Source organism: Triturus cristatus, chromosome 7 (genome assembly GCF_964204655.1).
Source record: "Triturus cristatus chromosome 7, aTriCri1.1, whole genome shotgun sequence".
Lineage (NCBI taxonomy): Eukaryota > Metazoa > Chordata > Amphibia > Caudata > Salamandridae > Triturus > Triturus cristatus.
In genome coordinates, this window is record NC_140590.1 from 1,288,693,475 (window position 1) to 1,288,981,832 (window position 288,358).

Consider the following 288,358-nt stretch of genomic DNA (forward strand, 5'->3'; position numbering starts at 1 on the left):
AAACTGTGATCCCATGGGATTTCAGTACGATCAGAAAAAAATGGTAGCAAGGGCCGCTTTCCTTTATTAAGTGGAGGGGGTGCATGGCGAGCCATCACAGGCTTCGCGGAGCCCACCCCCTGGCCGTCATTTGTTAAAAAGGGAATGTGGCCGCACGGCCCCTCTCCCCTTTTTGACAAGTTTTGCCTCTGGGTTGGCTCCCAAGGGCCTGTGATGGCTTGAAGAAGGGGTTGCATGCCCCCCTCCCCAAATGCATCAGCTATTATGCTATGTACGTGTGCTTCTTTTGCTTCAGAAGATGGGCTATCTGTAAAGTTTTCACCACAGTATGAAGGCTGCAGGTAGTATAATCTTTAGCACCTTCAGATGATGTTTATTTTAAGCAAATAGTGTCTTTTTTTACTAGTATTGCATTGAGTCTACACTGTTCTTATTAGATACTTCTTAATACTCTGTAGTGTACTTCTCATGAGAGTTTCACTGTCTGCAAACAGTGTGTTACATCATAAACTCTCCCCATAGAGTGTATGTTATTTACAGTACCCACTTCTTTACTTGTATCAACTTCCTTTCTCAATGTAGGTTTCGGTCACTGTCAGGGGTTTGCTACAAATAAAAGCTGTCCGTAGTAGGGCATTCGTTTTGAAACAAATGCTCTGTATTTTTTAGGAATTTGACTTTCTCTGAACAGTTGTATACAGATTGAACACAGTTTGCAAATAGGGTTTCCTATATATCTGTGGTTGATGGTTGATGTGAACTACGCTAAACGTGAAGTATATGGTATAGGGTCAATTTTGCCCATAACCATGCTTCTAACACTGTATGTTGTATTTATGATTGCATTAATGGTGCCTCATATTCTTCAGAGCTATTTTGTACATACTTTCAGGTCTCGAATAACATACTAATTTATAGATCAATATGTGCAAAAACGAAGCTTGGATGATGTCATCAGCGATGTAATCAATGATGTCATGTGAGATGTCATCAGTGATGTCATAGAACATGTCTTGAGTGATATAACATGTGAGGGCATAAGCAGTGCATGGTGGGGCAAAAGGTATTGTTAGCTCTGTGCTAACTATTACTGGTGAATTTCTGTGTTTTTTCTGTGCAAAATGTTAATGTAGTTACTCACATATTCACCTAACTATAGCGTTACTTTAACCTCTGTTTTTTTCAGTGAACATTTATATGTATATATATATATATATATCAGTTCAGTTCAAAAGCTTTATTTCGACAGTTAGTCATAAAAGCACAACAATACAACACATATCGCACAATAAATAAGACATAATACAATACAGTTACAAGATAAAATGATTATTAAATTCCATATACTGTCGAATATCTAAAAGTTTAAAAAAAGGATATTACTGTAACAGCTGTTTCCTTGCAGATCTTATCCTCCAGGCCCAACCCAAAAATTTAGCTAAACAGCAGGCAAAGAAGGGACGAGCGTCAGAGTGCAATATGCGTAAAGCTTCCAAGTATGATCTTGTACCTAGGCTCCTACATAAAGGCTTCAGCCATCTCGACCTAGGCACAGAATAAGCATGACACTCGAACAACAGATGAGCTATGGACTCGACCCTTAAATTACAAAAGGGACAGTAAGGGACAGTTTGGTATGGAGGTTTCCAGGTAGACGTAAAAAGACCTAGAGGAAGAACACCCACCCTGAATTTAAAGTATAATGCTCTATCACCTGGGTTGGAGATTGCATCCAAATAAGGTTCTCTGAAAGGGATCTCCTTGACTAACAAAAACTGGGCGACAGATTTACAATGATTGGGGTTACACAACCTCTCATTATCCACCCAGAGCCAATAGATCTTTTTGAGCAATTGTTTTGAGGGTGCTGTTCTATTGACCCAAGCATCTCCTAAACCCAGGTCATAGAGAAGTCGCTTAACCTCCCTGAGCCAGATTACCATATGCCAACCGGATGAGGATAAGATTTCGCTCAGGGCATCTGCGTAACTACTCAATTCAGGGACATTCCATATCCTGGCCCATAATAAAAGGGGACGTAGCCTGGCTTGCTCGCTGATTGAGCGTGTGCCTGCGTCAAACAGGAGGGGAATTGTGGGGGTACTGTGGGGTAATTTCATAAGGTCTTTATGAAAGTTGTTTTCAAGGTGTGTCAAAATGTCAACTCTTTGTATACCCCACAATTCCGCACCATACAGAGCTGCACTCACCACCCTTGCCCTGTAAATATCAAGAAGTGCCCCAATAGGTTTTAAAGCTGAGGCACGTTGTTCCTTGAGCAGGGCCCCTGTGACCCTCTTGTGGGTCAAGAACACCTTTTGGTGATGCGCCTTCCAGCTCATATTGGCACATAGACGGATACGTAGATAGTCAAATTCGTTGACTCTATCAAGGGGAACAGAGTCCAGGGAAGGAGGAACAGCCGCTTTCCTGGGAGGGTTGAGAACAAGGAATTTGGTCTTGCTTATATTTATGGACAGGCCCTTGGTATCACAAAAGGCCTTAAAGCTAGAAAGCAACTTTTGGATACCTGCTGGTGACTTTGAAATTAGGAGGGTATCATCCGCAAAAAGGAGCGTAGGTACTTTTCTGCCAGCCAAGGATGGTGCGTCTGACGGCTGTTGGAGCAGATGTTCCACCACTCCGTTAACATAAAGAGAAAACAGAGTGGGGGCAAGCACACATCCCTGGCGGACGCCCCTATCTACGGAGATACGAGATGTTTTCTCCCCCTGGGTACCCCACCTAATCTGGGCAAAGTTGCTTTCGTGAAACTTTATAAGCAAGGCCAACAAATAGGGAGGTAAACCCAACCTACCTAAGACATTCCACAGTTGGACTCGTGGGACCAGGTCGAAGGCAGTTCGCAAGTCTATAAAGACTAAATACAAGCTGCCCCCACCCAGCACAACCACTTTCCAATATATCATTAGAAGGCGAAACGTCTGCTCGATGGTACCCATCCCTGCTCTAAAACCAGCCTGGAAGTCTGACAGAACCTGATTTTCTTCAATCCACTGCAGAATCCTACCTAGCACCACTTTGCCCGCAACCTTTTGTGTAGAATCAAGCAAGCTAATAGGACGATAATTAGCTGGGTCGTCCCGACAACCTTTTTTGAAAATAGGGACGACCTCAGCACCCCTCCATGAGTCAGGGAGAGAACCTCCCGACACAACCTCATTCAATAGTGATGCAATTAACCTACTCCAGGGTAATGGGTATTTCTTCAGCAAGTCACCCGGGATTCCGTCCGGTCCGGGAGCCTTGTTAGAAACAATACAACTAATTGCCCTTGCAACTTCCTCAGTGCTGAAGGGGCAGGGATTAATGGAGGTCTCAGCTGATAAGCTGGCGAGAAGGCCCATGTTAGGATGGAGTACCCCACTTTGGGCAGAGTAGAGTTTAGAGAAGTGGGCAAACCAAAGATCGCCAGGAATATTGCAGGTAAGCAGGGAATCAAAAGGTTTGTCCCTAGCTCTCAGCAGCTCCCAGAACCCCTTGGTGTCTTTCCTGGAGCTTGCCTCCACTAAATCCCACCAAAAACTATAATCATGGGCCTCCTTTGCCTCAGCCATAACTTTTTTATAGCGTTTCCTCGCCCATCTAATGCTGCGTGCATCCTTACTTTTCACTGCAGAAATAAGTTCCCCCTTTGCGGCCCGACATTTAGAGGAATACCACTTGTTTCTTGCCCTAGGAGCACTTTTCGCAGAAACATTCGCGCTGGGTTGGGGTATAATAAACAAATCACTTAACAGCGCAATGGTTTCTGTGAATAATGATGAAACAGATTGGCTGGTGGTACCCAGGGCTTCAAGGCGCGTGCCCGATGCTGCCATAGTGGTCCCTGCCTGTGCCATCCTTTCCTCATCCGCTGCTACTTTAGCCCACTTTAGGCGCCTGCCACAGCGCGAAGGAGCAAGCTCATGGGAGGTTTTCCACTTGTAGGGGAACTCAGCTATGTTCCCAGCCTGCCAGGGGGAAATCAATGTTAAGGAGAGAGGATTGTGGTCGCTATCGCAAGACGCAATAACCTCCATATCGTAATGGAGTGGCCACAAGTTATAATTCAACAGAACATAATCTATTCTAGAAGTGTGTCCCATCCTGTTATAGGTGTGCGCACCCAAAAGATCCGATTTGGATCGACCATTAGTTGATCTTAGGTCAAATTCCATACAGAGAGCATTGATGTCTACCGCGCTCTGGGACCATTTAGGGATCGGGTCTAGGGTCAGGATGGGAATGCCTCTCCTTATATCCTCATCCCAGGTATCCAAAATATCCTCCCTGGCCAATGGCTCGAAACAGCAATTAAAGTCGCCTGCGAGAAGAATATAAGAATCAATACAGCAGGCGGAAAGATCGTTACTTAATCCTGTGGAGGATAGAGTAGAAGACCCGCCCCTAGCCCCCCTTAAGTAGAGGTTAAAGACCTCCAACTTCCTGCCCCCTGGGCAAAGGATGGATATCATCTGGAGATCAGGAGAATGCGTCGGCTTTTGGGTTACACTTAAACCTAAAGCAATATTAACCCATATAAGAAGGCCACCCGACGGGCGGCCTTTACGACCATATTGAAGGGAGGCTGGAACAAAGTAGGTCGTAAAGCCCACTCTGTGCTTAGGTTCAAGGCACCACGTTTCCTGCAAAAGACAGATGTTATAAGGGTCCAAAAAGGCATTCCATTCAGGGATTTCAAAGTTACGGGCGAGCCCTGCTACATTCCAACTTATAATCTTTAGCAAAGGGACGTCAGGGGTAATCTCCCTTGGAGGATTATCTAGTGTGGCCAGAATGGACGCAGGTCCTACCCCCTCCGCAGTAGATCTGTTTAGCCTAGGTAGTGGCTCAAACTGGTGGTGATAGGGTGCTATTGCTACATCAGACAACCTCCTGATTGATGAAACATTTTGAATTGGCAAAACATCCTGAATTGGAGGCAAGGGGATCGTACAAGATGGATTCAGTTGATCCCCTACTACTTGGCAGTCGGAAATACATGGCGTATACAAACTCTCCTCTATAGGTAAAACAGAAAACGTTCCCTCTAGACTAAGGGAGCTAACAACCGAAGGAACAGACACTACAAGAGAAGAGTCGTTGTGCCCCAAGGCCTGTAATAAGGGGACCTGGGGAACCGGTTGGCATACGAGTCAATCTACCTCCTCAAGCCCAGCAAACCGATTCGAGGTGGAGAAACCATACCAATTTATACATGAATCTTGAACTTTTTTGGGATGGCTCCTCCAGTTATGGTGGTGTACAACAGACCAATTCTCTTCCTGTGTGTAACTAGGACACGGAGGGTAAAAAAAGGGCAATGGCCTTGGTGTAACATGAGAACCTTCACCAGTAGGCCAGGAGCAGATGTAATGTGCCGTGTGAGGGTCCTCAAAGGTCACCACTATACAGTCCCCGGAACTAGATTTCTTTGAGGGGCCCACCCAGGGGGTTCTGCGTACCATCAAGATTCTACTTCTCTGTCCAATAGGGATTGGTCTATTCACGTTAAGCCAATGAACTGTCTTGTTCTTCAGAGACTCATAGTTCTCATGATGGCCACTTCCTAACTCAGGGACACCCGTCAGCACAACCACATGATCATTGGCCTCTGGAGGGAGATCAATGTAACCCCCTCTAAAGTTGTTCGTAGCAGGAGGGCTCTTAGATGAATGTAACGCCACTTCGCTAGTAGGGGGCCTACGCGGTGCACCAACTTTGGATTTAGCTAATAGTTGGGGGGTAGGACGCTTTAGAGCCTTAGGTATGGAGGCGGTGTTAGTAGGATCCACACCCACAGTCCCTGATGTAGGAATCAAACGTGCAGTGGCGGGGACAGGAAGGGAGGTTTGCGGGACTTGAGGGGTTAAACCATGGGGGGGTGGCTCAACAGCAGGAAAACCCTGGTTTTCTAGACTTCTCAGGCCGAGAGTGGCCAGAGCAATGATGCTCTTTTCCATCTCGAGCAGATTATTCTCAATACGTGAGAGTCTAAGATCGAGAGGAGTAAGAAGTTTTTTGAGGGTTTCCCAAACTAAACCTATGAATTCTCCTTCATTACTTTCCCCATTCTCTACATGTAGGCCCTCAACCTCAACCTCTGACTCCGTGACCGTAGAAGCAGTCAAGGGAGCAGAGACTGGACCCTCTTTAGCTCCCACATAATGTGGTTGATCCCTGGGCACACGCCCTTCTATGGAATTTAATGCCGGAGCACTAGTCAAATTCGGGTATTGTGCAACCACAATTTTAGCCTTCTTGCGACCGTAAGCAGACCGGGAGGTGCATCTTTTTTTGGGTTGATATTTTTTGTTAATAGAGCGCCTGAGTGGAAACATAGCAGGGGTAGAATTATTAGAACTAACATCCTGCTTAAAAGGCGTATTAAGAGAATTCATTGCACTATCCTGGGTCAGTGGCTCTAAAGTGGGGGGTAATGTGGGGAGAACCGGGGTGTGATGAACATCAACCTGTGCAACTACACAGTGGGGGATAGGTGGGCGCACCGGGGTAACCACAGTAGCTATATGGCCTAGGGAAGATTTTTTTGACTGATCAATTACCTGGGACAATCTCCTAGCGGATGCCAGTTCCAGGGAAACTCGAGTCTGGAGTTTAGAAATCTCATAGTCTATGGCTGTGTTAGTACGAGTAATAAAATCGTCCATAGGACCAATGATTGAGGGGCCGCCATTTGCGGCCTTGCTCCGTGTTTGCCTTGTAGACATAGCTTGGTAAACAACAACGGCAACCCCCTGGCTAGACTGTGGGTAAGAAATAGTAACTAATCAACAAATAAGGAGCAACAGAACTGTTAAAATGATATACAAAAGAGGGTAGCCCCGACCTGACCTCGCTGACCTCGAACGGCCTCAAACGGCCCGCTCTTTGCCCGGTCTTCGCCCCGGGCTGCGTCCCGCGCGCGTCCCGCTAGCGCGAGTAGGCAGGGAGACGTTCATATAATGGAGGGCAACAGTATTGGGGGAGGAGTCAGGAAGAGGACCAGGTGCGGCTGATCTACTTCGTGCACAGCACCCTGGTCCTCGCAGTCCTGAATACGCCGGTTCTTGCAGGGTCAGTGTCAGCACACCAGCAACAATTCCCCAAGTGACTGCAGCAGAGTCCCGGTCCCTCGAGCTGCTCCCGCGAAGCGGGGGCCGCGAGGCGCGGTGTTGATTTCAAAAGAGCTGGGATGAAAGTCCAAGAAGTCCCTCCGATGGGCAGCAGCACCAGCCGAGATCACAGATGAAGCCCACGATCAGGGGGCTGCACCGCCTGTTTAAGGTGTTGGGGGAGGAGTCAGGAAGAGGACCAGGTGCGGCTGATCTACTTCGTGCACAGCACCCTGGTCCTCGCAGACCTGAATACGCCGGTTCTTGCAGGGTCAGTGTCAGCACACCAGCAACAATTCCCCAAGTGACTGCAGCAGAGTCCCGGTCCCTCGAGCGGCTCCCGCGAAGCGGGGGCCGCGAGGCGCGGTGTTGATTTCAAAAGAGCTGGGATGAAAGTCCAAGAAGTCCCTCTGATGGGCAGCAGCACCAGCCGAGATCACAGATGGAGCCCACGATCAGGGGGCTGCACCGCCTGTTTAGGGTGTTGGGGGAGGAGTCAGGAAGAGGACCAGGTGCGGCTGATCTACTTCGTGCACAGCACCCTGGTCCTCGCAGTCCTGAATACGCCGGTTCTTGCAGGGTCAGTGTCAGCATACCAGCAACAATTCCCCAAGTGACTGCAGCAGAGTCCCGGTCCCTCGAGCGGCTCCCGCGAAGCGGGGGCCGCGAGGCGCGGTGTTGATTTCAAAAGAGCTGGGATGAAAGTCCAAGAAGTCCCTCCGATGGGCAGCAGCACCAGCCGAGATCACAGATATATATATATAATCTACTGGCGGTCGCCAGTAGATAGTTATAGTTATAGTTAGGACCGTGTTTCCATAGGAAATCCGCAACATTCTATTTGGAATAACTTTGGCGCCGGTTGACGAATCCTCGCGAAATTTTCAAAATGGGTGGGGCGCTCCGCTCCGCTCCTACCCTGAAAGTCTCGGGGGGATTCGTCAAGCGGGGGCTGAGAAAAAAGGGGGGTCCCAAAATGCGTTTTCCCCATGCAATTTTCCCTAGGGACCTTTAGTCCAAGGTACAGCCCGAACGGCTGAACAGAATTACTTGAAATTTGTCAGAGAGGTAGTCCTCAGGTCAGGGATGTGCCTTTTGCAGGTGTGGTGTCAATCTGTTCAGTAGGTCCTGAGAAAATCAAAAGTAAAATCATATATATATGTGGGCGGAGCCTAACCACACATCTCATCCTGAGATCTGATTGGCTGTCAGCACTTCATCCAAGAAGTGTTGGCAGCCATCTTGGGACCAATATACATGATAGCACCTCATTAAAAAGCATTGCAGTTAATAGAAGGTTTTAAGACTTTAGTTACATTATAAATCATTTGTTGATGGTACCATACTCATTTTAGGAATTGTGGTATGTTCTAAGGTGATTTCACCATGTGAAAAAGCCTTCTGCTGGGATATCATGATTGAGAGAAAAATATTTTCTCATGCTTTTCCCACAGAGGTTTGGAAGGTGATCTATAAGCTAAACTGAGAGCTTATTTTCTGTAAATTCACATTATCCTTCTCAGTCATGTGAGAATGAAGTCTGACATTCTCAGTAAAACATGTACATCCAACAAGGGCAGAGACTGTCAGTTGATTCCTTTGTGTTCTACTGCAGCTTCCCAGAGTGTTCCAAAGAACAACTAGAGCGCTAACAGTCCTACTTATGATAAACAAATGGCACACCTGAAGCCATCTTGCTTGGATTAAAGTGGTAACTCTTAAAATATTTAATTTAAAAAGGAACAAAATGAGGGGGTTAATTTTTCCATAAAAAGTATGATTAGTGCTGCAGAAAGAAAAATTAGGGCACATTTTGAGTGACTTCTCAAATCCTCTTCTATTTCATTAAAAAATTCTGACATGCAGACTGAAACATGCACTTTCAATACCAGCAGCAGTTTTCCCTGGTGAGCAGTAACTTTACTACAGTGATCTAATGAGCAAAAAGAGTGCTAACATTCTGAATTTATGGCAAATGTGTGACACATCTGAATGCCTTCTTGATGGAATCAAAGTAAAAAACTGAAAGTATTTCCTACTGAGGAGACTGCAGTAAATGAGGAAATTAGGAAACTTCATAACAAATAAGTCTGCCAAGATGGCCACCAGAGACAAAAGAGCCCAAATGTAGCCCAAATATCACCCAGATGTAGCCCAAGTATAGCCCAATGACAGAATGTCCCAGAGTGTTCTTAAAAGCAACTAGAGCGCTTACTGTCTTCATTATGACAAAAGTATGGCACACCTGAAGCCATCTTGATTGAAATAAACTGGTAACACTTAAAACATTTAATTTAAAAAGGAACACAATGAGGGGGTTCATTTTGCCATAGAAATTATGATTAATGCTGAAAAAAGAAAATGAGGGCACATTTTGAGTGACTTCTTGTTAGAAAAGGTAGACGGACCGGGAGGGCCGGCCGGGGTCAGGGGGAGAGGTCTCCGGGGAGAGCCGTCTCCAGCGATCGTACAGACAAGTAACTTCCCCCCCCCACAGACAGAGATCACACACGGATAAGGTTCAGTGTTCTTTATAGGTACTTAGTTATGATACGGTAGAATGGTACAAGGAGGTCTGGACGCAGGGGTCCCCTCGATTAGAGTCTCGGAAGGTAGGGAAGGGGGTAGCGGGTCAGTCTATTTACCAATCAGATAGTTCGGATGAGATGATGACGAGCTCACAATCCTCGAGCTTGGTGTTTAGGCAGTACGGTCCGCGGCAGCGCCAGCAGGTCCCGGTAAGGATGGTTGATACAACGGGCCGCGGCAGCGCCAGCAGGTCCCCGGAAGATGTACGGTCCGCGGCAGCGCCAGCAGGTCCCGGTGAGGATGGTCGTTACAACGGGCCGCGGCAGCGCCAGCAGGTCCCAGGAAGATGGTCGTTACAACGGGCCGCGGCAGCGCCAGCAGGTCCCAGGAAGATGACGGTCCGCGGCAGCGCCAGCAGGTCCCGGTGAGGATGGTCGTTACAACGGGCCGCGGCAGCGCCAGCAGGTCCCAGGAAGATGAAGGTTGCAGAAGGCCGCGGCAGCGCCAGCAGGCAGGACGATGGTTCGCAAGAGCGGGCTACGGCAGCGCCAGTAGACCGTCAGGGTTGAGTTCACTCGGTGTCTCTCGACTCCAGGATACAACTGCCTTCCTGCTCCGGAGCTGCCTTAGTTATAGGGCTGGTGCCCTTTGATGTCCGGACCCTCGCACTTGGAGGTCGGAGGGTCCGGGATGAAGGTGTCCAGACACCCAGCAGGGGGTGGAGCCAGCGCCTGGGGGCTGCTGGAGGCGATCGGCACCTGGCGGGGGAAGAGCTCTTGACGCTTCGTTCTCCCATTGACCTGCCAAGTGGTCCGCTCACCTCCTGGGTGGATGGTGGTGCCGGGATGTCGGGCCGGCCAGGCCCGGGGTTAGGGTCGAGGTGAGGCCACGCGGCCGCGTGGTGCAGGGCCCAAGATGGCGGCTTGACCCGGCCGGGGAAGCCGGTGGGGCTGGGCCCCGTGATGAGTAGGGGTCCGAGGGCAGAGGGTCCGTCGGGAGACGGAGTACAGGGGCTTGTCACGGGGGTATGCCTGGTGGGCCGGGGCTCGGGCCCTGTCGTGCGGGGGGGGAGCAAGCCCTCTGTGTGGCCTGTCCAACATGCGTCCCCCCCAGCTGAAGGCGGGGAGAGTCACCCATCTCCTTGGGGACTCTCTTCGTCGAGGCGGAAAAAGCGGGACAGGCCATCCGCGTTGGCGTGGTCTTGGCCTGGCCGGTGCTCCACAGTGAAGTCTATTCCCTGCAGGGAAATGGACCAGCGCAAGAGTTTTGGGTTCTCCCCCCGCATCTGCATCAGCCATTGCAGGGGTCGATGGTCGGTTTGTACCCGGAAGTGGGTACCGAAGAGATAGGGTCGGAGCTTTTTGAGGGCCCACACTACTGCAAATGCCTCCCTCTCGATTGTGCTCCAACGCTGTTCTCGGGCCAGGAGACGTCGACTGATGAAGGCCACCGGCTGGTCATGACCTTCGGAGTTCAGCTGAGAGAGGACGGCCCCGATGCCGTGGTCGGAGGCGTCGGTCTGCACCACAAATTCCCGACTGTAATCGGGGGCCTGGAGCACCGGGGCGGTGCACAGGGCGGCCTTCAGCTCCTCGAAGGCCGCTTGACAATCAGGAGTCCAGTGGACCCGCTTCGGTTGATTCTTGGATGTGAGTCCCGTGAGGGGCCCCACGATGCTGCCGTAGTCCTTTACGAACCGCCGGTAGTATCCGGTGAGCCCCAAGAAGGCTCGGACCTCGGTCTGGGTGACGGGGGGCTGCCAGGACTGGATGGCAGCAATCTTAAGTTGTAGTGGGGCCACCAGCCCGCTTCCCACTTGGTGCCCAAGGTAGGTCACAGACCCTTGGCCAATTTGGCACTTGCCGGCTTTAATGGTGAGGCCGGCCCGCTGGAGGGCTTGGAGGACCTCTTGGAGGTGACGGAGGTGGTCGGACCAGTGGCGGCTGTATACAGCGATATCGTCCAGGTAGGCAGCGCTGAATTCTTCGAGCCCTGCCAAGACCTGGTTCACAAGACGTTGGAATGTGGCGGGGGCATTCTTCATGCCAAAGGGCATGACCTTAAATTGATAGTGGCCATCGGGGGTGGAGAAGGCTGACCGTTCCTGAGCCCTGGGTGTGAGGCCGATCTGCCAGTAGCCCGCCGTTAGGTCGAAGATACTAAGGTAGCGGGCGGCCCCCAGCCGGTCGATCAGCTCGTCTGCTCGGGGGATGGGATGAGCGTCGGTCCGGGTGACAGCGTTCAAGCCCCGGTAGTCGACGCAGAATCTCAGTTCAGGGGCGGTGCCGGGGGCAGCGGCCTTGGGAACTAATACAACCGGACTGGCCCAGGGACTGTCCGAGGGCTCGATGACCCCGATCGTGAGCATCTTGGCCACTTCCTCCTGTATGCAGGCCCGTACCCGATCTGGTACGCGGTAGGCCCGGTGCCGGACCGGGGGACTGTCCCCGGTGTCTACGTCGTGCAAACACCAAGGGGTGACCCCGGGGGTGAGGGAGAACAGGGCAGCGAACTGCAGCAGGAGGTCCCGGCAGTCCTGGCGTTGCTCCGAAGTGAGGGCGTCGGAGAGCCGGACCCCATCCACGGAGCCGTCCTTCTCCTGAGTCTTCAAGAGATCCGGGAGGGGCTCGGAGTCTTCTTCTGTACCACTGTCGGTCGCCATCAGGAGGCTTAGTTCGGAGCGCACAAAGTGTGGTTTGAGCCGGTTGGTGTGGAGGACCCGCAGGGGGTTCCGGGTGGACCCCATGTCGATGAGGTAAGTGACGGGGCTTTTACGCTCGACCACTTTGAAGGGCCCCGTCCACTTGTCTTGCAGGGCACACGGTTCGGTGGGGGACATCACCCATACTTGCTGCCCAGGCTCGAATTCAACGGAGGAGGCATTGTGATCATACCACCTCTTCATGTCCTCCTGACTGGCCTCGAGGTTCGCCTTGGCCATCTCCCTGAAGCGCCGGGTCTGGTTTCGTAGGGCCAGGATGTATTTGAAGACGTCGGGAGGGGTCGTTAAGGGGGCCATCTCCCAACCTTCCTTGACTAGGCTGAGGGGCCCTCGCACAGGGTGCCCGCACAGGAGTTCGAAAGGGCTAAAGCCGAGGGACTTCTGGGGGACTTCTCGGTAGGCGAAGAGGAGGCACGGGAGCAGCACATCCCACTGGCGACGGAGAGGCTCTTCCAATCCCCCAATCATCCCCTTGAGAGTGCGGTTAAAACGCTCCACTAGTCCGTTCCCTTGGGGGTGATAGGGGGTCGTGAATCTGTAGGTGACCCCGCATTGTTGCCAGAGGGACTTCATGTATTTAGATATGAAATTCGTACCTCGGTCGCTGACGATTTCTCGGGGGAAGCCTACCCTGGAGAAGATCCCCATCAGGGCCCGGCCAACCACCGGAGCTGTCACTGTCCGTAGGGGCACTGCCTCGGGGTAGCGGGTGGCATGGTCCACTAGTACCAAGATGAACCTGTGTCCTTGTGCCGTGCGGGGGTCCAGAGGCCCCACAATGTCTATCCCCACCCTCTCGAACGGGGTGGTGACCACAGGGAAGGGTTGCAGAGGGGCCTTCAGCTTCCGACCACTCTTCCCGCTGGCTTGGCACGTGGGGCAAGATCGGCAGTGGTTCAGGACGTCATTCCTCATTTTTGGCCAGAAAAAGTGGGTCACCAGGCGACTGTATGTTTTGTCCTGGCCCAGGTGTCCAGCCAGGGGGACATCGTGGGCCAGGTTGAGCAGAAAGTCTCGGAAGCGGAGCGGTACCACCAGAACTCGACCGGCCCCCAGCTCGGCGATTCTTTGCTCGCTGTAGAGCAGGTCGTTGTCCCAGTAGACCCAGTGGGTTCCGGGGGTGTCCCCTGCGCTTTGGGTATCGGCTTGTTGGCGGAGTCCCTCGAGGGAGGGACAGGTCTTTTGTTCCTGGCGGAACTGTTCTTGGGTGGGCCCCCCCTCTTGACGCCACTGAGCCAGATCCGGAAGGTCCTGGTGTTGTGCGTCTGCTTCGATAGTCGGGTCCGGGAGATCGGACTCGCCGTTGCCCTCGACGGGGGCAACCGGGGGCGGAGGTGCTGGCCATTCGGCTTCTTCTGATCGGGGGGTGGCCCGGGCGGCCATGGATCGGGTGGTTATGCAGGCCCAGTCCGGGAGGCCCAGCATCCCCAAGTGCTCTCTTCTCTCGACGGTGGCCCACGGGGAACTCTCGAGGTCATTCCCCAGGAGGCAGTCCACGGGGGCATCGTCCCGGACCGTCACCTTCAGTAGGCCGGAGACCCCTCCCCATTCAAACGGGACGCAGGCCATCTTACACATACTCTCAGAGTTATCTGCCGAGCGGACGGGGCAGAGAATGTTCGGCAGGATCTGCTCGGGCTTCACCAGATGACAGCGGACGGCCGTCACGCTGGCGCCGGTGTCACGCAAGGCCTCGGCTCTCTGTCCATTAATGGTCACCCACTGACCGTATTTTCTGGTGTTGGCGGGTAGGGGAGCCCGCGGAACCATGTCTCTTCCCCCTAGGCATGCCAGGACCATGGCGGCCGGTTCCCACCCTTGCTGGGCCGGCTCGTACTCTTCGGGTCCCTCCGATGATTGCTCTTCCCCTAGGGCAGCGGCCGCTACCTGGCGGGGCTTGGGTGTTTGATTTAGCGGGCAGTTCGGGTCATTGGCGTAGTGGCCTAGTCGCTGGCACCGGTGGCACGTGACGTTGGCTCGGTACCCAGGCCGCAACGGGGGGTTGCCCCGGCCGGCCGGAGGCGGGGTGCTGGCCACGGGTGTTGTTGGTAAGGCGTCTCTCCCTCGCCCCTGGCCCCCTCCTCCTCCCCGAGGACGGTGCTGGCCTTGGTTGCCTCTGTTCTGGTCGTGGGGCCCTCTCCGGCCCACTCGGGTGCTTTCCCACCGGTCAGCTTCGGCGGCGAGCTGCCGGGGGTCGGTCAGCTTACTGTCGAGTAGGTGCTGCCGGAGCTCGACGAAACAGTTGTTTGACAGGTGCTCCCACACCATAAGGTTGAAGAGTTGTTCGTAAGTGGCGACCTGACTTCCCTTGATCCACCCTTCGAATGCCCGGCTGAAATAGTTCACGTATTCTACCCAAGTTGTACCTGGGATCCTGGTGCAATCTCTGAACCTCTGGCGGTACATCTCGGGCGTGAGGCCGTAGCGGGTGAGGAGGGCAGCCTTCATGTGGTCGTAGGACGACATCTGGTGATCGGGGAGCTGCAGCAGGGCATCGCGACCCTCGTTGATAAACCTCCCCCAAAGTCCGGCTCCCCAATCACTCCGGTCGATTCGGTGGGAGGTCATTGCGATCTCATAGGCTTTAAACCACTGTTGTATGTCGTCTTCTCGGACATATTCGCGGACAACATCCTTGGGGATGTGAACTTTTTTCTCACTTGGCCCCGGGGTGTGTGGTCGCTCAGGCACCCCCAGTTCTTTATTCTGTTTGCGCAGTTCTATTTCCGCTAGTCGGCGCTCGTGCTCGAGCGTTATTTTTTTCTCTTCCAGCTCTCTCTGTCTCTGCTTTTCTTCTCGTTCCTCTCGAAGCCGCATATGCTCGAGGTTAAGTTTCTGTTCAGCCAACTTGAGTTCCCCATCCATCTTGAGTCGTGCCATCTCCAACTCGTGTAATCTGACTCTGTCTCTTTCTCGGATCTCCTCTTGCGGGAGGCCCGTTCCCCGCTCCTCGGGAGCCGTGGCGTTCCCCTCTGGTGTGATGCTGGTTTGGTCTGGTGTGACGCTGCTTTGGTCGGAGGGTCCTGTGACCCCCGTTTCTGTCCATGACTCCAGAGCGCGCTTTAGATCATCCTTGGTACTCAGGCAGGTGGTAGTAATGCCAAGTTCTATGCAAAATTGTCTCAGTTCGCGGTGGTTGTATTCTTCTAATTTCTCCATTTGGAATTTCTCGGTGGAGCTGCTCTCTTTGGTCGACATCGTGTTTTTGTCGTGGGGTGAGCTACTCTCTGTACGATTACGCGTTGATTCGGATCGCGCCGCTGGCCACCAATGTTAGAAAAGGTAGACGGACCGGGAGGGCCGGCCGGGGTCAGGGGGAGAGGTCTCCGGGGAGAGCCGTCTCCAGCGATCGTACAGACAAGTAACTTCCCCCCCCACAGACAGAGATCACACACGGATAAGGTTCAGTGTTCTTTATAGGTACTTAGTTATGATACGGTAGAATGGTACAAGGAGGTCTGGACGCAGGGGTCCCCTCGATTAGAGTCTCGGAAGGTAGGGAAGGGGGTAGCGGGTCAGTCTATTTACCAATCAGATAGTTCGGATGAGATGATGACGAGCTCACAATCCTCGAGCTTGGTGTTTAGGCAGTACGGTCCGCGGCAGCGCCAGCAGGTCCCGGTAAGGATGGTTGATACAACGGGCCGCGGCAGCGCCAGCAGGTCCCCGGAAGATGTACGGTCCGCGGCAGCGCCAGCAGGTCCTGGTGAGGATGGTCGTTACAACGGGCCGCGGCAGCGCCAGCAGGTCCCAGGAAGATGGTCGTTACAACGGGCCGCGGCAGCGCCAGCAGGTCCCAGGAAGATGACGGTCCGCGGCAGCGCCAGCAGGTCCCGGTGAGGATGGTCGTTACAACGGGCCGCGGCAGCGCCAGCAGGTCCCAGGAAGATGAAGGTTGCAGAAGGCCGCGGCAGCGCCAGCAGGCAGGACGATGGTTCGCAAGAGCGGGCTACGGCAGCGCCAGTAGACCGTCAGGGTTGAGTTCACTCGGTGTCTCTCGACTCCAGGATACAACTGCCTTCCTGCTCCGGAGCTGCCTTAGTTATAGGGCTGGTGCCCTTTGATGTCCGGACCCTCGCACTTGGAGGTCGGAGGGTCCGGGATGAAGGTGTCCAGACACCCAGCAGGGGGTGGAGCCAGCGCCTGGGGGCTGCTGGAGGCGATCGGCACCTGGCGGGGGAAGAGCTCTTGACGCTTCGTTCTCCCATTGACCTGCCAAGTGGTCCGCTCACCTCCTGGGTGGATGGTGGTGCCGGGATGTCGGGCCGGCCAGGCCCGGGGTTAGGGTCGAGGTGAGGCCACGCGGCCGCGTGGTGCAGGGCCCAAGATGGCGGCTTGACCCGGCCGGGGAAGCCGGTGGGGCTGGGCCCCGTGATGAGTAGGGGTCCGAGGGCAGAGGGTCCGTCGGGAGACGGAGTACAGGGGCTTGTCACGGGGGTATGCCTGGTGGGCCGGGGCTCGGGCCCTGTCGTGCGGGGGGGGAGCAAGCCCTCTGTGTGGCCTGTCCAACACTTCTCAAATCCTCTTCTATTTCATTAAAAAATTCTGACATGCAGACTGAAACATGCACTTTTAATACCAGGAGCAGACTTCCATGGTGAACAGTAGTTTTACTACAGTGATCTAATGAGCAACTAAAGTGCTAACATTCAGAATTTATGGCAAATGTGTGACATATCTGAATACCTTCATGATGGAATCAAAGTAAAAAACTGAAAGCATTTCCTACTGAGGAGACTGCAGTACATGAGGAAATTAGGAAACTTCATAACAAATAAATCTCCCAAGATGGCCACCGGAGACAAAAGAGCCCAAATGTAGCCCAAAATCACCCAGATGTAGCCCAAATGTAGCCCGATGACAGAAGTGTGCAAAACACTTATTATTTTGTGTTTTTGCAGTGTTATATAGTGCAGACTTGTCAGGTATTGGAGTGCTTTACATGAGCATTGGTTACATCACACAAGAACAAATTCATTTTGGTTGTAGACATGGGGAGACTAAGTGATTTGACCAGAATCACAGAATGTCGAGCTGAAGCAGAAACTCCAACCTGGTTCCCAAGTTGCAAAGTCTGCAGTTCTGGAAGTAACACCACATCCTCTCCCCTAAGTGCAACATTTAATCAAGTGGTCAACTGGATAAAAAAACATAAAGGTAACAAATAATTTTAAAGTGCTTTCTCGCTATTTGAAAACTCGGAAAATATGTCCTTATTTTAGTCTTTTAGAGCACTAACCATAATTTTGATGCCAATAAGACCCTCTCACATATGTAATTTCTAAAGGAAATGCTCTAGGTATTACAGTTTTGATTACATCAAGATGACGTCAGGCGTTCCACACTTTTGTAATAAATATAGAATGTTAGCAATCTAGTTGTTCATTAGGATACTGTTGAGAGGCAGAGGCCAGGGGCACGGACTCTGAAAATTGAAGGCAGGTAGGAGGGTGCAAAGGCAACAATTTAACCACACTGAGCAGGCAGGAAGGGCCGTGGCAGCACGACAGACTATGGAGGGCAGTGGAAAGGGGGGCAGGGGCAACAAACCAACAATACAGGACTTGCAAGAGAGGCTGTGGCACTGTAATAGACCATTGTGGGCAGAAGGAAGAGGCAATGGTAGTACAACCATACATGCCAACAGACGCGATTCAGCCAGGAAACGTCCAATGTTTTTAAGCTCAAATGGGCTTTATTTTATCTGTCTCCTGTCTACAATCACCTCTTTTTCAATGTAACTCAAAGGGGAAAATCAATACCCCAGTTTTTTTTCAAAATCTCCCTCTTACCAAGTTCAAAATGTTCGCAAGTATGGTACATTGGAGGACAGGAGGGACATGGAGAGGTGCACCAAACTGACCCTGCAGGGTAGGCATCAGGGTTTGCAGCAGCACAATACACCACACAGGGTATGCGGTTCGGGAGTGCAGCATAACAATCCATAGAAAGCAAGAGGGAGGGGACAGGACCATGCACATGGACAACAGAGAACAGAGGGGCAAGAGGCAGGACCATAATGGACAGACAGGAGAGAAAGCTGCAGCATAACAGACCATAAAGGGCAGGAGGGATGGATCAGGGGCATTACAATGGAACAGACAAGCCAGGAGGGAGGGAGTAGGGGTCTGCACATGTAAACAGAGGGCTGGGGGCAAGGGGGCAGGACAGGAGCAGCAAGATAGCCATGGAGGTCAGGCAGGATGGGCACTAGAAGCAAGACACACCATGAAGAGCAACAGTGAGACTGTGATGGCATACACACAGACCATGGAGGGAAGGTGGGAGGGGTTCAGGGGCAGCTAACTGACCACACAGGGAAGGTGGGAGGGGCCATGACAGCACAGAAGACCATGCATGGCAAGTGGGAGGGTTAGTGGTAGCACAATGGCTATGATGGGCAAGAAGGAGGGTGCAGGGGCATGCACAAAGGACGATGGAGGATAGAAGGGAGGGTCAGGACCTGTGCACAGACAAGAAAGTTCAGGGGAAGGGGCCTCACAACAGACCGCACGGGGCAGGCAGGAGGAGCAGTTGCAGCACAACAGACCAGGGAGGGCAGAAGGGTGTGGCAGTACAATGGACCATGTAGGACAGGAGGAAGAGGATAGGGGCATGGCATGTGGACAGGCAGGGTGGAGGTGGCAGGGACAGGTTACAGTCATCTGACAATGCTAGGCAGGTGGGAGGGGAGTGGCAGCTCAACAGAACACTCAGAGTAGATAGGAGTGGCAGGTCCATGGAACATGGTGGGCAAAAAGGATGGAGCAGGGGCATGCACAAAGACATCAGAGGGCAGGGGAAGGAGAATAGGGGCAGCAAGCTAAGCACAGAGTTTAAGCAGTAGGTCAATGATGGGGCATAGAATTGGGCAATGGAGGGCAGGAGGAGTGGACTGGTACATCATACTAAATTGAGGGCAGTGGCAGCACATCAGACCATGCATGGCAGGAGGGAGGAGGCTAGTCCATGGATTCACACAACAGAGGATAGGGAGGAGGGGGATGGGGCAGCAAGCTAAATGTTCAGAGAAGGCGGGTATTAGGAACTTTATTGTTTTTAGACCGTGTGTCCGTGCGAACTACTTAAAATATGAACAAGTATGCAGCATAATCTCACTTTTATTCAGGAAGAAGAGGACGTTTGTGACTGTGACTCCGGGCTCACTTGGCAGAAACACCCCCTGACCCTCCACCCCCTATCGCAAAATGTAATGCCCGTGAAAAGGGTAGGTGAACACAGTGTTATATAGAACATAGTCCTGAGAGCACGATTGAAAATGAAAACTAGATATAGTGTATGGTATAAACTATGCACCAAAAAGTGTGATATAAGATGAACCGGGCGTGAAATATAATATGCAATACATTGTGCGCAGTGACAGATTCATTGGAGAGCGCGAGATAGCACAGGCACTAGCGCGTGCTATGCGATATGCGCCTTGGAGTGTAATATGCACAAGGCAGTGTTGTGTAACCTAACTAGTCTCTAAAGTTGTAATATAAAATATGTGCTGGGGAGTGTAACGTTGCATATGCACTGTGACAAAGATATGGATCCCAGATTGTAATATGTATGGCATAGCACTGTGCGTTATAACATAGGCATCGAGGAAGGCACGTTAGATGGGGCAATATAACCCATGCGAAGACAAGTGTGGCATGACATATTCACGGGGTGGTGTTACAGTGCACATGGGCTAGAGAGTGTCATAGCATATGCACTAGCTAGTGGAATACAACACAGAGGTGAGTGACACTCAGCAGGCAATGGTGGGTGTAACACAGCATTGGGCTCTGCCAGGAGCGCGCTGTGACTCTCAAGTGATGTTCGTCCCCTTTCCAGAGAGTAAAATAAAAAGTATTACACATCCGGCAGTGGATGTGTGTTTTATCAAGCGTGAGGGGGGTTTCTTGCATAGTTTTGGTCGAATTTTTGTCGAATCCCCTTTGAATGGCTTGGTGTGCATGTGTATTAAATGTGCCCATCAATAGCTACCCATGTTTGTATAAATAAACGACAAGGGTGTCTACCGGGATTAGCCACGGTAGGGCATCAGACATGTCAGAGCTTCACTAGTGGTGTAAATACATTCCACGTGGATTCATTGTATGCATAGTCGCCTTTTAATGAATATCACGCAAATCGTCATGGTGATAGGTACGTACGGTTTGTCCAGCATGTCCTAGGTGTGTCTATAAATATATATTTAAAAAAAAAAAAAAAAAACTGTGGCCGGCCCTGGGGATTGGGGTCAAAAAAATATAATTAGGAGACAGGCCCTGGGGGATGGGGTCATCAGGGCCAATAAATTAGAATAACAAGGGGAACCACACAGCCCCCCTTCTTAAAAAATGAAAATAAATAAAAGACTGGCATCGTGCCGGAGGCCACGCCCCCTCCTTGCAGCACTCGCAAACGCGCCCCCTGGCGAGTTGTAAGTTGGGGAATTAATTCCTCTTCAATACTGAGGGTCCCTGAGGCCCAACTAGCCCAACAGGCATCTCCAGTATGCACCAGAGAGCTGCGCTGCAGACAGGTGTTCTGAGGCCAAGCCCCTTTTTACACCTCTTTGCAACGCAGCTCTGTGGCGCTTACTGGAGGTACCTAGTGGTCTAGTTTGACCCTAGGGACCCTTAGGATTCAAGGGGACTTAATCTCTCAACTTAGAACAGCCACAGGGCGCGTTTACACAGTGGTGAAGGGAGGGGACGGGGCCTGAGGTGACGTTTGCAAACACGCACTATGGCACGTTTTAAATTGGGGGCTAACTAGCCCACCAAGTGCTTCCAGTAAGCGCCACTGAGCTGCATTGCAGAGAGGTGGTCCAGGCTGTGCCACTTTTTACACCTCTCTGCAATGCAGCTCTGTGGCACTTACTGGAGGTACCTAGTGGGCTAGTTGGACCCTAGGGACCCTCAGGATTCAAATGAACTTAATCTCCCAACTAAAAACGGACACAGGGCGTGTTTACACAGTGGTGAAGGGAGGGGACGGGGCCTGAGTTAACGTGTGCAAAAACGCCCTGTAGCCTGTTTTAAGAGGTAGTTTTAATCCCCCTGCCCTATTATATACTAGGGGCTTACAGAGGAGGTCATGCTAATCACAGGGGGACCCCAACGCATAATGTTCCCTAGTGTATGTAGGTGTTTTCACTGTATTCTAAGTGTCTTTTAACATAGCACTGGCTCTAGGACTGGTTAGTCAGACTCAGTTACCACCAGTATCCGTCTGAAAAAGTTGAGGGTACAGGATGATTTTGCAACAAGGCTTCTTTCTGCTCTTCTTTTTGTTCTTTCTGCACGTTATCCTTCTTCCTGCACTTTTCTTCGTCTTTGAGGACTTCTGTTGCTTCTTTCTGCACTTCTTTTTTTTCTTTCTGTGCATTTTTTCTTCTTTCTTCACCTATCTCTGTAGGCATAGTTAGAAATTAGCATTTAAAAAACCTTTGAAATTCACAGAAAAAACCATAGGTTTCAGGCACGTTATAGTTAGGAATTAGCATTTAAAAAACCTCAGAAATTCACTGAAAAAACCATAGGTTTCAGGGGTGTTATAGTTAGCTGGACTTTTCACTTGTACAAAACCATTGAAATTCCCCCGTTATAGTTAGTTCAGCTAACTATAACTCGCGCGCCCGCAATGCACTGCTGATGACGTCACATATTACATCACTCATGACATGATCAGTGACATCGCTCATGACATCACTGATGACATCTCAAATGACATCACTCATGACATCATCCAGTGAATGTGTGTTTTTCTGAAAATTAAATATGTTTTATATATGTATATCTCAAGGTCGATGGAAGAATAAATGGGTATATAAGTGTCTAAATGGATGATTTGTTTTTGAAAAATTGATTGTGTAACTGACTGATTAAGTGTATCATCGTGAATACATGGCTTAGTGAGTACTGTTTAAATATGTAAATATCTGTATCAGTCTCTCACTTTGTGTATAAGTGGCTGCATGGGTTGGTGAGTAGCTACATGGGTGTCTATATAGGTTAGTAGTTGGTTTTTTGAGTATCAGTCTGAGTGTCTGCATGGCTCGGTGGGGGGTATTACGTAGTGCATAGGTGCATGAATGAGTGACTCACTCTTTGTATGTGTTGAGGACAGCATGTGTGCAGGACTGTATGGGTGGATGAGTGTGTATGGGTGTGTTAGTGAGTGAATGACTGTCTCAATAGTGTCTTTATGAGTAACTACATATGTTTTAAACTAGTATATGTGACTATTGGTGTATATAAGTGAGTACATGTGAGAGTGAGAGATTAAAAGAGTTCCTGTATGAATAAGTATGTGTTTCTATAAGTGATTGTTTAAAAGACTAAGTATGTGTAAGTTTCCGTAGAAGTAAGTGTGGTGGTGTGTGTATAACTGTATATGCAAGTAAATGTATGTTTGATTCTTTATTAGCATGAGTGACTATGTGTGTGAGTAACTCTATGGATGAGTGGCATTGTGTAACAGGATGTATAGGTGTATGAGTACATATGATGAGTGAGTACATGTATGAGTGACTGTATAGGACTGTTGGTGAATGAGTGGATGTGTATGTGGATCTTAGAATTACTGAAGAGGTTGTTGTAACTGGTATTGGTATGTCCATTGTTTTGAAAATTTTAGTCTCTATTTTTGAATGTGTGTATCAAAGGTTATATTAGGGTGAGAGGAGGTCTGCCACTCTATCACAAGGATGATGTCATCAGTGATGTCATGAGTGATGTCATTTGAGATGTCATCAGTGATGTCATGAGTGATGTCACTGACCATGTCATGAGTGATGTAATATGTGACGTCATCAGCAGTGCATTGCGGGCGCGCGAGTGATAGTTAGCTGAACTAACTATAACGGGGGAATTTCAATGGTTTTGTACAAGTGAAAAGTCCAGCTAACTATAACAGCCCTGAAACCTATGGTTTTTTCAGTGAATATATATATATCCACAACTTTTTCCGCGAAGACACCCGAGCCTCTTTCGGCGGTGGGCTGTGGCGGGGTCACAAACCCCTATTCTCCAAAACGTTAATATCGAAGTCCAAAAACAATGCCACAAGCCTCCAATCCTTCAAACAGCGTGTTTATTTTCTTTAAATTATGACCAAATCACTCGAAGCTTTTCGGAGAAGACCTCCATTCTCACGAGTACGAGTGTAACTTAAAATACAGGTGTTTCTACAAAATGAGTGACACACCTCCTCTTAGTGAGTGCCACTGGTTACTATCATACTAGTGCTACCTGTACATTATCAAGAGTCAGAGATATAGACTTCCTTTATTTTGTCACAAGGGGGCTGGACAGCCTAGACTTTTTTGCCCACATGTATATCTCAGTTCACTGATTACGTTATTAATTGCAAACTACAGATGAATTCTTTTGGGTGCAATGAATATCTCTACTAAATATTGGAGTGCTGACAAGTGTGAAAGAAACAAACACAGGGTCACAATGATCATAGTATTTGACATCTAGCGTGCACTTGAAGTTTACCACAATGCCCACTGGGGCTATACTTTAAATGAACAAATGAATTATTTTTTCAAGCATACTTACGAACGTGAACAATAAAGTTTGTTCAACGTTAAAATATACACTAAAAAATAAAGTGTTGAGTTTATTTTTATTGATTTATAAATACAACAGATGTTTTATGATCAAATATTGTGAATATGTATGATTGTAAATAACACATTCAGTTCACGAACTTCCTTGAAATGAAATGAATATTTGAAAGTCTGTTTTTCTAGCTCCTTGTACTCGTGCATGCCAGTGCATCTGTCTTCACTGTTACTAAGAGGAGGTGTGTCACTGATTTGGTATAAACACCTGTGTTTTACGTTACACTCGTACTTGTGAGAAAGGAGGTCTTCACCGAAACGCGTCGAGTGATTTGGTCATAATTTAAAGAAAATAAACACGCTGTTTGAAGGATTGGAGGCTTGTGGCATCGTTTTGTTGATTTGGGTTGATTTACTCTGTAAGAAACGCCGAAGTGGGCGAGTGAGCGACGTTTTGCCAATTTCCCTCATCACAAAAAGTTTTGTTTTCATATCGGAGGCAAGCGGGTACCAGAGTTAGAAACACACTCTATTCAAACCTCTCTGGGGATAATCCGGCAGCGTGTTTACGTGCAATTTGCACGTACATGGTGAAAAACACAAAATGGCCATGTCAAGAAATGAGAAAAGGAGCAAGGCAGCGAGCAGGATGTTTGATAAACAGACACTTGGAAATGAGGAAGAGAGAGGTGGCACCTCGGGCCAAGGTGACAGTCCAATCAACAACAAAAACAATGTGGAATCAATTGTGGAAATTACTAAAAACCGAACAGAATAAATGGTGGGAAGCAACCACCTTGCAAAAATATGTTGAGGCGGGTCGAGTTCCCAGAGGCCTCAGGATATTTATTACACCAACGTTTTTCGAACCAGATCCTGAATTGGTAGAGGAGTGGGCTGAGAACAGTCATCAGTGCTCCATTGTAATGCTACAATTATTAGTTAAATACGCAAAGAAGGAATGCAACAGACTTGCCATTGAAATTGAAGACCTGACTGCCAAACTAAAATTAGCTTGTAACAAAGAGGAGTTTGAGAGCGATATGACTAAAATGGAACAAAAACTTGAAAAAATAGAAAAGGAAATTTGTGAGAAAAAGCAAAGAAAATATCTACGCGATCAAGTAGATTATGAAAGAGGCCAAGTACTCACGTTTGCCAAAAGGTACGACCATCTGCGCACAGATCAAGCAACCAAAGAGGGTACAAAAAGAGCAGATGTAAATGTAGAATCTACCTCAGGAAAAAGGGATGAGTCTACAAGAAGTGCCCCTGTAGGAAATACTACTACAGAAGGGAGCAATAGCTTTTAAGGCAGAAGCCCAGCCACAATGGGACCAAAAGAACTTATTTTAAAGGAATTCTCCATAATGGCCCAAGACAGAATGGCGACCCAAAACAAACCGGGCAATGGGGGACAAAGAGAATGTGGAAAAGGAGGCAGAGGAGACGGATGGTCAAACGTCTCAATGAGAGAAGAAATCACAAGCCCTGTGGGAACAAGGACAAGGGGACAGAAAAAACAAATAAAATGATAGACAAGAAGACGGTGGCGAACCTCTCCAAGCGCAAGCTCTGCAATCATAGAAATATAGGTACTTTCTTTTGGTTTCTTTCTGTCCCACGGCGAACTTTGATTACACAAAGGGGCGTATTGACTTATTCCAATTCTCAAGGAAACTAAGGTTAAAGAAATGGTTTGCCACTAAAGTCAAAGAACAGAGGCCCACCAATCCTGATTTGCCGAGTAATTTGGCAATTCAGGACATTGATTTTCTTCATATGCTCCATGACCTAGATGGCAACCCATCCATTAACCAAAAACCCATTTTAAACCTGGTGAATGACAATATCAGATTGGACCTGAATCATGACAGTGGATTCCGGCCCAAGTCAATATTTTTACCTCAAATCGCCAACGAAACGATTGATGTCTTCGAGAAAGGGGTCATCAATGAACTTAACAAACTGTCTAAACACAGAAGTTATTCCAAAAACTATTTCTCTAAAGCCCAAATGACAGCTATACAAACCCTCCAAAAGGATAAAAACGTTGTAATAAAAAAATCGGATAAAGGAGGGAATATTGTTGTGCTTGCTAAAGAAATGTACATCAGGGAGGGGCTATCACAAGTTAACGACAGTAGTAGGTATGAGAAAAGTACGAGGAAAGACTATGACACTGCGAATAATAAATTCCAGGACCAGTTAGATGACTGGAAAGATAGGGGTTTACTAGAACTGAAAGAATTTAACTTTCTTAGATATAAATACCCTAAACTGCCAGCCCTGTACCCACCCCCAAAACTGCACAAGGACATGACAAATCCCCCTGGAAGACCTATAGTTTCATATATAGGTAGTTGTCTGGAGAATACCTCTAGATACGTAGATTTCTACTTACAGCCTCTAGTTCAGAATCTTCCCTCGTATCTAAAAGATTCAGGAGACTTTTTAAGATTAATTGATAAGATTGAATGGCATCCAGATTGTTTACTGATGAGTTTTGACATAAAAAGCCTGTACACAAGTATCCCTCATGACATGGGAGTCAAGGCATGCCAACACTTCCTGGGAACTAGGTCCCTGTCTTTTCTTTTCCACACTGACATGATTTTAGATATGATTTACACCTGTCTCACACAAAATGATTTTCTGTTTCATGGAATTATCTATTGTCAGATACTTGGTACGGCTATGGGCACTTGCTTTGCCCTCAGCTTTGCAGGACTCTACCTCGGCTGCTGGGAGGAGCAAGTGGTCAGAAACCTTGAAGAGTACACAACACACATCAAAGCCTGGGCCCATTACATAGATGACATTTTCTGTGTGTGGGAAGGGAGTGTGGATGAATCAACGTTGATGTCAACACACTCAATAATAATACCCTGAACTTAACGTTCACCAGTCATTTAGACAAAGAGAAAATTGATTTTCTTGATCTCCGAGTCAGAGTTAGAGACAACAAATTAACAACATCTTTGTTTAGAAAGGAGACAGTGGGGAACAGTCTGCTTCACGCACACAGCTGTCACCCAGGTAATCTCATTAAAAGCATCCCTATGGGTGAGCTCTTACGAGCTAAAAGCAATTGCAGCACCGAGGAAGACGACAAAACTGAGAGTAAGTTGATGTGTGAAAGATTTAAAGACAGAGGTTATACCTCTAAAGATATTGAAAAAGCTCTTCACATAGTTAATCTGAGAGATAGGGCAGATCTGATCACAGAGAAAGAGACAGTAGAGAAAACAAGAAAGAGAGAAACTGTCCGGTTCATAACAAATTACAACCGACAGTCATGGGAGGTCAGAGAGGCGCTAAGGAAATTCTGGGGGGTCCTTAAAACTGATAACGCCCTCACGGACTGTTTAGAGGAATACCCACAAGTCACATACCGCAAAGCCAAGTCCCTTGAAGATTCATTATGTAGAGCAGTCATTCCATCTACAACTAAAAAAAGCAATATACAAGGGTTTTTCACCTGTGGGAACTGCAAGGCCTGTAAACACAGTGTGAATGTGAAAGAAGTTGAATTGTCTCCCAATTGCCAATCTTTCAGAATCCTCAACCACTATTCATGTAACACCGAATTTGGAGTATATGCCCTTAGGTGTCCGTGCAATAAATACTACATTAGCAGCACCATACATAAGGCCAAAAACAGGTTTTGGAACACCTAAGGGCAATAAAGAACCACGACAAACAATATCCGATTGCCAGACATTTTGCTTCTCACCATAATGGCAACAATGCCCTCCTCACATTTTGTGTCCTCGACAACATCCCAACCAGAGTAAGAGGGGGTGATAGAGTGCAAGAACTCAGGAGACTCGAATCCAGAATGATTATAAAATTCCACACTATGCAACCTGAGGGACACAATTGTGATGAGGGGTTGTCAGTTCATCTAGGCTAAGAGCACGCCATCAAATGCCAGAGTATAAATTACTTCAAGTGTCAGAAAAATATTGATATGTATTATTGCTTTTACCTTGCCCCATTTGTAAATATTTGTAGTAGTGTATGTAAAGAGTGATTGATTCGTTGAGTTTGGTGTATCACCTTGAATTATTTTATTATTTTACAGATCCACTGCGAGGTATAAAAGGAGAGTTGAATGCAAGGCTGACCTGATTATAATTTTTTTCACGGACTTAAATCAAGGAATGAACAGATTTAATAGCACCGCATACTAGAGTCTGAAAGTAGAACCAATACCCACTGGGGTTGAAGTGAGTGCCACTGGTTACTAACTAGTGCTACCTGTACTTTATTAAGAGTCACAGATATAGACTTCCTTTATTTTGTCACAAGGGGGCTGACAGCCTAGACTTTTTTGCCCACTGGGGCAATACATTGGAAATGTATATCTCGGTTCACTGATTACGTTATTAATTGCAAACAGCAGGTGAATTCTTTTGGGTGACATGAATATCTCTAATAAATATTGGAGTGCTGGCAAGTGTGAAAGAAACAAACACAGGGTCACAATGATCACAGTATTTGACATATAGAATGCGCTTGAAGTTTACCGCAATGCCCACTGGGGCTATACTTTAAATCAACAAATAAATTATTTTTTCAAGCATGCTTACGAGCGTGAACAATAAAGTTTGTTCAACGTTAAAATGTACACAAAAAAATAAAGTGTTGAGTTTATTTTTAATTTAATTGATTTATAAATACAACAGATGTTTTATGATCACATATTGTAAATATGTATGTTTGTAAATAACACATCCAGTTCACGAGCTTCCTTGAAATGAAATGAATGTTTGAAAGTCTGTTTTTCTAGCTCCTTGTACTTGTACATGCCAGTTCATCTGTCTTCACTGTTTACTAAGAAGAGGTGTGTCACTGATTTTGTATAAACACCTGTATTTTACGTTACACTCGTACTCGTGAGAAAGAAGGTCTTCTCTGAAACGTGTCGAGTGATTTGGCCATAAGTTAAAGAAAATAAACACGCTGTTTGAAGGATTGGAGGCTTGTGGCATCATTTTTGGACTTACATATTAACGATCGTTTTGGAGAATAGGGGTTCGCGACCCCGCCACAGCCCACCGCCAAAAGAGACTCGGGTGTCTTTGCGAAAAAAGTTGTGGATGGATTCCTGAGATAACCCTTGCCCGCCCAGGAGTAACAGACACGGAAAAATACGTAAATGGCTCGGAAACACGGAAGGCGCTCTCCGTACAGAGAGACAGTCCCCAGATAGTCGTGGGTTGATTTACTCTGTAAGAAACGCCGAAGTGGGTGAGTGAGCGACGTTTTACCAATTTCCCTCGTCACAAAAACTTTTGTTTTCATATCGGAGGCAAGCGGGTACCAGAGGTAGAATCACACTGTATTCAAACCTCTTTGGGGATAATCCAGCAGCGTGTTTATGTGCAATTTGCACATACATGGTGAAAAACACAAAATGGCCATGTCAAGAAATGAGAAAAGGAGCGAGGCAGCGAGCAGCATGTTTGATAAAGAGACACTTGGAACTTAGGAAGAAAGAGGTGACACCTCGGGCCAAGGTGACAGTCCAATCAAGAAAAAAACAATGTGGAATCAATTACTAAAAACCGAACAGAATAAATGGTGGGAAGCAACCACCTTACAAAAATATGTTGAGGCGGGTCGAGTACCCAGAGGCCTCAGGATATTTACCACACCAACGTTTTTCGAACCTTTGAGGAAAGAAAAAGACCTATCAAAAAATCCCTTACATGTAAATCCAATTTTGTGGTTTATGGGCTGGAGTGCCCTTGTGGCCTACGTTATATAGGGAGTACCATACTGCAGGGACACAAGAGGGTACTCCAGCACGTAAGGGCAATTAAGAACAGGGACCCATCGTACCCGGTGGCCAGACACTTTGGTGAGTTCCATAATGCAGACCCTAAAGACCTAACATATTATCTAATTGACTCTGTCCCCACCCCACAAAAGAGGAGGTGATAGGGAGACAGCCCTTAGACAATCGGAAACGTGGGACATTCTCAACCTCGATTCCAAGCACCCGAAAGGTTTGAACGCCACAGAGGAATTACATACGTGCTTGTAAGTCTAACATAAGGAGTGGTTCTCAATTTGAAAATAATTCAGAAAATATAACAACTATATAACCTTTTAGATCAGTCAAATGCCATTAATATGAAATCACAATGATTTTTTTTCAAAATAACCGTCAAGCTATAATCCCTCATTTTTTAACTCACATGGTATAGATAGATTTTTACACTTATTTTACACTATGAAGTAAGCTATAGTTAGGACCTTCTTTCTATTCAAAAAGTGTTTGTTCTTTTGCCAATATCTTTGGCGCCGTTTGACTAATCTTCGCAAATTTTTCAAAACTAATGGGGCGCTCCGTTCAGGTCCTGTCTTAAGAGTGCTTCGTCAAGCGAGGTCTGAAAAAAAGGGGGGGTCCCAAATTGCGTTTTCTTTACGTTCATTTCCATAGGACATTTTGGAGAAGGGTACAGCCCGAACTTCTGAACGGCATTACATCAAATTTGACAAAAAAGTAGCCTTTGGTTCAGAAAGCGTTCTTTTTTTTTAGATGGTGTAAATCGGTTCAGTCGTTCCTGAGAAATACATACATAAAAAAATATCAATATCAGGTGACCGTGGTGGAACCGCGACCCTCCCGAGCACGAGCTTTATTCTGATTTGCTGCCAACATGTCGAACCAAGAAGTGTTGGTAGCCATCTTGTGACTCGGTAGAACCGATTCACAAGAAAAACCATAAAAAACAAGATAATGGGGCAGGGTAGAAACACCCTGACCCACTTGGCCTGCTCAGGAGGTCCCACAGGGACCCCCAAGGCCCAAAAAAAGCATTTAAAAAAAATATATTTAGGCAGGATTCGCATAGGGTCAGCGAATCCAGCAGAATTCTTTTTTAAATGTAGCACGGGCTACAGTGCTTCATTTGTTTTCTGCCCCCAGGTATTATGTAGTACTACAGCTCAGAGGACTGCCACCTCCCCAGGGCCTTGCTAATAATTCATGGGGGCTCCATGGACCCCAGCTGCCCCGATAACCACCACCTCCCAGGGGCTTAGTGAAAAAAGTGCGTGGGGGGCCTCCTCACCACTCTCCCCGGCTTCAAGATATTATGGGTTGGAGGGCCTTGCGGGCCCCCAAGCCCTGGGGACCGCCACCTCCCCAGGGCTACTTGTAAAAATGAAGTGTGGGGGGCTTCAGCACCCCCACACTGCCCCAGGGAACACCACCTCCCCGGGGCACATTTCATTTCAAAATAGGGGCCTGTTGTGGATTCCCGGCCCCAGGAAATACCATCTCTCTGGGGCTTCACATCAGTTGGGAGGGAAGCCACGCGGCCCCCCTCCAGGAGCCCTCCTTGGCCCTGGGGACTGCCACCCCCCCAAGGGCCGGCTCCAGCAATGTCCCAGGGTGCCCACCCCCGGGACATTGGGGTTTGCTTTGGCAGGGTGGGAGCACTGCTCCTGCCCTGCGATTGCAAACTTCTGCTTCGCTTCATGGAAGCGAGAGCAGGAAAACTGCTCTCGCTTCCATGAAGCGAAGCAGTATTGGTTTTGGCAATGTGTACAGCTTCCTCTGCTCAAAAGCAATACCAGCTCCCGCAGGAGGTGGGGAGCCACTAGGGACCGCGGGGGCATTAGGGCTCCCTACGGTCCCCAACGTGAGGCCAGGCCCCAGGGAATGGGGTCCCCAGGGCCAAATGTAGTCAAGGGAAGGGACCCCCTCCTAAAAAAAAAGAATATAAGAAAAAAAGAGGCAAATCCCCAGGGGGTGGGGTCCATGAGGCTGAAAAAGGCCCCAGAGGGGGGCCACGAGGCCGCCTCTTTTAATTGGAGTTTTCCTTTTTTTTAAACAAGGGGCCATGCCCTGGTGGATGGGGTCTCCTGGCCGAAATAGGCCTCGGGAGGGGGGTGGCGCGGCCCCCTTCCCATTTTTATTATTTAAAAAATGGCTCAGGCCCTGGGGGATGGGATCCCCAGTGCCCCATAAATATTAAGAGAAGGGGAGCCACACAACCCCCTTCTAGATAAAACCAAGGAAGGAGAAACCGGCATCTCGCCAGAGACCCTTCCCCCTCTCTGCACCACTCTGCAAATGCGCCTCCTGGTGCATTTTGGGTTGGGGGATTAAGTCCCCTGGAATCTTAAGGGTGCTTAGGGGCTAACTAGCCCACCAGGTACCTCCAGTGAGCCACACACTGGGAATGCTGAGCGGTGGTCCGAGGCCATTGCCTTTTTTACACCACTCTGCAAACGAGCCTCTTTGCGCATTGCTGGTGGGGCGAAGAGGTCCTCTTGTGTCCTGAGGACCTCAGAACTAAAGTGGACTTCATCCCCTGAGAAGCAGTGCACCAGGAGGCACGTTTTCAGAGTGTTGTGAAAAGGGGGTGTGGCCTCAGACCACTCTCAGTAATCCAGCTGTGTGGGACTTACTAGAGGTAACGAGAGGGCTAGTTGGCCCCCAGGGACCCTCAGGCGACAAGGGGGCTACATCCCCCAACCAAGAGCACGCCAGGAGGTGCCTTTGCAGAGTGGTGGAGAAAGGGGGCATGGCATGTGTCCACCACTCAGCAATCCTACTATCTGAGGCTTACTCCCCTTGACTCTTTCTGCACCCCTCTTCCATCTTTCTGCACCTCTGTTGCTTCTTTCTGCACCTCTTTTGCTTCTTCTGCTGCACCCCTCGTGCCTCTTTCTGCACCCCTCTTCCCTGTTTCTGTACCACTGTTGCCTCTTTTTGCACCTCTGTTCCTTCTTTCTGCACCTCTCTTGCTTCTTTCTGCATCTCTGTTGCTTCTTTCTGTACTTCTCTTGTCTCTTTCTGCACCCTTCTTCCCTCGTTTTGCACCTCTTTTACTTTTTTCTGAACTTCTTTTGTTTCTTTCTGCACCTCTCTTGCTTCTTTCTGCACCCCTCTTGCCTCTTTCTCCACCCCTCTATCCCCTTTCTGCATCTCTGCTGCTTCTTTCTGCACTCCCGTTGCCTCTTTCTGCACCCCTCTTCCCTCTCTCTGCACCTCTGTTGCTTCTTTCTCTACCTCTTTTACTTCTTCTGCTGCACCCCTCATGCATCTTTCTACACCCCTCTTCCCTGCTTCTGTACCACTGTTGTCTCTTTTTTCACCTCTGTTCCTTCTTCCTGCACTTCTGTTGTTTCTTTCTGCACCTTTCTTGCTTCTTTCTGCACCCCTCTTATCTCTTTCTCCAACCCTCTTACCCCTTTCTGCACTTCTCTTGACTCTTTCTCTACCATTCTTCCCCTTCTTGTATCTCTGTTGCTCCTTTCTTCACTCCCCTTGCCTCTTTCTGCAACCCTCTTCCCTCTTTCCGCACCACTGTTGATTCTTTGTGCACTCCTTTTCCCTCTTTCTGCACCCATCTCGCCTCTCTCTGCACCTCTGTTCCTTCTTTCTGTACTTCTTTTGTTTCTTTCTGCACCTCTCTTGCTTCTTTCTGCACCCCTCTCGCCTCTTTCTCCACCCCTCTTACCCCTTTCTGCATCTCTGTAGCTTCTTTCTGCACTTCTCTTGCCTCTTTCTCAATCCCTGTTCCCTCTTTCTGCACCTCTGTTGCTTCTTTCTGTACCTCTCTTGCTTCTTTCTGCACTCCTCAGGCATCTTTCATGCAACTCTTCCCTCTTTCTGCAACCCTCTTGCCTCTTTCTGTACCTCTATTCCTTCTTTTTGCACTTTTTTTGTTTCTTACTGCAGCTCTTGCTACTTTCTGCAACCCCTTGCTTTTTTCTCCACCACTCTTCCCTCTTTCTGCACTCATCTTGCCTCTTTCTGCACATCTGTTCCTTTTTTCTGTACTTTTTTTGGTTTCTTTCTGCAGCTCTCTTGCTTCTTTCTATACCCTCTTGCCTCTTTTTCCACCCCTCTTACATCTTTCTGCACCCTTCTTGCCTCTCTCATTACTTCTGTTCCTTCTTTCTGCACCTCTTTTGCTTCTTTCTGCCCCCCTCTTCCTTCTTTCTGCACCTCTGTTGCTTCTTTCTGCCCCCTCTTCTTCTTTCTGCACCGCTCTTGCCTCTCTCTACACGTCTGTTCCTTCTTTCTGAACTTCTTTTGTTTCTATATGCACCTCTCTTGCTTCTCTCTGCACCCCTCTTGTGTTCTTCTCCACCCCTCTTATCCCTTTCTGCATCTCTGTGCTGCTTTCTGCATTCTCTTGTCTCTTCCTCTACCCCTCTTCCCTCTTTCTGTACATCTGTTGCTTCTTTCTGCACCTCTCTTGCTTCTTTCAGCACCCCTTGTGCCTCTTTAACACCCCATGTCCCTCTTTCTGTACCACTGTTGCCTCTTTTTGCACCTCTGTTCCTTCTTTCTGCACTTCTTTTGTTTCTTTCTGCACCAGTCTTGCTTCTTTCTGCATCTTTGTTGCTTCTTTCTGCACTTCTCGTGTCTCTTTCTGCACCCTTGTTCCCTATTTTGCACCTCACTTGCCTCTTTCTGCACCACCCTACCCTCTTTCTGCACCCCTCCTGCTCTTTCTGTACCTCTTTTACTTTTTTCTACACTTCTTTTGTTTCTTTCTGCACCTCTCTTGCTTCTTTCTGCACCCCTCTTGCCTCTTTCTGCACCCCTCTTCCCTCTTTCTGCACCTCTGTTGCTTCTTTCTGTACCTCATTTGCTTCTTCTGCTGCACCCCGTGCCTCTTTCTGCACCCCTCTTCCCCGTTTCTGTACCACTGTTGTCTATTATTGTACCTCTGTTCCTTCTTTCTGCACTTATTTTGTTTCTTTCTGCACCTCTCTTGCTTCTTTCTACACCCCTCTTATCTCAATCTCCAACCCTCTTACCCCTTTCTGCATCTCTTGTGCTTCTTTCTGCGTTTCTCTTGTCTCTTTCTCCAATCCTATTTCCTTTTTCTGCACCTCTCTTGCTTCTGTCTGCACCCCTCTTGCCTCTTTTTCCACCCATCTTCCCCCTTTCTGTATCTCTGTTGCTCCTTTCTTCACTCCCCTTGCCTCTTTCTGCACCCCTCTTCCCTCTTTCTGCACCACTGTTGCTTCCTTCTGCACTTCTCTTGCTTCTTTCTGCACAACTCGGGCATCTTTCTGTACCCCTTTTCCCTCTTTCTGCACCCATCTCGCCTCTCTTTGCACCTCTGTTCCCTCTTTCTGTACTTCTTTTGTTTCTTTCTGCACCTCTCTTGCTTCTTTCTGCATCCCTCTTGCCTCTTTCTCTACCCCTCTTACACCTTTCTGCATCTCTGTAGCTTCTTTCTGCACTTCTCTTGTTTCTTTCCCCATCCCTGTTCCCTCTTTCTGCACCTCTCTTGCTTCTTTCTGTACCTCTCTTGCTTTTTCTGCACTCCTCAGGCATCTTTCACACTCCTCTTCCCTCTTTCTACAACCCTCTTTCTGCAGCACTCTTGCTATTTTCTGCACCCCCTTGCTTTTTTCTCCACCACTCTTCCCTCTTTCTGCACTCCTCTTACCTCTTTCTGCACATCTGTTCCTTCTTTCTGCACTTCTTTTGCTTCTTTCTACACCCCTCTTCCGTCTTTCTGCACCTCTGTTGCTTCTTTCTGCACTTCTCTTGCTTCTTTCTTCACCCCTCTTCCTTTTTCTGCACCCCTCTTGCCTCTCTCTGCATCTCTGGTCCTTCTTTCTGCACTTCTTTTGTTTCTATATGCACCACTCTTGCTTCTTTCTGCACCCCTCTTGTCATCTTCTCCATCCCTCTTTTCCCTTTCTGCATCTCTGTTGCTTCTTTCTGTACTCTCTTGCTTCTTTCTGCACCCCTCTTATCTCAATCTCCAACCCTCTGACCCCTTTCTGCATCTCTTGTGCTTCTTTCTGCGTTTCTCTTGTCTCTTTCTCCAACCCTGTGTCCTTTTTCTGAACCTCTCTTGCTTCTGTCTGCACCCCTCTTGCCTCTTTTTCCACCCATCTTCCCCCTTTCTGTATCTCTGTTGCTCCTTTCTTCACTCCCCTTGCCTCTTTCTGCACCCCTCTTCCCTCTTTCTGCACCACTGTTGCTTCTTTCTGCACTTCTCTTGCTTCTTTCTGCACACCTCGGGCATCTTTCTGTACCCCTTTTCCCTCTTTCTGCACCCATCTCGCCTCTCTTTGCACCTCTGTTCCCTCTTTCTGTACTTCTTTTGTTTCTTTCTGCACCTCTCTTGCTTCTTTCTGCATCCCTCTTGCCTCTTTCTCTACCCCTCTTACCCCTTTCTGCATCTCTGTAGCTTCTTTCTGCACTTCTCTTGTTTCTTTCCCCATCCCTGTTCCCTCTTTCTGCACCTCTCTTGCTTCTTTCTGTACCTCTCTTGCTTTTTTCTGCACTCCTCAGGCATCTTTCACACACCTCTTCCCTCTTTCTACAACCCTCTTTCTGCAGCACTCTTGCTATTTTCTGCAACCCCTTGCTTTTTTCTCCACCACTCTTCCCTCTTTCTGCACTCTTCTTACCTCTTTCTGCACATCTGTTCCTTCTTTCTGCACTTCTTTTGTTTCTTTCTGCCCCTCTTTTGCTTCTTTCTACACCCCTCTTCCCTCTTTCTGCACCTCTGTTGCTTTTTTCTGCACTTCTCTTGCTTCTTTCTTCACCCCTCTTCCTTTTTCTGCACCCCTCTTGCCTCTCTCTGCATATCTGTTCCTTCTTTCTGCACTTCTTTTGTTTCTATATGCACCACTCTTGCTTCTTTCTGCACCCCTCTTGTCTTCTTCTCCATCCCTCTTTTCCCTTTCTGCATCTCTGTTGCTTCTTTCTGTACTCTCTTGCTTCTTTCTGCACCCCTCGTGCCTCTTTAATATCCCACTTCCCTCTTTCTGCACCCCTCTTACCTCTTTCTGCAACATGGTTCCTTCTATCTGCACCTCTGTTCCTTCTTTCGCCACTTCTTTAATTTCTTTCTGCAGCTCTCTTACTTTTTTCTGAACCCCCTTGCCTCTTTCTACACACCTCTTCCCTCTTTCTGCACCTCTGTTGCCTTTTTCTGCACCTCTGTTCCTCCTTTCTGCACTTCTTTTGTTTCTTTCTGTGGCTCTCTTGCTTCTTTCTGCACACCCTTGCCTCTTTCTCCACCCCTCATCCCTATTTCTGCACCTCTGTTGCCTCTTTCTGCACCTCTGTTCCTTATTTCTGCACTTCTTGTGTTTCTTTCTGAAGCTCTCTTGCTTCTTTCTCCACCCCTCTTCCCCCTCTCTGTATCTCTGTTGCTTCTTTCTGCACTCCACTTGCCTCATTCTGCACCCTTCTTCCCTGCTTCTGCACCTCTGTTATTTCTATCTGCACTTTTTTTGTTTCTTTCTTTACCCTTGTGCCTCATTCAGCACCCCTTTTCCATCTTTCTGTACACTTCTTGCCTCTCTCTGCACCTATTTTCCTTCTTTCTTTACTTCTTTTGTTTCTTTCTGTAGCTCTCCTGCTTCTTTCTGCACATCTCTTGCCTCATTCTACACCCCTCTTGCCTCTTTCTGCGCCTATGCTCCTTCTTTCTGTACTTCTTATGTTTCTTTCTGTAGCTCTCTTGCTTCTTTCTGCAGCCCCTTGCCTCTTTCTCCACCCTCTTCCCCCTTTCTGTATCTCTGTTGCTTCTTTCTGCACTCGCCTTGCCTCATTCTGGACCCCTCTTCACTCTTTCTGCAACTCTGGTGGTTCTTTCTGCACTTCTCTTGCTTCTCTCTGTACCCCTTGTGCCTCTTTCTGCACCCCTTGTCCCTCTTTTTCCACCTCTCTTGCCTCTCTCTGCACCTCTGTTCCGTCTTTCTGTACTTCCCTTGCTTCTTTCTGCACCCGTCTTGCCACTTTCTTCGTCACTCTTACCCCTTTCTGCATTTCTGTATCTACTTTCTGCACTTCACTTGTCTCTTTCTCCACCCCTGTTCCCTCTTTCTGCACCTCTGGTGCTTCTTTCTGTAGTGTGCAGTGTGTGAACATAGCCGCGAGCTCCCGTTAGCTTCTATGGGGAAAGTCGCGGTTAGATTTTTAAAGATTAGGGACACTTAGAACTGAGTCAGGACCAAACCCTTTTGGATTTAGGAAGTTCTAGGGCCAACACCCACGGGAGCACTGGAGTACTTGTATTACCTCACCCAGGGAAGCCGGGTGCATAGGTGTCAAATGGTGTCGGGTCGCGTCGTCCATTTCAATGGGAGCTGGCAAAGAAGTGCTGCTGCCGGGAAGATGCGAAGTGTCCGAAGAGATCCAAGTCTGGATTGAAGATGAGAAGAACCTGAAAGCAGAGAGCACAGAGTCTGGGTCATTAGCCAGTGACCAGGAAGGCGATAGGCAGATGCCCACTGATGTCGGGTAAATGCAGGTGAAGAAGGTGAAGCTTGACTCTTCAGCCACGCGGACCAGGAGGCGTCGAGGATGACTAGGAGCTGGATTCTGTCCCTTCCCCACTTCCCCAATCTGTAGGAGCCATTTTAACGGCAAACCAGCAACTAACTGCTCGTTTTTCACACGCAACCTGGCTTGGAACTGTGAGCAACCCGGTTTTTACGAACTGAGACCCGGAAGCGAGGCAGAATCACGCACACGGATATTTTGAAGATTACCTGCGAGTGGCTAGTGGAGCTTTGGAACCGCTGTGTGCCGCTGTTGTGCTGCTGTGGAGAGCAAGAACCTGCACAGAGACCCACCGCCGTCACCACCGCGAGCTGTGTGCCGTGAGCCTGGAGCCTGGAGCGGCCCCCGCTGCTGCCATTGCCATTGAAGCTTTCCCGGGAGGAGATTTGCTGTTGCCGTTGGGTGTCGTCCTCTGCGGCTGCCTCTGTGGTTGCTGCGGTCACGGGGCCAGAACAGCCTGCAGGAGACGCCGACTTTTGGACTCGTGAAAGCGGGGAGAGCACGGTAAGTGGTGAGCCGCCCCCATCCGCCGGCGCTGACAGTGGGTAGCTGCTGGGGACCTCCGCTGTCGCTGGTGTTGCCGTCTGCACTGCGGCCGCCGCAGGAGAAAGGCTCAGGACACAGTGGTGGGAGCGGAGAGACTCGTGTGTAAAGCAAAGGATAGTAAGGCATACCCTAGCCTCCATCTCCTCTATCGTCCCAGCCGCGTGTTGAAGGTGGGGCAAGGAGAGGCAAAAGTGAAGGCAGAGGATTCTGCGGGATCCCCTTACAGCGATCCAGGGCCCCTTCAGGGCCCCTACAGCCTGGTTCGAACACTCTGCACCGCCCGCCCGCCCATCTCCCTGGTGAAAGGTTGCGCGTCCCGGTAATTCGGTACTGGGTTCGTTACCAGCACCAGAGCACGACACAAGGCGGGGGGGGAGACGCGAGCGCGGCTGTCGAAAGAGGCGACCGCGAAGTAAGAACCTGGGGGTTGACCGTCTGGCAGTTCAACTAGGTCTTCCACCACAGGCCGGGAAAAGGCATAGTTGTGGGCAAAGGAAAGGGCAAAAGGGTGTTGTAAGGGGGGTTTAAGGTAAGAAGACAAAGGAAGCCCGCTCAACCTGGTGGCTAGTAGCATCAGGGAGATGAGATCGGGGGGAGTCAGACAGACCCCCACTCAAATCAAGAGCGGCAGGCAGAATAAGAAAAAGAAACATCAAGGCTCTAAAATCAAAGCAGAAAGCTGTGGCACCAAACAAAAAAGACCTCTAATATCACCGATTGCAACTATGTTTAGTAACACAAAGGATGGCGCCAGACTGCTATTGCTGAAAGATCCGGGTGCAGCCATATACTCAACTTCAGCGGAGGTCCCAGGCCTTATGACGCCTCTAGCTCCTCAGACACTTTCCTTGCCTTGGAATGGAAAAAATAAGCCACAAAAGGAAGGGGGACAAAACTCAGCCCGTACCATCAAACAGTGTCTTCTACGAAAACCAAGCCTGGAAGAGGAAAAGATTGTTTTGTCATCGTCAGAAAGGGAGGAGTTGATGAACGACACCAGCATAGGAATGGCAATTAAAGAAGACTTTAGCCTGAGCTCTGACATAGCACAGGCATACAGGACAAATAACAAGGTCAATAACAAGGGCACCATACCCAATATCACTGAATATAACACAGAACTAACTAACCCCACGGTCGGCCTGAATCAGACAGTAGGCTTAACAACCGTCGACCAAAGGGCGTTAAGTTTCAGTGAAAAATCCTACTCGCCAACACCTACACTCAAATCACTCCGAGGGGACATGTCATCGTCCACCCCGAAGCCAGTAATAAACAACGCTAGACCAACAACACTTTACATAGCCGCCCAGGTACATCAGTCGGACCAAGATGATCAAGAATGTACTGATAACGTCCGTCTAATTGCAAGAACGTTACCATCAAACAAAGACATCATGCAAATAACCATGTCCGAAATGCCTGCTTAAGTGGGCGGAAAGTATCATGCTACTTCCCAAAATAATACAATGCTGTGAGAATCCAGCCTGGGAAACAAAAGCAATCAAATGTATACCAACAATAGCTTTAGTAGGGTGATTGACGACCACACCCATCAGCTTAACCAGGAACAAGTCCCAAAGGAGACCAAAAATTCTAAATTACAATTTCAACAAGGAGAATCAGCCAGTAACTACAGTTTTTTTTCGGAGACATCTAAATCTTTATTGGACACACTACAGACAACAATAACAGCGTTTAATATGCAAAACGATAAGATGGACATTCAAATAGACCTGATAAACATTATAGCAACACAAATAGCAGGGATCAATACCAAACTGGAGAGTATGAACAATCTTATCTCCAGAGCCCAGGCAAAATACTCCGTCCAGTGCGCATGCAGCCCAATGATAGATAAACTAAGCTTGTTGCCAACACTCCTAGATCAGATAATTCAATTTAATCAATCCTCCTTGGGCCTGAACGGCATAACAAAAGAAAAGGAATTTACAATGATTAAAACAGAAAACGATCAAGCTCTTTCAAGCCCAGAGCATCATAATGAAATAAAAGTAGACAAACAGACAGACAATCAGGATGGATCATGCAACAAAGATCGAAAATTATGACGTAAACAAAAAAAACGCGACAGGAAAGCACGGAATAAATTGTCTCTGCCTTTAGAGCAGCATACAACAAAGATCTATCCAATGTTTCGCCTACCAGTGATTGATCATACAACAACAGCCTCGGTTAGCTCTATAGATGATCTCACCGATAGTGTGATTTGCTTAGACCCGGCAGCAATTGAAAATCAATCAGAAGGAAAGGGTGATAATATACAAGGCATAAATAAAGAGGTGACCCGAGCTCGCTTAGATCCGGCAGCAACGGAAAAATTAGCAGAAGGAAAGGGAGATAATAAACAAGGCCCAAATAAAGAGGTGACCCGAGTTGGAGACTTTATTGGAACCCAACAAATAACAAAAAACAAGTGCTCTAAAAACAAAAAAAAAGGGAAAGGAATGGAAACCATCATCGTAGACGCAAGTAGTCACGGCGAACAACGAATTATGATTAGTAACCTGACAGCTGAAAATTGCCCTGAAGATAAATGCCGTGGAAACAAAGTTGCAAACAAGGACAACACAAATTCGAAATGGTCCATGCCACTAATAGAGATCGTGTAGACGGACAAAGAGAAACATGGAAACTCCCTGACAGTCAAGAAACTCCAAACATGGGGCACCAAAAGTATAGTGATAGCATGAAAGTTGCCCAGAAAATGGACATCCCAAAGTTCCAAATGCCTAAAGAGACCTCAACCAAAACAAGAAGCCGACTCAATCTTAACAAGTACGGCATTGGAAGCAGAAACAATCTTCAGTGCTGGACGCCGGGTGGACGACCTATTGGTCGATCAGTCTGCGATGGATCTCAAGTCCCACCGGGTTAACATAAAAGTCGAAATTATAGGCGACTTAAAGCAAATTACACTCGGTAATAAGGAAGAACACTAAACGCCCCAGGCAGGCCATTGCAATGCACCAACAGAACGGCAATTATTGCTAATCCCAGAATACGATTCAAAAGGGCCCCATGATATATTGAATAGAGGGAATATCTTGCAATTAACATCAAACATTCCGGCATTAAAATACTTAACATCAGGTAATCTACTGGCAGTAGAATTCATAGGAATGGAACACCAAAATAGTAAGGAGCAAACACTGACCACCTGGCTGACTGAAGAAGACGCACAGCATATCATGGATTCTAAGGTGCAATTTGAAGCTTGGGGAATTAAATTGATAAAACCAGCGAACCCCCGTTACCCCGGCCCCTTGAACAATATTCTCAATCGTAGTAAAGGAAAAGCTCAAAGGCGAAATGACAACACATCTAACATTCAAACATTACTCAAAGGGGCAATTGGCAGCAACCTCTCAACAACATGGAAAGAGGGGGCACCTAATGTCCGGGTAAATGGAATGGACAGGTCTAAGGACAATTGGGGATGGTTGCCAGGAGTACTAACTTCAAAAACAAGCCTCTGACCAACAGAAAACAATTTAGCAACTCAAGACACAAGCAACATACAGATGCTCTCGTGGAACATCGCAGGGGCAAACAAAGGGTTTGAAAACGGAGAACTCCCAAAAAAATGGGCAAATTACGACATAATAACCTTGCAGGAAACTTGGGCTCTAGATGCTCTCCCATTGGCAAATTACATTCACTACATAGTTCCAGCAACCAAATCCAAAACCTTTGGTCGCCCAAAAGGGGGCTTGGCAGTTTATATCTCTTCAGAGTTAAAGATTGAAAGTGAACAAATGGACTCAGAAGGACCAAACATTCAATTGATCAAATTGACATTAGGGCCTGCTAATAGATCAAAAATCGTCCTCTTGATAAACACATATACACATCCTTCGGCCAGGAAAAAACTGGCCCATAATAAACAACTAGTCGGAATTATTACTAACATCCGGAGCACTTTTCCCTTGTGGGACTTGATACTCACAGGGGACTTTAATTCAAACTTGATTTATACTCCGGACGAGGACGATTCTACAACAGCAGACAACATATATTGGTCCGTTCCACACCAATTCCAGCCACTGAGGTGGACCGCATAGGTCAAGAGTTGGTTAATGCCTTAGAGTTTCTTGGGCTAAGAGTATTGAACGGTAGAACTCCAGATGACTTCCCCCCTAAGTTTACATTCCATGGGGGGAAGACAAGGTCAAGACTGGATTACACAGCAATCTCAGTATCGTTGATACCATCCCTATCGCACTTTTCAATAGAGTTTACAGGGGAACAACCTTTACAACGCAACTTTTACAACGCACTACCTTTACAACGCATTTTTTACAACGCATAATCCATTACAACGCATGACATTACAACGCATACCATTACAACGCATTTTTAAAAACTACCTTTACAACGCATTCCATTACAACGCATACTACCATTACAACGCATACCATTACAACGCATAATATTACACTACACTATCCAACACTTACCCTACTGTTGCACCCCCTGGAGTTAGAATAGTAATTTTTACCCCTATACTATCCAACACTTACCCTACTGATGCACCCCCTGGAGTTAGAATAGTAATTTTTACCCCTATACTATCCAACACTTACCCTACTGATGCACCCCCTGGAGTTAGAATAGTAATTTTTACCCCTATACTATCCAACACTTACCCTACTGATGCACCCCCTGGAGTTAGAATAGTAATTTTTACCCCTATACTATCCAACACTTACCCTACTGATGCACCCCCTGGAGTTAGAATAGTAATTTTTACCCCTATACTATCCAACACTTACCCTACTGATGCACCCCCTGGAGTTAGAATAGTAATTTTTACCCCTATACTATCCAACACTTACCCTACTGATGCACCCCCTGGAGTTAGAATAGTAATTTTTACCCCTATACTATCCAACACTTACCCTACTGATGCACCCCCTGGAGTTAGAATAGTAATTTTTACCCCTATACTATCCAACACTTACCCTACTGTTGCACCCCCTGGAGTTAGAATAGTAATTTTTACCCCTACACTATCCAACACTTACCCTAATGTTGCACCCCCTGGAGTTAGAATAGTAATTTTTACCCCTATACTATCTAATACTTACCTTAAATGTAATTTAATATAATGCGTTGTAATGGTATGCGTTGTAAAGGTAGTATGCGTTGTAATGGCAATGCGTTGTAAAGGTATTTTTTAAAAATGCGTTGTAGTGTCATGCGTTGTAATGTCATGCGTTGTAATGGATTATGCGTTGTAAAAAATGCGTTGTAAGTGCATGCGTTGTAAAAGTGTGCGTTGTAACGTCATACATCCGAGTTTACAACCAGGAGTGACCATTCATATCAGCTGATACATTTTAGGTCAAAAATTACCAAACATCAGGTAAATCCAACTATTGATGGTAACATATACACAGTGGACCTAAAACGTCTAAAATGGTCAAACGACACAATTGAAACATTGCAGTTAAAAAGAAAAAACTTGTTAATTATTAGCAAAACTGGAGCCCAGGACAAAATACAAGCATGGGAAAGCTTCACAGCTGAGCTAAAAACACTAATGCCGTCAGGACAAAAGCAGCCCAACGCCTGGAAAAAAACAACAACGTTGGGTCTGCGAACCCTGAAACGTAAACTCAAAAAATGCATAAGGATGCTAAAAAGAACAACTCCTGACTCAGCTGCATGGGACAGAGTAAGACAACTCAGGAAATGTTATAAAAAAGATCTCTGGGAAGAAAAAAGAAAGAGGAACTATAAATTCTGGGCCGAACTCCTCTGTAGTTCAAAGAAATACAACTCAAAACAGTTTTGGACCATTATAAACAACCTAAATCGACCGGTTACAGTGTTATCCTCAAATATACAAGAACCTGAGTGGGTGGAATTTCTATCTAGGAGGTTTCGGGAAGCTCCCTTGCCAGAATTAATCGTGGGAAACACCTATGATCAAGGGGCAGTTCATGTAAAGCCCACTGGGTTTTTGGAATGCACCAGCCCAGAAGGCGCCGCAACTTCAAAACAGAAGGAGCAATTGAACGTGGTTATATATCCAATGAGGAAAATGTCTCCCCGAGTTCAGCCACAAGTTACTCGTCCTCGTTGATTGAAGGAGTTAAACGCAAAATTAAGAAAGGCAGAAACGACGGCGCTCCAGGCCCCAACGGAATCCCTCAAGCAATTTTCAAATATGACATTCCGTTTTGGGGCAAACACCTTTCTAATTTATATCAAGAAATAGAGAAATTAAACATCATATCAGAATACTGGCAAGGTCCGATTTTGACACCTTTGTTTAAAGGCAGAGATAGAGCTAAGCCGGCCAACTACAGATTGATAGCCCTGCTGGACGTAGAGGCCAAATATTATGCCTCTTTGGTACTTGAAGAGCTTAAGGCATGGTCTGACGACCGTAACCTAATTCCGGAAAGCCAGACGGGCTTTAGACAAGGCCTTGGTACGACAACGAACATTTTAGGTCTCTCGCTAATTACAAACAAGTGTAAGCAGAGGAAATTGCAACTTTACCTCTGCTTTATAGACCTAAAAGCTGCCTTTGACAGTGTTGATCGCCATCTCTTGTGGAAAAAGCTGCGAGTCCGGGGTATCCCTGAAAGGCTTTTAAAAGGCATCCTGTTATTCTACTCAAACACCTGGCTAAGGATTAAGATAGGTGACGGGTCCACACTCTCAAGGAAGCTGACAACCACCAGAGGCTTGAAACAAGGGTGTGTTCTGGCCCCCCACCTTTTTAATTTGTTCCTATCTGACCTCTCTCCAAGGCTGGACTGTACCAATTCCCATCCACCAAAGCTTGGCGAATTGAGACTTTCGCATCTCTCATACGCGGATGACGTGGTACTAATGAGCCACACAAAGATCAGCCTGCAAAGATGCCTGAATGAAATGTCAGTTTACATTTCTGAAAACAAACTTGAAATAAATACATCTAAAACAAAAACTATGGTGATCGGGAAAAAACAGTTAAGAAAACAGACAATCTGGCTTAACGGAATCCAACTTGAGGAGGTAAAAAAATACAAATACTTAGGCCTATATATCGACAACTCAAGAAATCTCACGGAGCACAAAAAATATATGTCTCAGAGATCAAGTGCACTAACATTTGCTCTTAGCCTATTAGCTAAAAAGCTGAAGGGCCCCTCTTATAAACCTTTGCTCGCCGTAATGAAGGCAAAAATCCTGCCAACTCTAACATATGCCAGCGTGGCCTTCCATGGAGAGGATGGAGAGCTCCTAAACCAACTAATAGCTTCAATCTATAAAAAAGTATTTCAGATTCCAAGGTCAGCTTCTCCAGCCCAGGTTCGGCTGGAATTCGGCCTTACAAATGAAGAAGTTGGCAGAATGTACGCGACGGTGAAAACCTGGTACCGCTTTAAGCTAAATGCTGCTACCTCAAAAATCACCGAGGCCATCTGGACTGAACTAAACCAAGACAAATCTTCTCCTTTTAATCAATACCTTTGTAAATCCCTTTCGGCCACATGTACGACGGAAATATGGAACAAAAACTTGCCATACCAATCGTTTAAACAAGTTGTAAATAAAGCATCAAAACCTCATTCACTACTACTGGATAAAAATATTCTAAGATCAAGGTCGCACGCATGGATGGCGATAAACCACTATAAGACCCTCGTACCGGCGGCCTATTTATGTGAAACTTATTCAATCAACATAAAAAAACAACTTATGGCACTGCGTTTTGGATCACTACCATCTCTGGCTGAGCAGCCAGTTTAGCTGCATACAGGCCCTAAAACGTGCCGGCTGTGCAATCATCAGAAAGAAGACTTCATTCATATAATTAGCACATGCAAAAAACTGCGGGTTGAACGCGCAATCTTCTTAAAGACAAGTTTCAACGAAAGAGGTATTAGATCCTGCAGAGCCGCTATAATGGCGTGCTTAAGCCCCTCAGACCCCCATTGCATAGCAGTCTGATTAAATTTCTTAAAGCCTTTAAAAAGCATTGCTAAAAGGGTCGGAAGCTGGGCAAATGATGTCTAACCTGCTGCATTGATCTTTTAAGAAACAAAATGATTTTATATTTAAATTTTTACTTTTAACTGCTCGTTGTAATTTTGTGCTTTTGCTACTTGTTTTAAATTATTATGGTTTTAATTAACTAAATATTAAACATTACTTACTTACTTACTTACTGTCCCACAAAGGATGTCGAGTGCTGCAGTGTCGGTGTCCAGATTGGACACAACAAGCCTTGGCAACAGCAACCCAAGCAGAAACAAGAAAGATGTTTCGGTTAAGACCAGCAAGGTCTGTGGGACTCACCACTTTTCAGGTAGTCGGGGCACATCTTGAGCAACCAGGGTAGCCCAAGGAAATTCAAAGTTACCCTCTCAGGGACCCACCAGTTGATGGACCAGGGATCGCGAAGGGACCTCAAGATGAAACACAAAATGGCGGGCCACGGGTCACTCGGGGTGACTAGGCTGACGATCTTTGGTGGATTCTGTGATTGAGGTGCGGGCTACAAGTCAGCCCAAGAACGACTTCAGGAGACATCGAGAAGTCAATGCACTTGCAAAAGTGCACAGTGACCAAGATTACGGTTCTACGCTACTCACAAGGGCTGCGGGTCTCAGCTTTGCTGGGGACTCAGGTCGGCCTCTGAGATGTCTGGAAATCCTCTTCCTGGGCTGCAAATACTTTGGAAATGCAGACTGGCAAATAGCTTCATTGGTGCCTGCCAAGCAGGGGAGTCACTCCTTGACCCCAAGGGAGATTTCTTCAGTCCTCTAGTCTTGAGTAGAGTGTTGAAGTTCCAGGATTCAGCTTCAGAGTTTCATCCAGGGATATCTAAAGTTCTGGCTCAGAGGTTCCTTACTTATACCTAAGGAAGGGGTTGGACTAGCTCTGGGGACCCACCTATGGGAGGGTTTGGAAAGAGGGGTGTCTACATCCCTTTCCTTTGTCCAGTTTCATGCCAGAGCAGGGGCTGGAAGCCCCTGAACTGGTTTGAGCTGGACTATGCACAGGGACACCAAAGGTGCCCTCAGTGCAGGACTTGAAAGCACTCAGAGAGTGCTCCCACCCGGCCCCAATACACATAAGCCTGTTTGGGAGGTGGTTACAACTCCCTGTGATAGGAGACCTATTGTCCTGGCCTCCCCTGCCGGAGTTTCGGTCAGAAGCAGGAGGTCAGACCCGTGTCTGTGGCTGCAGCATCCATGTCTCTCCCTTTAGAAGGGTGGGATCATACGCCCACATCAGTTACTGGTGTGGGGGTATGCTTCTAAGGTGTTTGACACCAAACACAACATGTTTACATGCAGCCAGTCAAAAGTTAGCATTTACCATTTGGTTATAATGCACTTAAGAGTATATGGTCAGGCTGCACCACTGACAACCCTGGAGTGAAGGCTGCAGAGGGGCTCAGCTCATGCCTGGGCACCCTCTCACATATAACCAAGCACTCTGCCTTCAGGATTGTTAAGGCCTGCCATAGGAGTGACTGATGGGTTTGTATGTGCAGTGATAGGTGAGGTATAGCGAACCTATACTTCAGTAAGGGGTGCATGCACCACCTTACCCAGGCTGCAGTAGCAGACCTGTGGTGTCATTTTGGTTGGCTTTCCTGGGGTGGCATAATACATGCTTCAGCCCCTGGTAGGCCTCTGTGGTACCTATGCCCTGGGTACATTGTATACCATAAACTAGGGACTCACAAGGGTACCTCAGGATCCAATCTGTGATGTACCTAAAGTACATGTAATCAATTTAGAGAGGAAGCAACTAGGCTGGGACCATGAATGGCATGGTCCCAGCCAGACTAAAGTCGAGAAACAGTGAAACACCAGCAAAAAGTGGGGGTAAACATGTGAAGCAGATCCTACTCTCCTACACAACCCCCCCCCCCCCCAGATGCAGGGACATTAAACTAACCTTGACGTTGAGTCTTCATGTTCTAAGTGGAAATATCTGAAGAGTCCATCTGCATTGGCATGGTTACTCCCAGGTCTATGTTCCACTGTATAGTCCATCCCCTATAGGGAAATGGACCACCTGAGAAGTTTGGGGTTTTCACCCTTCATCTGTTTTAGCCATAAGAGGGGCTTATGGTCTGTCTGAACAATGAAGTGAGTACCAAACAAGTATGGTCTCAACTTCTTCAGAGCCCAAACCACAGCAAAGGCCTCCCTCTCAATGGCTGACCAGCGTTTCTCTCTGGGGGTCAACCTTCTGCTTATGAAAGCTACTGGTTGATCCTGACCTTCATCATTCAACTGTGACAGTACAGCCCCTACCCCAACTCAGATGCATCTGCTTGGACAATGAACTTTTGGAGTAGTCAGGACTTTGCAGAATGGGAGCAGAGCACATGACCTGCTTCAGGTCATCAAATGCCTTTTGACAGCTAATTGTCCATGGAACCGTTTTGGGCATTTTCTTAGAGGTTAAGTCATGCAGGGGTGTCACTATTGATCCATACCCCTTGACAAATCTTATGTAGTACCCAGTCAAGCCTAAGAAGGCTCTCACCTGAGTCTGGGTGGTTGGAGCAACCCAGTCCATTATGGTCTGGATTTTGCTCTGCAATGGTTGAACCTCGCCTCCAGCTGCAAGCTGGCCCAGGTACACAACCTAACTCTGCCCTATCTGGCACTCAGTAGTGAAGTACTGGGTATTTTAAGCCCAGCGGTGCAGGGGAACACAGCCTATGACTTCGGGGTTCTTCCTGTTTCAGACCTACAGAAACACAGAGTCTTCTGGGTGAAGTCAAAGATCAGTTTATTAGCTGCAGACCAATTACAGGTATCCTAGAAGTACAACAGCGTGTATGTTCTCAGGAGACTGCTGAAAATCACAGAAACGGGCTTCTCCTTAAATACAAACTATCCTGCCTCAGGCATACATTCTTTAGTTTATGATATGGCCATTACATGTATACATTTCAAACGAAAAGGCAGAGTCATGATGACCATCCCACATTCCAGTTAAGCCAGCCCGTAATTATTTACACAGCAAAGCTCAGATCCCACATCAGATATCGATAGGCCCCAATAAACATGAGCATCTCCTGTTTTGGGAAACAAGCCATAAAGCAGGAACAGTCAGGTGTGAAAGAGATTAGCTGGAGGCTTGTGTAGGATGAAAAGACTTTATGGTGTGTCAAGTCCTGATGCTAATCACAGGTGGCCAGAGGACGGGGAACTCGTGAGACCAGTTTGACCTGGGGCAGCGGAGCCAAGGTGCCCAGGTCACAGAAAAGTCAAAGAAAGGCACATGTGCTCAAAAAGGTCCGTATTCGCTTCATGCTATATAGCCTATGTGAGGGCAACCATAAGATGGCCACCGCTACTAAATGGAACCCACGTAGTGATGTGAAATAGTGTATACACAGTGCATTCATAGCTAAAACGTTACAAAAAGCACTTGTACATACCGCATTAACCATTCGCGGTTCACTAATACCAGGATAGACAGGGGTAGGGCCCTGCCTCCTACGCGGTCCCAAATTCTAAAGTACGACAGACCCTCCTTTTGCCCTTACATAGGCAATAACTATACTCATTTCAATCCGAGTCTAGGTCAATATTCACGAAGTCATGGAGATGTTGCTGTAGCATCATCCTAGTACTTAGCTCGTCCCTCGATACAGGTTTCCTTACACATAATGTAGCACAGAGGCCACACATCGCAGGAGCACACTGTATGCACAGACAGAACAGGAAAAGGATGGCTAAGATCATTCCAATGACCATCAGAACTTTCCAACCCCAGGCAGATATCAGTTCCCAGAACCACCCCACCAGTGACCAATCTCCTTTATCCACGTGTATGGACTCAGATATTTTATGTAGTTTGGAGATGGCTTGATAAACTGTTGGAGCATTGTCTGGTATGAAAATGCAACAACTGGATTGGATAACCTTACACACCCCACCACGATCTGCAAGTATGACGTCTAGAACCATGCGGTTCTGCAAAGTCATGAGGCGATCCGCTTGGAGCTCAGCTGTCAAATTACCAAGGGCACCAGCCGTAACATTAACAGTGGATTCAACCACATGAGTCAGCTGTCTCAGGTTCCTACTATTGACCATAGGTCCCCAAAACGGCAGGAAACCCAAAAAGAAATCTCCCACTTCCTGACCGGCAGTATCCTCCTTACTAATCACGCCTCTCACAACTCTGGTCTTGTGATAGTCAGAGGCGGCAGTAAATGTTGGCGGTAGCAGATTTGCAATATAACATGTGCCCGAGAAGTCAGGGGGCAACCATGTATATGCTCGGTCATTGCAGATAAAATATGTACCCTTGGCAGCCAAAAACGCTGGGGAAAACTGTGACGGAAAAGTGTACGTTTCAGTACAGTCACTTCTTCCCAGTTGAGCCCTAGGATTCTGACCATTACCTTGCAAACAGAACCAACCTATGTGGGGTACGACCCAGATTGGGGATGAGATTTTCCGCTGTCTTTCACCCAGACTAATACTATACCCCGTTGCGTTCCACCCTACATAAGCTCTCAATTCTTCTTTGGGAATGGATGAGTATGCGTCGATATCTCTACTCATATCGGCAACTCCTTTCATTAAAGCTTTATTATTGGTGCTAGGTCTGATGGAACGCGGTTGTCGTGGGGAGTACGCATCTAGTGCATAGAGAAACATGGTCTGGAATGCCCATGACGATCCATTGTAACTATACGGCAGCACCAAATAGGGAATACCCTTATTAATGGTGTGTGGCATTAAACCACACACCTAACAATTGGTTGTATTCATGACTAGTTGGTGCTGGTGCAGGAGCTGAATAAACGAGTTGTTTACAAATTCAGACCGTCTAGCTTGTTCATGTTCAGGCAGAGGGTGAAAAGAGTGTGAGGAGACAGTAGGAGGAGGTGTAGGCTGTGCAGTGGGTGCAATGGGCTCTTGAGAGGAGAAGAATACAAATCCTACAGTAAACACTATCATACTACATAATACAAATAGGCATAAAAATACGAAATGTTTGCGCTTCATTATTTTACATATTCTTGCTTTAAAGTTCATTTCCTCAGTGAGTCTCTCCATCTTACAAAACTCCATCCTCTAATCGTGCCGCTCACGGCGGGTGAGTATCTTCTGCTAAGGAGTACGCCTGGCAGTCCAGGGAACGCCCTAGACCAACCAGAACCGTCGACCTAACGTCTTCGGCCTGTACCCCAAAGTCTTGGCACCGCGACCCTGCGGCTGAACCCGGATGGTGGTTCGAAAAACAAAAATCAAGAAAGTCCTTCAGATGGGAGAGCTCTGGTTATCAAAAAATAAAAAGGTAAAAGAAAAAGAATATTTATTTATCCATAGGCCTTGGTCTTAAATTGTAATGGAGACGGCCAGGTACTGTTTGATTTTGGAACAAGAGTTCAGGCTCTGTGGTGTCCAATCGAATTGACGGTGGCGCAGCTTCTTGCAAAATATCGTCACTTTCCTGCGCTGAAGTTGTGCCTTTTATGCGTGCATCACTGAACGGCACAAAACGAGGTACAGCGTCTGTTTCAGAGTCTGCGATACCCTCCTGGACCCACTGGTCATACGGCAGAGGCAAAGGGATCCTTTTGATGTGGGCGCCGTGGATCCAGTTTTTCTTCCCCTTCACTCGAACAGCTGATCTTGTAGACAGTAGTACGAGGTGAGGGCTAATCCAGCGGGGCTCATCGTTGGTTTTCCGCAGAAAATTTTTCACCAAGACCCACGTGCCGGGGTCAATGGGGTGTCCTGGAGCCTCAGAGGCCGGAGGGAGAGTATTGTGCACCTGTTGGTGTAAAACACGCAGTTTAACCGTCAAATCATACAAGTAATCAAGCAGTACTGGGTGTTCGATTTCACTGAATTTCGTCGGTCTTGGCACACCCCATACATTGGCCGGGCGGCCAAAAACGACCTCGTAGGGACTAAGTCCCACTCGTGAATGCACAGTCATTCTGGTGGACAGGAGTGCTAGAGGCAGAGCGTCAGGCCATTTAAGACCTGAGCTCGCTTGGATTTTGGCCAGTTTAAATTTTAGAGCGCCATTATAGCGCTCTACTAATCCAGCTGATTGGGGGTGATTTGCAGCGTGGAACTTTTGCTTTATACCTAGTCCCTCACACACATTCTTCATCACTTTACCCACAAACTCACTTCCATTATCACTCCACACCATTCTTGGCATTCCAAACCTAGGGAAAAATTCCTTCACAAGGGCTTTGGCTGTGGACAGAGCAGTGTTATCTTTTAGAGGATAGGCCTCTATCCATTTTGAGAAAGCGCAGACAACCACCAATACATATTTCAGGTTGTTGCATCTTTCCATGTGGATAAAATCTAGCTGCAAAACTTCAAATGGATATGATGGAGGCGCAAAATGACCAGCTGGAGTTGGGGTCCCCCTACCAGGGTTGTACTTCAAGCATACCATACAATTCTTGACCACGTTCTCTGCACACTTAGGAATTCCAGCATTCTGCCATACTGGAGCCAACAACTTACAGATTCCTTTCGTACTGATATGTGCCATTCCATGTGCCATAGTAACCACTGGAAGCACATATGCATCAGGTAACAACCATCGCCTATGTTCTGACAAATCAATCCAACAACCATTCTCATCCAACTTACCCATACTTTCTCTCCACTTGCTTAACTCTTTCTCTGTGGCTTCAGCTTGAAGGGACTTTACACTCTCTATTGTGTTTTCACACATTCCAACATCACCAACCCATCTGGCAGGGCCTGCAACATACATTCGAGTCTTTACATCTTTTGCTGTTTCTTTCGCGACTTCATCAGCAAACGCGTTACCACGACCAACATCATCAGTGATTTTCTTGTGCGCACTGCATTTCATAATCGCAACTTGCAATGGTAGGGTCAGCGACTCAAGGAGATCATTCACCAACTTGCCATTCTGAATCTTAGCTCCATGCGAAGTCAGGAACCCACGTTCCTTTCACAATCGCCCAAAACTATGAGTCACGCCAAAGGCGTACTGGCTATCAGTGTATATGTTCACTTTCATTCCTTCAGACAACACGCATGCTCTCGTAAGGGCAATCAATTCTGCTGCTTGAGCCGAATTTTGTGGCACACGCGCAGTTTCCACAATCGTGTGCAAAGTCGTGATAGCATATGCAGCAGTCGTATCACCATTCGGAAGCTTGAAACACGAACCATCCACCCATAAAGTACCATCACACTCAGTCAGGGGAGTATCTTTGAGATCTACTCTTCCTTTCGTCTCTTCTTCTGTTCTGAACAGACAATCATGTGGCTCAATCTCATCTAGGTCTGCTGGGATTCGTAATAGTGTAGCTGGATTCAACGTGTTGCATCTCTTTATGTGTATATGGTTTGCTAACAGTGTCAGCTCATAACCAGATAATCGCGCACTAGTTAAGTGTTGTGTCTTGGTCCTGTTTAACAATGTGTCCACAGCATGTGGAACCATAACAATCAATGTATTATCCATTACTAGTCCAGCAGACTGTCGAATAGACATAGCTGCAGCGGCTGTGGCTCTCAGACAACTTGGCAATGCCCTCGCTACCGGGTCCAAGGTTGACGAAAAATACGCGCATGGACGCGGTCTGTCGCCAAAAGGCTGTGTTAACACTGACAATGCGCAACCATCTTTCTCATGAACATACAATGTAAAAGGCTTGCTGTAGTCAAGGGTACCCAACACAGGAGCTGAACACAATGCATTACGCAATTCCAAAAAACTTTTCTGACACTCTTCAGACCATGGGATAGGATTCGGTGTGTCTTTGCATGTTAATGCTAACAAAGGTTTTGCCAGCAAGGAGAAATTTGGTATCCAGTACCTACAGTATGAAGTAATGCCCAAGAAAGCACACACTTCTTTCTGTGTTCTTGGCACACTCAACTGTGCAATGGCTTGAATTCTTTCTGGGGTCAGTTTCCTTCCCTCCTTAGATAAGAGATGACCTAGGTAGGTCACCTCTTGTCGACAATATTGCAGCTTTGAGAGAGACACTTTGTGATGGGAGGCAGACAAATGACGCAACAATGACAATGTAGCTTCTTTGCAAATCTTTTCAGTATCAGCGGCGATTAGTAAATCGTCGACGTACTGAATGAGGATAGCGCCACTGGGCAAAACCAGTGCATCAAGCTGCGCTTTTAAAGCCTGACTGTATATTGACGGACTTTCACAGACTCTTAATCTCAGGGTCGTGGGTTCGAGCCCCACATTGGGCGCCAACTGAAGTACTGGGTATTTTAAGCCCAGCGGTGCAGGGGAACACACCCTATGACTTCGGGGTTCTTCCTGTTTCAGACCTACAGAAACACAGAGTCTTCTGGGTGAAGTCAAAGATCAGTTTATTGGCTGCAGACCAATTACAGGTATCCTGTATGTTCTCAGGAGACTGCTGAAAATCACAGAAACGGGCTTCTCCTTAAATACAAACTATCCTGCTTCAGGCATACATTCTTTAGTTTATGATATGGCCATTACATGTATACATTTCAAACGAAAAGGCAGAGTCATGATGACCATCCCACATTCCAGTTAAGCCAGCCCGTAATTATTTACACAGCAAAGCTCAGATCCCACATCAGATATCGATAGGCCCCAATAAACATGAGCATCTCCTGTTTTGGGAAACAAGCCATAAAGCAGGAACAGTCAGGTGTGAAAGAGATTAGCTGGAGGCTTGTGTAGGATGAAAAGACCTTATAGTGTGTCAAGCCCTGATGCTAATCACAGGTGGCCAGAGGACGGGGAACTCGTGAGACCAGTTTGACCTGGGGCAGCGGAGCCAAGCTGCCCAGGTCACAGAAAAGTCAAAGAAAGGCACATGTCCTCAAAAAGGCCCGTATTCGCTTCATGCTATATAGCCTATGTGAGGGCAACCATAAGATGGCCACCGCTACAAAATGGAACCCACGTAGTGATGTGAAATAGTGTATACACAGTGCATTCATAGCTAAAACGTTACAAAAAGCACTTGTACATACCGCATTAACCATTCGCGGTTCACTAATACCGGGATAGACAGGGGTAGGGCCCTGCCTCCTACGCGGTCCCAAATTCTAAAGTACGACAGTAGCCTTGATTGTTAGGCCTACTTTTTGCAGGGCCTCCAAAACATTCCTCAGGTGGACCAGGTGATCTTCCCAGGTGGAGCTAAAGACAGTAAAATCATCTAGATATGCTGCACTATAGTCTTTCAAGCCTGTAAGGATTTGATTCACCAACCTGGTGCATTCTTCAAACCAAAGGGCATTACCACAAATTGATAGTGCCCACTAGGGGTAGAAAATGCTGTCTTTGGCTTTGCATCGTCAGCTAGTCTGATCTGCCAGTAGCCAGCTGTCAGGTCAAATGTGCTTAGAAACTTGGCTGAGGCCAAAATATCTGTTAGCTCATCTGCCCTGGGGATGGCCATCAGTCCTAGTGACTGCATTGAGACCCCTGTAATCCACACAAAACCTCATCTCTCTCTTGCTATCTTTGGTGTGAGGTTTAGGTACCAGGACTACTGGACTAGCCCAAGGGCTATCTGAGGGTTCAATGACTACCAAATCCAACATCTTTTGGACTTCTGTCCTTATACAGTCCCTGACATGGTCAGGTTGCCTGTATATCCTATCCTTCACAGGCAGACTGTCCCCAGTGTCCACTTCATGAGTGCACCAGGTAGTCTGACTTGGAGTCAGAGAAAACATATGTCTGAACTGGCTGAGAAGTTTTCTGCAGTCAATTTTTTGCTGGACAGTGAGGCTGCCTGCCAAGGCTACACCATCAACTGACCCATCATCAGGGTTCTTAGAAAGCAGGTCAGGAAGTGGGTCATTCTCTTCCTCCTGTCCTTCATCAGTAGCCATGAGCAAGCCCATGTCTGCCCTGTCAACATATGGTTTAAGTCTGTTGACATGACGTAACCTGTGGAGACTCCTAGGGGTTCCAAGGTCTTCTAAGTAGGTGACCTCCCCTTTCTGTTCAAAAATCGTATGGGGGCCACTCCATTTGTCCTGGAGGGCTGCTGGGGCCACAGGCTCCAACAACCAGACTTTATGTCCTGGCTGGTAAACAGTCAGTACAGCCTTTGGTCATGCCAGGCCTTTTGCAATTCCTGGCTAGCCTCAAGGTTTTTGGTTGTCTCTTTCATATACTCAGCCATCCTGGAGCGGAGACCAAGCACATAGTCCACTATGTCCTGTTTAGGGGGTTTGAGAGATAACTCCCATCCCTCCTTCACCAGACACAAGGACCCCTAACAGGATGGCCAAACAAAAAATCAAAAGGCCTGTAACCAACCCCCTTTTGTGGCACCTCCCTGTAGGCAAACAAAAGGCAGGGCAAAAGGATGTCCCATCTGCGCCTAAGCTTCTCTGGGAGACCTTTGATCATGCCCTTTAAGGTTTTGTTGAATCTTTCAACTAAACCATTGTATTGTGGGTGATAGTGTGTGGTGAACTTGTAGTTCACTCCACACTCCTTCCACATAGCAATCAAGTAACTAGACATGATGTTTGCTTCCCTGTCAGATACTACCTCCTTAGGAAAGCCTACTCTTGAGAATACACCGAAGAGAGCTCTTGCCACCACAGGTGCTGTAGTGGTCCTTAGGGGCATGGCTTCTGGGTACCTGGTGGCATGGTCCACCACCACCAGTATAAACCTGTGCCCAGATGCTGTCTGAGGATCCATGGGACCAACAATGTCAATCCCAACCCTCTCAAAGGGAACCCCCACCACAGGTAGTGGTATCATAGGGGCCTTTGTGGTTCCACCTGCCTTGCCACTGGCTTGGCAGGTCACACAGGAGCGACAAAACTCCTTAGTGTTTTCAGACATGTGGGGCCAGTGAAAGTGAGGGAAATTCTGTCCCAAGTCTTGTTCTCGCCCAGATGTCCTGCTAGGGGGATATCATGGGCTAGTGTCAATACGAAGCCCCTAAACTTCAGAGGTATAACCAACCTACTGGATGCACCAGGCTTGGGGTCTCTACTCTCTAAGTAAAGGAGTCCATCATCCCAATATATCTTATGGGTGCCACTAGCATTCCCAGCAGCCTCATCAGCAGCTTGCTTTCTGAGGGGTTCAAGAGAGGGGCAGGTTTTCTGCTCCTGGCTCCGATCCGACCTGGAAGGGCCCCCTGTCCCCAAGAACTCAACCTGGTCAGGTGCAAGCTCCTCTGGGACAGTTCCTTATTCAGGCTCAGGATCATCTCCCAGAGAAGACTGATCTGCATTCTGAGTCAGGTGGGAAGGCACTGCCAGAATCCAGGGCCTGTCCAGCTTTAGACATTTTGGCCTGTGACCTAGTCACAGCAAAGACATCGGCAGGGATCCCTACCATTTCTGCATGTGTCCTGAGTTCCACTTCAGCCCAGGCTTAAGTTTCTAGATCATTGCCAAGCAAGTACTGTACTGGTAGGTCTGTACTCACCACAACCTTCTTAAGGCCAGTTACCCCTCCCCAGGAGAATTTAACAACTGACAGAGAATGGTCTGTTCTGACATTGCTAGCATTGGTCACTTGGTACATTTCACCAAGTATAATCTGCCCAGGATCCACAAAATCTTTTGTCACCATTGTGACACTTGCTCCTGTGTCCCTGAATGCTTTTTCTTTTTTAATTTATTTTTATTTGGAGGAGTAAGCACAATAATCATAAAAACAACAGAATCGTATCAACATGCAATACATATACAGCAAGAAAAAAAATATACAAAAGAAAGAAAGGCAAGGGAGAAAATGTGCGCCATTATACATTAAGTAAATACATGAGCAGATGAAATATAAGAGTACACAAATATATAAAACAATATTTTTTTGCTTAATTTAGCAAGGGTCCCCAAATTCGATAGAACTTCTTTCCGGATCAAATGCCTCTGCTCTTGGCGATAGCTATCTCTCTCTCTAGAATCTCCCTTAGTGTTGCCCACCATTCGAAAGCTCTAGGCGGAGTTTTCGATATCCAGGCATGGGCAATGCAAAGTCGTGCTTTTATTAACATAATTGATATTAAAGATCTAAATCCTAACGATACATCTGTCTTATAGCCAAGCATAATCTCTTTCTCTGTTAGATATAGATCAAGCTTTAGACGGTCAGCTATAATGCCCTGTACCTCTTTCCAAAAGACGACCAGATCTGGACAGGTGACAAACATATGTAGACAGTTTACAGCTATCATTCCACATTTAACACATTTACATTTATCATTCGTGTTTATGTTACTAGGATCTAGCCATTTAACTATGCGTTCTGGTGTATAGTAAAGCATAAACACTGTTTTAAACTGTTGCAGTTTAAGACTGATAGAATGGACCGAGCTGTCTAAATTCTCCAATGATTCTTCTAAATCTGCTGAGCTGACGTCTTGACCAAGTAGCTCAGCCCATTTTAGTGCTATCTTTGAATTATCATTCTCCCAAGTTTGGGAGAATAATTGATACGCCTTACTAATAGTCAGTTTTGATTCTGAATGTATATAGTGCAGTATATCTAATCCCATTGGTTGTTTTATACCTCTATGTCCCAGCAAATGATCTCTTATCTGCATGTATTTATAAAACATGTGTTTAGGGAGGCCGAATGAAGTTTGCAAATCTAGAAATGTTCGAAACCCAGCGGCATTATATAGATGGCTAAGCTGTCTGATACCAAATCTATCCCAGGATTTGGCTATCGCATCGTGAAAGATATCAAGGAGCATTGGATTTCACCATATTGGCATATTGAGATGTATCAGAGGCAAAGAGTAGTTAGCTATAATTTCTTGCCATATATAGGTTATATCTTTAAGAGTCTTAAATCGAACTCTCTTAAAATAATTTGGGTCATTTATTCTGTACATGAACATAGTACTATCGTTACCAATAGCAAGGTTGTAACAGCTTTGTTGTCTCCTATCATCGAGGAGATCCCGCAGACGTCCTATAAAAGAAGCCCAAAAATATCATTTAAAGTCCGGTAATCAAAACCCACCCTGGCAATAAGGAAGTTTTAAATACTTTATAGCACGTCTCGGCTGTTTGTAGCTCCAAAGAAAACTACTAATGGCCCCCTCGAGTTTTTTGAAAAAATAATTTGGGACTCTCAAAGGAATTGCCCTAAATAAATAAAGAAATTTAGGCAAAACTATCATTTTTATAATATTGCTACGTCCTATAATACTAATTGGCAGCTTATGCCAGTCCCTCATTTTAGAGACCGTTGATTTAAGTAACGCATCATAATTAAATTTTAAGACCTGCCATATATCTGAAGTAATCCAAAAACCTAAATAAATGGCTGACGTACAGGCCCCGGTTATGGTCCTTCCTGATTGAAAGTTAAGGATAGTCTGAGTTTTACTAACATTCAACTTATACCCTGAAAAGTGTCTGAATATACTTGTTTCAGATTGAATTACTTCTATTGCCCTTGCTGGGTCTGTAGAGAATACAGCAATATCATCGGCATAAGCCATGATTTTCAGTTCTTCAGAGCCTAGAGTGACTGACGGAATGGATAGGTTGAAAAGCAGAGATTTGATATATGGTTCTATATATAGGGCAAAAGGTAAGGGTGATAGAGGGCACCCTTGCCGAGTGCCCTTCAAAACCTTGAATGGTGTGGATTGGTAAGTTAAATAGACTAATTTGGCCCTCGGACACCTATATAAGGCTCTCACCCAGTCATATAAGCGACCATGGATATTATATGCCGTGAGTGTAGCCCATAGACAGTCCCATGTTATACTGTCAAATGCCTTTTCTGCATCGAGCATAATCATTCCTATGTCCAAGTTAGTTTTAGAGGCAGCATCAAAGGAAACAATAGCAGTGTTCACATGCATAGTCGTGTCTCTACCAGGTATAAATCTGTGTTGCTGGGCTGAAGCGAGTTGTGTCATAAAGGGGTGCGAGGCACGTTGCCATTATTTTAGCAAATATTTTCGCATCAACGTTTATTAATGATATCGGGCGGTATGATCCACATTCTTCACTCGGCTTATTTTTCTTTAAAAAAAAGACAATATTTGTCATATCCCATGTCTGAGGTATAGATTTTTTTACAGCAGTATGGTTCATAACTTTGAGCATTAAAGGCATTAAGCCTGCCTTAAAAGTCTTATAAAATTCAACCGATAAAGTATCTTCACTGGCTGCTTTCCCAGATGGAAGAGTATCAATGGCCGCTGATATTTCTTCCGATGTAATTTCTAAGTTCAGTAAATTTGCCTGCTCTGTTTCCAGTCTAAAAGTCGTTTAATTAAATCTACAATTTTCCAAATAACTGAGGAATTTTTCTTTGTCAAACACATTAGAATTACTATATAGAGTCTGGTAGAAGCCAGAAAATTGTTCAACAATCGCTTCGGGTTGAGTGTGGAGTAGCCCACCATCACCTCTTATGCCCTTTATTACCCGTTCTGCATGTTTATCGGAGAGTTGATGTGCAAGCACTTTTCCAGCTTGCTCACCATATTCATACTGTAAAGCCTTATGTTTATTATAGTTTGCAGCCATTCTTTCCTTTAAGGACCGACTTAATGCAGCACGTTTTTCAATTAAAAGAAAATATATTTGGGAGTATATAGGAACTGCCATTTGTTGAGTAGTACCATGTATGATTTCATCTGCATGTGCTACTTCTAATTGTTGGATAGCTTCTCTAGTATCCTTATTTGCCTGGTTTTTAATTCGGTTTTGTCTTAAAACATATTGCTGAGTGACTCCCCTTATGTAAGCCTTGAGTGAATTCCATACAGAAAAGAGAGAGGCAGAGCCTTCATTGTCCTGTATAAAATTATTGATGTTCTCCGACATGAGTATTTTATATTCTCTGTCTTTCAGCAGATAACAGGGCAGCGAAAATTGACGTGCTTGTTTAACAGCTGAGCTAAGTGTTAAAGTTAAAAGTAAAGGGTTGTGATCTGAGACTATTTTAGGGTAAACTTCACACCTGGCTACTTTAAGGATAGAATTACAGGTAAAAAACATATCAAGTCTTGAGTATGATTGTTGTGGTGCACTATAATATGTAAAACCAGGTGATGAAGGATGCAGTGTCCGCCAGATATCTTTCAAGCCGTGAAGTCTAATAATTTCCACAATAGTGGCCCTGACTTTCCTCATTCTAACCGAGGCACCTTGATTTGTCGAATCAATGCTAAGATTCATAGTACAATTAAAATCGCCCATCATTATTAAGTCTCCCTGCCAGTCAAGAAGCTCCATGCTTAGAGTCTCAAAGATAGATGGGTCATCTATATTAGGTGCATAGAAAGTACGTAAAACAAATTTATGACCATTAATAAGTAGCTGCACTATTATCCACCTGCCTCGATTATCATAAGATGTTTTAAGCACAGTATAATCTAGCCATTTATCAACTAGGATAGCAACCCCTCTAATAGAAACTGTCTGAGATGTACAAGCAACTATCTTATAATCCAGTTGTTTAAGTAAATGTCTGTCTTTGTACGCCAGATGTGTTTCGACCAAAGCAGCAAAATGAGGTTTATAATTTTGAATTTCTGGCCACACCAGCTGCCGTTTATTTGCTGAATTTAGCCTGGCTACATTCCAACATAGACACTTTTTGACCCCCATTGTTTCAGTATTAAAATCATACAGAAAACCAAAAACCTTGACTATAGTCCCTTTGTCATCCTTTTTGAATAGGGTAAGATACATTAAACACTCATAGCATTCCATGCCGTATATGTTATTGCAAATATAAAATATTAAATCAGATACATACTTTCTACTTGCTCCTTCCAGAATTTTTTTTTCAGTCCCCTCCACCCCAGCATTCCCAAGCCCCGGCCAGCCCCAAACTGGCCAGCCCTCCCACCCCACCCTGTTCCTGGGAGAAGAAATAACCCCCATCTAGGCTGCCAAAGTACCTGGCAGCTAGTGTGAACTTGCACCATGTCGAGTGCTACCCGCTCCTCCCTAAGCCCATCGTAGAATAATTCAGAGTGGATTACATATATAGAGAAGATGTGAGATTTTTTTTTTTTATGTTTTCCCCCTTAGAGACAAAAGAGGAGGACCCACTGATACCTATTGATAGCACTGTGACATATAGACTATCATAAACATTATCAAAATGTACATTCAGCACTTAAAAAGTCTTAGGAGGCCAGCTAATTTGAAGACTTCCATTGGTCAAGAATTTGCTGAGCCTCTTTAACTGAGTGAAAAAGCCAGGTATGACCGCCACAAATAGCCATGAGTCTGGCGGGTTCCTGAAGGAAAACTTGTGCGCCCGTGGCTTTCATAGGATCGATCAGTTGACATAAAATCCACCCGCGCTCCATAGTTTCCTTACAAAGATCTGACCTCACAGAAAATTAGTATGAATTGGATGGATTAGGCTGGGCGCGAATAAAAAAAGCTTGTCTAAGCAGAAAGTTACCAAAATAAATAATCAAATGTCTAGGGTGCTGTCGACTAGCTCGTGCTTCTTGATTAAGGAACAGTGGAAGTCTATGGGCATGCTGGATCTGGGAATCCCAATCACAGAGATCTGGAAAAGATTTCTGGAATAATTGGACCACATAGGCCCTAGGATCAGTACCCTCCTTTTCCTCAGGGATTCCAAAAAGCTGTAGGTTATTCCTCCGTTGTCTGTTCTCAAGGTCCTCAAATTTATTTTTAAAAGATATAATTTGAGTTTCATGTGACTCTATTGTGGATACTGACACTGCAACAGTATCTTCTGTGTTGGACAAACGCTGTTGTAATTCTGTTATTTCTTGTATAAATCCAGTTACTCTAGTTGCTACCTCAGATAATCCGTGTTGTATCATACTGCTATCCGCTCTGGCTTGACTAAAGCTATTTAACATCTCCGTTCTCTGATCGTGGAGTAGTTGAAAAATAGCAGATAGAGTTGGTTCGTTATTAGTGTCTTGCCGTTGATCACGTTGGTTTGTAGAGATAGCAGGGTGGGGATAGGGGCAGTTGAAGAAGGTAAGTCCAGACCAGTATTGTTCTTGTTGCCATCAAGGCGCACGCCGCCAGGAGTTTCTCCAGCATAAGTGCCAGGATCAGAGCCGGGGCCTGAACTTAGGCCCAATGTTTCTTGCATTCCATTGTTGGGAGAAGATCCAGATAGTCTTGAAATCAAAGCTTTTACATCCCCTTTAGCAGTAACCCACTTTCTAAGAGGGCTGATTCTGTTAGTACATCCATCTGTGGCTATTGCTTTTAGCGCAATGGAGTGTAGCATGGTGTGTTCTTTAGCCTTCTACTTCTTCTTTGGTTTTGCCCCTTTATTGTAGACGCTATCAGCTTATGCTTGTCTTAATTTTACATCAGCAACCCCCTTCATATCAGATGGAAAATTGCTGCCTTTGGAAGTCAAATCATATGTAGCACCAAAGACAGAGGAATAGTTAGGGGAGTGTGCGAGGGTCGGGACTACCTTCGTCGAGTTGATTATATCCGAGTCAGTAACCTGCTCTGAGGTCGGTGTAAGTATATGACAAGGCTCCCCTTCACTCACTATTACGTCTCATTAATATGTGACCCCCCACGGTCGCTGTGTGCCTCTTGACAATTACTAATTTCATCACCTCTGTTTGTTTTTTCAACTGGCGATACAGTAATTGCTGTGTTATCAAGCTCGGCCTGCTCTGCCTGCTCTGTGGCAGAATGTGTGTTAGCCAGCGCCTTAAAATTCAGATTTGACCTATTACAGGTATCATTACCAGTATTTATTAGACTTGGTTGGGTTGCAGTTGTAGCCAGTTCTGCTAAAGTATCATGTAATATAGGTTTCTGAAAGTTCTCATTAGACAAGCGTTCAGAAGCAGATATATTGTATCCAACATTAGTTTTTGTTATTAAGTCGTTGCCTTGTATTATTGCTGAGGTCGTCGAGCTAGTACTCAGTTTTACTGGAAGGGGAGCAGGCTACAGAGGTGTCTCGGTCTCTCTCCTGTTCTCTCTCCTGTTCTCTCTCCTGTTCTGTTTCCACTGCCTCCAGCAGAGCAGCTGCCACAGACTGTTCCACGGACTGTTCCATAGAGGGGGTTGCACAACACTGTATAATAGCAGCTGCCTTGCCAGATTGGAGCAGCTTAAAGACAGGTTATCCCATGTGAGAATTTTCCCCTCGCACATCATTGGTAGCACGCAAACCGGCAGGCTCATTGGTTTTCGTGCCCTTACTCTCCTGCGCCGGTGAAACAGTAGCATACGCTGCGGCAAGAACACGCTGATTCCGGCCGCGCTGCGGAGCCATAATCTTCCCCAGGTGAGACAGGCGCTGCAATCTAGGTGAGCCGAGGGTGTAGGCATTATGGGGGCAGTGGCCGCAATTCAAAATCCACCACGATATACCCTCTAGCCAGAAGATAGCACGGCAAATTCGTAGCATTCGGCAAGCAGAGATTATTGTCATCTGTGCTTTTATGTTTTCTGCCCTGAAGTCCTGAAGTCTTCTAAGTCGCTGGTAGTGGAGAAGTTGGAGTCAGCGATAGCAGAGCGGGAGCAGTTGGGGTTTGGAAGCTCACAGCGCCGGCATCTTTCTACCCCACGTGACAGGGTCCCTGAATGCCAAAGCCTCTTTTCCATTTATTAAAGGCTGTTGTCTGTATTTGCCCAAGTTACTGGGACTCACAAAGGAGGACATATCCATGCCTCCATCACAGACTAGAACAGCCTGAGTTTGAACTCTGGCTAGGCCAGAGACCATCTCAGAACCCAGGGTCAACCCTACTACACCCTTATTCTGAACATTACCACCACCAATTGTAGCTGTACTAGGGGGAACAGTTGCCTTAGGGGTAATGGTGGCGGGAGTAGATTCTTTGGACTTGGTGCAGTCACTTGTCCAGTGAGTTTTCTGCTTGCAGATTTTTCACCATGGTTTCTTTTGGCCTTTACCTTTATTAGATTAGGATTCACCCCCTGAAGAAGATTTTTGGGGCCTTGTGAAGACTTCTAGTCTTTACTCTTTTCCCCACCCTTGTCAGAGATTTTAGGATCTTGCTTCTTGGGTTCACCACCTTGGTTCTGTACCTTCTGCCTCACCCTGGTTCTGACCCACTTGTCTGCTTTCTTTCCCAATTCTTAGGGAGAGGTCAGATCTGAGTCCACCAGGTAGTGGTGCAACAGCTGATTCTGACAATTATTAAGGATCTGCTCCCTCATAATCAAATTGTACAATCCTTCAAAGTCATGCACGTTGCTGCCAAGTAACCAACCTTCCAGAGCCTTAGTAGCACAATCTACAAAGTCTACCCAGTCTTGATTCTGTGCCTTTTGGGTATCCCTGAACTTTAACCTGTATTGCTCAGTGGTTAGGCCAAACCCATCAATCAAGGCACTCTTCAGACTGTTGTAATCATCTGCCTCCTCCTCTCTAACAGTGAGGAGCTTATCTCTACCTTTGTATGCAAAGGAGAGCCATAAGATTACTGGCCACTGCTCCTGGGGGACCCTTTGAACTTTACAGGCCCTTTCCAGTGCAGTTATCCATTTGTGGATGTCATCCCCACTCTGGTAGGGAGGGACAATCTTATTCAGATTTCTATGGTCATAAGACCTCTCCCGATCTCTAGGGATGTTGCTGCCACCATGGGACTCTACTCCCAACTTTTTTCTAGCTCTGTAGAGCCCTAGGGCCTCCTTATCTAGGGCTACCTGCCTCTTTCTGATTTCCAGCTGAGATTTCTCATACTTAAGCAGTCTCTCCCTCCTCTCCTGAGAGGTTTCCCTCCTATGAGAGGAAATAGAGGTCCCTATGGATGAGTCAGAATGGTTAGACTCCACTGAGGGAGATCTTGACCTTCTAGGCCCACTACCAACTCTTCCAGGAGGGACACAGAGGGGTGCATTGTGGTCCTCTCCATCACCTTCTAGGGGAATTGGATTTTCCAGGTCCAGATCATTGTCATCTGCCTGGTCAGCATTAGAGGTCAGGTCATGGGAGTTCCACCCATAGGCCCTTCCTCTGGTGCTGTCCCACCCACTCTGCCAACTCCTTCAGATCCTATAGATCTGCTGAGATCATCCAGCCTGAGTACCTCTATGAGATGCTGGGTGGTTGGCTTTTGCCTGTCCTCAGTTTCCTAGCTGTGCATAATGCTCTCAGTTCCATGAATGGGAGGTTATCATACTTGGAAACTAGAAGCCCATTGGCTTCTGGCAGGGACCCACTGGTTCCTGGCCTTGAAGACATTACTAGTGAGGTGTGGTGTATTGCACTACCTACTCTAGTGTGGCCTACTAAACTCTCTTGAGGTGTAGAAAGGGTGTGCTAAGCCCTTAACACACAACTCTAAGTTCAGTAGAACTTACTGTATTCTAAAGCTTGTACTATATGTACCTAGGGTACCTTTAGTGGTTTTCAGTTAGTAACTCAATTGAGATTATCTGGTAAAACAATAGCATGCTGGAATCCCACACGCTGCACACCAATGTGAGAAGTTGGCCTGGTATATGCTGTCCACTAGTTATAGTGGGCACCCTGTACCAGTCCAAACAACCCCTTATTGGTTATAGGTTAAAGACAACCTTTATTGAAGGCTATCCTAGTGGTAGCTATGGAGAGCAGCCTTCAGACTAAGTCTTGAAGGAATGTAAAGCAGCTTGTTTTGCCTTTCTATAATCACTTGGGTGCCTAAATGAAAGACAAACACACCAGGTATATATATAAAATGTATGTATTTATTACTAAACACACCCTCCTAGTCTCTTTATGAGACAAGAGGTCAAGACACATAAGTTACACTTCAAATATCACAGTAAAATAGCACAAATATACGTCAGGCCCTTGGGGCAAGCCAAACCATATACTAAAATAGTGGTATAAGAAACACAACTTAACTATACACAAGGCCTAAAGCCTGTAGAATCGCTGGGACCCCAAGGAACCACCCAAGATAGTGACACAGGGGACCCACGGGGGCCGTGTGCAGTGTGTGAACACAGCTGCGAGCTCCCGTTAGCTTCTATGGGGAAAGTCGTGGTTAGATTTTTAAAGATTAGGGACACTTAGAAGTGAGTTAGAACCAAACCCTTTGGGATTTAAGAAGTTCTAGGGCCAACACCCATGGGAGCACCGGAGTACTCATGTTACCTCACCTAGGGAAGCCGGGTGCATAGGTGTCAAATGGTGTCGGGGCGCGTCGTCAATTTCATTGGGAGCTGGCAAAGAAGTGCTGCTGCCGGGAAGATGTGAAGTGTCCAAAGAGATCCAAGCCTGAATCGAAGATGAGAAGAAATTGAAAGCAGAGGGGACAGAGTCTGGGTCACTAGCCAGTGACCAGGAAGGTGATAGGCAGATGCCTACCGATGTCGGGTGATTTCAGGTAAAGAAGGTGAAGCTTGACTCTTCAGCCACAAGGACCAGGAGGCATCAAGGACAACCAGGAGTTGTATTCGAGCTGGCCCACAAAGAATGTCGAGAGCTGCAGTGTCGGTGCCCGGATTAGATACAGCAAGCCTTGGCAACAGCAACCCACGCAGAAATGAGAAAGATGCTTCGGTGCAGACCAGCAAGGTCTGTGGGACTCACCACTTGGTAGGGAGTTGGGGCACATCTGGAGCAACCAGGGAAGCCCAAGGAAATTCAAAGTTACCCCCTCAGGGACCCACCAGTTGATGGACCAGGGATCACGAAGGGACCTCAAGATGAAACACAAAATGGTGGTCCATCTTTGGTGGATTCTGTGCTCAAGGTGGACACTACAAGTCAGCCCAAGTACGACTTCAGGACACATTGAGAAGTTAATGCACTTGCAAAAGTGCACGGTGACCAGAAGTTCTGCTTCCATGCTACTCACGAGGGCTGCGGGTCTCAGCTTTGCTGGGGACTCGGGTTGGCCTCTGAGATGTCTGGAAATTCTCTTCCTGGGCTGCAAATACTTTGGAGTCCGGCAGGAGCTTCAGAAATGCAGACTGGCAAAATGCTTTGTTGGTGCCTTCCAAGCAGGGGAGTCACTCCTTGACCCCAAGGGAGATTTCTTCATTCCTCTAGTCTTGAGTAGAGTGTCGAAGTTCCAGGATTCAGCTTCAGAGTTTCGTCCAAGGATATCTAAAGTTCTGGCTACAGAGGTTCCTTACTTATACCTAAGGAAGGGGTTGGACTAGCTGTGGGACCCACCTATGGGAGGGTTTGGAAAGAGGGGTGGCTACACTCATTTCCTTTGTCCAGTTTCACACCAGAGGAACACCCTGAACCGGTTTGAGCTGGACTATGCACAGGGACACCAAAGGTGCCCCCAGTGCAGGACTTCAAAGCACTCAGAGAGTGCTCCCACCCAGCCCCAATACACATAATCCTGTCTGGGAGGTGGTTACACCTCCCTGTGACAGGAAACCTATTGTCGAGGCCTCCCCTGCCGGTGTTTTGGTCAGCAGCAGGAGGTCAGACCCATGTCTGTGGCTGCAGCATCCATTTTGTGATGCCAGGGCTCTATTAGATTTCTACCGGGTATACCAGTACTGCCATGTCTCTCCCTCTAGAAGGGTGGGATCATACTCCCACGCCAGTTACTGGTGTGGGGGTATGATTCCAAGGTGTTTGACACCAAACATGACATGTTTCCGTGCAGCCGGTCCAAAGTTAGCATTTACCGTTTGGTTAAGAGTATATGGTCAGGCTGCACCACTGACAACCCCGGAGAAGAGATTCCGAAGGCTGCAGAGGGGCTCAGCTCATGCCTGGGCACCCTCTCACATATTACCAAGCACTCTGCCTTTAGAATTATTAAGGCCTGTCATAGGAGTGACTGATAGGTTTGTATGAGCAGTTTTAGCTGAGGTATAGTGAACCTATACTTCAGTAAGGGGGTGCATGCACCACCTTAGCCACGCTGCAGTAGCAGACCTGTGGTGTCATTTTGGGTGGCTTTCCAGGGGTGGCATGATACATGCTTTAGCCCCTGGTAGGCCTCTGGGGTAGCTATGCCCTGGGTACATAGTATACCACATACAATCCAATATATACGATCAATCTGTGGTGTACCTAAAGTACATGTAATCAATTTAGAGAGGAAGCAGCTAGGTTGGGGCCCTGAATGGCAGGGTCCCAGTGAGACTAAAGTCGAGAAACAGTGAAACACCAGCAAAAAGTAGGGGGTAAACATGTGAAGCAGATCCTACTCTCAAACAATGTGCCTCTCTTGCTTCTTTCTGCAACTCTCTTCCCTCTTCCCTCTTTGTGCACCCCTCTTCCCTCTTTCTGCACCTCTCTTCCCTCTTTCTGCAATTCATTTGTTTCTTTCTGCACCTTTTAATTCTTTCTGTACCCCCTTGCCTCTTTCTCTACCCCTCTTCACCCTTTCTGTATCTCTGTTGCTTCTTTCTGCACTCACCTTGCCTCATTCTGCACCCCTCTTCCCTCTCTGCAACTCTATTGCGTCTTTCTCCTCTTCTTACTTTCTGTACCTCTCATGCCTCTTTCTGCACCCCTTTTCCCTCTTTCTGCACCCCTCTTGCCTCTCTCTGCACCCCTGTTCCTTCTTTCTGTACTGCTCTTGCTTTTTTCTGCACCCTTCTTGCCACTTTCTCCATCCCTCTTTCCCCTTTCTGCATCTCTGTATCTTTTTTCTGCACTTCTCCTGTCTCTTTCTCTACCCCTGCTCCCTCTTTCTGCACCTCTGGTGCTTCTTTCTGTACCTCTCTTGGTTCTTTCTGCACCCTCATGGCTCTTTCACACCCCTCTTCCCTCTGTCTACAACCCTCTTGCCTCTTTCTGCACTTCTTTTCCTTCTTTCTTCACTTCTTTTGTTTCTTTCTGAACCTCACTTGATCCTTTCTGCACCCCTTGCCTCTTTCTGCACCCCTCTTCCCCCTTTCTGTATCTATGTTGCTTCTTTCTGCATTCCCCTTGCCTCATTCTGCACCTCTCTTCCCTCTTTCTACACCTCTGTTACTTCTTTCTGCACTTCTCTTGCTTCTTTCTGTACCCCGTGTGCCTCTTTCTGCACCCCTTTTCCCTCTTTCTGCACACTCCTTGCCTCTCTCTGCACCTCTGTTCCTTCTTTCTGTGCTTCTTTTGTTACTTTCTGCACCTCTCTTGCTTCTTGCTGCACCCCTCTTTCTCAATCCCTCTTACCCCTTTCTTCATCTTTGTATCTTCTTTCTGCACTTCTCCTGTCTCTTTCTCCACCCCTGTTCCCTCTTTCTGCACCTCTGGTGCTTCTTTCCGTACCTCTCTTGGTTCCTCATGCCTCTTTCACACCCCTCTTCTCTCTTTCTGCAACCCTCTCGCCTCTTTCTGCATCACTATTCCTTCTTTATTCACTTATTTTGTTTCTTTGTGAACCTCTCTCGCTACTTTTTACACCCCCTTGCCTCTTTCTCCACCACTCTACCCTCTTTCTGCACTCCTCTTGCCTCTTTCTGCACATCTGTTCCTTCTTTCTGCACTTCTTTTGTTTCTTTCTGCATCTCTATTGCTTCTTTCTGCACCCCTTTGCTTCGTTCCCCACCCCTCTTCCCTCTTTCCCCACCCTCTTCCCCCTTTCTGTGTCTCTGGTGCTTCTTTCTGTACTCCCCTTGCCTCATTCTGCACCCCTCTTCCCTCTTTATGCACCTCTGTTACTTCTTTCTGTACTTTACTTGCTTCTTTCTGTACCCCTTGTGCCTCTTTCTGCACCCCTTTCCCCATTTATGCACACTTCTTGCCTCTCTCTGCACCTCTGTTCCTTCTTTCTGTACTTCTTTTGTTTCTTTCTGTACGTCTCTTGCTTCTTTCTGTACCCATCTTGCCTCTTTCTCCACCCCTCTTACCCCTTTCTGCATCTCTGTAGCTTCTTTCTGCACTTCTCTTGTCTCTTGGTCTACCCCTGTTCCCTCTTACTGCACCTCCGTTGCTTCTTTTTGTACCTCTCTTAGTTCTTTCTGCATCCCTCATGCCTCTTTCACACTCCTCTTCCTGCAACACTCTTGCCTCTTTCTGTACCTCTATTCCTTCTTTCTGCACTTCCTTTGTTTCTTTCTCCACCTCTCTTGCTTCTTTCTGCATACCTTGCCTCTTTTTGTACCTCTCCTCCCTCTTTCTGCACTCATCTTGCCTCTTTCTGCACCTATTCTCCTTCTTTCTGTACTTCTTTTGTTTTTTTCTGCAGCTCTCTTGCTACTTTCTGCACCCCCTTGTGCCTCTTTCTGCACCCCTCTTCCCTCTTTCTGTACCCCTCTTGCCTCTTTCTGCACCTCAGTTCCTTCTTCCTGCACTTCTTTTGTTTCTTTCTGTGACTCTCTTGCTTCTTTCTGCACCTCTCTTCCCTCTTTCTGCAATTCATTTGTTTCTTTCTGCACCTTTTAATTCTTTCTGTACCCCTTGCCTCTTTCTCTACCCCTCTTCACCCTTTCTGTATCTCTGCTGCTTCTTTCTGCACTCACCTTGCCTCATTCTGCACCCCTCTTCCCTCTCTGCAACTCTATTGCGTCTTTCTCCTCTTCTTACTTTCTGTACCTCTCATGCCTCTTTCTGCACCCCTTTTCCCTCTTTCTGCACCCCTCTTGCCTCTCTCTGCACCCCTGTTCCTTCTTTCTGTACTGCTCTTGCTTTTTTCTGCACCCTTCTTGCCACTTTCTCCATCCCTCTTTCCCCTTTCTGCATCTCTGTATCTTTTTTCTGCACTTCTCCTGTCTCTTTCTCTACCCCTGCTCCCTCTTTCTGCACCTCTGGTGCTTCTTTCTGTACCTCTCTTGGTTCTTTCTGCACCCTCATGGCTCTTTCACACCCCTCTTCCCTCTGTCTACAACCCTCTTGCCTCTTTCTGCACTTCTTTTCCTTCTTTCTTCACTTCTTTTGTTTCTTTCTGAACCTCACTTGATCCTTTCTGCACCCCTTGCCTCTTTCTGCACCCCTCTTCCCCCTTTCTGTATCTATGTTGCTTCTTTCTGCATTCCCCTTGCCTCATTCTGCACCTCTCTTCCCTCTTTCTACACCTCTGTTACTTCTTTCTGCACTTCTCTTGCTTCTTTCTGTACCCCTTGTGCCTCTTTCTGCACCCCTTTTCCCTCTTTCTGCACACTCCTTGCCTCTCTCTGCACCTCTGTTCCTTCTTTCTGTGCTTCTTTTGTTACTTTCTGCACCTCTCTTGCTTCTTGCTGCACCCCTCTTTCTCAATCCCTCTTACCCCTTTCTTCATCTTTGTATCTTCTTTCTGCACTTCTCCTGTCTCTTTCTCCACCCCTGTTCCCTCTTTCTGCACCTCTGGTGCTTCTTTCCGTACCTCGCTTGGTTCCTCATGCCTCTTTCACACCCCTCTTCTCTCTTTCTGCAACCCTCTCGCCTCTTTCTGCATCACTATTCCTTCTTTATTCACTTATTTTGTTTCTTTGTGAACCTCTCTCGCTACTTTTTACACCCCCTTGCCTCTTTCTCCACCACTCTACCCTCTTTCTGCACTCCTCTTGCCTCTTTCTGCACATCTGTTCCTTCTTTCTGCACTTCTTTTGTTTCTTTCTGCATCTCTATTGCTTCTTTCTGCACCCCTTTGCTTCGTTCCCCACCCCTCTTCCCTCTTTCCCCACCCTCTTCCCCCTTTCTGTGTCTCTGGTGCTTCTTTCTGTACTCCCCTTGCCTCATTCTGCACCCCTCTTCCCTCTTTATGCACCTCTGTTACTTCTTTCTGTACTTTACTTGCTTCTTTCTGTACCCCTTGTGCCTCTTTCTGCACCCCTTTCCCCATTTATGCACACTTCTTGCCTCTCTCTGCACCTCTGTTCCTTCTTTCTGTACTTCTTTTGTTTCTTTCTGTACGTCTCTTGCTTCTTTCTGTACCCATCTTGCCTCTTTCTCCACCCCTCTTACCCCTTTCTGCATCTCTGTAGCTTCTTTCTGCACTTCTCTTGTCTCTTGGTCTACCCCTGTTCCCTCTTACTGCACCTCCGTTGCTTCTTTTTGTACCTCTCTTAGTTCTTTCTGCATCCCTCATGCCTCTTTCACACTCCTCTTCCTGCAACACTCTTGCCTCTTTCTGTACCTCTATTCCTTCTTTCTGCACTTCCTTTGTTTCTTTCTCCACCTCTCTTGCTTCTTTCTGCATACCTTGCCTCTTTTTGTACCTCTCCTCCCTCTTTCTGCACTCATCTTGCCTCTTTCTGCACCTATTCTCCTTCTTTCTGTACTTCTTTTGTTTTTTTCTGCAGCTCTCTTGCTACTTTCTGCACCCCCTTGCCTCTTTCTCCACCCCTCTTTCCACTTTCTGCACTCCTCTTGCCTCTTTCTGCATATCTGTTCCTTGTTTCTCCCCTTCTTTTGCTTCTTTCTGCACCTCTGTTGCTTCTTTCTGCACCTGTCTTGCTTCTTTATGCACCTCTCTTGCTTCTTTCTGCAACCTTCGAGCCTCTTTCTGCACCCCCCTTCCTACTTTCTGCACCCCTCTTGCCTCTTTCAGCACCTCTGTTCCTTCTTTCTGCACGTCTTCTGTTTCTTTCTGCAGCTCTCTTGCTTCTTTCTGCACCCCCTTGCCTCTTTCTCCGCCCCTCTTTCCACTTTCTGCACTCCTCTTGCCTCTTTCTGCATATCTGTTCCTTGTTTCTCCCCTTCTTTTGCTACTTTCTGCACCTCTGTTGCTTCTTTCTGCACTTCTCTTGCTTCTTTATGCACCTCTCTTGCTTCTTTCTGCAACCCTCGAGCCTCTTTCTGCACCCCTCTTCCTACTTTCTGCACCCCTCTTGCCTCTTTCAGCACCTCTGTTCCTTCTTTCTGCACTTCTTCCGTTTCTTTCTGCAGCTCTCTTGCTTCTTTCTGCACCCTCTTGCCTCTTTCTCCACCCCTTCCCTCTTTCTGGCCCTCTGTTGCCTCTTTCTGCACCTCTGTTCCTTCTTTCTGCACTTTTTTTGTTTGTTTCTGTAGCTCTCTTGCTTCTAACTGCACCCCTTGCCTCTTTCTCCATCCCTCCTCTTCCTTTCTGTATTTCTGTTGCTTCTTTCTGCACTCTCCTTGCTTCTTTCTGCACCACTTTTCCCTCTTTCTGTGCCTCTTTTGCTTCTTCCGCACTTCTCTTGCTTTATCCTGTACCCCTCATGCCTCTTTCTGCACCATTTTCCATCTTTCTGCACACCTCTTGCCTCTCTCTGCACCTCTATTCCTTCTTTCTGTACTTCTCTTGTTTCTTTCTGCACCCTTCTTGCCACTTTCTCTATTCCTCTTACCCCTTTCTGCATCTCTGTATCTTCTTTCTGCACTTCTCTTGTCTCTTTCTCCACCTCTGTTCCCTCTTTTCACACCTCTGTTGCTTCTTTCTGTATCTCTCTTGGTTCTTTCTGCACCCCTCATGCCTCTTTCACACCCCTCTTCCCTCTTTCTGCAACCCTCTTGCCTCTTTGTGCACCTCTATTGAAAATGAAATGAAAAAATTAAATGAAAAAAAGCATTTGTTAAGCGCATGCCAACCCGGCGGCATCCCAGCACTAATAACGGCAAGTAGTGGAGAGCCAACCAGACTAGGGGAAATGCCAGGTTTTTGACAGTTTACGAAAGGCAAGATGGGTGGGTTCCTTGCTTAAATTAAGAGGGAGAGTATTCTAGAGTTTAGGGCATTGTATAAGAACAGACGACCCCCACTTCTAGCTTTCATGATCCTAGGAATTGCGACAAGATGTAGGTCATCCAAGCGAAGTCATCTGTTGGCACGGTAGGGCAGAACAATGGAATCATTGTTGGAAGGGCCCTTTCCGGGTAACGTCTTATGAACAATACACATTGCCTTGAAATTAATTCTCTCCCTGATAGGGAGCCAGTGGACAGATTTCAGGGCTGGTTTTGCAGATTGGCATTTCAAGATATCCAGAAGAATTCTGGCTGCCCATTTTTGTACCGTCTGGAGTTTTGAGAAGGTCGCGCATGGGGCACCTAGGTAAAGGGCATTCCCATAGTCCAAATGCAATAGAATGAGTGCCTGGACCATAACCTTCCATGCCTCGAAGAGGAGGAGTGGGAGGACATTATGAAGCATCTTTAAGATGCCATAGCAGGAGGCCACCACATTACATGTCTGGACCTTGAAAGTCAGATCTTGATCCAACCAAATAACCAAATACGCAGGCTTTTTATCTGGGTCTTGTGGGCCGGAAAGGGGCCCAGATCGGGCGGCAACATTATATTAGGATCAAAAAGGGTCGAGTTCCCCAAAATCATCATCTCAGTTTTTCTCCATTTAATTTAAGAGAGGAGTTTTTCATCCATTTAGCTACCTCTTCCAAGCATGGACAGAGGCTGGGAGAGGAGTTATCAGCTTGGTGGAGTCCCACTACCAGTTGCGTGTCGTCTGCATAGGTCACTATGTGTACCCCAAAAGGCTGCACGACCTCTGCTAACGGGCTCATATCAATGTTAAATAGGGTGGGACTCAAGAATGATCCATGGGGGACTCTGCTTTGAGGCCACATCAGCGTCGAAGACCTGGAAGGATCTGTCATCCAGGAAGGATTGCATCCATGCCAAAGCGACCCCAGTCACCCCCAGTCTTCTAAGTCTATGGACCAAGATTTGGTGGTTGACGTTGTCAAAGGCTGCACGGAGGTGCAGGAGGATGATCACAGTGGTACCTCCTGCGTCCATGATTTTTTTGGACTCTTCGACTACTGATAACAGGGCTGTTTCTGTTCCTTAGAGTTGTCGGAAGCCCGGCTGTGACGGGTGGAGGAGATTATGAGTCTCTAGAAAAGCAGACAGCACTGAATTAACATATGTTTCTGCTATTTTACTGATCCCTGGTAAAAGTGAGATGGGGTGATAGTTTCCCAGGGAGTCAGGGTCAAGGCTGGGCTTTTTTAGGAGTGCCTTCACCATCGCTTTCTTCCATGGAGGAGGAACCACTCCGGAGGCAAGTGAGGCGTCGATCAACTCCAGTATAATGGGAGAGATGGTTTCAGCAACTTGTTTCAGAATATTGAGAGGTGCTGGATCACTGGGCGACCTGATTTTCACCTGTGCTGAGATGCTTTCAAGCGCCTCAGGGTTCATCAGGGGAATTGCCTCCAGACTGGGTTCCATTCAGTGGGGACTGGAATCCAATATTTGGCCATCTGCTAGGGGGAATGATTTGTAAATGGCTTGAATTTTATTGAGGAAAAGTCTGCTAGTTTATTACAGCGTGAACATGAAGTATCGGGGGTCACTGGGGGTGGAGGGACTCTGAGCAGAGTTTTCACTATGCGAAAACTCTCCTGCGCAGAATTTGCTGCAGAGGAAATGTTTTCTTCATAGTGGGAAGCCTGGGCTAATTTAATTTCAGCTTTGTACAGTTTAATAGCCTCCCTATATTTCAGTTTCTTATTAGGGGAAAAGTCCTTCCTCCAAGTTGTTTTGAGTTTCTTGCAGGTTTGCTTTAATGCCCGAAGTTTTGGAGAGTACCATGCCATTCTGTTAATTCCAATTTTCATCTGGGTCGTTTTTATGGGGGAAACCTGGTCTAAGGAGCATTCTATCCACTTGATCAAATTCTCATTAGCAATTACAGCATCAGGGTTAGGGACTGGCTTTTTTTTTTCTACTTCTAAAATCCATTGTTCTGTCGAGAGTTTGGGCCAGGGACGGGAACTTGTTCTAATCGGCTTGGTAGGGGGCGTGGCACAATTGGGAGTCCAGTAAAATGGGATAAGAAAATGATCAGACCATGGCACTAGGATGGGTTTTCCTCCTATTAAGTCTTCCAAATTGGAGAAAATAGGATCTAGTAGGTAACCTTTCATGTGGGTTGGATTGGCAACTTTTTGGGAAAACTGGTAGGCTTCAAGATCATTTGTTATCTCAGCTGCGGCCAGCTGTGAGAGGTCATCAAAATGGAGATTAAAATCTCCCAATAAAGTGAAGTTGGCAGGGGTACTGGCCTAGGTTGGCAGCCATGTCGGGCAGAGATTTACAAAATTGTCCTAATGACCCAGGGGGCCGATAGATTAGAATACCAAACAGGTTGAGCGTGGATGTAAAACCTATTTAGAACACAAGGTTCTCACAGTCTGGTATTGGACTTCCAGATGGGCGACAGGTCAGTTGATTTTTATAAATAATGGCAATCCTGCCACCTTTACCTGAGGCCCGATATAGCCTCTGAATATTATAGCCTGGGGGGAGAGCTTGGACAAGATCGGGATCAGATCATGGATTGAGCCAGGTTACTGTCAGAAACAGAACCTCTGGCCCTTCTTCTTCCAAGAGAATTAAAATTTCCGTAGCATGCTTAGGCAGCGACCTGCAGTTAAGTAAAAACATTTTGTAAGAATGAAGCTTAATTGAGTTGATATGTGAGGGCGTTGACAGTTTAAAGGGGCAATGTATGCACTTGGTGAGGCTACAGTGTTGATCAATTGAGTGTAGGCAGTTTTCCACAATAGGTACCTTTAAGTGAAGCAGCTCTTCTGTCTTGTAATAATACTATTCTGTGGAGAAAGATGCAGGGTTTCTGGCCCCTGGCCCCAGCTGGGCGCGGACGGACGCAGACAGGCTTGCCTTTGGCATACCGGCGGAGCGCCCGCTGTACACATCCGCTGAGCGTCCGGTCACACATGCCTCTTAAGTAGAGATTCAGCCCCCAGAAATGAGAGAGCTGAGGAGAGGAGCCATGTCCCTCAGCAACAATCGGCAAGAAAAGCCACGGCGGACCAGGAACCGGCATTTACAAAGAGCAAGTGCTTTAGGTGAGATTAAAAAGAATCTGATAATCTGAAGGATCGTAGTGCTCTTCACTTCTTTTGTTTCTTTCTGTCCCTCTCTTGCTTCTTTCTGCACCACCTTGCCTCTTTCTGCACACCTCTTCCCTCTTTCTGCACCCCTCTTGCCACTTTATGCACCTATATTCCTTCTTTCTGCACTTCCTTTGTTTCTTTCTGCAGCTCTCTTGCTACTTTCTGCCCCTTGCCTTTTTCTACACCCCTCTTCCCTCTTTCTGCACTCCTCTTGTTACTTTCTGCACATCTGTTCCTTCTTTCTGTACTTCTTTTGTTTCTTTCTGCAGCTCTCTTGCTACTTTCTGCCCCTTGCCTTTTTCTACACCACTCTTCCCTCTTTCTGCACTCCTCTTGTCTCTTTCTGCACATCTGTTCCTTCTTTCTGCACTTCTTTTGTTTCTTTCTGCAGCTCTCTTGCTTCTTTCTGCACCCCTTGCCTCTTTCTGCACCTCTGTTCCTTCTGTCTGTACTTCTTTTGTTTATTTCTGCACATTTCTTGCTTCTTTATGCACCCCTCGTGCCTCTTTCTGCACCTCTCTTCCTCCCTTTTTACACCCCTCTTAACTCTTTCTGGACCTCTGTTTCTTCTTTCTGCACTCTCCTCTTGCTTCTTTCTGCACCACTCGTTCTTTTTTCTGTACCTCTCTTCCCTCTTTCTGCATCCCTCTTGCCTCTTTCTGCAACTCTGTTCTTTCTTTCTGCACATCAGTTGCTTCTTTCTGCACCACTTTCTATACCACTTTCCTCTTTCTCCATCCATCTTTCATCTTTCTGCACCCCTCTTGCCTCTCTCTTCACCTCTGTTCCTTCTTTCTGCCCTTCTTTTGTTTCTTTCTGGACCTCTATTGCTTCTTTCTGTACATCTATTCCCTCTTTCTGTACCCCTCTTCCCTCTTTCTCCACCTCTGTTGCTTCTTTCTGTACTACTCTTGCTTCCTTATGCAGCTCTCTTGCTTCATTCTGCAGCCTTCAAGCCTCTTTCTGCACCCCTCTTGCCTCTCTCTGCACCTCTCTTTCTTCATTCAACACTTTTCTTGTTTCTTTCTGCACCCCTCTTGTCTTTTTCCTCACCCCTCTTAACCCTTTCTGCATCTCTGTTGCTTCTTTCAGCACCTCTCTTGTCTCTTTCTCTACCAGTCTTCCCTCTTTCTGCACATCAGTTGCTTCTTTCTGCACCTCTCTTGCTTTTTTCTGCACCCTCTTGTGCCTCTTTCACACCCCTCTTTCCTCTTTCTGCACCCCTCTTGCCTCTGTTCCTTCTTTCTGCACCTCTCACTTCTTTCTGCACCCCTTTTTCCTCTTTCTGCACCCCTCTTGCGTCTTTCTGCACCTCTGTTACTTCTTTCCGCACTTCTTTTGTTTCTTTCTGCAGCTCTCTTGCTTCTTTCTGCACCCCTTGCCTCTTTCCCCACCCCTCTTCCCTCTTTCTCCACCTCTGTTGCTTCTTTCTGCACTTTTCTTGCTTCCTTATGCACCTCTCTTGCTCCTTCCTGTATCCTTCGAGCCTCTTTCTGCACCCCTCTTCCCTCTTTCTGCACCTCTCTTTCTTCATTCAGCACTTCTTTTGTTTCTACTGCACCTCTCTTGCTTCTTTCTGTACCCCTCTTGTCTTTTTCCCCACCCCTCTTACCCCTTTCGGCATCCCTGTTGCTTCTTTCAGCACCTCTCTTGTCTCTTTCTCTACCAGTCTTCCCTCTTTCTGCACATCAGTTACTTCTTTCTGCACCTCTCTTGCTTTTTTCTGCACCCCCTTTTCCCCTTTCTGTACCCCTCTTACGTCTTTCTGCACCTCTGTTCCTTCTTTCTGCACTTCTTTTGTTTCTTTCTGCAGCTCTCTTGCTTCTTTCTGCACCCCTTGCCTCTTTCTGCACCTCTGTTCCTTCTGTCTGTACTTTTTTTGTTTATTTCTGCACATTTCTTGCTTCTTTATGCACCCCTCGTGCCTCTTTCTGCACCTCTCTTCCTCCCTTTTTACACCCCTCTTAACTCTTTCTGGACCTCTGTTTCTTCTTTCTGCACTCTCCTCTTGCTTCTTTCTGCACCACTCATTCTTTTTTCTGCACCTCTCTTCCCTCTTTCTGCATCCCTCTTGCCTCTTTCTGCAACTCTGTTCTTTCTTTCTGCACATCAGTTGCTTCTTTCTGCACCACTCTTGCTTTTTTCTGCACCCTCTTGTGCCTCTTTCACACCCCTCTTGACTCTTTCTGCACCTCTGTTCCTTCTTTCTGCACTTCTTTTGTTTCTTTCTGCACCTCTCACTTCTTTCTGCACCCCTTTTTCCTCTTTCTGCACCCCTCTTGCGTCTTTCTGCACCTCTGTTCCTTCTTTCCGCACTTCTTTTGATTCTTTCTGCAGCTCTCTTGCTTCTTTCTGCACCCCTTGCCTTGTTCTCCACCCCTCTTCCATCTTTCTCCACCTCTGTTGCTTCTTTCTCCACTTCTCTTGCTTCCTTATGCACCTCTCTTGCTCCTTCCTGTACCCTTCGAGCCTCTTTCTGCACCCCTCTTCCCTCTTTCTGCACCCCTCTTGCCTCTCTCTGCACCTCTCTTTCTTCATTCAGCACTTCTTTTGTTTCTACTGCACCTCTCTTGCTTCTTTCAGTACCCCTCTTGTCTTTTTCCCCACCCCTCTTACCCCGTTCTGCATCTCTGTTGCTTCTTTCAGCACCTCTCTTGTCTCTTTCTCTACAAGTCTTCCCTCTGTTTGCACATCATTTGCTTCTTTCTGCACCTCTCTTGCTTTTTTCTGCACCCCTTTTTCCTCTTTCTGCTCCCTCTTGCGTCTTTCTGCACCTCAGTTTCTATACTTCTTTTGTTTATTTCTGCACATTTCTTGCTTCTTTATGCACCCCTCGTGCCTCTTTCTTAACCCCTCTTCTTCCTTTTTAAACCCCTCTCACCTCTTTCTGGACCTCTGTCTCTTCTTTCTGCACTCCTCTTGCTTCTTTCTGCACCCCTAGTTCTTTTTTCTGCACCTCTCTTCTCTCTTTCTGCATCCCTCTTGCCTTTTTCTGCACCTCTGTTCTTTCTTTCTGCACTTCTATTGTTTCTTTCTGCACCTCTCTTGCTTCTTTCTGTACCGCCTTGCTGCTTTCCCTACACCTGTTTTCCCTTTTTGCATCTCTGTTGCTTTTTCTGCACTTCTCTTGCTTCTTTCTGCACCCTTTGTGCCTCTTTCTGCACCCATTTTCCCTGTTTCTGTACCACTCTTGCCTCGTTTTCACCTCTGTTCCTTCTTTTTGAACTTCTGTTGTTTCTTTCTGCACTTCTCTTGCTTCTTTCTGAACCCCTCTTGTCTCTTTCTTTACCCCTCTTACCCCTTTCTGCATCTCTGTTGCTTTTTTCTGCACACCTTTTGCCTCTTTCTGCACCCCTCTTGCATCTTTATGCACTTCTGTTCCTTCTTTATGCACTGCTTTTGTTCCTTTCTGCAGCTCTCTTTCTTTTTTCTGTACCCTCTTGCCTCTTTCTCCTGCTCTCTTCCCTCTTTCTTCACCTCTTTTGCCTTTTTCTGTACCTCTGTTCCTTCTTTTGGCACTTCTTTTGTTTCTTTCTGCAGCTCTTTTGCTTCGTTCTCCAACCCCTTGTCTCTTTCTCAAACCCTCTTCCCATTTTTTGCACCACTCTTCATGCACCTCTGTTGCTTCTATCTGCACTCCTTATGCTTACTTCTGCACCTCTGTTGCTTATTTCTGCACCACTTGTGCTTCTTTCTTCATCCCTCTTGCCATATTCTCCACCCCTGTTCCCCCTTTTTGCACCTCTGTTGCTTCTTTCGGCACTTCTCTTGCTTCCTTATGCACCTCTCTTGCTTCTTTCTGCATCGCTCGAGCCTCTTTCTGTACCCCTATTCCCTCTTTCTGGACCCCTCTTGCCTCTCGCTGCACCTTTGTGCCTTCTTTCGGCACTTCTTTTGTTTCTTTCTGCACCTCTCTTGCTTCTTTCTGTACACCTCTTGTCTGTTTCTCCACCCCTCTTAACTCTTTCTTCATCTCTGTTGCTTCTTTCTGCACTTCTCTTTTCTCGTTCTTGACCCCTCTTCCCTCTTTCTGCGAATCTGTTGCTTCTTCCTGCACCTCTCTTGCTTCTTTCTGCACCCCCTTGTGCCTCTTTCACACCCCTTTTTCCTCCTCTTGCCTCTTTCTGCACCTCTGTTCCTTCTTTCTGCACTCACCTTGCCTCTTTCTGCACCTCTGTTCCTTCTTTCTGCACTTCTTTTGTTTCTTTCTGCAGCTCTCTTGCTTCTTTCTGCACCCTCTTGCCTCTTTCTCCACCCCTCTACCCTCTTTCTGCACCTCTGTTGTCTCATTCTGCACCTCTATTCCTTCTTTCTGTACATCTCCTGTTTATTTCTGCACATTTCTTGCTTCGTTCCGTACCCCTTGTGCCTCTTTCTGCACCCCTCTTCTTCCTTTTTGTACCCCTCTTACCTCTTTCTGGACCTCGGTTGCTCCTTTCTGCACTCCTCTTGCTTTTTTCTGCACTTCTCTTGCTTCTTTCTGCACCACTCATTCTTCTTTATGCACCTCTCTTCCCTCTTTCTGCAGCCCTCTTGCTTCTTTCTGGACTTCTGTTCTTTCTTTCTGCACTTCTTTTGTTTCTTTCTGAACCTCTCTTGCTTCCTTCTGTACCCCTCTTGCTGCTTTCGCCACACTGTTTCCCCTTTTTGCATCTCTGGTGCTTTTCTTGCACCCTTGTGCCTCTTTCTGTGCCCCTTTTCCCAGTTTCTGCATCACTCTTGACTCTTTTTCAGCTCTGTTCCTTTTTCTGCACTTCTTTTGTTTCTTTCTGCACTTCTCTTACTTCTTTCTGTACCCCTCTTTTCTCTTTCTGCACCCCTCTTACCCCTTTCTGCATCTGTTTCTTCTTTCTGCACTTCTCTTGTCTCTTTCTCCACTCCTCTTCCTTCTTTCTGCACCTCTGTTCCTTCTTTCTGCACTTCTTTTTTTCTGTATGCACCTCTTGATTCTTTCTGCACCCCTTTTGCCTCTTCCTGCACCCCTCTTGCGTCTTTCTGCACCTCTGTTCCTTCTTTCTGCACTGCTTTTGTTTCTTTCTTCAGCTCTCTTACTTCTTTCTGCACCCTCTTGCCTCTTTCTCCAGCTCTCCTCCCTCTTTCTTCACCTCTGTTGCCTTTTTCTGTCCCTCCGTTCCTTCTTTCTGCACTTCTTTTGTTTCTTTCTGCACCTCTCTTGCTTCCTTCTGCACCCCTCTTGCTGCTTTCTCCACACTGATTCTCCTTTTTTCATCTCTGTTGCTTTTTCTGCACTTCACTTGCTTCTTTCTGCACCCCTTGTGCCTCTTTCTGCGCCCTTTTCCCTGATCCTGCAACACTCTTGCCTCTTTTTCACCTCTGTTCCTTCTTTCTGCATTTCTTTTGTTTCTTTCTGTACTTCTCTTGCTTCTTTCTGCACCCCTCTTGTCTCTTTCTGCACCCCCTTCTTTCTTTCTGCACTTCTGTTCTTTCTTCCTGCACTCCTCTTGCGTCTTTCTGCACCTCTGTTCCTTCTTTCTGCACTGCTTTTGTTTATTTCTTCAGCTCTCTTACTTCTGTCTGCACCCTCTTACCTCTTTGTCCAGCTCTCTTCCCTCTGTTTTCACCTCTGTTGCCTTTTTCTGTACCTCTGTTCCTTCTTTCTGCACTTCTTTTGTTTCTTTCTGCACCTCTCTTGCTTCGTTCTCCAATCCCTTGCCTCTTTCTCTAACCCTCTTCCCTCTTTTTGCACCCCTCTTGCCTCTTTCTGCACCTCTGTTGGTTCTATCTACACTCCTCTTGCTTCCTTTTGCACCGCTGTTGCTTCTTTCTGCACCACTCGTGCTTCTTTCTTCACCCCTCTTGCCACATTCTCCACCCCTGTTCCTCCTTTTTGCATCTCGGTTGCTTCTTTTTGCACTTCTCTTGCCTCTTTCTTCACCCCCTCATCCCTCTTTCTGCACCTCTGTTGCTTTGTTTTTCACTTCTCTTGCTTCTTCCTGCACCTCTCTAGCTTCTTTCTGTACCCCTCTTGCCTCTTTCTCCATCCCTCTTTTAAACATTATTTTTATTAACTTTGTTTATCCATTTTCACATGTATACAATATGAATATGATCGATCGCTGTCAAAGTTCACAATTTCAAGTAGTAATGAAGCAAGGGTGTACAAACAAGTCATGCATTGTAATATCAAAGAATCCCGTTCTATAAGGAGGAAAAAACAAAGTTCCATATTCATGGTTAACTCCACTATGAAGGAAATTCGTCCATCCGTCCAGGTGTCATCCATCACACCCATTGTATTATGGTCATAAAAGCTGAATCGTTCTAAATAAACCAGTTTAATAAAGACATTCACTCTACCATGTACCGAATATGGTGTAAATCAACGAGCCGCTTAACCCACCCAAGCCGGGACTATGCCTTGTTCTAGTTGGGTAACAGAGGCTTGCAGATGTGACTCTACATATGCCCTGGATGGACCCCAGATATCTTGAGGGTGAGATGAGGAGGGTAGAGTGGTAGCTTATATCTCGCTATTGATGTTGCAAGATGCCAGGCTACTCATCCAGCTCTTCAATGTGGGGACTGATCTGCAACCCCAATGAATAGCCACCTCTCTCTTGGCCAGTAATAGACTTTGGGCCGCAAATTTCTTCACCTTTTTGGGAAAGTTGACCACATAACTCAGTAGCGCCCCTTCCGGGATGGGAACTAGGAGCAGAGTGATCATGTCACCTGGCGTCTTATGTACAGCTTCCCAATACGGCTGCAGAATGGGGCAGGTCCATGTAAGATGTGCAAAATCAGCATGAGGGGCCATGTATTTTCAACAGGAATGGGGCCGGGATTGTTCCAGTTTGTGGGATTTGGCCGGGGTAATGTACATTCTTCGCAAGAATTTGAAATGTAGTAGTTTGTGGGGTATATTCACAAGAACGTGTGATAACTACCGCAAGAGTAGCTGAACGCAACTCTCAACATCGCAGCCCATTGCGGGCAAATAACCCTGTGTCAACGTGGAATTCACAACAAGGCGGTACCATGCGATAGTCTGCCGTAACCGCGGACATTGTCCGCGATACAACCACCTCGATGGAGATAAAAACACAAACCACAACACCAAAAAACCTGTGATGGGCCACAGCGCGATGAGGAAATCAGCGATAAGCAGCGCCAGGCCTGCAACACACACCTGGCAGGTGGGAAAAATCACCATAAAAGTAGAAAAAATCACCCAAACACAAACTGACCAACACCCAAGCACCATGGAGGCAGCCGGAGCAGGCGCAGAGAACGAGCGCAACCCCACAAGCACCCCAGACGACCAGCCCGGGACCTCGGGGACAGGGAAGGGCAAGGACAAGAAGAAAAGGAAGACGAAATTCAGTCCGCAGGCGAACAGGATCATAGTCACGGAGGTGATGGAACACCATCAACAACTGTTCGTCACCTCCAACGTGTCATTGGGCACCAAAACTGGAATATGGCGGGACATCGTGGACAAGGTGAATGCTGTCCGAGAGCAAAAGAGGACAATGGATGAGTCAAGAGGCGATGGAATGACATCAAGCGGAATACCAAGGAGAAATTCGCAGCCAACCAGAAGGCAGCAATGCAGACTGAAGGTGGGGGCCCAACGCCACAGCTCGTGCTGGATGACATGGAGGAGCTGGTGTCGACAGTCATCAGTGTGGATACTGTGGCTGGAGTCAGGGGAACGGGCACTGCTCGACAAGACACAACACAACCGTAACAGTGTGAGTGACCACCAGGTACTGGGGGGATGGGTGGAGATGGCCACGATGGCACACATGCACAAACAAGCAGAGCACAGTGCACACCCTCAATGACTCTGGGTCATCGCCCAGATCCATAGACTGTCACAATGTACAATGCCATGCTGTCTGAATGTCAACATGTACCTTGAGGCTACATACATGTGGACACATTGCAATACACCATCTCCCCTTCACATTGCAGGGCTACTGTCAACACCCCCTGCAGAGCAGTCTCAGCCACACCTCACTGATGACGAGGAGGACAACCCAGCATCGACACCCTAGCCCTCCTAGACATCATTGACATCATCTGCATCTCACCTCCAGGATCAGGGCTGGCCAGCTGCACCGAGGAGACCCCACCCACCACCCAAACCACCCAGCAGGAGGCACCCATGGCCCTGGAAGTCTCCCAAGACCCCCAGGAACAACACACTGCCTTCTAATGCAGTGTGCTGGAGGCCCAGAGGGAGACAGCTGAGCAGGTGCGGGTGGGGTTCGACCTTATGGCCACCAAACTGGACACCATCCATGGCTGTCTAGGCCCGCTCCATGGTCTCCAACGAGCCCTGACTGACATCTCTGGAGTCCTGATGTGGAGAGAAGAACACCTGTCTGCTCAGAGGGGCACCAGCGATAGCAGCCGTGAGCTGGCACACATGCGGAGGCTCATGGAGGACACGGTGCAGATGGAGGCGAAAAGGTTGGCAGCCACCGCTGCACATCAGCGAAATGTAGCTGGGATCTACCATGCCCTGCATACCATCATCATGGCATTGCTGCCACAAGGCGTGGCACTGATGAATGCTGCTGCCCCCACACCATCCACATCTCCGCCCCCTGGTATGTCACTGTCACACAGTGCGGCCAACAATCCTGCTCCGACCACTAATGTGTCAGGGCACACAGTGCCGCAGCCAGTACTGCAACACCCACAGGTGGGGCAGAGCACACATCCGGGGACGAGGATGGGTTTGTGATCAGGAGGCACTAGCATTCATTTCCACCACCTGGACTGTTCTGCTTGGTGCCGCACATGGCCTTTGGCCTTCCACTGACCCCCGATAGACTCCGATGCACTCACCTTGGACAGCGACATGGACTGCCATGTCCTGTTTGATGACCAATGACACAGAGACCAGACTGCGGACTGTACCCTTCCTTTTCCGCAGTACTTGTCATTCCTGGATGGACTCTGGCTGGCCCTCCACGGGCCCATATTGTGTAGTGTGCTCGGCATTGCCCTGTACTGCTCCAGCTGCAGAACTGCACTGGATGTCTAATAAACATTCAGTGACGCACTGCTGTGTCATGTCTTTCATCATTCATGTATGAATGTGTGGATGAATGTAAGGACAGTGATTTCCCTTGCGTCAATGATGCTCATCCTGTGTGATGCCAGTCAGAGGGTGCCACATTGAATATTGTGTACCGGGTCCCGTGAACACCACAACATGGACACAAGCATCAGTCACTTCCATGTCCGGACTTGGACTGAACCACGCCCAGAGCCCACAAGTCATTGTTGCAAGCCCTGCTCTGGTCCGGCATACGACAGGCACGACCACTCCACTAACGCCCCGAGGGGGGCCCTCATTGCTACCCGTCGCAGGCGTACTCGCTGGTGATGTGCAGGTCACTGGTCTAGTTGTCAGCATGTCACAGCCACTCCCTGAGGGGAGGTTTGCACGCACACCACACCCATCCGGCAGAGGCGTCACAGGCCATGTGACCCCGCAAATATAAGGGGCCGACTACGTCACATTCCCCTCTGCCGGTGGTGACTGGATGACGGACGCTCCACGGTTCCCAATCATAAAGGGCCCATGAGTTGTTGCCCACAGGGTTAGTGGCACCCGAGGCCTTGCGACCATTATGGGCCTACCACCATGGGACGGTGACTTTGGGTGCACTGAGTCAGTGGCACCTTAAACTGCTGAGCGGGTGTGCAGCCTGCAATGATGTCCCGTCCTGGCGGTCCGGACAGCTCAGGTTTTGTGTGCCCTGCTGGACCGCTGTGTAGACCAGAGCCAGTGGACAGCGCGAGCTTACCGCTAAGTGGCGTCGCTTCCGAGATCCCAGAGTTAGTGGCACCCATTGGGCTGAGCGGGTGTGCAGGCTGTGATGATGCCGGGTTCACTGGTATGTCCTATGCCATGGAGTAATCAAGACCCAGCTCCAAACGTTAGACCTGGTGGCCTGCGGAGCGTGGCTGCATGGTGTGGAGGGTGCCATGTCCGCAGGCACCGGGCTTGTGGCTTGCAGCAGCAGGTGGTGGAACCTCCTGTCTACATGACGGTGGTGGAAGGTGAGCAGTGAGGCCTGTGTGTGCATTGGCGAGCATGCTCCGATGGGCGGAGGGAGGGGCTGGGGTGCCTCTGCCTGGATGTGCATGGGCGGGCAGGCGATGTTGTCTTGTGCAAGTGTGTGTACTGGACTCTGTTTCATATGACGGCTCTGTCTCAGATGTTTGACATGGTGTACTGCTATACGTACCGGCAAGTGGTTGGAGACACACCGGTGGCAGCAGGTGAGCAGTGTGGTGTGAGGTCAAAACACATAAGTTACACTTCAAATATCACAGTAATAAGCACAAATACACATCAGGCGCTAGGGGCGAGCCAAACCATATACTAAAATAGTGGTATAAGAACCATGACTTAACTAAACAAAAGGACTAGAGCCTGTTGAATCACTGGGACCCCAAGGAATCACCCAAGGTAGTGACACAGGGGACCCATGGGACCTTGTGCAATGTGAGAACACAGCCGCGAGCTCCCGTTAGCTTCTATGGGGAAAGTCACAGTTAGATTTTTAAAGATTAGGGACACTTAGAAATGAGTCAGGACCAAACCCTTTGGGACTTAGGAAGTTCTAGGGTCAACACCCATGGGAGCACCGGAGTACTTGAGTTACCTCACTCAGGAAGCCGAGTGCATAGGTGTCAAATGGTGTCGGGTCGCGTCGTCGTTTTCAATGGGAGCTGGCAAAGAAGTGCTGCTGCCGGGACAATGAGAAGTGTCTGAAGAGATCCAAGCCTGGATCGAAGTCGAGAAGAACCTGAAAGCAGAGGGGACAGAGTCTGGGTCACTTGCCAGTGACCAGAGGCACGATAGACAAATGCCCACCGATGTCGGGTGTTTCAGGTGAAGAAGTTGAAGCTTGACTCTTCAGCCACGAGGCCCAGGAGGTATCAAAGACAACCAGGAGCTGGATTCAAGCTGTCCCATGAAGGATGTCGAGTGCTGCAGTATTGGTGCCTGGATTGGACACGACAAGCCTTGGCAAGAGCAACCCACACAGAAAGGAGAAATATGCTTCCGTGCAGACCAGCAAGGTCTGAGGGACTCACCACTTGGAAGGGAGTCAGGGCATGTCTGGAGCAACCAGGGAAGCCCAAGGAAAATCAAAGTTGCCTTCACGGGGACCCCCCAGTTGATGGACCAGGGATCGCAAAGGAGCCTCAAGAGGAAACACAAAATGGCAGCCCACTGGTCACTCGTGGTGACTAAACTGACAATCTTCGGTGGATTCTCTGCTTGAGGTGGGGGCTACAAATAACCCCAAACATGACTTCAAGAGACGTTGAGAAGTCAATGCACTTGCAAAAGTGCCTGGTGACCAGGATTTCTGGTTCCACGCTACTCACGAGGGCTGCGGGTCTCATCTTTGCTGGGGACTTGGGTCGGCCTCTGAGATGTCTGGACATCTTCTTCCTGAGCAGCAAATGCTTCAGAGTCCGGCAGGAGCTTCAGAAATGCAGACTGGCAAAATGCTTTGTTGGTGCCTGCCAAGTAGGGGAGTCACTCCTTGACCCCAAGGGAGATTTCTTCAGTCCCCTAGTCTTTAGTAGAGCATCAAAGTTCCAGGATTCAGCTTCAGAGTTTCATCAAGGGATATCTAAAGTTCTGGTTACAGAGGTTCCTTACTTATACCTAAGGAACAGGTTGGACTAGTTCTGGTGACCTACCTATGGGAGGGTTTGGAAAGAGAGGTGGCTACACCCATTTCCTTTGTCCAGTTTCACACCAGAACAGGGGCTGGAAGCCCCTGAACCGGTTTGAGCTGGACTATGCACAGGGACACCAAATGTGCCCCCAGTGCAGGACTTCAAAGCACTCTGGGAGTGCTCCCACCCAGCCCCAATACACAAAAGCCTGTCTGGGAGGCGGTTACACCTCGCTGTGACAGGAAACCTATTGTCCAGGCCTCCCCTGCCGGAGTTTTGGTCAACAGCAGGAGGCCAGACCCGTATCTGTGGCTGCAGCATCCATTTTGTGATGCCAGGGCTCTGTTATACCAGTACTGCCATATCTCTCCCTCTAGAAGGGTGGGATCATATCCTCACATCAGGAATTGATGTGGGGATATGATTCCAAGGTGTTTGATACCAAACACAACATGTTTCCGTGCAGCCAGTCCAAAGTTAGCATTAACCGTTTAAGATATAATGCACTTAAGAGTATATGGTCAGGCTGAAACTACACTGACAACCTCAGAGAAGAGATTCTGAAGGCTGCAGAGGGGCTCAGATTATGCCTGGGCACCCTCTCACATATAACCAAGCACCCTGCCTTCAGGATTGATAAGGCCTGCCATAGGGGTGACTGATAGGTTACTATGTGCAGTGATAGGGGCGGTATAGTGAACCTATACCTCAGTAAGGAGTGCATGCACCACCTTACCCAGGCTGCAGAAGCAGACCTGTGGTGTCATTTTGAAGGCTTTCCAGGGGTGGCACAATACATGCTTCAGCCCCTGGTAGGCCTCTGGGGTACCTATGCCCTGGGTACATAGTATACCATATACTAGGGACTCATAAGGGTACCCCAGAATCCAATCTGGAGTGTACCTAAAGTACATGCAATCAATTTAGAAAGGAAGCAGCTAGGCTGGGGCCCTGAATAGCAGGGTCCCGGCCAGACTAAAGTCGGAAAACAGTTAAACACCAGCAAAAAGTGGGGGTAACCGTAAGAGGCAGATCCTACTCTCCTACATGTGGCCTGGGTGTGCAGAGGCTGCACTCTCACTGTCTCTCTCTCCCTCTCTTCTTCTCTCAATCTCTCCCCTATCTTCTTCGTCTCTCTCTCTCTCTCTTCTCTATCTCTCTCTCTCTCTCTCTCTCTCCCTCTCTTCTCTCTCTCTCTCCTCCTCTCTTCTTCTCTCTCTCTCTCTCCCCTTCTCTTCTTCTCTCTCTCTCCCTCACCCCTCTTCTTCTCTCTCTCCCCCTCTCTTCTTATCTCTCTCTCTCCCTCTCTTCCTCTCTCTCTCCTTCGCTCTCTCTCTGTCCTTTGATGTGTGCAGGACACACCTTCTCATCATGATTTTTGTCTTGCAGGCTGTGACCTACGGATTGTTCCGAGGGGCGCCGCCATGTGTCTTCATTTAATTTCAGTGTTCCTTTTAATAAAGTTTCATTTGTTGCTTCGAAAGTGAATGTGTGGTGCTCATTTCTGTGATGACACATGCATGTCACCAGTTGTGATTGTGCGAGATCAAGCGTATTATTTTGTACATGTTTAGGTGTAGCTGATGTGGCATGTCTTTGGTCGGGGGAGTGCCGGGGAGGGGGGTCCTGGGGGTGGTGGCGGAGGGTGTTGTTGCCCTTTCTGCCCTCCGGACTGCATGTTCTGTCGCCCGGGTGCATCTGTTGTTCTTCAGGTGTGGCTGTGGGCTGTGCTCCCTTTTGCAGTGCAGGCTGCGGTCCGACTTTGCACCAGGTCGGAGCAGGTGTTATTTTCCTGCTGCTAACGCACATTATCGCCTGTTTTGTGTTCTTATCGCAGTTCTGTCTGGTCGCTGTGAATGTTGTGGAATGGTGTTGTTGCGGGTTTTGGCACGGGAGCGCATACTCTGCATCTTATTAGCGATAGTTTCAGGGGTCATCTGTGGCGATATTTTTTGTGGCTGCTATCGCAGGGAAACTGATGGTATCGGCTGTTAGCACCAGCTTGTGAATAGGGTGATCATTTTATCGCCACTTTGGCTGTGATAAAGTGTTGCTAACTCGGCGATAAGTCCTTGAGAATATCCCCCTGTGTCTACTATTTAAGGAGACATCCTTTGTGACTGCGCAGCATGCAGCCCATTGATCGTCCGTGATTGGGTGGCCAAGGTCGCCTTCTCAGTATCCACGGAGCTTGTCGGCATTCACCGGGATGAGTTCTGAACAGGCTTTATATGGTTTAGAGATGAGATGAATTCCTTTTTCGCTGTCTATAATCAGAGACAGAGGAGCAAAGGATTCGGGTTCGATCGTGAAACCAGGCAGCTCGGCACGTAGAGCCGAGCGCACCCGAATCAGTACGAAGCTGTCCATAAACGTGGCATCGGGGAAACGGTCAACATCCTGCATCAATAAGGCTTAGCCATCAGAGTATAGATCTCCGAGTTTTATGATCTCAAACTTAGTTAATGTACGCTGTACCACTTTCTCCCCCGTTAGTGGGAGCCACCGGGCATTGGGGAGCAGAAGGAAAGTGGAATACAATATGGTAGCACCGGTAACTCGCCTTAGCTTCTCCCAAGCCCAACTGGTGGTGGACACAGTCTGAATGTGGTTTGGGTCTCTAGGAGCGCCCTTGGGGAGCATTGTGGCTAGCTTCTCGGGCAAGACAAAGTGAGATTCCGGATGAAGAAATGGAATTCTGGCATTAGGGTGATACCAAGCATGAGAGTAACTCCATTGGGCCACAAGATAGTATAAGTGGAGATCTGTAACCTCCTCTCTCGTAGAGGAGTGTAAGCACATGCCACCGAACTCAAGCATGTTTACCCCCCATATTAATCTAATAAGGAGAGATCTTGGTGTTAGTAAAAATTGTTGGGGAGGGGTATCACGATGTTGTAAAAAAGGTATAAAAATTTGGGCAGGACCACCATCTTAAGAATCTCAACTCTACCCGCGATGGACAACGGTAACCTCAGCCAGCGCTCTATTTGCGATTCGAGGGAGCTGACTGCTCGCCCATAGTTGAGGCATAAGATTAAAGCTCTGTCTAAGTGGATATGAATGCCTGAGTATTTTACAGTGTCTGTGCACCACTCCAGGGGGAATTCACACTCCCAGGGCTTGGAGCTGGATGTCAAGGGGAAAATCACCGACTTATGCCAGTTAATGCCAAGCCCTGAGTATCTATCGAATCGGATTATCTCTTGTATGAGAGGTTCTAAATTGACCTGAGGTTCCCTTACATAAAGATCGGTGTCGTCCGCATAAAGTGAAACGAGGAGATGGCCGTGTTAAATTGTAGACCACGCTGTAAATGCTTTTCTTGAAAATGGCGAATTAAAGGGTCCATAGCTAGGGTGAATAACAGAGGCGAAAGGGGACAGCCCTGTCGTGTAACCCGAGAGAGGGGGAAGGAGAGAGAGAGAGCGTACCATTCAGTCGGATTCTTACAGTAGGGCAGAGGTAGAGCAAGGAAATGGTGGCAATAAAACCCAACGGCACGCCCATACGGTGCATGACCAACACAAAAAAGGAACACTCCAGGGAGTCAAATGCCTTCTCTTTGTCGAGCAAGATGCCGGCAGCTGGGACATCTCAGTTTATTCTGTGGAGCACTGAGAAGAGAGTCCGGAGATTGAGCGACATAGACCTGCGGGGGACAAAAGCAGATTGAGCAGGGGAAATGATCAATTCCATCAATTGAGACAGGTGCATCGCGATAACCTTCGCCAAGGATTTTATAATCCAAGTTTAACAATGACAGAGGCCTATAGGAACCGCAAAGTTGCGGATCGTTGCTTGGCTTGGGGAGGAGAATAATGACGGCTTCTCGTAGGGTGGGAGGAAGGATCTGGGACTCTAGGGCCTCCGCAGACACCTCGATGAGTTGAGGTGCCAGAAGATCTTTATATGTCTTGTAGAAGTCTCAAGTGAAGCTGTGTAACCCAGGGGCAGAAGAGGATCGGAGGGCTTCAATAGCGCCCAGCACGTCAGCTTCGGACATCAGTTCTGCTAGGTAATCTTGCATATCCTTCTCGAGATACACTAATGCAATTTCCGACAAATATTCTTCCAGTGCAGTGGTATCGTGACCTATTTTGGAAGTATAAAGGGCATTCTCCATCCCTCTTCCCTCTTTCTGCACCTCTGTTGTTTCTTTCTGCACTTCTCTTGTTTCTTTCTGCACCTCTCTTGCTTCTTTCTGCACCCCTTGTTACTTTCTCCACTCATGTTCCCCCGTTGTGCATCTCTGTTGCTTTTTCTGCACTTCTCTTGCTTCTTTCTGCACCCCTTGTGCCTCTTTCTGCACCCCTTTCCCTGTTTCTGCACCACTCTTGCCTCTTTATGCACCTCTGTTCCTTCTTTCTGCACTTCTTTTGTTTCTTTCTGCACTTTTCTTGCTTCTTTATGCACCCCTCTTGTCTCTTTCTTTACCCCTCTTATCCCTTTCTGCATCTCTGTTGCTTTTTTCTGCACCCCTTTTGCCTCTTTCTGCACCCCTCTTGCATCTTTCTGCACTTCTGTTCCTTCTTTATGCACTGCTTTTGTTCCTTTCTGCAGCTCTCTTTCTTTTTTCTGTACCCTCTTGCCTCTTTCTCCTGCTCTCTTCCCTCTTTCTTCATCTCTGTTGCTTCTTTCTGCAATTCTCTTTTCTCTTTCTCACCCCTCTTCCTTCTTTCTACACCTCTGTTCCTTCTTTCTGCTCTTCTTTTGTTTCTGTATGCACCTCTTGCTTCTTTCTGTGCCACTTTTGCCTCTTTCTGCACCCCTATTGCATCTTTCTACACCTCTGTTCCTTCTTTCTGCACAGATTTTGTTTCTTTCTGCAGCTCTCTTGCTTTTTAATGCATCTTCTTGCCCCTTTCTCCAGCTCTCTTCCCTCTTTCTTCACCTCTGTTGCCTTTTTCTGTACCTCTGTTCCTTTTTTCTGCACTTCTTTTGTTTCTTTCTGCAGCTCTCTTGCTTCGTTCTCTACCCCTTGCCTCTTTCTCTAACCCTCTTCCCTCTTTTTGCACTCCTCTTGTTTCTTTCTGCACCTCTATTGCTTCTTTCTATACCATTTGTGCTTCTTTCTTCACCGCTCTTGCCACATTCTCCACCCCTTTTCCCCCTTTTTGCATCTGTAGGAGAGTGGAATCTGACTAATGGTTGCCCCCAACTTTTTGCCTGGTATTTGAGTGGTTTTTGACTAGTCTGGCTGGGATCCTGCTATCCAGGACCCCAGCCTATCTACTTTCTCCCTAAAACTGATGTGAGTACTCTAGGTACAAACCTAATTGGATGCTGGGCATGCCCTACCAGTCCCTTGTAGATGGTACCCTAGGTACCCAGGGCATGGGTCCCCCAGTAGGCCTACCAGAGCTGCAGCACTTATTGTGCCACCCTGGGACAGCCATATAAACTGACACCACCAGACCACTACTGTAGTCTGGGTAAGGTGGTGCTAGCACCCCTTACAGGGATATAGGTACCCTATATCCCACCCCATTACAACACATGTACTCTCATAGGTCACCCCTATAACAGGCCTTGCTAATCCTACAGGGCAGGGTGCTGAGGTATGTGTGAAGGGGGACCCCTACATGAGTAGGGCCTCACTGCAACCTTCGTAAAATTGTTACTGGGTTGTTTGTAGTGTAACCATACCATATACTCTTAACCGCATTATAAGTCTATCGCGATACCGCGATAACTTGAGAATGGCTACACAGAACCATATCGTGTTTGGTGTCAAACAAGTAGGAATCATACCCCCAGACCAGCCATGGGCATGGGGGTACGATTCCCCCCTGCTAGACAGGCGATATGGGAAAAGCGGTAAAATTTAGACACCAATTTAAAAGTGCACAAGTTTCACAAAATGGCTACTGCCCACCACCTACACGACCCTGGCTGCCTGTTGCTGGGGAAAACCCCTGCCTCGCCAGCTGGACAATAGGGCTCCTGTGGCAGGGAGGTGCTAGCATCTCCCAGACAGGATAATGTAGATTGGAACAGGGTGGGTGCACCAAATGTCCTTTCAGAGTTGCACGTAGGCAGCTGCAGAGACCTAATTCTGCATACACCGCTTGGAACCCATTCAGGGGCATCCTGCCCCTCGCCCAGGTGGGAAACACACAAAGGGGAGAGGTTGTAGCCACCCTTTCCCGCTTCACCACTCATTGGTGGACACTACTCTGGACACTCCCCTAATCTTGGGGATAAAGGTGAATAACGTGGCCCCAGAGCCTCAGAGTAATCTTGAACTTTACAGTCTTGACCTTCAACTTGCTGCTGCCCAGCTGATGGAAGAAATCTCCCTTGGGATAAAGGAGTTATCCCCCTGCTTGGCAGGCACCTGAAACATTGCAAGTGACCCGGTTGAAACTTCGCTGCTCCGACGGACTTTGACGACTTCCAGCACCCTTGAGGTGGGTTTCCAACACATCCCAGAGGCCAGTGAGTGTGCTCAACGAGTTTGGGCACCGTGGACCGCAAGGGTGCTGAGATCCCCAATACCCCAGGACACCAGCCACCTCTTGCGTAGCACATGACCCTGACCAGTGGGGAAGTTGTGCTTTGGCCCGTTTATGAGCCAACCATGCTACAGCAATTGTACCAAAGACCAGTGCCCTAGCCCCCTCTGGTGGCCCATGGGTGCCCTTTTACGCACGCCAAATTCACACCTCCCGCAGTCCCTTGTCTCTCGACTTGTGGGCCCTAGCAGAGGTCTATTTCTACAATTAAGAGTTCCCCTGGTTGCTTCAGGCGTGCTCTACAGTCTCTCCAAAGGAGACCTCTCCTAGACCTCGTGGGTCTGCACTGTAGCTGATTTGTTTATTCTTTGTGGGTTGCGGTTGCCAAGGCTTAGTGGATCCAATCCGGACACTAACACCGCAGCGACCCTCATCTGATGTGGGACAGTTGCCCTTCGGAAGCTGGCCTTCCTTGAAGCCTCCCGGAGCCCGTGGCTGCAGTTCCAAGCGACAGCACCTCTCACCTGAAGCACCCGACATCGAAGGGCTCCTTGCTTTGAGCGTCCTGGTCACTGTGCCGTGACCCAGACTCTGTCCCCTCTGCTTTCAGGTTCTTCTCGACAATCTTCACATCTTTGATCTTCACGTCATCATCGACGCTTTTGGCTAGCAGCACTTATGAACATTTTCCTATAGAAAATCAGCCCGCGACCCGACACCAGAATCGACCTATGCACCCGGCTTTCCTGGGGCAGGTAACAGTGGTACCTCGGTACTCTCGTGGTAGTGGGCTCCTCAAAAGCTTAAGTATAAAGTTTTAACTTTGTACTCCTGCTAGAAGTGACTTTAATCTGTGTAATTTAAACCGCAACATTCTCCATAGGCTAACATTGAGATCCCAATAGCAGCTCTTTGCACTGCACGCGTCTCCCGTGGGTCCCCTTCCTCATAACTGTGGGTGGATTCTAAAGGGGCAAGCGATCCTAAATGCCCTAGGCATTGTCTGTAGAATTGTCGTGGTTCTTATACCACTTTTTTGATATATGGTTTGGTCCCCCCTGGGGCCCATTGATTTCTGTGCTATTTATTGTGTTTATAAATGCTTGTTTGAAGTGTAACTTTGCCACTAGTCACATAAAGCGACTGTGGGATTCTGTCTAGAATAAATACATATATTTTATATATATACCTGTGTGGGCTACTCTTTCATTTGGTTATTCAAGAGGTTATTATGGTAAAACAATAAGCTTAACACTCCTTCAAGACTTAGCCTGAAGGCTGCTCTCCACAGCTACCACTAGGATAGCTTTCTTTAAAGGTTGTCTTAACCCTATCATCAATAAGAGTCTAATTGGACTGGTGCAAGGTGTCCCTATAACTAGGAACAGCATATGCCAGGCCAACTTCTCACAGCATCTCTGTTGCTTCTTTCTGTACTCCTCTTGCCTCTTTCTGCATCCCTCTCCCCTCTTTCTGCACCTCTGTTGCTTTGTTCTGCACTTCTCTTGCTTCTTTGTACACCTCTCTTGCTTCTTTCTGTACCCCTCTTGCCTCCTTCTCCAACCCTCTTCCCTCTTTCTGTACCTCTGTTGCTTCATTCTGCACTTCTATTGACTCTTTCTGCAACCAGCTTGCCTCTTTCTGCACCTCTGTTGCTTCTTTCTGCAATTCTTTTGTTTCTTTCTGCACCTCTCATGTTTCTTTTTGTATCCCTCTTGCCTCTTTCTCCACCCCACTCTCCCCTTTATGGATCTCTGTTGCTCCTTTATGCACTTCTTTTGCTTCTTTTGGCACTTCTCTTGCTTCTTTCTGCACCTCTCTTGCTTCTTTCTGTACCCCTCTTCCCTCTTTCTGCACCCCTCTTGCCTCTTTCTGCATCTCTGTTCCTTCTTTCTGCACTTCTTTTGTTTCTTTCTGCAGCTCTCTTGATTCTTTCTGTACCCCCTTGCCTCTTTCTCCACCCCTCTTCCCTCTTTCTGCACCTCTGTTGCCTCTTTCCAGGCCAATACCAATAGCAGCAAATTTAGGCACAGAAAACATAACCGCTGCCATTAAGGAAAGGATTAGATTTGTGACAACAGATTTCAGCGCTCTACGGTCACATACGCACCAACAGCTGCCAGCATAGCAGGGAAAACATTGGAGAACTTATCAGTAACCACAAAAAAGTATCTACCACCATGACAGGGAAAAAACAGAAATAACAACTGGATCACTGCAAAGACAGCTGTTGCCACTACAGCATCAACAGCAGCAGCAACTGGTGCTCCTACTACAGAACAAGCAACAGGTGCCACAACTACTCTGATTACAGACACCACCAAACGAGTAACAAAAGCAAGCTGGAGCAATAGTTTCAAGCACAGCAGGGACCACATCAGTGATGGCAGGTTCCACCACAGGTGCAATACCAGTGACTACAACTTTACCCCCAACCAAGACCATTGCTGTCACTACAGCAGGTACAAAAGCAGTCACAGTAGCAACTTTGACTGCCACCTCAACAGGCGCAATTATAACCGCTGCTGTCACCAAGGGCAGATGCTTCAGTAACAACAGGGACAACAGCAGCAATCACAGCTGTAACCACATCAGGAACCACAAGAGCAACAATATCTGCCACCATCGTTGGGACCACAGTAGCAACAATAACTGTCAAGACACCTGCTGCTTCAATACCAGTGATCACTGCAGGCTCTAAGTTGTAATCACTAACAAAAACAATAAAGTAGTCAGTGGAATGCTTGAATCAATCTCAGTCACTGGTAATTATTCTGAACTGAATTCCAAATCACTTAATCACAAAAAGAGTATGGTAGCTCTAAGACACGGTCAGTAGACCATCTCCAGAATTTGAAGTACAGGTCGAAATTCACAAAGTAGACGTTACAGAACTCCTGTGAAGTCCCAAGGGAAGATTAGTCTTATGGAAGAGAAAGCCTCATGCACATATTTGTGCCATGCCTTATCATTGGTAACCTCTCACCACCCTGGTAGGACAATACCACCAGGGCGAAGTCGACCTCCTGATGGAATTTGACAGGAGGGAGCTCTTATATAAAAACTACTGGATAAAGGCAGGATCCAGATTAATTAAAAATACCTTGAGGTTCCCCGGTATGTCACCTTTAATAGTGGGGACCTGAGGCACACCTAAAAACCGAGTAGAGACAATACATCTGAGGAGCAATGGCTCACCTTATCTCGCTAAGTGAACATGTTTCTACCCCAGTGTTTAGCTTAGCTTTTACAGGTCTGGGGCATTCTTCAGGGCTGTGGATCCTTAGCTTTCTCATGCAGACTAAACGACAAGATACATCTACAGATATAATAAAGAAGAAAAACCCGGGTGAGTCCTACCTAACCATCGAAAGAGGCTACATTGACCTAAAGAAATAAGATTAAGAAAAGGACATACATTAGAACTTCCCTACAGGAGCACATATTCATTGTAATCATGCTGTGGGCAAACAGGTGGCATTGCACTGCATGCTAATATAAAACAACACACGTGATTAATTACATAGGCACATACATAAACGATGCACATGCACTTCTAAACAAGCATTGGCATAGCCAATAGGTCTGCCTTTGGGACCTTATAAGTATTTAATTATGCAGCACAATATCATTGGTGCAACATCAACTGTTGCATGGCTAAACACTTATAAACTCCCAAAGGAGAGACCTATTGGCTGTGCCAATGCTTGTTCTATCTCCTTATCACTATTATCCACATTACCCCCCCCCCCAGTCCTTTGCTCTTTGAGGAGGCTTATAACATAACATACTATCACAGTATAACATCACAAGGGGTGAGTTATGATCTCTGATAACATTTTCTCTGTTAAGTTTGTGCCCAAAGTATATCAGATTTTTTTCCCTCCGAGGCTCTCTTAGGGGAATAAAAAGTTTATACTACTCATGTCAAATATCACAAATAGGCTAGAAATATTTGTGTGGTTTTGAATGCAATGGTAACAAGTTCCACTTTACAAACAAACTCTGACTTCGCCACGCCGACCCGCGGTCCCACAAAAGTGAAACACACAGTATCTGTGTGAAAATATTGTAAAAAGTACTTCAATAGGAAGTGGGAAACGTGGCGCTTCTAAATAAACTGGCTAATGATTTGCTAATGGCACAAAGTTTTTAATCAAGTGACTGAACGGTAGCATGACAGTTCAAAGCAATATAAAACCGGTTTCAACCCCGAATTGAAATTGTGACTCAGTTGTGGCAACAAGTGTCCACGTTTAACTTGCGTTGTAGTCACTTAATCGTAGCAATATTTCCAGCAGCTGCTAGATAACATGAACAGTACCGTGTATGACCGTTTGGGTGTATACATTTCATTCATCTGTAAAGATGTGATACAAACGTTGCTGTGGGCTAGTGGTGAGGTTCTGTAATTCTCGAGACTGACTCCATTTTATTGTGCCACCATTTTGTGTTGCCCTCACGTAGGCCTGTGAAGGTAGCCTGGCGAACAAAGTGGCCTGGCCTTCTTAGTCCATGTATACATTAACTAGGTTTCTTTCTGACTCTGGAATGAACTGTAAGAAACTGACCTCTTCACCTGAAACTGACCTCGCAAAGCCAATTTCCCTGATCGATCTTTGTCTGAGATTGCCAATCAAGATACTGTACATGTAATCATGCCATGCCCTGCAGTGCCATCTAAATCAGATTAACCTTTGTGAACAATGTAATTATAATGTTTTGCCCATATCCTGCTAAAACCCCAAAGGCTACTCACCTGCTGACCCTCCAGATTTTCCATGTGTTTAGGAATGTAATTGGTACAACTCCCTTACATGCCTGGGGCAGGATAAAGAGTATATAAGACAAGAAGTAAGACCATTCTATGGACTACCTCATTCAGTTGCTACGGCTTCATTTGAGTTTAATAAAAATGTTCTTTTATATTTCAGCTTCTGTGCCAAATTCTTTATTATTGGTTTGAATGGACTAAGCATCAGTGAGACCCCTGAGAAGGAGTTTTTATTTCTTCAATGGTATGGAGAGTTGTTAAGTAAGGACAAGTTGGTTACTGGTAAACGTGACTTAAGGGGCTTTTTTTTTAACAAACAGAGGGTAAAAGTTCCCTTCAGGTCAAGTATATTTTGGAGCGGGGCAAAATGTAAAACCAGACTTTTCAGCATGCAGTTTGAACTGCTAGTTTGGAGTAGTTTCAACTCAGACTTGGTCAGAATGAGATCAGAAGTTGTCAAGCACAGTAAAAACAGGGATGGTTTATTCAAGTGAGGATTTCAGCACAAGAGAAAGTGTTGCGATCCCGTGGTAATCAAAGACAGAAAGAGAAATAAGAAAACCATTAGAGTAATGTAACCCATGCAAGTTGCGTGTAGAGAGCAACTTTGTCCCCTCAGACTGACGGGCCGATACCAATTTGTACAGTTGGTAGGCATTGAGGAGCAGAGTAAATACGTGGTCATGCACGAAAGAGACTGTACAGTTTGAGACCAATAAGTTATTACAAAGTGCCAGTGCTTGACCAAAAAAAGTCACCAGTGGAGCAGTAAAATTAGGTAGGGTTAACAGCTGACTCAATAATGATTAAACAGCAAATTTAAAGAACAGAGTCCAGCATTGGCCGCGCGGCCGTGAAAGCGACACAGCCGCGCGGCCGTGAATGTGATCGCGCTAAGAATCAGAAGCTGTTGTCAAGCACACTCGTGCTTGTGGCACCATCCGCCTTGTGGGAGCAAGCAACAGTCAATTAGCATGCGTGCCGCTGCTCGCTCCCGCAAGGTGGATGCCACCACAAGCACGAGTATGTGCTTCCAAAAACAGCAGAGCGATGGCTAAAGGTCCTCCTACACAGCGTGCGAGACCTAAAAACTAAATTCTGTAGAATATTTTCAACAGTATATGTAGTTCCTATGAACATGAGACTATCCCGTACCCTAAATTATAGGGGATACCAGCATCCTAGTCTGCGGGGGCGGTGTCATTTATGGTCAGACACTAATGAAAAACAATTGAAGGTTTAGAAAGTATCCTCAATTATAGCAGACACATCGCTGTCACTTTTATTACAGTTGAACTCTTAGTTATTGACCCTGTACTCCATATCAGTACCATAATGAGTAAGCATAAAATAGATTCAGAAGAGATTCAGAAGAAGTCACGTTGTTTATTGGCACAAAGCAGAACAAGTGTAAACTCTCTTTGACTGAACCATCTATCCTTGGCCGTAAGCCTAACGATGAGGCCATATATACACATAAGTTGATATGAATATAGCATGCTACAACGCATGCAAATACATCGCGTTCCATACCAACCCGGTCATTACAACGACCGCGTTGTTACAACACGATGCCATTACTATGCAAGTCATTACATTTGACTTGCAGTAGATGGCGGTGTAACATTAGGAATATATTATTTACTAGTCCAACTCCAGACTACACAACAGTAGGGAAGGTGTTGGAATAGTAAATTATACTATTCCTTATGTTAGAACACCATCTACTGCAAGTCGATGTAATGACTTGCGTAGTAATGGCATTGTGTTGTAACAACGCGGTCGTTGTAACGACATCGTTGTGAAGGCATCGTGGTCTAATGACCGCAATGTAATGGTTGTTTCCTGTTGATACCGTTCAGTGGCCCGCTTATTCTTAACATGACTCTTGTCGTAAATCTGTGAGATCCTCATGACATTCAGGGCAGTACATATGGTCAGTGCTCCTCACACTTCATGCGCGGCACGATTACAGGCTGATGTAGGGGGAAGACTCCTTCTTTATGCATACATATGGGAGCCCTTGCTGTTGCACAATAAAAATGTAAGTATCTATGCTCCCAAATATACAGTTATAGTGCAAGAGGTACGCAGACCACTTGCTCCACAGTAGGCAAGATCTGAGATGGCTAAGGTGAGGTAGTCTTTGATTAATAAGACAAATCAAGTATTGAGAAGAGTGGTAAGAGATTTCCAAAAATCACACCTCACTGAGTGCATCCCTACGCTTTCTATAGCCTAGTTAGGTATTTAAGTACATCTGCTTTTAGATGTGCAAAATAAGGGGTGGGGACACACACGTACACGTGTCATGTTATAAATACCTCAGGTGACTCACAACCTCACATAACACATAACTTACTTCGTCAAAAGGGCTAACGTGAGATTCCACCTTAGCGAGCCCGCTCCCAGCTGCTGGTATGCCTTAGGGCTACGCCCGCTCTGTTTCTAAGCCAGTTATGTTCATTGTCTCCTCAGAGCATCACCCCACGTGACGTGCGGTATGGTCGCATCACGTGGAAACGTGACACGCTATCGATGGGAAATGAAGACCCATCCCTTGTTCATGTTGCCTACTGGACGCCCACACGAAGCATAGATGATCTACATCACGTGCGATGCGATACATGAGCAATTTAGTCCCATAATTAGCAAAACAAACACCAGTGGGATTTATTAATCTCCCCCACAGTGGAGCAGGTTCATTTGGTAAACGGCCAGTCAATAGCCATGTAATAAGTGGTCAAAAGACCTGAGGTGATCTCCTGATCAGAGAGAACAATGGAGATTTGAAAACTGAGGTTTGCCAAAAACCAACATCAGCCTGTAAATGCGCCACTCATGAAGTGTGAGGAGCGCTGACCATATGCACTGCCCTAAATGCCACGACGGTCTCATAGATTTACAACAAGGTTTGTGTTAAGGATAAGCAAGCCACTGAATGGTCTCAACTTATGTGTTTATTTTGCCTCATGATTAGGCTGACAGCCAAGGAGACATGGTGTGGCGTAAGGAAGTGACACTTGTTCTGCTTTGTGTCCATTAACAACATGGCCTCTTTTGAATCTCTCCTGAACAGCGATTCAAAAGAATTTTGGGGTGCCCCCAACCCAATTTGGGGCCATCATGGGGGAATCGCCAGCATCCCCGCTATAAATTCGGCTGTCGTAGGCGGCAAACGCAGGGGCTGCCACAGGCGGTAAAAGGCCTAGCTCCGCCACTGTGAACATATCTTATGCTTACTCATTATGGTACAGGTATAGAGTAGTGTTTCAATACCAAAGAGTTAGACTATAATTAAAGTGACAGCGATGAATCTGCTATATTCGAGGATACTTTCTAAACTTTCAATTGTTTTTCGTTAGTGTGTAAAATTAAAGGACACCGTCCACCCCAAACCAAAATGCCGGCATCCCCTATAATTTAGGGAAAGGGGTAGTCTCATGTTCATAGGAACTACCTATATTGTGGAAAATAATATACAGAATTTTGTGTTTAGAAGTGCATGTGCATCATTTATGCATGTGCCTATTTCACTAATCACTTGTGTTGTTTTATATTAGCATGCAGTGCAGTGCCACCTGTTTGCCCACAGCATTACAATGAATGTGTGTTCCTGTACAGAAGTTCTAATGTATGTCCTTTTCTTGTAACTTATTTCTTTAGGGTAATGTACTCTCTTTCAATACTCAGGTAGAACTCACCGGGTTTTTTTCTCTTTATTCTATCAGTAGATGTATCTCGGCGATTAGTCCGCATGAAAACATTAGGGATCCATGGCCCCAAAGAATGCCCCAGACCTGTTAAGGCTAAACACTAGGGCAGAAACATGTTGGCTTAGAGAGACAGGTTAAGCCATTGTTCCTCACATATACCGTCCAGACTCGTTATACCTGAGGTCCCCACTATTCAAGGTGACATAGCAGGAACCTCAAGGTATTATTAATGAACTGGATCCCACCTTTGTCCAGTAGTTTTTATCTACGAACTCCCTCCTGTCAGAGTCCTTCAGGGAGTCGAGTCCGCCATGGTAGTATTGTCCTACTGAGGCAGCGGAGTTTACCAGTTCTACACATTCATACACACAACACTCATTTGGGCCCTTATATGTTCATACATTCAATGAACTGGTACATATCCACTGGTCATCAATTTTATTTTACCCTAGGAAACCCTTACACCAGTATTCTTACCATTCCTGTCTCCTGAGTAAATGCACATTAGAAAGATCTAGTAGTAGATTAGAATAGGGAAGAAAATACAATAATGCATTTAACTTTTTATTTTAAAAGAACCACAGACTCAGAAGGAGTTTTAAAAGTTTATCTGAATTAATAATTTTGTGAGTCAATTCAGAATACACATGAATACACCAGAAGTCTCCATCAGGAAAATAGTACAGTTAGCTTATAATCCGTTTGCATTAATACATTCTTGCAATGACAGCACCTGAGGAGAGAAGAGACAGAGAGCAAGTACGGAGCATTTACCCTACAGATTTATTTACCTAGAACGGTGTGAGGACCCCAACATCAGAGAGTCAAGGATTCAGGACAGGTTCAGGACAGAGAAAGGTGGCTTCTTCTAGTGTAACGCCAGCGTTACACCCCTCTCTGGTGCTACTCTCTCCGGCTTGGCTCGTCCGGACCCCTTCCTAGATGTGCCTCCTCGGTTGTTCCGCGAATTTTCCCTAGTGTTGGATTCTTCAGTCAGATTGCAGCAAAATCGGGCAACATCTCAGCATAGCATCAGCATCTCAGCATCAAGTGTGTCTAACTATCTAGAACTTACCTCTGTTATACCAATTCAAATGTATGATCCACCCCCAAATGTTTCAATTCCATGTTCACCCACAATTTTGATTGGGCCAAGCAGTGGGGTGAGGACATCACACCATACTAAGTGCAATAATTTTCTTTAGTCTATTGTCTAGTTCCCCACCCCTTAATTTTAATACCCACAAGTTTTATTCCCACAAACATTTCATATGTGGATCGATAAGTCTATTTTACAATGTTGCTTCTTCTTCCTCTCGTAGGGTCAAGAGTTGGTTTCCTATGTCCTTGCTGGGCTTAGGGTTTGGCAGCCAGTCAATTATTTCCACAAAGAAACAGAGACGCGGTCACCGTCCAAGGCCCAAATACGAACTATTAATAAAGCCAGAGAAGAACATGTTAGAATACAAAATTTAATGAATTCACTGTATACCACTTACTTCTACTCTAACCCCATTTACTTAATAAATCTTTTGCATTATTAGCTTAATAAAACTTGCATAGGTTAGTTTCAGCACGGCATGCGCATTAGTGCGTTACATTAAAGCGGCCATATTAGAAGTTATTGCGCAGCTGTAAAGTTTCCCCTCAAGCGACAGAAAACGTCATACTACGTAGATGTAGCAGACGCATGCGCAGAAGAGTTCCCGCGTTTTAGCGCCCATTTTAGGACACTCGGATTATTTGTTAGTGAAGCACATAGGAAAGCTTCCCCTGGATACAAATGTAAATTGTGATGCACTGTTAGTACTCACAGACAGGTTGATTATAAGGTTATAGATTTTTTGAGAGGATTGCATACAAGCAAGTTTCTTTCTGCGAAACCTTGCTCCATCATTACCAGGTTGAGTAGATGTTGTTGATGATGAAGCATGACACAAATATGTGTGTGAGGCTTCCTCTTCCATAAGAATGATCTTTCTTTGGGCCTTGACAGGAATTCTGTAATGTCCACTTTCTGGACTTCGATATGTACTCCAAAATCTGTAGACGGTCTACAGTCTGTGTCTTGGAGCTACTGTACTCTTTTTGTGATTAAGTGTTAAACTAGGTAGGATGTACGGTGGTCAGACCTCTCCCTTTGTATTGAACTGCATTCCAGATCATAATTTTTCACTTATTCAGCCACTGCAATCACAAATGAAACAAAGGTAAACCCGCAATGGTCCTGCTCCAATAGAACCACCCTACCTGAACTAGTAAGTCAGATCTTGTCTACGTGGGAACTAAAGCAATCACAAACTGGTTTTGGTCTGTATGGCCATTGCCACTGAGGATAGGCTTGCAGAAGTGCAGATGGGAGACATTAAAATTACACTGGTGTAATTCACATAATTTCTGAAATGTCAAATTATGGTTGTTACCCAAAATTTCTGAAATGACACCATTACGCCACGTCGCATAATAGTGCTGTAATATGTGGCAGAATTATAGTACAGGAGCATAGCAACAATGTGGACAACCAGAATGTAACCAGTTGCTGCTCACAGCTCTCCCATTTTACGTTTAGCACAAAATACATGTTGTGTTAAAGTACAGCTCTAAATGAAGGGTTTGTATTGTGCGTAACTACACACAATTTCTCTTAACTATACAAAAGCAAATATTGTGAATTCCTCGCACCCTTTGTCAGAAGCAGTGCACTTCCATTGAGAGAAAGTGCTTGTATTGCACTTTTGCCTTTTGGGAACTTTTGATCAATACAGCAGGAGTGTATTTGTTATAGTGGAAAACACATGATCAAGGTTAGGCCTAATCTTTTTAATATGAGAAATTAAGACAGAGGCAAAAAAGACTATGAGACAGAAGATTGGCACTGTAATCATTATTTTCAGGCTTTTTTAGGTATTTTGTTTTTGCAAACTGTAATTTTTGAGTCTATATTTGTAATTTTATGACTGTAAAGCTGATGGTTGCCTTGTGGAAAAGCTCTAGCGTAGTACAGTATGCTTGAGTTGGCCATGATGACAAGCCAAAGATAAAGGATATAGACCTGGTTGGTTCTCTGGGTAAAGTAATGCTTGATGCCATAGATCAGATCTATTTATTATGAAACAGTATGACAAAGGCAGTAGGCCTGACTTATATACTGTGAAAAGCATTTGCTAAACCCAACAGGCTTTTTAGTGTGTTTTCATTACGCCATCTTAAAGGCTGGAGATAAAAATTGTATTACATTAAATCTCATAGATTAACTTAATAGGCAATCATGTTTGTGTTATTTATGCCCTCTGACAAGCATTTGCAGGGAAAGACTTTAAACGTGAAAATCCTTGTTACGTCCTTTTCAGAGCAGTTGCATTTTGTTTTATCGAACTTTAGATTTGTACCTATTTACAATTTTATGACTGTGTGTACCATGGTTGCAGGTTTATGTGCAATACTTAAGGTCTCAGCTCAGTTGGTTTGGTGTCGAGACAATGGTAAAAGTTGTCGGTCTTAAGAGTTCATTGGGAAAAGTTATGTCAGATTCCTTAGCTTTGATCTGTTAATTGTGCAAAACTATGACACAGCCTGTAGGCCTGACTTACCAATTGCCAAAGGCATGTTCTAAAGCAATAGGATTTTAAGGATAGATTGTATTGCACTGTGCTAGAGGTGTTTGGCCACAGGTGATTATTATGCTCTTTGAAACAACCTGTGTGTAGAACATTCGCTCTGTAATAATTCAACTCAGAACCTCTTCATGAGGCCTGACAGGCTTAGTTGTCTGTCAGGATCTAAAAATGAAATATAAATATGTTCAAAAAGGGACATTTAGAGTGAGAGATGGATGCACAGTTTTATTCCCCAAATGAAATGCATTCAGCTTTCTTTCTCACATAAACCAATGTGCTGTGCTTTATTGGTGTTCCATTAATTTACCTTGCATTAACCAACGCACTGATTTCTCAAACCATAGTTACTGTATACTAACCCAGATAGTGAACGCAAATCAATAAAACGTGTGTGATCGAGTGCGGAAAAACACAAACACACATCCTATATGTTTAATATTTATAACAATGTAGTCGCTATGTGAAGATTATGATTTATATAAACTAATATGTTTTACATAGAAGTAGTTCAATTTTCCTCATTGATGGGTACTTTGGCAATAAAAACTGAGGAAGTGGTAATGTCGTGCTGCAAAGCAATACAACATGGATATAGTTTGCAGCAAAACATTATTGCGATCACGCAGTGTGCTTCTAAGTGACATTCTCCGAATTGACCACCAAGTGGCAGTGCAACCGCGTAAATCATAAAATAGCAGGATTTATGTAACTGTAAACTTCACTGGTACATTTCTATAGGAAGGTTGAATCGATCTGAAAACACTTCTTTGCGCAAGAAGGGGTACGACGGTGACGGGGGTGAGCGCGGCCGGGAAGTCCACTGTGAGTCTATGCACCCTGAGGAGTTACTAGAGAGACCTAAAAGACAATTCGAGTAGAACGACAAGAGGTGGAAGCAGGCGAATTAGCCCCCCTCACAGCATGAAAGGAACAAATCCCTAGGAGGAAAGATGCTGGGTCGTGGAGGAGAGCAGATCGTGGGACCAGACCCTGCGCCCCCCAATATTTAAAATGTTGCTTTTATTTTGCAGCCTACTTACTCTTTTTCTCTTTAAGAAATCTTTTTTGGGCCATGCATGTCTCCGACAAGAAATAAAACAACACAATAGATAAAATAGATAAGGGCAGCATCAGATACAGTTACTATACAAAGCAATAACAACATTTCATATTAAAACGGCACTTCCGTTCGAGGGAAGCCGAACAGCAGCAAGGTTAGAGCAGATTGTATTGGAAGCAGGGACCACTAGTCCCGAACTTCGGGGGGGGGGGGGGCAGAGCTCTTCTGTCAAAGGGATTGTAAGGGACAGTGGGTTTGTTAATCTGTCTTTCTTTTAGAGACTTGGACACATCAATAAGTCTCCTCAATATGGTAAATAGTAGTGAAATGTGAGACCCAACCTGGCCCTAAAATATTACATTGTGAAAGTGGGATTTCTGGGGCATACCTAAGCCTAATTGTCTTGACTGTGTCCTAAAACAGCTTACTATCGTTCCCTGTAGTGGCAGGTTCCAATGCTCCCAATCCTTCTTATGTAGGGCGTCGTTCCTGGATTTAAGAGCGGATATGTTAGCAGAGCGGGCGGTCTAGACCTCAGCGAAGGACTCGCAGAGTGGATATCAATGCCTACCTCAGTTTCTGATTAGCTGCCGAGCAATGCTCCTCAAACCATCGCGGGTCCCCCTTTATCACACGGGGAAGGTCTGAGCAAAACTGCATGATGCCCTGGATAAAACTGTTGTGATGGGGTAGCATAGAGTCCCCACTTACTTCGGCCAAACAATACAGAAATACCCCTGATGCTGCTTCAAAAGTGTAGTGAAGATATTAATAGGATCCTCGACTGCTACAATGTTGGTCTAGGTACTGATTCCGGTGCCGCATTTGGATTCTAATCGAAACCCCGTGTTTATTATATTTAGAACTCTCTGCATTAGGCGATTAGCGTATATATGAGTACTATAAACTCTACACACTGAATATTGTCTGATCAAATTGTTCATAGGACACATTTGAAGTGAAGAGTGAGATCCGCAACCTATTGTGAACTGTGGACTGATATATAGACCGATACCACTAGCTGTGACATTGCTTACATTGCACCTTGCCCTGAAGAAGTCCAGTGTGTTGGACGAAATGCGTTGGCTGTTTGAGTGTCATATATATATAAGAACTCTTGAAACAGCGTTCAAAATAAAAAGATTTGTACACAAATTGGAAATCTGTTCCTTCTGGACTTTTGATTTTGTTTACAGATGCTACTTGGTGCACCTTACAATATAATCAATTATTTAAGCAAGGCCATGGCCTCTAAAAGATGGTAGGGATCGCTCATCCCCTTTAAAAGTGTCTACAAGGCTAATTAGATCATGAGCGGATAGATATTTGGTCTGCTCTGTCCCCCTGTTATCACAAAACTTTCCATGTGAGACCTGCCAACTTAGCATCAAAGTCCCCGTTCAGCAGGTTTAGTGGCTGCTGTTTTGGACCACCCACTCCAGACTGCAATTTGGATAAGAAATTAAACAGCTGCATAAAATGAAGACATACATTATTAGTAAAATCATTATTATAAAAATGATTTAAATAAAAAGCAAATTGGGATAGCTTGTCCTAAATATTTAGTTTTACGATAGCCGATGATCCAGTATTGATGACTGTTACTTCTACATGAAGACTTTAATTGACCCATATCAAAAGTCCTCCCCTAGCTCTTCCTCGAGGAGGAGGAATAGCTTGACTGGAGTAGCATGCATATCCATCACAGGAACAGGGGGTAATAGCTCATGTCTTATGTAGGGCTATGTCAAGATTCTTACTTGAAGTTCCCCGGATACTTCACAAGAGCAGAATGATGACTTTTCCCAATGCCTCTCTGAGTTTCCCTCCACGCTCCCAAGAGTTTTTTCTAGGAAGAATGAAGGAACTCCCAGTGGGGGAAAAGGGGATGGGATAGAGAAGAGACAGCCTCGTCTTCTTATCTTGTGTGACTTCTCTGAACCGCTACTTCTAGTCTCTTCTTTTGCGTTTCAGTTTTTTTTTACACTGTAACATAAATAAACAAATTACTAAGGTTCAAACACTTTTTGACAACTCTACCTGTGAATTTTCTATTCCTGAGTTTACGTACCCTTTTTAGACTGGGCTATTACCTCTTTTCTATGGTCTTTGAGGATGTGCTTTCTATTTACTGACACATTTGAACACAATAAACAAATTACTCAGGTCTAGGCAATTCTTTACTGTCAGCTGTGTATTTTCTTTATATTAATTATTTCATACCCTTTAGACTGAACTAAGCCTCTCTTTTTTTGTCTTGATAGTGTGTAGTATTCTCTCCAAATGAACTTTCATAAAACTGTTATGCTTTTAAAACTAAACTCTTACTTTCTTTTAACAGGTGCCCAGGGAAAGCGAATAGCTTGTTTAGCACTGTGATTTTCTGGTAAGTTTTTTTTAAACTATAAATACTCTCATATATATAACATTGTTGGAAACTAAAACGTTTTTCTTTCTTTTAACAGCTGCCTAAGGGAAGTGAAAATGCTTGACTGGCAACAAAATTCTGCTGAGTATTCTCGGTAAAGAAACAACCCTCGACTTTACATTTCTATATTACAGTAGTTGCGTGACTGGAGTTTGTTCTCGCTGACAGAACGCTCTGAGGTTGAATTAAAGGTCCGCTGGTGCCACGGATGGCTAACCTCTGGATACTTTGAATAAACCTGAACTCTGCCTGACGCGGAGTGTTAACCTAACACTGCCGTCGGTATTCGCAACAAAACTACTGACTGCTCTGCTCTAAACGCGGACGACTCTAGAAGCGCTGCTCCTTCTCCAACGGCTTCTGGTGACGTGCAAGCAGCTGCAGGGGAGCGCGGGCCTCGAGCGTTGCTCAGGGCCTCGTGCTGAAAGCAGCGAAGCTGAAGCGCTGACCTCAGAGCTTCCAACCATTTTTGAAGAGCGCAAGCAGTACAGCTCTGTCCAGGACAAGTGATGGCCTTTACCGACATAAATAGAGGTAGCCCCCACTAGGCAATCATTTTGGGGGCTTTTAGCTTGGGTCCTGACAGTACACCTCTGCAAGGGAGTTTCTCCACGTCTAGCCTTGAGGGGAAATTAGTCATGAAAAGCTTTTACTAATCTGGGGCATGAACATTTGAGGATGCTTCCCAAGATCTTTCCTCTGGACCATATCCTTTCCAATCAACTAAGTAATGCAATTTTCTATTCTTCCACTTAGAGTCTAAAATTCTTTTCACCCCAAACTCCTCTCCATCTTCAGTTTGAATCGGTTTGGTAAGTGTCCTAGATCTAAGATACGGGGAGGATTTTTTTAATTAAGAGACATGAAAAACTGGAAGAATTTTCAATTGAGTAGGTAACCTTAGCCTGTAAGTCACAGAATGTAACTTTTTCTCTACTGCAAAACGACCTATGAAATGGGGCTGAAACTTCCTATTCCCTTTCAATTTCAAATTCTTGGTGCTAAGCCAAACCTTACTCCCTATGGCATAAACGTCCTCTAATCTTCTTTTCTTATCAGCATTGTAAAGAAGTGGGTTTCTGTTGCAGTAACCCCCCCACATGTCAGCCCCTGGTAAATGGTACCCTAGGTACCCAGGGCCTTGTGACCAGAGCAGGCCCCTAAGGGCAGCAGCACTTATTGTGCCACCCTGAGAGGCCCTGTACCCTGAAACACACACACTGACTTTGCAGGCTGAGTGTCTTGGTGCAGAACAAAACAAAGAGTCAACATGGCACACACCCCTGCGTGCCATGCCCACAACACACACTGCCCTGGCATACCTCAGTCACCACTCTAGCTGGGTACCCTATGCCAGTGGTGTGGGCACAGGTGCATGAGCCCTGTGCCCCTACAGTACCCAGGTCCATTCCTGGGCACTGTAAGTGCAGTGCTGCCATTAAGAGTATATGGTGCTGGGAGGTCGTCAACACGAACTCCACATCACCATGATGACTACACTGAAGACTGAGAAGTTTGGTATACAACTTCCCAGCACAGTAAACCCACACTGATGCCAGTGTGGGATTTACTGTAAGATGCATGACAGAGGGCATCTTAGAGATGCCCCCTGAACCTAACCTACAATCCACATCTTGTCTTGTCTGAGGGGCTGCCTAGGCTGCCACACAGCACCCCTGGGTAGAGAGCCATCTGCTCTCCTGGGCCTGCAACAATGCACATCCTGGGTGAGGTGCTAAGTCTCCTCCCCCAGGATGGGCAGGGGAAGCTTCAAAGGCATTCCGCCTTTGTGAGCGTCTCCTGGCCACTTGCTGTACTCAGCAACTAGCCACTACCGGTTCTGACCCCCACTCTGGTGGGAAGACTGGCCGGAAACCCCAAGGAATGAAAGGGGGTGTGCCAGCCTCTGCCAACCCCACCCCTCAGGTGGGGGAGGCGAGGTGAAGCACGTCTCCGGGCTCTCGCCATCTTGAAGATGGGAAGCCCTGCCCAATCAGGACTAGGCTACTGCCCCCCTCCCACAGGAGAGTGGCAGGATAGGGGGTGTACCCACCCCAGGGCAGTGACCCGTTGGTCCCTGCTCTTAACCTACCTGTAACACCCCTAAATCTAGTATTTAGGGGCACCCTGAACCTTCCTTAGATTCCAGATTCCGAAACAGCAAAGAAGATCAAGAAGAAAGAAGACTTGCCATGCAGCTTCTAACAAGAGGAAGACACCAACTGCTTTGGCCCAGCCCTACCGGCCTGTTGACCCTTGAACCTGCTCCTGCTAAATCCCGGCATCTCCCGTTGCCAGCAACCTCACAAACCCCGGAGGACCTGGCTACCTTGTGACTCTGAGCATCTGGGACTCCCACGAGCAGTTTCTTTCATGCGTTTTCTGCCATTAGATAACGTCCCTCTTGGCACTACGAAAGGTGAATCGCGTTGGCGAAATTCAGGTTTGTTTGAAAAGTTCAATCAGAGAGGTAAGTCAAGTCGTGTGATAAAAATTGCAGTTATACTTTATTCATTCATAAAGATAAATTCAATTCATTTGGACGGTAAGGAACAACATCTTGATGCGATTGAAAGTCTTTTATATATGATTCCAATGCATTTTGGGCTCACAATAAAAAATAAGATAAACTCTTGTCATATGAGGAGCCACGTCTATAGAAACATTCAATTCATGCAGCAAAAGGTTAGTGATGGTGCCCATGGTAAAGAGAAAAGAGAAAAGAATTCTTGAGCTACGGTCAGTCAGCGGTGGGGTTTATGTGTGGTTACATGCGGGGTGTACTCTACAAGAATGGTAAGATGAGAAACATCATAGTCTCCGTGTGTGACGCTGCCCTGAGTCTCCGATCTATTAGCTGGGGTTTATGTGTATTAATAACCAATCGCTTAAGAAATTTAGTCGCAGTGTGTCAAAAAGTCTCAAAAAAACGTACGAAAAGCGGGTACAGTTAAAAAGGAATAACGGGTGTGTTAAAAAAGAAATTGCAGGTGTGTTAAAAAGAAGAAAGAAACAAGGTGAGTTGCCGGATGCAAAAGTGAACGCTGGGCTGTGGACACGTGTAACTGGAGTGATCAAAATCGGAGGTGATATAAACACTCCGAGACCATTAAACGCTAAGAGGTCGGTGCTCGCGGAGTTAAAAACGATGTGAGACGAAATTCTTAAAGCCGATTATTTACTTCATGAACGGGTCTCTTACCTTCCATGATTGCGTACAATTGATGCTGAAAGTGCATCGTGTTTCCTGTGAAAGTGTAGTCCAAGTGGTCGGGGTTGCTGTTAGTTAAAGTGGTAACAATTCATGACGGACTACAGTGGGCTTCAAAAAGCTAGAAAGCATTGTGTGCCGTTGTTTGTATGGAACCTATATCGTGCCATATTTGCATATGTCTTAAATAAGTGAATAAAAGTACCAAGAATCACAAATGGAATAATAAATGCGCTAAGAAATAAAAATAATAAGGAATGAAAGTCAAAAAATGCATGCAAATGTGAATAAACACATTCAAAGGTGGATGAAAAACAATTCGATGATATGCACTCTGAATAACAACCATTAGAGTGACAACCACTGAATAAACCAATATGCTAGGAGCTGAAGGTTACACCAGTTATAGATAGCACGCAAGTCTGTGCGGTCGTTGAGACCCTTAGGTTTCAAAGATTCCAATTTATAAATCCAAAAGTTTTCTCTTTGTAAAAGAAAGGTGTTAATGTCTCTGCCATCAATTTTTTCAACAGTCTCCAGGATCGTGAACTTCAATTTTGCAATGTTATGATGATTAACAAGAAAATGTGCAGCAACAGTTGACTTGATGTTGTTAGTGCATATGTTACTTTTGTGTTCGTGTATGCGGGTTTTGATTTTCCTTTCCGTCTTACCCACATAAATAAGTCCACATGGACATTTCAATAAGTAAATCACATTGGCAGTATCACAGGTGGCATTGACATGTAACTTGACGGGAGTGCCTCTCATGGGATGTATGATCTTATTGCCTTTAATAATGTTGTGACAGTTGCTACAATTATGACAGGGGATGGTTCCCCGATATTCTGTGGTTGGTGACTTGATGGTTGGTCTGATCAGCTCTTGGATGTTTTTGCTTCTGGTGTACTCAAACATTGGTAACTCACGAAAGATTCCATTGAAATCAGTTTCTAAGGCAAATAGAGACCAATGTTTCTTGATTGATTGTTTGTATCGGTGACTCAAGGTGGAGTACCGAGATACTACCACCATGCGTTGCTGATCCAGGCGACTCGAAGGTTGTAATAATGCACTACGGGTTTTTTTGAAACGTTGGTAATGGCATTTTGTAGGATTTCATTCGGGTATCCACGGTCTTGGAACCTACAAATCATCTTCTTGGTCTGCAACTGCAATTCCGAGTCATCTGATACTATCCTGTTTACCCTTAGTAGTTGTGAGAAGGGTAAATGATTTTTCAACGAAGGTTGATGGAAGCTTTTGTAATGTAAAAAATTGTTGCGATCCTTTACTTTTCTGAACATGGTGGTAGTGAGTTTATTACCATGCCTGGTCAAAAGTACATCCAAATAAGCTATGGAAGTGTTGTGGGTGTTAAATGTAAATTGTATGCGGTCATTGATGGTGTTCAGGTTTTCCAAAGCTGATTTTAAAGTAGCAAACGTGCCACGCCATGAATGAAATGAAATGAAAAGAGTTTTTATAAAGCGCGGTGGCTACCCTGAGGCGTCCCAGCGCTAGCGAACTGGGTATGCATGAGTGGGTGAAAGGACCTAGTCAGTGGTGGTAAACAGCAGCGTTTTTAACCCCTTTCGGAAGGAGAGATGGTTGGGTTCTGAGCGCAGATGGAGAGGGAGGGAGTTCCAAAGCTTTGAGGAGTTATAGGAGAACGTTCGTCTGCCCGCTCTGGATCTCTTAATTTTTGGGACTATGGTCAAGAACAAGGACGCTGACCTGTGATGTCTGGTTGGGAGACAAGGGGAAATCAGAGAATGGTTAATAGTGGCGCCAGTCTTCCAGAAGGCGCGATGGGCAAAACATAAGCTTTTAAAGGCAATTCTTTCCCTAATTGGGAGCCAGTGCAGTTTCCTTAGGCCAGGTTTTATAGAAACGAGACGGGGAGCTTGCAGAAGCATTCGTGCTGCACAGTTTTGGATGACCTGCAGCTTATTGATGGTACACTGGGGGGCCCCCAGATAGAGGGCGTTGCCATAGTCCAGACGAGAAAGTACCAATCCTTGAGTCATAATCTGTCTGGGTTTCACGGGGAGTCTGGAGAGAATTTTTTTGATAAGCCTGAGCATACCGACACAGGTGGCTGAAAGCTATGCCGCCTGGTGTGAGAAGTTAAGGGACTTATCCAGCAAGAATCCCAAGCTCTTAATTGAGTCCTTGGGAATAGGAGCGGGGCCAAGGCAGGATGGCCAGAGGAAATTATTAATGGCATTTGAAGAATTGCCCAGGAGCATCATCTCTGTCTTATCTCCATTTAATTTAAGACAGGAGGAGGTCATCCAAGAAGCGACTGCTTCTAGGCAGTCCATCAGGTTACTGTTAGTCTGTGTCAGGGTTTGATTAAGAGCGACTACTAGCTGCGTGCCATCTGCATAGGTTACAATTTTTATCCCGAAAGGGCGGACGATTGCAGCCAACGGGGTCATATAGATATTAAAAAGTGTTGGACTTAATGAAGAACCCTGCGGTACTCCACACCCTAGGGGGTTACGAGGGGAGATGGCATCATTCTCGAAGACCTGAAAAGAGCGGTTGGACAGAAAGGATTCAAACCAGTAGAGAACATGGGTGGAGACTCCCAGATTAGAGAGTCTCTGGAGAAGGATGCTGTGGTTCACAGTATCAAAAGCGGCGCTAAGATCAAGGAGGAGGATGGCAACGGTCCCTCCTTGATCAATAATCCTCCTAGCCTCTTCCGTCACTGCAACCAGAGCGGTCTCAGTCCCATGCAGGGGCCGAAACCCAGTTTGGGAGGGATCTAACAAATGATTAGTTTCGAGAAACTCCGTCAATGCCTTGTTGACATGTTTCTCTAGAATCTTACTTAGCCAGGGTAAGAGAGAGATTGGACGATAGTTAGAGGGATTGTTACTATTTAAGTTAGTTTTTTTTAACAGAGCCTTTACCATAGCCTGTTTCCAAGGTAGCAGGACTATGCCGGTGGTAAGGGAAGCATTGAGCAGATCCATGATAATCGGCATAATGAGTGGGCTGACCGAGATCAAAGAGCACGGGGGCGCAGGGTCATTAGGCGAGCCTGACTCGATCTGGGACATCAAAGGCTGTAGGGTGGCCAGATTCAGAAGAGGAAGTTTTTTCAGAGTGGCCCGGGACAGTCCCTCTGACCCAGCATCTTTAGTAGATGTTAGAAAAGGCTGGGCAGTTGGGAAGGTGGAGTAGATCGCTTGGACCTTTCCATAGAAAAACTCTGCCAAATCGTTACAACGACGTTGAGCATCAGCGGAGTTGGGAGTTTTTTCTGGGAGTTTGAGGAGGGTTTTTGCGATATTGTAAATCTCTTTTGGCTTAGAGGCAGCTGCATTAATTTTAGTTTCGTAAAAAGCAGCTTGTGCTGTTATGATTTTTTCCTTGTAGGATTTTATGGCAGCTCTATAGGCCTTTTTCCTGGAGGGTGAGAAATCTAGCCGCCATTTCCTCTCTAGGTTTTTTACAGTAGCGCGTGCTTTCTCGCAAGTCTTGGGAATACCAAGGGGCAGTTTTTGTTGCACGTTTAGGCTTACTACATTGTAAAGGAAGTATTGTATCTAAAGAATTCAGAATCCAGTTGTTAAAATTAAAGTTGGCCAGGGTAGGGTCCAAAGTAAGAGGTGGTCTTGATGACTCGAGGGCCAAGGTCCAATCCACTCGGGAAAGTTTAGACCAATTCCGCTCTGCCCGAATAGCAGTAGGCGGAGGAGGGGGGCTGTGCACAATGAGCGGCTTAAAAGGGATCAAAAGGTGATCTGTCCAGGGAAGTGGTGCAGGGTTTTCCACCAGAAGGTCAGAGCAATTGCTAAAAATAGGATCCAACAAATGGCCCTTACAGTGAGTGGGTTTCGTGACTAACTGTAGAAGTTGTAATGCGGCAAGGTTTTCGGACAGATCAAGGGCATTATGGTCATTGGAGTTGTCAAGGTGAATGTTAAAATCTCCTAACACGGAATAGTTAGCCGAGCTACATACTGAGTCGGCTAGTAGGTGAGAAAGACCATGGAGAAATTGCCCTATAGGTCCCGGTGGATGATAAATTAGTGTCCCAGAGAAGGTGTAAGTGGCAGAAAAATCTAGAGCGAAAGTTAGGCTTTCGCAATCAGGTAAAGAGTTGGGCAAGCTCCGACAATTGTACCCTTCCTTAAAGATAATAGCCAATCCACCTCCTCTCCTAGTGGGACGATCTACCCGTAAAATCAAATAGCCCTTAGGAAGGGCATTAATAATATTGGGGTCGGATTCAGAGTGGAGCCAAGTTTCCTTCAGAAATAAGGCATCAGGTTTGTTTTCCTCTAGGAACAATGAAATCTCAGTACTATGTTTAGGGAGAGATCTGCAATTCAAGAGGTACATACGGACTAGAGTAGTTTTGTCCATAGGAACACCAGGAAGTTGAAAGCCACAGTGTGAGCAGGTCACTCCTTGATCTATGGGATTGCAGGAGGGAACACACAGAGGAGAGACCTTCCCTCTAAATGAGAAGAGGGCCTGGGAACTATACCTCCGTATAGTGGGGGAAAAAGGAACAGGGTTCCTGGCCCCGTGCTCCGGTCGGCCGCGGACGGGCGCAGACGGGCTTGCCTTTGGCGCGCCGCCGGCGCGCCCGCTGCGCGCTTCCGCTGCGCGCTCGCACCATGCCCCTCTTTTGTAGCGTGAGGGGAGCAGACGCTAGACTGCTCCCTGCGCTACTTCTAAGATGGTGGCCGGGCGAGTGATGGAAGAAGTACTGAGGGAGCGAGGAACTTGGGATGCACAAGAGGTGAGTACAGATAAAAACAGTGACAGTATTTAAAAGAATGCTTCTTTTAAAAACCACAAAATCACCAAAATAGGAGTAAAATCAGGTTTAAAAGCTACCAGTAAAAAACACGCTTGGTATCGCTCCCACCCTCACGCAACATAATAATACATAGATGTCATCGATGTAGCGTAAAAACAACCAAGCGTGTTTCTTCCAGGTGTCAAGACTTAGGATGTATTTGTTTTCGAACACGTGCATAAAGATATTCGCGTAGGCCGGTGCGGCACAATTGCCCATTGAAGTGCCGGTTAATTGTAGGTAGTGTTCATCTTTCCACCTAAAATAACTTTGGTACAATATGAAGGTAAGTAGTTTCATGATAAACACTTGAAAATCGTGATCCAATTCTGATTGAAGGAGAGTTTCTTCTATCGCTTCAATCCCAAGGTTGTGTGGGATCGAGGTATAGAGGGATTTAACGTCGATGGTACATAACCATACTTCATCATTGATTGGTAATTCAATTTGATCGATCTTTTTCAAAAAGTCAGTGGTGTCCTTGACATAGGTGTTCATTTTTACCACAAACTGCTGTAGGTGTGTGTAGGAGAGTGGAATCTGACTAATGGTTGCCCCCAACTTTTTGCCTGGCATTTGAGTGGTTTTTGACTAGTCTGGCTGGGATCCTGCTATCCAGGACCCCAGCCTATCTGCTTTCTCCCTAAAACTGACGTGAGTGCTCCAGGTACAAACCTAATTGGATGCTGGGCATGCCCTACCAGTCCCTTGTAGATGGTACCCTAGGTACCCAGGGCATGGGTCCCTCAGTAGGCTTACCAGGGCTGCAGCACTTATTGTGCCACCCTGGGACAGCCATACAAACTGACACCAACAGACCACTACTGTAGTCTGGGTAAGGAGGTGCTAGCACCCCTTACAGGGATATAGGTACCCTATATCCCCGCCCATTACAACACATGTGCTCTCATAGGTCACCCCTATAGCAGGCCTTGCTAATCCTACAGGGCAGGGTGCTGAGGTATGTGTGAGGGGGGACCCCTACATGAGTAGGGCCTCTCTGCAACCTTCGTAAAATCGTTACTGGGTTGTTTGTAGTGTAGCCATACCATATACTCTTAACCGCATTATAAGTCTATTGCGATATCGCGATAACTTGAGAATGGCTACACAGAACCATATCGTGTTTGGTGTCAAACATGTAGGAATCATACCCCCAGTCCAGCCATGGGCATGAGGGTACGATTCCCCCTTGCTAGAAGGGCAATATGGGAAAAGCGGTAGAATTTAGACACCAATTTAAAAGTGCACAAGTTTCACAAAATGGCTACTGCCCGCCACCTACACGACCCTGGCTGGCTGTTGCTGGGGAAAACCCCAGCCTCGCCAGCTGGACAATAGGGCTCCTGTGGCAATGAGGTGCTAGCATCTCCCCAGACAGGATAATGTGGATTGGAACAGGGTGGGTGCACCAAATGTCCTTTCAGAGTTGCACGTAGGCAGCTGCAGAGACCTAATTCTGCATACACCGCTTGGAACCGGTTCAGGGGCATCCTGCCCCTCGCCTAGGCGGGAAACACACAAAGGGGAGAGGGTGTAGCCACCCTTTCCCGCCTCACCACTCATTGGTGGACACTACTCTGGACACTCCCCTAATCTTGGGGATAAAGGTGAATAACGTGGCCTCAGAGCCTCAGATTAATTTGGAACTTCACAGAACCGACCTTCGACGAGCTGCTGCCCAGCTGACTGAAGAAATCTCCCTTGGGATAAAGGAGTTATCCCCCTGCTTGGCAGGCACCTGAAACACTGCAAGTGACCCGGTTGGAACCTTGCTGCTCCAACGGACTTCAACGACTTCCAGCACCCTTGAGGTGGGTTTCCAGTGCATCCCAGAGGCCAGTGAGTGTGCTCAACGAGTTTGGGCACCATGGACCGCGTGGCTGCCGAGATCCCCAATACCCCAGGACACCGGCCACCTCTTGCATAGCACACGACCCTGACCAGTGGGGAAGTTGTGCTTTGGCCCGTTTTTGAGCCAACCACTCTACAGCAATTGTGCCAAAGACCAGCACCCTAGCCCTCTCCGGTGGCCCGTGGGTGCCCTTTTACGCACGTCAAATTGCCGCCTCCCGTGGTCCCTTGTCTCTCGACTTGTGGGCCCTAGCGGAGGTCTATCTTTGAAAACAAGAGTTCCCCTGGTTGCTCTAGGTCTGCTCTACAGTCTCCTTGAAGGAGACCTCTCCCAGACCTTGTGGGTCTGCACTGTAGCTGATTTGTTTATTCTTCGTGGGTTGCGGTTGCCAAGGCTTAGTGGATCCAATCCGGACACTAACACCGCAGCGACCCTCATCCGACGTGGGACAGTTGCCCTCCGGAAGCTGGCCTTCCTTGAAGCCTCCCGGAGCCCGTGGCTGCAGATCCAAGCAACAGCACCTCTCACCTGAAGCACCCGACATCGAAGGGCTCTTTGCTTTGAGCCTCCTGGTCACTTTGCCGTGACCCAGACTCTGTCCCCTCTGCTTTCAGGTTCTCCTCTACATTCTTCACATCTTTGATCTTCACGGCATCATCGACGCTTTTGGCTAGCATACCTTTTGACTATTTTCCCATTGAAAATCAGCCCGCGACCCGACAGCAGAAACGACCTATGCACCCGTCTTCCCTGGGGCATTGATTTCTGTGCTCTTTATTGTGTTTATAAATGCTTGTTGAAGTGTAACTTTGCCACTAGTCACATAAAGCGACTGTGGGATTCTGTCTAGAATAAATACATATATTTTATATATATACCTGTGTGGGCTACTCTTTCATTTGGTTATTCAAGAGGTTATTATGGTAAAACAATAAGCTTAACACTCCTTCAAGACTGAGCCTGAAGGCTGCTCTCCACAGCTACCACTAGGATAGCTTTCTTTAAAGGTTGTCTTAAACCTACCATCAATAAGAGTCGAATTGGACTGGTGCAAGGTGTCCCTATAACTAGGAACAGCATATGCCAGGCCAACTTCTCACAGTGTGCATCTAAACTTTTTCCAACTGACTCATGTATACTTCCCCTGGTGGACACAATAGGACGGAAAGGAGGGTTGTTGAGATCCTTATGAGTTTTGGGGAGCATGTACAGAGTTGGTGTTCTTGGATGGGATGGTGTCAATTATTTCTTGGTCCTTTCATTGATAACTCCAGTTTCTACAGCTTTATTCAAAATTTCTTGTAGCTGTTTTTGGAATTTATCAGTGGGATTCTGCGGAAGTACCATGTATGTGTCTTGATCATTCACATGCAGATCTACTTGAGTTTGATAAAAATTAGTGTCCATTATCACCAGGGCACCGCATTTGTCCGCTTTTTGACAAATTATGTTGTTGCTGTTGGCCAAATGTTTTAATATGGCATGTTCTTTATTGGTCGGATTTTGTAATTTCGAGCGTCTTTTGAAATTGAATTTCTGTATGTCATTCTTAACCAGGTTCTCGAAGGAATCCACAGTTTTGTGGGAGACTGGTGCTTGGGATGTGCTCTTGGTTCTGAGATTCTTAAGCTGGCAGACTTCTTCCCTATTTGGAGCTTGTACTACGTTTTCAAAAAAATTACGTAATCTCAGGTTCCGCATTAACTTGAACAAGCTTACGTCTAATACTAGTTTGTTGGTGTAGTGAGTAGGTACATAAGAAGTTTCTTTTTGAAGCGTTTGTATTTCCATCAGATTCATATTGTAAGATGAGATATTAATTACCAGTTGTTTATGATTCAAGGTCTCTTCCCCTTGTTCTGTCGGCCCGTTGTTGGCTGGACCTTTGGGCTGGATATGATTGGGTCGGTGCCTTTTGCCCCTCCTGGATCTTCTATGCCTTTTTGACCTTCATCCAAAAAAGGCACACCAGCGTTGGGTTGAGTTGAGACAGTGGTGTGTGGTTGCTCGGTTGTGGTTGTTTGAGCCACGATCCTCCCTTCTCCTTCCGAGGAAGAAGTATCCGTTTCTGTGTTGGGGTTGAAAGGCTTGTTCTGTGGGCGTTTTGCGTAAATTTCTGCCCAAGAAGATCTGCATGTGAATGATCAAGACACATACATGGTACTTCCGCAGAAATCCCACTGATAAATTCCAAAAACAGCTACAAGAAATTTTGAATAAAGCTGTAGAAACTGGAGTTATCAACGGAAGGACCAAGAAATATTTGACACCATCCCATCCAAGAACACCAACTCTGTACATGCTCCCCAAAATTCATAAGGATCTCAACAACCCTCCTTTCCGACCTATTGTGTCCACCAGGGGAAGTATACATGAGTCAGTTGGAAAATGTTTAGATGCACACCTACAGCAGTTTGTGGTAAAAATGAACACCTATGTCAAGGACACCACTGACTTTTTGAAAAAGATCGATCAAATTGAATTACCAATCGATGATGAAGTATGGTTATGTACCATCAACGTTAAATCCTTCTATACCTCGATCCCCCACAACCTTGGGATTGAAGCGATAGAAGAAACTCTCCTTCAATCAGAATTAGATCACGATTTTCAAGTGTTCATCATGGAACTACTTACCTTCACATTGTACCAAAGTTATTTTATGTGGAAAGATGAACACTACCTACAATTAACCGGCACTTCAATGGGCAATTGTGCCACACCGGCCTACACGAATATCTTTATGCACGTGTTTGAAAACAAATACATCCTAAGTCTTGGCACCTGGAAGAAACACGCTTGGAAGTTTTTACGCTACATCGATGACATCTTTGTATTATGGCGTGGCACGTTTGCTACTTTAAAATCAGCTTTGGAAAACCTGAACACCATCAATGACCGCATACAATTTACATTTAACACCCACAACACTTCCATAGCTTATTTGGATGTACTTTTGACCAGGCATGGTAATAAACTCACTACCACCATGTTCAGAAAAACAACGGATCGCAACAATTGTTTACATTATAAAAGCTTCCATCAACCTTCGTTAAAAAATCATTTACCCTTCTCACAACTACTAAGGGTAAAGAGGATAGTATCAGATGACTCGGAATTGCAGTTGCAGACCAAGAAGATGATTTTTCGGTTCCAAGACCGTGGATACCCGAATGAAATCCTACAAAATGCCATCACCAACGTTTAAAAAAAAAACCTGTAGTGCATTATTACAACCTTCGAGTCACCTGGATCAGCAACACATGGTGGTAGTATCTTGCTACTCCACCATGAGTCAACGATACAAACAATCAATCAGGAAACATTGGTCTCTATTGGCCTTAGAAACTGATTTCAATGGAATCTTTCGTGAGTTACCAATGTTTGCATACACCAGAAGCAAAAACATCCAAGAGCTGATCAGACTAACCATCAAGCCACAAACCACAGAATATCGGGGAACCATCCCCTGTCATAATTGTAGCAACTGTCACAACATTATTAAAGGCAATAAGATCATGCATCCCATGAGAGGCACTCCTGTCAAGTTACATGTCAATGCCACCTGTGATACTGCCAACGTGATTTACTTATTGAAATGTCCATGTGGACTTATTTATGTGGGTAAGACGGAAAGGAAAATCAAAACCCGCATACACGAACACAAAAGTAACATATGCACTAACAACATCAAGTCAACTGTTGCTGCACATTTTCTTGTTAATCATCATAACATTGCAAAATTGAAGTTCACGATCCTGGAGACTGTTGAAAAAATTGATGGCAGAGACAATAACACCTTTCTTTTACAAAGAGAAAACTTTTGGATTTATAAATTGGAATCTTTGAAACCTAAGGGTCTCAACGACCGCACAGACTTGCGTGCTATCTATAACTGGTGTAACCTTCAGCTCCCAGCATATTGGTTTATTCAGTGGTTGTCACTCTAATGGTTGTTATTCAGAGTGCATATCATCGAATTGTTTTTCATCCACCTTTGAATGTGTTTATTCACATTTGCATGCATTTTTTGACTTTCATTCCTTATTATTTTTATTTCTTAGCGCATTTATTATTCCATTTGTGATTCTTGGTACTTTTATTCACTTATTTAAGACATATGCAAATATGACGGGGAGCAAGATGGCGGCCGTACCCTCGGCTGTGTGAGGCAGCGTTTGCTCCACTGACCGCTGGACCGCAACAGACCTCAATGAAGATCTTGCAGTGCTAAAATATCGCTACTTTGAAGATAAGCTGAACTGAAAAGATGAATGTCTAACGGAACTCCCTAACGACTTATCTTTTGATTTAGCCTTACCTTGAAAACTGACTGGGCTTTGCTGGATTACTGGCGGACGGCTTAAAGATAGCTTCGATACCCTGACTGGCGTCCCAGGCGCAAATCCTCCCTGCTAAGCCCAGCGTTTGTTTTTTCCTACATTTTCTACTGACCTCAAGGATGCCTCCGAAAGCTCCGCCGAAGGCTCTCTCTAAGGCGGCGGCGGCTGCTGCTTTGAAGACCCGTGGCTCTGCTCAAAACGTGCAGGATATCGATACGGGGAGCTCCGGTTCTGTGCTTTCAAAAATGCGAGCGCAAGATTTGGATAAGCCTCCCACTTCACATCCCTCAGCTGCTGCTACTCTGTCTCCGATGCTTGGTAGGGGACAAACGCAACCAGATATCTTTAACAAACTTAATACAAGAGAGATACTGCTCCGGCTCCCAGTGGTTTGGTCGGTAAGGAGGGGGGAGATCTGCATATATCTAATGATTCTGTGACTCCGTCTACTATGTTAATTGTGCAGACCCCATCAAATTTTACTCAAGAGGAAATTCCCCGGGTCTCCGGCTCTTTGAATGTTACATCTCCCCCGGCCCATTGCATTCTGGGTAATGTAGTCCAACCAGCTGATACATCCAAACCTGGTATCTTGGAGCTGCCTGTTGATCGACCTCATCATGCTAGGGGGTCCGAGGTTAGCGAGTCTACAGATAAGTTTTATTCTGTTTCTGATAACTCTGGCTCTGGGGAGGAGGACGACCCTGATTCTCAATGGTCTGATAATGACAGCGATGCGCCTGACTGGCGACCCAGTAAGGCGCCAAGGGATAAGGCGGCAGACACGGTACGCAAAGCACCTGGATCTAAGCCATTTTATCAGTACACTGCAAAAAACTCACAGAATGACTCTCGAGAAAGTCAATCCCAACTTGAATTACAGGAAAACTCAGGCAATAACGGAGGGGACTCATTTGATATTCCTGAAGAAATCTCCTTGGCGACAATTTATCGTACTATAATGATGCATCGAGAGGCAACTAGGCAAGAAAATATCCGCACCCAAGGGGTTTGCCGCAAGATGCAAAACTCTTTGTGCCGTGTCATTAAGTCCTCTGCTGAGACGGTTGCAAGGGTTGCGGAAGCTGAGGAAAGAATATCAGCTCTAGAAGATGCCGTTGCATCACAGAAAGATCTAACCATAGAGGTCAAAGAACAACGTAAGGATATCCTATGGAAACTATCTGATCTTGAGAATCGGGCTCGAAGAAACAACCTGCGCGTTCTGGGGATTGAGGAGAATAAGGAGGGCGACGATGCTCGAAAATTCATAGTTGAACTTTTTTCAGATGCCTTCCCTGAGCTTACCCAGTGGGACTGGAACCTCCAGATACAGAGAGCGCATCGATTCCCATTTACCAGGAAAAAACAGTCCTCTTCCAATGCTGATAACCTATATCCTCGAGCTATCCTGGTTTCTTTCAACAACTTTCTGGCCCGAGAGTCCATATTTGACTTAGCCATGCCCAATAAAAAAAGGTCTGCCAAGGGTTGCCAATTTTTTGTCCGACCGGACCTCTGCGCAGAGACAGTTGATCGCCGTTGGCACCTACGCCAGTTAATTCCTATGTTTCAGGTGAAGGGGGCCCAGGTGTTCTTGCTTTTTCCGGCAAAATTGAAAGTGATTTTCAATAGTCAGACAAGATTTTTTTTGTCGGAAATACCCGCTAAGGAGTTCCTGGACTCAATTTAGTTAAACTCTCTAAGGCTTTTTCTCCTTTCTCATTTTTTCTCATTGCTTATTTACTATCTTTCAGCAGATTATATGCTACTCTAATTCTTAGCCTTTAGGGAATGATACTATTTACAGATATGTATTTTTGGGAAATTCTATTTTCGGTATCTTTTTTTTTTTTAGGGAGGAATTGCCGGTCCAGCGGAGTGTGGGGTGACGTTTACCCAACCATCATAAGGACCTTGGTCCTGTGCTCCGAATGGGGGGAGAGGGGTAGGGGGGGACAATGGGTGGGTGGGTGGGTTCAACAGGGGGTGGGGTGGGTGGAGTGGGTGGTAGGGTGGGTGAACTGGGTGGTGATGTGGTGGTGGGTGGAAGAGGTGATTGGAATTGTTGACATTAACTTCAGTAGGATGATTATAAATGCATGTAAGATGTCAGTTATTTGTCCATTTTTCAAGGTGAACAGGAGGAATACATTCTATAAATTTCTAAACTATTACTTAGATATATCTCTTTTTTTATCTTTTTTTCTATATACATATATGTATAATTAATGACTGGCCCTAGATTGACGTGTGCCACTTGGAATATTTGCGGATTGAATGACCCCAAGAAGCGTAGGATTTTCTATAAGTTGCTACAGATGATGCAAGTGGACTTAATCTGCCTCCAGGAAACACATATCCCTTGGAGCAGTCGCCATCATCTTAGATTTTTGGGGTATGATTTAGTGGCTTCCACTCGACAAACTTCCACTATTAGGGGTGTAGCTATTATTTCAAAAGCTCGACTTGGACAGGTTAAAAGGATTAAGCAGGATAATTCTGGAAGATGGTTAATCGTTGAGCTGCTGGTCAACAATCGTCTGCTTTCTATCTGTTCGATTTATGCTTCTAATTTAGATGACCCGCAGGCTCTTATAGACCTAAACGTAGAATTAGCTATGTGGCCACACCCACTAATCTTCTGTGGAGACTTTAATATTAACATTCCAAGTCAGTTAGATATTACAAAGCATAATGTTTATGTTGGGCGGAAACCTCAGGTTTACAAGGCGCTTCGTATATTACTCTCTGAACATGGATTGGCAGACCTATGGCATGTCAATCATCCAACCTATGATGGGTTTACTTTCTATTCAATACCTCACCAAAAGATGGTCCGCATCGATTTTGTTTTCATGTCTCCTGAGGTTATGGGGTCTACTAAGATTAAAAATGACCCTCGGACCATATCAGATCATAATTCCATCATCTTTAGCTTTTCATGGGATCGCCCAGTTAACCAAATTAGGTCATGGACCTTCGATAGGAAGCTATTGCTCGATAAATTATACCAGGAACGGATGTCGGTTTGGATTCCAGAGTTCTTTGAAATTAACAGCTTTACCGCACCAGTTGGCATAGTCTGGGACACTTTTAAAGCCGCCTTGCGCGGCGAAACTAAGAGAATCGCATCCTATCGCTGGCAAGAAGAAGAACACATTTTTAAAAGTAGAGTAGCAGCACTTCAACAAGCAGAGCTGGACCTGAGTACCAACATTCTCAGGGGTGAGGAAGTAACAACCAGCCAGAAAGTGGTTGCCCTGGCTAAGGCCAATCTTTTGGATCCTCTTTATGAGGACATAGCAGCTAAGTATTTTCAATTCCGATCTTCGATGTATGAGGTGGGTGAAGCTGCTGGAAAGGTCCTTGCAAAACGCTTACAACAAAGAGCAATAGCCAACCAAATTCTTAGGATCAGGGATCAATCTGGTACAGTACAAGACACACCCGAGGGTGTTGTTAATACCTTTAGTGAGTTTTACTCAAAGCTATATACTGAGGAGGCAAACATAATTGAACACCAACAAATCCAATTGGACCATTTTTTTAAACCCCTCGACACTCAGAAGGTCACTGCCGATCAGAATCTAATCCTTGTAGAACCCATTAGTTGGGAAGAAATTGTGGCTGCTATAAAATCTCTTTCTGCTGGTAAAGCAGCCGGGCCTGATCTCATTCATCTGGAATTTTATAAGACTTTTTTACACTTACTTAAGCAGCAGCTACTGGAAGTTTTTCAACTTGCCCAGATGGGGGTCATCCCTGATTCTTGGCGGCAGTCGACAATTGTAGTATTTAAGAAGAAGGGTAAGGATGAACTAAACCCAGCTTCATATCGGCCAATAGCATTAATAAATACTGACAACAAAATTTACTCAAGGATTTTAGCGTATCGGTTTGCGCAAATAATTTCCCCTCTAGTCTCTATCCGCCAACATGGGTTTATCCCAGGCAGGGATACGACTGACCATATCAGGCGGGTTATCGCCCTCTTAGATTGGGCTCAGGTGACCAATTCTCCCCTCGGGGTGATCCTGTTGGACGCCGAGAAGGCGTTCGACAGGGTCTCCTGGGGGTACTTATGGGCTGTTCTACATTGGAAGGGTATAGCACCCGAATTCATTCTCGCTTTACAAACCCTGTATATATCTCCAATTGCTAAAATCCGTATTTCAGGGAAGGAATCAAACTATTTTTCCATCAATAGGGGCACCAGACAAGGTTGCCCCTGCTCTCCTCTTCTCTTTGCTTTATTCATTGATCCCTTTCTGTCCCTGATAGAAAAAGCTCAAAATATCCCTCCAATTGTAGCTCAGGGTACTGAGTATAAGGCATTGGCATATGCTGATGATATAGTCGTATTAACAGATAATGTTGCTGACTCTTTCCCGGTATTGAAGACTCTAGCAGTTCAATTTGGCTCAATTTCGGGCTATAAGCTAAACATTGCAAAAACACAAATCTTACAAACACCAGCTATGCCAATATCTCAGGTTCCCATTAGTACACAGGCAACATACTTGGGCATCCAGATCTCGGTCGAAGTCGATCGGATCCCTGACCTGAACTATCTTCCTGTTATTGATCTGCTTCACAATAAGTTAGAACGCTTGAATCATCTTCATCTTTCTCTATATGGGCGCTGCAATGTCCTTAAAATGCTCGTTCTCCCTAAATTTATATATTTATTTAGATCCATTCCATTATTAATTTCTAATTCTATCCTAATAAGAGCTCAAAGGATCTGTCAACGATTTTTATGGGCATACCGCAAGCCAAGAAGAGCTATTAAATGGATTTGCCTTCCGCAGGACCGAGGAGGCTGGTCTGTCCCGAATTTAGTCAATTACTACTGGGCAACTATGATCCAGCAATTTGTTTTCCCATTATCAGATGCGACCACTGAGATACCACTATACTTGGCGCCATCAATATATTCAATTGCATTAGGAGATGCCACAAAGGAATACTAACACGCATCCTCGAGCCAAGCTATTTTAAAAAAACGAGATTTAAGGTTGCATGGGCTCTATTTACGATCTGGCAAAAAATACGCCGTCTTTTTTCCATCCCTCAGCTTAATTACTATACGCCATTAAATGCCTCTGGATTACTTCCAGCAATATTTCAAGGGGGTGTAGTCTCCATCCGGGCTTCTCAGGGCCTGAGGGGAATAGGAGACTTCGCTGATTCCGGCCGGATGGCCTCTTTCCTGTTTTTAAAAGATAAGTTTCAATTGCAGGCCAATCATTTTTTCAAATACTTACAAATTAGAAGTTTTTTAGATAAAAAATCTCTGACGAACCTAATTCTGTTTGACAAAATTCTAATTATTGAATTAATTAAAAAGAAAGCAAGAATTGGGACTTTATATCAAACCCTCCAATCCCAATATCTAGATGATTTATCTGATCATAATAATAAGTGGGCAACTAAATTTGGAGTACCCTCCATCGACCTAAAATTCCCATTGATGCTAGCCAGGACCGTTCTGGTCTCTGGCACTCTCCGTACTCAAAGTTATATGGCTATGTTTAATTTGCACTATACTCCGGCAAAACTGGTTAGCTGGGGGACCACTATCGGGGGTAAAAGCTCATTCTGTGCAAGATGTAAACTTTCATCTGCCGATTCCCTTCATATGTTTTTTGATTGCCCCGAATTGTCTCTTTTTTTTAACCAAATTGAAACCTTTCTCACACAGATCACTCAATCTTCAATTAAAATTACTGCAGAAATGGTAATCACTGGTTATCAGTACTCTATGACTTCTCAGAGATCAAGATATACGCATTCATTTTTGTTTATTGCAATGGCAATGGTTAGACTCTGTATTACCTCCCTTTGGATAAATCCTGAATCTCCTACTTTTTGTCACTGGCAGGTCAGGATGCTGGCATGGTTTAAATTAGAAACTGCTGTACAAAAGTTCAAAGGGAAAAGACAACACTTAATTGCTTCTGAGAACTGGGCTCCTTTTCAAGAATGGTTACAAAGTTAATAGAGTATCTCAGCTTTGCACTGGCTTTTTTTTAATGATTATATGTTAATAGGAGTCTGTCTTTTGTTTTTTTTTTGTCTACAATATTTTCCTGCTGTATAATTCTTCATTGATTCCTTGTTTGTATGATTATGCTTTATTGTCAATTCCTCTCCCACCACCACGGGAGATATGCATTTAAAAAATCAAATAAAAATAATAAAAAAAATAAATAAAAAAAAGTCAACTGTTGCTGCACATTTTGTTGATAATCATGATAACATTGCACAATTGAAGTTCACGATCCTGGAGACTGTTGAAAAAATTGAAGGCAGAGACAATAACACCTTTCTTTTACAAAGAGAAAACTTTTGGATTTATAAATTGGAATCTTTGAAACCTAAGGGTCTCAACGACCGCACGGAAATCGCGTGCTCTCTATAACTGGTGTAACCTTCAGCTCCCAGCATATTGGTTTATTCAGTGGTTGTCACTCTAATGGTTATTATTCAGACTGCATATCATCAAATTGTTTTGCAAGCATTTTTTTACTTTCATTCCTTATTATTTTTATATTTATTTCTTAGCGCATTTATTATTCCATTCGTGATTCTTGCTACTTTTATTCACTTTTTTAAGACATATGCAAATATGGTTCCATACAAACAACGGCACACGATGCGTTCTAGCTTTTTGAAGCCCACTGTAGTCCGTCATCAATTGTTACCACTTTAACTAACAGCAACCCCGTCCTCTCGGACTACACATTCACGGGAAACACGATGCACTTTCAGCATTAATTGCACGCAGACACGGAAAGTAAGAGACCCGTTCATGAAGGAAATAATCGGGCTTTAAGGATTTCGTCTCACATCGTGTTTAACTCCGCGTGCACCGACCTCTTAGCGTTTAATGGTCTCAGAGTGTTTATATCACCTCCGATTTTGATCACTCCAGTTACACGTGTCCGCAGCCCGGCGTTCACTTTTGCATCCGGCAACTCACCTTGTTTCTTTCTTCTTTTTTAACACACCTGTAATTTCTTTTTTAACACACCCGTTATTCCTTTTTAACTGCACCCGCTTTTCGTAAGTTTTTTGGAGACTTTTGGCACACTGCGACTAAATTTCTTAAGCGATTCCTTATTAATACACATAAACCCCAGCTAATAGATGGGAGACTCAGGGCAGCGTCACACACGGAGGCTATGATGTTTCTCGTCTTACCATTCTTGTAGAGTACAGCACGCATGTAACCACACATAAACCCCAGCGCTGACTGACCGTAGCCGAATAATTCTTTTCTCTTTTCTCTTTACCATGGGCACCATCACTAACCTTTTGCTGCATGAATTGAATGTTTCTATAGACGTGGTTCCTCATATGACAAGAGTTTATCTTATTGTTTATTGTTTAGATTCCCCTGATGAAGGGCCCCCAGTGAGCCCGAAATGCATTGGGATCATATATAAAAGATTTTCAATCGCATCAGGATGTTGTTCCTTACCGTCCAAATGAATTGAATTTATCTTTATGAAAGGAATAAAGTATAACTGCAATTTTCATCACACGACTTGAATTATCTCTCTGATCGAACTTTTCTAACAAACCTGAATTTCGCCAACACGATTCACTTTTCGTAGCGCCCAGAGGGACGTTATCTAATGGCAGATAACGCATGAAAGAATCTAGTTGACAACACTCCCCGGCTCAGAGAGTGATACCTCCGAGGCACACGACAACCTTTTAAACCCTACATCTACCAGGCTTGTGCACGTCCAAACTTCATTACGTTACTCCCACGAGCAGTGGCACTGCTCAAAGCAAGTACCTGATCCCTGGCACCAGCCAGGAACCGCGAACCCTGCACACTCTGCACCCGCCAAGCCTGGCCTGTGCTGGAGTGGACAAAGACCCCGAGGACGTCCCCCCGGCGACTGTGACCCCGAGTACGGCACCCAAGGACCCACCTCGACGCTCCTGACGACGCCTGCAGCCTCAGAACCAGGGACCCCCCAACCGCGATCAACAGAGATGAGATTTCCCGACATCAAAAGGCACCCCTGCACCCGGTGCCCTGCGGCCCCCTGTGCCCAACTCCTGGGTACCTACCTATCCTCCAACTACCCAACTTACCTCTCAAAGTGGTGGTCGCACCTGAAGAATCTCCGTCCCCAGAGCTTGCAGCCTTTGTTCGTCCTTGAGCTTTTCCATTGCAATCCATTGAGCGCCCGACGGCTCAAAAGCACCCTGCACCCAGCCGCCCGAGTGGCCCTGGCAGTGCAACTTCTACTCCTACCTACTTCCCCATTTGTCCTGAGCAAGTGACCAGGAGCCCAGCTCCCACAGCTGTGTGGCCTGCTAGTCAGCAGCCACCAACCAAGGGCCCCCTGCCTTCCATAGGATACATTGGGCCTAACTCACTCTGCACCCGGCTGCCCCTGTGCCGCTGGGGTTGGAACAACTGTACTTACCTGACCCTGGGAGACCCCTGAGTCTATGCCCAGAACCTCAACTCTGCCAGTCGAGTACTTACCCAAAAGCCGATAACTCACTGTTCTTCCATAGGGTAACATTGACTGGTTTCACTTGAAATTTCTTCTAAGTGTGGAGTTTCTAAACTTTAAAATATTCACCTAAAATCAACCGAGTAACAAAAACGGAAATACTCACCTGCCATTAGGAGAGATCCCAGTGCTGGATCTTGGTGCCCAGCACTGACCCTGAAAAGTACCTACAACCGTACTTACCACTAACTCAATTTTCTTCCATAGGAAACCATTGACTGTTTTTCTGTGAAATTTCTTCAAAATGTCGATTTTTGCAAACTACAAATATTCTTTAAAAATCGTACCAACTGTGAAAACGCAATTACTTACCTGTTTTAGATAGATGTCCCAGTACTGAGCCTAGGAGCCCAGCACTGGATTACAAAAGTAACGAGAACATACTTTACCCGTAACTTGAATTTTCTTCCTTAGGAAACCAATGAGTGTTTTCTGTGAAATTTCTTCTAAGTGTCGATTTTGCAAACTTATAATTATTCGTTAAAAATTGCCTGTATAACTTAAACGCAGTTTCTCAACTGCTTACAGGTGGTACACTAGTGCTGGATCCAGGATCCAACACTGACCTAGAAAAAGTAACCATAACCCCACTTACCTGCTAAGTAAATTTCCTCCCATAGGATAACATTGGTTATTTGATTAGAAAAAGTTTCTGTCAACTTTTAAAATAGCAAAATATTGCTTAAAAATCACAACAGTAACTAAAACATATTTACTCATTTGTTTCCAAGAACTATCCCAGGACTGAATCTAGGATCCAGTCCTGGAGTTAGAAAAGTAATCCTAAAAGTGATCAATTGCATTTAACTTGAAATTCCCATTGAGCGCAATGTATTATTGTGTTTGAAATTGTGTTGCCTATGCAACAAACTGTAATTATTACATTCAAAAGTCAATTGCCTATTACAAAGTATTTAACTAATATATTTAAAGCAACAGTAGTCCTATACAGATAAGATAGGTACAGTATCACAATTTTCACAATCAAAAACTGGAGTTATCCATGTACTCAATTCAAAAGATAAATGCAATTTATTATCAATAAAATAGAAGCACGTAATATGCAAAGGGATGAGTGAGCAAACCGTGACGAGGTAAAAGGGAAATTAGCCGATTTCCTTACCGCAGGCAAGTGCCTTAAAAGATGACTTTTCAGTGTGTGCAAAAAATGAAAGTATAGAAAGTCACAATCAATTTAACATCTCATACTCAACAGTAGAATACATAATATAGTTTAGAGTTAGAGACGTGAGTCGATGACATTTCGATCCCCATGAAAGTGGTTGGATCTCTTCAGGACTAAACGATGAAACGAGTGCCTGGGAAGTTTGCCTGGGTAGGTGTAGGTGGAGAGGTAAGAAAAAGGTGGGGAAAAGGATGGGATGGGTGTGGGAGGGAAGGGGAAAAAGGGAAGGGAAAGAATAGGATAACATTAGTTGATTGCACGAACAAATAAGTATAAATAGGCACGTCTAGAAAGATACTCAGCAGAATGAATACAAGTTGGCAGGGTTGAGAACTAGGGATAAGGTATGGTGAATAGGAATAGTGACAATAGCATTAATAAAGGATGTGTTATGCAGAAAGGCCATCAAGTTAGGAAATGACCAGTAAGTAATAACCAATTAAGTTCACCTAGTTAGAGTCCAATTTCAAGATATAGAGGAGGAGCAGAAACAATTAGGCTGCAGTAAACCGAGGCTGCAGTTAAAGGATGTGAAACTAGAATTGTTACAAAGGGGTCAAGGAAATTATGGAAGAGAGGTAGATCAGTGGAACGAGTAAAGAGTGTTGAGAGTGATAGCCAAGTTGGTGAGAAAGGTTGTAGTCGGGTGAAGCCATTAAAAGTCCAATGGGAGCTAGGAATGGTGGTCACCGCGTGAGAGTGCGTGTGGACGAATGGAGCAAGAGCGGTGAATGGCGGTAGAGACAGAAGGACTTACTAGGCGCAGGTACAGGAGGGGATGACCAGCGGCCGGGAGGCGGCATTGCGCTCGTGGATCCTGAAACCAGCACTGTTCAGTAATTCAAAAATCCGGCGAAGACTATGCAAGGATGCCCGCAACCATGGAGCGGGGGGGGGGAAGAAGGAAGTAGGTTCGGGGGTTGCGCCTCCAGTGGGCGTAGATGGTGCCTCTGGTCGGGTAAAGGATAGGTCCCAGCCGGGACCGAGGAGGAGCAGCGTCCTCATAGAATGAAAGCCGGCACCTAGAGCGGGGGAATGAAGTATTAGAAAATCATGGGGAACGGAGGGATTGGGCGGAAGCTAGAGGGATGGGAAGGGACCGGTGGCTTACCTTAGGATATGCGAAGGGTATGGAGCGGTGAAACGTTATCCGCAGAGTCAGCAATGGTCGCGGGTCCTATTGCGGAAATGAATTGGGATAGAGCGAATCGGGAGGCAGGTGGGGGCGGGCTGTTTAAGCTCCCACAAAGTAAAAAAAAGTGAAGAGAATGAAAAGGGTACACGTGCAGGATGATGAGAGGCGCGACCATATTGGAATGGAGTCGTTGGAAGGAATCGGGATGGTAAAAAAGAAAACATGCAAGATAAAGGAAATAAGTAACCCTAGTGGTGTCAAGGGGAAGTTGACCAAGAAAATAAGACAAGGTGTGAGGGCACAGGGAAAGGAAACAGGATATTAGGGAGAGGGAAATAAGTAATAGAGGATAAAAGAGCAGGATAGCAGGAGTGAAAAGAGAAAAAGGATAGGGTTATGAGAGGATGATTTATGAAAATTAATAATAAAGAGTCCGGGTAAAAATTAGTATTACTTAGAGAGATAAGAGGGGGGGAGGGTTTTTTTGGGGGGGGGGGGGGTTGGGGATGGGGTTAAAGGATAAAAGAAAGAGGAGGCATGGAAGAGTGAGTACAATTGAATTAAGCACAGCTGACAGAAATGCATATAAAGGTCGGCATTCTTAGAAAGTGAAAAGCAAGTCACAAATACATCAAGGGATCAACAAGTTACAGCAGGTTGGACCAGTCCTCCAGGTGATTCAGACCTGTGTGGAGGCTGTTAGTACGGATTATCCACTTCCTTGTTAAGGATAGCAGCAATGTTTGTATTCCTTGAGGGCTGTTGGATCACGTTGATGACTTGCCACCTATTGCCTATTGCAAAGTATTTAACTAAAGCATCTCATTCTGAGAAAGTATATTTTGATACCTATTGTTGGTTCTAAAATAAAACAACAACATATTTTTATATACAAACTATTGGCCTAGAGTTCAGTTCTTGAGTGTGTGAGACCATTTGCTGACTGAGTGTGTACAACAAATGCTTTACACTGTCCTCTGATACTGCCTTACTGTTCGACCAAGCTACCACTTAAGAGTGTAAGGTTATATCTAACTTTAGCCTCTGCCAAACCTCTGGGGACTGTGGACTCTGTACACACTGTACCTATTTGGGAACAGTATATACAGAGCCACTTTCTCACAAGCATGGTGTTTGTACATCTCTTTTGATTTCTCTAACTTTCCTCTAGCTGACTCTTGAGTTTAACTTAAATGTTGAACAAATGCTTTTACTGCTGGAACTGAAATTTCGCTAGGACTAATCATTAAATTTGGATGTCACCCATAATTTAAGTAGAATGGGGAATGGCCTGTAAGGCTGTTTTGTGAGTTCTTGTGTGCGAATTCCGCTGCCTTCAGAAGGTCTGACCAGTCCCCTTTCTGGTCCAACAAAAACAGTCTCAGGTACTGCTCCAATTCCAGATTTTCCCTCTCTGTCTGTCCATCTGTCTCTGGGTGGTAGCTGGTGGAAAATCTAGTTTCGATATTCAACCCTTTGGTAAAGGCCTTCCAGAAATGGGACAGGAACTGAGTGCCATGATCTGAAATGAGAACCTTATGAATTCTGTGTAACCTCACCACATGTAAACCAAACAGTTTGGCCAATTCCTTAGCACAAGGAGTGTCATGCAAAGGACTAAAGTGGGCCATCTTGGTAAAGGCATCCACAAAAACCTGGATCACACTGTAACCCGACTGGATGGTAGATCCACAATTAGGTCCATGGTCACCGTGTGCCAGGGATGGGGAGGTGTAGGCATGGGTTGTAGTAGCCCCTGAGGTGACTGCCATGTCGGTTTTCCCTGAGCACAAATTCCACACCCTAACACATATTGCTTGATGTAATTTTGGGCCACCAGAATTGTCTTTTTATCAGTTCTTCAGTCTTATTTATTCCCTTATGACCAGCCATGGGGTGATCATGACAATCATGCAAAATGGGTTCTTGCAAGGCCGGGGTTGGTACAAACAAGGCTCCTTAAACCAAACAAGGCTTAGCGCTGGGAGGAGATATCATTTTTATTTTTACTTAGGACCTACACAGCTCATGGAAATAGTTATTTCTCTTCAGCTACTGGTATTGCATCCAGATTGATGTAGTCCTAGTCCCCTCTAATTTCAAAATCAACCAAAATAGCAGCCCACCGCTATCCAACACCTCCACAGAGAAAAGTAAAGAATACTCAAGAAAAAATGAAGGTGAAAGTGAGAGGGCACCTCACGTACGCAACACCAGGGAGGCTACCAGCCGGTTCTCACCAGTATGCCCACGTTTTCTCATCATCGGTTGCCCACTCACAAGAGTCAAGAAATTAGAGTCCAGTGAAGAAAAAGAGGAAACAGATCAAGAAAGAGACATTTTTACTGTTCCCATCAGAGAAAGGAAACCCGTGTATTGCGAAGAACCAGATGTCCCAAGCAATATTTAAAATTGAGTTAGAAACTCACTTGCAATAACCCTCTTTATTCAGACCGGTGAGTCTACTCAAAATAAAAGCACTCGATGTTGCTAACCTTTGTAAAGAAGGCCAACATGTTTCATTGCCACTTAACTTTGTTCTGGCAAGTTCATCAGGGCAAGGGTTTCACTCAAGCACCTCACTGGACGTATGCTTTTATGTTGCGGAAGGGCTGTTAAAAACAGAGAAAACAAAACAGAATAGCCAATTTCTGTTCCATTATCAATTAAAACACACCAACCAAATGTGTTCATAGTCACACATTTTACACATCAATTACTTATTACAGATGGGGGTATTTACCGTTTAGAGGCAGAGGGCATTCGTACCTGCCTCCACTATACCGCACGGGGTTGTATTGAATACTCTTTCCCCGGTTTTTATAGCTGCACTATTGCTAACTCGTTATTCACCTGTGGAAAGAAGGCGTCAATCAGGCTTCGTATCGCACGTTGTAGCATTGTGTATATAGTATTACAAATAGCGAATGCCCCAAGTAATTCCACGCTAACACTCTCAATGCATCCAACATTCATTTAAAAATACAGGAGGCGTTTCTAATTTCCGTGTTATGCCCTAAGTAGCTATGTCTACAGTCATTTCAGCGTGTCCAATTATCGCCCCAACACATGTGAAAGGTCGACATTGCACAGGGCATTTATAAAAGCACTCAGCCACTGATACATCTCTCTCACCGCAACCGCTATCTGGAAGGGCCGTCTCTCATCCCCGCTTCACTTTTCCGTTGTGAGGCGGCTACTGATATTCTCAACCAAGGGCCCCGCCCCTCTGCATCCACCTCACATCTCGGAGTACAAGCTCTCACCACTTTAGATCTTCAACCCGCCGACGGCAGCCATCTTAGAGTGTATACAAGTTTCAATGTGCCATCATTAAATCGAGGTCTCAGAACACTCAATGGAAGCAGGAAGACGATAATTTCAGCGTATGTGGTCCCGCAGGGTTCCGAGTTTAACACGGGTAGTGCGCTATCTCTTCACATACCCACAATGTGCCCCCTCAACACTCCAATCAAGCAACTCTAAATCGATTAGCCGCCACGGCGGCCATCTTAAAGTGTATAATCATTCATTATCAAATCGGGGTCTCAGAGCACCTCAGATGGACGGAGACAAGGATAGTTCCCGGCATTCTCACCCCATATGTCAGCTACACATTATTCCGCCCAAGTTCTCGTCATGTTACCACCACACAGTATTTAAATTTCAGACTGCTCATATCGTCTTGGGTATTTTGTGTGGTGCTACAGAGTATCAACCTCACATTCTTCACGGCGGCTACTTTTCACCTACCCATGGTTTATCTCTTGAACACATTCGATCAGGAGACTATAGGGTGGGAATATTGTGAATTACTCCACCCGCCATTACAACTATTCTGGCGGAATACCTACCCCATGGGCTTTTCTGCAGTAGAACCCAAACAGTTCTTCACATTACTATCAGGGGTTCTATTGTCTACTAACTTTGTTCCACTCTATGTGGTCGTTTAACCCCACTTGATCCACTTTCTCAGAAAAAATCCAGCGAGCTTCTCTGGTTGCTAGGACTTGCTCAATACAATCATTGCTGGCCACTACCTTCTCCAGGACCACCCACTTTAAGGCCTGTACATCATGTTTAAATTCGTGAAAATGTTGTACCAGGCGTGTGGTGAGTCTCCCAGCTTTAATAGTGCTTAGGTGTTCTTGGATCCGAATTTTTATTTTTCTTGTCGTTAGGCCCACATACTGTAACCCACACTGACATGTGAGTCTGTAGATGACGTTTGTGGTGTTACAGTTTGAAAATGTATTCAGATGCCAAATTTTGCCGTTGTTTAGGCTTACAGACTTAGTTTTATCCGTCAGGTTACAGACCGAACAACTGCCACAAGGGTAGTGTCCGGCCGGTACCGAAGAAATCCTTTGTGTCACCTGAGATCGTGAGTGTACCAATTTATCTTTTAAGTTGGTAGCACGCTTGAACGCAAATCTGGGTTGGGGCATTTTGAAATCAGCGGTGGACAACAATGGCCAACGTCTCCTAATCAACTGTCTTATCTTGAATGCCAAGGGGTCATACGTCATCACCACAGTAAGACAATCACCTGATTCCCTTTTATTCCTTTCTAAAAGTGCCTCCCGTGGTGTATTCCGGGCCCTTTTGCATGCCCTATTGACGATCTTCTTAGGACAAGCTCTTTGAATCAATTTGCCCGAGAGCTCCTCTGCCTGTTGGGAAAAATTCTCTAGGGTAGAACAGTTGCGACGATACCTAAAAACTTGGCCTACCGGTAAATTATCCCGTAGAGCTCTGGGGTGATATGACTGATAGTGTAGCAAAGAATTCCTATCAGACCCTTTTTGGTGGACCATCGTATTCAGTTTATTACCCTGCACCTTGATATCAAGATCTAGGTACACCGCATGATCATTGCTCAGTGTCCAGGTGAATTTAAGACAGGTGTCAAGGTTGTTAAGCTTGGCGTAGCTCCTAGTTGTGATGACAAACAAGGCTCCACCATGATATGGCAAACTATTTCGGATTTTTAGAGGTACATCTGCCGAAACCCATTGCTGAAGTTCTTCTGGAGGAAGAGACTCTCTTAGTTTTCCATCCAGAGTTTCATTGGAAATTGCCCCAACTATCTTTGATTCTTGAATGATCTTTTGGTCATCCATAACCATTCTTTGTTCTTCCGTATCCATCCTGGACAAGGCGTCCGCCTTGCCATTTTTCCTTCCAGGTTGATAGGTGATCACAGAGTTATAATCTGCAAAATATAAAGACCACCTGAGTTGACGCAGTGTTAGAGTTCTTGCTGATTTCAAGAATTGTAGATTCTTGTGGTCAGTATAGACCGTTGCGGTATGTCTGGCTCCCATTAGGTAGTGCCTCCACTCCTTGAAGGTGTCTTTAATTGCTAACAGCTCCTTCTCCATGATCGTATAGTTGATTTCAGCTGGGAGACGTTTTCGAGACTGGTAAGCCACTGGGTGTAGTTGGCCGGTCTGCTTATGCCTTTGGGATAGGAGCCCTCCAATTGCTTGGTCTGATGCTTCCGTTTCGACATAAAAGGGCTCTGTAGGATCTGCATGGAGGAGTTTGGGCGCCGAAGTAAACTTTTTTTTTTAGGGTCTGAAAGGCAACTTCAGCTTCTTCAGACCAGAAAAAAGGAACGCCTTTCCTTAACAGATGAGTTATTAGAATCACTTTTTGAGAAAAATCCTGAATAAATCTCCTGTAAAAATTTGCAAACCCAATAAATCGCTGTATTTCTTTTACAGTCGCAGGGGATGGCCAATCCAATATTGCTTAGATTTTTTGCATATCCATGGTGATTCCCTCTGGTGATAGGACAAAACCTAGGAAATCCACAGAACGGACATTAAATGCACATTTTTCAAGCTTGACATATGAACGGTTTTCTCACAGCCTTTCCAAAATTCCTCTTGCGTGTTCTTTTTTTTTTTTTTTTTTTTTTTTTTTAAAAACCTTTATTACAATTTCAAAGAAATACAAGTATGGGCCTACAACCAATAGGCCGGCCGCTAAAATGCAGTGTGACCCTAGGTACAGCTGAACATTCACGTCGATGAAGCCATAAAAAGGGGTCACTGAAGAGTAAATCCTCGCAGTCGACCGCAGTCGCAGTCCATGAACAAACGAAGGTTTCATATTTTTAAGAAACAAAAAACAACAAACACACAAGGCAAGGAATCTCTTGCGTGTTCTTGATGTTCTTCTTCCAACGCAGAGTAAATCAAAATGTCGTCAATATATGCGATGGCACACTTGTCAATATATTGACTCAGAACGTCATTTATAAAATACTGAATGGCAGCCGGGGCATTGCAAAGACCGTAAGGCATCACCTGGTACTCGTATAAGCCAAACTTGGTCCTGAATGCGGTGTTCCATTCATTGCCCTCTCTGATCCAAATTAGATGATATGCCCCTCGAAGGTCGAGTTTAGTATAGATCTGAGCCTTCTTAACCTGATCCAGGAGCACAGAAATCAGAGGTAATGGGTATCTGTTCTTGATGGTGATTCTGTTCAGGGTGCGGTAATCTATACATGTTCTTAGATCGCCCTCTTCCTTCTTGGTCACAAAAAATAATGACGACGAGACTAGGGACTGTGAAGGCCTGATGAAACCATTCTTCAAGTAGGTCTGAATATATTCCTTCAAATATCTATCCTCTTTTTCCGTCAGGGCGTAGATTCTGCTGCACGGGAGGTTTGCCCCTGATTCCAGCTCGATCTTACAATCATAAGGCCTATGAGGGGGGCAGCTTCTCTGCATCAATCTCACTAAAGACATTTTTATAGTCCTGGTACATTTCTGGAACTTCTTCTGTACGTATCAGGCACACTGACGCTCCGTTCTCACACAAACAAGCTGCTAAGCTTGACTCCTTCACTCGATTTGCAATATTCTGAGTTAATCTTAATGGATCTTTTCTCCCAATCAATTTGAGGGTTGTGTCTTGTCAACCATGGGAGTCCTAGGATTAGTTGGAACTGCGGCTTGTCAATCAAGTTAAATTGTAAGCTCTCCCGATGACCATCCGGTAGAGCAAGTTCCACCTCCTCTGTGTGACTAACGATTGGACCAGAAGAAAGATTCGTTCTGTTAACCGCCCTCACTCTTCCTTTTGCTGTTCCACTCTTGGTCTTTCGTATGACTTGCAAACCTATCTTAGAAGCAAATTTTATGTCACAGAAATTCCCGGTGGCTCCGGAGTCAATCATCACCGGTATGTCAGGTTGGATAGATGTTCTAAATTTCAAGGTTACGGAAGAGTTAAATGCGGAGCAGACGATTGCAGCGTATTCGCCAACAGGTGGGAACCAGAGGTTGTGATTTCTTTAGCATCCACCAGTCCAACCCCTCCTATTGGTGGTGCTGCAAGTTTTCCTTCGGCGAAGATTTTGGTTTCTTTGGACAGATCTTAACAAAGTGGCCACTGACCCCACAATACATGCAAAGGTTATTCACTCTCCTCTTCTCCTTCTCTTCCTTGGAAAGAGGACCTCTCACCGCCCCAATCTGCATAGGTTCTACGGTCGGATGGTTCTCCGACGACCTAGTTCCTTCTGATCTCATTCGGTCGAATCTGGCGAAACTCCCTTCTCTTCTCGCCCCTTCTTTCAGTCTGTTTATAGTCCAACTCTAGGACCAAATCGATAAGGGCGGAATGTTCGGTGGGTCTATTTGGTATTTGGGACAGAGCGTCTTTGAGTTCGTCTTTCAAGCCCCTGTAAAACAAAGCAGCTCTCTTGTTTTCTGGCCAGTCTGTCTCTACGATAAGCTCATTAAATTGGGCCAGGTAAGCGACTAATTCCTTATTTCCTTGCCTTAACTCCAGCAACTCATTGTCTGTGGCTCGAGCAACTTTTCTCCGTTCAAAGATCCGCAGAAATTCCTTCTTAAATTTATCAAAATCATACAGGATTGCCGAATCTTTGGAGACTAGAGGCAAGGGCCAGGCAGCTGCGTCTCCACTTAAATATGATAGAATAAAGGCTACGCGGGACTGTGCATCAGGGAAAATGGCAGGCCGACACATGAAGTATAGGGAGCATTGTGTAAGAGAAATTTAGGCCTTTTGAGGGTCACCACTAAAACGTTCTGGTGGGGTAAGTGGGATATCTAAAGACAATGAGTGTACAACCTGTGTAGTACTTCTAAGGTGTGGTAAAGGGGTGGTACTAGAATTTTGTATATCCTGAGATAGGGCTGTAAAACTTGTGCCTGAGAAACAACCATCCATTTTGCTAGCTAAATCTGTCAATCTCTCCTAGAGGCCAAAGCGTCTTGTCTTAGACTTCTGTTCTCTTCTCTAACAGCTAACAACTCTTTTTGAAAGGCTTCTAGAAACCCCCTAAATTCTTCAGGTCAAATCCTTCGGCCATTCTGCTCAGGTGAGTAAGAAATCGTGGGCACTTCAATCTTACTTGAAGTTTCCCGGATACTTCACAGGAGCAGAATGATGACTTTTCCCCATGCCTCTCTGAGTTTCCCTCCATGCTCCTAAGAGTTTTTTCTAGGAAGAATGAAGGAACTCCCACGGGGGAAAGGGGGATGGGATAGAGAAGAGACAGCCTCATCTTCTTATCTTGTGTGCCTTCTCTGAACAGCTACTCCTAGTCTCTTCTTTTGCGTTTCAGAATTCTTTTACACTGTAACATAAATAAACAAATTACTAAGGTTCAAACAATTTTTGACAACTCTACCTGTGAATTTTCTATTCCTGTGTTTGTGTACCCATTTTAGACTGGGCTATTGCCTCTCTTCTATGGTCTTTGAGGATATGCTTTCTATTTATTGACACCTATGAACACAATAAACAAATTACTCAGGTCTAGGCAATTCTTTACTGTCAGCTGTGTATTTTCTTTATGTTATTTCATACCCTTTAGACTGGACTAAGCCTCTTTTTTTGTCTTGATAGTGTGTAATATTCTCTCCAAATGAACTTTCATAAAACTGTTTTTTCAACACTATATTTATAGCTTTAACGAGTGCTACGCTTTTAAAACTAAACTCTTACTTTCTTTTAACAGGTGCCCAAGGAAAGCGAATAGCTTGATTAGCACTGTGATTTTCTGGTAGGTATTTTTTAAACTATAATTACTCTCATATGTATAACATTGTTGGAAACTAAAACTCTTTTCTTTCTTTTAACAGCTGCCTAAGGGAAGTAAAAATGCTTGACTGGCAACAAAATTCTGGTGAGTATTCTCGGTAAAGAAACAACCCTCGACTTTACATTTCTATATTACAGTACTTGCGTGACTGGAGCTTGTTCTCGCTGACAGAACGCTCTGAGGTTGAATTAAAGGTCCGCTGGTGCCACGGACGGCTAAACTCTGGATACTTTGAATAAACCTGAACTCTGCCTGAGTGTAGTGTTAACCTAACACTGCCGTCGGTATTCGCAACAAAACTACTGACTGCTCTGCTCTAAACGCGGACGACTCTAGAAGCGCTGCTCCTTCTCCAATGGCTTCTGGTGAAGTGCAAGCAGCTGCGGGGGAGCGCGGGCCTCGAGCGTTGCTCAGGGTCTCGCACTGAAAGCAGCGAAGCTGAAGCGCTGACCTCATCGCTTCCAACCATTTTGGAAGAGCGCATGCGGTACAGCTCTGTCCAGGACAAGTGATGTCCTTTACTGCCATAAATAGAGGTAGCCCCCACTAGGCAATCATTTTGGGGGCTTTTAGCTTGGGTCCTGAAAGGCTACTATGTTCTACTTTCTGAGGCCCGCAATGTTCCATCTAAGTTTAGAAAATGTTCCACCAGCACTGGGGTCAGTGGATTCATCCTTAGTATGGGAGGAAGTCAAGCTGGTGCCATGGACAGTAGGAGAATGTGTCTCACTAGGTATTGAATTGATTCTTGAGAGGACATCAAATGTTTAGCAGTAGGGATAGAAAAAAGAGCAGATGGACTTTGGGGGGAGTCTGTATCACTTTGAGTGATGGCTCTGAGTGGCAATCCTGTTTGATGAGCGGCTGACAGGTGTAATGAGTGCAAACGCCAGGGGTATTAAGTAAGTAGGAATAAGCCATTTTAGAGCCCCATGAGTGGGTATTTCTCTGAGTTTGATGACTCAAGGATTTATAGAAATACCCTAAAGGAACCCTGGTAACATTACTCCTCAGGTCAGGATGCAAAGGAGCTCCAAATCATAACTTGTGAACTAGGCATGGGAATCTAAAGATCACTATTATGAAGTCGCAGGAAGGGTCAGCATGATCAGGCCCTATCTATGCACATCTTCGTACCATTAGGATGTCTTTGGTGTGATAAATAGGCAACACTTTGTAACACACTGAGAACAGAAATTGTGAGTCTGATTAATACCTGAACCTCTGCTATTTTCTGTTCATGTTTTAATACCTAAAACTGGTAGAAATTAATTTGTTTTAATATTTTATTAGCACGCTGGTGGTAAACCGTTTTGTATAGTGGGAGGCAGCAGAAGAACAAAAGGAGGATCGGACATTTTAAGTAGCCTAATACTTGTAGCAACTTTTGCTTCTCTCTCACTTGTACGTTTTGCACTTTCCTGGACTTCACAGGAGATAGTCTCTCCTAGGCCGTGTTTAGAGCCAGCTCAACAGCACAGAAGCCCTGCCTCTTTCAGCCCAGAAGGCTCTCACTACACCATAGAGACTTTTAAAAGCCTCAACCATATGCCTGGTAAAGCTTGCTACCTTACGTAACTACTCGTTACTGACTGGTGCCGGCGATCCATGGGTAGGTTTACAGTGTGGAGCCCTTGATACAAAGGGCACTGTACCATGTGTGCCCTTTATCATCCGGCAACCGCTGAGGCAACACTTTCACAAAGATTAGGTTGTCCTTTTTCATCTGCGGGTACTCCTCCCGTAGTCTCACCAAGTGGTAGGTAGGTGTGTCCACCTTATCACAATGTGTATATAGTTTTCACCAAGGTCCTGAAGAATCGCTGCTGATCCCCCTGACGATTAAATCAAGAAACATGTTGACCCATAAAGTAAGAGCATGGTGCAAATACGTTGATCCATTGTGGTCAGATACGCCCCACTCTCTTTTGTTTTTGTTTTTAATCAGGTAGGGAGCCTATCAGAATAAAGGTCTTTTACTGGACTCCCTGACCTGTTTTACCCTCATTTTTACTCACCAGCACATCACATCTACACTTAATAGGCCTCTCACCCCCATGACACCATACGGCATGGAACAAAAGATCTCCGCCAAAGAGCCCCACATTGGGTGGCCGTCAGGTATTGCAGCGCCGACCCGACGAGGAGCAGGCCCAATGACGAAGCATGACACCTAGCTGGCTGGGTGTGTGAGGGCCCTAGTTCCAAAGGGAATAATTTTCCCCTTGTTTCTACGAGAGCAGAACTCCCTGTAATCGTGGTATCCTGTACTCAGCTCTCTCTTCCCCCCCCTTTTTTTATAGACCTATTATAGGAACAACGTACCTTCTTTTTGTTAAAGCTTGCTACCACTCAATGGATCTGACTACCTTGCCTAGCAAATGCCAAGCACTTGGTTATAGACTCGGCTTCCCCAATAACCTCAGGGAGGGCATCCTTGGTGTCAAGAGCCACAGTCTTGTTGGTTAATAAGGGTACCCGGCATTAGTCAAACACCTCCTGGCTAATGCTCCTCCTTAATTGCAGATCGTTATCCAAACACAGTCTAGACCTATTTACCCTGCTTGAAGACCAGCAACCCGCAGCCCTGTTTCTCACTAAACCAGGACAGCAGGCCATACATTGTGATTGCGCTGCTCCCTTGGATGTGCGATCACAAGAAACGATCAAGTTGTAAAGAAAGGAGGAGGGGTTGCCATGGTTTTTAAAGATAATTTGAATTTAGTGTCTCTCCATTAACCATTGAAGGCTGTGAAAATCTGATGTTTTCTATCAATTATTCACACTCATTTACATTCTCAGGCCTTCTTCTCCAGAGACCTCCTGGTTCTGCCTTAAAAGTTGCATTGACCATCCCGGAAATCATTGCACTCGATAGTCTACATTCAGCTGATTTCACACTGCTGCGGGATTTGAATATCCACCTTGATGACAATTCCTGCACTCACCATCATACCTGTTAAATGATTTAGCAGCCATCCAGCTGGTACAGTTAGTTACACATGCAAAAGAAACAATTGATGAATGGAATGCAGGACAGTGCAAACATTCACCCCCAGTCACAAGGATCTGGGTTGAATCCGTCATTCTTTTGCTCACCACACCACCCCAGTTTGGACCCAGCCATATGCAAATCAGTCTTGACTCTGTTCCGTGTGGGAACAGTCCAGCCCGAACTGCCAAGCCAGGTCCTCCCTTGACCGGAGACTAGCATCCTGGGTCCAGTTTCAGGGCATCACCCTTCATATGCCAGGCTAGCTTGAATCCAGTGGTGTAGTGAGCACGGGACCCACATCTGGGCATACCCTTCCCACTTAGGTCGACATCTGCAAAAGAAACAATTGATGGACAGAATGCTGGACAATGCAAACATGCACCCCCAGTCGCAAGGATCTGGGTTAAATCCATCATTCTTTTGCTTACCACACCACCCCAGTTTGGACCCAGCCAAATGCAGTCAGTTACACATCCCACACATAATAAAGGACGTATACTGGACCCCATTTTTACTAACCTGGCTAATTTGACTATACATGATCCATGACCTGTACCATTTTCTGTTCAAGTTTACCATCACAAAGACAGCAATAGCTAACCCAGTCCCAATTGTCCAAAGTTGAGCAGACAGTGGTCCAAACTTGACTTTACATGGCGGAAAGAGGTACTGTAGGCTTTAGTATGTAATCAGGAGTGTGTGGTTTACTCTGGCTATTGGGCATTTGAGAAATGGATTGAGTCATCTTTAGAAATGTGATCCCAAGAAAAATGCAAAAGTCTCCCCGGACTAGAATCAGTGTCTCATGGTTTACACCTGAGATCAGGGAACTTAAGAAAGAATGTAAAAGGAAGGAAAGGAAATGAAGGGCACACTATGATGAAGAGGAGGTGACCATCTATAAAAAAAAGCATTGAAAACCTTTCAGCATGCAATCAGGAAAGCAGGGATTGCGGGCTTTGCTAACAGGATCTTCCAGTCCTCAAAGTTTCCAAAGAAATCTATACGATTATAAACTCCTTCTTGAAACCCAAAGTTGCAGGAGCAGCCCCACCCCCTTTTCAGGGAACACTGTGAGGAACTTGCAAATTTCATTACCAAGGTCAATCTTATCTATGACTCCCTGGGAGGCGATTCAGTTCAGCACTTTGCCACTAAAGGATGTCCACCAAAAAGTCATGCCATTCCTAGTCTTTTGACTTTCCCCCAGCTAAGCTGCAATGTCATCAGGGAAGTAGCAAACACAATTAAATCTGGATCTCGCATAGATCCAGCCTCTATTGACATTATGCTGAAAGGAGGAGATATGATTTTACCAGTCTTGACCACCCTGTACAATCTGTCGCTGGAAGAGGGACAAGTCCCTGACTACTAGATACGTGTTTATCAGCCCATTATTGAAAAAAACCTTCCTTAGGCCCTGATAAGGAAGAGAATTATAGACCCATATCTCTGCTCCCATGGGTCAGTAAGGCCACAGAGAAACTGGTCAACAATTTCTGTCCATTTTTTCGGAAGCTCACAACCCAAACCGGTTTCCGTCCCGGATACAGTACAGAGAAAGGTCTCCTACTGGCCACAGAAGATCTCAGGAAAACATTAGATCACGGGGGCTCAGCTGCACTCGTTCTTCTTGAATTGAGCGCAGCCTTCTATACTGTTCCCCACTCTATTCTTCGACATAGGCTAAGGCGCTTGTAATCACAGTCAAAATGTTAAACTGCCCGACCACCTTCCTGGATAGCAGGAAAGGACCCTGCCTGTCGGAGACCTATCAGCTCAAGTGTGGAGTACCTCAGGGCTCATCCTTGAGCCCTACTCTCTTTAACGAGTACGTATGCCCCTTAGCGGATATCATCTTCTCAGCTGGTTTCACTATGGCATTATATCTTTGACACCTAATATCAGCCTCATTATGGCAAATATGTCTAACTGCTTGGAGTAAGTGAACAACTGGATGTCCGCCAGTTGCCTCAAAATAAATAGGGACAAGAACAAGCGTATGGTGTTTGGGAAAAAAGTCCCACCCTCTGGGGCCATCTTAGCTGGCCCCCATGTCTGGGGGACCGCCCTTCCCCGAAAATGAAAGTTAAGAGCCTGGGAGTTCTCTTGGATAAAGACCTAACCATGGCTTCCCAGGTCAGGAAGGTAGCAGGTACCTGCTTTGACCTTCTAAGAGCCCTCAGGAAGAAGATCAGATGGCTCCATGCGGAAACCCAAAGAATAATGATACAAGGTCTCAATCTGTCACGGTTAGACTATGTCAATTCGCTTTATCTGTGAAGCCCTGGGTATGTTACCAGGAAGCTGCATATTATTCAGAGTGCTGCAACCAGAGTCCTGTTGAGCATTCTGAATGCTCAGCCTTGTGTAGCCTCCATTGGCTATCAGTAAAAAAAAGGATAGAATTCAAAACACTCTGCATTGTACACAAAGTAAAACATGCTCAAAGTCCACATATCGTTAGTCATCTCTTCATCCCGTACATCAAATCATTAGATCTAAGGTTGAACTATCGCTTTCTTCTGGCCGCCCCCAGAATCAGTGGAGCCAGAAGTAGAGGGTGATCTTTCACCTATCTAGCATCTAAGCTCTGGAATTGCCTCCCTATTCAACTAAGAGCCAATGGCAATTTGCTGACCTGCAGAAGACAGCTAAAGACCCATCTGTTCGCATAAGCAGCGTATTTTCTCTCACAACTACTTTTAGTGATGGGCTTCTCTGGGTAACCATACGCTCTAGAAGAACCTATAACATAGCATAATTAGCCAGTACAAAGTTTTATTAAACAACTCCTTGTAGGATTCATTCTGCCCTTTACATCATAAAGAAGAAACCCCAATAAACATTGCCACATAGGGACATGAGGCAGGGGAAAGGTTTACAATAGCATGTTCGGTGCAGGTAGTAAAGATCCGTCTGATGACGCTTTCCTAGGTGAGCCCTGCTGGGTAGACTCCACACCTTTGTCTGTAATTCAGGGGGATCTTTTTGTGTACTGCTCAAAGGTTGACCTTCGAGGGGTTGCTCCACGGATCAGATCATCGTGGGCAGGGCTGTGTGACGGTGCAGTGAAAACAGTTGATGGAGCTGGGGCCCCAGTATAGAACTGATTAGAAACATCCTGTACAGGCATAGCTGGTCTAGAGACGTTGGCATCACAGATTCAGATAGACAAACAAGGGCAGGCATGAAATGACACCAATTTGGCTTCCAATGGCAACTAGGAGCAAAATATTTTAGCCATGTTCTGAGCCACTTGAAATGATCCACAATGAGGTGTGCCAGGCTATCCTGGGTCAAATACGGTGTACCTTCCTCCTCTGAAGTTGACATTAGTTGAGAGGAGTTGCGACCCACCAACTCCGTAATCCTGTAATGATATGTCTCATCTGAAAATGGTACTGTTACTGGGCTTAAGATGGGTGCCTAACTTGGTTTTCCTGGGAGGCACGGGTGTAGAGGCATTGCGAGCCAGGGGAATGGTGCAATAAGACTTCGGAAGGTTAGGGGAAATTGGAGTTTAGCTAATTGGATCCGTGGGCTCAGCTTCAATAGATCTAGGGGTGAGAATTACAGCCGGCGAGTTTGATAGGCCAAACCCAAGGCCATGGTCAGTGCTTAGAGATACAAAAGACAGAGGCACATTCCCCCCACTAGTGCAATACTCATAGGCAATAAGTCCATAAAATAGAATGTACCCACAGACCAAGAGTAGTTTTTATACAATATTTTCTTTCATTTATTTATCAAAAATACTTTTATACATTTTTGTGTGAATACTGTAGTGATGTCACTACTAATGTTCATTTTTTTTAATAAAACATTTTAAGTTCACAATTAACACAATATATAACATAGAGAGGAAAACAATCCGTACGCCCGACAAGAAAAACAAATGTGCAAAAAAATCATCACAATCAATACATACAAAAGGCACAAAAAATACCTAAAAAGAAAGAATACTAAACGAGACAATGCATTACACAATACAATAAAACATACATGAAAGACAATAAACAAACAGAAGAGCGCCGACGTGCATTTCAGAGATCCCAAGAAATTCAATGAGCTCCTTCCTCAGGGTGCAGTTAGCGTAACAGTCTGAGTAAGAATGACCGAATGGTTTACTTAGGACCGTATTTTAGTTTAAATGTCGGGCTTCAATCACATTAAGGCTGTTGGTTTGTGGAGCACAAGAACACGTCATGAATAAATCATGTAGAAATATAGAAAATGCAAAAAAGAACTGAGGAGCAAAGAATCAATCCCAAAATAAGAAAGTCAATCCCAAGAATAAAAAATTGGAAATAAAGAACAGCATGACCAAGACTAAGAAAGGAATGAGCCATCACCAAAAGATAGTACTGAAGAATAAAGCATATAAAGGGTGACATAATATCAGTGGCAAGATGCTAATGGCTGAAACAGGTTAGATTGCAGTTAAAAATAAAACAAAAAAGGAGCAAAAAGTCTAAACCAGCACCCACTAAGTAGTGCCCAGAAGATGAAAGGGCTGAACTCATACTTGAAAGGAGACGTCCAGACGGAACTTTTAAGTCCATGGCGTAAGCGTGGCTTCAAAACCAATCCAAGAAGTACATAGAATACTGCTGGGGACTCAGACAAGAAAGACAAAATCAAGAAAGCACAGTGCAGAAAGAAGTCAGAAAAAAAGAGGAAAGAAGGAAGAGAAGAGAGAAAAAAGATCCAATGTTATCACTACATAGATACAGTAACTGACAAACTGCAGCAATTGAAATAAAGAGTAGAATTTAGAGAAAAACTAAGAACAGCCTAAGGGGTTGGAACCATCAGAGAGGTACTAAGCTAGACACAAAGGAAACTCAATATCTTATAAGATGCGAAAAGCAAAAAATAAAAAATAAAAATAAATAAGAGTACAGCAAAATGGGCAATATGAAACCACTATTAATTAGGGTAATTAACAGAAAAGGGTACTGATAAGGAAAAAATAACCCAAAAGCTGAAAGATATAAACAAACACTATATTAAACCTAAAAAGATAAACTGTACCTAGGGAGCCAATTAATAACAAGCAGAACTAAGGATAGGTGGGTATTACCTAAAATCAGGGGTGCGCAGTCAGTCGACGTATATAAGCCTAAAAGCAGAAATGGCACATGAAGACTGAAAAGAAACAGAGGGAGAGGTTTTTTTTGGTAACAAAAAAAAGGAAGAAAATACAAACAATACAGAGCGTGAGGAGTTTGCTAAGCTAATTACTTACAGACTGTGCTAAATTAAGTAGATGCACGTGTTCTGCAAGGGGAACTTGTTAAAATACGTAAATCGGCCTATTTGTAGAATCTTCTAAGGCCAGAACCTGCAAGTAACACAAGCTCTAATAAATACTGAATCGCATATCTAACCAGGAAAAATAGAAACATTAGCAATAGATAACGAACTTACTAATAAAACGTGAGCTGACCGCTGATATAAATACACAAATTGTCGACAAAGTTTACACAGCGCTCCCCGGGCGTCACATAAATCTACAAACATGAAACCATAGACCCAAGTTAGCAAGGAAGAAGAAGAAAGATAGCTATCTAATGATCTCCCAAAGCGACCCAAGAACAAACTACCGACTCACCGGATAGAAACCAAACGAGTACCTCGAACCAAAACGAGCCCAGCGGTAACCGCCGTTCGAATCAATAACAGAGTTCAAAATGCGCTACTTATAGTACCTTCCGGGCAGGAAATGAAGAGATAACACGTGGGGCAAAAAGGAAAGCCTAATACATGGAAATAAAAAACGGACGATAAACCGCAGCGAGAGCGATAGTAGAGATAGAAGGAGGGCAGGCCAAAGGCATAATCCGCCATATTGAAAAGGTAAAATATAGAGAAACCGTACGTGAAATGAAACAAACCCATAGACTATTTGGGCAGAGCAAGATATATATATAATAAGACAACTAAAACAAAGGAAGGAATTACAGAGAGGCTAAAAATAGCCAGAGAAGAAATAATGCAAACCTATTCATAGATAACGAAAAAGTTAGAACCTATACTTAATATAAAAAAGCAAAAAGCACCTAATGGAAGGCAAAGGAGTACGTGAAATAATACCAAAGAAACTAAAATACATCTCAGGAAAACAATTAACCAAGAATAACCACAAAAAAAAATGAGAAATGAATAGAAAAAATAACAAAGGCTAAAAATGCGGAAAAACGAAAGAAACAAAATTCAAATAATGGCATTCTCCCAAGGAAGGGACTCATTGAGTCCTTTATCAAATGTCTGGAGAGTGTAAATCCAAAACACCTCTCTTTTGCACCTGAGGGCATCAGTGTTGCTATCTTTAGGTGGAAATATATGCTCAAGTATAGTCCAGCGGAGATCTTTCACCGAGTGGCCACAATCCATCCAGTGAGAGACCATAGGGGCTCCAATTCGGTGGTTCTGTATAGCTGATTTGTGTTCGCTAAATCTCACTCTGAACTCCCTGCCAGTTTGCCTACATAGCCTTTGTGGCAGGGGCACAGAATGAGATAGACCACATTACTGGTACGGCAGTTAGTCATGTTTTTTAAAGTAAAAGTTCTCTTACCCTAGACGAGAGCATGTCCTACAATAGCGAACTCGCAAGCGTAACAGTGACCGCATTTGTGTGTTCCCATAACGGGGTTTGTACCGAGAATTGATTTCTGTATGAACTTATTACTTTGGGGTTCTCTGGATTTAACCAAAGCATTCCTCAAATTGTTATTGCGGCAAAACGCAAAAATTGGTTTAGGAAGGATACTTTTATGGGAATCCGAATTGAGGATATGCCACTGAGTATTGATTATCTGTCGTACCTTATGGTTGATGTTAGAGTGGGTAGTGACACAGACAATTTTATTGTCTAGTTTGACCTGCTTAGCTTGTAAAAGAGCCATTCTGTCGTAATATTTAGCCCTTTTGTATGAGTCCTTCACTAGCCTGTATGGATAACCTCTATCTAGAAGTTTGGCTTTAAGTTGTTCTGCATGAAATTCAAAATCTTTCATAGTAGTACAGTTCCTGCGGTAACGCAGGAATTGGCTAAATGGAATGCTGTCCTTTTGGCTGCGTGGATGGTAGCTAGCATATTGTAAAAGGGTGTTACGTGCTGTGGGCTTAATATAGAGGGAAACCTCTATTTTGTGGCCAATAACCTGGATCCAAATATCTAAGAATTCAATTTTTTCTTTGCTAATATTTGGACTGAATGAGACTCGCAAAGGTTAATCCAGAGCATGAATTCTTCAAGTTGTTCCTCTGGGCCTCTCCAAATAAAGAAAATATCATCAATGTATAAAATGACACCAATTTGGCTTCCAATGGCAACTAGGAGCAAAATATTTTAGCCATGTTCTGAGCCACTTGAAATGATCCACAATGAGGTGTGCCAGGCTATCCTGGGTCAAATATGATGTGCCTTACTCCTCTGAAGGTGACTTAAGATGGGTGCCTAACTTGGTTGTCCTGGGAGGCACGGGTGTAGAGGCATTGCGAGCCAGGGGAATGGTGCAATAAGACTTCGGAAGGTTAGGGGAACTTTGAGTTTAGCGAAATGGATCCGTGGGCTCAGCTTCAATAGATCTAGGGGTGAGAACTACAGCCGGCGAGTTTGATAGGCCAATCCCAAGGCCATGGTCAGTGCTTAGAGATAGTCTCCTCTCAGTTAGAGCAATTTCTGTGTTTATGACACACATGGCTCGCTCAAGCATGTGATCAATGAAGGTGCCTTTGGTGGCAGCGGGAGGGGTAGCAGCAGGACCACAACTTGTTATTTTCTTCTTGCCCATGTCTACATCAGTTAATCAAACACGTAGAGTTTCAGTGCTCGCCTAAGCCCTACAGAATATAAGAGAGACACAGGAATCTTCTGAGGCAATTAAATTGGCAAGAGAAACAGTACATTCTGGTGTGATGAACCAAGAGATGTTGCCCATTCCAGCCTCTTCCAGATGATGGCGGGCGAAGACGGGCCTGGTCTTGGCACCCAACTCAATTTAGCGCCCCAGAGGTGGTAAGGATGTTGCACTGGATTGCGCCATTGCACAGAGGTGAAGCTTTTGAGAGATTGTGCACCTAGTAACGGGGCATTATTCCTACAGTTGCAGGACATGGGCAGCATGGACAAGTAAGAAAACTTCCAGAATGTAATCTCAATAAGGTTAAGGAATATGACGGATCTGCCCCAGTGTAAATTTGATCTGGTTGGGGTGGCACTTATTTTTTCTGATTAGGCATTTCCCGAGAGCAACAGAGAGATAAATGCACAAATGGGAAAGAAGGAGAAAGACTGAGAAATCATCACAAAGGGAGTAGGCTGGTGCCTGCAGTTGTGAGATAAAGGTGAGGGGGATGTCTAGTATAGAGGTGGGTGAGCCAACAATTTAACAGGGAGAGTCAAGCCAAGGGTCTAGTGTAGGGGTGGGCGACAATTTCCGTTCCGCTCGCGGAAATTGCGACAATTCGACATTTCCGCGTTCCGACCGGAACGCGGAAATGCCGAATTGTCGCAATTTCCGCGAGGGAACGGAAATTGTCACCTGGCCAACCTCACAGGAAGCACTTACAGATATAAATAAAGCAGGGGCCCGAGTGGAAGCTCAAATTCAGTAACGCATTAATCAGCACAAAACATTCGGGAGCTCGGTCGAGGCTGGGCAGGTGTGCTTTTCTCCCCATATCTACCGTCACGGCACACAACGATTACCTGGGATCCTACCTTGATGGAGCTCTGTGCATCCATGACTCTCGAGCGCAATCCCCGCGTAGTCTCTGACACTAGGAGGTTCAGTCTCCTCATCTGCTGCTCTGCTCGGTCTCTAGCCCATAAACAAGAGGCCTGTTGTGAACTGCATGGAAGCCCCGCCCCACACACCAGCGGTGGGCAACGTCTTCCGCCCTTTCCTCCACTGAGCTGACTCGAGGGACCCCAGGGACGTCGGCGCCGTGGCAACGTTAGAGACACACATGGTCACTGACTCGCGGCAGGCCGGAAGCACGCAATTTCCGCGATCACGGAAATATCACGTGATCGCGGAAATTGCGTGCATTGTCGCGATAATTGGCGGAAGGCACTTCCGCCAATTCCGCCCACCCCTAGTCTAGTGTGATACTGAAAATTCTGGACCCGTATTATAAACATCGTCGTATCATGACGATTTTGGTATCAGCGAACCGCGAATGATGAGTGCGGTATGCATGAGTGTTTTCGTCATGTTACACCGATGGATTCACTGTGTAGATTTCGTTCTGAACCATGGGTTCCATTTTGTGCATAGCAGCCATTTTGTGGTTGCCCTCACATAGGCTGATGACTTTAGCTGACTTTTGAATGACCTGAGTGAACTGACCCTGTTGCCTGAAGCTGACCTCGTTGAGCCAGTTCCTTGTTAGGCAGCTGGTCAGATAGAGATAAAAGAACAGGAGATTGTAAAGTTTGGTATGCACATACAACCCCCTTATCCTACCTCTCATCTGTTTCTGTTCTTGTTTTTATGGTCTATTTACGATGGGGAGGTGACCATTTTTATTATGGGTTTGTCCAGCTTGTCTAAAGAAGAATGTTGGTTTTGTCCGGTCTTTTTACCTTTGTCAACTGTAAGCTTTATGAAACCCTGTAATTATAATGTTTTGCTCATATCCTGCTAAAACCCCAAAGGCTACTCACCTGTTGCCTCTCTAGCTTTTTCATTTGTTTAGGAATGTGACTGGTACAACTCCCTTGCATGCCTAGGGCATAAAAAATGGTATAAAAGGTCTGAGCTAAGACCATTCTGGAGACTGCCTCTTTCAGTTGCTATAAGTCAGCTTCTGGGAGACGTAGTCTCACTCATTTGAGTTTAATAAAGATGTCTTTTCATAAGTCAGCTTCTTTGCCAAGTTCTTTGTTATATTACCCTGAGAATGAAAATTTTGAAATACCACAGATGGCGCAGCCAACGCGGGGCTCATCAGAGAAGTGACTTTCTGTGGGAGTGATCTTGTCAGGAGACTGAAATCTACTGAGGAGGCCAGAACAGGATTCTACCAAGAAGGTACTCTGTGCGCAGGGATTCTGGAGATTCTTTGATCATGCAGCCCAGTATATTTCTGATCTTCCTGATTTTGACCCTCCACATGTCACTCCTGACTGAGAACCTTTTTGGCGTAAGTAAAAAAAAAAAAAAAAGACTGTTAGGGCAGTTAGAACTTGGCAGTTAGAATTTGGACAACTATTTGTTTGGTATAGCTTTGATAGGTTTGTATAGATTTGTATACGCGAATTGCAATTTGTGTAGGCAGGTAATGAAGAGACTTTTTCTCCATCTGCTTTAGTTGAAGTATAAGTGGGTCGCTCCCAGTCCTTACTTCTTTGGTCCTTTGGTCCTTTGGTTCTTAGTTTTTGGTTCTTGGTTCTTAGTATTGGTCCTTAGTTTTATTTGAAGATTGCAATTTTCAAAAACCGAGGGTCTCGTACATTTGCGAGTGTATCGATAGAGATAGCCCCTTGAAGTTTGAAGCTCGGTTAGTGAGCGAAGATGCCTAATCGTAGCAAATTTGGTACTTGGTTTTGTTTTGGTTGCAACAGGGATTCCCGATTGGAGGATTCATGTCTGATACCTCCAATTGGAACTCCAACTTATGAGCTCTATTTTAAACACGGCGTGGGCCCCATTACGTTTAATAAAGTATGGGTCCGCTATTCTTGGAAATAAAGGTCTGTGAGGCTGTTTTTGCAGTTTTTTGGAACACTATTGAGAAAAGTTTTCTTTTCTCTTGTAAATATGACTTACAACTAGTATCTGCAAACGGTTCTGTGAGTAAATTGCGACGGCGCTATTTATGAAAAATGGCTAAAAGCGCGCTGTATTATGTGTCCTGAGTGTTTGACCCCTTTCTGTTTATGTCTGAAATGAGCTCACTGTGTGTTTGTGGGTCTTCTTGATGTTTTCAGTCTGTTAAGTAAAATGTTGGTTAATTAATATTAAGTAGAAACTTAGAAAAAATCCAGAAATGAACCATGTGATGTGCTAAAATAGCTATATGTTGCTCTTTAATTTATAGAATGAGCAATTGTGCACATATACAAAACTGCCGTTAAATGCTTAAAGGATAAAATTAGAAAACACATTCAATAGATATAAATAAGGCCCCAAAAACTAAATTATCTATTTTTGCAAAAATAAATAAATTTACAGCATTTTCCTTAGATGCAGTGTATTAGATGTTCACAGGCAAACTTTTCAGCTGCAGTATATTTGATAGGAATGTTCATTCAGCCAGCACTTTCCCAGTTAAACACGGGCGGAATTTTGCAGTGGCGCAAAAATGTGACGCGTTTCAAGTTAGGCTTATGCGCTTAGGCTTGTGAGTTAATGTGTCCAAAATGATAGGCAAGGGATGCAGCTTGCTTTTATATGTGGAATTATCACAAAAACGAATAATTGGTTTTTTTAGAAGAAAATTATTTTTTTTAAAGAAAAATATTAATCATGGAAAAATTATTTTAAAAAATATGTGCTTTTCAAAATCATTTTTTAATATTTATAAAGCTTAATACCTATACTATGACCTCCTAGCGTTAAAATTTAATTTAAGTTATGTTGCACCGCTAAAATGACATTTGTATGTGCAATTTTCCCTTGGCGCAGGAGCAAACAAGCTCATTTCTATAAAGTATAAGTTCATATTTTCAATGGCTGACTCATGGGTTGTGTAATAGACATTCTGGTAATGCATATTATGCAAGAAAATTGTAGGATATTCATTTTTTAATGCCTAAAATATCAAAGTCGATTTTGGGCAAAAGCACTGTTTAAACTGCATTTTCTTTCATTCAGAGTAGCTTTTAAAGTGTCTCAGGCTTTAGTAAATGCATACATTTAGGTATAATACAAATTTGCAGGATTGTTCCCATTTGGGGTTTGTTTTTTGTTTTTTTAATGGCCCAGTGAGATCCATTTAAGGTTGATGAAATAAGTACCATTGCAACAAGCATTTATTCTAAAAACTGGTATGTGTGTTATTAGGTTTTGTGAATTATTCACAGTAAATGTAGTTTAATAAACTGGGAGTAGAGATAATTTTTAGCGCCTAAAAAGGAGAAATTATTTTTCAAAATAGAGTGAATTATTGCAGGTTAGGAGGAATTAGGAAGGCCTACTGTCTTTGACATATTCAGAGTGGCAGAAGCTGGGAGCTGCAGAGGCTGGCTCAAGCCGCGCTGAGATGCTATCTTTTGTTTCCCTGTAAACAATGGAGAAGGCTGTCATGTTGACATTTGTGACCTTTTAAATTAGGGCCTTGTCTCTGTGGAATGCAGAATGACCTTGCTAAACGGGCCTCTAAAGGTGGGGTTTCTGGTTTCTCCATAAGAACAATACAATTAAAGAACTTAATTCCAAAGGGAAAATATAAAAAAAAAGGGTTTCTTCGAAAGTCGCAACGTCATGTTAAATGCTCTGCAGAACTGATACATTTGTGTCTCCGCTCTAAAAAAATAAAATGATGCCTGCTAGTTGCTTTTATTTGACAGAAAACGAAGTGTTGCATTAAGTCTTAGACAGAAAATAAGATGCAGCCCTTTTCTAAAATTTTGAAGGCTACATGCCTAAGTGAGAACGATTTGCCAATTAAGAATTATTTTTCACAGTGGAAATTGTAGGTGCCAAATTCATATGGAGTGTCAGTGTAACAATTTTTACTTTTAGAAAGGTAAAACTACGGTGGCTTGATGTTGCGAGGTGACTGACAAGAGGGTAACAGTTAAGTAATGGAAATTTATTTTTGTGTATTTGGTCCTATCATGAATTGTTCTTGCTGGTCCTGTATGTTAGAAGAGAAACAGTAAAGTTATATTTGACAGCAGATTTCCATTGCCTGGTGATCTACTGTCAAAAGGAGGATAAGGATTTTAAACCTGACAAATTAAACAGGCCCAAATATTGGGTTTTGGGCTGCAGGTTTACAGTGCATAAACTACATGACATGGTGTTGTGTGTCACCGCTTATTCACATATGCTATTGTTTTGTCTATGCTTCTTGTGCTTGATATACAGCGAGTATATCTGATGGCTTGACATGTGCATTTTTTTTATTTGTGCATTTTTTTATATTTTGTATGTTTTTGTTTTTTTGTTGCTGCTTTTGATATAATTACAAGTTTACCTGCGTTGTGGAGGGATATACATGACGATGTGTATCGCTACACTACAGTTGGGTTGATTTGCTAAATTTCACAAATATGATATTTTCATTTTTGTGAACACGACACAGACAACACTTCACCAGTGTATGTCAAATTTGGCTATAAATAGTATTCAAAAAAATAAAAGAGATATACAGGATCAAAATGTGTCACTTGCTCCCTCTTCCCTTAAAGGAACAGGCAGCCCTAAAATTATGTATCCTGATTGGACGTAAGGATTAAATTATAGATCTGTGACTCTTGTACATGGTGACCTAATTTCTATATTACATTACTCAGTTTTGTTCTGCTTCCTAAGTAGTGTATGGCTTTGTACCATAAAGGAAACCAGGTTTCATTTTTCCCTGAAGAAGGAACTGGAACATTACCTAGGATTATCGTATATGGTGTAGTCGCCAGCGGTAGAGTTAAAATTTGTGTAACTTTGGCCTTTTGTGTATCACCCGTACTCTTGGTGTTGTGTCACATGCCTGACTATCACCCAAGTAAATTCTTGTTCTTCCTATAGATTTTTTTTTTCTTTTGTTGCTTCTCCCCTGACCGATGTCGCATCATGCTTAGTTATTGGGGATTTTAGTTGTGTCCTAGTTCCAATTCCCTTTTCCGTATTCCTTTCACCAGTCAGCCCATTTATTATTGTAGGTGTATTGTTCAGGTACACACTTCCAAACTGCAGTGATGCACCAGGGACCCCCATATTATATATAATTCCCTTTTGTATGACCAGACTGGTTTTCAAGAATTTTCCTTAGGCCTGCTTCAATGTTTTCCAGCCTGACTGTCAGGGTAGCGATAGACTGGTTAACTGACTCAATATTATAATAAGACAAGTTTTCCATCTCAATAGGAGATATCTTATGTTTACCTTTTTGAACATGACAAATTATCAATGTCTATTTTAATTTGGTTTTCAGTTCCCTTCTGTTCCTGCTGCCTTAATTTCTGGTGGGATCAGATGTGTTCTAATCATGCAAATATCAGGACCCTCTAGTTCTTGTCTTTTGTTTGCATATTTGACTATTAGCCTGTGTATTGCATAGTGCACCTGATGTGAAAGTTTTCTACATGTCCCTGATAATCTGTATCATGTGATTTCTCTATTGAGATGTTCTAAGATAAGGAGGAACACCTAGACTTAATCATTGAGGAAAATATGTGTTTACCCCATTACACAATGCCACTGTGTGAGGAAATCCATTCAGATAGAATTCTCATGTAGCTATAAATGGCAGAGAATAATGGAGAGAACCCAATTGAAGATGCTAGAGACCCTGTTTTGCCCTTCTGCCTTTGTCTTTGTATTCTATTCCCATGGTGTATGGCCACTCCTTTGAAGATCGCAGGCCACCTGTTTGCAGTCCCCTTGTTATACAATGAACTGTTTAAAGCATCGCACTTGCTTCATCAGAAGGCGTTCAACATCAGAAAAAGAAGGAGGAGCTGGTTTTGCCACAGAACCAGAATTTCAGTGCAAAAGAGCGCCTGTCATGTGCTGGTAACCTCTGACAGTGTGCAGTCCCTTGAGCCCCTTGGCCTGAGTTTTTGGACACCCCCCCCCCTTTTTCTTTTGCTCCAATGGAAGTACAGTGCACCGGCGGATCCAAGATTGACAAAAGCCACTACATTCTGGTGCCCATGAAAGAGCAGCCTGAGCGTCCTCTGACACTGAATGATGAGTGTTGGAGCCTGAGAATGGTCCCGGGTCTGCACGAGATAACCTGTGCCCTTGATCAATGGAGAGCACACTACCTGTAGTGCCTGCCGCAAAGGAGAGATACTGGTGCACTGCCTTGAGACATTGAGACTTTTGAATGAGCTATGAGTGTTTGCCAGGAGGGCACTCCAACCGATCATGAAAGGCTTGAATGAAGAGGCCCATGCGGAAGAAAACAACAAAAGAAGATTTGATGGACAATAGAAGCCTGCCAGAGAGGCTTTTTGAACGGACTCTGGGCATAGTTGGTTTCACAAGAGGTTTCCGTGTGATTGTATAGACTAGGTGTTAGAAGACTGATTGTTTTGCTGGCACTGTTTTAAAGTACTATTCTGTTTAGTAAAAGCAGAATAAAGTCCATTTTCTGTGGAAGAGTACCCCCTTTTCACCTCAGAGCCTTGATCAGGGTCACCACTGTTTCACCTGAACATACAAAAATTACTGAAATGCATAGGAGCCCTAAAAATGTTACTAGATAATTTTAGGATTTGCTTTTTGCTTAGGGTTGTGAAAAATTATTATTTCATTTGTAATAGTGGTCACTACTTTCTCCCGTTGTTTATATGTTCTTAATAACGTGTTTTCTAGTGTCTTTTTAAACATGACGCTGTCATTTATGGGTGGGATTGTTTTTCTCTACTCAATTGACTTCTGCACCCACTTCCCAACCTATGTCTTTTCCTACTACTGCTTCTTTGCACTCTTTTCACCCTTTTCCTGAACATGAGCAGGTTAGAAGATCAGAATTCGTAAGCAATTCTTTTGTACAGCTTCTGCATCAACACCAGTTAGTAGTGAACATCACTAATTGTTGGGTGTGTGATCTTATGCCACCTACTACAGATAGAGGTATTCCTTATTTTGTCCTGCCATATGTGGCCTTTTGTGCTACTTCATGTTCGAGGAGACCTGTCCAGAGAGAGTTACCAAGTACTAGGATTTTGCTCCAGCAACATCTTGATGATCTGGTGAATATAGACCTGGATTCAGATTGACGTGAATTTAGGTTATTGGGTCTGTGGTCCTGAAAATTCTGGACCTGTATTATAAACATCGTCGTATCATGACGATTTTGGTATCAGCGAACCGCGAATGATGAGTGCGGTATGCATGAGTGTTTTCGTCATGTTACACCGATGGATTCACTGTGTATTTGAAGATTTCGTTCTGAATCATGGGTTCCATTTTGTGCATAGCAGCCATTTTGTGGTTGCCCTCACATAGGCTGATGACTTTAGCTGACTTTTGAATGACCTGAGTGAACTGACCCTGTTGCCTGAAGCTGACCTCGTTGAGCCAGTTCCTTGTTAGGCAGCTGGTCAGATAGAGATCAAAGAACAGGAGATTGTAAAGTTTGGTATGCACATACAACCCCCTTATCCTACCTCTCATCTGTTTCTGTTCTTGTTTTTATGGTCTATTTACGATGGGGAGGTGACCATTTTTATTATGGGTTTGTCCAGCTTGTCTAAAGAAGAATGTTGGTTTTGTCCGGTCTTTTTACCTTTGTCAACTGTAACCTTTATGAAACCCTGTAATTATAATGTTTTGCTCATATCCTGCTAAAACCCCAAAGGCTACTGACCTGTTGCCTCTCTAGCTTTTTCATTTGTTTAGGAATGTGACTGGTACAACTCCCTTGCATGCCTAGGGCATAATAAATGGTATAAAAGGTCTGAGCTAAGAACATTCTGGAGACTGCCTCTTTCAGTTGCTATAAGTCAGCTTCTGGGAGACGTAGTCTCACTCATTTGAGTTTAATAAAGATGTATTTTCATAAGTCAGCTTCTTTGCCAAGTTCTTTGTTATATTACCCTGAGAATTAAAATTTTGAAATACCACACTAGCTCTGATCTTAGAGCCAGTGCACGAGCCGAGCCGTGATAATATTTGCTGGGCAAATCTTTAAACAAACATCACATAAAATATGAAAAGGTCCCTTCAAAATTCAAAAAAGTGTATTTCTTTAACTTATGGATGCTTTGATTGTTATATGTAACATTATAGCACTGCACTAAATACTTATTAAAAGTGAACAAAAAGGCTAGAGAGTTGCCATGTAAACTCTGTACATGGCCCAGATTATTATAGAGTAACATTATCGTCTATTAGATCAAATACACTACATTTTTGTACAACTGGTATTCCGAGCTCACACATTTGAAAGTGCTTTCATACATCATAACAAAGAAAAAGGAGTTTTGGTAAAATAAAATGTTTGCTTAAGATCACAAAATTTAAGCAGGAAGGTGCAATTTATTCAGGTTTTTTGGTTTTATTTTGTACAAATCAGCCAGTAAATGGGTAGCTATTTTTCTTCTCTTATGCTAGGGCTTTGTTTATGCCTCATGTTTTCTGCAGTTATTATATAATGCAAATTGACCCTAAGGTATTGGAGTGCTTGACATGAGCACCAGTTACATTACCAAGGTCACATTGATTATTTATAGACACAGCAGATTAAGTGATTTGCACAGAAACAAAGAATGCTGAGCCGACATCAGAGACTTAAACCTGGTTCACCAGTTCCAAAGTTGCCAGGTCTGACCTTAACACTGCATCCTGGGTGGAGGTAGGGAGGCAGGCAGAATCCACATGAAAGCTCGGCTCGTTATGGACTCAAGGTTCCAACAGGACCGCGAGCTGAGCCAGGCATCAGGCTCGAGCATGGCTCGAGCTTTCAGTGGCTCACCCATCTCTAGTCTGGTAGTGGATAAAACAGGAATGAGGTGGAAAGAAGACTGTGGTGAGAAGTTGGCCTGGCATCTGCTGGTCACCAGTTATAGTGGCCACCTTGCACCAGTCCAATTCGACTCTTATGGTAGATAGGTTTAAAACAACCTTTTAAAGAAAGCTATCCTAGTGGTAGCTGTGGAGAGCAGCCTTCAGGCTAAGTCTCTGAGGAATGTAAAGCAGCTTGTTTTACCTTATAATCTCTTGAATTACCAAATGAAAGGACACCACACAGGTATATATAACAAATATATATGTATTTATTTCTAGACACACTCTACTAATCTCTTTATGAGATTAGAAGCCAGGAACACATTCAAATATCAACGTTTCACAATAAGTTAAGCACAAATATGTCTGGGGCCCTAGGGGCGTACCAGACCATATACTAAAAAAGAGGTTTAGGAAAGTCGACTTGCAGAATGACAAGGCCTAGGGCCTGTAGAATCGCTGGGTCTTCACTAATGCAGTAAAAGCAGGTAAGTAACAGACCCACGGGAGACGCATGCAGTGTGAGAACACAGCTGCGGGTTCCCTATTGATTACAATGGAGCAAGTCGCGGTTTGATTTTTAAAGTTTTAGGGTACTTCGAGGAAGTCTACAAGCAAGCCACTTACAAGGTAAGTAATTCGAGGGCCAACTCACGCTAGGGCACCGGAGTGCACGAGTTACCTCACCCAGGGAAGCCAGGTGCATAGGTGTCTTTTGGTGTCAGGTCGCGTCGCTGTTTTCTATGGAGACCAAAGAAGATTCGCTGCTTGCAAAGACCGAAGAAGTGTCCGGTGAAATCCAAGGCTGGATTCAAGATGCAGATGAGCTGAAATTTGAAGGGACGGTGTTCACAGTCACTTGCCAGTGACCCAGGGCCAGGAAGATGGATGCCCACGGATGTCGGGTGATTTCAGGTGATCAAGGGTGTTTTGACTCTTCGCTCACGAGATCCAGGAGAGATTGACGATGACCAACAGCTGGATTCGGAGTGTCCCACAAAATCTGCAGCTGACTGCAGTGTCAGCAACCAGATTGGAGCCAACAAGCCTTGGCAACAGCGAGTCTTGTGGAAAGTGAATTTAGTCAATGGTGCAGACCAGTAAGGTCTGAGGGACTCACCCAGTGAGGGTGAGTGAGGGCAGGCCTGGAGCAACAAGGGGAGCACTTGGAGTTGATAAGAAAGTCTTCGGGGGACCCACAAGTCAACGGACAAGGGATCACAAAGATGCCTCTTGAGGAAATGCTTCACAGGAGCCCACGGTCACTCGGGACGGGGTAGGCCTCTGATTTTTGCTGCAAAACCTGCTGGAGACTTGGGCCACAAATGGTCTAATGCACAAGTTCGTAGAACGTCGTGAAGGGGTTGCACTCGACAATAGTGCACGGTACCCGGGAATTGCTGTTCCTCGTCACTCGTGGGGTCCACTCACCTCATCTCTGCTGGGGACTCACAATGGCCGTTGAGAAGTCAGGAAATTTACCTCTGGGGCTGCAGGGACTTTGGACTCCGGCAGGAGCAGGAAAGTTTGCGACTGTTGATTAGAGTTTATGGTGCCTGCCAAGCAGGGGAGTCACTCCTTGACTCCAAGGGATATTCTTCTGTCTTCCAAAGGTAGTGGAACGTCGAAGGGCTAAGATTCTTCTTTGTATAGCATCGTCCAGGGTTATCTACTTTGCAATGGCATGGTTTCCTATCTTATACTGAAGATAGGGGAGGGACTAGCTCTAGGACCACTCCTCTGGGAGGGTCAGGGTAGGGGGTGGTTATACCCACTTCCCTTTGTCCAGTTTCACGCCAGAGCAGGGACAGGTAGCCCCTGAACCGGTTTGAGCTGGCATATGCACAGAGGAGCCTACTGCTCCCCCAGTACAGGACTTCAAAGCACTCCAGAAGTGCACCCACCCAGCCCCAATACACTAAATCCTGTCTGGAAGGTAGTGACACCTCCCTGTGACAGGATGCCTATTGTTGGGCCTCCTCCACTGCGAGTTTCAGTCAGCAGCAGGAGGGAAGCCCAATGTCGGTGCTGGTGGCATCCATTTTGTGATGCCAGGGCTCTTTCAGGTTTCTACCGTGTTACCACAGTAGGTACATGTCGTCCCCTCTAGGAGGGTGGGATCATACTCCCACACTAGTTACTGGTGTGGGGGTATGATTCCAAGTTGTTTGACACCAAACACAACATGTTTTGATGCAGTCATTCCAAAGTTAGCATTTACCGGTAGGTTATAATGCACTTAAGAGTATATGGTTTAACCGCATCCACAAACAGCCACAAGGAATAGACCCTGCCAGCTGGACAGGGGTCCTGCTCATGCTGAGGCTCCCCCTCACATTGTAAACCAAGCACCCTGCCCTCAGGATTGATAGGGCCTGCATAGGGGTGGCTGATAGGTTTATATGTGTGTGTATGGTGAGATATAGGAACCTATACCTCAGTTAGGAGTGCTAACACTACCTCACCCAGGCTGCAGTAGCAGGCCTGTGGTGTCAGATTGAGTCTGCTTCCCAGGGGTGGCATAATAAATGCTTCATCCCCTGGTAGGCCTGTGAAGTGCCTATGCCCTAGGTACAACCCCCCCCCCAAACCGCAGGGACACTAAACTAACCTTGACCAGTTGAGTCTTCGTGTTCTAAGTGGAAATACCTTGAGAGTCCATCTGCATTGGCGTGTTGGGTCCCAGGTCTATGTTCCACTGTATAGTTCATCCCCTGTAGGGAAATGGACCACCTGAGCAGTTTAGGATTTTCACCTTTCATCTGTTTGAGCCATAGGAGGGGCTTGTGGTCTGTCTGAACTATGAAGTGAGTGCCAAACAAGTATGGCCTCAGCTTCTTCAGGGCCCACACCACAGCAAAGGCCTCCCTCTCTATAGCTGACCAACGTTTCTCTCTAGGGGTCAGCCTTCTGCTTATGAAAGCTACTGGCTGGTCTTTAACTTCATCATTAAGTTGAGACAGTATCAATCAATCAATCAATCAATCACGGCATTTGTAAAGCGCGCTGCTCACCCGGGAGGGTCTCAAGGCGCTGGGAGAGGGGGATGTTACTGCTCGAACAGCCAGGTCTTGAGCTGCTTCCTGAAGGAGAGATGGTCTTGGGTTCGCCGAAGGTGGGTGGGGAGGGAGTTCCAAGTCTTGGCTGCCAGGTAGGAGAAGGATCTTCGTCCGGCGGTGGCTCTGCGGATGCGTGGTACGGTGGCGAGTGCGTGGCTGGTCGATCGTAGCTGGCGGGTGGGAGTGTAGAAGGTCATGCGGTCGTTGAGGTATTTGGGGCCCAGGTCGTGGAGAGCCTTGTGTGCGTGGATGAGGAGTCTGAACGTGATTCTCTTGCTGACGGGGAGCCAGTGCAGGTCTCTCAGGTGTCCGGTGATGTGGCTGTGTCGGCGGATGTCCAGGATGAGTCGGGCGGAGGTGTTCTGGATGCGTTGGAGTCTTTTTTGAAGTTTGGCTGTGGTTCCGGCGTAGAGGGTGTTCCCGTAGTCCAGTCGGCTGGTGACGAGTGCCTGGGTGACGGTCTTCCTGGTTTCAGTGGGGATCCATCTGAAGATCTTGCGGAGCATGCGCAGGGTGTTGATGCACGAGGATGAGACGGCGTTGACTTGTCTGGTCATTGACAGGGAGGAGTCCAGGATGAAGCCCAGGTTGCGTGCGTGGTCCGTTGGTTTGGGAGCGGTGCCCAGAGCCGGGGGCCACCAGGAGTCGTCCCAGGTGGAGGGTGATGATCCCAGGATGAGGAATTCCGTCTTGTCTGAGTTCAGTTTAAGGCGGCTGTTCCTCATCCAGTCGGCGACGTCTTTCATCCCTTCGTGTAGGTTGGCTCTGGCAGTGGTGGGGTCGTTGGTGAGGGAGAGGATGAGCTGGGTGTCGTCGGCGTAGGAGATGATGTTGAGGCTGTGTTGGCGTGCGATGGCTGCGAGGGGGCTCATGTAGACGTTGAAGAGGGTTGGACTGAGTGAAGATCCTTGTGGTACGCCGCAGATGACTTCGGTGGCCTCAGATCTGAACGGAGGGAGGCAGACTCTCTGGGTTCTTCCGGTGAGGAATGAGATGATCCACTCCAGCGCTTTCTCTCGGATTCCGATGTTGCTGAGGCGCTTCACTAGGGTGCGGTGGCAGACAGTGTCGAACGCTGCAGAGAGGTCCAGGAGGATGAGGGCCGCTGTTTCCCTGTTGTCAATCAGGGTTCTGATGTCGTCGGTGGCTGCGATAAGGGCGGTCTCGGTGCTGTGGTTGGCCCGAAACCCGGACTGCGAGGGGTCGAGGGATCCGTTCGTCTCGAGGAAGGCAGCAAGCTGTTTGTTGACGGTCTTCTCGATGACTTTGGCCGGAAAAGGAAGGAGCGAGATGGGACGGTAGTTCTTGAGGTCGGTGGGGTCCGCCGTTGGTTTCTTCAGGAGGGCGGTCAACTCGGCGTGCTTCCAGCTCTCCGGGAAGGTGGCGGTGTGGAAGGAGGAGTTGATGGTGTCTCGGAGATGGGGTACGAAGATGGCGTCGGCTTTGTTGAAGACGTGGTGTGGGCACGGGTCGGTTGGTGATCCGGAGTGGATGGAGTTCATTGTGCGGGTGGTGTCTTCGGTGCTAATCGGGGTCCAGTTGCAGAGGGTGGTAGTGGCGGGCGTTGGTTCGGTGGTAGGGTGCGTGGTCTGTGCGTCGAAGCTGTTGTGTATGTCAGCGATCTTGCGGTGGAAGAACGAGTCGCAGAGGTCTTGTGAGGGAGTGATGTCGTTGTTTCCGGCGCTGGGGTTGGAGAACTCTTTGACGATGCTGAAGAGTTCCTTGCTGTCGTGGGCGTTGTTGTCCAGTCGTTCTTTGAGTGCCGTCTTCTTGGTGGCGCGGATCAGCTGATGGTGTTTGCGGGTGGCGTGCTTGAGGGCGGTCCTGTTGTCTGTGGTCTGGTCGAGCCGCCAGGCTTTCTCGAGGGTGCAGCGGTTCTTCTTGGATTCCTTGAGTTCGTTGGTGAACCAGGGGGTTTTCTTGCTGCCGGGTCTGCTGGGAGGGTTCTTCAGTGGTGCGAGGTCATCGGCGCAGGCGGTCAGCCACTTGGTGAGGTTGCTGGCTGCTTCGTTGGGGTCCGTTGTGCAGGTGGGAGTGTTCTGGCTGAGGGAGGCGGTGAGCTGCTCGGCGGTGATCTTGCTCCAGCTTCGGCGGGGGACCTGTTGCGGGTGGTGGTGGTTCGTAGTTCTGCTGAAGCTGAAGTGGACGCAGCTGTGGTCGGTCCAGTGGAGTCTGGTGGCGTGGCTGAAGGAGATGTGCTTGCTGGATGAGAAGACGGGGTCAAGCGTGTGGCCGGCGTAGTGGGTGGGGGTGTTCACCAGTTGCTTGAGTCCGAGGTTGGCGAGGTTGTCCAGCAGGGCGGTGGTGTTTCTGTCGTTGTTGTTCTCCAGGTGGAAGTTGAGGTCCCCTAGGAGGATGTAGTCGGCGGAGGGGAGGGCGTGTGGGCTGATGAAGTCTGCGATGTCTTCGCTGAATTGTGTGCGTGGTCCCGGGGGTCTGTAGATGTACAGTACAGCTCCCACCCCCAGCTCTGAAGCATCTGCTTGAACAATGAACTTCTTTTTGTAGTCTGGACTCTGCAAGATGGGGGCAGTGCACATTGCCTGCTTTAGGTCATCAAATGCCTTTTGTCAGCTAGCTGTCCACTTGTCACGATGTCAGTAGTGCCAAAAACCACTAACCTCAGAGATCAGCCAGCAGGGACGATGGAATGAAGAGAAGCCCCCCTCCTCCCCTGGGCACTGGCCCCCACAGAGTGAATCTACACTACTATGTGAGACAGCACACCGGGGAAAAGGGAAGTGGATAACATAACAAACAGTGTTTTCTAGATGGGAGCTTCGGGTTCTACGCCTGGTCTTGACCTTCAGCACAGATGCAGATAAATGCCCCTCATAGGATAGCTGTATACCAAGAAATGACAAGAAATAATGAGTTAACCAAAGGAAGAGGGGAAACGTTCATTCCCTTGTCTTGCACTCCCCATGCGCTAAGCACTTACACAACAACAAGGAGACCTGGTATTCTTTGATCCTGCCTTGCTCTGAGTCTTGAGCATGAAAATGGGTTTCCACGATAGATGTAGATACCACACAGCAAAAGAAATAAAGTATGTAAGCTGTTCAGTCAAGGATTAGTCTCATATGCTCATAGTCTCATATGCACTGGGAATAAAGAACAAGCTGTCTTTGCACAGCAAAAGAATGCAGGGTATCGTCAGCTTAGGGGAGTGCTAAATACCTACACAGGGATGACAGCTAGTGCTGCTGTTTCTTCACAGCACACGCACTTCCCATGAATGCCTTAAGAACAAACAAACAAAAGTCAAACGGAGTCTTTCAACAGGGGGAGCGCACGAACGCTTCCGACCCCCACTGGACCCCAAAATACCTGGGAAGACCTGAGAGGACAGGTCTCTGATTGCGGTGACTGCCTGAGCCCAGCGAGATGTCCCACGACGGCCACACGTGAGGGTTGCAGGAGTTCCTTGGGGAGATGAGCCGTAGAGGAAAGCCGGCGGAACGGCCTCTCTGCCAAGTGCACGGGTTCACCGGCGTTTGATGTGGGAGAAGTGCTGCGGAGGAAGGTAGCAGCCCCGGCGGACTGCCAGGCTGCTAAAACACGCGAAGGTAAAGGAGTTCCAGCGGGGAAGCACCATCCGCTACTCCGGCTTCAACAGGGTTCCAAGAAGGATTGTTAAGCCCCGAGCCTTGGGGAGGGGCTTTATGGCGTTGACCCGGATGGCATCGGCGGATCCGGTTTCCTGTTGCGAGTCCCAAGAGCTTCTGGGGGCTGTAGTTTCTGGACCGTCCCTTACCTTCCATTACCTCTCTATGCTTCTCAGCCACACTCATGCAGGGCAAACGGGAGAACGGATGGAGAAAGCAAGGAGCCCCGTTCCCCTGTTCCTGTGCTGCGATCGTGACACCACTGAACCTTTTTGGCATTTTCTTAGAGGTTAGATCATTTAAGGGGGTCACTATTGATCCACATCCCTTAACAAACCTCCTATAGTACCCAGTCAGGCCTAAAAAGGCTCTAACCTGTGTCTGGGTTGTTGGAGCTACCCATTCCATTATGGTCTGGATTTTGCTCTGCAATGGTTGAACCTGCCCTCCACCTACAAGGTGGCCCAGATACACAACCTGACTCTGCCCTATCTGGCACTTAGTGGCCTTGATAGTGAGGCCTGCTTTTTGCAGGGCCTCCAAAACATTTCTGAGGTGGACCAGGTGATCCTGACAGGTGGAACTAAAGACAGCAATATCATGTAGATAAGCTGAGCAATAGGTTTCCATACCAGTCAGAACTTTATTCACCAACCTCTGAAAAGTGGCAGGTGCCTTCTTCAAACCAAAGGGCATCACCACAAAGTGATAGTGCCCACCAGGGGTTGAAAATGCTGTTTTGGCCTTGGCATCATCAGCTAACTTGATTTGCCAGTAGCCAGCTGTTAGGTAAAATGTACTAAGATACTTGGCTGAGGCCAAAGTGTCTATCAGTTCATCTGCACCGGGGATTGGATAGGCATCAGTCCTGGTGACTGCATTGAGGCCTCTGTAGTCAACACAAAACCTCATTTCTTTCTTACCACCCTGGGTATGAGGTTTAGGCAAAAGGACTACTGGACTAGCCCAAGGGCTATCTGAAGGCTCAATAACACCTAGTTCCAACATTTTCTGGACTTCAGTCCTGATACAGTCCCTGGTATGGTCAGGTTGCCTGTAGATTTTACTCTTGACAGGCAGACTGTCTCCAGTTTCCACCTCATGGGTGCACCAGGAAGTCTGACTTGGGGTCAGGCTAAACATATGTCTGAACTGTTGCAGAACTTGTCTGCATTCAGTTTGCTGATGATCAGTGAGGCTGCTTGCCAAAGCAACACCATCAACTGACCCATCATCAGGGTTCTGTGAGAGCAGGTCAGGGAGAGGGTCACTCTCCTCCTCCTGGTCCTCATCAGTTGCCATGAGCAAGCCCATGTCAGCCCTGTCCACATATGGCTTTAATCTGTTGACATGGAGCACCTTAAGGGGGCTCCTGGGAGTTCCAAGATCCACCAAGTAGGTGCCTTCTCCCTTTTTCTCAACAATTGTATGGGGGCCACTCCATTTGTCCTGGAGAGCTGCTGGGGCCACAGGCTCCAACACCCACACTTTCTGGCCTGGCTGATAAACAGTCAGGACAGCCTTTTGGTCATGCCAAGCTTTTTGTAATTCTTGGCTAGCCTCAAGGTTTTTAGTTGCCTTCTTCATGTACTCTGCCATCCGGGAGCGGAGACCAAGTACATAGTCCATCACATCCTGTTTGGGAGGTTTGAGAGGTAACTCTCAGCCCTCCTTCACCAAACATAATGGGCCTCTGACAGGGTGCCCAAACAGAAGTTCAAAAGGGCTGTAGCCAACCCCCTTCTGTGGGACCTCCCTGTATGCAAACAGAAGGCAGGGAAGTAAAAGGTCCCATTTTCCCCTAAGCTTTTCTGGGAGGCCTTTAATCATTCCCTTTAGGGTTTTGTTGAACCTTTCAACTAACTCATTGCATTGTGGGTGATAGGGAGTAATGAACTTGTAGTTTACACCACACTCCTTCCACATTGCTTTACCCTGACATAAAGTTTATACCTCTGTCAGATATAACCTCCTTAGGGAAACCCACTCTTGAGAAAACTCCAATGAAGGCTCTTGCCACCACAGGGGCTGTGGTGGTCCTGAGGGGAATTGCTTCTGGGTACCTGGTGGCATGATCCACTACCACCAGGATAAACCTGTGCCCAGATGCTGTTGGAGGGTCAAGGGGACCAACAATGTGAATCCCTACCCTTTCAAAGGGAACCCCCACCACAGGTATTGGTATCAGGGGGGCCTTTGTTGTGCCACCTGACTTGCCACTAGCTTGGCAATGGACACAGGAGCGACAAAACTCCTTTGTGTCCTCTGACATGTGTGGCCAATGAAAATGAGGGACAAGCCTGTCCCAGGTCTTGTTTTGGCCCAAGTGTCCTGCCAATGGGATGTCATGTGCTAGGGTCAAGAGGAACCCCCTAAACTTCTGAGGTATTACCAACCTCCTGGTGGCTCCAGGGGTAAGATCTCTAGCCTCAGAATATAGGAGTCCCTCATCCCAATAAACCTTAGGAAACCCACTAGCACTCCCAGCAGCCTCAGCAGCAGCCTGCTGTCTGAGGGGTTCAAGAGAGGGGCAGCACTGTTGCTCCTCACTCAGATCTTCCCCGGAAGGTCCCCCTGCCCCCAAGAACTCAACTTGACCAGGCTCAAGTTCCTCTTGGGCAGTTCCTTCTTCAGGCTCTGCTTCTCCTCCCTCAGGAGGGGAATCTGAGATCTGAGACAGAGGGGAAGGCACAGCCTTAACCCTACTGCTCCTCCTCTTGGGTAGCATCTGGTCCATAGTTTCAGGATCCAGAGCTGGTTCAGCTTTATGCATTTTGGCCTGTGACCTGGTTACAGCAAATACCTCTGCAGATATGCCCAACATCTCAGCATGAGTCCATAACTCCACTTCAGACCAGGCTGAAGTCTCCAGATCATTGCCCAACAGACATTCGACAGGGAGGTATGCACTGACTACTACCTTTTTGAGGCCAGTTACCCCTCCCCAGGAGAAATTCACAACTGTCAGACTATGGTTGGTCCTGACATTGCTTGTATTGGTAACCTGGCACATTTCACCGAGGATGATCTGTGCATGGTCCACTAGATCCTCTGCCACCATGGTGACACTAGCACCTGTGTCCCTGAATGTCAAAGCCTGTTTGCCATTTATTATAGGCTGCTGTTTGTACTTGCCCAGATTACTGGGGCTCACTAGGAAGGACATATCAAGGTCTCCCTCACAAACTAGAAATGCCTGTGTTGGTACTCTGAGTAGGCCAGAGTCCACATCAGAACCCAGAGTCAACCCTACTACACCCTTATTATGATTACCACCTCCACCATTGACTGCACTAGGGGGAACAGTTGCCTTAGGGGCAGGAGTGATGGTGGTTTGGTCTTTGGACTTGGTACAATCAGAAGTCCAGTGCCCTTTCTGTTTACAGGCATTTGCACCAGGAATTATTTTGGCCTTTTCCCTTTGTAGACTGTGAATCCCCACCAGATGCAGATTTTTGGGGCCCTTGTGAAGACTTCTGGTCTTTTGCCTTATCCCCACCTTTGTCTGACCCTTTAGGATCCTGCTTCTTAGTGTCACCCCCTTGGTTCTGGGTTTTCTGCCTCAACCTGGTTCTGACCCATTTGTCTGCCTTCTTTCCCAATTCTTGGGGAGAGGTCAGATCAGAGTCCACCAGGTACTGATGCAACAACTGGTTTTGGCAATTATTAAGGATCTGTTCTCTCATGATAAGATTATACAATCCCTTAAAATCAATCAGTAACTCTACTACCAACCAGCCAACCTTCCAGAGCCTTGGTTGCACAATCAACAAAGTCAGTCCAATCCTGAGTCTGTGCTTTCTGGGTATCTCTGAACTTCAACCTGTACTGTTCAGTGGTGAAGCCAAACCCATCTATTAATGCACTCTTCAGGGCTTCATAGTCATTATCATCCTCTTCTCTAACAGTGACGAGCTTGTCTCTACCTTTATCAGAAAAGGAGAGCCACAAGATTGCTGCCCACGGTTTCTGGGGGACCTGTTGAACTTTACAGGCCCTCTCCATAGCAGTTATCCATTTGTGGATCTCATCCCCACTCTGGTAGGGAGGAACAACCTTAGACAGGTTCCTATGGTCTGGAATGTAATCTCTGCCTTTAGGGACACTGTTGCTGCCACCAGGGGTTTCTAACCCCTCTTTTCTACAAGCTCTCTGGAGCTCAAAGGCTTCTCTATCTAAGGCCAATTGATTGGTTCTGAGGGCAAGCCTAGCTTCCTCATACTGAAGCATCTTGTACCTTCTTTCAGAGGAGGTCTCTCTATGAAAGTATGAGTTCCTCTGATGGACAGAATCTTTGTCAGAGTGATATGAGTGGTTAGATTCCCTTGAAGGGGACTTAGGCCTCTCTTCCAGTCTGTCAACTCTCTTAGGGAGAATTCCTCTGTCCTGTTCAGACCAGTCTGGGTCTGGCCCTTCAATCACAGACTCCAGGTCATCTTGATTTTCATCATCTGACCCAGAGACTATGGCTGACCCACCCCCTGATCCAGATCCACCAGCTCCTAGAGCCATCTAAGATCATCTGCTATAAGTAGATTCATTAGGTGTTGTGTGGAGGGACTCTGTCCTAACCCCAGGTGTCTTGCAACACACATGGCCTTCAAGTCAAAGAAGGTCATGTCCTTATACTGAGGTTGGGTGGACCCACTGGCTCAATCCCTTGAGGACATTCTAGTGTTATGCAGTGTTGCACTACCTACACTAGTTTGTGGCCTACTGACCCTAGCTTGAGCTGTAGCAAGGGTGTGCTATCCCTTCACAAACAACTCTAAGTCCAGTAGAACTTATTGATACTAAGCTTGACTTTTATATGTACCTTGAGTACCTTTAGTGGTTTTCAGTTAGTAATTCAAATAGAGATTTTCTAGTAAAACAATGGCAAGCTGGAATCCCGCACGCTGCCCACCAATGTGAGAAGTTGGCCTGGCATATGCTGGTCACTAGTTATAGTGGCCACCTAGCACCAGTCCAATTCGACTCTTATGGTAGATAGGTTTAAGACAACCTTTTAAAGAAAGCTATCCTAGTGGTAGCTGTGGAGAGCAGCCTTCAGGCTAAGTCTCTGAGGAATGTAAAGCAGCTTGTTTTACCTTATAATCTATTGAATTACCAAATGAAAGGACACCACACAGGTATATATATCAAATATATATGTATTTATTTCTAGACACACTCTACTAATCTCTTTATGAGATTAGAAGCCAGGAACACATTCAAATATCAACGTTTCACAATAAGTTAAGCACAAATGTGGATGGGGCCCTAGGGGTGTCCCAGACCATATACTAAAAAAGAGGTTTAGGAAAGTCGACTTGCAGAATGACAAGGCCTAGGACCTGTAGAATCGCTGGGGCTTCACTAGTGCAGTAAAAGCAGGTAAGTAACAGACCCACGGGAGACGCATGCAGAGTGAGAACACAGCCGCGGGTTCCCTATTGATTACAATGGAGCAAGTCGCGGTTGGATTTTTAAAGTTTTAGGGTACTTCGAGAAATTCTACAAGCAAGCCACTTACAAGGTAAGTAATTCGAGGGCCAACACACACTAGGACACCAGAGTGCACCAGTTACCTCACCCAGGGAAGCCGGGTGCATAGGTGTCTTGTGGTGTCGGATCGCGTCGCTGATTTCTATGGAGAACAAAGAAGATTTGCTGCTTGCGAAGACTGAAGAAGTGTCCGGTGGAATCCAATCCTGGATTCAAGATGCAGAGGACCTGAAAATTGAAGGGACAGTGTTCACAGTCACTTGCCAGTGACCCGGGACCAGGAAGATGGATGCCCGTGGATGTCGGGTGATATCAGGTGATCAATGGTGTTTTGACTCTTCGCTCACGAGGTCCAGGAGAGATCGACAATGACCAGCAGATGGATTCCGAGTGTGCCACAATGTCTGCAGCTGACTGCGGTGTCGGCAACCGGATTGGAGCCAACAAGCCTTGGCAACAGCAAGTCTCATGGAAAGTGAATTTAGTCAATGGTGCAGACCAGCAAGGTCTGAGGGACTCACCCAGCAAGGGTGAGTGAGGGCAGGCCTGGAGCAACCAGGGGAGCCCTTGGAGTTGATAAGCAAGTCTTCAGGGGACCCACAAGCCAACAGGCAAGGGATCGCAAAGACGCCGCTTTAGGAAATGCTTCACAGGAGCCCACGGTCACTTGGGATGGGGTAGGCCTCTGATTTTCACTGCAAAACCTGCTGGAGACTTGGGCCACAAATGATCCAATGAACAAGTTCGTAGAACGTCGTGAAGGGGTTGCACTTGACAATAGTGCACTGTACCTGGGTATTGCTGTTCCTCGTCACTCGTGGGGTCCACTCACCTCAGCTCTGCTGGGGACTCACAATGGCCGTTGAGAAGTCAGGAAATCCACTTCCAGGGCTGCAGAGACTCCGGACTCCGGCGGGAGCGGGAAAGTTTGCAATCATTGATTAGAGTTTCTGGTGCCTGCGAAGCAGAGGAGTCATTCGTTGACTCCAAGGGAGATTCTTCTGTCTTCCAAAGGTAGTGGAACGTTGAAGGGCCAGGATTCTTCTTTGTAGAGTGTCGTCCAGGGTTATCTATTTTGCAATGGCAAGGTTTCCTATCTTATACTGAAGATAGGGGAGGGACTAGCTCTAGGACCACTCCTCTGAGAGGTTCAGGGTAGGGGGTGGTTACACCCACTTCCCTTTGTCCAGTTTCACGCCAGAGCAGGGACAGGTAGCCTCTGAACTGGTTTGAGCTGACATATGCACAGATTTGATTTGATTGATTTGATTTGATTTGATTTAAAAACTTATAAAGCGCACGAATGCCTGAGGGCGTCTTGGCGCTATAATCGACAAGTAAGGATTCTATACAATTTTGCTGGATCACCTAATATTTATATTGTTAGTTCTTAAATAGCCATGTTTTCAGCAACCCTCTAAATTCATTAATGATTTGCTGTTTTTTATTGACGTAGGTAGAGTATTCCAAATTTTCGCTGTTCCCAGAAAGAAGCTCCTACCCCCCCCATCGAGCTTGCTTATATCTGAGTATTGATAAAAGAAGTGCTTGTGATGACCTTAAGTTCCTAACTGGAATGTATTTTTTAAGGTGTGTTCTGAGATAAAGTGATCCATTCCCGTGTAATGCCTTGAATGCTAGGCATTGTGACTTAAAGATGATTCTTTTGGCCACTGGAAGCCAATGAAGTTCTTTCAGTCGGAGGGAGATTGACTCGGGAATGTCTAGAATCATTCTAGCTGCTGCGTTTTGCAACCTTTGGAGTCTAGCTAGAAACTGTGTTTGACGACCCACATATAGTGCATTGGCATAATCCAGTCGCGACAACGCCAACGCAACAACCACTGTTTTCAAGGCATCTAGCGGGATAAAAGGACGGATCTTACTAATCATTTTCAAAATACCCCAAAAGGCAGAGGCCAGTTTCTTGATTTGCCATTCAAACATTAATCTTTCGTCAATTATGACACCTAAATTCCTCACTTTTGTAACTGAGACTGGACAATCATCTAAGTCGGCCGGCCACCATCTTGGAGACCAAAAGGATGTCTTGGCTCCTAATAGCAGCACCTCTGTTTTTCCCCCATTAAGTTTGAGGCAATTTCTCTGCATCTAGGTATTGATCTGTACCATGCAGGTATTAAATCGGTCAGCTGTCTCATCTAAGTTATTAGACACCGAGACCACTATCTGTGTCATCGGCGTATGAGACCACTGAGAAACCAGCTTTCCTAATTATGGCCGCCAAAGGTGCCACGTATACATTAAAAAGAGTGGGGCTGAGGGAAGAGCCCTGTGGCACTCCACATGACAAATTGAAGGATTTAGAGACCAGTCCATCCATTTCTACATCAAACGATCTATTTGTTAAGTATGATGATAACAGTGTGGTGGCAGTGTCATGGAGCCCCAACTCTGTTAGTCTTTCAATTAGGATTCCATGATTGACTGTGTCGAAGGCCGCTGACAGATCTAACAAAATTAAGGCGGCCTTCTTTCCCTCATCCAGAGTTGTTCTAAGTTCTTCTACTGCCATTACCAATGCTGTCTCGGTTCCATGACCTTCTCTAAAGCCATATTGTGATTGATCTAATAGATCTTTTGCCATGATAAAGGTTGAGATTTGGTTATTAATTATAGGAGCCTACTGCTCCCCCAGTGCAGGACTTCAAAGCACTCTAGAAGTGCACCCACCCAGCCCCCAATACACTAAACCCTATCTGGAAGGTAGTGACACCTCCCTGTGACAGGATGCCTATTGTTGGTCCTCCTCCACTGCGAGTTTCAGTCAGCAGCAGGAGGGCAGCCCAGTGTTGGTGCTGGTGGCATCCATTTTGTGATGCCAGGGCTCTTTCAGATTTCTACTGTGTTACCACAGTAGGTACATGTCGTCCCCTCTAGAAGGGTGAGATCATACTCCCACACCAGTTACTGGTGTGGGGGTATGATTCCAAGTTGTTTGACACCAAACACGACATGTTTTGATGCAGTCATTCCAAAGTTAGCATTTACCGGTAGGTTATAATGCACTTAAGAGTATATGGTTTAACCGCATCCACAAACAGCCACAAGGAATAGAACCCTGCCAGCTGGACAGGGGTCCTGCTCATGCAGAGGCACCCCCTCACATTGTAAACCAAGCACCCTGCCCTCAGGATTGATAGGGCCTGCCATAGGGGTGGCTGATAGGCTTATATGTGTGTGTATGGTGAGATATAGGAACCTATACCTCAGTGAGGAGTGCTAACACTACTTCACCCAGGCTGCAGTAACAGGCCTGTGGTGTCAGATTGAATCTGCTTCCCAGGGGTGGCATAATACATGCTTCAGCCCCTGGTAGGCCTGTGAAGTGCCTATGCCCTAGGTACCTAAGGTACCATATACTAGGGGCTCATAAGGTACCACAGTATCCAATCACTAGTGCATCTAATATGCACACCAAGTCGTTTAGAGAGAACAGAGAGACTGGGGCCCTGATTAGCAGGGACCCTGCCAGACTATAGCCAGAAACCAGTGTATACATCAGAAAAAAAGTGGCGGCAACATAAGTGCAGATCCTACTCTCCTACAACTGTGCAGTCTGATATTCAGCATGCTGGCATTTAATAGCACCAGTCACAGGCTTTTGAGCATAGCGTGGGCACTGGCATTCATTCTTTCACAAATTAAGTACTAATTCTGCCACCTCTACCTCAAATATGTAGTTCAGATTTCACACTGTGCCCCACTCTGTCTAGTACATGTTTCTTAAGATTTCACAGATACCTGATGCAGAATGCACTGAGAAGGAGCTATGAAGGGTACTAGTAGGAGTAGGTTATATTGAAACCGCAAATTGTGTTGGGTGGGAGAGATTCCTACACATTTCACAATCTGCATTACATATTCCACTGCAAGCATCAACGTGAATTATATCAGGACACACGGCTCAGAGAAGGGTCCACTTTAAAAGTTCTGCACATATCTGTAGAGGTAAAAGGAGTCCAGAAAACGAAATACCCCACACTTAAACTATAGATCAAATCGCACACCGAGCACTCAAGGCAGGCAAATCTGGCCTCCTCTAGGAGAGTTTCCATCACCCTTTCATCCCTTTTCCATCCACCCTTTCAACCTTTTATCTATTCCGTCCCTCATCTGTAAATCTCTTTATAATTCCATTCATTAATCCATCCATCCTTTCAAATATACATCCACCCTTTCATGCATACAACAATCATTATAATCTTGTATGAATGTATCCATTCTTTAACCCTTCCATTCTTCACTCTTCTCCAGCTATGCGTTCTTCACATTCCATCCATTCACCCTATAACCTATTTATCCTTCCAATCTTCTATTCCACATGTCCTTCCTTTCACCTTTCCATTTTGCCTATTACCTTTCATCCCTCATTTCCTTCCAAGTTTCTTTCCTTCTACCCTTCTTTTTTCATGCAGTTCTCTTTCCTCTTTCTACCGATCATTTGACTCTCAATCTATGCCTCATGTTTTTTCTATTTGTCCCTCTCTCAATGTGTTTCCTCTATTTTCCTCATTTCATCATTTTTCTTTCTCTATTTCCTTCCTCTGTGTCAGCCCACTGCCCTCGCCGCTCTCTCATGTTATTCCTTAACAGTATTAGTTATGATCTCTTTGTCACAGATAAAAGAGGCCTAGAAATAACTAATTAATATTTTTGTGAAACCACATTCACTGGCCCATTAGGCCAGTTGGTAGTCCCCGCTTAAGCTGCTTAAGTGGGGGTTCCCTACACTGCTGGTAGAGCCGACTAGTGCATAATTTGAGCCAGTGATTGCAGGTCCACTAGAGCTCATTTTTGGGACCCGGTACTGATTCTTCCTCAACAGACGTAGATCCAAAGTACTAGAGAGGAAAGCAAAAGAAGGAGAGGAGAAGGAAGAGAAAGACAGAAAAACAGTGGCAAAGGGAGAAAGCAGGGGAGGAAAAGAACCTGCAAGAGTAAGATAAATAGACTGGGAATGTCTGGTGGTTGATTACAGAGGCATGAGGTGAAATCAAGACTATGCAGCTATGTTATTTGGCACCCTAACCTTTAATAGCAAGCTTCTGAATTAAAAATTAAGCACTGGATATTACAAAGATTTCAGAACCTGCTGTGAGCAATACACCATAGACGAGCAAGAGGCATTCAACTCCAGGCAGCTCCTCATATTCCAGCTCCCACTCTTTGCAACTCAGTCCTCCACCTTCTACTTAATTTCTAGACTTGCTGGCTTCTGGATAGAACAAGGACTTCAAAGACAAAGTATCAAACTTTCAAACCAATAACCTCAGGGACTTCAACTTTACAGACAACTTAAATATGAAAAAACAGGGGCAACCCCCATCAAGCCTATCAACACATTTAGGGCCATATGTAGACAGCTAAATACCGGTCGGTAACGGCCGAAAATCGGTAATTTTCCTGTTACCGACCGGTATTTAGCCCTTTCCAATGTAGGAGGCAGGTTTTAAGGATTTGGTAATTTACCGATTCAGTATTTTAAGAAGTGAGTGCTTTTTTGTTTCAAGGATTCGTTATTTACCACCAACTACAGGTTGGTGGTAAATACTGAATACCTGTTAAAAAGCACTTTTGTGCTTTTCTAGAAATGCCATGTGGCAGACATACATGCCCTTAGGGCATGTATGTGCGCCACATGTGCCCACATGCACGATTCAGGGGTGCAACAGGGTGTCAATGTGACACCCTGCCACCCTTGAATCTGCTCCCCCTATTACCGAATCGGTATTTACCGAATCGGTAATAGTCAATGGCTTCCCATTCATTCCTATGGGCCTCCAGGCCCATAGTAATGAATAGGAAGGTATTCCTTATTACCGATTCGGTTAATACCGAATCAGTAATACCGAATATTACCGAATCGGTAAAATTTACCGATTTTTTACCTGCATTATATTTACCGATTCATAAATACCGAATCAGTAAAATTCGGTATTTAAGAATCGGTAAATATAAATTACCTACATATGGCCCAAAATGTGGTAAATGATGTCACTCAATCAACACGCTCCAAAGGCACATCCTTGACATGGTCTTCTTGAAAAAACCCACTATCCAATGTAAACTTCCCACCTGCCTGGAATGGGCTCATCTCCTCGCCATCCCAATCACCCTGCTCAGCGTCCATCCAACACATTAGCTTCAATCCAAAGAAAGAAACTAACCTTCAGAACCTTCAAAGACCTGCCTCAGAAATGATCACTGCATGGTAAACAAAAATGTACCCTTGCACTGAGTGAACTGACTCAGTGTGAAATGGGTACTCTGATTTTCTTTGGCCCACTAGACAAGCTATTTTGGTGTGTATGCTTCTCAATTACACCTGCAAGCATGGACAGACAGTCGGTTATCTGGTTTTTACCCTGGGGTATGTATTCCACAATAAAATCATGTTCTTGTAGTGCTACGACGATTTGCATGTGCAACATGAAATGTGGTCAGTCCTTTTTCTTCTATATTCATCTTTCTATGGGTGGTGATATTTTTTAACTATAAACTCAGTTCTCCCTGACCTAACCCCTAAAGTTCATGTAGTGCAATAATTAGCTGCATTCTTTCTGTTACTGAATACTTTATCTCAACCTCTGATAATTTTAAGACTCTTGAGGCAAACCTTATTGTTTTTTTTCTAGTATGGTCCCTAAGCCCTTATTAACTGCATTTGTGATCATTAAACTTTCTTCCCTTTGGTAAAATATTTGTACGTTTGGAACTTTATTCAATGTAACAATAGTTGTCTCAAATTCCACGTGCCATTCCTTGATCTTTTTTAAATATTGGTATGTTATGTGCTATGTGAGAAAATTAAGGTACAAACCTTTTGTACAGTTCTGTCATTTTCAGGAACCTGATCAACTCATCTTTTTTATTTGCAGTGCCAGCGTAATTACGTACTGTTTTCACTAATTCTTCATTCTGCCTTATCCTACTTCCCATTGAAGTGTGATCCATGAAATGTATTTCTTTCTTGCTGCAATTGCATTTTCCCACTTTCAGCGTCAATCACTTTTTTTATTCCAGTTAAAACCTGTCGCACTCAATTGTTATTTCCCACTTCATCACAACTATTTATAAATATATTATTGTCAGGTTTGCACTAATATGGTAATTCAAAAACAATAGACAGGAGCGATGCTAATATCCGCACTTCATTGAACTCACTGATAACCATGCAAAGTATATTTATGATGGTCAATGTCAGACTCTGGGAAATGGGAATGGGGCAAGTTAGAGATCAATAGAGACACTTGACACCTTCACTCTTCCCTCTTTTACTGCTGTGCTTAAGCTGAACTATGGAAGTGAAAAAGAAAACATATCAAGAAATCATTCTTGTAGTATTTTTTAAGTGCAAAATTATTCACTATTTCTAATATGACATTTGACATACCTCGTGACAATCTCTGAAGAGTTGCCTCTCTATGATTAGAAAAACTGCAATTTCCTAGGGATCGATTCACAGAACTAATCTGAGACAAAATCCTAAACTTACTACTTTTGGTATTCACAGAAGGCACTTACGATTTTTGGTATTCACAGAATGCACTTACAACTCCTAACTTTACGTCCGCATTCAGTCCCGAATTTCCGCACCCAGACCGTACTCTCCGCACCCAGGGCGTACTCTCCGCGCCCAAGCCGTGCTCTCCGGCTCGAGCCGTAATCTCCGGCTGGGGCCGGATAAAGTGTAAACAATTGGCTGGATTGCAATTTTTACAAAAAGGGACATTCGGAATGTGTGATAAATGGTAGAGGAGGTCATGAAAAACTGTTTGGACGGGGAAAAGGGTACGGCCAGACACTACATCATAGCCCAGAAAAGTTTTCTCCTTTGCATCATGGTACATGCAGCGCACAATTTGTGCTCCCCTTAGTGTTGACTGTACAGCATGAGTGTGTGGGTACTGCCTGAGTGAATGGATGAGTGCATGAGTAGTGCCTGAGTGGAAGGTTTGGTGGAAGGGAAAATGTCTGGGTCATTTGATGAGTGCAAGTATGAGTACAAGAGTAGTGCCTGGATCATTGGATGAGTGCATGGGTAGTGCCTGAGTGAATGGATGAGAACATGGGTACTGCCTAAGTGAATGCTAGAGTGCAAGAGTAGTGCCTGTCTGATTCCATGAGTGCATGGGTAGTATCTCAGTGATTGGATGAGTGTATGGGTAATGCCTGACTGGAAGAATGGGTGCATGGTTAATGCATGGGTCATTGGATGAGTGCATGCTTCGCGTCTCAGTGAATGGCTGAGTGGAAGAATAATGCCTGAGTGATTGCATAAGTACATGGGCAGTACCTGGGTGATTGCATAAGTGCAGGGGTACTGTCTGAGTGATTGGATGAGTGCATAGATAGTCCCTGAGTGACTTTATTAGTGCATGGCTAACATCTGATTGCTTAGATGAGTACATGGGTATTGTCTGCGTAAAAGGAAGACTGCAACAGAAATGCCTGGGTCATTGGATGAGTGCATGGGTAGTGTATCACTGAATGAATGAGTGCAGAAGTAGTATTAGAGGTGAATGAATGAGTTCAACAATAGCGCCTGAGTGATTGCATGAGTACATGGGTAGAGCATTGGTGATTGCATAAGTGCAGGGGTAGTGTCTCGGTGATAGCATGTACGCATGGGTTTTACCGCCGCGAAATGAAAAATGCAAGGATAATGCCTGCGTTATCCTATTAGTGCCAAAGTTGTGATACACAGATTAGATGACAGCATGGATAGTGAAGGACTGGGTTTTTCTAAGACCCAGCGGTGCCAGGGAACAACACCTGAAACCTTCGCGGGTTACCTGTTCTGGCGTACCAAACACAGAGACACGGGACACTTCCAGCGACGTCAGAGATCAGCGTTTATTTACTGCAGGGATACAGAGGTCACAAGAAGTACACAGCGTGTAGGTTCTCGGAGACTGCTTCAATTTGCAAAAGTGGATCGCTCCTTTTATACACGTTTTTCCCATAGAACAGTATAGTGAACAAAGATTACAACTCAGTTCCCATAATAAACTTCAAAAGGGTCGCGTTCATGTTTCAGGAGGCCGGAACATAATTACAACAGTATTGCCAGTTCCCAACTGTAAAAACATATCTTCTCTGCAATAAAACACATTCCATCCTGATCGTAAACACATTAGGAGAAGGGACAAGAACAGATGCAAAGAAAGGACAAGGATGCACAACAGATTAGAGAAGAGTGTTAGGAGTAATAAAGGGAACTTGATAACGGGATCAGAGACACCGTGTCTAATGTATGCATGGCTGAAACAATAGACCGGCACGGCAAGATGAGCCTTGAGCGGGGCCATCTGCCTTCGTCGTGTCGTTCCCCTCGTCATAAAAGTCATACTCCAAAGAACACGTGCCCCTCGTGTAAGCTTGGGAGTCCCAGGGTCACGAAGCGGACAAAGTCCGTTCGCTGGCTACTTGAGGGCAAGAAACAAAATGGATGCCGTATCTAAAATGGAACCCGAGGGGTCAGATGAACAAACCCAAAAATCAGACGAACCATACGTGGTTGCGTAGCGAAACTGCGTACACCCACTATACTCGTCATTTGCGGTTCATAGATACCCAACTCACCCATATTCGTCACCACCCAAAAAGTGTCGTTCCGTCCCACACGGAACCTCAGACGCTCCTTTTGCCCTCATGTAGGCAAGCACTAGTCAAGATCGGAATCTATTTCAATATTCATCAGATCGCTCAGTTGCTGCTGGAACATCATTCTATTCATCAACGTCTCCTTGGTAACAGATGGTCGTCTTATACACGTTGTAGCACATAGGCCACATAAGGCAGGACCACACTGTACACAAAGACAACACGTGAACAGAAACGTTACAACAACTCCTACGATCATCAGAATCTTCCAACCCCAAGTTGACATCAGGCCCCAAAACCATCCTAGTAGCGTCCAATTACCTTCGTCCACGTGTATGGACTTGGATATCTTGTGCAACTTCGAGATGGCTTGGTAGACAGTTGGAGCATTGTCAGGAATAAAAATGCAACAACTCGAATGGATAACTTTACACACACCACCTCTATCTGCGAGAACAACATCTAGAACCATACGGTTCTGCAACGTCATGAGTCTATCCGCCTGAAGTGCAGCTGTGAGATTACCAAGGGCACTTGCAGTAATATTAGCAGTCGACTCTACTACACGTGTCAGCTGTCTTAGGTTCCTACTATTAACCATAGGTCCCCAAAACGGCAAGAAACCCTTAAAGAAGTCTCCTGCTTCTTGACCGGCAGTATCCTCTTTGCTAATAACGCCTCTCACAACTCTAGTCTTGTGATAATCTGAGGCAACTGTGAAAGTTGGTGGTAAAAGATTCGCAATATAACAGGTACCCGAAAAATCACGGGGTAACCATGTATATGCGCGTTCATAACATACAAAATAAGTGCCCTTAGCGGTCAGAAAAACAGAGGAGGAGAGCATCGGCAGAACATACGTGTCAGTGCAAGCACTGTTCCCAAGTTGTGCTCTCGGATTTCGACCCAGACCTTTCAAGCAGAAATTACCGAGGTGTGGTACAATCCATATTGGGGACGAGCTCTTAAGCTGTCTATCACCCACTGACGTACTATATTCAGCCTCTCTCAGATCCTTATAAGCCTGTACCTCTTCATTTGGGATAAGCGATGCATCAAAAACATCTCTATCTAAATCCGCTATCGCTATCGCCAAAGGTTTGTGATACGGCCCAGGACCAAAATTGGCAGAACGTGGCTCTCGACTGGGGTAAGAATCTAGTGCACTACGGAACATAGTTTGGAATGCTCGAGCCGAACCCTGGGAACTGTAAGGAAGGACCAAATATGGAATACCCCTATCCATGGTATGTGGCATTAACCCACACACCCAACAATTGGTAGTATTCATCACCAACTGATGCTGATGTAGAAGTTGAACGAAGGAGTTATTCATAAATTCCGCACGCCTAACCTGTTCATGTTGAGGCAGGGGATGAAAAGAATGTGGGGAAACAGTGGTGAGGGAGCTCAGTTTAGGAGAAGAGGTAGGTGAAACAGAAGGTAATAACAACTGTACTCCAAAATACACTCCACCCACCAATAACATAGATACGGTCAGGAACAATAGGAACACCTGAAACAAAAAGCATTTTGTACATACAACTCTTCTTAATTCTGATCTCTGCGCCGACATCCTTTCTACTTCCAACAGCTTAGAGAATGCCATCCTCTACAAACCGTCCGTGACGTACTTGACGCACTTCGTTCTGAGTAGCGATTATCAATCCCCAGGAGTTCCCAGGAATCGACAAAAGTAACCGACCTAGCGTCAGAAACCTGCTAAACAGAAAGGAGTACCCGCACGGCCCTACGGTGACCCGGATGGAGAGGTTCCCTCGAAAAGTTCAGATTACAAATCTCTAAGCCGTGGGAAAGCACATAAAAACTTAAAAAGAAAGGATATAATTGTCCATAATGTTCATAACATCAAAAGCAAATATACAATCTAATTTTTATTAGTCCTTGAACGAAGAAAGTATCGACTTCTTCCAGGTCGAGTTTGCTCTACAAACAATTGTTCGGCTGGCGCAACAGTATTCGATGAAGTGGACAACGAGTCAGACCTTGGGCTTTCTGCTACCGATAACTCCACATGTGGGTTTGGCAGTGACAAATCATTCCCCACAGGTTGAGCGTCGCTAAACGGCACAAAGTGCAAAGGAGTCTCAGTTTCTGTTGCCGAAATCCCAGTCCTCACCCAACCATCCGTTGGTAAGGGAATCGGTACCCTTTTCGTATGGCTGGCGTGCACCCAATTCTTCCGGCCCTCCAGTCGAACCGCAGTCCTTGTCGTCAATAAGACTTGAAAGGGTCTTACAAATCTTGGCTCCAAGTTACGCTTCCGACCAAAATTTCGGGTAACAACCCAGTCTCCTGGCCGGAGCTGGTGTCCAGGGCCCTCTGTCTGCGCCGGTAGAGCTTCAAAGACCTGTTGATGGATTAACCGTAGTTTAGTGGTCAAATCATGCAGGTAATCAATTAACATTGGGTACTCAAGACTATTAAAAGCCCTTGGTCTCGGGACCCCCCAAATATTCGCAGGGCGGCCGAACACAATCTCATACGGGCTAAGTCCTACTCGAGAGTGTACGGTCGCTCTGGTCGATAGGAGAGCCAGAGGCAAGGCATCAGGCCATGATAGACCAGTCGTAGCCTGGATCTTGGCGAGTTTTAGTTTTAGGGTACCATTGTACCCTTCAACCAAACCCGCTGCCTGTGGATGATTAGCGCTATGGAATTTTTGACGAATTCCAAGACCCTTGCACACACTCTGCATTACACTTCCCACAAACTCACTTCCATTATCCGACCATACAATCCGTGGCATTCCGTACCGAGGAAAGTATTCCTTCAGCAGGATTTTTGCTGTGGACAGGGCAGTGTTATCCTTAAGAGGATAGGCCTCAATCCATCTGGAGAACGCACAAACCACAACCAAAACATACTTTAGGTTATTGCATCTCTCCATATGGATAAAGTCCAGCTGGATAACCTCAAAGGGACAAACAGGAGGAGCAAAATGACCAGGTGGAGTGGGAGTGCCCTTGCCGGGATTGTGCATCAAACACACCATACAGTTCTTAACCACTCTCTCGGCACACTTAGCAATACCCTCATTTCTCCATACAGGTGACAAAAACCTACATATTCCTTTCGCACTGATATGTGACAACCCATGAGCCATCGTCACAACAGCTAATACGTACGCATCTGGTAACATCCACCTCTGACATTCCGTCAGGTCAACCCAACATCCATGCATGTCCAACTTTCCCGTACTTTCTTTCCACTTAGTCTTTTCGGCTTTAGTAGCTTCGTTCTGAATTGCTTTCACACTCTCAATAGTATTTTCACACATACCAGTCTCCATCGGCCACCTCACTGAACTCGTGACATACATTCGGGTCGCAAGATCTTTAGCCGTTTCCTTAGCAATCTCATCCGCAAATGCATTACCACGACCAACATCATCCGTCACTTTCCGATGTGCACTACATTTAACAATCGCCACTTGTTTAGGCAGTGTAAGTGCATCCAAAAGGTCATTCACAAGCTGCCCATGCTGAATCTTCGTACCATGTGATGTCATAAATCCTCTTTCTCTCCACAATCTTCCAAAGTTATGCGCAACACCGAATGCATACTGACTGTCGGTAAACACATTCACTCGCTTTCCTTTAGACAAAACACACGCTCTTGTCAATGCAATCAACTCTGCAGCTTGCGCTGAATTCTGATTCAATCTCGCAGTTTCCACAACCGTGCTCAACGTCACTACAGCATACGCAGTCGTCACATCACCATTCGGCAATTTAAAGCACGACCCATCCACATACAAGGTACCATCGGGATCTGTCAAGGGAGTGTTTTTTAGGTCCACACGACCTTTTGTTTCTTCCTCAGTTCGTAAATAACAATCATGTGGTGGCACATCATCTGATTCCATATTAATCGGCAACAATGTCGCCGGATTCAGTACATTACAACGCTTGATCTGTATATGACTTGCCAAAAGGGTCAGCTCGTACCCAGACAACCTTGCACTCGTCAGATGTTGAGTCTTTGTCCGATTCAAAAGAGTATCAACTGCATGCGGAACCATCACCATGAGCATATTATCCATAACAAGACCTGCGGACTGCCGAATAGACGCCGCTGCTGCCGCTGTCGCCCTCAAGCAACTTGGCAACGCTCTAGCTACCGGGTCTAAGGTTGAGGAAAAATATGCACACGGGCGCTGCTTGTCAACAAATTGTTGCGTTAAAACACTCAACGCACAACCTTCCCTCTCGTGAACGTATAATGTGAATGGCTTGCTGTAATCAGGAGTACCTAACACAGGAGCCGAACACAGTGCGTCACGTAGTTCAGAAAAACTTTTCTGACATTCCTCCGTCCATGGCAAAGGAGTCGAAACGTCCTTGCACGTGAGAGCTATCAATGGCTTCGCTAACAGTGAAAAATTCGGAATCCACTGTCTGCAGTATGACGTGATACCTAAAAAGGCATGCACATCTCTATGGGTCGTCGGCACAGTCATTCGAGCAATTGCTGCAATTCTTTCAGGGGTCAACCTTCTTCCCGCCTTTGACAATAAGTGACCTAAGTAGGTAACTTCTTGACAACAATATTGTAACTTAGAAGGTGACACTTTGTGGTGTAAGTCACAAAGATGCTGCAATAGTGACACAGTAGCAGTCCGGCAAACTTGTTCAGTATCTGCAGCTACCAACAGATCGTCAACGTACTGAATCAAAGCCGCACCAGTTGGCAGCACAAATGCATCTAGTTGACTTTTAAGAGCTTGGCTGTAGATCGATGGGCTCTCACAGTAGCCTTGAGGTGCGCGTTTGAACCGGAAACTGCGACCTCCTAACGAAAATCCGAACAAATCACGACTTTCCTCAGCAATCGGAATGCTAAAGAACGCATTCTTCAGATCGATTACCGAGAACCACGATGCAGAGGCTGGAATCAGAGTCAGTAAAGCTGTAATGTCTGGAACCACAGGAAACTGCGGGACAACAATTTTATTTACTTCCCGTAAGTCAATAACTAGACGGTACACGGGAGGCTTGGACGGATCAGTTCGTTTCAAAATAGGCAACACGGGACTATTACACACGTTACCTCGTGTCTCCTCGATAACATCTTTACCGATCAGATCATAAATGATCTCTAATAGTGCCCGTTCACCATCAAGGGAAATACGATACTGTGGTATGCGTGGTAAGCGCGCATCAGCTTTCAATTGAACAACATAAGGTGGGATGCTCAGTAGGCCCACATCATTGGGACCTGTTGCCCACAAAGAAACCGGAAGAGAACTCAATTCCGGCGGGAGCTTATCGATTGACAGGTACATAGGGGAGATCACATTCTCACCCAATGTAAGCTCCACACCCGTAGGAGAGCAGTACAAAGTCGCATGTAACCTTTTCAACAAATCCAAGCCCAAACGATTCTCACCACAACCAGTAGTCAAAATCAAAGGAGCTTCTAACTCATGAGACCCAATCGAAAGGGGCAAGGGGCTAGAGACTGGATTGCTAACGGGGGCGCCAGAGAATCCAACGGAATCATTCGTTAAGCCAGACAAAGGCGCGCCAGGGAGTTTCGAATGCATAATGGAACTTTTTGCTGCACCAGTGTCCAACAGAAAAGGCTCAACGACGCCCAATGTGGCTACTGCAACATAAGGCCCTCTCTGATCAACCGGAACTGATACTTCTCCCTTCCTTTGTCTATGGCTGTCCTAGTAGATACCATCCGTATCAACATCATGCTCAACGTAATGGTCATCCACATGATACTGTGCAGATCTACCAGACGATTGTTCACTTCGATCGAAACAATTCTGCGAGTCTGAGGAAGTGGCAAAACGCTCGGCCTGATTCTGAGTAACTCCACGACCTCTACCACGTGAAGCTTGTTGAGGACCACCACGACCTCCTCGAGCTGACACACCATTATTCCTATCACGGAGAACCGGACAATTAAACTTCAAATGGCCCTCCCCTCGACAGTACGCACATTGATTATATCCCAACACAAAACGAGGTGCGGGAGAGTCATTCCGTGTCTGCGATCTAGAGAACTGTGATTGCGATCTATTTGGCTGTTGCGAATCATTGAAATTTGAGCGCGGAGGATACGCTTGCTGCAATAGGACCTTAGTTTTAAGATCCTTCGTTTTCTTATCTGCACGTTCACTTTCCTCCTTTTCCCTATTTTCGTAATATTGGGCCGTGGCCAATATTTGAGCAGTCGTAGAAACAGCCCATGAACTCTCAGAATTTTTCAACTTATTGCTAAGTTCGGGCAACAAGTTCGATACAAACTTATCAACAAACAACCGCTGACCACCTTCTGAACCCATGTCCTGGCCACTATGATCAACAAATGCTTCCTCAAACCTCGTAAAGAAGTCAGATACGCTTTCATCCCTCTTTTGCTTGCACGCGGACAACTTGTCCCAATTGACGCGCATCGCCGGCATAAGCGTTTTCATGAGGGTAATTATCCTCTGGGGCAATTCCACAATAAGCTGCTCAGGCTTAGCCCCACCAACTTGCTGAGCGTCTGCCGCTGTAAGGGCAGCCCAATCACCGCCCAACTCGGCCGCGTGATTCTCGTGACGAATTTTCGCCCAAATCGGCTGAGGCACTACATTGCCAAACAACATATCAATATCAGCAAGGTTCATAACAGTAGCATCCACCAATTGGGACAACTCCTTATAATAACCTGCAGGATTTTTACGGGGATCAGGCAAAGTTTGCTTCACCTGTAAGACTTCCGATCGTTTCCAAGGGAGGTGTATCCACACTCTCTGAAAACGGCCTGGGACAGCAGGGTTAGCATTAGGATCACCTGGCATCCATACTGGGGGAACTTCCCGCATCGGATATTGACCAGGTTGTGCCATCCACGCTGCAGTCTCTTCCTTAAACAATGCTCGAGGTTGCACTGTACATCGAAATGATAACAAACGTTCTAGAGCCTCTCGAACCTTGTCACCCACGATCACACCAGTTGTGAACCGATGCTGGAGATCAGAAACCTCTGACGGTACATTATCTACCACATCGTGATCCCACTCCTCCTTCAACGATTTACACAATTCCTCAAACACGAATCGTTGAGTGGGCGCATTAAACTGAGGAAATGTTTCAAACACTACACGCGAAGAGTATTTAACGGGATTACGTATCCATTTACGTGCCATTTTTACCAGCGATTCACGTTCCCTATCATCAGGAAGCTGACTACGCCGCTGAGCGGCATCAGAAAGAGTCGAGCCGAGTATTGGCCCAAAAAGCGGAGAATAAAGAGTAGCAACAGCAGTCAGGAGACGACTACGAACAGAAGGAGAAGAGGAAGAAGATGCAGGCGCAGCAACAGTAGGGGTAGAGGCAATAGAAGTAGACGCGGCACCAAGAGTAGTGGGAACGACAGACTGAGGAGGGACTTGAAAAGGCGCAGTAGGAAGAGAAGCCGGTAAAAGAGGAGGGACGATTTGTGGCACAAGGGGTTGCGGGAGAGCGGGAGGAACAGCGAGCTGACCAGCGGCCGCCAAAACAGCAGGTGGAGGAAGAGGTATAATCACAGGACCCAGAGTATCGGGAGCATAGGGAGGTGGTGATTTCAACAGATAAGAAAATAGCGAATCCTCTACCGCTTCTTCTCCCGACTTATCGACATTAGACGGTAGCACCGGATAACATTTATCCACCGCCATATGATGAAGTCGAGCACTAACTTCCTGCTCTTTCTCATTTTTGTCTCGCTGATACTGTTCAGCATCTTGCATCACCGCAATAACACCGTCTCTTTTATTTTTCTTACTCTGTTTGATTTCTTTCTGCTTGGCCTCTTTCCGCCACAACCGGAAGGAATCAAACATGGCCGGCCTAGCCTTCTTTTTAAACAGTTTAGATTCCAAATTATCTAAAACGGCAGTTTCGAAACTACCATGAAATGGCCAACTAAGAACCCCATCATTTTTAGTGTAGCGGACCCAATATTCATTATACACGATAGGACCCACGCCATGGCGACTATAGAGCTCGTAAATTGGAGTTCCAACCGGAGGTATCGGACATGAATCCTCCAGCCGGGAATCCATTCTGCAACATTTGAGAAACCCGAACAAAGTACTACGGCTAGGCATCGCGCACACTAACCGAGTTTACAAACTTCAAGGGCTATCGAATTTATGATATCCTCGCAAAAAGTTTGCGAGACCCTCGGTTTTTGGCAATTGCAATCGTCAAATAAAACCCAACAACTAAGAACCGCAAATGCTATGGTACCATGCAAACAACAAAGGAACACTGGGAGCGACCCACCAATACTTAACTGAAAGAACAATGGCGTCACCGGGAAGGCCCGTCTATCGTCTCGCCGTACAAAGGACTACGCCAGGCGCCAAAACAGGTCGACAGTCAGGGCATCAGTCCGTCGCAGCCGTCAGGAGGCGGGGATCTTCGCGGGAAAAGACGTCGGGCCACTTATTTCGACAACTGGATCGATGAAGCGGGGTGCACCTTCCCTCGGAGATTTCACACGAAGTTCCTCACGATCGTCGGGCTTTGGACCGGTACCGCTGATGTCGCCCCACGTTGGGCGCCAACTGAAGGACTGGGTTTTTCTAAGACCCAGCGGTGCCAGGGAACAACACCTGAAACCTTCGCGGGTTACCTGTTCTGGCGTACCAAACACAGAGACACGGGACACTTCCAGCGACGTCAGAGATCAGCGTTTATTTACTGCAGGGATACAGAGGTCACAAGAAGTACACAGCGTGTAGGTTCTCGGAGACTGCTTCAATTTGCAAAAGTGGATCGCTCCTTTTATACACGTTTTTCCCATAGAACAGTATAGTGAACAAAGATTACAACTCAGTTCCCATAATAAACTTCAAAAGGGTCGCGTTCATGTTTCAGGAGGCCGGAACATAATTACAACAGTATTGCCAGTTCCCAACTGTAAAAACATATCTTCTCTGCAATAAAACACATTCCATCCTGATCGTAAACACATTAGGAGAAGGGACAAGAACAGATGCAAAGAAAGGACAAGGATGCACAACAGATTAGAGAAGAGTGTTAGGAGTAATAAAGGGAACTTGATAACGGGATCAGAGACACCGTGTCTAATGTATGCATGGCTGAAACAATAGACCGGCACGGCAAGATGAGCCTTGAGCGGGGCCATCTGCCTTCGTCGTGTCGTTCCCCTCGTCATAAAAGTCATACTCCAAAGAACACGTGTCCCTCGTGTAAGCTTGGGAGTCCCAGGGTCACGAAGCGGACAAAGTCCGTTCGCTGGCTACTTGAGGGCAAGAAACAAAATGGATGCCGTATCTAAAATGGAACCCGAGGGGTCAGATGAACAAACCCAAAAATCAGACGAACCATACGTGGTTGCGTAGCGAAACTGCGTACACCCACTATACTCGTCATTTGCGGTTCATAGATACCCAACTCACCCATATTCGTCACCACCCAAAAAGTGTCGTTCCGTCCCACACGGAACCTCAATAGTGTTTGTGTGAATGTATCACTACCTGGCTGATGACATCAGCAACATAATGAAAGTTTCTAAATAGTGTAAAGGATCAACATTATTTTTAATAGAAATAAATAACATAACAGTGTTGACTGCACAATTAACAGTGAGGGGAGTGCAAATTGTGTACTGCATGTACCATGATGCAAAGGAGAAAACTTTTCTGGGTTATGATGTAATGTCTAGCCGTACAAGCCGCGATCAGATGAAAGCACCATGAGTTCCTGTCTCCTGGCCACAAGATTCTGGCTGCAGCAGCTAAGCTTTTTGATCACCTAGCAACAAATGCTCTGAAACACGAGAAACCTATACTCAATGGCTCCAAGATGGCCACCAAAATTGCAAATCTCATGGGTCATGTGGTGCTCTTGAATATGTAGATTATCACGTTCTGCAAGCATCAAAGTAGCAAAGCATTGCACCAAGTGACACCCACTGTTGAACTTGACCTCTCTAAAGGGCCATCCGCAAATGTTTTGCCTTCACCTCTCCTATTTTCTGAACCCATTTTTTAGGGTTTCAGGACTTCACCACTGCTAATCTGTGCTAAAGTGCTTGTGTTCACACCTTAGAACTTGGTACAATTGGACTACACCTGATTGGCACATTTAATTTACTTGTAAATCCCTATGGAAGTGGTGCAACATGTACTCAGGGCCTGTAAATGAAATGCTATTAGTGGGTCTGCAACACTTGCTGTGCTACCCACTTAAGTAGCTTTTTAAAACACGCCTCAGGGCTGTAATTGCACCGTGTGCAGTTTTAAACTGCCAATGTGACCAGTCAAAATATACCATTTGTCAGGCCTAAAACTCCCTTTTTTAATTAATATAAGTCACCCCTAAAGTAGGCCCTAGACAGCCCATAGAAAGGGTGCAGTGTATTTAAACAGTTGGACATGTATCTTCAAGTTTTACATTACCTGGTAGTGAAAGTCTCCAAAATTATTTTTTCACTACTTGAGGCCTATCTCTCCCATAGCATAACATTTGGTTGCCTTATTACATTTAATAGGTGCTAACTTTTGATTGGGAACAATTGGAAATATTATGTTTGGACTCATATGAATTGAAATGTAAAATCCTCTTTAATGGTAAATGTTAGAAATGGGATTTCTGGTTGGCTAAGGCTTGCGCCAAAGCCAGGCAGAAACCACCACTATAGTCAGGGCAAGGAAGTTACACACCAAGGATAACCCCTGCTCTCCCCCTTGGTAGCTTGGCACGAGCAGTCAGGTTTATCCTGTAGGCAATGTGTAAAGCATTTGCGCACGCACACAGCAACAACATCCCAGGCACACCACAAAAGGAACTCCACACAAGGTTATATAAAAAATAGCCTTTGTATTATCATAACACATTAGAATAGTAAGCACATATTATACATGGTGCCACCTGGCACTAGGTCATATTTACAAGGGATTATTTACACTTGACAGGGCCAAATAGACCACTTTCAGTACCATCACAAAGTGAACTTAGTAAATGTAGAACTTATCATAAACAGAGAACACAACCAGTAACTACTGGTAACCACTGTACTTAGCATCAGCCTGTAACATAAACCACATTATGCACAGTATCACATTAGGCGCCAAACGCATTGTATGCCAACCTCATCAGCATAAACACATTATGCAATTCTCTCACAAGTCTAAACACATTAGACCCTAACCTCCTAAGCATAACTACATTAGGGACGTAAATCACACAGTGGAACATAATCTCACTAGCATAAACCATGATATGCAAAACAACCTCATGATCATAAAACACATTTAGAGGTATAACAAAGGGTGCGTAAATCATTCTACATGAATCACATTTCTTAGCACCATAATCACATTAGGGCCTGGCGCCCTACAACTCTAACAGTCCCCCTGGCCAACTGGCCATCTCAAACGGTGGCTTAAATGCCCTATGTCCACAGAGTCAGGGTTGCTGCCTATGCAGCGAAAGTCAAGGGTGCGCCACTGCACAAACCTAAACGTGGCAGCTGCCCACTACTAGCTGTGAATCTCAAGAAGGAGGCCTAAACAGCGCAGCTGGCACTAAGTGCTGCACAGCTGTGGGTCACACCTGCAGGCCTGGCACTCACAGTGCCCTCTGATCAATTAGGCAAAACGGGCCCTGGCATGGCTGTGCCATCGGGGGCCTCACTGGGGCTTCTAAATAAACTCTGCCCCCATGTTGGAGCCACACAGGCTCTGTGAAGAAACATGCCTCCATGGAGCTCACTGGCTCCTGAAATAATCATGCCCCCAAGCGTTGCAGCGGTCCGCAGCTGCGGCGCCACTGTGAAGATCAGCCCCACACTGGGGCACTGTAAAAGGGTCACAGGCCTCTCTGGCCCGGTAAATAATTATGCAAAACATCGGAGGGGCCCGCTGCCATCCGGGGCCGCTCTGGAAACAATGCCCAACGTGAGAGCCACACGGGGCTCTAAAACAATTATGCTCCTCTTGGGGGGGGGGGGGGGGGCCCGCTGCGAGACGGGGCCGCCCTGACTCTGTGCCTCTGCCATGCACCATGTAACTTGAGCCCAACTCACCTGGGCTCTTTGGCGGGACGACTCCAGGCTCTGGAGCAGGACCGGCACTCTGCTTTTCGCCCGGTCCCTCCCTTGGGACCGGGGCTTCACCAGGGCAGTATGCGGGGCTCCGTCTTTGTCACGGGAGCCCCGCGGGGAATCCTGCTCCGGTCTCTCTCTCCGTCCGGGCGACCAGCGAGGCACGGCACGGCTTCCCCCAGGCAGGGGGAAGCGGAAGTGGAGCACACCAGGCCCTGCCCACAGTCAGGCAGCGCGGGCCTAACTTCCTGGTTTTGCCGCGGGCCGCGGCGGTGATTTCTTCTTTGGGGCAAAAGAGGGGTAGGCTCGCTCGAGATCAAAAATACACAGCGGGGTGGGCACCCTCCACAATCAAGGGCAAAGTCGCGGGGTGGGCACCCGTGCACAAAAATAAGGGCAAAGTCGCGGGGTGGGTACCCGCGCATACAAATAATTAAATAAGCGGGGTAGGTACCTGCAAAGCCCCGGTAATTCCGGGGGAATCCCTACGCTGGGGATTCCCTCCAGGCGAGAGGCAGCTCTGCGCTGTGAAGCCCATGCTCTCCCTCAGCTGGGCAAGTTTAAAAGCAGAATAAACCGCTCCTCAAACGCTGGAAGGCTGTAGCAAGCCTTGGTGAAATCAGAATAAAGAGAACAAGGTTCAAGAAGTCCTGGGGCATCAAGGGGGCAAGATAGGGCCCAGGGGCCAGCACACAGGCCCCCCTCTAGCAGGGAGGCAGCCCCCATGGTGGTCCCTCCTGGGCCCCACCAGTAACAAGCCCCCCTGTTAGACCTGGCACCATTGGCGTGAGCCTCCCTTCCATTTTTTCGCTGTGTCTCCTCTGTTTTTGCTGGTTATAGATGCTCTGGGCGCTGTGCCACTGCTATTCAGGGCCACAGCGCGAATGCTCCCTTTGTAAAGATGACATATGAATTGGTACATCCATGATTGGCTTATTTGGTTTACCTGTTAGTCCCTAGTAGCGTGGCCTGTGTGTGCCCAGGGCTGGTAAACCGAATGCTGCTGGTGGGCCTGCAGCACTGGTTTGTGCCACCCACAGAAGCAGCTCGTAAAGTGTGTCTCAGACCTGCCACTGCAGTGTCTGCGTGCAGTCCAGAACTGCCATCTTGGCTGTGAAGTGCACCCACTTCCCAGCCCCTAAACCTTCCCTTGGCATCCTGTAAGCCCCCCTTATGATAGGGCGCATTGTATGTGTAAGGTAGGACATGCCCTGATGTATGTAGCATGTCCTAGTAGTGAATTACACCCCATTTCGTTTTTCACTACTGTAAGGCTACCTGTTCTCCATAGGCCAGAATGGGAGGTCTGGGCTATTACATTCTATAGTCCTAACTGACCCACAGAACATGGTAGAAAAACGAATCTAGTATGCCTGAGCTCAGAATATTAAAATACATCTTTTAGTGAAGGTTATTTTTATATTCTGTGTTTGAAACTACCACTTTTAGAGTATAGGTACTTTCTTGCCTAAGCCTTCCAGTTTGCTCTGCTATGATGTGTATTGGCTGTCTGGTTTTGGAGGGACAGGGCAGGCTGAGTCAGACCTGGGTTGAATAGAGCGACCTGCCTTGGTGTGAGGGGAGGGGTAGCTCCTGCACTTGAATAGGACTGTGCCTGGCAAGGTGAATGCTGGCTCCACCTCCCACTGTGCGTCTGAGGCAGACCCCCTCTTTCTGAAAGGAAGGATGCAGCCTGATCAACAAAGTGCTCCAGGGCTGGGCAGAACTGGTTCTGGCTGGGTTCAGAGACTTGGGACCCCTAAGAACAAAGACTTTGGGGGTATAAATATTTGTGCACAAACCCCTACAATTTGTATTGCTCCTGGATAACAAGAAGAACCTCTGTCCGTGTGGCTACAAGAATCTGCAGGAGAAGGACTGTCCTTGTGCCTGTGTGCTGTTCCTGGGACTGGCCTGCAGCTGTTACTACTGGACTTCAAGAAGAGGAAAAGAACTTTTGATTGGACTTTTATTTCTTTTGCTACAACAACTACCCAAGGGCTAGGAGAGAGCTAGCCTCCTGCTGGAGTCTCAGGCACATCAGACTCCACCATCAGCCTCCTGTTTCCTCCCAGCGAGGATTACTATCTGCAGGTGAGGCTCCTGTGTGTTCCAGGGCCTCTAGTTCTACTGCTGAGAAGAGAGCGCTGAAAATCGTCGCTAACCTCCGTTAGCGAGCCGCTGCAGCTGGTGAGCATGAGAAAAATCGCCGCTCTGCTGTCGCCGAGTGCTCGCTAACCCCGAAGATCGTCGCAGCACCTGTCTGCGGGCCTGAAAACGCCCCGCTATCCAAAGATCGTCGCAGCACCTGTCTGCGGGCCTGAAAACGCCCGCTATCTGAAATCATCGCAACAGGATCATCACAGCGCGGACGCCGAGCGTTCGCCATTTTCCCCGCATCGAATCCGGATCGTCGCTTCCTCGCGGAGCGCCATCTTTGTCAACGCAGCAAGATCGCACACGCAACAGGCTCGGTGCATCATCCTCCCTTCACGGCAAGGATTTCATCGCATCACCGGCTTAGCGTGAGGAAGTTTGTCGCTTTGTCCTGCCCGCAACCCAGCGCATCATCCTCCCTTGCGGTAAGGATTCAACACATCGCTGGTTAGCGTGAGGATATTTATCGCTACAACGCCTTAGCGACATTTTTGTTGCTTTGCTCCAGGAACCAGATACTTTGTGAGTAAAAGGGTCGCAGAGACCCCTGCCTTGAACTAAACATCATATTGTGCATCCTGAACTATTTTTCCTTGCAGCATTTCTAAAGTAATTATATTTTTATAGTATTGTGGATTTTTACTGTTATTGGTCTTGTGATTAAGTCTATATAAAAATACCTATTTTTCATAACTACTTGAGTGGTGTCCATTTGTAGTGTTCCTCATTATATTACTGTGTATGGTCATTAATGCTTCACACACTGCCTCTGAGATAAGCCTAGCTGCTCGTGCTACGTTACCACAGGGTTGAGCAGGGGTTGTCAAAGGGTGTAGGCTGCTTACTCTGACTTAGGAAGAAGGGTCCCTACTTGGACAGTGGCCAGCCATTGCCAACTGGAGACCCCCATTTCTAACATTGGTGGTCAGCGGTGAGGATCTGGACTTGCATTTATGATTGCATACAGTAATTATAGTGTACACTACTAGTGAGTGCAGACCATAACATAACCACGTACGTTTTTGAGATTTTTTGATTCTATTTTTGATCAATATTGCCAGTTATTATTACAATGGCCAAGCCCAGATCCAATGCCTCTGAGGATCTCTCCTGGGAAGAAGAGAAATTAGACACCTACAATGCCAAGCAGCTCAAATATTTTTGCAAACGCTTCACAGTCCCTATCACAGGTCTCACTAGAAGGGAAGAGTATTACAAGGCGCTGAAGGCCTGGTTAGAAGCCAGGGATGCCCCAAAGAATGTAGAAGAGCCTGTGGAGGGGGGAGAGGATGAAGGAGAGCGGCAGGACGAAATTGTAGATTTGGTAGGGGATAAAGCAGTTTCCAGCCCGGGCACTAGTGTGTCCTCAAGGGGCTTGACTCCAGAAGAGATGGAGGACAGGGAGAGAGATAGGCGGCATAATATGGAGATGGCTAAGCTTAAATTGGATGGTCAGAGAGGCCTAGAGAATAAGAAGTTGGAAGTTGAGATAATGAAGATGAAATTTGAACATGAGAGAGTTTTGAGGGAGTTGGAGATTAAGGCCAAGAGTATTGAGATCTCCCCCTCTGGTGGCAGCATACCAGTAGTGCATACTGAGAGTAGAGTGTATATACCTAAAGAGGTTATTAAGGATTTTCATAAAAGTGAGGATATTGGGCAATGGTTTGCTGCTTATGAATTAGCCATGGTGTCCCACCAGGTCCCTGAGAAGGATTGGGGAGCGGGGTTGTGGGGACGGTTTGTGAGTGAGGGGAGGGATACCTTGTTGGACCTACCCCCAGAAAGTAGGATGATTTACGCCCACATGAAGGAAGCTTTGATTACCCGCTATGGTTTAACCCCTGAAATGTACAGGCAGAGATTTAGAACCTGCAAGAAGATAGAGGGTACCACGTGGGTTGAATATGTGTCTTTTTTTGGCAGAGCAATGGAGCGCTGGGTAAAAGGCAGCAAAGTAGAAACTTTTGAGCAACTGTATGACTTGATTGCATGGGAGCATTTTTCTAGTAACTGTTTTCCTGAGCTACGCCAGCATCTGATAGATTGCAAGCTGACTAACCCTAGGAAGCTTGCTGAGGAGGCGGACCGCTGGGTGAGCACCCGGGTTCGCAAGGGTCCAGTGGGAGACTTCGCCAAAGGTGGGCAGGGTCCCCAGCAGAGAGGTGGGGGGGACAGGGGTAAACCAAGGGAGTTCCACCGAGGGCCCCAAGATAATTCCCAAGGGAACCAGGCAGTGGTATCCCAGCCTCCCCCAGATAAGAAGCCAGCGCCTCCAACAGGTAATCCTGTTCCAAGGAGGCTCCCTACTTGTTTTAAGTGTGGCCAGGTGGGCCACAGATACTTTGACCCCCAGTGTCCCCAAAAGGATACTGCTGCACCACCCCGTGCACCGTCCCGCCAGCTTGCTAGTGTAGCCCTGGGGGAGGAGGAGATGGGTGCCCCCGGTGGGTGGGACCCCGTAGAGTTGACCCTTGTCCCACTAGGAGACTTTGAAATGGTTCCTAAGCCTGCACTGCCTGATAACACTAAAAAATACAGGCAGTGGGTAACCATCAATGGCCATAGAGTGAAGGCTCTGAGGGACACAGGAGCCAGTGTAACTGCTGTCAGCTCCCGGTTGGTGTCCAAAGAGCAGGTTGTGCCCCACGCATTCTACCCAGTAGTGTCTGCAGACAACACAGAGAGCCAATGTGAGGTGGCTCAGGTTCCCTTTGAGTGGGGGGGGGTCTCAGGGACTCTTCAGGTGGCTGTGAGGCCCGCCATGCCTGTGGACTGTCTGTTGGGCAATGATTTAGAGAACTCACCGTGGGCTACAGTGGAGAGGAGAGCTCACTTGCAAATGTTGGGACTGCCTGAGTGGGCATGTGCTACCACTCGGTCCATGGCAGCCAAAGAGAGTGTTGAGAAAGACCTGGAACCTGAGAATATGGCCCAGGTCCCTGCCTTAGAGGGAGAGGGCAGGGGGCGCGGGAAACCGGCCCCCTTGGTTCCCACGGCCCAGGAGGGAGCAGACCCTGAGGGGGATGCCCTGGAGCCTACCGGGGAGCAGAGTACCGACCTGGGGGACCTGCCTGAGCTGACCCAGTGGCAGCAGGAAGGGGGGCCCACCAGGGAGGAGTTTTGTGAACAGCAGAGAACTTGCCCCTCTCTTGAGGGTATGCGGCAACAGGCTGCAGCCCAGGCAGCAGGTGATATGTCCGGTTCACATCTGATTTATTGGGAGAACAGTCTCTTGTATAGCGAGCCTAAGGTTGCTGAGCCGGGGTCAGCCCGTTTGCTGGTGGTACCTGAGTGCTTCAGAACCTTCCTACTGGGGTTGGCTCATGACATTCCATTGGCAGGACATCTGGGGCAGACCAAGACCTTTGAAAGGCTGGTCACCCACTTTTATTGGCCCCAGATGCGCAAGAGTTCAGATACGTATTGTAGGACCTGTGAGACTTGCCAGGCAAGTGGGAAGAGTGGGGGGAAGATCAAAGCCCCACTCCAACCCTTCCCAGTTGTTAGCACCCCATTCGAGCGAGTGGGCATTGACATTGTGGGGCCTCTGGACCCCAAGACCGCCATGGGCAACAGGTACATCCTGGTCTTGGTGGACCATGCCACCCGGTACCCTGAAGCCATCCCGCTCAGGACAGTGACGGCCCCTGTGGTGGGACGTGCACTGAAGGGGATCTTCTCCCGTGTGGGGTTCCCCAGAGAGGTGGTGAGCGACAGGGGACCAACTTCATCTCCCAGTATATGAAGTCTCTGTGGAAGGAGTGTGGGGTGACTTACAAGTTCACCACTCCTTACCACCCCCAGGGTAACGGTCTGGTTGAGAGATTCAACTGGACCTTGAAGGGCATGATCATGGGCCTAGAGGAGCCCCTGAGGCGTAAGTGGGACGTCCTCTTGCCATGCCTGTTGTTTGCATACCGTGAAGTGCCACAGAAGTCCTTAGGGTTCAGCCCCTTTGAACTGCTCTATGGCCATCCGGTAAGAGGGCCTCTGAGTTTGGTCAAGGAAGGCTGGGAGCAATCTCCCAGGAAACCTCCCCAGGATGTGTTTAGCTACATCCTGGCCTTCAGGAACCAAACTCGGCGTTTCAGGAACATTGCTGAGGCAAATCTGGAAGCCAGCCAGGAGGAGATGAAACGTTGGCACGACCAGAATGCCACTCTGGTCGAGTTTCAACCTGGTCAAAAGGTTTGGGTACTGGCCCCAGTGGAGCCCTGTGCGCTCCAAGATAAGTGGACCGGTCCATTTGAGGTGGTAGAGCGAAAAAGTAAAGTTACCTATTTGGTGGACTTTAAATCTCCCGGGAACCCTCTGCGGGTCCTGCATGTGAATCGCCTAAAGCCCCACTTTGCGAGGTCTGAAGTGGGCATGCTTCTTGCCACAGATGCAGGGATGGAGGAGGAGAGTGAGCCTCTTCCTGACCTCCTGTGTGCAGGAGAGAAGGATGGGTCAGTGGAGGGTGTGGTCCTCTCCACCACACTGACCCCAGAACAGCAGAGAGATTGCCACCAGCTGTTGGGGCAATTCCCAGATTTATTTTCCCTGGTACCTGGTGTCACTGACTGGTGCGTCCATGAGGTAGACACCGGGGACAGTCCTCCTGTCAAGCACAAGGCTTACAGGGTGACCGACAGGGTAAGGGCCTGCATTAAGGAGGAGGTCTCCAAAATGTTTGCCCTGGGGGTGATTGAGTCCTCTAGCAGCCCTTGGTCCAGCCCCGTGGTCTTGGTACCGAAGGCTGCAGCGCCTGGTGACACTCCAGAACTTAGGTTCTGTGTGGACTACCGAGGTCTCAATTCGGTCACGAGGACCGACGCGCACCCCATCCCCAGAGCTGATGAGCTCATAGATCGGTTGGGGGCTGCCCGGTACCTCAGCACGTTTGATCTAACGTCTGGGTACTGGCAGATCGCCTTAACTGATGGGGCAAAGGAGAGGTCCGCATTCTCCACCCCAGATGGGCACTACCAGTTCCGTGTGATGCCCTTTGGGATGAAGAATGCCCCTGCCACCTTTCAGAGGTTGGTCAACCAGGTGTTGGCTGGGCTGGAGGATTTCAGTGCCGCCTACCTGGACGACATTGCCGTATTTAGTTCCTCATGGGAGGACCACTTACGCCACCTCTGGGAAGTGTTGATGGCGCTGCGCAGAGCAGGCCTCACAATCAAGGCCAGTAAGTGGCAGATTGGGCAGGGTTCGGTGGTGTACTTAGGACACCAGGTAGGGAGTGGCCAGGTGGCCCCTCTACAGCCCAAGATTGAGACCATCCTGGCTTGGGAGCCCCCAAGGACCCAGACCCAGGTGAGGGCCTTCTTAGGACTCACGGGTTATTACAGGAGGTTTGTCAAGGGGTATGGCAGCATTGTTGCCCCCTTGACTGAGCTGACTTCCAAGAAGCAGCCCAAGATTGTGAACTGGTCTGACACCTGTCAGAAAGCTTTTGATGCTCTCAAGACTGCCATGTGTACAATACCCGTACTCCAGGCGCCCAACTTTGCTAAGGAATTTATTGTCCAGACACACGCTTCAGAGCATGGGGTGGGGGCTGTTCTGTCACAGATGAATGAGGAGGGACTAGACCAACCTGTAGCCTTCATCAGTAGGAGGTTACTTCCACGGGAACAGAGGTGGAGTGCGATCGAGCGAGAGGCATTTGCTGTGGTCTGGGCGCTGAAGAAGCTGAGACCATACCTGTTTGGGACTCACTTCCGGGTTCAGACCGACCACAGGCCCCTCAGGTGGTTAATGCAGATGAGGGGTGAGAATCCCAAGTTGTTAAGGTGGTCCATTTCCCTACAGGGTATGGACTTTACGGTGGAACACCGCCCTGGTACAGAACACGCCAATGCTGATGGTCTGTCCAGATTTTTCCGCCTTAGTGATGAGAACCTCCCAGGGGATGGGTAGTTCTCCCCACATTTCAGCTGGAGGGGACGTGTGTTAGACCTGGCACCATTGGCGTGAGCCTCCCTTCCATTTTTTCACTGTGTCTCCTCTGTTTTTGCTGGTTATAGATGCTCTGGGCGCTGTGCCACTGCTATTCAGGGCCACAGCGCGAATGCTCCCTTTGTAAAGATGACATATGAATTGGTACATCCATGATTGGCTTATTTGGTTTACCTGTTAGTCCCTAGTAGCGTGGCATGTGTGTGCCCAGGGCTGGTAAACCGAATGCTGCTGGTGGGCCTGCAGCACTGGTTTGTGCCACCCACAGAAGCTGCTCGTAAAGTGTGTCTCAGACCTGCCACTGCAGTGTCTGCGTGCAGTCCAGAACTGCCATCTTGGCTGTGAAGTGCACCCACTTCCCAGCCCCTAAACCTTCCCTTGGCATCCTGTAAGCCCCCCTTATGATAGGGCGCATTGTATGTGTAAGGTAGGACATGCCCTGATGTATGTAGCATGTCCTAGTAGTGAATTACACCCCATTTCGTTTTTCACTACTGTAAGGCTACCTGTTCTCCATAGGCCAGAATGGGAGGTCTGGGCTATTACATTCTATAGTCCTAACTGACCCACAGAACATGGTAGAAAAACGAATCTAGTATGCCTGAGCTCAGAATATTAAAATACATCTTTTAGTGAAGGTTACTTTTATATTCTGTGTTTGAAACTACCACTTTTAGAGTATAGGTACTTTCTTGCCTAAGCCTTCCAGTTTGCTCTGCTATGATGTGTATTGGCTGTCTGGTTTTGGAGGGACAGGGCAGGCTGAGTCAGACCTGGGTTGAATAGAGCGACCTGCCTTGGTGTGAGGGGAGGGGTAGCTCCTGCACTTGAATAGGACTGTGCCTGGCAAGGTGAATGCTGGCTCTACCTCCCACTGTGCGTCTGAGGCAGACCCCCTCTTTCTGAAAGGAAGGATGCAGCCTGATCAACAAAGTGCTCCAGGGCTGGGCAGAACTGGTTCTGGCTGGGTTCAGAGACTTGGGACCCCTAAGAACAAAGACTTTGGGGGTATAAATATTTGTGCACAAACCCCTACAATTTGTATTGCTCCTGGATAACAAGAAGAACCTCTGTCCGTGTGGCTACAAGAATCTGCAGGAGAAGGACTGTCCTTGTGCCTGTGTGCTGTTCCTGGGACTGGCCTGCAGCTGTTACTACTGGACTTCAAGAAGAGGAAAAGAACTTTTGATTGGACTTTTATTTCTTTTGCTACAGCAACTACCCAAGGGCTAGGAGAGAGCTAGCCTCCTGCTGGAGTCTCAGGCACATCAGACTGCACCATCAGCCTCCTGTTTCCTCCCAGCGAGGATTACTATCTGCAGGTGAGGCTCCTGTGTGTTCCAGGGCTTCTAGTTCTACTGCTGAGAAGAGAGCGCTGAAAATCGTCGCTAACCTCCGTTAGCCAGCCGTTGCAGCTGGTGAGCGTGAGAAAAATCGCCGCTCCGCTGTCGCCGAGTGCTCGCTAACCCCGAAGATCGTCGCAGCACCTGTCTGCGGGCCTGAAAACGCCCGCTATCCAAAGATCGTCGCAGCACCTGTCTGCGGGCCTGAAAACGCCCGCTATCTGAAATCATCGCAACAGGATCATCACAGCGCGGACGCCGAGCGTTCGCCATTTTCCCCGCATCGAATCCGGATCGTCGCTTCCTCGCGGAGCGCCATCTTTGTCAACGCAGCAAGATCGCACACGCAACAGACTCGATGCATCATCCTCCCTTCACGGCAAGGATTTCATCGCATCACCGGCTTAGCGTGAGGAAGTTTGTCGCTTTGTCCTGCCCGCAACCCAGCGCATCATCCTCCCTTGCGGTAAGGATTCAACACATCGCTGGTTAGCGTGAGGATATTTATCGCTACAACGCCTTAGCGACATTTTTGTTGCTTTGCTCCAGGAACCAGATACTTTGTGAGTAAAAGGGTCGCAGAGACCCCTGCCTTGAACTAAACATCATATTGTGCATCCTGAACTATTTTTCCTTGCAGCATTTCTAAAGTAATTATATTTTTGTAGTATTGTGGATTTTTACTGTTATTGGTCTTGTGATTAAGTCTATATAAAAATACCTATTTTTCATAACTACTTGAGTGGTGTCCATTTGTAGTGTTCCTCATTATATTACTGTGTATGGTCATAAATGCTTCACACACTGCCTCTGAGATAAGCCTAGCTGCTCGTGCTACGTTACCACAGGGTTGAGCAGGGGTTGTCAAAGGGTGTAGGCTGCTTACTCTGACTTAGGAAGAAGGGTCCCTACTTGGACAGTGGCCAGCCATTGCCAACTGGAGACCCCCATTTCTAACACCCCCTCTGTCAGGATCCAAAAGCAGAACAGTTTCATGGGGTCACAGCCCCTTTATTTATACCACTATTTCCTTTGTGACACAGCACAGGGCCGGGGAAAATACCAGATGCAACTGGTTTGGGGGCGCTTTGGAGCACTTTGTTTTGCTCAGCTCCTCTCTCCTTTATCAGGTGGGGGCCAGGTGCTCAGACGCACCACAGGGGGCGGAGCCAGCATTGTGGAGGGAAGGCACAGTCCTATTCAGGTCCCAGGTGCAACTCCTCCCTCCCATCTACATGCAGATCTCTCCATTCACCACCGGGCAGACTCACCCTGGCTCCTGGAATTCCCCATCCCTCTCACCTCCTGTCAATCACAAGCCAGACATGCACTCCACATCAGGCAGGCAGATACACAGCACACAGAAATGCCAACTTCTAGAAGTGGCACTTCTCCACTAGTCACCATAAATATGCGCACGCCATTGCGCAGCATTTATTCTCACGAGTTTGCACATACTAAACTCGACCCTGCACTCCACTCACATCAGGAATTACCATGGACACACATATCCCCCATGCATTCCTATGGGAGGGCAGGCCACTCTCACCACACGCACTCAGAGAGCGCACGCACTGTACACTGGGCCACAGTGCTAAAGTGCCCAGAGGCCTAAAACCACTACCACCATGTCAGAGCTTAAGGCAAAAAGTTCAGGGGTGAACCTGCCAAAAAGGGCCAAGTCCAACAGTAAAGTCAAGTAGAGGATTACAATTTTGAAAATTGCATTTTTATGAAGTTGGCATATTCCTGTCTTAAACTTTCTGAGGCCTTCTATGAGTTTTCAGCTGCCTGGGCCTGTTAATTGCCACTCCATCAGGAATGCATACTGAGCCCAGATAGTGAACAACAGGACCTGTATGTAGATGTGAGAAGGCCATCCTGACAGAATGGGAGGGGCGGAGCTGTCCCAGCCGTACTTAAATTTTGAAAAAACCTACCTCAGTACACTCACAAAGAACTTGACACCAGACGTTTGTCACCCAGACATCATGGGGCATGGGAAAAGAATGACATTCCAGAACCATCTATGGGGGGAAAATGCCAGAGGTTTCTTCCACATCAAAGATGGCACCAGACAGAAAAACAGGACCCTCAGACCACTTTTCAATACCCTCCTGGACCTGTGGACATTACAGAAGAAGGACTCCCTTATTCACCAGAGGACTGTGCTGCTGCTTGATGCCTGAATTGTTCCCCAGATGACTTCCCTGCTGCTTGAGGTCTACCATGTCCTTCAGATGAGTATCCTGCTGCTACCAATGGACTGCCCTGCTGCTCAAGACCTGCCTTGTTCCCCATATGACTGACCTGCTGCTTGAGCCCTGCCTTGTTCCCCTGAAGTCAGCCCTGCTGCTGGAGGCCTATCTTGTTTTTCAGAGGACTACCCTGCTCTCTGAGAAGGAAGACTGGACTTGCTCTTTTCATCCTAAGCTATGAGTGACTTCAAGGGTCAGTTGGCTGACCTCCTGTTCTGAGCTACAGGGATACAACATGCTCCAGATGCCTCTCTGCAACTGCCCAGCTGACCTGCTGCATCAGGCCCTGCCCTATATTCCAACAGAACCTGCCTTAGCCCTGCTGAACTCTGCTGGAGTGAGTTCCTGATCCCCAAAAAGTGCCTCCACAGGTTCTGGACCCTTGAAAATGCAGATCCTTGGTTCTACTGATTGGATTTATACATTTTGGTCTCATTGTATTTAGTAGAATTTTCTATATCTTTCTAAATTGGTGTGGGGTATATCTTGTGTTGTGTTTTCACATTGTTACTGTTTGTGTGCTGCATAAATATTTAAAGCAGAGCCTCTAAATTGAGCCTGACTCACTTTGTGGCAAGCTACCTGAGGGTTAAGCACAGGTTAATTTAGTGACTTTTGTGGTTCACCCTGACAGGGATTGTGGTTGTTGATTGAAAAGGGATTTTCCCACCCTTCAATCAAAAGCTCAATTTCCTTCTCCCACGCTCAGCATGTACTTCTTACTGGCCTCCTCTGCAACAGAAGAGTCAAGCAGCTTTGATGTTTGGAATAGTGTGCCTCCATGCCCACCTGGCATGTTCGGGTGAGTGTGGGCCATGGGTACTGACAATCATCTTGACATGCTTTTACGCAGCCAATACCTTTAGAATGCCTCCCATTGCTCTTTGCAAAACTGAGGCTGCTGATATTCACCCAAACCTCTTAATTAAGAGCCCCAAACGTTGTTGAATACCTAGAGATGTCATGAAGACCAGCTTGATATAACAACCGTAGATTCAACATAGGGAATACTTGGGACTTCTTAGCATCGTCATCATTTCACTAATATTCAGAAATGCAAATGCTACTACTATTACTCACTTACATAATTCTCTCAAATCAATGCAAATCTTGTATCACTTTCTGGCTTAAATTTCACTATCACAATAGTCAACCATTCATTTGCCTCTCTATCGTCAATTATCCCTGTCTTTAATAATGTATCTATTTCTATATTAATGTGCCTTTTCTTGTGACCTGTACTTTTTTTAACATACAAATCCTTGGTTGGGTCTCATGCTAAAGTTTTATTTCCTATCATGGATCAACCTGGCAGACCCCAATCTGAGATTCACTGCCCAGATTAGTAACACAAGTTTGGAATTCTTGGATGTGGCAGTTAAACACGAAAATGCCCAATTAAAAGTTACACTATTTACCAAACCAACATCGAGAAACACTCTCCTTCATTTTGATAGTTTCCATCCGTCCAGCCAGAAAAACAGCATCCCATTTGGTCAATTTCTACGTTTGCGTAGAAATTGCACCTCAATTCAGGATTACCTTTACCATTCAGAAGCTATGAAACTTAAATTCATCCAAAGGGGATATCCCAAAAAAGTAGTACGCGATGCCTTTAAAAGAGCTCGCTACTACAATCGGGACACTCTGTTTATCCCCAAAGACAAAAAACAAACTGAACAACTGATATGTATTACTAAACACTCCTCATTTAACAACAGAATCCGACACATTGTCAATTCCCAGTGGCACCTACTAAATCTTGACGCTGATGCACCCAGGATTCCAAAACCACTATTTGCCTTTAGACGCAACAAAAACTTGAGGAACCTGTTAGTTAAGGCCAAATACACAAGCCTCAAGACCCCACTTGTGCAGAAATCCATTACGGGCAGCCAACCCGTTCGTGGCCACCACAAATGCGGAATATGCCATGCATGTGCCAATGCCATCGTTAGTGAAAGAATCAACTTTCGTCACCGTTCGGTAGAACTAGGGGAAATGACCAACTGCCGTACTTCGAATTGTATTTATGTCATCTTGTGTCCCTGCGAATTACCCTATGTCGGAGAAACCGCGAGGGAATGCAGGATACGGATTGGAGAGCATAAATCTAACATCAGACATAACAATCTTTCAGCTCCACTCGTTTCCCATTGGAAAGAAGCAAATCATAATGAAAGTGATTTACGCTACACCATTCTGGAAAAAATACAAAGCCACAAGGGCACCAACATCACTAACATCCGTAAAAAACGTGAGGTTTTCTGGATATTCCTTCTTGATTCTCAAAAAAACGGCCTGAATGAATCGCTACCATGGGAAAACGCGATACTATAATCCCATTGAACTGTTCTTTTGGCGATATCACACCTTGCTGACCTGGCCTAAACCATCTTCATTGACCCATATTATGTTGATTCGTCTGGGTGTTAACATGTGGGACACATTTTTTACATCTTTTGTCAGAGTATTTAATTTTATTCGATTATGGCAATCGTTTAAACTGCTGTTAGTTTTTGTGACTGATCGCTTTTTGGTCAGATTTTTCCATCTTGCCCTCTGATTCATGTGTCTGAATCACGTTTTCTATATCTGTTTGCATTGAACTAGAATCTCTGTTTTTATATTTATACGCTGTTCCACCTCTTATTCGATTCCATCTTCTGAACTCTGGGGAATGCCTGCTGAGAAACAGATCGATCTGCAACATGTCCGAGACGACGTTTTTCTTCCTTCGTGGCTGATGTTTGTATCGAGCCAATCGGGGAACTTATAGGTCGTTTCTCTTATCTTCTCGACCTATTTAGAGCACCAATCGGCGCTGTCATTCTTAAACCTATACCACATGCTCACCTACGTCACAGCTGTGTCGTCCCCCCATTGGTTTACGGGTGTATTTAAAGATCCAGCGTTTCACCCACTGTTCGCGCGGTTATCTGTTACGGTAACTATTGACTCGGAACCTCGCTTTCACTGCCCCACGTCGGCTTGAGACATCAGGAATCCATCTAAGAGGTAAAGAAATAGACGCGTAGATTTTTTTCTTTTTCTTTTTTTTCCTCGGCACTGGTTATTGTATTTTAGATAATTACATGACTTTAACGTAAAAACCTAGTGCGCTCCTTTGATTTATCTGTTCAGTTACCAGGTTTGCTGATTATCTTCTTTTTTCATTTTTTAGTTTAACCTCATCGCCCCGACAATTACCCGCACCTCCACTTGAGCGGCTGCTCTCGGGATTTATTGCTCATTTAACTCCCTGCGATACCGCGACGTGATCAGTTGGCTCTCGATTATCGCGCTACGGATTACAAGGTATGACTGAATCTCCCGACAATTCATTTGAAACCGCGAGTAATTAGCGAGTTCTCTCTGTCCTGAAACTCATACACTCAGCTTCATTCGTACCATATCTAGCTTTTGAATGGATGTCTCAAGCTCCTAATTCCCAGCTTTCATCCATTCTTGTGTGTCATTCTGTTTTTCATCTAGCTTACCAGCTATTAACGGAATTAACCGTCCTCACGAACAGAAATTGGGGCATTTTTCGGTCTTGAAGCTTCCCTGACTATAGCTTCCACCGTACAATTTGAAAGGCAAGCGGGATCTATTCTGTTTTGTTGTTTTGTTACATATCCAGCACAACTTGGGTTAAATGACTCCTAATTGGGTGCTTCTTTATGTTTTTCCTGATTTAGGACACTTATCTTAGTGGTTCCCCCTACCACCAACCCTGTGATAGATGCTTTGTCCTATATGATGTTCCGCAGAATTTGAACTTGGGTGAGGCCTTTAACCCATACAATACATCATATTATTTTGTTTCTCTCTATTATTGGCTGTTGTTATCTTTTTGTTTTCCGCACCATTTGCGTTCAGTTTCTTAGATTCCTTTCTTTGGTTTCTCCATGGGCAATCCATCCTATGAGAGATGACCCACAATGTGCAGTTGTTTTAGGTTAACACATCCTGATTATCATCAATATATTTGTTTATTTGTTCAGTATTCGGTTATGTTGTTTGAAACCCAACTTGAGCGTCTGCATGCCACACCATTGCGGTCTATAAGTGACCTGTGAACTAACCTTTATCATTTATTGATGTGCTTTATCTTATCATTGTTGTATGTAATGTGAATAATTGATTATTAATCTTGTTACCTCCAAATATGATATTTATTTCTTTAAATCTTACCTATCTGCAGGCCCCCTGTAATTATAGAAAACGCCCTGAAGAAGGTGGCACCCTGATGATTGGGTGATTGCACCGAAACGCGCGTCGGCGTGTCCTTTTGTTCGATCTGGCGTATCCCTCTACACGATTTAGTGGTGTCTAACATTTTAGACACTTCAAGATTGTGAGGAGATTGTTCCTCTGTATATTTACAAACCTTTTAATGTAGAGCAAATGTACGTTTTATGTTTTGGTTGACTGTGTATGACTGTATGGGTTGTTTGATGAGAATGACTGTTATTTAATTGTTTATACACTCCTCCAACCCCCCCATGGGGGCCCATCTTGATTTTTTGTATATATCCTTCCAAAAAATCTGTCTTTTTGCTTATTCTGAGCACATGTGTTTTTTGTAGATTTATCAACAAAATTATCAAACAAAAAGAATAAAGAGAAAAGCATTATCTTTAATCACAATCTAAATTTGTTTGTGTGCTCTCTTCCCAATGGTGTGGCTGTTGACAACCAATTATGGGTGAATTATTAGTGAGATTTATTTGATCCACCTGTATATGAATAGGTAGAGCATTGTTTTTGTTTGAGTTATAAAGTTTTATTTTGTGCCTGCCAACTGTCTAGACAACTTAGCTGATCATTTAATACTTCTCGAAATTCTTTCTCAAATTGTGATACAGTTTCATTTTAGGTTATTACTTTACACCCTTTATGTCTTTCAACAAAATCCATAATTGTGAATTTGGCTTTAAAAATACACCTAAATCTTTTTATTAATAAATCAACTTATGACACAATAATGGGTCATTAATATACAGATTTTCCTGCTGCATACTTCCCTTTGCATTCCATACATCCATCCATTGAAATAACTAACAACAATATTAGTTTACTACAATATCCCCCTGGTCAGAAGCTGTACTTGGACGTTCTACTTTATTCTAGACATCTCTTTCACACATTTATCTGGCGAGTGATGCCAACCTAGCTCCTGAATCAAATACCATTTATATTTCTGTACTGGCCACGTTTACTTTATTCAAGTGACCATTTATCTTTTTTTCCAACTATTTTGTAATAATTTCTTCACATTTTTATTTCACTTGATTTCTTCTATTTTTTCTCACTTCTCAAACATTTTGAGTCATGGCATTCATGTCCATATATTTCACATGTCCCATTCCATAAGTTTCCAATAAGTTTCACTGTTCCTCTTTTTTTATTTAGCAAGTGTACCCATTCTGGAAACACCCCATATACAGTGCTTGAGTTGTGTCATTTTCATGAGGTAGGCATTAACTTTTTTTCACTTGTGTGACCATTGGCATCAGCACTCTTAGTATTTTGTACAAAGTTTAAGTTGTTTCTGTTTAGGATTTAAAATGTATGTGTGTCAATGTAGCCTTGTCTAACTTCGTAAGGCACTTCTGTTAGGTGCAGATAACAATATTCTGTCAACAAGCTGTAAAATGCTTTGCAAACATCCACAATGGATGCCTGCAGGACTCTTGAGTATTTTCTGTACTTCATCACATGTTGAGATCTAAGCTGTGATTTTCTGTATGTGCTATCAACTGCTCGTGGCCCTCGATTTCAAGTTTTTCTGAATGTGCCATCAACTTCTCTTGGCCATCGATTTCAAGTTTTTCTGCATGTGCCATCAACTGCTCTTGGTCATCGATTTCGAGACAAGGTTGGTGCTGTTTAGTTTTACTTGTAAGACACTAAGGTGCCATTATTCGGAGTTGCCTGGCTCTGTAGTCAGCACCATCTTGTAGTGTTTTAATCAGTTTATGCTTTGAATACTCCTGTTTGTTTTTTTTTGCCTTTAACTTTCCTTTGTCGGTAGTCTTCTGCTGCAGGGAAGCCTGCACTAGAGTTCAGAGTTTGCTGGACCTGTTTGCCACTCCCCTGTCACGTGCCTCTTACGAAGGGCTTCATAAGACACTTGGGTGCTCATCTGCACTTCAGACGTGTGCAGCGGGCGCACTGAAGCCTGGACCACACCGAGTCCCCATCCCCCTGGCCATTTGGATTCAGGTAAGGCACGGAGGTTGTCTTACTCGCAAGATACGCTGCTTGCTCTTAGACTTTCTGATAAGTCTCCTCAGTGTACTAAAGTGTGTCCTATCACCCTAACTGATTTCATCAAAACCCTCTGTCACACTTGCAAAGTTATTTGCTTGATGTCTGAACCCTTAGAATTCTTTCATGGAACAGAGGGCCTGCGACACCAACCCAACAATGATAGCTCTCATGTTCACTCTAATTTTAAATGTATATTGCTGAATACGAGATCTTTAGTTAAGCATCACCTCAAATTTCATGACTTAGGTCTTACCAATCAAACGGACCTCGTGTTTATCACAGAAACCTGGGCAGATAAAAACTCAGGCCCAGAGATTATTCCTGCTACCCCCCGGACTATGACATGTTCTACCTAGATAGACAAGGGAAAAAAGGGGGAGGGTTAGGGGTGGTCTATTGCAACCATCTTCAGGTAGTTTTTACCCCAGTCTCACGGGAGGGCTTTGAAGCCCTGATGATCACTGTAGAGCTCTCTAAAACGCAAGCATTTAATGGTATGGGGATCTACTGCACCCCAAGACCTAGAGTTAGCCTCTCGGATCAACTTGGTGCCTTCCTTGAAAGGCCTATTTTAAATTTTACATTTTCAGTACTGGGTGAATTTAACTTCCATTTGGAAAACAAATTACACCTCGACTCGAAAAGACTTATAGATACTCTGAATTACGTTGGGCTATCTTTAATAGCTAAGGGACCTACCCATTGTGCAGGATATATGCTTGATGCAATATTTTCCAATAACCCCAATATTATTGATCCCACATCCATACCTATAACCTGGACAGATTACTATACAAAACGGGCAGATATTGTCTCAGGACAAATTAGTGTGCGCAAGTGCGAATCAAATGTCTTTAAGGAGAGCCTGGCACAGAATACAACCACTAGAATATAACTCTATACTCATTTAATCATCTCTGGAACCACCTGACAGTGTAGAACAGATGTGGAAGAATTTTATTAATTGGATCAGTCGCACCTTGTACATTACGGCTCCTGCTAAACAAAAGCCTATAATTAAAAAGGTGTCTCAACCATGGTGCGATGAGACTCTCAAGACCTCTAGACAAGAGTGTTGTAGGCAAGAACAGAAGTGGCGCAAAAATTATGAGCTTGAAGAGAAGGTCAACTATAGATCAAGACTAGCCGTACATAAAAAACTTATCATAGCTGGAAAATCAGCTTATTATACAGAGCACATTAAATCGGCTTGGTATGCCAAGAAAACTCTTTTTCAAATCATAAAAAACTGACAATGCCTACAACAAATGATAATGCTGCAGCCAATAGCCAATCATTTTGAGACTCAATAGCATGTTTCTTCCAAGAGAAGGTTGCAAATATTTTTTTATGAATTTACTATCAGTAATTTGATTACTCAAGCTATAATAGAGCCCTTTAACTTTAACCAGACTCACCAGCATCCTGCTCCTGGTAGAGCCTGGCAGTTCTTGAAGAAGTGCTGGTAGTATTTCGAACCTTGGCCCACTACAATTCTGAACCCTGAAGGTGAACACCTGAAACCGACTGTACCTACCTTTATGCATCTTTGACCTTTGATTGCATTGTGCATATAGTGCACAGGTTTGATCATTTTACTTACCTGTGAATATTGCGATAAAACTGTACTTACTTTTGAATTAAGTTCTTGGTTTTAAAACATATATTATACAAAGTATTATTTTTCTAATTCGGTCTCGGATTTGTTCTTTGAGTGTGTGTCTCATTTATTGCCTCTGTGAGTACAGCAAATGCTTAGCACTACCCTCTGATAAGCCTAACTGCTCGCACACACTATTACAAAAGAGAGTGTTAGTATTATCTAATTTTACCTTAGTAAACCAATTGGGGACCCACTGACTCTCTGCATAGGATACTTCATTTTAGTACACTATATAAAGAGCCAGCTTCCTACATCGAGTTACTGCGATTTGATCCCCCAGTCTCTAACCCAGAAATTGCGCTTTCCAGCTTGGCCCCTGTGAGTTCCATGCCCAGTGTTGGGTACCACAAACCAACCTTTCTAGACCTGTTGAGTCTTAGATGCAGCTGCTTTGAAAATATTGTCTTCTTAATTTTAGGTGTCTAGGTGTACTGGCACCCAGGAAGTGGCAACTGACCCTAGAGAAGACAAGTAGCTTTTTTCCCAACACTAGGCACTGGACAGCATCACATTACTCCTGAAACAGATTGTTGCAGTTTGCCAAGACTAGGTAGGCACTTCATTCTTTGTGGGGCTGGGGGGTTCTGCTAGAAGTTCCAGGTGTTCTGAAGGGTTTCGTAACTGGTGCATTGAAACCTCATTAGCATTCCTCTACCAGTAAATGAAAATTAACAGCCATGTGTTCAAATAACTGGTTGGAAATTGTGATAAATATTTTTGCGACCAGTAAAGACTTTTATGAAGTGAACTATGTACTAATCAGTAGGTTCGTAAAATTCCAAATCATAGCTGGTCTCAATCCGACCCTCGTCGTAAATATTAACAACTTAAGTCACAAATTGCAACTTGATTGGAGGACATCACAGGTTTTAGTAAAGCAAATTTATTTTCAAAATCAGCCCGTTTTCTGTAAAGGAAAGTGGGCTGTTTTTCAATCTTTTGCGACCGGATGTTGCTCGCAGAGCATATATGCATAGCATACCAATTTGATACTTAGAAGGAACGTCTACAACAGTCCAGTAACATAATTTGGGAGTAGTCAGGGGTCGCAGCTGCGACCTCTAGTTGGTGCCCTGCTACTCCTGGCACTTCCTTTGTGACCACTGGCCTCAGAGGAGACAAACATTTTGCCCCCTTTGAGGCCAGGGGTCGCAAAAGGAAGTGCCATGTGTAGCAGGGAGCAAGCTAGAGGTCAAAGCTGCGACCCCTGACTACTCCCAAAATCACATTACTGCAACACTCCACTTCCAGATACCGAATCAGTATCCATTTGCAATCCCATTTTAGGAATCGGAAAAAAAGTTATTGCTCCTAAAATTGGATTAAGATATATCTAAAAGCATTTCTCTGCTGCAGACATTGAATTGGAGTGTATGCTACCGTAAAATTGCTCAGTGTCATAAATCTCTACAAGTCACCAAGGAACTGATATATTCCTTTTTAGGTCTCGCCTGACCCAGCGCATGCGCTGGTCTGGCGAGACTTATTGAGAGGGCTCAAAAAAGTGCTACCAGGCCAGCCTAGAGCTACAGTGCATGTGCGCGGGCGCGCGCGCCCCGCTTGACGCGATTACTTTAACTTTCAGCCGCTTTAATGTTTGATCGTGTTCGCGATCACTTTCGCTCGCTCAACGAAGAAAATATCTTCTTAATAAGACCCCGGATGTCAGAAGCAAGCGTGAAACCAATTCAACTATATTTTTGATTCACTCTGTCCTAGCTTATAGCAGTATGTCCTATGTACCTACTTACTGTCAAATCTATCTCTCCAGATCGGTTCAACTACGCTGGTGCCTTATATTTTTAGCTGGGTGGCTCTTTATTTTCACCCCTTCAAAGGCTGTCCAGGGACCTTCAGCTCCTCGCCTTGTCTGTACGTTTCACTTCATCTCTGTCTGTCCTTGTATCCTCCTCGTGCTAAGTGTCCTTATCTCCTCCGACACTCACGTAGCGCCTACGTGTGCCTCCAGCGCCTCACAGTGCTTTCCTACATGTCCCGAGCGCCTCACGCTATCTTCCTATATCTCCCCCTCACACACCATCTTCCTGTCCTCAACTCATTACAGGCTTTCGTTGTATTGTGTCCTGAGCTCCTCAATGCGGCCCCCGGGGGAAGAAAGGTCAGCAGACTAGTCTTCCCCCGGGGATTTCGCGCAAGGGAAAGACAGGGAAGGAAGGGGTGGGATAAGGGGTGGGGTCGTTAGGTGAGGATAAAGGGGGCTGGGAGAGGAAGTCCTTCCTCTTCCTTTCCCCAGCGCCTCAGGGTGGGAGATAGCTTTGTTTGGAGCTCGTGTGGGAGTGGTGCAGCGGAGAGAGGTGGCCCAGTTTGGCGACGGGTGCGGCCTGGTAGTGCGAAGGCGGTCAATGAGGCTTGGCAGCTGGTGCAGCTTTTGGGTGCGGAGGCGGTCAAAGGCATCGATGGAGGTAGGAGCAGGGGCCCAACCCGATGACGCTGCAGTGCGTGCGGCGCTGCAGCTCCTCGGCCGCGCGGGGAGATCGGATCTCCTGCGGCCGGGGGTTCTCGAGCAGGCGTGGGTCAGCATGACCCGGACACCGCGCTCGGCGTCCGCGGGGGTGGCGGCGGCGGTGGCGGCTTGCTTAGTGGGGCCGCCACCGAAGAAACACGCGGTGCACACGCGGGGGGGCCAGGAGCACGGGCATGGCTGGGAAGCGTGGGGCACGGCGTCTGAGCCTCCCAACGCTGGGAGGCGGTGGCGGTGAGGTGGGGGAGGGGGGGAGCAGGGGGGGCGGGCTGGGTGTAGAGCCAGGTACCGGGGGCACCCTGGGGGCGAACACAGGAGGAGCACGTGCGGCGAGGGGGGGGGGGCGCCTGGGGGGAGGGAGGGTGGGCCTGGTGGCGTATAGTGAGGACAGTGATAAAGGGGGAAAAAGCGAGGAGCAGGTGGGGGAGGAATTTTCCCTGTACCTTTCCGGCAGTGAGTCAGCGGGGGGGAGGGGGGAGGGTGGGGGGAGCAGCCCACGGACCCCTTGGGTGGGGGCAGGGGGAAGGCTGGGGGGCGGGAGGGCAGAGGTAAGGGCCCGGCGAAGGCGGCGGTGGAGCCCAGGGGGGGGGCGGGAGGCTCCCGGTCCCTACAGGGGTACTGGGCCAGACCACATGGGTAAGGGGGGGCACAGGGGGGAAGCCAGATGGGAGGATAGGTGGGAGGGGATGTCGTTGGAGGAGCGCATACGGGAGCAGCGCAGGATTATTGAGGAGACGGAGCGCAAGTGGCGGGAGATGTGTGAGGCCAGGGAGGGACCGTCGGGGGGGAGGTGCCGGGGGTGGCGCAGATGGAGGACGGGGCGTCGGAGCGCGGGCGCAGGGGAGGTCAGGTGGCGGGGCCAGGACGGTGGGTGTGGGTAGATGTGTCAGGGACTGACTGGACGTCTCAGAGACCTGCTGGCGCTGGGGCCCCCTTGGACTGTGCCGGTCCCGGGGGGGGGGGTGATCCAAGCCAGCGACGGTTTATGGTAGAGGCCAGGGTGGGCCGGCGGGGCGCAAGACGGCCTCCAAACGCCGGGGCAAAGCAGCAGGGGGGTCTGCCGCAGCCTGCCCTCCAGCGAGGGAGCGGGCATCATCGGCGCCGGAATGCGAGTTTGTGCAGGGTGCGGAAGGAAAATGTGTGAAGCGAGTGGTGTGTGAGGTACGGAAGGAGCGGTGTGAGGACGACTTTGAAGAAGAGCTGGATTACGAGTTGGAGAGTGAGGAGCTGGAGGAAGGTGAACTGCGTGAGGTGCATGAGGTGAAGGGGAAGGCGGCAACCCGGAAGTTTGGTGTATTACAGGCTCCAAAGGCCAGCTGTAGCGGGATGCAAGCGGAAAGGAAGGCAACCCCCGTGTCCGGAGGTCGGGTGCAGGAGGCGGCAAGACACGTTGCAGGTGAGGGCGCTTGGTGGGGGGCATGGGAGGGGGGGACAAGGTGGGGCGGAAGAAGACGTGTTGGTCTGTGGGGGTAGGTGATGGATCGGTGCGGGAGGCGGGAGCACCTCCCAAGAAGGCAGACGCGGGGGTGGAAGGCAAGCGGCTCGTGGGGGCCGGCGTGCAGACGGACAAGGTGGGGGAGACAGACGGGAAGGAGGAAGGGGGTGAGAAGCACAAAAAGAAGCTGCCTTACATGGGCCTGGCGATGCCTTTGGGGTCGCATTTGTCGGAAAAGATGAGGACGAGGATTTGGAAACATGAATATGTGGATCAAGTTGTTACACAGGGAAATACAGGCTAAGGAGGGTTCGAAGGAAGAGGAGTGGGAATTGACGAGACGGCCGCGGGTACCAGTGAATGTGGAAAATTGGACGTCGGCCTTTTTGATTTACGCGAGCATATATTGCGAAAAGCACCAGGACAGGGCTATCGCGTTATTGAAATATATGGATATTATCCGCAAAGCGCAGATGTACTTTGGAGGTTTTGCTTGGCTTAGCTATGACGAGGAGTTTCGGGCCCGGATCAGTGTTAACCCGGATAAGCCCTGGGGAGAGGTTGACCAGGAGTTGTGGGTACAGTGGATGTCTTCGACGCAATCGTCCGCGTCCACGCATATGGCTAGTGGGCTTCCGGTGACGTATCGGCCTTTTCAGTCACGTCCCGCCCAATCTGGGGCGGGGGGAGGACAAAGTGGTGTCGGGGGTGTGGGAGGACAGGCTTCTACTGCAGGCACAGCAGGACAGTCGACCAAGAGCGGGGGAGTTACCACGGGGGGCCTGTTGAAACTTTAACAAGGGCTTCTGCACCTGCCACCCGTGTAAGTTTAAACACGAGTGTTCTAAGTGTGGAAGGCGGCACCCGGTCACACAATGCTTTACACTGGCCACTCCCTCTGAGCAGTGGTGGATTACCAAAGGTAGGGGACAGGCTGGGCCAAAGGGCTCCTACGCCGGTTAGGGTGGAGACCATGGGACCATGGCTCGCCTGATATCCTGACAGGGAGGCGGCGCTGAAGCTTTACTGGGGGTTCACAGAGGGGTTTCGGGTGGGGTATCAGGGTCCGCGGGAGCGCAGATGGGCAGAGAATTTGAGGTCAGCAAAGGACTTGCCGGGGGTGGTGGAGGCCAAGTTGCGGAAAGAAGTACTGGAGGGGAGGATTGCCGGCCTGTTTGACACGTGGCCGATGCCCGAGCTCATCATATCCCCCTTGGCGGTGGTACCGAAAAAGGAGCAGGGGGAGTTTCGCCTGATTCACCACTTGTCGTGGCCGGAGGGGTCGTCGGTGAATGACTTCATCGCGGTGGAGGATTCCAGGGTGCTGTATGCGTCGGTGGATGATGCAATTGAGCTGGTGAGGGTTTGTGGCAAGGGGGCAGAATTGGCTAAATGTGACATCAAGTCTGCATTTCGCCTCCTGCCCATTCACCCGGCGGACTTTCCATTGTTGGGGATGCAGTTTGGGGGGGCGATTTTTGTGGACAAGGTTTTGTCCATGGGCTGTGCGCTATCCTGTGCTTTGTTCGAAACCTTCAGTTCATTCCTGCAGTGGGCCTTCACGGACAGATCGGGGCACCGGCTGGTGTCTCACTATTTGGATGACTTCTTGTTTGTGGGGCGCCTGCGGGGAAGCTTTGTGGCAGTGTTAGCAGCTGGCTGGCGATTTTGGGGTTCCCTTGGCACTGGAAAAGTCGGCCGGGCCTACCTGTTGCCTGTCGTTTTTGGGGATTGAGTTGGACTCCGTCGCATGGGTGGCGCGCTTGGCCCGGCAGAAGGCGGAGGAGATGCAGGTCTTTTTGCTACAGGTGGTTGGGCAGCGGAAGATTGACTTGAGGTCAGTGCAACGGTTGTTGAGTTTGCTGAATTTCGCGTGTCGCGTGGTGCGGGCTGGCAGGACTTTTTGTCGGCGGTTGGGTCTGGCCATGTCAGGGGCGGTGCTTCCCCATCACAGAGTGCGGATTTCCATGGGCGTTCGGGAGGATCTGCGGATCTGGACCGTGTTCTTGAGCGAATTCAACGGGGTGTTGTTGGATTTTGTGGATGACGACATGGTGTGGCGGGTGCAGATCTTTTCGGATGCGGCTGGGGCACAAGGTTTTGGCATTTTCTGGGACGGGAGGTGGTGTGCGGAGCAGTGGCCAGCGCATTGGTTGACACAGGGCCGGAGTATTGCATTCTTGGAGTTCTTTCCGCTGGTGGTCGCGCTGCAGGTGTGGGGGCCGGAATTTCAGAATAGATCAGTGTTGTTTCATGTGGACAACCGGACGGTGGTGGGCCTGGTTAATAATCAGAGGGCAAGGGATCTGCGGGTGCTGCGCTTGCTGTGAAGTTTTATGCTGCTGTGTCTGCGTTTTAATGTGCTGTTTCGCGCGAAACATGTGCCGGGCGCTAGCAATGACATTGCGGATGCATTGTCTCGTTCGCAGTGGCAGCGTTTCAGCAGTTTGGCGCCAGGAGCAGAGTTTTTCAAGACCAAGGTGCCGGAGGGTATCTGGAGCTGGGGGGAGTGAGAGTGGTGGAGCTGGTTGAAAAGTCTGTTGCGGATTTCACAAGGCGTGCGTATCATTTGGCTTGGGCTGAGTTGGGTGCAGTTTTGGGGTGGTCAAAGGATGCTTGGCGTATGTCGCAGGAGGACTGTGAGGAGGGGGTGATGAGGTTCGTATTGGACTGTATGGACAGGGGTTTGTCACAAGTTACGATTGCAGGGAAGTTAGCGGGTATTTCCTTCTATGGCATGGTGTATTTGGGGTTTGATCCAGCATGGAGTGAGTTGCTGAGTAGGATGTTGAAGGGTTGGGGGAGGGTGCGGGGGGGAGTTGGGGGAGCAGCCTTGCACGCAGCTATCACGTTTGATTTGCTGTTGGAAATCTTGGTGGAATTGAGTTTCTGATGTTATGACGTGGCCGAGTTGGCGTTGTTTCGGTTGTGCATGACGTGGATGTTCTTTGGGGCATTCCGGGTTTCTGAGTTGTTGGGGGCTAGAGGAGCTCCGGGTAGGGGGTTTGAGGATGTGCGAATGGATGGGGTGCGCCTGGGTATCTGGCTGGTGTGGTCCAAGACAGACCAGGCTGGAAGGGGGAAATGGGTGTGGTTGTGCGAGTCGGGAGGGGCAGGAGCTTGTCCAGTGCAAGAATGGAGAACCTTTTGTGGGCAGGTGGGCAGGAGTGAAGGAGAGATTTTTTGTCACGCTTCCGGGAAGAGGGTCACGGCGTATCAGTATTGCGGATGGCATTGAGGCGCCTGGGTAGGGACCCAGCGGGGTATGGGACGCACTCTTTCCGGATTGGCGCAGCGACAGCGGCAGCTCGGCTGGGGTGGTCCTGGGACAAGATCAGACGGATTGGTAGGTAGAGGTCGCGCTGTTGCGAGCGGTACGTGAGAAAGTAGAGCGGCGAAGCGCGTAGGGGCGCGAGGGCTGCAGGAGCGGTTCTGTTCTGTTCGTGTTTCTAATTTCTTTTTTCTCCGTAGGTTGCGTGGGGGGTCCGGGAGCCAAGACGGTTACCTGGATCGTTGGACAATCCTTTGTGCATTGGGCCTCCAAATATTCCGACAGGCAGGTGTACGGTCGTAGCCTGGGCCTGCGTAGCACTCATCATGAGGTACATTGGTGGGGCAAAAGTGAGATGCGCTGGGGTGAGCTACTGCCCTGGCTGACAAAGAAAGTTTCGCAGAGGGGCTGTCCGGACTTGCTCGTCATTCATCTGGGGGAGAATGATATGGTGAGACAGTCAGGGGTGTCATTGCTTTACTTGATGCAACGGGATCTGGAGGCTATAAAAAGCAATCTGGCTGGCGCCTGCATTGTGTGGACTGAGTTCATCCCTCGTCGGATCTGGAGGGGGGCTTTGAAGCCTGCAGCGGTGGAGCGAGCCCGAAGGAAATTGAATAGGGCAATGCGGGTATTTTGTGAGAACAATGGGATCAAAGTGATTGCACACACTGGACTGCGGCTCGAGGAGCCCTTGCTTTTTAGGGACGACGGAGTGCACCTTTCGCACATGAGCAATGCTTAGTACATGATGGAGTTGAGGGATGTCATCAGCAGGTTATGGAACGAGTCGATTTGGTGTCGGAGAGAGTGAGGGCGAAAGGTGCACTGGAATGGGGTGGGGCAGGTAACCGCCCTCCGGGGGTTCCCTGGTTGGCGGATTTGGGAGGGGGAGGAGTCCATGACGGGCATACTCACCCTTCCGGGGAGGGGGATACTGGTGAAAGGTGGGGGTGCGTCCTACCAGTTTACCACGGATGGAAATGATGGAGGAGGTTGGAAGAGAAGTGAGGAACGAATGGGATAAGTGAGGAGGTTGCTGTGTGAAGTGGGATGGAGTAGTTGGAGTATGGGAGAGAATGGAAGAATGAGAGTTATGTTGTGGGGGATTGTTGGGGGGTTTGTTTGATGTTTGGTTATGGTTGTTCAACCCTGTCCTAATAAATGGCCTTTTACGCTAAATACCTTGCGTGGAGTGATTATTGCGCGATGCGGCCCCCGGGGGAAGAAAGGTCAGCAGACTAGTCTTCCCCCGGGGATTTTGCGCAAGGGAAGGACAGGGAAGGAAGGGGTGGGATAAGGGGTGGGGTCGTTAGGTGAGGATAAAGGGGGCTGGGAGAAGAAGTCCTTCCTCTTCCTTTCCCCAGCGCCTCAGGGTGGGAGATAGCTTTGTTTGGCCGCCCGCCCACCCTAATGTCGATGGAAGCGATGGATGAAAATAATTTATCTATAAGCGTGCCAGTTTAGGATGGGTTGTGAGGGAGTAGGGAGTAGAGCAGATTTGGGAGGGGGAGAGGAGTCCATGACGGGCATACTCACCCTTCCGGGGAGGGGGATACTGGTGAAGGGTGGGGGTGCGTCATACCTGTTTACGACGGATGGAAATGATGGATGAGGTTGGAAGAGAAGTGAGGAAGCGAATGGGATAAGTGAGGAGGTTGCTGTGTGAAGTGGGATGGAGTAGTTGGAGTATGGGAGAGAATGGAAGAATGAGAGTTATGTTGTGGGGGATTGTTGGGGGGTTTGTTTGATGTTTGGTTATGGTTGTTCAACCCTGTCCTAATAAATGTCCTTTTACGCTAAATACCTTGCGTGGAGTGATTATTGCGTGAACTTCACGGTCATGTGCCCTCACAGTCTTGTTCCATGTGTTCCCGGTTCTTCACATTCAGTGTGCCCCCGGCTCCTAACCGTGTGTGCCCGTGCGGCCCATGTCCTCTCCCTATCCGTGTGCCCACGGCTCCTCACAATGTGTGCTTGTGTGGCCCATGTCCTCTCACTATCCATGTGCCCCCGGTTCCTCACAGTGTGTGCCCCTGCTGCCCATGTACCCACTGTACCCCTCACAGCCTCTCTGTGCCCCCGGCTCCTCACAGTGTGTGTTCATGTGGCCCCCTCTCTGTGCCCCCGGCTCCTCACAGTGTGTGTTCATGCGGCCCCCTCTCTGTGCCCCCGGCTCCTCACAGTATGTGTCAGTGTGCCCTCTCGCAGCCTCTCTGCACCGTGGCTCCTCACTGACTATACATCCCGGTTCTTGTCACTCTCTCCTCAGGCGAGAGTAGGGGCCGCCATGTTGTTATTCTTTTATCTCAGGTGACCGTCTATGTCACCCAATAGGCTCGAATAAAATTACATTTCTGAGATTTAATGGTTTCTCTAGGAGACGAAAATAGCGGGTGCGGTCGATGTATTAATTTGCTAATATTAAAGTTTTGGCTCTTTCCGCTGTCGTTCATCTCCGCACTAAAAATCACCCTCGGGTGTACGGGTGTATAGATAGCACTATTTTTACCTCTCCAGCATTAAAAGGAGATCTTATACTGCAGCTCGGGGACGTTTGCGCGCCCGTTTTGTCTTGATCGTCGGCAGATCGAGCCTAGAACACATTAATGGCCCGAGGGGCCTCATTTACACTTTAGGATTTACGTCTTAGCTAGTTCTCCTTTCTTCCTGGATATTTTGGATCTGCGTATTTCACTAGTTCACTTTTCTTTGTGTATTTTAGGGGGTAGAGTTTTTTTGATTTTTTATGAAACTGTGGTTTAGTCTACCAGGGTTCAGAATTTGATATCAGACAGTGACATAATTCACAGAACTGATGTCACATGGTGACGTTGCCCAATGAACATAACGCTTATTCCTTCCCTGCATCACTACTCTAAACTGATAAGATACTGTGGCATCACACCAGTAACCTGGCATCAGACTGTAACATCACTACAGGAATGTGAGCCTCCTCCGAATGTGACATCACACCAGCAGGTGTTTGTCTGTGACATCACAGCAGGCCCCCAGAACAGACTATGATATCACTATAGGGGGTCTGAGGTAACAGTACAATGGCACTACAAGACCAATATGTGCCACCCTCCCTTCCCCACCGTAGATATCAAAATTCACAGGAAATCCACAATGTGCTTTTGTTAGGTGATGTCTTCTTGGGTTTTGTGACCCCTTTTGACATCATTCATCATCAGGAGGGTCCCTTAAAAATTTGAGAAAGAGCACCTAATAAACTGAGAATGTGGTAAGTCTTAAGCAGAAGAAGTGGAGGAAGCAATGAGAACAAAAGAGTCTGCCCTCCAAAGGCTCCTAGAACAAGCATTGACATAGCCAATAGGTCTCACTTTTGGGACCTTATAAGTATTTAGTTTTGCAACACAATATCCGTGGTGCAACAACATCAACTGTTGCATGGCTAAACACTTATAAGGTCCCAAAGGCGAGACCTATTGGCTATGCCAATGCTTGTTAAGTGTAGCAACACAGACTCTTTACCTTTGATGTGCATATTTGCGAGAGTGAGATTTGGTGTTACTATGTGGATATGCATCCCTGTAACAAGGAGCAGCACTGAGTTTTGGCATCTCAAATTCAGCTCTTGTGAACATCTTCCAATGAGTAATATTGGCTATTGGCCCCATGTTGTATTTTTTTGTGGTTAAGCATAGTGTTGGTTAGGGAGTGTGGAGCTGGTGGAGTTGCAGATATAGTCTCAGAATACCAACCCATGTTAATGGAGGGTTGGAACAGACTCCTCCTTTTGGTTTTGCTTGCCAGTTCCAAACGAGGTGCCCTCAGGTACCCAATAAACAGAGGCAGTTTTTAGTCCCTTTTCTCTTTTTCTTCTTGACTAAATGGGACTGCTACGAGTAAGATGAGCATTAGTTCAGGAGCAAATTCTCTAGAATAAGCATTAGTAAAAATGTGATTCCTCTCAGAATGGCAAAATTACGGTTGGGAGAGCATTCTTATGGTTGTCATTTTCTTTTTTTATGTGAATATCTGATTGCAAGACAGTACTGACCACAATGAATACCTTAGTATTAGGTATGATTTCAATGAAAATGTCATTCAGCTTGTCCCCGCGGAACCTATAGCAAATGTCCACCCTTTCTTGTTCGAGTCATGACAGATTCTATGACCAAATAATTTGGAGAAACACAAAGCTTTACCAGTGGAAATATTGGTGTGCAATTATCATGAGGTAGTTTGAGCCATGAGATAGCAACATCCAAAGTTGAGGACTGTGGAAAAAAACAATCCAAAGCTAGTTTGAACTATGAACTCAAATCATAGTAGCCACCTGTTACACGAAAAAGAACATGCAAGGCTGGTAAAGAGAGACATCTGCTCAAAGTGAACATGAAACACTGGTACTATGGGAGTCCATATGCATACTGATCCCCACACCACTATGCTACCCGGAAGTAGACCCCAAACACCTAAATGAATGGGTTTTAAGGTCCATAGAGTGCTTAGTCAAAATGTTAGCATAGAAGAGGCAACTACAAAAAGCTTTACAGCATAAATAGAAAGATGGGGATTTTGGAAGAAGAAAATAAATCAGATGACTAATTAAATTTATTAGGGCCAAGAAATATTACGTACATTTGGCAAACTGGTAAACCATTGGGCTAGTGAGATGCAGTGGACAGATGTGTCATAAAATAAGAAAAAACAGTTACAGACAGCAAATGACTGATCAAAATCTCGGACATGGAAGGAAATGGCACAAGACGGTTATTGTGAAAGTAACTAAATCTGGCATCTCGAATCAGGGCCGACTTTAGAGTTAGATGCACCTGGTGCGACAATCTTTTTAGAAAGACGCTTGTTGAGGAAACAGAGACCTACAATCTACTTACCCACCGTGAGGGGAACGGCTCGCAGAGGGGCTGCGGGGCTGTGCTTCCGAGGAGTAACACCGCCGTGAGGGAAACGGCCCGACTAAACTCCATTTCCCAGCACTCCCCACTGCAGCGCATGCTGATGACGACGCTATTCAGCGCCGGATTGCCATAAATCTCAGCGGGCGCTCACGCAGCGCGGGACGCGCGCGGGCAGCGCCCGGGCGAAGCCCGGGCCAAGGGCGGGCCCGTCCTTGCCCGTCCGTGCCCGTGTGAGACCGGACCGGACCATCCATCGTGGTTTTTACTACATCCTCCCATCACGATCTTCCTGCAAGGATTGGAGTACATTTGCAGGTAATCGCCAGTCATTCCCGAAATAGTTCCTGATCTGAACTATCTTGATCACACCTATAAAATCTACCAGACTGTGTGCAAAGTAAGCGGTTTAAGGCATTGTTTAATTTTATTTCTCCTTGATTATGGGCAAAAGGAAAGCATTGAGCTGCGAACCAACAGAGGGGATGGACACAAAGAAGCCAAAAAAGCAAACTCTTCTAACATACCTGACTGGGGCAATGGGGGCAATTGAAAAACAAATATCCTCAGTAGAACAACCATTAGCTGCTGGTACTCTGGCGATTGAAGAAGTTAGAGTGGGGGACGATCAACCCACTCCTATTAACCCTACTACTCCGACTGTGATCCCAGACACCGGAATACCAGTTAATGGCTGTGTTCAAAATATCACAAATGATATTATAGTGCATAATCACAGCGATTTAAACACAGTACAACAAGACAAGGGTAAAAACACGACCAAGAAACAGTTAGGGAAACAAGGTAAAGGTACAAGAGAGGTTAGTCAATTAAGGTTACATAGAGGAAAGGAGATTATTGGAAAGAAAAAAACCCAAGACAGGGCTAAAAGCTCTACACAACTCCCCGCTATATCTCCAACAGCAATAAACAACTCCAAACAACACAGTAAGGGGATTGATCCGGACTGTATCCTCTCTTCTATAAAAACTCTAGATGCTTTCGTGAGAGGAGCAGTCGAGGCGATCGGATCTAGATTAGATCGGATCGAGTCCCAGGTAGCCAAATTCCTTTCGCGTAAAGATGACAAAACCGTCTTATCCCCCAGCCCTAGGCTCACTAGTAATGGTGCGAATAACATCAGGAAATCTCGACCCCTTCCTTCCCACACTGACACACTTGGAGAGACCCCCATAACTGAAAGCTTAGGGCAACAAAGACACAACAAAATCTAGTCCCGCCGTCTCATACAGTCACTGACAAACATTCCTCTTCTGCTTTTAAACCAACATCTGTAAAGGCACTTCCTTCTTTACATCTTGATCTTCCTCCAGCATGCACTCCCTATACAGTGATTTTGGGTAATGTTCCTCATTTAGGCCAAAACGAACAGGAGAGCGACGAATCACTAAGGAACAAAGCTCTACATTGGCTGGGAGACAGAGTGGGCGACACTAATAGCTTGTTTGAAGAATTCAAGATGATACGCAGAATAGGATGGATCGGAAGATCTAGGAAATTATTTATGGGTGACTGCTTGATATTGACTTTCAGATCTCCTTGGTTAGTCAGGAAAATTTTGGGGTTTGCGGCCAAAAACATATTTGAAATAGGGATTAACATTCTTCCTCTAGGCTTCTTCTATCGCCCTCCCTCTGAACTAATGAACTCGGTTTATCACCAACTCCTGCCGAACCAAAAATTTAACATCCCTGTCTGTAATCGTTTTGGTGTACTTACTTCTTTAGAAGATCCAGATTGACTTTCCCTAAAGTCAACAAAAAGAGTTAAGATTCTAGCTGGGAACCCCGACACAGGCTCGTTTCCCCCTCCTCAAAGGAGCTCACCTGAGATTGAGATTGAATTAGTAACTAGAGTTCATGATACTGAGAGGCAGCCGCAAAATAAGTCAACGCAGGAGGATATTTATGCTACTGTCTGCACTAATAAAAGCATGTTGAATCCTATTTTAGTGGAAACAGAGGTTCCAAGATTAGTTCATCATTCACTCACAATACCCAGGAAAGAGGAAGGATATATTAACATCACATATTGGAATATATGGGGCTTACATTCTAAAATCCACAACGACCTTTTCCTTGATTTTGTTAAAAATTTGGACATTTTATGTCTGCAGGAGACTTGGTCGTTAAACGAAATCAATATTAACGGCTTCAAAACTTTTCATATTCCAGCCTCTCCCTCCTCTCATGGAAGACCAAAGGGAGGCCTATGCATATATATATCTAACCTTGTGATAATAAAAAAACTCACATTAGAGTATTCGAACCCCTATTATCAAATTCTTACTCTCACAATGGATAGGAATGACGTCTTAATACTTGTCAATTTCTATAACAACATCCCAAAAGAGAATGAACTTAAAGTTATTGATCAACTAAGACAAGTTGTACCAAACATTCAGATGGTCAGCTCAGGAAATGCCCAAATCATCTGGGGAGGGGATTTTAACGTTAATTTGTGCCCCAATAGTAATAACAGGATTTGTGGTATGATCGATGAGGATAATTACAACCTTACTCACTTTCCCCACAATATTCTTGGGGGTGCTTTGAATGAAACCATATTTATGTTGAATTTGAGTTTTGCAAACGAATTAGTGATCCCTCCAATCGCATTCTCACCTACTTATAACGGGAGAGGAACAGGCTCTGTAATAGATTATATTTTGACATCAAATAATCTTGGGAATAGGGTAAAGCAATTTACTACCCACAAGATCGCTATCAGCGATCACTTCCCACAGACTGTAATCATCAAGAGGAAAAGTTCCAACTCCCACAATAAACGCAAAACGAATAAATTCTGCCATATTTGCCCTAACCTTGCTATTGACAGCATGAATGGTTTCTCTTTAAAATGGGAACTAGTAGATCCAGAAACCATTACATCTTCAGTCGTGGCTAAGGCCCTACCCCATATCCTATCTTGTCTGGAAGAGAATTCTTCTCCATCAACTATCTTAGACAGTTTTATTTCCATTACAGCCATTATAAAAAGCACACTGTCTGTAAACAGGAAAAAGAGTGACCCTAAGAAAACAAAATGGTTCGATACAAACTGCACAAACGCTTACCGTACCCTAAAAAAAGCGATCCATAATAGGGATAAAGACGGATTAGCAGTCCAGCAAGCAAGGAAAGCATATAATCAGGCTATCGCGACCAGGAAAAAGGCAATAAAAAAATCACTGTGGGAAGATCTACACAGGGCAAGCAGCCAGAATGATGTTAAAACATTTTGGAAAGTAATTAGGTCCCCGTTTCTTTCAACTGATAATCCTCCTTCAATAGAGATAGCGATAGACGAGGCCCAATGGGTGAATCATTTCACAAGAATCTTTGGCTCTTCAGAGTCGATAAATAGCATTGCCGCATTATCGCCACTTCAACATGAATTTTCTATTCCTCATACCATTGAGCTATCCTTTTCACTTGAGGAAGTCCTGGTTGCACTAAATGAAAGCAAAGGCTCTAAGGCCCCTGGTCCCGATGGGGTCCCGGTAGACATTTATAAACACAACACAGATCTCTGGGCCCCAATATTAACCCGCGTTCTCAATGCAACCTCCTCGCAGGGCCTCATTAATAGCTGGACGGAATCCATCATGGTCCCTATTTACAAAAAGGGTAACAGACAGGATCCTTCCTGCTACAGACCAATCTCACTCCTAGATTCGCTAGGAAAAGTAGCAGGAAGGATCCTTCTCACGAGGCTGCAAACTTGGGCCACAGACAAGAACATACTGTCTGATTTACAGTTTGGTTTTAGAGAAGGCTTGGGGACAATAGACCAGGGACTTAACCTTGCCATTCTGCTGGGCAAATACACGAGGGCGAAGAGAGGAAAACTTTACCTTGCGTTTGTTGACCTCTCTTCGGCCTTCGATTGCGTCGCTCATGGTAAATTGTGGCATATCCTAAAAGAAATGAAAGTAGAGGAACCCTTAATAGATTTTTTGAAAGCCCTTTACAGCAATGCCTCAGCGAGAGTCCGATTTGGAAGAGCGGGAGAATGTACTTCATCATTTAAAGTACTTAGAGGGGTAAGACAGGGGTGCGTCCTGGCTCCATTCCTTTTTACTTTATACACAAATGGCCTTGAGAAGGCCCTATTGGATGGAACCCAGGACTTTCCCCAGGTACAACAAATTCCGACCCCTAGACGCATACCAGCATTATTGTATGCGGATGATGCTGTGATCCTAGCTAGGACGCCCATAGCTCTCCAGAAGGCACTGGAATTGTACAATAAATATATGCAAGGCATTGATTTAAATATTAATATTTCAAAAACTTTTGTGATGAACTGTGGCAAAGGTAGTAAAAAGAGTAAAGATATCTACCTAAATGGGAACAAATTGGCTACTACATCTACTTACTCATACTTGGGAATACTTGTAGATGATAAGGGCACATGGAATCAAGCAATTACAGTTTCTCCCAAAAATTAGGAAAAAGACCACCATTGGAATTGATCAAAATATATAATGCAAAATGTATAAGTGTAGCAACATACGGGGCAGGGATCTGGGGACACCGGAATGTCATCGAACTGCAGAAAGTGGAAAATGCATTTTTAAGATATTTATTAGCGGTTCCGGCTTCAACATCCACTTTCGTCTGCCACGCTGAGTTGGGAGTCCCTTACATTACGGACATCATAAAAATTCAACCTATAACTTTATGGCACCGTATTTGGAAGTCAGAAACAAACCACTTTAATCAGTTAGTGCTTCAAGATGTTCTCAAACTGGACCACTGCCTCGAAATAAAATGGATCAAGTATGTGAAGGATTTTATGACAGATATTGGTAATCCTGAATATTTTAACAATCCTTTTTCCATGTCAGCAATTGCAAGGAAAGATTTTAAGAAACGCTGCATGAATCACATGGAGAGTCTGAGACTAACTAGTGAAGCCACAAAATTATCAGTGAGCCATAACCTAATGATATCTACCTCACTTGGCATGCAACTACCTTCAAAAAACAGATAAAAGTTACGATAGATTTGTGCTCACCCGCTTCCGTTTGAATGTTTTCCATAGGCTGGTGACTTTTCCAACTGTCAACAATTGGTCAAACGAATTATTACACTGCCCATGTGATTCCGTTTCTGAGCAAACAACAATTCATGTCATTTTATTTTGTAAATTTTATGAAGAACTGAGAAGGAAATGGTTAAAACCAATTTTTAAACTATGGGGAATTCGTCAATGTCGACCAGCATTCTTGGCTCTTCAATGTCTCGATAACGACAGTATAAACTATAATGTTATCGCCTTCTTAAAAAATCTGATTAAATACAGAAATAGTATTGTTCTAGATTCATCGTGAATAGAGTAAACTTTAGAAGAACGGTAGATATCTGTTACCAAACGTTGTTTTGGATTTATCCCCCAACGCATCTTAATAATTCAGTAGGGGGCATATGTTTCTTCTTTTTTGCTCCAAAAGCTGTTAACTCATTTTAGCATTTTTTTATATATGGACTTTTAAACTTGGTAATACTGTTTTGTATATTTGTTGGGTGGATTACCTCTATCGTCTACACATTACCTTTAATGTTTTTTAGTGAAAATGAAATGTTCCTTTTACAATGCACATACGCACAATGTTTTTTGCACGCATTTGATCACACAAAGTAATAGTTCCTAGTTAGGCTCCAGGTGAACAGAGGGACAAATAGTACCATTGACATAAAGACATAGCTCCATACGTTGTTTTGGACTTATCCCCCAACGCATCTTAATAACGCAGTAGGGGGCGTATATTATATCGTTCTTGATCCACAGTTTCACCTAATTTTAACAATTTAATAATCGGGTAGATAAATTCGAAATAATGACCTGCATATTTCTGAGCTGTAATGTTGTCATCGCTTTTCATAATCTTGTACCGTCTATCTCTTTTTTTTTGAAGTATTACTTTTTTGGACTCATTTGTTACTTTCTTTATAATTATGGAAATGAGTTCTCTTCGAATTATATTGTGTACATACAGGTTTTTACAAATTTTCTTTTTGGTTTATGTATTTAGAATGTTATGTTACAATGTATATGCTTTTATGGATTGAAATTAACTTTCCGAATAAAGCTTATTTTGATTTGATTTGATTTGAAAGCCGCCCCCAATGACCTACTTCCCCACATATTTCCTCACTACTACCTTCCAACAATACCACTCTTCTCTCCACAACCCCTGTAGTGAATCAGCCACTTTTGTGGTCTGACACCCTATGATGACCCTCGACCACCACCATTTTGTACTGACTTATGTTACCTTAGCCTTAATGTAGGATGGGTTTGCATATGCCTGCTTTTCTTCTGCCTTTTAGTGGAATAGTCTTTCCAAGAATAGAAGGTATGGGATGTTGAGGTGCAGTCTTGTGGGTGGTGGTGCACACATATGCTCAATGTTGTATACTGAGGGATTAAGTGTATAATGTTATTTGGGTTAGGTGAATTATGACTTTGACCTATTGGCTTTGACGTGGTCTAATGTCATTCTGCCTTCTGACTTTACCTTGCTTCTGTGTGCACAGTGGTGCTTGTAAGTTGTGTGGATGAGAATTATAGGTGCTCCTTTGACATGGTCTCATGTCATCTTGCTTTTCTGATTCCATCTTGCTTTGGGCCTTTGTGTGCATGGTTTAACTAACTCTGAAGCCATTTTCTGTAAAGAAAAGGGCATGTTTTGCTTTCCTGCTGTTTTTCGCATTTCTCTGACTAGAGAGAACTGGTTCTTATCAGAGGAATGTACATGGTTTGACTCGTAGCCATAGCGAGGGCCTGATCAACCCTTTGCTGTGACCTTGAAGCAAGCTGGTGCGGGCTCTCATGAGAACTAGGGGGCGTGGCTTGCTAGAAGCTTCGCTGTGTTTTGAATGTGTATTAAAAAGGGGAGTCTACACTGGCTTGGTGGAAGTTCATCCGTGGAGCAGACGTGTTGTCACGGAAGAGTAGAGGCTGGTGTCACCTCTGACCTTCACCCGGTTCAAGCAATGGACTCCCCTTGAGCAAAGCGGGGTGAAATGATGGAGCATTAGGTGAGGTGTCTCTGCTACTAACTGTCTCTTGATTCTTTTCTGAATTCTTTCCTTTCCTTCTTATTTCTGATTCTTATATCCATACATATATATTTCTCATATATATATTTGCCTTGATTGTATGTTCAATCATATTATTGATATGTTAGAGTCTGCTATAATAGGTGCATTTGGCTTACTGTGTGGTGCCATTTACAAATAAATACATCCCAGATATACCAATTCGTATTTTCCTTGTAGCAGGAGGTGTGGACACTTCTTGGCCAAGTATTCTGTTGTAGAAGGATGGGTGAATTCCCTTCTAGCAGGTAATTGTGTTATAGGAAGTTGGTCTAATCGTAACAAGTGATACGCAAATTATTGTTTTCTTGCCTTGCCTTTGGGGGAGTGTTGAAAGTTTGCCCACCTTAGGAAGTGCTGTGTATATGTTATATTCCATAAATTTGGAACTGATACTCTCTCCCTGGGAAAGTGACGGTACATTCCTTGGTCCAGGGGAGATCTAAGGTTTGTCATTACAGCCCCTTTCTCATATGCATTTCTTTTTGTTATATATCACTACTCATACCAACCCCAGGGTGTCAGATCACTTTACATCGCACACACCTTATACAGAGGCAATCAATCTTACCTGTGTAAATCAGTGTAAAGAAAATGTTGCACACAAATAAATAAGGATTATCATTCTGTGATCTGCATGTAAATGTTCTTTGTTTTAGGCATGATAACCCTCATTGCTACTTTATCATGAGTCAAAACTGCTACTAGACAAAACTTCCATCTCTCTTTCTCTAGTAGAAACATTAATCACCTGTGTTAACTTGACACTTTTATTGTTGCCTAAAAGCTGCTGGACACAAGGAAGTTTTAATATCAAAAAGTTATCTCTGAACACAGCGCCTCTCCCTCGTTGCACAACTCTAAAGCTGGCCATGTCTCAAATGGAGAATACCAAAAACTGTAGGTGATCGGGGGTTATAGAAAAAGGAAGATCAAGAAAAGATATCTGGAGTCGGGTCAAAAGAAGGTAAAGATCAAATCCCAACTACGGATCACTGATACAACATCGACTCTCATAACATCGAACTACAGAGTTATCAAGTCAACAATATCATAAACAAAAATATCGGCACACAATACACAAAATAGAAATAACTCTAATATCGATAAAAAATATTGTTTAAATAAATCTCGATGACAAAAATATAGACTACAAAAATATAGAACACAAAAATATAGATAACATTAAAATAAAATTAATCACATAAAAAAGATCGATACAAACAATATCAACAACACAAACATCGATAAAATACATATAAACTATATCGTAAATAAAATGGAAACATAAAAAATAATATTTACGATAATAATATAAAATAACATATACCAAATAATTTAAATAAACAAGAAAATTAATTATGAACTAACCACATTCATTTAACCCCTTCGCTGCTAGGCCTTTCCCCCCGTGCTAAGCCTTTTTTTGGCCATTTGGAGTAGTTCACGCTTAGGCCCCTGTAACTTTTTGACCACATAAGGTATCCAAGCCAAATTTGCTTCCTTTTCTTCCAACACCATGGGGATTTCAGAGGTACCCTGGGTTTGGTGATTCCCTTGGAGGGGACCATGAAATTAGCAAATATACACCTACATTTTGTTTTTGGGGGGGCAAAATGGGGAAAAAAGGGCTGCAGATGAAAGCGTCTGGTTTTTCCCCTGCAAATAGTATCAACAAAGGGTTTATGGTGCTGAAATCACTATCTTCTCAGCTTTCAGGGACTGACAGGCTTTTGTTTGAAAACCAAAAATGTTTACACAGTTTTGGCATTTTATTGGGACATGGCCTATTTTTGCTATTTTTTGTGCTTTCAACCTCCTTCCAGTTAATGGTAAAATGGGTATGAAAGCAATGATGGATCCTAAAAAGCTATACATTTCTAAAAGGTAGACAAAATGTTGAATTCAGCAAGGGGTCATTTGTGTACATCCTTTACAGTTTTCTTCTAGAAACTAACAGTTGAAAATAGGAAAAATTGAAAATGAGTTAAAAAAAACAGCCATTTGTGCCAACGTTTTTACCTATAACTTCTTCTAAGTATGACAGATTTTTTAAAGCAATATACTGCTGCATCTGCTGGACCCTTCTCGTTGTGGGGCTATATAGGAATTATAGGTTCACCAAGAACCCGAGGAACCCAGAGCCAATAACTGAGCAGCATCTTTCAATGATTTTTTATTGTGTACCGGGTATATAGCAATTCATTTTGGAAAATATAAACAGGGAAAAATCGGTATGAAAGACACCTATGTATTTCTGAAATGGGAACAAAATATAGAGTTTAGAAACAGTAGCTATTCGCACATCTCCGAAATTGTGGGTACCGATACCAGCATGTAAATTATAGGACATTTTTCAGTGATTTCTTTATATTGTCTTACATTTGGAAGGCAGAAATGCATTGAAAGTCAATGGGTAATAACAGTTGCTCTACAATTCCGTGTTCCCCTAAGATCTCCCAATAAAAATGGTATCTCACTTGTGTGGGTAGGTGTAGTGCCCAAGACAGGAAATGGCCCAAAACGCAACGTGGCCACACCACATTTTCACAGTGAAATCTGACCCTTTTTTTGCAAAGTGCCTAGCTGTAGATTATGAACCCTAGCTCTGCCGGCACCTAGGGAAACCTAGCAAACCTATACTTGTTTGGCTCTCACCAGGTCCTGTTACCCAGAATCCCTTGCAAACCTCAAACTTTATTAAAAAAAAAGCACATTTTCCTCACATTTCTGTGATGGAAAGTTCTGGAATCTGCGTGGATCCCCAAATTTCCTACCACCCACACATTTCTCAAAACTAAAAACGCTGGGGAGTCTAGTGAGATATGGCTTGCGTGGATTCCCCCAACGTTTTTCTACTCAGAATCTCCTACAAACCTCAAATTTAGCTGAATTTCCTACCACCCAGCGTTCCCCCAGGTCTCCCGATAAAAGTGGTACCTCACTCTTGTGGGTGGGTCAAGTACCCACGACAGGCAAGGGCCCAAAACGTATAGAGGAGACTTCAAAATTACCTATCACAAAACATCCTGGTTTTGCAAGGGGGGGTTAAATGGGTTTTTGGCCCCGGGCTCGGTGGCCATCTTGGGAAACCTACCAACCCACACATTTCTGAAAACTAGACACCCGGGGGAGTCCCAAGATGGCCGCCGAGCCCGTGGGCAAAAACTCAGGTGACCCCCCTTGCAAAACCAGGTTGATGTGTGATAGGTAATTTTGATGTATCCTCAATACATTTTGGGCCCTTGCCCGTCGCTGGTACTTGACCCACCCACGCGAGTGAGATACCATTTTTCTTGTAAGACTTTGGGGAATGCGGGGTGGGTGGACATTTGTGGATCCGCTCAGATTCAAGAACTTGCCATCACAAAAATGTGAGGAAAATGTTTTAGTTTTTTTTACAAACTTTGAGGTTTGCAAGGGATTCTGGGTAACAGAACCTGGTGAGAGCCAGACAAGTCACCACATCCTGGATTCCCCTAGGTGTCTATTTTTCAAAAGTGTATAGGTTTGCCTGGTTTCCCTAGGTGCCGGCAGAGCTAGAGTTCAAAATCTACTGCTAGGCACTTTGTAAAAAAAGGGTCAGTTTTCACTGTAAAAATGTGGTGTGTTCACGTTGCATTTTGGGCTGTTTCATGTCACGGGCACTAGGCTTACCCACACAAGTGAGGTACCATTTTTATTGGAAGACTTTGGGTAATGCGCGGTGGGAGGAATTTTGTGGATCCACGCAGATTCCAGAACTTTCCATCACAGAAATGTGAAGAAAATGTGTTTTTTAATAACTAAGGGGGGGATCAGGATGGCGGTCGTAGGCACCTCCGCGGTGCTGGGAGAAAACGTCCATTTAGTCACTCCTGCGGCGGTCCTCGTGACCGCAATATTACAATGGTAAAAGATAGCTCTTTTTCCGCCCGTCCCTGAGTTTCCGGATCCGACAGATTTCTTGTTCCGCAACAGTGCCGGAGGGAGCCAATAGAGAAAGAGTGCCGTTCGGAATGACGTTCCGTCTGCCGGACAGATCACGATATGTCAACTAGCCCATCAGAACACAGCGTAGAAACCAGCTTTTCCGAGATGGTGGAAGCACAACTGCGGAGATAGAAACTCAAGTCCGAGCCACCTCCACATGTTCCTGGCCGCCATGGATCCTGCTCTACAAGCCCTTCCGCTGCTGTACCTGATCCACTACCAGCAGATAAGACGCCGTCGTGGTCAACACTGCAGGTATCTCAAAAACATATCCCCTGTACAACAACAACAGCACACAACTGTCACTGTGAAATACTTGTCTTGTCTACAACAAACAACCTGGTGGAGACAGGAACATATCCCATAGTCCAATTACACATGTCTTGCATGTAACAAATTGTCACCTCAGCATCGGGGTCACACATCTCCATAGAAATGATTGCAACAAGCTCAGCTGTGCCGGTCAAGTCACCGCAGCAGTGAAGTCACGGTAAAACCTGCCCACAATGTAGTAGGAGTCCAGCACATTTTCACAGGCAAACAAGACCATCATCGCAAACCTTCGTGGCAAAACCAAACCTGACTGCTGCCACTGATAGAGGGGACTCCAACCCCCAGAAGGCACTGCACACCGCGCCAGGAGGTGCCGACGCTGTTGCTCGCGCCCAAGGGGCATACAAAAGACCTCGCGGCACCGTCTTCGCGGGAGCCGCTTCGCCGCAAAACCAAACCTGACTGCTGCCACTGATAGAGGGGACTCCAACCCCCAGAAGGCTCTGCACACCGCGCCAGGAGGCGCCGGCGCTGTTGCTCGCGCCCAGGGGGCATACAAAAGACTTTGCGGCACCTGCTTTGCGGGAGCCGCTTCGCCGCAAAACCAAACCTGACTGCTGCCTCTGATAAAGGAGACTCCAATCCCCAGAAGGCTCTGCACACCGCGCCAGGAGGCGCCGACGCTGTTGCTCGCGCCCAGGGGGCATACAAAAGACCTCGCAGCACCCGCTTCGTGGGACGCACGCGGGCACAAGCCGGGCGAAGCCCGGGCCAAGGGCGGGCCCGTCTGACCCCGTCCGAGCCCGGAGGAGGCCGGGCAGGGCCACAGCATTGATATTTTGGATTAGCAATTGGTTTACCCTGACAGTTGACTAATCTACAAGAACTATTTCAAACGGACTGGGTGAGACTTATAAAGCTAAGCTATTAATTATATGTTTGTGTATTGAGGGGGTTTAGTATGAATAAGCGCAAATCCCAAACAAGGCAGGGGGTCGCCAGGACATTAGATGCCTTTCTCTCTAGGGCAGAAACAGTTCTGATACATGAAATCACTCTAACTGAGTGTAGGCTGTACCTAGAGCCTATAGCAGGATTACCACGGCACCACAATAATACGTCAGAGCAACCAATTTTAGTACCTGTGAGAAGCAGCCGAAATTGACCTGCTGACCTCAGTAGAGGAAGGCTCACCAGTTTTAGCGGCCCAAGTACCTATAAAAGACTCACAGGAAATACTAAATCTACCTACAAAGCTAAATGTCCTGACAAGGGGCCAAAAAGCAAAGATTAGCCAAGGGAAAGGGACAGCCCCCCCCCATCGAAAAAAAGAAGGGGACAGGGAACATCAACTACCCATAAACCGGCCCCCCATAGGCATAAAGGCCAAGGTTTGGTGCTGGAGAAGGGAGTGGTTCCTCAACCACAGGAGTGCCCCCTGCCCCCGCCTGAAAATCTAGTAGCTGGGGGGGGGGGGGGTTCAAAGCATGAGTCAACTGGAATTCTGGGCAAAACTGGAGGGCACAATAACAGCCATAATTAGACCCATGATAACTATGTTGTCCTCTATTGAGGAAAGGTTGCTTAGTTTGGAAGGGGCAGTCAAACGCTTGTTAACACCCTCGCAGTCTGTAGTGCAAAAAAGGGATGAGCTTGAGGAGGTAGGTAGCGGAGGTAGTAGAGGCGGGCCCACAGAAATTTATTCCCAGAGAATCCCTGCCCCAAGAATGCTACAGAACTCGCATGCACAGTACATTCTATCTACAATCAATTTGGAGATGAGAGCTGGGGTACCGACTGATATTAATGCCTCTCCCCAACAGAGACGCCAGGTCTCCTTAGCTCCTGGTCAGCTTGAGAGCAGAAGGGAGGAGGGTACTGTAGATGTGCATGTACAGATTAAGCAGACGAACTCGGGTGAAAATTCGGACAGGTCAAATACTGTGAGACAGAATGGTAATAAGCCGGCGAAACAAAACATGGAGGGAAGTTTTATATCTGAGCCAAGGAAGTTGCATCTTCCCCCACAAGCTACCCCTTACCTCATTGTTCTTACTAACATACCTAGACTTCCTCGTGGAGAACTTGAGCACCGGTCCACTCTGAAGAACAGGGCGTTACACTTTTTGACAACGGGGACAGGGTATGCAGATATGTTGTTCTCGGAATTTAAGATGATACACCGTATTACGTGGGTTGGAGGTTCTCCTAAATAATTTCCAGGGGATTGTGTCGTGATTTCCTTTAGGTCCCCAGATTTGGCGAGGAGTATACTAGACAGGATCGGTCACTATCCGGTCAGGAAGGGCGGGATAAGCGTGGTTCCCCTAGGCTTTTTCTATCACCCTGCAATGACCCCCCAGTTTGTACCAATGATAGAGAATATTAGAGGTGCCTGTCAACAGAGATTTGGTATCCCAACATCTAACTTCTTTGAGCCCCTCTATGGTATGGAAGGGGTAGATTGACTGGAGCCATCTCCTGACATAGCTGGAGATTGGGGTGAACAAAGTAAATCTAGCCATCTGGACCCATTCTCACAGGTTGAGTTGCACCCCCAAGTGGATTTAGCGGGGGTTATACCTCTCAAAAGAACAGAGGAACACATAGATGTGAGATACCACCATGGGAACTTAGCCCCCGTACTAGAACAGAATGAGGATAATAACGGTCTGTTGGTGCCATCTAGTTCCGATGTTATTATTGAAGTAGGATCGACTTCCATTAATTCGTTGTCCAACCAGATTGCTACTACTACTAATGTTGTCACATGGAATATATCAGGCTTACGCTCAAAGGTACAGAATCCCGTTTGGATTGGTTTCATAGAGAATATAGATATCGTCTGTTTGCAGGAGACTTGGGCAATAGAACCCATCCATATAAATGGTTTCAGGACATATCACACTCAGGCAGTGAAGACTTTGGGAGGAAGGCCAAAAGGTGGCATCTGTACTTATATCTCTAACAAAATACCCCTAAGCAATATCTACTTTTATGAGGGGGATTGTTATTATCATCTGGTAGAATTAGTATTATATGCAACTAATCGCCTTATATTGATTAATTTATATAATAATGCTCCCCAAGATGCCTTAGGAGCAGTGGTAAAGAATATTATCGAGGTTTCCAAAGCTTTATGCACTGTGGAAGGTAAAGATACTATGTTTCTATTGATGGGAGATTTTAATTGTACCCAATGTAACTGTACTGATGACAGAATGTGTGGTTTACCCATTGGTCAGGATTATAGTACCCATTTTACACACTCCAAAGCGGGGGATTTATTTAACAAACGTATCTTCCGTATGGATCTCGCCTATGCCAATTAATTGCTGGCTACACCTCACTGTATGCCCCCACTTTCAATGGGAGAGGCTTTGCAACAACAATTGATTTCATATTGACCTCACGCTCTCATGCGCACTTGGTCGCTGCCTCCTCGCAGAAGAGGTCGCTCCCAACGCTGCTCCCTGCTGCCCTTACCGCCAGACCGATAAGTGCTTCCTGCCTTGCTTGCACAACTTATTGCATTTTACCTGCGCAGATTAATTGCATTTAAACCTGATTGTAGCGCTTGACTGCTTTGCCACTTAACCTGCCCACAGATCGTAGCGCTAGACTGCCCTACCTAATTTGGATTTGCTTTTATTTCTATCTGCTCGCGCTCGACGGCGTCGCATTGCTACACTGTAGCTTTCTAGTGCCAAGTAACTCTCCATAGCGCTTAGCTGCCAAGGTGCGCTTGCACTCGAAGCTATTCCGATTGCGGCCATTTTAATCGCACTGGTGTTGTTGTTGTTTAACCTCCCTGACCTCAGCCCCTCCCCGCTCCCGCCTCCCAGCTGACCACCCCCTCCCACGGATACTGCACTCCTCTCCCTTCCGCCCGAACGCTGTGACCGCCCTGCTCCTCGCAGAAGAGGTCGCTCCCAATGCTGCTCCCTGCTGCCCTTACCGCCAGACCTATAAGTGCTTCCTGCCTTGCTTGCACAACTTATTGCATTTTACCTGCACAGATTAATTGCATTTAAACCTGATTGTAGCGCTTGACTGCTTTGCCACTTAACCTGCCCACAGATCGTAGCGCTAGACTGCCCTACCTAATTTGGATTTGCTTTTATTTCTATCTGCTCGCGCTCGACGGCGTCGCATTGCTACACTGTAGCTTTCTAGTGCCAAGTAACTCTCCATAGCGCTTAGCTGCCAAGGTGCGCTTGCACTCGAAGCTATTCCGATTGCGGCCATTTTAATCGCACTGGTGTTGTTGTTGTTTAACCTCCCTGACCTCAGCCCCTCCCCGCTCCCGCCTCCCAGCTGACCACCCCCTCGCCCCTCCCCTTCCCAGTATCCATATATGACAGTCGCACTTGCGCGCAGCGTCCACGCGCAGCGACCGCGCCCAACCCGCGCCGAAGGTGCGCCAAAGGTAAGCCCGTCTACGCCCGTCCGCGCCTGGACCGCGCCCAGCGCCATACCCCCTGTCCCTCGCGCTGCCCAGCCCTCCCGCATTACCTACGATGCCGCCACCCTCCTAGCCCTTAACCCCGGTCGCATCCCCAACTGCGTCCAAGCCGCTCCCGGACACACCCATGGACCTTTCTCCTGCTACTCCTGCAAATTCAGCGGCACCGACAACATCTCCGCTACGACCACACCACAGACTCCCGACCCCAACCACCTACAATGCATCCTTCTCAACACCCGCTCGGTCCACAGACACGCCATTGACCTATGGAATCTACTAGACACCATTTCTCCAGACATCGCCTTCCTAACGGAAACATGGATGAACGCTTCCTCCGCACCAGACATCACCATTGCCATCCCTGAAAATTATAAGATCACTCGCAAAGACCGTACCAGCCACACAGGAGGAGGAATCGCTATCGTCCATAAGAAAACAATCCGCATCTCAACCAGCTCTGATGCCAACCTCGCCAACTCAGAACACCTTCACTTCCAGATCCACATCGACCCCAAAACAACACTCAGAGGCACTCTCCTCTACAGACCACCAGGACCCCGCGCAAAATTCAGTGAAGACATCACGGACTTCATCACCCCTCACGCGCTCCCCTCCAAAGACTACATCCTTCTGGGAGACCTCAACTTTCACCTTGAAAAGATAAACAACCACAACACCGCCACCCTCGTGGACAACCTCGCCAACCTCGGACTTAAACAACTAGTCACTTCCCCCACCCACATCGCAGGTCACACACTCGACCCCATCTTCACCTCCAGCAATCATGTCTCCTTCAGCCACACTACGGAGCTCCTATGGACCGACCACAGCTGCGTTCACTTCTCCTACAACAAGCCGAAACCCATCAACCACTCCCAACCTACCCTGCAAAGAAACTGGAACAAAATCACCACAGACCAAATCTCCGCATCGCTTCTTCGAAACTCCCCAGCCCTCTCATCTAACGCCAACGAAGCCGCCGCCAACCTCACCCTATGGTTATCCAACACCGCCGACACCTTAGCTCCACTGAAAAAACGTCAAAGCAAACCTGGCAGCAAGAAAACCTCATGGTTCAACGATGATCTCAAGAAGTCCAAGAAACTCTGCCGCTCCCTTGAAAAGGCCTGGAAAAAAGACCCAACCACCAGCACCAAGGACGCCTTCAAAAGCGCCACCCGCACTCACCACCAACTGATCCGAAAAGCCAAGAAAACAGCATTCAAGGATCGACTTGACAACAACGCCCACAACAGCAAGGAACTTTTCAACATCGTCAAGGAATTTTCCAATCCCTCGGCCAACGCCAACGACATCACCCCCTCTCAAACCCTCTGCGACTCCCTAGCCTCTTTTTTCCACAACAAGATTGCAGACATCCACAACAGCTTTGACAACCATCCCGGAAACCAACCCACCCTACCATCTGCTGAACATCTTCCCCCCGTGAACACCCTTAACGCCTGGAACCCAATCTCCACTGAGGACACCACCCGCCTGATGAATTCCATCCACTCAGGATCCCCCACAGACCCATGCCCTCACCACATCTTCAACAAAGCAGACTCCGTCATAGCACCGCACCTCCGAGACGTCATCAACTTCTCCTTCAACTCCGCTACCTTCCCAGAAGACTGGAAACACGCTGAACTCACCGCCCTTCTGAAAAAACCAACAGCGGACCCCACCGAACTCAAAAATTACCGCCCCATCTCACTTCTTCCATTCCCAGCCAAAGTCATCGAGAAAGCCATCAACAACCAGCTCGCTGCCTTCCTCGAAGCCAACAAATCCCTCGACCCCTCACAATCTGGCTTCCGAGCAAAACACAGCACTGAGACCGCCCTCATCGCAGCAACAGACGACATTCGAACTCTACTGGACAATGGAGACACAGTCGCCCTCATCCTCCTCGACCTCTCTGCAGCATTCGACACAGTCTGCCACAGCACCCTTCTACAACGCCTCAATAACATCGGAATTCAAGGAAAAGCACTTGAATGGATCACCTCGTTCCTCACCGGAAGAACCCAGAGAGTCCGCCTTCCTCCATTCAAGTCCGAGGCCTCTGAAGTCATCTGCGGCGTACCTCAAGGATCCTCACTCAGTCCCACCCTCTTCAACGTATACATGAGCCCCCTCGCGGCCATCGCACGCCAACACAACCTCAACATCATCTCTTACGCGGATGACACTCAACTGATCCTTTCCCTCACCAATGATCCCAGCACCGCCAAAACAAACCTACACGAAGGAATGAAAGAAGTTGCCGAATGGATGAAACAAAGCCGTCTGAAACTGAACTCAGACAATACAGAAGTCCTCATCTTAGGCACATCCCCCTCCGCTTGGGACGACTCCTGGTGGCCGGAAGCCCTCGGAAAAGCACCCATCCCGACAGACCACGCACGGAACCTTGGAGTCATCCTGGATTCTTCACTCTCAATGAACAGACAAGTCAGCGCCGTATCCTCTTCCTGCTTCAACATTCTTCGCATGCTCAGAAAAACATTTCGCTGGATCCCCTCCGAAACAAGGAAAACAGTCACCCACGCTCTGGTCACGAGCCGACTGGACTACGGAAACACCCTCTACGCAGGTACCACCGCTAAACTCCAGAAGAAACTCCAACGAATCCAAAACGCCTCAGCCAGGCTCATATTAGACATCCCACGCAACGAACACATCTGTGATCACCTTAAAGACCTCCACTGGCTACCCGTCAATAAGAGAATCACTTTCCGACTGCTTACCCACGCACACAAAGCACTCTACGACATCGGACCAGATTGCCTCAACTCTCGAATGTCCTTCTACACCCCCTCCCGCCAACTTCGTTCTTCCAGCCAAGCCCTTGCCACTGTACCCCGCATCAACAGGACCACCATGGGAGGCAGATCCTTCTCATACCTGGCTGCTAAAACATGGAACTCACTCCCCGCTTACCTTCGCCTCACCCAGAACCACCTAGCGTTCAGAAAGCAGCTTAAAACGTGGATATTTGACAAATAATCCTCCTCCCCTTCCTAAGCGCCTTGAAACCCTCTGGGTATGTAGTGCGCTATACAAATTTTATGACTTGACTTGACTTGAAGCGGGTGATATTGCTATAAGCGATCACTTCCCCCTCTCCATAAACCTTAAGTTACCCATTCGTAGATCCAAAAAGTCTGATGGAGCGGGTAGTACAACATTTTGTATACCTCCCCCATTCTGCATGAAAATACTAATTAAATAATCCATTAACTATAATATTATTAAATGAGTTTGCATGTTTATTAATCAACATTATTAATATTCGAATTATACGTGGAATTTGCATTTTGCATGGCTAAATAACCTTTATGACCTAAATCCGTACGCATACTAACAAGTAGTATATGTAGTAATTAGAATACTGCATGATACATGTTGCTTTTGCAATGTCTTGTAATGTTGCCCGAGAAGAGGACCAAAAGGGTGAATATAATTGTTTTAAATGTTGCTATACGCTAGATAAATACAAGCACATAGAGGGATTAGTAAGGGGTTAACATTAGATTTATTATTTCTATGTATTAATTACTCTTTTGTGTTTGTTTTGCTTAAGTTGGCGTTTGGGCCTAAATCAAAGATGGTCGCTAACGCTACACGACGAAGTGGCCACTGTCTCACGAGGCGCGGAGTGTGCTGCGCTTGCGCAAAGAAATCTCCTAAACCTCGTCATGACCTGTGTTCACCATGTACCCGAACAAGGACACAGTGGGAAAACAGCCAAGACCGAGAACAATCGACCTCACAATAAACCGGAACGAACTGATTTCGAAACTAACTTATGACCTCACCCCTCGAACTGAACTGAAATCCTAAAATCTGACATCGGACGATCTCAACCAGCCAATCACGACTGTCCTAAATATTTAATTTGCATCATCTTTGCTTCAATTTTATTATAAAAATGCATGGTAGAATAGAGAGGGATCGGTGCTACTTAGGAAACCGCTGTTTTTCCTGAATCTTAGAGGGTCCTGATGCCGCTCGACCATTTGATGACTGCAAACCCTTCTTAAGTCTATGGACAATGATAGATGCTTGCACATTTTTGGTCCTTTGCCGATCTTTGGGACTATAGTGTGCTGACCAGAGAACTTTGAGATTTGGCCTGCTTTTGGATGATTGACTGCAAATTTGATTATGCAGAGCCAATGAATTAGAGGGCTCCAAATAGACAGATTAGGTAAATATGACGTTCTGCGTTTTACTAAAATTTTGATAAACTTTCCAATACTTTGATGAGACAAAAGTGAATTCAATCCTTATGAAATTTAGATAAACAATTATTGATTAATGAGAATTCAGGAGTTGTGAGTTTCATTTAAGGGACAGATTCCAAAGTCTTAAAATGTGTTTTAGCTGGTTCTAAATCACCATCAACCAATCCAACTAATTTGGTCCATTGACCGAAGTGGGAGGAGTGCCTTGATGTTTGGGATTAAGGATCTGTAGGTGAAAGGGCGGGCGTTAATGTACATTTATATATGACTTTTCCTTCCCTATAGGTTATAAGGTGTTCCCCTCACATGTCCGGCGCTTGAATCACTCATCCCTCCTGTGTGTACAGAACGGTGTGGAAGTAACGTGTGAGTGTTGGTGTTATGGGCCCCACCAATGACTGCATGTGTGAATGAGTCAGTGTGACGTTGGGTCTGTGACGCAGGGAGGATACCGGTATGGGTTGTTTTCCCGTTGCTAGGGTCTTTGCGCTGGAACAAGTCTGTATCCGATGTTACTATTGTTCATTCCTTTAATGATATTACGAGGGAGGTACAAAACCTGTTAGCAGTGCAACAAAGGAACAGATTAACATCTCCCGGGTGGTTTAATGGAAAATGTACCAGGGCCTATGCTAGATTAAAGAAGGAATTGCATAATCAACCGAGATCCCCGTCTAAAATTAGGCAAGCTAGGTCAGATTATAGAGGGGCAATAAAAGAAAGAAAGCAAACACTGAGAAACGAAGCCTGGGATTCCCTACACAATGCGGCCCAACAGAAAACCTCCGCTGCATTCTGGAAGGTCTTTAGGACCCCCTTGTTATCTTCTAGTAGTGGCCCTTCTGTTGAAATAGCAATTGCAGATGAAAAGTGGATCAGCCACTTCTCAATGGTGTACAATGAGGAGGGTAATACTGGAAGGCAACTTGATGATGGTGCACTAAGTAGTGGCACCGGGATAGATCTGGAAATCTCCTTGGAAGAGGTGAGTAGGGCCCTGGTCAGTAGTCTGGGTGGCAAAGCCCCAGGACCCGATGGGGTCCCTGTCGATATGTTTAAATTCAATGTTCCTCTCTGGGGGTCCATTTTAACTCAGGTTATTAATGCCAGCATTAAGTCAGATCTCCCACCAACGTGGGTGCAGTCAATATAATCCCAATTTACAAAAAAGGCTATCGCCAAGATCCAGTATGTTATAGACCGATCTCCCTCCTGGACTCTATGGTCAAAGTGGTAGGGAGGGTCATCCTGGAGCACCTTCAAGACTGGGCAGAGGATAGTCAGATAATGTCAGACCTGCAGTACGGTTTCCGTGCTGGTTTAGGCACAATAGAACAGAGTTTGAATCTGTCCATTTTGGTTGGCAAGTACACCAGAGCAAAAAACAAAAGTCTTTTCTTGGCCTTTGTAGATCTTACCGCGGCCTTTGACTCAGTTAGACATCACAGGTTGTGTGAGGTTCTCGAGGCGGTCGGGGTTGATCTACAAATTATTATGTTTTTAGAACGACTGTGCTGTGGAGCTACGGCAAGTGTTCGGTATGGGCTGAAGGGAGAATGCACGCAGGCTTACCCAGTCAGGAGGGGGGTCAGACAAGGTAGTGTTCTGGCCCCTTTCCTTTTTAATCTGTATGTTAACAGATTAGAAGAAGCATTACTCCTGTAGGGCAATGATTTTCCGCAAGTAAACGGTCGGCCCATCCCCGCACTCCTTTATGCGGACGATGCCGTGTTATTGGCACGTACGCACAATGGCCTCTAGAGAGTTCTGGATAGCTTCAGTGTATTTATGAATGACTTAGGTCTTAAAACTAACATTGCTAAAACATATGTCATGAGATGTAGGCAAGGCACCCAGAAGACCCAAGTAATGTTTTTCGTTAGGAAGAAGTTATCAACAGCAAAAACCTTTTCCTATCTAGGTATACTTTTTAATCAACATGATTCTTGGGTTGCCAACCTAACTGCTAAAAAGCTGGCATTTTCTAGATCCACCACAGCTCTAGTGATATTTGCTACAAAACTAGGTAGGAAACCACCCTCAGAACTCCTACAAATATATAAGGCTAAATGCATTACTATGGTAATTTATGGGGCTGGGGTGTGGGGTTTTGCAGATGCCACCCCGATACAAATAATTGAAAATGCTTTCATAAGGTATATTTTATCCGTACCCCCCAAGACCTCCTCATTTATTTGTCATGAAGAGCTGGGTCTACACTATATATCTGACCTAGTAAAAGTAGAGCTAATACTCTTATGGCACAAAGTTTGGTGTAAAGACCAAACAAAACTAAATAGGGAGATTTTGAAAGATACACTGAGGTTAGAGGGGGCTCTGCGGATACCCTGGATTAAATACATCCACGATTTTATGAATGACCTGGGACATGCACAATCCTGACAAGTGACTGTTCAAATATAGGAGGCCATAGCACAATTGTACACTCAAAACAAGCTAATAAACGAGACTCCACATTGCCGCATGTGACATTCACACACAAGAATTGCACAATACAAACTCAACACACATCTGAATGCATTCAAATACACAAACTCCTCACATACAATGTCATGCTAAAAAAGATTACACACACATGGACCTGTCAGTAGAAAGAGCCAACACAGGACAAAGACTGCATCCCTCAACAACAAATACATAACATATGCACATACAAAAACATTACATAGCAAACTCAGCTGGACATCAGGGGGACTCACACCTGGCTAGGACAATGCAACATCCACTGACAGTGTGCTTGCACAGTAAGCAGCGTGTGAACACCACCAAAACCCTTATCACACATATCTGCGTTCACCACCATGAACTTTAACATCACAAATCATCACAGCACACAGATCACATCACACCCAGGATGGGTAGCAGTACCTCAGCAAACAGATACACACTTTAGCTATCACCTACTGCTGCACAACTCAGAAAAACATATGCATGGAACCTGACCAGAGGACTGTGCTGGAAACTCACCTGCACTGTACATGAGCAACCATGACTGCAAGTAGGAGAAAATAGCACATAACAAATTGTGAAACAGTACTGAGGGGCACATTGGTTCTGGACACAGATCATCCTCCCATAGTATAGTGTCACACTATGGAGTGGTGGGGAGGGTCCAACACTGACAAGGCATGGAGTGGAAGATATTAGACTGAAGTGGTGTGTACATTAGTATTCCACAGGTGAGGAGTGTACAGAGCAAAAACACATAGAGGAGTAACTCACAATGTGTAGGCATCAAAAGCTCTTCTTGGGGCTGGTATGACTCTGAATACGACATAGTGGACAAAATAAAGTGTAAATTGACATTAATGTATGTGAAAAGTCACTTCTAATGTTTGTTTGCCTGAGCCAGTCAGCACAGTGAGCACAAAGGTAAGCAAGAACCATGGCTGATCACAAAACCACAACACATACATTGCAGTGACGCACTCTGCATACTGACAAATGATGTGAACAACAAGTAGGTGTACACTATGACTGCAAGGTCATACCAACACTCTGCACATTGCTCATGAAACAACTCATACATGTGCCAACAATCTACAGCAGGTGTTGGATCATGTAAACAAACAGGCACTCATCAACTGGATCATACATGTGTGGATGGGTCATGCTCAAGGGCACATACACATCAACACTTCAGCTAATGACAGGACAATCACACTGTATGAGTACTCAAGTGCACACATTCAAGTGTACCCATGTGACTATGAAGCCAGACCTAAACAAGATGACTACACATCTATACTGCTATGCACACATCAAGATAGATTCCACAGATATGACGGACCTTGTCCACTTCTCAAGTTATCATGTGAATAGAATTCTCTGCTTTTGTGGTACAGCATCCAAATATGACATCTGTACAAAACCAGAGACCCGACAATAGAATGATTAGGACAAGAGTAGACAATCACAGACAAGCACCATTGCACCCTCAAGCCTCTGAGTCAAGAAGCACAAAAGTGGCTGTAACCTCTGGCAACCTCTGCAAAAGAAAATCAAGCAGATGCCAATGTGAATGTGACATACAGAGCATGTAACATATGAACATATTCACATGCATTGCACTGCATCATTAACAAGGGCAGCGACAAGGCTCAGAACATAAATAATAGTTTTTATTACATAAACTCTGTATCGGCATCAAAAGTGCAAAACATTAAGGCCATCGGCCTGTCCAAATTTCAAGTCGCACATGTGTGCATGAAAACGTGCGCAACAAACATGTAACACAGTCCACTGCCATGAGAATCACCACAGGATAGGGGCCTCAAATGGGCAGTCCAGGCACCGCTCAGGGAGGAATGGGGTGGAAAGGGGGACTTGGCTCCAAAATTGGGTGGAAGTTGAACTGGGAGGGAGCTGATTGTCTGGGTAAGTCGGAGGAGTGGACCTGGGAGGGAGAGAATTGGCTGAGGTAGAGGGATCTGTGGATGTGGGAGCCTGAGGGCTGGTTGGACCGGGTGGAGTGGTGGCACGGGGAGGTGGAGACATGCTGTGTGGCGGCTCAGTAGCTGATGGTGAATGTGGAGGGCTGGGTCTCAATTGTTTTGGGATCCAATATCCCCCAAGTGTCTTGCCACAAGTGAGGAGTGAGGTGGCCCCCCCAGCCTCCCTCTTCCCCGAAAGTGTAGCAGGTGGTGGTGTATCTTCCCGTGGGTATTTGCCGGACCTGGTGGTACACTGGGCTCGGGGTTGCCTTTTCCCCTGCCTCTCCTGTTGTGGAGTTACACTCCCCACTTTGCTCTCTTGTCCACACTTCACAGGGGTGTGGGTGGGATTCGAAGTTTTGGCTGAAACAGCCTTCTGAATGTGTTTGGGGATAGTTGTGGCAGGCACCAGGTTCACTGCAGACAGGGCAAGTGTTTGTGTGTCTTTGAGATCAGGTGTAGGGATGGGAGTGCCCTTGGAGGGTGATGAATCTGAGGAATGCAATGTGGATGCATGTTTTTTGGCCTTATGTCTCTGAGTGTCCTATGATGGGCTTTTTGTGGTGCTGTCATGTGTGCTCTTTGTGTGCTGTGGTGACGCATATGGTGTCTGGTTCGCTTAGAGTGCTGTTGTTGTGTGCTGCCTGTAGATGACTGACTGGGTGCCTGGGGGCTCTGGTGTGTGTGTGCACTGGTCAGGTGGGGGCACTGCAAGTGTGGTTGCAGAAGGGACAGGAGCTGGACTGGGAGCTTGGGACTGCTGAATGGCTGCCCTCAGTGTGGAGGACAAAGACTGGACAGTTCTGTGTAGGCCACCCACATCTGAATGAATGCCCTTCATGAATGCAACAACCTGTCACAACTTGTTGCCATGATCCTGGAGGGCATTCAGGAGCGCAGTCTGACCCACACACAGCTGCCACAAAACGTCTATGGCCTCCACACTGAGGGCAGCAGGGAAGACAGGGACAGGGGCAGCGGTCCCTGGGGGAAGGAGACTCTACCCTTCTCAGGGCTGCGGGGATGGATAGCTCTTTGGGGAGCTCCTGGGAGGGTAAACACAGGACAAGATGTGGCGGAAGAAGATGCAGATCTTGAACTTCCTGTGCCCGCCAACACCAAGGAGTCACCGCTGGCGTGGAAAGATGTGGAGGTTGGTGTTTCCGGGCGGGAATCCTCCAGGGTACTCCTGTCCCCCTCTGAGGCACTGGTCCCCTCAGTGTCACTGAACTCCTGTGTGCCAGTAGCTTCCCCAACGGTGTCGAGCCCCTCTCCTTCCCTGCCCTCGGTAGATGCTGCCAGAGACAGAGACATAGGCTCAATAAAGTGGCATACTCACAAACATTATATGCAATACACAAATACTTTGACTGAAACTCCCACATTTAACTACTCCATGTACTGTCAGCATATTGCAAATTTGTGCAATCATCAGCTGATGCATGGAAACATGCTTAGTCAATATTCATGCTCCAAGTTGTGTCGACACAGCCAAATAGCTGTGCATGTGCCTACATTTCAACATCACATAAAATTGTCTGTAGGCACTCCTAAGTGCCTGTAGGTAAGATAGCTACACATCCAAATATGTTATCTCAGTCCCATTTGAAATATATTTCACTGAACACCACCTATACAAAGTAAAACCCATACATTTGCAAGTGATATTATCTCCTGAAATCCACTATGTTTGGCACTGAAGCGCAACTACAGTTGTACATTGGTGTCAACTTTGTAGATGTATCAATTTATTTGAATTGCACAGCACACATCTCTAAATGCACACTAACATGATGTGTACTGCTGTTCACTGCCAGTTGATGTCTCTGAGACTCACACTGCTGCATATGTCACATGGACATATCTGTTTTTGGTAATGAAGTGCAAATAAGCCCTAAGTAAGAATTTAGTCACATAGCCAATGCACAATAGCATGATAAGGGCAATGTAATGCAAGCCCTTCATATGTTGTGACATGTCACATACCAACATCTTAGCAATTGCCTGGCAGGCCTTCATTGCTCCAAGGCATGGTAGTGCCATCTGTAGATGAAGTTGTGAGTTGCCTCCATTAGGACAGCTAATGTATGCCAATATCTAGGGTCTAATTAAACAAGAACTGGGTTTAGGCTTATATCAGTAAGGCCAAGCCTATAAACATAAATAACACCAAAAATACCAATAATGATCAATAGCTTTCTATCCGCATCTTTTTGCGGAGGGACATATTGAATGAAAACAACATGAGCCTAAAGACCACTTTTTCCGTCAATTTAATCAAACAATCTCATCAATTTTTTTGTTATATTGCACCATAACTTTTAGTGACTTAACCAAGTAAATTTCAAACATATATCACAAAGATATAGCTGTGAACACATAAAAAACTTTTACAATCAAATTCTTTACGCACTTCATTCATTACAAATCTGTCATATTTTACATTCACTCCCATACCACACTGCACAGTGCAAAACATACATACTCTCAACTCTCACATAACCATCATATAGCCAATTCAATAAAAATTACTTTTAACAATGGCCATAGAACAATTTTCAACAAAGTAATATAAATACGATGTTTTCAAACAGTTTTTTATGATTCTTATGGCCGAAGAACTAGGGTCGACGCGTTTCAAGCCCCTTCTACTATTGGGGCTCTCATCAGGACCTAGAAGCTAAAAAACAAAAAGAGGCTTAGTACTACTAGATTCCCACAGTCTCTAGATGCAACTGAACATCTTCTAATTTAATGTACCTCTGTTTGGAGAAGGATAGAACATCCATAAAGCCTTTGTATCTTAAACCTGAAAAATACAACCAAAGAAACAAAAACCAGCTAGACTATAATCGTCATTCAAAATGTAGTCTCACTTTCACTCAAATGTGTATTATATCGTATGCTTACGTTAAATGTATCGTCTTGTAGTTGGGTTGTAGTTTTAATCTGTAATACGGGAAAAGAATCGTCAACATTTTTGTAAAAATCCTCTGAGGTTCATTGCATATTGAGAACTGCATATTATGACTTACTTTTAATGCTTTTCTTGTAAGCTCATTGATGTATGTGTTGTCTCATCCGTTCGAATTACGGACGGAAGGCTATGTTCCAACTGTAACCGCAAATATCAATGGAAAGGAATCAGGACCTGCTTCTTATCGGTGCGTCTATATAAACTGTTAACATTTTTCACGGAGAAAAATTGGGGAATGCATACCTTAATTTTCTCAATCGGAAGTCTCGCTCTTCTTTATTTAGAGCGTGGAGGTTAGCGTGTCAGGTTGATTTGGCTCTCTGGAAGAAAGATGAAAAACAGACTCAATTTTGTTGGAAAACTCGTCTCTTCGACACTGGTTCACCAATGGATAGTTTGTGCTGCTCAATTCCCGCGTACCTGAGTTGATTTCGCTACTCTCATTACACACGAAGAAATTAGACATCCGCATTTGGGCGTTAGATCTCGTGTGATTAAGACCGCGCGTAGCGTCACTCTGTGTTCATGGAAATTGTAGTTTTTTCTTTCAAGAAACGATAATATATATTAAATCGAGCATGTTCAATCCGATTCGTTGTCCTATTAACGGTTATATAACGAAATGATGCAGGAGCATGCAAATACTGTAGCCAAAAACTTGCTCTTCTCTTTTAAGCATTATAGGAGATGTAATTAAAATGTTGCCTAACGTATCTTCTTCTCGTAATAGTCTTTCTTTATCAGCCACATAGAAGTGAAGTGCTCTCGTTCTTCCAACCATCAAGCACCTTTTTGTGGGAGAGAAAGACTTGTCCGCATAATTTTTGATGGAGTGGTATCTCAAAAATGATCTTAAATTGTATAGCTCCGAAAGTTCATTGAGGCCATTAACGGCTGTGTTAAATTTTACTATTAACATAGCTTCTCTTCTTGACAGTTTTATTTCGAAGTCGCCTCCTCTTAGATCCTGTTCAACTTTTGAAATCACGGTCCATTTCAAATCTTTTAACTGATGATTGTGTATTCTCCAATGGTTGACTAACGGTTCATTTTGCACGTTTTTGTTAATCCGCGATTTATGTTGTGAGACTCGGACTCTAATTTCTTGGCTTGTCTTTCCTATATGCAATTGATTACAGGGACAACGGATTCCATAAATTACATTTTTACTTTTACAATTTGTGAAGGATTCGTGTTTCCAATGGATTGAATTATGTATGAACAGCGCTCCTTCTTCAGTAGAGTCGCAACAGGCACAGGTGCCGCATTTGTGATGGCCAGTGATTGGTGGAAGGCCTACATACTCTCTTAATGAGTTCTGTTTTACTATTGGCATTGCTGCTCGTACCACTTGGTTTGCAATACTGCGATCTTTTTTGAAAGCAAAAAGTGGATTTTCCTTTAAGGAGTGATCTAGATATTTAATCAAGTGCCAGTTTTGATTAATTACCTTCTTCAGATTGTTGGAATTCGGACAAAATGTCGAAACACAAACTATCCTTTTCAAAGGAGGCTTATCTTTTTTCTCAAGTAGTGTTTCCCGTGGGGTCCACCATGCTCTCTTCATGGCTTTTTTTAATAGCTTTTTGCATGTATGCTTGCATGTAACCCATATTCATCTTTATAAAAACCTGTTTTTATAAAGATGAATATGTGGTACATGCAAGCAAATTGTTGGACAACCTAAAGAAAAGAGGATATCCCAGAAAATTATTAATAAAAGCCATGAAGAGAGCATGGTGGACCCCACGGGAAACACTACTTGAGAAAAAACATAACCCTCCTTTGAAAAGGATAGTTTGTGTTTCGACATTTTGTCCGAATTCCAACAATCTGAAGAAGGTAATTAATCAAAACTGGCACTTGATTAAATATCTAGATCACTCCTTAAAGGAAAATCCACTTTTTGCTTTAAAAAAAGATTGCGGTATTGCAAACCAAGTGGTACGAGCAGCAATGCCAATAGTAAAACAGAACTCATTAAGGGAGTATGTAGGCCTTCCACCAATCACTGGCCATCACATATGCGGCACCTGTGCCTGTTGCGACTCTACTGAAGAAGGAGCGCTGTTCATACATAATTCAATCCATTGGAAACACGAATCCTTCACAAATTGTAAAAGTAAAAATTTAATTTATGGAATCCGTTGTCCCTGTAATAAATTGTATATAGGAAAGACAAGCCAAGAAATTAGAGTCCGAGTCTCACAACATAAATCGCGGATTAACAAAAACGTGCAAAATGCACCGTTAGTCAACCATTGGAGAATACACAATCATCAGTTAAAAGATTTGAAATGGACCGTGATTTCAAAAGTTGAACAGGATCTAAGAGGAGGCGACCTCGAAATAAAACTGTCAAGAAGAGAAGCTATGTTAATAGTAAAATTTAACACAGCCGTTAATGGCCTCAATGAACTTTCGGAGCTATACAATGCAAGATAATTTTTGAGATACCACTCCATCAAAAATTATGCGGACAAGTCTTTCTCTCCCACAAAAAGGTGCTTGATGGTTGGAAGAACGAGAGCACTTCACTTCTATGTGGCTGATAAAGAAAGACTATTACGAGAAGAAGATACGTTAGGCAACATTTTAATTACATCTCCTATAATGCTTAAAAGAGAAGTGCAAGTTTTTGGCTACAGTATTTGCATGCTCCTGCATCATTTCGTTATATAACCGCTAATAGGACAACGAATCGGATTGAACATGCTCGATTTAATATATATTATCGTTTCTTGAAAGAAAAAACTACAACTCCCATGAACACAGAGTGACGCTACGCGCGGTCTTAATCACACGAGATCTAACGCCCAAATGCGGATGTCTGATTTCTCCGTGTGTAATGAGAGTAGCGAAATCAACTCAGGTACGCGGGAATTGAGCAGCACAAACTATCCATTGGTGAACCAGTGTCGAAGAGACGAGTTTTCCAACAAAATGGAGTCTGTTTTTCATCTTTCTTCCAGAGAGCGAAATCAACCTGACACGCTACCATCCACGCTCTAAATAAAGAAGAGCGAGACTTCCGATTGTGAAAATTAAGGTATGCATTCCCCAATTTTTCTCCGTGAAAAATGTTAACAGTTTATATAGACGCACCGATAAGAAGCAGGTCCTGATTCCTTTCCATTGATATTTGCGGTTTCAGTTGGAACATAGCCTTCCGTCCGTAATTCGAACGGATGAGACAACACATACATCAATGAGCTTACAAGAAAAGCATTAAAAGTAAGTCATAATATGCAGTTCTCAATATGCAATGAACCTCAGAGGATTTTTACAAAAATGTTGACGATTCTTTTCCCGTATTACAGATTAAAACTACAACCCAACTACAAGACGATACATTTAACGTAAGCATACGATATAATACACATTTGAGTGAAAGTGAGACTACATTTTGAATGACGATTATAGTCTAGCTGGTTTTTGTTTCTTTGGTTGTATTTTTCAGGTTTACGATACAAAGGCTTGATGGATGTTCTATCCTTCTCCAAACAGAGGTACATTAAATTAGAAGATGTTCAGTTGCATCTAGAGACTGTGGGAATCTAGTAGTACTAAGCCTCTTTTTGTTTTTTAGCTTCTAGGTCCTGATGAGAGCCCCGATAGTAGAAGGGGCTTGAAACGCGTCGACCCTAGTTCTTCGGCCATAAGAATCATAAAAAACTGTTTGAAAACATCGTATTTATATTACTTTGTTGAAAATTGTTCTATGGCCATTGTTAAAAGTAATTTTTATTGAATTGGCTATATGATGGTTATGTGAGAGTTGAGAGTATGTCTGTTTTGGACTGTGCAGTGTGGTATGGGAGTGAATGTAAGATATGACAGATTTGTAATGAATGAAGTGCGTAAAGAATTTGATTGTAAAAGTTTTTTATGTGTTCACAGCTATATCTTTGTGATATATGTTTGAAATTTACTTGGTTAAGTCACTAAAAGTTATGGTGCAATATAACAAAAAAATTGATGAAATTGTTTGATTAAATTGACGGAAAAAGTGGTCTTTAGGCTCATGTTGTTTTCATTCAATATGTCCCTCCGCAAAAAGATGCAGATAGAAAGCTATTGATCAGTATTGGTATTTTTGGTGTTATTTATAATATCTAGGGTCTGGCATATGACATACCTACGTTGTGCTGACTGATGACATTGATGACACATCAATGTGCCAAGAATTCACTCACAGATTAAAAGCAGTAGCCACAACTTCACCATGCACTGATTGATGCACATGAACACCCCTCCACAATGCACACATACTGAGGACTGACACTGAGTAACATTTGCTTCTGTTTATCTATCAAATTACAGTACAACACATCAGTCACATCACAATTTGCCCTACCCACTGATCACATCCAACCATATTAAGCCCTAGTGCCAAAACAATCTCTCAAGAGCCTGGTTCAGCAAAATTGCATTTAAATTCCAAAGTCTAACCGTTCCAGTCATGTTGCCATGTGCACAATTGGCAAATGCAAATGCATCACTGCAATCATCACCATCTACCCTATCAGCAGCTGTGTGCACTTGCTGTCACTGTGGCAGGAAATTACATCATGTGATGCCATGCTGCTGATATTTGGCTAATATGTTTTGCAATTATGCTGTCATCTCTATCATTGTGAAAAACACAACCCATAGGACATGTGTGACCTCTACCAACTCAGTGCTCCCTGAGTCCACATTTGTGCATTTATTTAGCCACTTACACAACATCACATGAGCACACTATTGTCGTAGCCACACAGCACACACAAGCCGAACAAGTGTACTGGGCTACACGCTTCACACAACGAATTTTCCTATGCAGGAAGGTCTCAGTTCAGACAACATTCACAAAATGTGAGATGAAACATTGTCAAGCTGACTTACTATGACAACGTACATGGATTTCCCACATGAGCAACAAAATGTTGTACACATGCAGAACCTCTGCACTCAACACTGAGGATATTTCACACCACAGCCATCACAGAGGTCCGCACTTGCTCTGGGCTGGGATTCAGGCAGTCACACATGCGCAAAGTCACACTTAGCACAATACTCACCCCCAGCTTACTGCTGTTGGACGCTCAAACGTCCATCCAGCTCTGGCTGTGTCACTGCCAGGATACGGGCCATTAGTGGTGTCATGCTCCTGCGCGCCAACTTGCCACTTCGAGGGACCAGCCCCAGCGTTATTCCTGTGACGTTTTTGCAGAGCCGACACATGTCATCTCACCTCATGTGTGTGAGTATGGCATCGATTTGAGACCCTCAGGGACCGCACCTTACGGGCAATGGCCCTCCATATGGCCCTACGCTGATGGACCTTGAGCTGTACGCATGGAAGACAAGAAGAGGAATTTTTGTAACACTGTGTTGTGTATCACTGTGTGACAGTACAGGAGCATGTAAACACATAACACACAGATACATCAATGGAGAGGAGAGCCCATACACCATGTCACATAGTACACTTGGAGCAAGCCATATCATTGCAATGTATACATATATGATGATGGACACACTGCATGCCTATCTCATACACATGCACAGTGCCAGCACAGAAAGAAATGTGAAAATGGGCCTCATCTGTGATGCACTATGTGAGTGAGCATGACATACGATACACTGTAAATGATTTGTAGTGGTCAGACTCACTGTGTCTTACACTACAAACCCCTTAATGTCCTTGACCATTGCATAGCTACACGTGTCATGGAGGTCACAATTAGGTAACTGATCTTACATTCACACACTCTTGTCACAAGGTGTAGGCCTGTCTTGTGTACTCCTCAGCCCTATGATATCACCTTCAAAAATAGGACGGTGGACAACACATATGTTTTTCTAAGTCATTTTAGTGATGGGGCCTTGAAACATTGTGCATTTACTGGGCAGGCCTGAGGGCTTTTCGCTGCGGAAAAATGTGGCCCATCACAGAAATCACATGCATGTATAAATGAGAATGGTGGAACAGTGCATACACATGCGAGACTCTACACATTATGGATTCAAAAGAAGGATGACATGTCCACCGTACATTTAGCAGATGTGTCAGAGGAGATTTACCACAAATAGTGATAGATCCAGACCTTGTACTCCTGTGCAGACTGTCCACATCTCCATAGGGTCAATTTGAAAGCAGTATACACATTATTCACTACTCTCTGGCCAATCTACATTTGAAATGTCACAAATGAGCATGTGAACACTTAATGAACTATGACATTACATGGCACAAGGAATGTGTGTTCAGAGTTTGAGTGTCTCAAATCAGCAGTATAACTGTATAACTGCTCAATCACAGTATGTCCTTTACATCATTGCTTGTAGTCAGGAATCTGTGGGAATCAGGCTATACACTCCATTGACGTGAAGTCAACATGCTAGGCAGTGGCTCACACATTTACATTACCCAGTCTCAGAACAACATGTGTGATCTTTGGCTTCAATAGAGCTGCACCAGTGTCTAAGTTGCCATCCTCCCCACATACTCAAGTGTAAAATGTTCTAGGTCATGTATGGACCATCCTGTTGGCAAAATCTTAATGCATGAACATTGGCTCGCACTCACAGGCACATACTAGTGTACAGTAACATCATGTAAGCATTTTCAGCACTCTAAAACTTTTACTCATACACTTACCAGTACCTCTGGAGCACCATATAGCCACCCGTACTGCCCAAGGACCTCGTCCGCCAGGACCTCCAGCTCCTCTCTGGTGAAGGGACGGGCTCTGATGTTCTCTGTACGTGCCATGACTGGGTCCAGTGTAGAGGTACAGCAGCAGTTGGTGTTGATGAATTGCAGGCAGCAGTGTCTGAATGCAAGTGACAGGTGCGGCTATCTCACAGACATTTATAGGCCCCTAGGGTTGTTTCAGTGGTACTCTGCTGATGCAATTGGTCTGCCTGGTTTGAATCTTTCAAATGTGGCCAATGCCTGTGACCGCAGTGGCGGAGCATGCCTTCCGCGATGTTCAAATCAGAAAGCACTACAGCGATAGCGGTTCCCATTGGCTGCAATGACATTGGCATAGGTGGTGTCACACCACGGGGGGCAGGTGGTGTCTCCCGCAATCCGGCATCTTTCAATTGTGGCCAATGCCTGTGACCGCAGTGGTGAAGCACGCTTACCACACCTATGAACACATTGTGCTATAGCATTATCTCTTTGCAAATTACATCACTGATCACTATACATTTACACAATTCTTGCACCTGGTTGTAAAGTGAAATGAGAGTGTGAAATTTAACTCAAGTATGCCCACACATGTCATGTCAGCACACATGATTAAATGCATTGGTATGCACTTACTCACATGTCAAATTTCATCCATGTGGGCATGTATACAGAATTCCGGTAGAATTGCTTCTCATTTTTGTGAACATGCCAATGTGTGAAATGGCAACTCATCCCACAGTCATGATGGACTGACCACATAATGTGCATATATCACTGTATACAGTGCTGTATTTATATTGATAGTTATCCAGCTTGCACTCACTGTGCTAATTTTTTTTATAATGATGTTGTGCTTAGTGAGACTAAAGCAAGAAGGTTGTGCAGTGACAGCAGCTACGAACAACTCAGCATTGTTGCTGTTTGCCATATTTGCTGTATCAGCTACACACAGGGTTGGTGACACAAGATGTAGGAGTGTGCCATATACTATTCACATAGTCTGATTCTGATTTGACAGTAGTTAGTATGTACACCCTGGCTACATGAATGACTACAGGAGATCAAGGTGTCTGTGCATGTGATTTGTGCATTAAGCTGTTTTCGCAGTCCTGTTAATGTTGGGGTTGTGTTAGTCATTATGTAGGATGTTTGCCACATCTCATCTTTGACTCATATTACATGTGTCCACTGCCAGAATATGTAGGAGACGACCAACTGTGAATCGGTCTTTACCAGTGCTGGAGCACATGGAGGATGAGGACATCGTAAAGAAATTCCGTCTGAATCGCCTTACCCTTCAAGAGCTATGTGCTCAGTTGGAGCCCCATTTGAGGCCTCACAGAACATATCCAACAGCTTTGACACCAACAGTAAAGGTGATGGCCGTCCTGCATTTCTTTGCTACTGGTTCGTTTCAGTACAAGGTGGCCAACGCAGGTGGGATGTCTCAACCTATGTTCAGCATGGTGCTCTGTGATGTCCTGTCCGCATTGTTGACCTACAAGGACCGCTACATCCACTTTCCAAGAAGACATGAATTGGCAGATGTGAAGGGGGAATTTTATGACCTAGGTCACATACCTAATGGCCTAGTTCCACCACAGGCACATGAGCACATCTACTGTAAGAGGAAGCATTACCATTCAATGTGCAAGTGATATGCCAAGCGGATATGATTATCTCCCATGTACGTGCCACATATCCAGGTTCTGCACATGACTCCTTCATACTCCGTAACAGCATCACCCCCCATTTGATAGAAAATCTGCATCCGGAGCGTTGCATGCTGCATGCTCCACAACCTGACCATGCGCAAAGAGATCCCCCTGATGCTGGACGATGATGAGCAGCAGATGCCCCCTGCTGAAAATCCACACATGCCCAGTGACAATGATAGTGGAGAAGAGAAAGGGAGGAAGGTGTTGACCTATATCATAAGCTCATCGACAACTACTTCCCTTGAGTGTAAGTTACCATTGAACAACTATGACATTGTCTGTTGGCTGTGCTGTTAGTGGCGAAGCATAGATGATGTGTTTGGATGCTGGCTGTTGTTGGCTCACTGCTAAGGGCTGATGTGTGTGGCACAGTGTATTGGTTTCCACTTACCTCATGTGTATGTTGATGGTGTTGGTCATTGTTATGTGTGATGAATCTTGTACAGTGTTGACTAGTGGTGTGTTGATGCTGTAATTTCTAGGTTCCTCCACCCCATCAATGTCTCGTCACAATCAGAGCTTGTGGAACATAGGAATCAGAGTTGAAATTGTACATACTGTGATAAACATGGAACTGATACAAAGGCATAGTTGTGTAAATGATGTTTATTTTCTATTAGATTGTGTTAAATTTAAAGTGAATGTCAGGTAATTTGTGCATAGTGAGTGTATGAGTTGTCAGTGATGGTAAAGGAAACAAATAGAGTAGTCCCCACATTAATGGAATTACACAGTTCAACAATCTCCTGCCATCAACATGGCAATGTGGGATTAGATAATCAACAAAGTCAATGTTCAGTGCAACATATGTGCCATCATGGCTGACTCAGCGACTTAGCTTTGGTTGGTGCTTTGCCACGTGATCCTCACATAGTATTTCTCGGACTGCCCCTCTTGCATTTGGCAGGGGGGGCCTCTGCTGCAGGCTCAGAGGTATCTGAGGAGTCAGTGTCTTGCAAATCACCCATCTCTGTAGCCGCAGTTGAGGTGGTGGTAGTTTCAGCAGGCTGGCCACTGGAGAGGGGTTGAGCCATCATTTGAGCAGCATTTATGTCCCTTAGAACACCCACAAGCTGGCCCATGAGATCCACACGTTGTCCCAATCATGTGTCCATGGACCTCTGCAGCAGGTGGAGCTCATGCAGTTCTTCTACAACCTGGCCCACCTGTCCCTGGTTTTGTTGGTATGCACCAAGGACACTTGCAACGGTGGCCAGGGCTTCTGTCTCAGTGTCCTCATGTGATTGTCCCCCAGTTGCCCTCCCACCTGCCCTGCTGACACGGACCTGTGGCATTGGCTGTTGCGTACCCACACACTATCTCCGGCATCGTCAGCTTGTGTGGTGGTGATGGTAACCACTGAGCCAGGGACAGTGTTGCAGGCATCTGTGGTGATGGTGGGGTGGCTACAGCACAGGTCCTTGTAGCAGAGGTCAGTGTAGTGGTTGTCAGTGGTGTGTTGATAGTTGTGGTGGTGGGGACAATGAGGCCCTGAGACGGAGTGCACCCTGGCAGTCCTGAGGGGCCAGGTTGTTGCTCCTCATCCGAGAAACGTAGAGAATCAGCATCAGAGAGTTCACATTCCTTGGGGTAGAGACTGGCTCTGCTGGTTGGTGGTGTTTTCGACAGTTATTGCTTGTGAATCTCCTGTTGTACAGAGGTTAGATTGTCAGGTAAGCGCACTCCACAACCTTGGTGACAGTTTTGGATGTTTCAGTTGATTCGCAAAACATTTTACATTGCAATCACTTGGTATTGGTAGAAGATTTTCAGCATCATGACATGATGTCGAGGTACATACATGACTTGTTATCATTGTAACATGTAAATAACAACCATTTGACATGTACAGATAGTGTGTTTACAAAGACATGTCATTATCTACCAACTTTGTACACATCCACTCTGTTTTATGCTTGGATATTGTAGACTTTTCAGAGAATTTGTTTCAGCTATGCGAAACGTTAATGATTTCATTAGTTAATATTGGTTTCAAATTATGTGGTTTTCTCTTTTTTGACAGATTGACCATGCATGTGTTGGGTTCATATCAGCCTTCACGCTGTCAAACAATGGGAATTTAACATTGCAACGTGTGCTTTACATGATTGGGCCCAGATTTTATTTTTCATGTGACTTTGTGATTCAAAGTGTAATTGCTGTGACATTTACATGTGCTTGGCTGTGTGCACACTGGATGTGACATTTTGATCCGTACAGAGTTGGCTAAAAGGTGAGGGATGTGTTGGTCATATGTCTCCATGCATTTTGAGAAGGATGACAGGGTGCAGGCAATGACTACATACCTGTTAGGTGGCACAGTAGAGGGAGATGGCTGCCACATGGCTCTTTGGTGGGGTGAGTGTTCCATCCTCCTCAGGGGTGATGCAAGTGAGCATGAGAAGGCTACCTACCTGTAAGGTAGAGTAGAGCAATGAAAATGGCTTCCACAAGGCTCTTGGGTGGGGGAGTGTTCCATCCTGCTCATTGGTGATGCAAGTGAGCATAAGAAGGCTACCTACCTGTAAGGTGGAGTAGAGCAATGAGATGGCTGCCACATGGCTCTTGGGTGGGGTGAGTATTCCATCCTGCTCAGGGGTGATGCAAGTGAGCATGAGAAGCTTACTCACCTGTAAGGTGGAGTAGAGCCATGAAATGGCTGCCACATGGCTCTTGGATGGGAGGAGAGTTCCATCCTTCTCAGGGGTGATGCAAGTGAGCATGAGAAGGCTACCTACCTATAAGGTGAAGGAGAACAATGAAATGGCTGCCACATGGCTCTTGGGTGGGGTGAGTGTTCCATCCTGCTCAGCTTTGAGTCAAGGGTGCCTGGTGGGAGTTGTAGTGCTGGCTGCCTGTACACACCCCCCTCCCTGTTGAGAAGGCTACCTCCCTGTGAAGTGGAGCAGAGGAAGGGAATAGGTTACACATGGCTCTTGGGTGGGGTGAGTGTTCCACCCCGCTCAGCTGTGGGACAAGGGTGCCTGGTGGGAGTTGTAGTGCTGGCTGTCTGTACACATAGCCCTATGGAAATATTGCTACCTACATTTGAAGTGAATCTGAGGAAGGAAATGATAGATATGTGAGGCATGTTTTGGGAAGATTGGGTTGTACAGAAGTGCATTTTGGTCTAGAAAGTGTGGCTTTCTAGTTGTGCAAGACAGTACATGGCAGTGTGATGGGATACATTTGGTGGTACTTACCAGCCTCTACTCCCCCAGCAATACCTGTGAGACTCTCTGGATGCAATATGGCCAGCACCTTCTCCTCCCATTCAGTGAATGTTAGTGGTGGAATGGAAGGGCCACCACCAGTCATCTGAGCCACCTCATGGTTCCTGTTGGCACAGTATTTCACCCTGGTCTTTGGGTCATGCCATCTCTCCTTGATGCCACGCAGTGTGCGCAGGGTGGTCGCTACTGCATTGACTTTGTTGACTATCTGTCGGGATTCGACTCTTCCCGCTCCTGTGGAGCACCCCCGAGACTCACCTCTCGCGAATCCCTTTTCTTGTTTACAGCTTCAGGCAGCTTCGTTGGGGGGCAGAAAGACTGAATATGACCAATTTTTGTGGGGGTATCAAAGGCCCTTGCCCAAGAGGCCGCTCCCGCTTCCCTGGTGTCTAGTGGGTGGATCCCTGCTTGGGGATTGCCCTCCTGGGGCCATCCCCAAGCAGGGATCCATTAGGGAGGGGTACAATTGGAAAGGGGAGACCCTCCCCTTTCCAATGATACCTCTCCTGACTTTCTACGTGCTCAGAAGGCTGAGATAGCCCCCTGAGCACTTAGAAAGTGAAACTGAAATGAGACTCTTGGCTCATTTCAGTTTCATTTTCATTGCAATGACGTCAGCGCGCAATGTAAATTGGCCTCGGGAGGTTGGGGAAGAGGCCAATATATAAAAAGGGAAATCAAAGGGATTTCCTGCCCCTGTCCTCATGACGGAATGGTTCCGTCATGAGCACAGGAGCACCGGTGCTAGATAGATAGTACTAATTATTGCCATCTACTTCTCAACCTTAGGTCCATAGACCAGAGGAAAGAAGTTGAGATACAGGCTCAGTTATATATTTAGTGTATTAGATATGAGTCTGTATTATTAACAACTGATTTGTTGTTGAGTAAACTCATACCAATGCAACAGGGATTCAGGGTCAATGAGTATGGGCCTGTGTTTGTGTTATTGGCTGATTATCGATTCCGATTGTTGCTGGATCACACAAAGCTGACACGGAATACAGAAGTAAGAGGTGTCCCTTAGTGTACCTCTAGCGCATTTCTATCCCAGGATCTTAACTGTACTTTAGTGAAATACTGACCGGTAGTGAGAGCTGGTGCTCCTCCTTCCGGCATGCAGGCAGGCAGGCACCATAGAGTGCGGTAGAGAGGTAGAGTTACCCCTCTCTACCATAGAGTGCACTTGGCATCAGAGGTCAGCAGTCTAGTTTCTAGACTTCTGACACATCAAAATGAAGGCTAGGCTAGGGGTGTGCCACTGCACGTCAAAGGCAAGCCTGTCTGCGCCCATCCGTGCCCGAACGAGACCAGGGGCCAGGAACCCCACCCTAATTCAGCAGCCAAGGACCATTTACACTAGTAACCAGTTATGCAGACTCAGGCCTCCGCATGAACCATGTTGTGGGAAGGGGTGGCATCTCCATAGTGGGCTAGCGGGAGCTCAGGTATGCAGGCACTGCAATTTTGAGATAAAAGTGCCTGGCGATCTTAAACTCATGGATGGAGATGAGGGCCTTGAAGCTAGGTCTAATTAACAGCTGATCCCTCCCTAAACACAAAGCCGAAATCTGCCTGTTACTAGAGGAGGCAAATCTCGACACCTTGTTCATTACTGAAAGTTGGCTCACCGACAGCTCCACCCTAGATATTTTAATGGCCCTCCCTCCAGGAGTTCCAATCTATATACTGGACCGCATAGGGAAGGTGGGGGGCAGACCTGCCATCCTGATTAAAGATTAATTTAAATGCGTCATTAACCCCCTTCCCATCCTCGGCTGTGAAACCTGCCAATTCACCATTACCTTTTCGCTAACATACACCTTTTCAGGACTTCTAAAATACAGGCCCCAGGCCCCTAGGTGGAGTTCTTAGATAGCCTGACCGACACTCTTTCCAGCTTTTTGTGAAAAAAGCCCACATCACCATTTTAGGAGATTTAAATTTTCATCTCAAGGACCAGAATCTCCCAAGTGTCAAGAGGCTGTTGCTATATCTAGAGGGACTACAACGATCTCAGCTGATAATGTCTGCCACACACATCAAGGGACATATACTTGATTCATTAATCTCAAACACCCCTAATATTTCAGTATCTACCCCAACACCAGTGCCTTAGTCAGACCACTACTGTATCCCATTTGCACTCTGCAGTAGGGAAAGCGGAAAGAAAAATGACCAACCTTCGGTAGCTATGAAGAGGAGAAACTGGTCTAAGCTGAACGCAGATACCTGGGGGGATCACCTAGCCTCATTGGCTCACAAGAGACAGGGCAAGGCAGAAGAAGCATACTCCAACCAGGAAAGCAGGATTACATTATCACTGGATAAAATGGCCCCGAAAATGAAAACTAAACCAAAATCCACACCTAAAAAAGCACCATGGTTAAACGCACAACTAGTGTCTCTAAAGTAAAAATGCAAAAAAATTGAAAGGGAATGGAGGAAGACTTACGATATACAGCTCAAAGCCAGATATAAGGCAGCTATCAGACTCTACCACAACAGTATTAAAGTAGCTCAGGCAAAACAAAAATTGAGCTAAAGATTAAACAGGCTCAGAATTCTTTGAAGGAACTGTTTACAGTGGTTAAATCATTAAGGGGCACATGCATCAACAATGCCATTTGCGATTCCTAGCGAAAAATAAGGAATCGCTAATAAGGAATAGCAAAAGGCTATGCATGTAGGAATCGCTATTCAAATAGCGATTCCTTAACTTTCCTTAATTGCTACTAGCAAATTGCGAGTAGCAATTAAGGAATGCCATCCCAATCATTCCTATGGGCCTCCAGGCCTATAGGAATGAATTGGAGATTGCATGAGCAAATAGCGAGTACCAGTAGGTTCTCGCAAATTGCTCATGCAATTTCAAGGGTGCAAGGGTGTCAAAATGACACCCTATTGCACCCCTGAAATTGATATGTGCACATATGTTGCACACACACATGCTCTAAGGGCATGTGTGTGCGCAACAGGAAACTTTGAAAAATGCACAAAAGTGCATTTTTCAAACTTTTAGCAAATTACCATGCAGTTCATCTTCATGGTAATTTGCTCCCCCTATTAGCGAATTCGCTATTTTTTTAACTTTCATGCATTGCATTTAAGGAATCCCAAATTGAGATTCCTTAAATTAAGGAATCTCAATTTAGGATTCCTTAAATGCTATCGCTATTTAAGGAATCGCTATTTAAGGATTCCTTAAATAGCGATTTTTGCTTTTGGGTTGATGCATTGGGATTGGGTATTTTTAACTCAATACCGGGAGCTATTAGCGAATCGGTATTTTACCGACTGGATTTTGGCTTGATGCATGAGGCTGTTACCTCCCTAACACATGACAACCATATTGCTGAGGTTACGGAGGAAAGATGAAACGATCTAGTCACTTACTTCCTCAAAAAAGTTATGGACATTTATAGCTCCTTCCTGACGGGAAAAGAATCATCTAGGAGACAGGAAAGAGATCAGGTGCAGATCTCTTCCATGCCTGCCCTCACTCGCTTCCCACCCACTAACACAAATTATGTGGGATCACTGATGGATAAGATGAAATCAGGCTCGCCATTAGACCCTGCCCCACTTCATGTTCTTAAGAAGGTCACAGAGGTTCTGCTCCCGATACAATTTAAAATCATGGAACTCTCATTAAAGGTGGGTGAAGTATCAAGAGCATGGAAACATGCAATAATCAGACCATTGTTAAAAAAATCTAATTTAGACCCAGGTCAACTAGGGAACTATCGTCCCATCTCACTTCTGCCATTTGTTGGTCAACTGGTAGAGAAACATGTAAATGGAATGATGACAGAGTTTCTGGAAACAAACCAATGCCTCCATCCTGTTGAAATAGAACTCGCTATACTCATGCATGTTTCATGTAAGTTAGCATTCCCTGCACCATTTTCTATTTGGGCGCCATTTTAGGCTGTTCGAAACTGATCTAGTATAATTCCAAGAAACGCCTCTCCTTCAGTTTCGATTCTTCACTTGGGTTTCGTTTCAGTAATGAGCACACTGTTCATGTCAGCGCATAGCTTTCTCACCAGATAGAGGCCCTCTCCCCCGTGTCTGGTGGCGGGCTCCAGATGGAATGACCTTGGATCATGTAACTTTGTGTGAGATAGGAGCGCTGAATTGTTTTTTCTGTATTTCACCGTTTTAGTTGCACCTGCTTGGAAAATTCCATTGTGGGCGTGTTTTCGCACAGTTACGAAACATACATGGGGGCCGGTTCCGATCTCACTTGGTAAGCCCTCATACGAATCGGACCTGGAGGGCTTTCCAAGCGAGACGCGCTGTGCGAGTCCAACCGAGCGGGTACGATGCAACTATATGGTTACTGACTCGATTCTACCGGACTCCCATAGCACTCTATGGGAGCTTGTGTATGGCCGAGTACATAGGCTCCCATAGCAAAAAAGGGTGGGTGGAGAAAAGCGTACACACCGTGGCAGGCACCCTATATTGCCCGCCACACTGTACATGCTTGGATCGGGGGGACCCATGCGCACCCCCTGTGAACAATTCAGAGTGCTTCGGGTATGGTGGGGCCTGCTCTTGCTCTCTGAAGTCCGATTTTGACAGCTGCTTATACTAGCTGAGACTGAGTCGATACAGCTGTCTGAATCGTACTCGCCCATTCGGAATCCCGCTCCATTGCGCTGCACAATTTGGCTCTTTACGAGTCGGACTGATTGTTTCAGGTTCGTAAACGATTCGGTCTGCGCTGACACGATCTTTGCACCGTACTTGGTCATTTGTAACGGGGGACCATTAGGATGGAAAGATAGGCGCCGAATTGGATTTGCTTTTTACAAATCCTGTTTGGAGGCCTTCCTTACGAGATCAGAATCGGCCTCATAATCTATCTTTATGCTTGTTGAAGCCAGTCCTCTCTGAAGCACTCCTAGACTGGGCTCCACTCTGAGTGCATATTAATAAACAGATATTGATTTGTATTCTCTACTGCCTGACCGACTCTTCATTTGGTACGGAAGGCTGAGAGGTGGTCATTAGTGACCCGGTGGCCTTAAGCAGGTTACTTCCTTCACTTGGTGCCCAAACAAGGACTCCTTCAGGTGATTGATCCATCCCCTTTCCGCAGACGGGGGAGGCCGAGGACATCGTCGGATCAGACTGAGTTTCTATTGCTCGCAGCTGCCCCTGTCTGTCCTGCCGGACAGTTCCTCGCCCAGTGGTCATCCCGACTGGAGTCCTGAACAGCGAAACCCTTGGATCTGACCGTTTGATCTGATGAGTCGGCAGTGGAGAACTGGTTCGTTAGTGCTACTGATATCAGGTGAGTTTGTTTTGGTTCTTTGTGGATATGGTACCGTTTGGGTTTAAGTTTGGTACGGTCTAAGGACTGCCCTGATAAAACGTACTTGCCACTACTTTGCCAGGTAAAAATAACTAACTTGTTTTCCTTTTAGAAATGCCTGGTCTTAGCAAAGTTTGGAATTTGTGTTGCTGTTCTGCAGATGCTCGACTGGAAAAAGCTCAGCCGGCGCCTCCTGAAGGCAGCCCCAATTTTGATATGTATGTGAAAAATGGCCTTGGCCCCATTATTTTTAGTACATTATGGCACAAATATACGAGGGACAATGCCGAGTTGCAGTGGCTGTTTAAGGGCACTTTTGATGAACAAAAGATTGGGTTTTACAGGAACAGTTGTTGAAGAGACGGAGTAGGCAGTCGATGTTTGAGTCTCTTCTAACTTGGCAGAAGAAGGCTAGACAGAGACGGGTAAAGATGGTAAGAGATGCACGGTAGGGGAAAATGCAAACATTGACACAGAAAGCTGTAGCATATGATAGAGAAAAACAGGAGGCAGGGGTTGAATGTGAAGATAGGAGATTTCGATAACACATTGATAAATCTTATTTGGCCAAAGAGGAAAATTATACTTTTGTGGGGGAGCTGTTAAACACCCAATCTCCGCCTCCTTATGCCCCACAGAGGATATATCCCACTGTACCCTTAAGTTAGAGCAGCCTATTTCATCTGCTTCCATTGTTTCCGTTTCAACGGCTGTTGTTTCGATGGCTTTGGCTATGGCACCTCCTGCTCCTTTTTTGTCTTAGCCATATTTGGCAACTGTGACTCCTGGTACATCTACTGTTTTAACTCCTGTATATTCTGTTGTTTCTCCTCCGGTGCAAGCGCTAGCAACGATTATACCTGTTACTTCTGCTGCTTCTTCTTCTATGGTTTTTCATCCTCCGATAACTTTGAATGATGAGACGGCGTACAAGTGTTTGAGGATAGAGCTTGGATGAAATTCAGGAAACAGATAGGTCCTTTGGTGCGCTTGGACATGGGGGTAGATGAGAAGGAGATTTTAGCCAGACAGGCTATGAAGTGGGCTAGTAATCCTGTTTATGGTGCTGGAGACATTTAGTAGGCTGTGTGTGAGTTTGAGCCCTTTTTACAGCAGCATGTTCTTCAGTATATGTCTGCTACACTGATCGATCTTTGGCACACACATATTAAAATTGAGGCTCCACAAGTGTTATTTGATATTAAAGACCGTGTTTATATTGCTGATCTAGCTCCAGGACTGGTGCTCTCAAATATTAATACTATAGTTTACTATAGAGTTCGACTGTTTGGAAAGAGTCCCACTAAAATTGCTCAGTTCCCTATGTGTGAGGTTCTTCCAATATATCATCTAGAAATTCCTGAGTTAACAGATCAGCTTGATAATGTCACTAGAGCAGCCATAGCTGCTTGTTTCCAGGAGCAATGGATCTATACTCTGTGGAAAAGGAGCAATGTTTTGGCCCTTAAGGCTACCTTGCCTGGCCCTACAAAAAATCCCACAGCTTATTATAAGGAATTAACAGAGGCTGCTTCTTCTACTGTAATTACTTTTGCTGATATTGAATTGTTTTTTGGTCTTCTTGTTCCGGTTGACATTTGGCGCAGGTGTATTTTCAAGACCATATTGCAGAATTGGGTGGTACGTGGGATGTGATTAGAGGGTGGGATCAGGAAAGAAAGTCAGGAGATAAGCCCCGTGCAGAGTGAGGTATTCAAGTCATTATGGTATGATTAGCGCAGTATATCTAATGATGGTATGCGTAGCCATGGTGCATTCAAAGGATCGAAATCCCCGCTACGTTTAGCATGACAAAAGGGCCGAGAACCAAACCGCCTCCATCTTGGATTGCGGCTCTTTTGCTTAGGAGTCACGTGGCCCTCTTACACACCATCTGCCTTCCCTTTTCACGGTAATTATTAGGAGACAGACAGAGTTGCTGAGAAGCAAGGTCACATCTGCTAAAAGGGAGTATCAAGCGAATTCCTCCAGACCTGGGACGAGAAGGGAGTCACCCTTCCGACCTTCTCTGTAAAGATAGTAACCCTTTGTATGTGTAACCGAAACTAGAAATAGGCATGAGCTCATTAGGGGCGCCAGGACTAACTGGTACTTTTCCACATATAAGGTTTTGTATGCTGTGCTGATAATGTATAAAAGTGTGTTACTATCAAGGAGCCAGCAGTCTTCCTCGGCGCACCTGATGGGTGAGGATCGACGAGGCTCCTCTATATAGAGATCTATGGTGATTAATAAACGTTTGAACCTTCCACGTTGCCAACTGCTCCTTATTTAATGGATATTGCGGGCCAATGGTAAGTGTGGCCCTTGGAATAATTATTTGAACACAACAGTTGGCGACCACGAAGGGACCCCGTGACAGGGTCAACCCCTCCCCCGTATTCGGGTGGTGGGATTGGGGGCGTCCTGACCGGTCGACGGGAGAAGGAGCCTGAGGATTTCTCCCACCCTGCGCGACTTTTCGGTACGTCCCCTGCTGCTAGTCACCCTTCACCGGGGTCCTACGGGCTTAACCCAGCAAATGGACTAAGTTGGTCAGGAGGAGTTGGCAGCGGAGAATGAACATTCGTATCTGGGTGCACCCGGTGAGTATAGATTGATTTGATTTGATTTGACGCACGCGTTGTAAACGGTGCATTATGTTTTGTTGAAGCACACGTCGAGGACGGTGTGCTATTTGATCGATTTAAGAGCATTTGTTGAGAACGATGCATTTGTTTTGACTTGAACACTGGTTGCATTTGTTTGAAGCTCGCGCTGGACAGCGGTTCGTTGATTCGAAGACACGCACCGGAGAGTGGTGTCTTGTTTGATTAGGTTCGTATTACAGTGATTTGACTCGAAGTACGTACAGATGGTATTGGTTTGATTAGAAATAGCGCGCCGGAGGAATATAGACGGATTGCACATGGAAGGACCTGTGACCTGGACTGGGTAGCCACAGGCCATACTCCCGACGGGACAAGTCCTTGTTGGGGGGGTTGGTCGTAGTGGTGAGCCAGGAGGGTGACCGGAATCACCGCGTGCAGTTTGGAGTCTGGACTGTGAACCAGAGTCGACGGGCTCGGTTCTCTGATATTGATTGTATGTTGTGTCTGATTGTTGTTTTATGTGTACATGTCTGAAAACTAACCAAAATGTCCTGTTTCAGTAAATTGAATTGTTTTGGCTGCTGCTGCCGCACAAGTGACTCCAGGTTAGCTGAGAGCCAACCCGCCCCACCGGAAGGCAGTCCGAGCCATTTTATGTATGTTAAGCATGGGATCTCGCCTTTATTGTTCTGCACTCTGTGGCATAAGTATACCAAGGGTAATGAGGAATTACGGTGGCCCAAGACTGGTTCGTTTGATGAAAAGAAAATTGCGTTCCTACAGGAACAATTGTTTTCTAGGCGAAGTAGGCAAGCCATGTTCGATGCTCTAATTGCATGGCAGAAGGAGGCCAAACAACGGCGAATAAAGGAAGAGAAAGTAGCTAGAGCTAAGGCAGGACAGAATGTTACTCAGAAGGCTATGGCCTATGACCGAGAAAGAGTAGAGAAAGGATTGGATTGCATGAATCGCGATTTTAGACTAAAAATTGATAAAAGTTATGTGACCCGCCCGAATGCGGAAGATGAAATAGAGGATTTGTTGGACACCAGGCCACCGCCCCCTTATGTGCCCCAGAGACTATACCCCGAGGTGTCAAGAGCCTCAGCCCCGGCCCCAGATATGTCCCTGGGGGCCTCGGCTTCGGCTCCCCCGGCCAATACTACCCCTCCCTCCCTGCCAAACCTCTCCCGGTTGTCGACATCTGTGTCCGACGTTATAGCCCTGTTACCTAATTTATTGACGACAGCTGCAGCTGGGACCCCTCAGCTGCCGACGGGGTCAATGTCTTCCCCTTCTGTTCTACCCTCCTCCTCCGCTAGTACAACACCAGTAGCAGCTGTGACTACTCCGGTACATCCGACCAGTCTAACGGAGGGTAGGAAGTTGTTCACTCGTTCTGCCCTGGGAACGGAAGAAAGGGCAGCTATTGCCACACAAGCATCCCAGTGGATGCGACATCCTATTTATACTCTTGCTGATATCTGGAGTACCATGAGGGACTACGAACCAGTAATGCAACAGCATGCCCTGGAACATATGGCCAACCGTCTCATCTCGGTATGGGAACAGGTACACCAGGGAGGGAGAGCTCCGGCCATATTGTATGATATTCTTGATCAGACTCACAAATCCCAATTGACGCCTGAAAACGTGTATGGGAAGGTGCAGACTTTGGTTTCTTATAGAACTCGTCTGCAGTCCGCCCTTCCCGCCGGATCCTCCCAGTTCCCTATGCGGGAAGTACACCCTATCTTCCATCCGGAAGTTGCCGCGGTGGTGGATGACCACGGTGTTGTTACCCGTCCGGGAATAGACGCCCGGTTCCAGGAACAATGGGTCTATACCCCTTGGAAGCGGAGTGAGGTATTATCCTTGAAAAGCCAGTTGCCCGACCCTAGAAAAAACCCCACTGCATATTACAAAGAACTGACCGAAGCCGCCTCGTCAGCAGTGATGACGTTGGCGGATATTGAATTATTCTTCACCCTACTAGTACCGGTGGATATTTGGCGCCAGGTACATGACCAGGACCATGTCACGGAATTTGGTGGGACATGGGACCAACTGAGAAACTGGGATAGAGATCGCAAACCGGGGAACAAGCCCCGACCTGAGATATTGGCTCTACCTGAGAGAATAATAACATATATGCATTCATTGATCCCGCCCAGAAAGGTAGATTGGGATAAGTTGACGGCCTGTAAGCAAAAGAAGGATGAGAGCGTATCGGATTTCTTCACAAGGTTTGAGGGAGTATTCATTGATTTCAGCGGACAGGACCTGGCTACAGAGGGGGGTGTGCGTTTATTTGTTAATAGATTTGTAACAAATTTGCTACCCGAGGTATCGGCCCGGCTGCAAGCAGCCGAGAGTACCTGGACGACCACCACGCCTTCCACGATATTAAGCATGGCTCAGTATTATGAGCATCGGGAAAATGAGAGCAAGGATAAGACAGAAAGAAAGTCGAAGGATTTGAAGACACGAGTATTGTTACAGCAAGTGGAGAGGGGTAGAGGAAGGGGGAGAGGGTTGCAGAATTTTGTTCCGAGAGGGGCGGGGCCCGTGCACGCGACTGGGCGAACGGATCTAGGCATAAATCAATGTGCTTTCTGCAAGGAGGAGGGGCATTGGAGAGCTCAATGCCCGTTATTGCATGAACAGAACGCTGCTTCTAGGGGACGTGGAAGGGGTAGAGTAAGTGGACATCGAGGTGGATACACGAGGCAAGAACAGGCGGTGCGAGGTGAGAACAGTCAGAATTATTTTGATCAGAGTCAGGGTAAACAATACTACCATGACGGACGTGTGACGGATGGAGACATCGGGTACACTCAAGCATAGGATAGCCAAGGGCAGAGTGAGGGGCATGTGTCAATCCCGATAGATCAGGCTGGACATTATGTCCATGCACAATTGCTGGAGGCATCAGGTAAGTTTTTGGTTGACACAGGGGCTATGAACAGTTCTGTTTCACGTGCCTTGGTCCCGGGGGCTGCTCTGTCTGGCCAGCCTAATGTGTCCGTGGGGTTCTCTGGAACCCCGGTGGTAAGCCCCATTTCGAAGCCACTTTCCCTTACTGTGGGACCAGTAACGATCGAATCACCTTTCCTCCTCACCTCCCAGTGTGGGGAAAATCTCCTGGGTATGGATATATTAAAAAGATTACATGCACGCATCTTTTGCTCCCCCGATGGAGTTTACCTAACCATTAGGAATCCCTCTATCCCCTCCATCCAATGTTTTTCAAAAACTGACTCCTTACCCCCTGAGCTTGCAACACTCCCGAGGGATCTTTGGGCCCTGGGGGACACTGATGTGGGGTACCTACAAATTCCACCAGTGTCCATCACTTTAAAACAGAATGCTAAATTGCCAAGGATCCCGCAATACAAAATAGCCCCCGAAGGTGAACGTGCCTTACTGGCCATTATTTCCGATCTGATTAAAACAGGGGTGGTGGAAGAAACGGCGTCCAATATCTGCAACAGCCCGATTCTCCCGATTCTTAAACGAGCCCCTGTACCCCAGTCCCCTGATTATGCTGATACCTATCGATTTGTGATTGACCTACGAGAAGTCAATAAGATTGTGGTACCCCAGTATCCTGTGGTACCGGACATTAATTCTATCTTAACCATGATTCCTCCCACTGCCACATTTTTCTCGGTGATTGATTTAAAGAATGCGTTCTTTAGTATTCCCATTCATCCAGATAGTAGACATTTGTTCGGTTTCTCATTAGGAGGCCGCAGCTTTAGATTCTGTCGCACCCTCCAGGGGTACACCGAAAGTCCTAGCATTTATAGCCAAGCCCTGAAGAGGGTATTGGACTCTTTGCAATTGCCCCCAGGTAATGTCCTATTGCAGTATGTTGACGACCTCCTTGTGGCTTCTGATACAGAACAGGGTTGCCGCGATGCCACGGTTACCCTGCTACGACATCTGGCCACCCACGGTAACAAGGTGTCGCTCTCTAAATTTCAATATTGTCGACCGGAGGTGACCTATCTCGGTCATCTCCTGTCGAAGGAGGGAAGACGGTTGACTTCTGAGCGCATCACAACCATAACTAACATGCCTGTTCCCCGCACGCAACGTGATGTCCGCGCTTTGCTTGGCATAACCTCCTACTGTCGCCAATGGATCGCGAACTATTCTCTCTTGACTAAACCTTTCCTGTATCTAACTACGAAGGATGTGCATGAACCTTTACCGTGGACTGATGAATGCCAGAATGCTTTTTCCGCTCTGAAAACTGCTCTTTGCTCTGCTCCTGTGCTTGGCACCCCTGACTACCGGAAACCTTTTGTGCTCTACGTGCATGAGGTGGACGGTTGTTCTCTTTCAGTGTTGACACAAGACTTTGGTGGTAAGCAAAGGCCTTGTGCATACTTCTCGGCGGTTTTGGACAATGTCGCCAGAGCACTTCCCAGTTGTCTGAGGGCTGTAGCGGCAGTTGCCATAGCAATCAGACAATCGGAAGGGCTAGTCCTGAATACGGATCTGACAGTGATGGTGCCTCATGCTGTGGACGTATTATTAAACAGGACACAGACGCAGCACTTAACTAGTGCACGTCTTACAGGGTACGAATTGACCCTGTTTGCACCTCACATAACGATCAAGAGATGTGTTAATTTGAATCCTGCCACGTTGTTACCCCTCCCTTCGGGAGGCGGTGGACAAGACGTACATGATTGTATCTTTCGAACTGAAGAAGAAACCAAGGGCCGGATAGATCTAACTGACACCCCACTATCTGATGCCCAAGGGGAATTGTATGTAGATGGGTCATGCTTCAGATTACCGGATGGTACGACAGCTGCGGCTTATGCGATCACTACTCTACAAACGGTAGTTGAGGCAGCGAAGATACCATACCGGTCGGCCCAGGCAGCCGAATTGATTGCATTATTCAGGGCCTGCGAGTTAGGGAAAGGCATCAGGCTGAATGTCTACACCGACAGCCAGTACGCGTTCGGTGTAGCGCACAGCTTCGGGAGGTTGTGGGCGGAAAGAGGATTCTTGACATCCCATGGTGAGAGAATAAAGAATGGGCCATTAGTTGAACGGTTACTAGCCGCATTAACATTGCCCAAGACCCTGGCTATAGTCAAATGCAGTGCACACAAAGTTATAACTGATGATGTGGGGAGGGGGAATTTCTGTGCAGACCAGATCGCCATGGAAACGGCCCAGTCTGACACCACTTCCATGCTTTTAGTGACAAGAATGATAGAAGCAGAGGTTTTTAATAACACCATAGATAGTGTGAAAGAGCTGCAGAAAGAGGTGACCCCGGAAGAGCTGACATACTGGCAAGAGCAAGTGGGGAGGCTTGATGAGAATGGGTGTTGGACCGATCTGTCAGAGAGGTGTAGATGGTTACTGCCGAACGCCTTTGTAAATGCGGTGGTAACTATGGCACACGGACCTTCGCACGTAGGAGTTCAGGCCATCTGTGCCATATTGGATTCTGTCTGGTATAATGTCAATATCCCTAAGACAGCTAGGAACTTGGTCCAGCATTGTATAATTTGTCTCCAGCATAATCCTGGGGTCAGTATCCCCGTCCTAGCAGGTAGTTTTGCACCGCCCACTCTGCCTTTCGAAGTACTCCAAATGGATTACATACAGCTAGAGCGAGTTAACAATCTGAAATACGTGCTAGTGGTGATTTGTACCTTTAGCAGATGGGTAGAGGCGTACCCCACGAAGGAAAACACTGCTTTGGCAACTGCGAAAGCCCTGGTGAAAGAGTTCTTTCCTCGATATGGGTTGCCACGGGTGATTTGGAGTGACAATGGGACCCATTTTAATGCTAACCTAGTTAAGTATGTATGCAAGGGCCTGTCCATCCGGCAGAAGTTTCATGCAGCTCGACATCCCCAGTCAGCGGGTCTAGTTGAGAAATATAATGGGATTTTGAAATTACGATTGGCTAAGCTTCAGGACACGACGGGATTAAAATGGCCCGATCTCCTGCCCCTGGCCCTGTTGTCCGTAAGAACTACTCCCCATTCACGGAGCGGTATCTCCCCTTATGAAGTAATTTTTGGCAGACCTGCCAACGTATGGGGAGTACCCCGGCCCAAATCTTTCAGGGACATTGAACACCCTATGTTGACTGACTACTTGTATGCTTTGACTAAAGATCTTCGTTCCATTCATCAACAGATATCTGCCGCACTGCAGCCCCTGCCGGAGGGTCCTGGACACGGCGTAGAACCAGGACAGTGGGTCCTGGTCCGAAACTACCAACGGAAATCGAGTTTGGATCCGCGCTGGTCCCGGCCGTACCAGGTGCTCCTGGCCACGCGAACAGCGGTGAAAGTCGAAGGGAAGCAGCACTGGATCCATATCTCCCATCTTAAGCGAGTTCCCCTCCCATTGCCAAGGGAGCAACTTGACCAGGAGGAAGGTCAGCCAACTCAAGGTGAACCCAGCACAGACGAGTCACTTTCCCCGGACACCCGCAGAGAGGTTGACGGGCAAGGGGAGAGTGCTGTGAGCGTTGAAACCCCTTTCTGTCGCCACCCAATCGTCCAAAGTGAAGCATCTGGTTGGGAGCCCAGCTCCTCATCTGACCCCACTGTGCCCACCTTGTTTACGAATCCCGAAACCCCTGGTCGGGATCGATATCACCTGCGGCCCCGGAAATAGACAAATCCCAGGTCTAGCCCCGGCAAGTGCAGCTGGAGGCTGCCGCAGAGACCTGAGGATTGTTGGAACACTGGACTGAACTCGTTGAGAGCATGGAACTTTAAGTAAAGCTCTGTTCAGAACGAAGATAGAGACATTGATCAGACGAACGGAGGGGCCCAGGTGGAGGTCTCTTTTCAACACGAGTTGCGTCAAGTGTGACTCCAACGCGAGAAGTTTTTACTTTTTTCCTTTTTGTTTTTTCTGAACAATAGGAGTCTGCCTGTGAGGCTCTATACGGACACAGGAAAGAAGCACCCTCCGGCAGGTCGGACTGCTTGTAGACCCCCTTTTTTTCCCGAGATTATATTGGACTTTTAGTGAGGAAATGTACCCTTTTGCTCGTTTTGTCCCTGAAGACGGGCGTCCCATAGTACCCTGTGCTGTCCCCCCCCGCATTTGCCAATGTTCTGCTCATGGAGCTTGCGTGTTAAAATTGTTTTCATTTCTATACTGATGGTATCATTTGTACTATGTTTAGGTTTGTTCATATATTTAGAGTTTCGTCATCCTGTACACACCCTGATAATGTCTACTCCTGCCCCTAAGGAACATCATTTCCAGACCTTTGCCCCTCATAAAGAAAGACATCGACAGACATATGTACATAATGCTTTTATTGAAATGCTGCACCAGACTCATAGCTCCACAAACGTTACCGATTGTTGGGTTTGTGGGCTTCTCCCGTCAGTAATGCATAAGCAAGATTTGTTTATATCAGTGCCTTTATCTTACTTAGGTAGTTCCGAAGCTTGGTTTAAAATGTTATCCATGTTGTACGAACACTACGCTATAGATGAACGTCGATTCTCAGAGAAGGATTACGCCTTGATTTTAGCATATATAGAGACACACCAAGGTTTTACCCCTAATGCTGAGGGAACGGATGGTACCCTTGACCCCACCGCCTGCATGAATGTATATACTGATCATGAAAATGATACCTGGTTGAGGGATGAAGTACTGGATTTCATGACCTTTAATTTTACTGAGTATTTCAAATACTTCCAAGAGCGAAATGTCTCAGATGAAAAAATCATTCCGGTCCCGGTGTTGAATACATCCTCCTCTTTCTGCGTGCAGGGGATGGGGCATTTGTTCGTAGGATATAGTAGATGTAATTACACTTATAGACTGCAGACATTCAGTAGCCCCCCTACACTCACCCCTCCCAATGTTTATTTTGTGTGCGGTGAAAACGCATACACCTGGTTACCGAGAGGGTGGATGGGTAGGTGTTACTTATCTTTCCTTTACCCACCAGTGTACATAGCTCCTTCTGATTATCATAAGTCTCATTCCTTAAATCGGCGGAGCCTAAAAGCTGAAGTCGCCGGTAATGATGCCACCGACCAGACTGACACTCCAGCCCAACACTTCGTTGATATTATAAAAGGGGTGTTGCCCATATGGGGACCCATCCTCAATAGTAAGGAAGTTAGGAGGTTATCCAGAGTGGTGGAAGGGGTGGTTAATACTACTGCAGGGATATTAACTAATATTACGGTGGAGCTCCAGGCGACCCGGCTCGTGACCCTTCAAAATCGTCTTGTTTTAGATGTTATCCTAGCTGATCGTGGAGGAGCTTGTAGAGTCATCGGCAGTTCCTGTTGTGTATATATACCTGACTCCGCCCCTTCCGTCCATCTAGCTATCCAGAAACTGCATCGACTGGCCTCTGAAATTCACACCGAAACTGGTACTTGGTCCTTGTCCGGGTGGTTCTGGGATTTGATGACCACCTGGGGATGGAAGTTATTTATGATTCTCCTGGGAGTGGTAGGATTCCTTTTCACCTGTTGCATTTGTCTACAGTGCGGGCCGGCCTGTTGTGCATATTGTGCTGCTCAGGTTCGCCGATCCATCCCCAAGCCCACGTCCATCCAAACCAGGATAGATGCTCAGCGGACTCAGAAGGAGATGCATGATTTAATGCAGAT

General features: G+C 46.1%; 1 long non-coding RNA gene across 1 annotated transcript; it reads left to right on the forward strand.

Moving 5' to 3' along the window:
• The first annotated feature begins 28,786 nt into the window (after positions 1 to 28,786).
• LOC146811906 (uncharacterized) lies at positions 28,787 to 166,074 on the forward strand. Its single transcript, XR_014966798.1, has 6 exons — positions 28,787 to 29,197; positions 112,091 to 112,135; positions 112,215 to 112,271; positions 146,298 to 146,342; positions 146,422 to 146,465; positions 163,492 to 166,074. It is a non-coding gene; the product is annotated as an uncharacterized LOC146811906 (long non-coding RNA).
• The last annotated feature ends 122,284 nt before the right edge of the window (positions 166,075 to 288,358 follow it).